This window comes from Panthera leo, chromosome A1 (genome assembly GCF_018350215.1).
Source record: "Panthera leo isolate Ple1 chromosome A1, P.leo_Ple1_pat1.1, whole genome shotgun sequence".
Classification (NCBI taxonomy): domain Eukaryota; kingdom Metazoa; phylum Chordata; class Mammalia; order Carnivora; family Felidae; genus Panthera; species Panthera leo.
Window position 1 is genome coordinate 114,571,519 of NC_056679.1, and position 253,171 is coordinate 114,824,689.

The following is a 253,171-nucleotide window of genomic DNA, read 5'->3' on the forward strand; positions in this document are numbered from 1 at the left end:
TCCACCTGTCCTAGCTGTTCCCATCATTCTGGCTAAGGCTCCTGACATAGGAGAGAGGCTGTCCAGAAAGAGCTAGCACCTAGTCAACCCAACAACTGACGGCAGCTGCAGAGGTCACCCCAGGCAAGACTGAGCCCAGTCAAAATCACAGAAGCACGAGCAAATACATGGTTGAGGGTGGTTTGTTACCCAGACAGAGAAAACCAATTCAAAGCCCTACCCTGGTCTGGGGGTGGGAGTGAGTTGGGTGGTTTCCTTGAAAACATTAGGTGCAAACTGAGACCTGGAGTAAGTGAGAGTCAGCACGGTAGAGAATGGGAAAAGAGTATCCAGGCAGCATAGTCAACAGTTTGAAGGCCTGGAGCTAAATATGAACTCTGGGGAGTGCCTGGGTGGCTCAGTCAGTTGAGTGTCTGACTTCGGCTCGGGTCATGATCTCAGGGTTTGTGAGTTCAAGCCCCACATCAGGTATGCTGCTATCACCCTGTCAGCACAGGGTCTGCTTTGGATCTTCTAGCCACCACCCCCCGTCCCTCCCCCACTCACTGTTGCTCTCTCTCTAAAATAAATAAATAATTAATTAACTTAAAAAAAAGATGAACTCTGTATGTCTGAGGACCTCAGCAGAGAATGGGCAGCATAAGATGGTGTAAAGAGAGAGGGGAGCCCAACACTGTAAGCAATGACCACCAATGAGTGGAATGCTTTATTTACTACCCACTGCCCATCTCCATCCCCAGATCTACTTTTTGTAATATTCTGGATACACTCACAGGCTGTGTCAAGCATATACATTTCATATATCATGTATGTTGAAGAATTAAAAAGTTGAAAATATAGATGCACATTAACCTGGCTCCCAGGAGCTTGGGGAAGGTTGAGTCACAGACTTCTGGGGATGAACAATATGAATATGACAAGGCAGCCTGAGCACAAAGGAAAAAAAATGTATTTTTAATAGCTGTGATGACCATCTAAGCTATTATGGCTGTACCTTCACTGATCTAAGCTCATACTTAAATGGAAATTTACTTGAAAAGCCCTTTCTTTGCATAATGGAAAGGCAGGCTTGTCTAATTCCATTTCCCCAAGGTAATAGCCCCAGGATGTAATGGGATGCCTTGATACCAGCCCTGCTCATCAGGGGCTCACAGCCTGGGTACCCCCCTTCTGGTGTCCTTTATCCCTATGACTCAGGAAGGTCCCCCTAAGGATGCCTCACCTCCAAGGTCACTGCTGAGAACTGTAGGGAAGAGGGAGTATTGATGGGACTGACATCATTGTGTTGCTCATTCTCTTTATCTCTGAGGGAGATAATCCAGCAGTAGCTCCCTCAGCAGGAGCATCAGACTGAGCCTGATCACAGCACATTCCCATTAGGCAGGCTTTCCCAAGGACAAGGACAAGACCCCACATCTAGGCCACTCATTGCTTCCAGCTGGGGAGAAAGGTGCTCTGGATGTGGCTCTGTTCTTATCCAACCTGGCAACTCCTGACTTTTCTCCTGTTGGGAAGAGGGTCCCACTGCTAGGCCCTACCAAACAGGGGTGGGGTTTACATTAAAAAAAAAAATTTTTTTTAAGTTTATTTATTTTTTTGAGAGACAGAGCATGAGCAGGGGAGGGGCAGAGAGAGAGGAAGACAGAATCCGAAGTTGGCTGTCAGTGCAAAGCTCAACGTGGGGCTTGAACCATGAGATCATGACCTAAGCCGAAGGTGGATGCTCAACCGGCTGAGCTACCCAGGCACCCCTACATTTTCTTAACTATGAATATTCACTTAGAATAACAAAAGAAGTCATAAAAAATGATACATTTTAAAACACCGACAAATCCCAGAAGCACAACAAAATCCAGAGAGGAAAACCGTGTTTATTAACTGCCTGACATCCATCCCTCCATAACATATTTTTCTCTACATTTTAGGCTGCAAAGTTTTTAAAAATGTTTTGAACGCTTTGGGCACCTGGGTGGCTCAGTCAGCTAGACATCCTGCTCTTGATTTCGTCTCAGGTCATGATCTCACGGTTCTTGGGATTGAGCCCGGTATGGTTGGGCTCTGTGCTGACAGTGCAGAGCCTGTTTGGGATTCTCCCTCTATCCTTCTCTCTGCCCCTCCCCCCAACACACTCATATGCTCCCTGTCTCTCTCTCAAAAATAAACTTTAAAAAAACATTTTTTTTTAACCTTTCACTTCAACCCTGGCTCACAAGAGCTTCCTTTTGTTTTTCTTGTTCTCTTTTTTGTTGTTATTGTTGTTGAGGTATAAGATACACACAAAAGTACATATTTTCACATGTGAAAAGTGCAGTACTGTGAACCGATGATGTAAGGAGAAACATTTTTAAAATAAAGCTAGAGAAGCCATTTGAGAAACGTCTTGCATGTCCTGTTTTCTAAACCTTTGAACTGGACCAAACCGCCAATATTCTCAGAAGTCAGCAGGGACAAGAAAATCCTGTTTGAAAAGACTGATACTGACTTTTGCCCAGTGACTACTTCACCTGACCAATCAATGAAGTACAAACCTAGTCCTCCTTATCAGCACCAATCAACTCTTCTTAAAAACAATTTACCTAATCTTTCTTTCCTCCCCTATAAAAACCTTGAGTCCATCTCCTAGAATCAGGACACTATTTGGGTTTCCACATAAGTCTGTGTACTCTGAGTTGCAATTCTTTTATCCCAAGTTTTTCCTTTGAACTGGTTTCTTGATCTTAGGCTGACATTTCAATGATTTTTTTTTACATATGTGCACATTCATATAACCACCACCCCGATCAAGATATACAACATTTCTGAAAGGTGTCTACTCTTAACCCAATTTTGTTACTAATAATACCATTTTTAACATTGACTGAGGTCCAGGAATTAAGCTAACTGCTTTATGTGCATGGTATTCATTTGATCCTCACAACAAAGTACTGCCATCATCCCCATTTTACAGATGAAAAAGCTGAGGCTTGGAGATTTTAAATGCCTTGCCTAAGGTCAGCCACAGGAACAGTTGCCAGTGTGGCACTCAGACCCAGGTCTGCCAGGCTCCAAGGCCCACGTGCCTAACTGGTGTCATAGCATGGGGCACCTACTGGCACTACTTCAAAGTAACCTGCCTCCCCCATTTTTGTCTTTGATTGCTTATGTTCTCCAGGAACCTCTGCATTCCCTTTAAAACTTGGACAGACCAGTCTCTGCCCTCAGCATACCACCTCCCACAAGCTCAGTGCCCGATTCCTGTCCTCTGAGGTAGACAACAGAGGACCATCTACCACCCCATTGTTTCTAAAGGCCACAGTGGCCACTCTGGTGGGATTTGAACCCTCCCTGAGAAAACAGCACAGTTCTTACACTTGCCCAGGGTCCATGAGTGTAGAAGGTGCATTTCAGAACTGGGAATGCTCTTTATCTGGAGTTGGAATGGAAATGTCATGGGCTTTGAAGTCATGTGGTCTTTGGACAAATCCTGCTCCAGTCATTTCCTAGCCAAGTAACCATGAGCAATTTGTTTTATCTCTTTAGAAGGACACTTCTTTTACCTTGATTGGGAGGATATTAAGAGAAGCTTGCTGGGGTGGCGCCTGGGTTTAAGCATCTGACTTCGGCTCAGATCATGATCTCATGGTTTCTGAGTTTGAGCCCCACATCAGGATCTGCGCTGATGGTGCAGAGCCTGCTTGGGCTTCTCTCTCTCCCTTTCTCTCTCTCTTCCTCTCTCTCCCTCTCTCTCTGCCCCTTCTCTGCTCTCTCTCTCAAAATAAATAAAATAAACTTTAAAAAACAAAGAGAAGCTTGCTTGTAGGGTTGTTTTGAGAATGAGATGAGATCATTGCAGGCATACGGTAGGTACACAAAAAGTGTTGCATTTTTTTTTTTTTAAGATTTACTGATTTTTGAGAGAGCACAAGTGGGGGAAGGGCAGAGAGAGGGGGACAGAGGATCCGACGCAGGCTCTGCACTGACAGGCTGACAGCAGCGAGCCCTATATGGAGCTTGAACTCACTAACTTCAAGATCATGACCTGAGCTGAAGTCGGATGCTCAGCCGAGTCACCCAGGAGCCCCAAAGACTTGCATTTTCAACAGGCATACGGGTCTGGCGTCCTTTCACACATGCCAGATTACCAAGTGGGTCCAGGACAGGAAATAATCAACCACAATACATTTATAAGTGGTGGCAAATAACAAGAGGTAAGGAAGAAGGGAGCCAGGAAGGTGAAAGACGTGGACAGAGAGAATGAAGTACAAGCTGAGTCCTGAGTTGGCACCTCAGGCTTCAGACTGAGCCTTTGCTGGAGCAGCCTGGCTCTGAGCATTGAAGCTTCCCTCGTCTTTGGATGGCCTTCCAGGTAGCTCACACCCTGCACCTGTCTACTCTAAGGTCCCAAGTTGACCCAAGTTCAGTAAACACATCTCCACAGAGGTGACCTCATGCTGAGGTAGCATCTGGTTCAGTCCAGGCTTTGGCCAGGGCACACACAGAGACCTGCACAATAGGCCTTAGCAAGAGAAATGCAACTTCTCTCCTGTCTTTCTAATTTGGGAAGGCAGACAAGAGGGCTAAACCCACTCCCCTTCTACACTGCCCTAAAAAGAAGAAAAACCACGAGTGCCCATTCACACTAAGCAGCATTGGGGGTGAAGCGGGAAGGGGTCTGCACACTCACCCAATTCAAAGCTAACCGTGAAGCCTAGTTTTCTCTAATTCTCACATCTCTGGGAAGGAAGTGTTATTTCCTCCTTTACAGCTATGAGGAAATTGAGGCTCTGAGAAGTTAACAGCAATGGCATAAGGCCAGTGGGTGACCAAGCCAGGATCCAAACCAAGACTTACCCCTAAGATCTTGTCCTTTTAACTAGTACGTTTCCATTTACATTAACCTTTGTAGTAAATGTTAGTGTTCCAAGTTGGGAGTTGAAGAACCTCAGGCTCAGAGAAATTTAGCAACTTGCCTGCAAGTACACAATTATTATTTTGCCCCACTACTCTCCTTGCTAATCTCTGACATCCCGTCTTTTGCCCTGAAGGAGCCTATCATTTGTCGATTCAGACTGGAGCTGGCTGGGTAAGTGTCCAATCTCCTATTTGCTCCACCATGGGGCCTAGTGCATGCTTAGCCATGATCGTTAACTGAAACTAATCCCAAATGGCTGCCACAACCTCTCCTCTGAAGGCCCCTTGGGTCCATAGAGGTGTGATGACCTCAGATTGGGCCAAAGGCAATAACCGGGAGCTGTTGGCATCCAGCCTGGGGTAGCAGCCAGAAGGCCCCAAAGCAAGTCTGATTTAATCCCATAATGGAAAGTGACTCAGATAAGGCTTTTATCAATCATTCCTGGACTGTTGGGGGCAGGGACCATCCCAGAGTCATGAAGGCAAATATCCTGGGGCCACACAAAAGTGTGTAAAGGCCTGGCCCCACTGGAAGGTCCAGGAGAAAATGGAGATATCAAGAGGCATTCGGAAATACTTTGCTCAAATTTCCAGGACTGAGAGAACAAGAGAAAGAGGAGGATACTGGTGAATCCATGTATTCAGGTAGAGAGGACATCAAAGCTTAACACTTAATAACAACAACGGGGTGCCTGGGTGGCTCAGTCGATTAAGCATCCTACTTCAGCTCAGGTCATGATTTCGCAGTCCATGAGTTTGAACCCCACATCGGGCTCTGTGGTGACAACTGAGAGCCTGTAGCCTGCTTCGGATTCTGTGTCTCCCTCTCTCTCTGCTCCTCCCCTGCTCAAGCTCTGTCTCTCTCTGTCTCAAAAAAAAATAAAATAATAATTATAATTATAACAATAACAGCAATTATTTATGAGGCATTATATTAAGCATTTTTAAAATTATTTATTTATTTATCTATCTATCTATCTATCTATTTATTTATTTATTTATTTATTTAGAGAAAGAGAGCAGGAGGGGTAGAGAGAGCAGAAGAGAGAGAATCCCAAGCAGTTTCTGCACTGATAGTGTGGAACCTGATGAGGGGCTCGATCTCACAGTTCGTGGGTTTGTGACCTGAGCCAAAACCAAGAGTCGATCCTGAACCAACTGAGCCACCGAGGCACCTCAGCTGTACTTAGCATTTAAATGCCTGTACAGTAGATACCATTTCATTCTTATTACAGAAGAGGAAACCAGACTCAGGTAAATTACCTGCCCAAGGTCACACAGCTGCTGAAATGGGAGAGCTGGGATTTATAACTCAAACCACCTAATTCCCATGCCTTCCTGCCTCACCCTTGCACTGATTGCAGGTACACCAATCACTCTTGCTCACAAACTTCTTCACCCCCAGAATTTGCCAGCATTTCATGAACTTGTCCTCTTCCTGGAAGAATTCCTGGAAGCTTTATGTAACTACAAGCTGCAGCCTCCCCATCACCCCAAAAGGGAAGGAATAAAGGATAAAGCTAGGTGAACTGACCAATCAGGAGCAGAGGGGCTACAATGCCCTCCCCCCAACTCCAAACCCCCAGGGACAGCCTCACCAAAGGCAAAGTGGAGTCTGGCCTTCTGCCAACTGCTTTCTCTGTGCCTCGCTCCCTCCCTCAGCCCTAACTCCCCACCCTCACTAATCATTTTTTCCTAGATCAACTTTACTTTCCAGGCCCCTACCTCATTGGCCTTGTTCATTCAAGAACACTTCTAAGTACCTACTATTAGCAATAGACTAGGGATTCACCTTCCTTGCTGGAGAGGAACATATACAATGCAATATTAATAGTAATAATAGCTAACACTTACTGAGCACTTACTATGTGCCAGTCACTTTTCTTTCATTTTGAGCTTGAAAAGGCAGACGGAACAAGCAGTAGCTTTTAAGTCAATTATAAGACTAAGTCAGACAAAGGGAGACAACTAATATTCCATGAACTTTCACTATATGCTAGGCTGGGAGAAAGAGCAGCATTGTAACAAAGAACTTGGACTCTGGGTTGAGGCCACCTTAGGTCAGAGGTCTGTCCTACTACTGACTCACTGTGTGTTTAGGGACAAGCTAATTCTCTGAGTCTCATAACATGTAAATAACAACGGTTCTTATCTCTAAGGTTGTTGAGGGGGTTAAATAATATATACAAAGCACTTAGCAAATTCTCTGACACATAATAATCAATGTTCAGCAATTTTTTTTTTTTTTTGAGAGAGAGAGCATGCGCGCATGCATGTGAGAGTGGGGAGGGGAAAGAGGAGTGGGAGAGAGAGAATGTTAAGCAGTCTCCGCACTCAGTGTGGAGCCTGACACGGGGCTCCATCTCACAACCCTGGGATCACCACCTGAGCTGAGATCAAGAGTTGGTCACTTAACTGACTGAGCCACCCAGGTGCCCCAAGCAATTATTATTACTCATTCTTATAACGTTAGTGTAAAACAGCTAAATAATTACAAACTTTTTTTTCCCTAAACTTTTTTTAAACTCTTCAGACCGAAGCGGGAATTTCTTTGTGTTCCTGTTTAATTACATGGGTGTAGTTGATTGGACTCCTTGGCACTAACAGGTCAAGGGTTTCCCCAGTCATTCTGCCTGCTGCTTAGAAGCATGCCTGACAGTAGCTGTTAAAACAGAAATGGTTTGAGGCCTGTACACATAGATCTAAAAATCAGGGCATGGGTATGAATTACTGCTAGAGAGACAGAAGGGAGGCATTTTTGGATTTGTGTGCTTCATATGTTAGTTTGCTAGGGTTGCTGTGACAAAGTACCAAACACTGGGTGGCTTAAACAGCAGAAATGTATTGTCTCACAGTTCTGGAGGCTAGAAGTCCAAAATCAAGGTGTCAATAGGGTCGGTTCCTATTAGGGGCTGTTAGAGAGAATCTATTCCAGGCCTTTCTCCTAGATGGTGATGTGCTGGCAATCTTTGGCATTCCCTGACTTGTAGAAGCACCATTGTGACCTCTGCCTTCATTTTCACATGACATTCTCCCTCTGTACTTGTCAATGTCTAATTTTCCCCCCTTTGTATGGTTATCAGATATATTGGATTAGAGGCCCACCCTACTCCAGCAGCACCTCATCTGAACTAACCACATTTGCAATGGCCCTGTCTTCTAATAAGGTACTTCTGAGGTACCAAGTGTTAGTGCTTCAACACATGAATTTTGGGGAGATACAATTCAGCCCATAACATGTTAGCACTTCTCAACTAAGCTTATGACTTCAAACTTTTGAAAATTTCAGAATTTGCTGATGTTTCTTCCTGTGGCCATTTTTTTTCCCCCAAGATTTTAAGTAATCTCTACACCCAACGTGGAGCTCGAACTCACTGCCTGGAAGAGCAAGAGTCACATGCTCCACTGGCTGAACCAGCCGCCCCCGTGTGGCCATTTTGAAGTTGTAATTCCATGGAGGACTCCTCTTCACCCTTCTCATCTAACTACTTCTCATTATCAATCCTGTTTTAACAGAAGAGGAAGGAAGGAGGAGCTCAGAAATGTTTAGTCACAATGAGTAGGACTGCAACCAGGGTTTACCTGACTCCAAATCCTGTGCTATTTATTTCTAGGGGTACAGGCCTATGCTATTGTGGTAAAAAGCAATTTTCAGCTGAACAGCTTAAAACCATAACCTCAAATATGTTTGTAATCTGCAAACTTCCTCAAATGGCATTTACATCGATGACTCCAAATGAGCCCCCAGCAATTTGTGCAATGGTCAGGGCAGACTCAAATGAAGTTCCTTGTCCAGGGTACAGACAGGACACCACAGGACCAGGCTCCAGAATATGGTTGCTGGAGACCTGACCTGCTATCTGCAGTTGTTCTATCATCAAGAGTAGTTTCTGGTCTCCTGGTTCTCCCAAGTCAATGGGATTGTGTAGGTTAAGAAGCTCCTCTCCCCCAACTACCAACACACCTTAAATACCCTTCTCTGGCAAACTTTGGCCTCTGTAGCCTCTTGGCAGGTAATAGGAGATGGCACCACCCCCCACCCCAAGTTCAGAAAGAGAAGTACAAGAAGGATTTCTGGTTCAGGAGAAAAACTACCTCCCTTACACTTGGCTTCTTTTCCATTAAGATTGAAAGTTGCAAATCAATCAGGAGAAAATTGCCCTCGGGACTGTTGAGCAGACATCTTTGCTCAAATCAGATCCTGGATGTGTGTGTCAAAAGCACCTCACACTCTCATTCATTGCCAACCAAGTCTCTGGGGCAGTCCAATTGATTTAGGAGCATTCACTCAGAACTAACAATCACTGCACACATCTTCTGCTGCTGGGTGAGCCCTCTGATTACTACTTCTCACTCACTGGTCTAATGGGCAAGGTGAATCTACAGCACGAGGGATAAGGACAATACTACGAAATCAAGGACAGAGCTCCTGTCCTCCACACTCCAGGATTACCAAGCTGAAAAAAAAAAAAAACTGTAGGTACTAAAAATTCTTTTAGGTTTTAAAGGAGTGGGGGAAGGAGTTGTCATGGGACATCCACCACATGCGAGGTGTTTGGCATACATTAGTTCGTTAAATCTTCATAACTCTAGTGGGTAGATGCTATTAATATCTTCATTTCTAGGTATAAACAATATTTTAGCTATGGAAAGTAGAATTTATTAAACCTAAAAATAAATAATCAATAGGTTTTATGAGTGGACCATTATCTTTAATTTCTTTCAGAGAAGGGACCTAGAAAGAGCTCTCTGGGCAGGGTGGTTAAATGGTTATCACTCTTGCACTGCTTTGCCTGCTTTCATCTCCTGGGGAAAGCTTTAAGCACATCTTCATGGTCGGACAGATCTGGATTCAAATCATAGCTCTTACAGGAAAATTAATTTACTCGAACTATTTCAAACAGAGGAAATTTAATATAGAGAGTTTAACACTGTGGCCACTCAGGTGGCAGAAGTGACAGAAGAACTTTAAAGCCAAACGAGGTAAGTGAGGTAACCCAGAGATTATCAAGAGCAAGAAACCACTACCATCTAGTCTGGAGGCCAAAGGAAGGACATGGAGCCCAGAAGCTGTCAAGGATAGGGGTATTCTGGGTCCTCCTATCCTCAGCTCTCCAATCTTGTACAGTGGCTACCATTGGCCAAAATCAGCCAAAATCCAGCTGACAAAGGAGCCTGGGAAATTCAGCCTGATGGGAGGTGGAATGGAGGTAGAAGTGTGGGGGTGGCCCACCCATGAAAAACAATATCAGAAAGGGGGTGATGGATCTGAGGGCAAACAGGCAAATGATGGGCCCAGCCCTTGCTAGTTTCAAATTCCTCCTTTATAACCAATGATTTGTATTTCACAGGGTTGTTGTAAGAATTAAAGGAGCAAATACAAATAAATATTAGCACACTCCCTGGCACATAGTATGGAGGCAGCTATAAATTATTTTTCCCTGGATGGAAAAGCTAATATTCAGACAGATGAGAACATTTGTTCAAGGAAAGGGCTTGGAGGCTGGAAGATGGCTGTGATGTTGGGCAGGTCACTTCATTTATTTGAGCCTCATTTCCTCATCCTACCAATTAACTCACTGGGTTGCTGAGGGGATTCATTCTTCCTGCAAATATTTACTGAGCACCGGCCATGTTCCAGGCTTTGTGGGCGCAGGTAAACAAAACAGATGTACACTGCCTCACTCTCCTGGAGTTTGCAATCTGGTCAGGAGAAAGGCATTGGCCAGAAAGTTGTACAGATCGCACACATGTAACAACACTGTGATAAATGCTATGAAGGAAAGGTAAGTACTGGGTGGGAGGGTTACAGGGTGGCCTGGCCTAGTCTGGGGAGGTCAGGCCAGATTCCCTGTGACTAAGGTCACTGGGTCTGAAGGATAAGTGGCAGGGGGACCGGTGAGGGGCAGTGGTCGAGTGAGTTGGGGAACCGCGGGAGGAGCTCTTTGTAATGTTTAAACGTTAACCGGTCATCGTGCCCGCAGCCTCCCCAGGATCAAGCGGCCATGCTCGGCTGCGAGGACCTCCAGCCTCCCTCGCCTTGCACCCCGCACCTCCCAGAGACTCCCGGGCGGCGCGAGCAGGCAGTGGTGCCCGCCCAGGCACCGGCTCTTCCCAGCAGGGCACCGCGTCCCGCCCTGGCCGCCTGACCCAGGAGCAGCTTGTGCACTCGGCGGCCTCGCGACCCGGGCGGCCGCCGATCCTCTGCTAATGCGTATCGAATTTTTGTTGAATGCGGCCCCGGGCCCGCGCAGAGAGCGCGGCGGCGACGCTGCCAGAGCCTCTTAATTCCCTTTGCATCGATCCCGCCGTTAATGACCTAACCTTCTCCCCTAATTAACTGACAACTGCATTAGGCGGCGCGCCTCCCCGCACGCAGCCTGCGGCTTCCCCACCGCGGTTCTGCTCGCGCCGAGGAGCCCGCGCCGAGGAGCCTCGCCAGCGGTGGGAGTTGGGGCGGCCGTTACCGCCCTGACTAAACCCAGAGTCCTGCCACTGGGGTCCGACGTGGGGGGTCGTGTTTCAGGTTTTGGATGCGCCTGCGGTCCTGATCCGTCACTAAACGTTTGCTGCCGTTGTTTATGCTGTTGTTGCTTAGTTTGTGCCAACACTGGGCAGAACATTTAACATGCTTTAAGCTTACTGATTCATTACAACGACCCAAGAGGCGGATGGAGGAAACGGGCTCACAAGTGGAGGAACACAGCAATCACCAAGGCTGTGCAGCAAGCGGCTGAGGGAGGTGGGACTCCCACCCTTTCTTACCCGAGTGTGCCTTTATCTCGTAAGCTTCCTACCCTCCAATATATAATTTAAACTGTACTTAAATGTGAAATTTAAACTAAATTTAAATGTAAAATATACAAAAAGTGAAGTGCTTAGCACACTAGGTGGCAGATAATAAGCACTCAATATTTATTTTAGTGTGACAGGATAACTCATTGAAATACTGATTGGGGTTTATTCTCCTTTGCCTCCCCTCTCCTGAATGGTCATTTCACCCAAATGGTCAGGTCTGTAATCCCTTGGGGGACGGAGAAAGCAGAGGCAGCTTGTGGTCTTTTGACAAACACAAACACACAGGGGTCCCAAACTTCATACTTCAGTATAAGTTACAAAGGATTTTTCCTCCCTCCCCTTCACCCATGCACATTATATACTGGGACCAGGGCAGGACTTAACCTCAGTTTCATTTGTGAAATAGAAATATTACCTGTAGCTCTGGTTAAGATATATTTTCTAGCCTCTACTACAGGCAAGTATTATATGCTAAGGGTTCTGTGAAAATGGGATTCATCTGCGCAGGACCTTTTCACAGGTTTTACAGGTTACTGAAATGATCTGGCGGTCATTCACTGTTTTACTCTGATTCTCTCTGCAACCTAGTTTGTGGGCCTTTATTTTCATTTTGTTGTATTATTTTTATTTTATTTTTTTAGTATATTTATTTATTTTGAGAGAGAGAGGGAGAGGAGTGGAAGAGAGAGAGAGAGAGGGAGAGAGAGAGAGAATCCCAAGCAGGTTCTTTGCTATTAAGCACAGAGCCCGACTTGGATCTCTGTCTCATGAACTGTGAGATCATGACCTGAGCCAAGATCAAGAGTACAACGCTTAACCGACTAAATCACCCAAGTGCCCCAAAATGTGTATTTTTAAAAGTCACCTCAGGGGCACCTGGATGGCTCAGTTGGTTAAGTGTTCAACTTCGGCTCAGATCATGATCTCAAGAGTTCGTGAGTTTGAGCCCTGCATCAGGTTCTGTGCTGACGTTTGGAGCCTGGAGCCTGCTTCAGATCCTGTGTGTGTGTGTCTCCCTCTCTCTCTCTCTCTGCCCCTCCCCCACTCATGCCCTGTCTTTTACTCTCAAAAATTAGCATTTTAAAACAATAAGTAAATAAATATCACCTCAAATCTCCTCTGGGATGAGGCAAATTATGGAAAAATATATTTAAAAATAAAATGGATGAAATAGCAATTCAAGAGTTTGGCCAATATTCATTAAGTTGGGTTGGCATTTCAAAGTGAGGAAACTGAGGCTAGGAGAGGTTCATGGAATTGTTCCAGCAAGGCAGCAAGACTTCAGGACTGGGAACCCTGTCCATGCTTAGCCACCTCCTCCTCTCTTTCCTTCTACTTCTTGGGAGTCACATTCCCACCCAAGTGCCTAACATCTCATACTGTACACTTCCTGCAGGAGAAACCTGGATTTGACAAGTCCCTGACACCTAACACTGAAGTAAATATTAGATCAATATATTCCCAGCCAGCCATTTCCTCTTCCTCTCTGACAAATCTATCAGTCACCACTTTTTAGCAATAGTCATTTTCTAGATCAAGAGGCTGAAGCTTCACAAGATTAAGCAATTTGCTTGAATTCACTCAGCTGAGAGTTTTGCTGAAATTCAAACCCAGATCAGGCTGGATCCACTTTCCATTGTACTCTTTGCACTACAACATGTTTTTCTTAAAGACTAGAGAGCTACATTCCCTAACACAGGCTTGACATGTAATTCCTTAAGAATTAAGTGATTTAACTTGGCCTAGGAGGGAGTTCTCTTCCCCTTTGGGGCGTGGGGGTGGGTGGTAGGGAGCCAGCCTGAATTAGAGGGTCTCTTTCAGAAGCCACAAGGCCGCTTTGTGATGGAGACTGTTAAAGGGCACAGGCAGAATCTGCCTAGGGCAAAGATGGGAAATGAGGCAAGTCTCCTAAATGCAGGAGGAGAGGAACCACTCTTCAGAGGGAGAGGAACAAGATTGTCTCTCTCTGGACATCCCACTGTATGATGTGCTCACCTCTTAGGTGTCGCTCCCTTCCTAAGAAACACTTCTGTCGCTCATCTCTGTTTGTTGAGCTTCTATTATCCTTTAAGGTTCTACTCAAATGTAGCCTCCTCCGAATGAAGCCCCCCCATGAATTGACTGTCTTGACTGTCCCTCAGGAATCTCACAGGCCCTGGATCACATGCTTTCACAACAAACAGAATCTGCTTCAAATGCACTTGCCAGTGATTAGCTGTGTGACTCTGGGCAAGAATTAACTTCTAGACATCTGTTTCTCCATCTGCAAAATGGGGATAATAGTGCCTGCCTTCAGAGGGCTGTAATGAAGTTTCAATTGGATTATACACATGAGATAAGGGAAAAAATATTAACTGTGTATATTCATGGCATAAACCTCTACTGAGGAGCATGGAGAGAGAGGAAAGATTGTATAGAGATGGCTGCTTTGTACATATAATACAGAGAAACAGATGGGGAGAGAGGATTTTAAGTTTTGCTGTGTATTTTTTCCAAAAGACTGTGCAATCATTATTTAAATTTGTTTCAAATATTGTGGATGCCAGATTGATACCATGTGGAGACAAGCCTATGAGGCAGCTCAGCTTTAAAAAGATATACACATTGAACTCTTAGTGCAGTGTTTGACACAGACCAAGTACTCAAATAATGATGTCTTTATTATTTGTCTATCTGTCTCTACCACAACACTTGTCTTCATCTCTGTGGCAACCTACTGCCTGCCCTATGTGGTCCACAGTAGGTGCTCAGCAGGAAGAAGCCTCCATTGGAACCCCAAAGCCAACCAAAATCTGGGGAGACCATACTCCCAGAACAAATGCCTGATATTCAAGCTGACCACAGCAACTGGAGTGGGGTCAGCCCAGGGAGGGGCTATTTGCTCTAGCCCTCTGTGGGGGATGGGCTCCTCCTTTCTGCCTGTCACTGTTCCCAGCCCAGACACAGGCTCACTTCATCCTCTCCCTGCCACACACTGACCTCTGTGCCCTGGGATGTCAGCAAGGGGTCAAGGGGCCATGGAGCTCCCTGTGGTCGCGGATGCCAAGCATGCCAGGCCAGAAATCTTCACATTGTTTCCTCAGGATTCCTGCCTGCTCCATGGGCCTGGTTTTCAGAGCAGCAGCTCTGCAGTTGGTGTGTCTGCAGAGGAGACACCCCCCGCCGCCCAGGCAGTCAGGTTGGGAAATGAGTGACCCTGAAGACCTGGGAGCACCTTCCCCTCCCCCCCCCTGAGAACTCCAGTCACGGCAGACTACCTGTAATTCCCTCAACACTCCCTGCCCTTTCCAGTCTCTGTTTGCTCATTCTGGTTTTTGGGATGCCCCCCCATTTCTGCCTAATTAAATCCTACTTCTTCAAGGTCCAGCCAAAATACCTTCTCTTCCAGGAAACCATAACTATAGCCTAAAAGAGCCCCCCCTTACCCCCACACTCCTCATCATAGTGTCTGTTCTAATTTAAGACATAGGGCCTCACCCCAACACTGGACAAATGTGATGTGTATCAAAGATGGTGCCTGGGAGTCAGGAAGGCTGAGGTTTGATTCCTGGATCAGTCACTTGTTAGCCCTGTAACTTGGACAAATTGCTTGGCCTTGTTAAGCCCCTTGTAAAACAGAGGGAAAAAATAGGATAGTTCTGAAAAGTAAATGAAATAATGCTCATTAAGCCATTAGCATTATGCTTTGCACACATGAAGCTCTTAATAAATGTTAGTCCTCCACCTCCACACCCATGTACAGTATGTCAGTTAGGGCCTTGACCAGCTCAATATGTGAAAGGGGAATTTTATTGGACCAAGTCTCCCAAGCTCCAGATGTGAAGAGTCTTCCTCCTGAAAGAAGCAGAGATGCTAAAAAGAGACTGGAGTTTCTGACAACCAGAGATCCTAAGAGAGGAAAGAGGGTGAGAGACTATGAATGTTGGTCAGATGGGATGTAGAGGTGAAGACAGAGGGTTATTAGCCAAAGAAATGGCAGTGCTTTTGTCAAAGGGAAAAATCTTTTCTTCTACCTCTTATGTTCAGTATCAGGAAACCTGTGTATTAAACTAACAAAACGCAGATTAACAGGAGAAAAGGCAAAAATTGTATTAATATTTATCTGCACAGGAGTTTACAAAAAGAAGTGAAACTCAAATAAGACCTGAGGTTAAATTAGGTCTTATATACCCTTTTAACAAAGTAAAGAGGGTTTGGGGTCACAGGACAATAAATTGTGGGGAAGTGACTAGGAAGTATATGGGGGAAACTAATGGAAGACAAGGGCTATTTTAGGAAGGCTGGTTTTTGCAAACTCATCTTGGTGTTGGTTCCCCATCCTCAATCATGCCCTGCTTTCAGACAGTTAAGGGGAGGGCACAGAACTCTTCCTGAATCTGTTGATTCTCTATCATCTTCAGGTCAAAATAATCCTTATACCAAGTAGTATATTTAGGAATGGCATTCTCTGATTCCCTTCAATTTGCCTTACTCTTCAACTGCCAGAACCAAAAATCTAGCAAAGCCTCCTTCTGCAGCCATAAAGAACCTCCACTCAGGGGCACCTGGATGGCTTAGTCGGTTAAACATCTGACTTCGGCTCAGGTCATGAGATCATGGTTCATGAGTTCAAGCCCCCATCAGGCTCTGTGCTGACAGCTCAGAGCCTGGAGCTTACTTTGGACTCTGTGTCTCCCTCTCTGCCCCTCCCCTATTCATGCTCTGTCTCTGTCCCTCTCTCTCAAAAATAAACAAACATTAAAAAAAAATTAAAAAAGAACCTCCACTCCAACCTCCACTTGGAGATCTAGCTCCAAGGGTACTTCTCAGACCCAGAGCCTCAGCACCTGGTCTGTGTTCCTACATTCCCATCCCTTGAGGGCATCCAAGAAGGAAGCTCAGGAGATACTCCAAGGCCAGGAAAGAAGCCACAAAAGAAGCAAGCCCTGACTTCAGGTAATTAAGACCCCCTGCAATTCCCTGACAGGAGTCTATGCCATTGGGCCTGTCTGAGCCACTCTGTGTCCCTCACACAGAGTGTGTCTCTCAACCCAGAAAAGCCAATCTAGAACCTATGCATAGACAATCAGATTTTCTGTGAATTTCGAACTAGAATGGGAGATCACTTAGGTGAACTCAAAGTAGGTCTGCATAGAGAATGAAGTAGATGGTTCAAGATGTCTAGGCCTTCAAGAGAGGGCAATCAAGACTGGTTCCTGACTCACCAGTCTCAGCACCCCAAGGCCTGGATGAATTTCCTGGGGTTGGGTTTCAGGACATTCCCCTTTTACTAAGTAATTCCAATATTTCTGTTACATTCAACCAAAAGATCCTTGACTAACACATTGACTCTCTTTGACTCTGTGCCTTGTCCAAGGTCCCTCAGATCTAAGACACAGACCCAGAGTTCTGGCTTACATCTTGGAGTTCAGAGCTTGAATAGTATCTCCCAGGGGCAGCCCCACCCAGAATTCAGCCCACAGTTGGAAGGAAAGCCAGCACCATCACTCACCACTGCTCCTGGGCAGGAAGCAGAACATCTGGTACCCACAGATCCCCTCCCAGAGGTCATAATAATAATAGCTGCCATTTATTGAGTATCCATCTTGTATCAGATGCTGTGCTAAGTATTACTTCCAGTCCTCAAAAAAATCGTGATTTTTAAAATAGGTTTTAAATATTTTTACTATTATCTAACTTAAATATGCATGGAGAGCAAAACAAGCATAAATTCCTCATGCTTATAAGCTTTTATAGAAATAAGAAGCCAAAAACTTGCCAACCAAAACCATTAAAATTGATATAAACATTACTTGATACTGCCAATTAGTTTTTTTGGCTGAAGATAAATTGATGATGTTATATTTATTTTTGTAAGAAAAGCAAAACAGGGGTGCCAGTGGCTCAGTCGGTTAAGCATCTGATTGTTGGTTTTGGCTCAGGTCATGACTTCATGGTTTGTGGGTTTGAGCCCCATGTTGGGCTCTGTGCTGCAAGCAGTGCAGAGTCTGTTTGGGATTCTTTCTCTCTCTGCCCCTCCCCAACTCTCTACGTAAATAAATAAACATTTTTTTTAAATTAGAAAAGCAAAATAAAAACTGCAACCCTTTAAGTTAGGTATTTCTATTGGCATCCCCAGTGGACAGGAAGAAATGGTGGCTCAGAGGGGTAAAGTGTATTTCCCAAGGTCAAAGAGCTGAGGGTTATAATCAACCAGAATAAATGAAAAGTCTCAACTGCCCAAACTTGAGGTCTGGCTGCTAGAGTCCTGGGCTGCCCCTTCACCAAAATGGCAGCTCATAAATGGTCAAGGAAAGATCTTGAAAAATACTTACAACCTGGCACAGAGCAAATGCTTGTTAAAGGTTTGTTGAATGAATGCATGAATGAATGAATGGGTGAATATGAAGGGCGTTGTTTAAAAGACAGTCTGAAAAAATAAATAAAATAAAAGACAGTGTGCTCTACCCCAATGATGCAGAGGCCTGTAATTCAGCACTCCCCATTTACCACTGCTGTCAGTGGCCCTTCCCTCCTTGTTACCCAGGAGCTAGTCTAATGGCATTCGCCATTCCAATCAGCCAGGATACCATTAAAAGCTTCAGTCCAGCCACTGTGCCCCCACCCCAGGTCTTGGCTCTGGGCCCTGGGCTTGGGGAGTGGCCTAGTTGTTTACCAGAAATTTGGACCTTATTCAGAGAAAAGCACAGATGACCTATTAGTCTAATTCAAGCACTTAGCAAGGAATGACTGTACCATTCACACCCCCAGCCCCAGGCTAATGGAGTCAAAGCAAATGGAGAGGCTTTGCCAGCTCAGAGATCTTCCTGGGAGGGGTGAAGGGGAAGGTCTCCAAGTGCCCCCACTGAAGTTTGCAGGGAGGAATGTTGACCTAGCATTTTCTGGGGGCAGCGTGTACTATGGGGATACAAAAATGTGGCTTCCCTCTTCTACCCGCCACTCTGGCAGCATTTCTGCACATCCTACCCCCGGTCACCTGCTCAGTACCTTAAAACTTGGTTGAGAGAAAAATGGGAAGACAACCAAATATCCATTGATAAATAACTGGTTAAATAAATGATATATGTAGGAATATGCATTCATATAAGTCCATGCTCTGAAGCTGATAAAAAGGATGATGTAGTTCAAGCTCTACTCATGCATGCTGAAAGATATCTGTGACTTACACAGTGACATGCAGTGTCTGATCCCACTTACATAAAGTTATACATACCCATAGATTTTCATGTGCACATATAGGCAGAGAGCATTTGGCAGTTTGCTAGTGGGATTTTAGAGTATTTTACTTTCTTCTTTATAATTGTCTGTATTGTCCAAATGTTCTACAAAAACCACATACTGTAATTGCTAACTTTTCTGAGTTCTTATATTGTGTCAGTTCCAATGCTTTTACATGGATTATCTCATTCCTTATGAAGTGGGTTCTATGCTTTTTCACATTACAGATGTAGATAATGAGGTCTAGAAAGGTTGAGCCCAAGGTCATATAGCTATTAACCAACAAAGTCAAATATTGTTGGAAGATCAAATGAATTAATGCATGTACTTGCATGCAGTAGAGGCTCAATAAATGATGGTTATTATTATAATTATTGTACAGCACTTATTGCACTGTCTTGTTCTTCTTGTCTATTCCTCTGCTCTGGAGTGTTAAAGACTTGAAAACAGTATCTGAATTATTACTCCAGAATCTCCTGCATCCAGCACAGTGCCTTGCTGAGCCAGCACTCATCAGATGCTTAAGGAAAGAGTGAGTGAATGAATAGACAAATGTCCACAGCTCTATAAATATATTTTCCCAACTACTTTGTTTCCTAATCCCAACAGGATTGCAAATGGGATTGAGGACCAGTCTCTCATTTCCTCTGGCCCCCATCATGGTCTGGAGCAAGCCAATAACACGAGCAGGTGCTCAATAAATTCTTTGGTTGACTGGGGATACTCCCCTCTCAGCTCCTGTGGCAGATCCCAGGTAGTATCCCAGATATGGCTGGATCTGGGACAGATACCAGGTCCAAAGCCTCACATAAGCTATTTTTCCTTCCAACTCCATGTTAAGTACAAGGGACGTTGAGAGAATTGCTGAGGTCACACAGCAATTGGTGGCAGGGTAACTGTGTCTCCTGGTCCTGGCCACCTCTATTTTTGTATCTGTAACACTTCTAATTCTACATAAATTCACAATGCGAGAAAACAGGAAAAGAACAAAGTTTTAAGCCAAATGTTTAATTATGATCCAAGGGGCTGGGGATACTTCAGGACAGTAGCAGGAAGAAAGCAAAACCCAAATGTTCCGTCTCCTGAGGCTCAAATGCTCTGATGGATCCCCAGGTACGGTAGGCACTAGGTTCCTATATCCCATTCAGAGGAGGAGACAAGGGGGTAGGAGTCTTGCACCAGCCTTCCTTACAATGGGGACTGTCTTTCTATGCTGCCTCAGAACATCCAGCCCTGCCTACCTGGAGAATGCAATAGATAATGACTGATTTGTTAGAGCCTGGGTGATTCTGGTGGGCAAGAGGAAAGGATTACGAGAGAGATTGGTAGAGATGGTCTCCACCAGAAGATATGGCTAAATCATGGTCACCAAGTCCTAAGGAAGGGCTGAGGAGGGAATGAGTCACAGTTTCAACGATGGCCCCATGTGGAGTCAGTTGGATATGCAGTATGGACTGAGGGTCGCCATGTTGTTTACCGCACCTCCTTCCTGATGCCGCTCTTTCCTTACCCCTTGCAGGCTGAAGGTCAGGCTGGTGTGGTAGAGGGGAGAGGGGCCCAAGGGAAGTCCAGCTACCAGAGGCTCAGGAGAAGAATCAAAGTAAGTGTACAGGAGAAAAGAGAGGGCACCCAGGGCTGTGGCATCAGAGCAGGATTTTTGTTCTGTAGAAGAAATGGAATGGAGTCAGCTCCACCCCCTTCACCACTTTGGCATCAGTCAAAGCCTGTCCCCCCACCCCTGATGTGTCCACTAGAGATCTATAGTATTCATGACCACAATGAGGTCACCTCATCTGTCCCCTTGTCTGGGTTTCCCCCAGCTAGACCAGTAAAGGTAGGAGGTGTGTAATAAAGGAGACCCTACCTGGCGTTCCATCACAGAAAAGGTAGAGTCTGCCCAGTCCTGGGAGAAGAGTTGGCTGTGAAAACGCATCTTAGCTGCAATGGCCTCCACTGAGGAGAGGAGAGAAGGTAAACAGAAGCGGGCATATGTTGGAGATCTCTTAGGCTCCCATGAAAGAAAAGGGAATGTCTTAGGGACCCTGGCATATGGAAGGATGGGTAGGAATGGGATATTGTTTCATTCTGCTTGCTTATTCCTAAAGCTGAAGAGTGTCCCTGGGGCCAAGACAGGTTGAACAGGAAGCTTGAGGGGTCACCAGGGAGTAGGAGGGGGCTGCTCTGTCTGCAGGAGATGGATGGAACCAGTGTGGACCACAGAGCTGACACTTTTCCTCAAACTGGGTCCAGCTGATCCAATCCCGGGGGCTGGGAGCAGGTGTAATGCACTCACTGAGGCAGGAGTTGTGGGAGAAGGACTCTTCCAGCTGTTCACACTCCTCCTGCCGGTTGCCACTGCCTCGACAGGTGCAGCTTAAGGCAACACTGATGTTGACATTGCTGACAAAGTTGGGAGTCATGGCAGTCCCTGTGGGGTGAATAGAGGACTGTCAGGGCCTAGGCCACCCAAACTTCAACCCCCACTCTCTGTCACCTGTCTCAGGACCACCCCATCTGGGTTCAGTCTCCAGAGGATTCTCACCCCTGGGAGTAGCCACCCTGTGGGCTCCCTTCATATGGCCCCCAGCCTCACCAATCAGCCCCATGTATGCTCGCAGACATCTGGACTGCTCTGTTGCACAGGTCCCTAGGATGTCCAAAGGATGGCAGTGGGTCTGGAAATCCACCAGGCGAGATCTGGAAGAAGGGAAATTTCAAGAGTACCCATTGAGGGTCTGGTCTGCAGCCTTCACCCTTGCTCCTCTTTAGATGACAGACCCATCTTCATGCCAAATCCTCCTTTGCATTCAGGGCATGGTCCAGGGCTTCCCCCTCAGTGAAGCCTGTTTCTATCACAATTAAGGGCACGATCACCCCAGTCCCAAAGCATGCCACTCTGAATTTGGGCTCCACAATCCCTAGGTATGAGATTTCAGGCAGCTTCTTTAACCTCAGTTTTGTCAACTATGAATAGAAATGAAAACAGTACTTCCTCATGGGTTTTTGTGAGGATGAGGTAAGAGACTGCATGTACAGCATTTAGCATAGTTGTTGGTACATATGAAATGTTCATTAAATGTTAAAGACTGTTATTATTAACATTGATCCTACAATAGGTAAGGCTGGTTATCTTCAGATGATACAAGTATGTTTTTCTGTACATATTTCTGCAATTTTCCTTACATTTTGCCTTTTGTTGGATAGGTGGTTTATTTCTCTGTCATGCTCACCCAAAAGCAAACTCCTTGAATGAAAGGACAGTATCTTAGTCATCCAGACCAGCACTTGTTATGTGATAGTAATAGCTATCAGCAACACAATAGGCAGTCTAGCAGAGCAGTTAGGCCAGACTCCAGGCCAGACTTCTTCATTCCAGCCCTCATTCAGTAACCTGACTTACTACCTGGATGAGTCTCAACAAGCTATTTAAACATTCTCTGATATGGTTTCTTCTCTGTAAAATGCAGATGATAAAAAAACAACAGCACCATCTATCTTGTAAGGTTTACATGAGTTAATACATACTAAGTACCTAAAACAGTACCTAGCCCATAGTAAGTACTCACTAAGTGTTGGTGTTATGATGATTGAGAGCTTTTATGTAGTATTTTACAGAAGAAGGAAGTGGAGCTCAGAGAGGTTAAATAACTTTGCCCAAGGTTACGGAGAAATAAGGGGTAGAACCAGGCTGCAAAATAAGTGACTCTCACTGTCAACGAATTCTACTTGAGTGGATGATAACTTCAATTTGGTGAATGTTTTGTCCTGAGAAGGCAGAGGAAAGCCAGGTCAGAATTTCAAATTTTCTGGACAATACATGTCAAACACCTTACCAACAGTTGTGTACTTTGATTTGGTAATGGCAGTTATGGCCACACATCCTAAGTAATAGTTAGACTTGTGCACAAAGATTAATGAACAAGTGATATTTACTGCATTATTTATAGCAATAAAAAAAGCAACCTAAACATCCAACAATTGAGGAAGGATTAAATAAAGAATGGGGCATCCATAAAATGGAATGCAATGTAGGCATTTAAAAATCAAGTTGCCAAAAGGACAGTAAAACACAAAATAAGCACCCACCATTTATTGAGCACTTATTCTGCACCAGTAAGCTAAGCACTCTACATAAATTATGTAATTTAACGCTCACCAGAATCCCATGAGGTCTGTATTATTATCCCACTTTTTACAGAGGACTCAGAGGAACGTTAGGTTAAGTGATGGAATTTTAGCTTTAAAGTGACGGGCTCAAAATCGAACAGCCCCAGGATTTAAATTCACATCTGTCTGACTTCAGAGCCTGTCTTCACCACTGTTCCCTGCTGCCTCCATGGAAAAATGCTCAGGAGATATGCACATAAGTGAAAAAAAAAGAAGGTACAAATATATTTCTAGAGAATCCAGTTTTGTTTATGGGTATACAAAAAAGACTGGAAGGAAACGCTCCCAAAAGTATGTAGATTATCTTCAGGTGATGGATTCTGATGGATTTTATACGTTTTATATTTTCTGAAGTTTTTACACAAAGGAAAACAATTTTTTTTGATCACAGGGTTTTCAGAAAATACTACAGGGTGAAGTCAGTCCACGGCCTCAGGGGGGCAAGCCCAGCTCTGCACAGGAAAGCACCCATAAGGAGTGGCGTGCACTGAGCCCTTACCCACACCCAGCCCTCCCGCCCCAGCACTGGCACCTGCACAGCGGGTCAGCGACGCAGAGGCTCTGCAGCTCCAGGCAGTTGGGGGCCCCAGACGGCAGAGCGCAGCTGGGAGCAATGGTGTTGCGCCGGCGTTGCCCGCAGCCCTGGTCGGCCGGTGCGCAGGGGCACAACAGGAGGCCCTGAGCGTGGGGCTCCGAAGCCTTCTCGAAGAAGGCGCGGAGCTGATGGAGGCAGATGTGGCGCTGGCAGCGGGATCCCGAGCACGCTTCCCCATAGGCCTTGCGCAGCCGATCACACTTATCATTAAGAGTACATAGCATGGCAAACTTGAGGCAGAGGTCTGAGTCTGCGGGGATAAGGGCACCAAGTCACCAGTCCTCTCTGCAAACGTGCAGCCCAGTTTTGCTAGGAACCCCTGCAAACCTCGGATTTAACAAGGATGGTGGTGGGGGTAGGAGGAAAGGTAGGACTCCCTGGAATAAGTCCACTGCGAATCCTAGGCTTTCCCTCTACCCATAAACTATATCTGGTATTTGTGAGCTTCCCCCATCCTACTCCTCAGCTTTCCTACGTGTTAAAAAAATAATAATAAAATAAAATAAAATAAATAAAATAAAATAAAATAAAATAGGCCATATACATATCTTACACTCATTTACCTAGACTTGAAGTGGCCAGAAAGTTCAAATAACCAAAACCCTTTCCTCAGTCCCATGGTGGATTGAAGTCTCATGGTGGAAATCATCATCTAGAGGCCCTACAACATTCTAAAGCACTTTCTGAACTGTCCAAAACATATGCAACTAAATTCTGCTGAGGATTTTTGTTTGGTTTTGCATCTATTCGGCCCATTTTTAATATTACCTGTCTGCTTTTAATGATTGATGCATGCATAAAAGTTCCCTGTGCTCTGAGGCTGGGGAAATTATGGTGATATTTTTATTGACAACATTCCAGCAGTCAGAACAATGGAGTAAATGGAACAGGTTATTCCCAGATTCCTTATAAGTAAGTGTTTATGCATAAATCTCTACACTTTTCTCTCAAAATACTAATTCCAATATACAGGACTAACTGTACAACAAAGCTCCTATCTTTCTCAAAAAATGAGTGTCTGTGTGTGTGTGCCTTTCCAATTAACACAAGAGCCTCACTTTCCAAAAAAAAAAAAAATGCATTTTAGTCCTTGCCAGACTGATGGCTCCCCACCCTGAGTAACCCCTGAGCAGTCACATTCTTTCTCACCATTTTCCCTGCCCAACACCTCACCCATCCCATTAAAATGGTATGAAAACAAGCAATTTCCTAGTCTTCAGGGACAAAAAGCTACTTTCCTGGCTGCCTCGAATGAGGGTAACTACTTTATTTCAGCATTTTTTTTTCTGGGACTGCTGCCACTCCATCAAACGCTTTGTAGAGACCCACCTTTTGGAACCAAGGAGCCCTAATGGCCTCCCTATTAACTATTTGTTGACATATAAGACCACAAATGCTCACAGCTCAGACTTCCACCCTGACACAATGCTTCTTTAGTTACGTGGCAGGCTAGAACTCTCTCCCAACACGCCCTCCGTCTGGCTTGTGTTCCCCATCAGCCACCCTTCCTTCAGGGTCCAGGTCCATCCCTCATGTCCCAACCTCAGACTGCCCTCCACACCTGGTTTGAGCATGTTCAGTTTGCTGAGATTCATTTTCCAGGGTTTTCTGGTCACGGTGTCTTCATAGGGGGAGACATCCAGTTCATAGTCACCTAGAGACAAGGTGATAAGAATCCTGAGGACCAGATTGGAGGCTGGGAACAGGAGGGGCTGTGGGCTCCTTAAGGGGACATAATAGATCATAAAGTCACTGCATAGCTCATAGACACAGTAGGTACTCAATAAATGTTGGCTAATCTTGTTGGAAGAGAAGGATGAAAGAGTGCAAAGTGTCACCCAGTTTGCCTTTGAGAATGCATCTATAGGGAGGAAAAAATATGGATGAGGTCAAGCAAGTAGGAAAGGATGGTCTGGATATCTGGGAAGCCCTGAAAGCTCCCAAGGGGAAAGGCAAGAAGACAAGAGGATCTAGGGAGAAGTCTTGGGAAGTTCTGAAAGAGAACTGATTAGAATGAGGAGTGGAAAACAGGGAACAAAAAGGGTGGTAAATTGCATTACTGTTTCCAGCTATTTGCTAGCTACCCACCCTATGAGAAGATTATACACACACACCCCCACCTCAGTTGCCATGTGACTTTCAGGGCCCCTATGAGAGGAGTATACTTTCACACCCTACTATAAGGATTGCCTATGTGATTTGCTTTGGCTTGTGGATTGTGAGCTGAAGTGACATAAATCACATCTGAGCAGAAGCTTTAAGAACCATCACATGGTCTTGCTGCTGCTCTTTTCCCTCTAGCAGCCTGGATCATCAAATGAAGAAGACAGGTAGGGCAAAGACAAATCCCACTCAAGGAAGCCCACAGATGATGTGTAACATGAACAAAAATTAAATTTTTTTCTAGGAGGCCAGATATGTGGGGGTTGGTTGGTTATTACTGCAGCATAACCTGGCAAATTCTTATTAAAAATGTAATTGGTGGGGTTGTCTGGGTGGCTCAGTCGGTTAAGCATCTGACTCTTGATCTCAGCTCAGGTCTTGATCTCAGGGTCATGAGTGTAAGCCCCATGTTGGGTTCCACACTGGGCATGGAGCCTACTTAAAAAAATAAATTAAATAAAAATAAAAATTAAAAAATTTGAATTGGTATCTAGAAATGAGTGCTGCAGTAACAAAAAAAATCTAAGATCTGAGATCTAAAAATCTAAAATTTTATTGGCTTTGGGACTGGGCAGTGAGTGGATGTAAATAAGCTGTTCCTGAAGTATGAAAAATGGCAGTCCTCAATATGCAGTGGGAAAGCATTTGGGAAAACTGTTGCCTGCAATAACTTGGAAGGAAGATGTTATATTGAATGAGCTTGTGCTTTAAGGAAAAGAAGCTGAGAAGCAGAAGGTTACTAGTATGTCTTCTTTTTTTAATTTTTAAATGTTTATTTATTTTTGAGAGACAAGAGTGTGTGGGGGGGGGGGGCAGAGAGAGAGAAGGAGACAGAATTTGAAGTAGGCTCCAGGCTCCCAACTGTTGCAAGCTGTCAGCACAGAGCCCAATGTGGGGCACGAACTCACGAACTAAAAGATCATGACCTGAGCCCAAGTCAGGAGCTTAACTGACTGAGCCACCCAGGTGCCCCTTTACTAATATGTCTTGATTGCCATTGGCATGTTGCAAGGTACTACAAGAAAGTTAAGCTCAGAGAAGAATTGATCAGTTTGCAAATAGAGAGGAAAAAGAAAAGAAAAAATCCAGAAATTTCAGGATTTGCAGGATTAAGAGATGGAACTGTTTTTCATATTCAAATATTCAAATATAAAATTAAAAAAATGCTTTGAGTAATAAGGTCCATTAAGACTCAGCCTTGGGGCAAAGACCGATTCAAGTATATGGCTATCATGCCCTTTGTGGAGATCTCTCACTGATTAAGATGGTATCAATAAATCCTGCCAGTTATGCCCAGGGAAAAAAGACTAGGGTAGTGGCTCTCCCTCTGATAAGAGCAAGATACTTCTAATTAAGTCTAGAAAGAGATATATGTCTTGAAAAGAATTATAGGGAAGGCTACTGGCACCAGAGGTGACAGAAACCAAAGATATAAAAAAAGCAATTATGTTTTGAGAAAGTTGTACTGCTAAGAGCCACCAGCCAGGATTCAAATAGACTCTAATGGAGACTTAAAATGCCCCAACGTTTCTCAGGTAGGCAGCAAGCTGAGAATGCTGTTCACTCCTCAAAGAGGTGAGAGTCTCCAATATCCATCTCAGACATGGCCAAAGAAACCTGTCATGGGGAGGGGGCTGGGCCAAGAGCCCTGGAGAACAACAGATAAAGCAACTGTCCCAGGGAGCAAAAGCAGGGCCTTATTAAAGAGCAATTCCTACTCCCAGGGAAGATGGCCCTTAGACAACAATTTGTGCAGAGGACTTCAGAACAGCTATGAAGTAATGTCTGCTGTGTGCTTCTCATTCCTCCTCTTTCTGAGAGTGTTTGTGGTGGTTCTCCAGTCCCTGTTCCACTGATGTATACTGAGAATATGTTGGAAGCAGGCAGATGACTGGTCCTTTTTGTCCACAGTTAACTAGATCAAGGGGACTCCTATCCACACCTGACAAAGAAATTATCACAAGATCCTAGTCGGGAAGGCTGCTATACTATTTGGATAGAACTCTTAGGTTGCCACACTTACTGCCATGTGATTTTCAGGGTCTCCTGTGGGAAGAGTATACTTCCCCTCACCAGGGATTCAGGCTTGGCCATGTGATCTGCTTTGTTTGTGGAATGTGAGTGTTAGTATTTTATGTAACATCTGAGTAGCTTTTAAAGGCATCATTTGCTTCTGCCATTACTCATTTCCCTCTGCCATGAGAAAAGAACATTCCAGATGGAGGCCGTACCTTCAGCCAGGATCCCAGAATGAAGAAGATACATGAAATAGTTAACACAGAACATGAGCAAGAATGAAAACTTTGTTTTACAAATCACTGTCTTGTTACTGCAGCACAGTCCAGTAAAAGCTGACTAATACAGAGAGGCGTCTCTGGAAAGAGTCAGAAGAAGCTCCTCTCTTTGGCTCTTCTAGTCCTTCTCTCTCACTATCTTCTGTCTGGTTAACGAGTATCCTTTCTGTTAAAGGCAGGACCAGGATGCTGTTTCCCACTCTCTCTGAACTTATGGATTACGTTGTATTTGGAATCTGTGTACGGGTTAAGACCATTTTCCTCCACCTTTTCTCCATACACTTCTGTCCCAGGAGCTCCCCAGGTTGGGCCACAGTCTGGTTCAGAGCTCTGCCAAGAGGCAGCTACATGTTGCCAGGTAGGAAAGGGGGAAGTAGGAAGAAGAGAGAGCAGCGCTGTGGGTGCCCAAAAGAATACTGCCAATTCCTCCCTCTACTTCTTGTAGATGTCAAGTGCAGAGCTTCATTACCATCCCAGCCAGAATCTACCATGCAGCCTATATCCTGTAGGATTAAACAACCACCCCACAAGAGCCATCTTCCTTAGCTTAGTCCACTCTATGAGGGGGGCCTCACCAAAGCTGCGGGCAAGGTGAATGGTCCAGTAAATGTCCAGGCAGGCAACTTGGTTCTTCATGCGCCGATGGCATGTGCAGCTCATCAGAGAGCTATTCCTGAGGTGCTTTGCTGCCTCCCTGCAGTCCTCAGGGACCAAAAGTTCCTGTGTGGGTGACGGGGTGCTTATACTAGAGGTGCAGGAATTCAGGTGGTGGTAGGCAGCACTGCAAACAGGATCAGCCTGGCACTTCCTCCTGGCCTGAATACAGCTGTTCACGAGCCAGCCCTCTATAGGGAGAGGGTCTGCTGTGGAGGAAGAGAGACCAGGTGAGGCTCACATAAGGTCAGAGTAGCTGCCTGGGAGTAACAAGTTGTGAGGTGGAGTAGAGGATTCAAGATGAAACCTTAGGCAGGAAAGTCTTGGGGTGGCTTAGAGGCCTTTAGGAATAAGTGGAGAGAAAAGCCCAGTAGGAGTAAAGAATCTGCAGCTGTCACAATCTGGACAGAATAGATGAGGCCCAAGAAGAGGTGGATTTGAAGAGAGGCTGCTCAGCCTCCTAAGAGAAGGAGGGGGACTGTTGTCCGAAGCTGAGCCTGATATGACCCTGCCAGGCACAGGGAAGAGGGCCCTTGGCAGAGCAATGCACAGGCAGGGCTAGTATAATAACCAGAGAGTTGACAATGTGCATAGGAGTGCTAAATGAGAGTCAGCGACAACTCTGAGGCTTCCATTAAAAGTCACTTTAAAATACCTTTACGGGGGAACTGTTTGGTGTTGGTGTTGGGGAACTTTTGCTGATTCTGTCACTCAATAATACCGATGTTGGTTTATAGGTCAGCCTTGTGGATCTTCCCTACATCCTAGGACTTAGCATCCTTGTCAAAAGGTAGCCATCATGCTGCCAGTTTTGCAAGGCAAAACATCTAAGAGTCATTTTTAATTCTTCTCTTTCCTTCATATCCTATGTTCAATCCAGTAAGTCCTGCCAACTCCACAATATATCAGGAACCTGTCCACCTCTCTCCACATCTATCACCACACCCTCAAACCACCATCAGCTCTTGTCTGAACTACTGCCAAGACTCCTTATTGGTCTCCTTGATTCCATCCTCCAAATTCATTCTCCCATACCATTCAGCCATACTTTTTTTTGTTTTGTTTTCCAGCTTTAGTGAAATTTAATGGACATAAAACATTGTGTAGGTTTTAGGTGGGCAACGTGATGATTCGATTTACATATATATTGTGAAGTGATCAAGACAATAAGATTAGTTAATATATCCTTTACCTTACATAACTAACATTTTGCTGTTGCAGCCAACTTTCTTTAAAAATTTTTTTAATGTTTATTTTATTTTTGAGAGAGTGAGAGAGCGAGCACACAAGCAGGGGAAGGGCAGAGAGAGAGGGAGACACAGAATCCGAAGCAGGCTCCAAGCTCTAAACTGTCAGCACAGAGCCTGACTTGGGACTTGAACTCATGAACCATGAGATCATGACCTGAGCCCAAGTTGGAGCTTAACTGACTGAGCCACCTACGCATCCGCAGCCATCTTTTTTAATGACCTTTTTTTTTTTTTTACACGTTGGAAACCATTCCCATTGAGATAAAATTCATACAACATAAAATTAACCATCTTAAAGGGCATAATTAAGTGGCATTCAGTACATTCATAATGTTGTACAACAATCACTTCTATCTAATTCCAATATATTTTCATGACCCCAAAAGGAAACCCATACCCATTAAATAGTCACTCTCCCTTTTCCAACCTCTCTAGTCTCTGGCAACCACTAATCTGCTTTGTCTCTACAGATACCTATTCTAGATATTTTATGTAAATAGAATCATAAAATATGTAATATTTTGTATCTGGCTTCTTTCTTCTAACATATTGCTTTTTTTTTTAAGTTTATTTATTTTGAGAGAGAGCACATGCATGCATAAACAGGGAAGGGGCAGACAGATGGGAAGAGAGAGAATCTCAAGCAGGTTCAACCACAGTGAGGACCCTGATGTAGTGCTCGAACCCATAAACTGTGAAATCATGAGCTGAGCCAAAATCGAGAGTTGGATGCTTAACCAACTGAGTCACCCAGGTACCCCTAACATATTGATACACATTACAGCGTGTATCACTACTTCATTCTTTTTTATGGATGGGTAAGATTTCATTGTATGGATATCCCATATTTTATCAGTCCATCAGTTGGTGGACATTAGAGTTGTTTCCATGCTTTGGTTATTGTGAATAATGCTTCTGTGAACATCCATGTATAAGTATTTGCTTGAATTCCTGCATAAAATTCTTTTAGGTGTACACCTATGAGTGAAATTTCTGGGTCGTATGGTAATTCTATGTTTAACTTTGTGAAGAATCGCCAAATTGTTTTTCACAGTGGCTGCACCATTTTTCATTCCCATTAGCAATGTACAAAGGTACCAATTTGTCAATTCTTATTTTCCTTTTTTTTTTCTTTAACCAGCCATCCTTATGGATGTGAGATAGTATATTACTGTGGTTTTCATTTGTATTTCCCTAATAACTAATGATGTTGAGCATATTTTCATGTGTTTGGTAGTCATTTGTATATCATGTTTGATAATAATTTTTTATTAAAGTACAACATACAGAAACATGTATTAATCAAAATGTACAGTACAATGAATTTTAAATTTAATACACTGTGTAACCAGACCTCAGATAAGGAACCAGCACATTACCAGTGCCCCAGATGCCCTCTGCCAGGCACCAACCCCTCTGAAAGAAACCAATGTCTTGATTTCTAACATTAGAGATTACTTTTGCCTGCTTTTCAATCACACAACATGTGCTTTTGGTGTCTTAGTTTCTTTTGCTCAATATTACCTTTATGAAGTTCACCCACTAAGTAAAGTTTACCCATTAAGTTGCAACTAGCTTGTTTTCCTTGCCGTATATCATTCCATTGTGTGAATATAATGTAATTCTAATGCCGATTGGCATTATATGGGAGCATCTCTTAAATATTGTAAATGAGATCATCTCATTACTCTGCTTAACTTCTTCCAACAACTCCAATGCACTTAGATTAGGGTCTAGTTTAGGGGTGCCTGGGTGGCTTAGCCGGTTAAGCGTCCAACTTGGGCTCAGGTCATGATCTCACAGCTCTTGAGTTTGAGCCCTGTGTCAGGCTCTGTGCTATCAGCTCAGAGCCTGGAGTTTGATTCCAATTCTGCATCTCCCTCTCTCTCTGCCACTCCCTGGCTCCCACTCTGTCTCTCTCTCCTTCAAAAATAAATAAACATTAAAAAAAAATTTAGATTAGGATCTAGTTTATATGCCCTGGTTTACAAACCAGGGCATATAAGACCTGTCCTTGTAAGACCTGGTCCCTGCTCACTTACCTAACCTTACCTTCCAGCTCTCTTCTCCTCTCCCACTTCCTTTCACCCACACTGGCCTTCCTTTTGTTGCCACTGAACAAGACAAGTCTGTGTCAACCTTAGCATTTTTGCCCTAGCCTTTCTTTCTGCTTGGAATGCTCTTCTCCCTGATCTTCACATGGTTGGCCCTTTCTGGTAATTGAGTTCTCTGTCTAAATAGCATCGCAGAAAGGCCATCCCCAACCAACCAATGTGAAATAACCCCCTAGCTACTCTACTACATCATTACTCCAATTCTCTGCATAGTACTTATCATCACTTAATTTTTTTAACTTGATTTTTTATTATCTCCCCTCTGGACTTCTACATCTATCTTATCACTACTCTGTTGCCAGTGCCTAGAACAGTGCTGGTTCCTTATGAGCTCCTATTATTTAAAAAATAACCAGGGTTAGGGTGCCTGGGTGGCTCAGTTGGTTAAGCACCAGACTTCAGCTTCAGCCGTAATGATCTCACGGCTCGTGGGTTTGAGCCCCGCGTTTGGCTCTGTGCTGACAGCTCAGAGCCTGGAGCCAGCTTTGGATTCTTTGTCTCCCTCTCTCTCTGCCCCTCCCCTGCTAGCGCTCTCTCTCTCTTTCTCAAAAATAAACGTTAAAAAAAAATTTTTTTTTAATAATAACCAGAGTCGCCTGGGTGGTTCAGTCAGTTAAGTGTCTGACTCTTGGTTTTGGCTCAGGTTATGATGTCACAGTTTCGTGAGTTCCAGCCCTATATCAGGCTCTGCACTGGTAGCACAGAGCCTGCTTGGGATTCTCTCTCTCCCTCGTTCTCTGCCCCTCCCCCACTAGTGCTGTCTCTGTTTCTTTTAAAATAAATAATGAATAAACTTAAAAAAGAAATAAACAAATAACAGAGGAATTTTGTGAGTCACCTCTGTAACTTCTCTGAGCTCCTTCCCTCTATTTAAAATCAAAGAGTACCAGAATGAGGAGGGGCATGAGTTTTGTTAGTCCAACTTTTTCTTTCAATCAAACAATAATTAAGTCAATTACTTATTAAAATGCAGATTTCTGACACCATCCCAGAACTACTGAATCAGAAGCTGTGGTGATAATGCCTGGGAATCTGAGTTTTAGCAAGTTCACTGGAAAATATGATGCATCCCAAAGTTTGAGAATTGGTCATATCCAATGCACAAAGGCAGGATCAGTAGTATCGATTTCACCTTTTGCTTCAGGCTCCAATATGCTTCAGCATGACATTGTTACTCTTTTTATTTACATTTTTGATATTTTGCTCCTCATGGATTTTGGGGGGGGGGGGGAAGCATTGATTTTGATTTTTAGTATATGTGCTGCTGAAGCAAGCATTGATTTTGATTTTTCTTGAGAGAGAGACGACACAAGTAAGCGAGAGGCAGAGGGAGATGGGGGAGAGAAAGAATCCCACAAGGGGCAGAGAGAGAGAGAGAGGGAGAGAGAGTGGGGCTCACCTGAACGGGGCTCGTGTTCACCCTATGTGGGACTTGAACTCACAAACCGTGAGGTCATGACCTGAGCCAAAGTCAGATGCTTAACTGACTGAGGCACGCAGGTGCCCAAGTCAGCACTGATTTTTATTTTTTTATTTTTTTCCAACCAGAGTGGCTTGATTTTATTGCAGGGAAGCGAGGGAGAGGCTGGGCAAGTGAGGGTCTCTGTAGGAACCCCCATTGCTGAGTAGGACTGCCAGGCCCCAGGTCTGTCTGGAAGTCAGGAGAGGATCAGAGGCCTGTCCCCTTTGGTCCATCTTGGGCCCAGGGGTCCAGGCCCTCACTACTTGGGGTCAAAGAAGGGAACAGCTTTTCCTGTTTTTCCCACAGTCTCCAGCAAAAGGTCCATGCTGTGCTCAGAGTTGATGCAAACCTTCTTGTTGAACAGGTCAGTGTCAAACTCAACTTCTCCCACCTTGTTAAGCACCTGACTGACCTCATTAGAGCAGCCTTCACAGGTCATGTCCACAGAGAACTCGTGCGTCGGCATGACTGTGGATGTGATGGTGGCTGCAGCAGCAACGCCTCTGATTTTCATTAAAAAAAATTTTTTTTAACATTTATTTGTTTTTTGATAAATAAATTAAAAAAGCGAGAAAGATAGAGAATGAACAGGGGAGGCACAGAGAGGACAGAGGATCTGAAGCAGGTTCTGTGCTCATAGCAAAGAGCCTGAAGCAGGGCTTGAACTTTGAACTCATGAACCATGATATCATGACCTGAGCCGAAATCAGACCCTTAACTGACTGGGCCACCCAGGTGCCCCTGATTTTGCATTAAAAAAAAAATACTGCATTAAGAAGCACCTGGCCAACTCAGTTGGTGGAGTATGAGACTCTTCTGATCTCAGAGTTGTGAGTTTAAGCCCCACATTCACTGTAGAAATTACTTAAAAGAATTTTTAAAATCTTAAAAAAATATATATTACATTAAAATATTCTTTATCTTGACTACTTTTTCAATGGCACCCCCTTCACTCACTCACCTTAGTCCCAGTTCTGCCTAGCACAATTTGCTTCACTTTCTGGGCCTTAGTTTCCCAAATGTAAGGTGAGGAATTTGGATTAAACCAGTGTTTCTCAATGGAGGGCTAGGGAAGATATAGGTTAGGCCCCTTACAGGAGTATATCAGAATTTCCAAAGGTAATGGGTGGCTCAAAAAAGTATATTTGATCGTTATATATGTGGAAGATGAAAAATACTTTTGAAATTTCAAAAACATATTTAGAGAAGGCATGAGAGATTTATCTTTACCAAAAGAGAAACATGGATTTGGATGGTTTAAGAAGGGGAAGGGAAGGAAAAATAAGACAACAGAGAGAGAGGCAAACCATAAGAGATCCTTCAAGACAGAGAACAAACTAAGGGTTGCTGGAGGGGTGTGGGAGGGTGGGGATGGGTAAATGGGTGATGGGCATTGAGGAGAGCACTTGCTGGGATGAGCACTGGGTGTTACATGTTAGTGATGAATCAGTAAATTCTACTCCTGAAACCATTATTACACTATATATTAACTAATTTGGATTTAAATAAAACTAAAACAACAAATGAAAAATACTCACCAATTTTAAATAAAACGAAGTAAACAGTTTGAGAAATATTATATTTAAGATGTTACTGCTGGTACGTACTCAGTAAGTGCTTGCTGAAAGAAATGTAGCAAGTCCACGTCTCACTGCTTAAACTGGACTAAATATTGAGTCAGAACAATTTTCAAAAGTAAACCTCCAAGTTCAGAGCTGACAGTTCAGAGTCTGAACAATGGTGGATTTAGGGGCAATTGCACCTCAACAAAAGAAGGTAGGGCCACCCTTCTTCTAACAAAAGAAGGTAGGGACAATGTTGAAGTTCATCATAACAGGGTAGAACTTGTTATACTTAATTGGTTGATGGGGAAAGTGTTTAAGGTTTCCGACTGATGTTAGGCATACCGTAAGGTTTCAGCCATACCGTTAGGGTTACTGAAATTTTCTGGGCAGTAAAACCAGATTGGTAATAACTTGCTACCCTGATTTACTGATGGAGTCAATCTGGATAGACCAGTCCTTTCCCTCCTTCCTTCCATATCTGTCTTGCAGCCGAGGCTCCACATATATAGTATTTCATTTCTGCAGTGACTACTTTGTGAGCCGAAGTGACGGGTCCATGTATGGTCTCTGCCTCCACTGAGGCTCAGGGCAGGAGCCCCACAATGAGATTTCCATGCACCCATCCCACTCCCAAAGGTCACAGGCATGTTCCCTGTGATCTTGGATCCAAGGCTACCCTTTTCTGGGGGAATGGCATAGTTCTAAAACCAGGCCCTGAACTATATATTCCACAAGATACTTATTGTGTATTTATAATAGAGCAACGCACTGTGCTGAGCCATCTTCCCCAACAGTGAGTTTTCTGCTGTAATTAAAATAATGAAAGTATGTTCTAAAAGGATGGAGGGGGTGGCAGTGAGAAATATTCTCAAATAATGATGTTAGAAGTTCTGGCAGCAGTTTATAACCCTAATTTGTAACAAGTCAGTTTTAACAAAAAACTTCTTTCTTCACGCGTACCTACTCCACTTCCCCAGTCCTTAAAGAGAGTGGAAGGGTTGAAGCCCATGTGCAGCAAATGGCATCCCAGCCTGATTCTCCTCACCTCCTAGAGATGCTGTTGTGGAAGTGGCCTGGCTGCTACTGTTCTGTGTCTGTGTAGACGCACCTCAAAAGAGGAAAGTGGGGGAATGGGGAGTAGGGGAACAAGGATATGCTTGGGTATCCTGGCCATTACTGGCATTCAATCCACAACAGTTCAAAAACTGTACTAGGCATGGAAGGTAGCCCCTTCCCGGCACCCAGGGCTTCCTTCCACGTACACAGGGCCACCTGGGACGGCGGTAGTGCGGTGTCTGAGCCCCCTCTGGACAACTGTGACCAATGCCCCCCCCCCCCCACCCCCACCCCGTGCGTTCCTCTCCTCTCCCCTTAATGCCCTGGCCGTAGCGGCCCCGCGTACGCACAGACGACACTCACCGGCTCCAAGCGGCAGCGGTAGCAGCAGCAGCAGCAGGAATAAGGGCGCCAGTGGTCGCGGGTTAGGAGGACGAACCATGGCTCTGTCCGCACGCCGGCCGTCGGCTCCGGAGACGCTATGCCTGCACCCAGCGCCGTGCTCCCCTAGCTCCTCGAGCTGAGGTTCTGCGAGCCGGGCTCCTCGACCGCCAGCCACTGCCGCCTCCCGCCCTTCCTCGCGCACGGTGCCGACACTCTCCCACCGGAGTCCTGGGCGCCGCCCTCCAACTCCGAAGCGCGCGGACGAACCGCGTCGCTTCTACTCTATCGGGAAGAAGGCGGGAGTGGGGGCGAAAAGGGCATGCGCCCGGCTTGTGCGTGCCAGAGAGAGGGTTCTCTACCCGAGCCGGCCCACCTGCCGTCCGTTGCCCACTTCGCTTAGAGTAGGAATTATGCCCAAGACAATTGTGGCAGCTGTAGCTGGAGACTCGCCATATCAGGAGATCAAGTATTTATCAAAAAAAAAAAAAAAAAAAAAAAAAAAAAAAGCACCATTTCTCACTTTCTGGACTCCGCACCCCCACCCCTTCCAAGAAAACTTGAACAAACAGCACCAGGGCACTTCTAGGTCCCCCCCACCCCCCGGCTTAGAATTTGCACATCTTTGCCTCCATTTCCCCCTTGTAAGTATCTTCAAGGGTAAGGTCGGGTTGTTATCATTAACCCCATGATTCTGCAAAGATGGGTCCCAGACAGGTGAAATGGCTGTGCTGAGGACAGTCCTGCGGCCAGATTCCAGGACTTTTGCCAGACTAGCCTCCTCCAAAATTCAACCCCTTCAGTGTCATTAGGGAGGGTGGAAGGATTAAACCCTCCTCAGATTAGAGGTTTCCCTGGAGATAGATAAGACAGGATCCCTGAAGAAGGTGTTAGACCATTTAGCAGCCTCCTCATTTTCAGGTCGATGTTTCTGAAAGCAACCTACTCTATCAAGAATAAACAGTGAGGTAGAAACACAGCTGTGCCAAGAGCCCAGGATTTCTACCCACAAGGGTAAGGTTATTTGTCGAGCCTAGGGTTGATTCCCACCTGCTCCCAGGATAAACAGAGGCACAATGACTTGGAAGAATAACTAAGCAGTGCTTAGAAAGAGAAAGAAGAAGATAATGAAAGGAAGTGGAGGGTTTTGTCTCCTAACCCTGCAGCCCAAGCCCTCTCCTCACTTCTACGGAGGCCTGGCAGAGGGGTAGGAGGAGGGTATCAAGAAATGCAGTATAAACCTCTGAGATTTATTGGCTGCTGCTTCTGAATATGGCCATCCTGCTGTGGCCTCTGGGGGGCATTTGCCGATGTAATCAGCCCAGAAAGAGAGTAATTCCAGCCAGGGGTGTAAATCACCCTTCACAAAGCTAGGAGAGAGACATGTGGCCCTAGATAAGGAAGAAGAGATGTGGCCTCTTGTGCCCTTTCCTCCCTTCCCCTGCCCAAGGGGAGCTGGTTCCTGAGCTGTAATGCACTTTAAATGGAGTTTGTGCTTCATTTTAATCTCTATCTGCCCTGCCAGTCTTCCAGGAGAGCTGTGAAAGTGAACATCTGGCTACTCAGCTTTTCTACAGGGCCTGTTTTCCCCCAAAGCCACACTACCTCCCTGTACCTTCTCCTCCAGTGAGGTTAGAAAGCTGTACTGGGGACCGATATCCCCTTTCCACTCCACTCTGGCAATAGTTTCAAAATGGGATCTACAAAGAGTAACAATTTCAGATGGTTGGAATGCTAGAAAAGGGCTGAGACTGATGAAATAACAGAGTTGTTGCTGGGGGGGGGGGGGGGTGCCAAGGGGTGTTGCCTCTGCTCTCCCCCTCCTTCAGCAACCAAGCCCAATCAAGTTTGGGTAGGAAGACAGGCTGGGAAAAGGCATTTCCTCAGGAGGCCCACTCTAAGTGTCTACTCAGTGCCATCCCCATGGAATGGACCAGGAAGGCAGGAACAGGGTCAAACTGCTAGGCTGAGAGCAATCCTAATTCCATATGTAATAGGCCGGCCTTTTTGTGAGAATAATGAGATGCCTGGAGCATCTTTCTGCCTGGGCACTGGAGTGGAGAGTCTGACATCACTGGACCTTTAATGATGATTGGTAACCAAAGCTAGGGGAGAGATGAGGAAGCCTCTGCAAATAAATTTGACTCCAACACTTATATTGACAGCTTTTCCAGCACACCCTCTGCCCACCAACCATGTCCCCTGTGACTGCCAACACCTGCTAGATAAGCAGCATTGCCTTTGGGAACCTTGTAGATAATGACAAATGAGGCAGTCTTTTCTATAAAGATGATGTTATTCAACTGTCATTCAATTCAATAATGTCTTTTGAGACTGATTATGGGTTCAAATTTGTACCGGGTGCAAAAATGATTAAGAGACAAAACTTGCCCTACAAGGCTTTGCAATCCACTGATTGGGCTCAACAGTCTGAAAACCTTGCATCTTACTCCACTTCATTTGTAATCTTGGTTTCTGCCTTCTATCAGGCCCTCTCTCACTGGTAAGCTTTAAATCCTGCTGCTACCCTCACCTGGGATATTAACAGTGTGGTGAATAGTTAAGAACACAAGCTTTATAGACCTTCTGGGTTCAACACATGCTGGATGACCTTGGGCACAGCACTTAATTTTTCTGGGCTTCAGTTTCTTCATCTGTAAAATAACCTATTTCATACAACAGTTGTGAGGATTATACAACTATATATTGAGTAAAGACTTTAGCATAGTGCCTATCCAGAGCAAGCACTGAATAAATGGTATCATTCCAGGTGGCATGCAGAAGTTAATTTTTCTGTGACCTTAGCCAGCCCCCACCACCAGATTTGTAGCTTTGGAGCTGAATGCTACAGTACTTCTTCTCTTTGCCAGAGTGCTTATAGGGATGGGAAAAAAGGAAATCATTTTCTACATTGTCAGTCTCTCTTTTTTTAATGTTTATTTATTTATTTACAGAGCACACACCCACGAGCAGGGGAAGGAAAGAGAAAGAGAATCCCAAGCAGACTCCATGTTCAGTGCAGAACCCAACATGGGGTTCAAACCCATGAATCTCAAGATCATGACCTGAGCTGAAATCGAGAGTCAGATGCTTAAATGACTGAGCCACCCAGGCGCCCCTACCCTGTCAGTCTCTTGAGGACAAGGGCAGTTTGTGAGATCAAGCCCTGCGGTTGGATTCTGTACTGACAGCACCGAGCCTGCTTGGGATTCTCTCTCTTTGCCCCTACCTGGGGCATGCACACACATGCACTCTCTCTCAAGATAAATAAATAAACTTCAAAAGAAAAGGTTTAAAAAATAAAATAAAATAGGGATGCCTGGATGGTTCAGTCGGCTAAGTGTTAGATTTCAGCTCAGGTGATGATCTCGAGGTTTCTGAGTTTGAGCCCTGCATTGGGCTCTCTGCTGTCAGCATGGAACCCGCTTCAGATCCTTTGTCTCCCTCTCCCTCTGTCCTTCCACTGCTCTCTCTTTAAAATAAACATTTAAAAAATAAATAATAAAAACAAAAGGAATTGGTGTTTCCTTAACATTTGCATGAAGTGGATGGGGAAAGAGAATCTTCCATACCTCCTCCTCACTGTAGAAGTGAGGAGAAGGGAAGTCATATTGTTCTTTGTTGAGGATTTGGTAATGGCAAACCCATTCAGAGTATGGACACTGGAGCCATATTGCCTGGGTTCAAATCCAGGTCCACCATTCATTCATTACCTATGTGAACTTTTTTTTTAAATTTTTTTTTTTTAACTTTAGAGAGAGAGAAAGCACAAGTGGGGGAGAGGGGCAGGCAGAGAGAGAGAGAATCTTAAGTAGGCTCCATGCTCAGCAGAGGCTAACTGGGATCATGACCTGAGCCAAAATCAAGAGTCATTTGCTTAACCAACTGAACCACCCAGGTTGCCCATTAGCTGTGTAATTTTTTAAAAGTTACTGAATCCCTCTGTTTCTTACTTTCTTTATCTGTAAAATGTGCCTAATAATAAGTACCTGCCTCACAGGAGTGTTGTGAAAATTAAACTAGTTGATACATATGAGTTCATAAAAAGTCTTGCATATAATAAGCACCCGAAAAATGTTAACTACTGTTATTATTCCTGAAAATAACATAAATCAAATCACATGGTACCTATGAGGTGGGAGGATATTACAAGAAATTATACAGGAAAATGGTGCCTTTTAGGCAAATACAATTTTTCATAAAGTAGGTAACTAATTAAGCCCTAGTTTTTGTTTTGAAACTCAGAATTTCCACTTAATTAAGATTACTGAAAGCGCTGCTATAAACATTTATAGCAGCGCTTTCAGTAATAGCCAAATTATGGAAAGAGCCTAAATGTCCATCACTAATGGATAAAGAAGATGTGGTTTATATATACAGTGGAATACTATTTGACAATGAGAAAGAATGAAATCCTGCCATTTGCAACAACGTGGATAGAACTGGAGGATATTATGCTGAGTGAAATAAGTCAGTCAGAGAAAGACAGATACCATGTTTTCACTCATATGTGGATCCTGAGAAACTTAACAGAACACCATGGGGGAGGGAAGGGGAAAAATAGTTACAGAGGGAGAGGGAGGCAAACCATAAGAGACTCAAATACAGAGAGCAAACAGAGGGTGGATGGGGGTGGTGGTGTGGGGGAGAGGGGAAAATGGGTGATGGGCACTTCTTGGGATGAGCACTGGGTGTTGTATGTAAGCGATGAATCATGGGAATCTACCCCCAAAATCAAGAGCACACTGTATATACACTATATGTTGCCCAATTTGACAATAAATTATGTTAAAAAATAATACTAATAAAATAAAATGGGACTGGAAAAAAAAGTTACTGAAATGTGAACATGAGCACCAGTCTCTTCCCAGGTGGGGGCTTGGTTCTACTTTTCTGGGGAAAATGATCAGGAAATGACCCACTAGGTTAGGCAATAAGTCAGGGGACTCCCTCCTCATACTTGGAAGTGGAGGTACTTCAAACATTTTCCTCCTCCGGCTACTAGGAGTACCTGTTTGGCAGGCGTAAGGATGTGGGAGTGGGACAGAGAAGCAGCATCTTCCCCTCAGCCTTCTCCACCTAATACAGCAACAGCTCTTCTCTCCTTTCCCCTCAGCCCTCTGAGCACTGAGCTCAAGGGCTCAGGGAGAAGGCCAGAGAGGTAGCTTCCTTTTGCGCAGAGAGGCAAGTGCAAGCAGCGGAGGCTGCGGACTCCAGAAGCTGCCTTAAAGGATACAGCAGCGCCCTCTGCTGGGAAGCACAACCGCCGCACTCCAAGAGAAGCACACTAGCGAACCTTGCAAACATCAATCCAGCTACTGCCCTTCTTCCCTCCCACTTACTTAAAAAAAGTCTCTTGGCCCCAGAACCTGGGAAGATGTCACTTTTGTCTCTATTCTATCTCAGCCAGGCTTCAGAGCCCTTTGTCCTTTTCCAGTCCTGGGCTAGCACTCCTACCAGGTTAATGCAGAATGACAATGATCAGTGGCAATTCTACCACCACCCCCAGGCCATAGTGCTGTATCTCACTATGAAGACGAAAGCCTGGTTACATTAAAGAACTCTAAGAACAGAAAGCCTGGGATAGTGCTGGAAAATAGTTTAAAAGGTCTTCCTTAAGTCTAACTGCTCCTGCTTACTACTTTTGTATCCTTTTATTCCTATCTTCAGATAGCACAGATATCTATTTTCAACTCTCCAAAGTCCTAAACTTATCTCTGTGAGATGTGAAATGAAGTGGAGAAAAGACTGTGGGAAATGAGAAAAGTCAAAATTCCACTGTAGACAAGGAATCTTTTTGAGCCCAACTCAGAACTATAACCTGCCTTAGACATGCCAATCATCTTGGTTCTCTGAGCCTAGTTATCACAGCATGCTGAGTATGGGGCACACTTTTAGGTAACTCATACCTTGGAATGGTCTAGGAAAGGATAGCCAGGATATTGCTGGAGAATGCAGTTTAAAAGGTTTTCCTTAATTCCAGAGCAGTGGTTCTCAAGGCATGGCATGCATCAGAATCACCTGAAAGGGAAATTTCAAAACCCAGAATTCTGAGCCCTAACTCAGAAGTTTTGTTTTAGTTAACTGTGTGATGCCTGAAAATTTACATTTCAAAGAAGTTCAGATGATGCTTACAGTTCAGGGCCCAAACTTTGAGAACCACTGGTCTAGAGAAAAGCACCTTGCCCTCAGCTATAAATCAAGATGGTTACACCTTTGTTTAAAGGAGTCTAATTTGGTGATCTCTTCCTTATAAAGACCTTCTAGGAGTAGACTGAGCTCACAATCAAATCTCTAATTTTGTAGTGTTTATTTTCCCATTTAAGAAAAAGAGAGAGAGGGAAACAAAGAAGCAAAGTACAGAGAAAGAAGATGCCCAACTCCCTTGCACAGACCCAGGGAGAGAAAGAGCTGGCTGGCTTGTAAGAAGACATTTAATTGGGAAGAGAATGTAACCACTTCCTGAAGCAACACAAATCTCCATCCAACCCAAAGCTACAGCCTTCTAAAGCCAGCTCCGGGACTTAGTCAACAGCCAGCAGTTTTGCTAAAACCAACCCCCAGGCCTAGAATTTCATTATCTTGGCAGCCTGTTGGTTTGCAGCCATCTTTTAACAATGTTGGGTTTTGCCACATTCAACATGGCTCTTTCTGTTCAGGGTTTCTACAGTGTCTTTGGATGACTTGTAAGCAGCAAACCACTGATCCATTGTCATGGGCTCACATCCTTCACCAGTAAGGCAATCTGCTCCTGCAGCTGCCGCTCCCCTTCCCATGCTTTGCTCTGGCTTCGACACCTCAGCAGCTCAGCCTTGTGGTCTTGGTGATGCATAGGGCAGTAGCTCTGTGGTTCACACAGTTCCTGAAAGGTAGGGGACAAAGTAAGGGATACTCCAGTTTCCAGAACTCTGCCTACTAACTATAATGGAGATGCTGATAGTAGTAGCTAAGAAGAGCAGCAGTTTCTTCTCGGAGGGCTTTGCAGGCCCTGGAAGTTTAATGCTAAAGTTGGCTCCCCCAAGTCTGAGCTCTCCTGTTGCCCACGTGCCCCGTTCTTTACCGTATATTCTGGAAAGAAGTCTCTGTAGCCCCCTTTAAGGATATATAGCTCTGGATAGTACAATGCAGGATACTGGTTCAGAGCCCTGTCCTCTTCTCTGAGAGAGCGGCACCTTTAGAGAAAACCCAGAGGTGGGTGGGGTGAAAAGAAACAAGGTCAGGATTCTGTGGACCATTTGCTGGGGAGGGGAACAAAGAATAGACTATGGGTAACCCCAAAGGACTTCCAGATCTCACTGTTTTTGCAACACAAGGTTCAAGCAGTCACTCTTTCTCCTTTCCTTTGTTGGTATCTCATTCCCAATCCTTTTTCCTTCACTACTCCAAACTTTAAAAAAAAAAAAAATGTTTTAAAAAAAAATTTTTTTTTTTTTTAACGTTTATTTATTTTTGAGACAGAGAGAGACAGAGCATGAATGAGGAGGGTCACAGAGAGAAGGAGACACAATCTGAAACAGGCTCCAGGCTCTGAGCTGTCAGCACAGAGCCCGAAGTGGGGCTCGAACCCACGGACCGTGAGATCGTGACCTGAGCCGAAGTCGGACGCTTAACTGACTGAGCCACCCAGGCGCCCCAAAAAATGTTTTTTTTTAAGTTTATTTATTTTGATGGTTGGGGAGAGACAGAGAAAGAGGGCGAGAGAATCCCAAGCAGGTCCCACGCTGTCAGTGGGGAGCCTGATGCAGGGCTCCAACCCACAAACCGTGAGATCGTGACCTGAGACGAAACCAAGAGTCAGATGCGTAAGTGACTGAGCCACCCAGGCACCCCTCTGCTCCAAACTTTTAAATTGTAGAAACCTTTCCTTCCATTTCTCTAACCTTTAAGCTGCAATGGAAAATATGCATTCTTCATTCATTCATTCATTCATTCATTCCAGTCTCTGTCTGAACTGGTCTGGGAAGGCTCCCTGGTTTTAAGTCCCAATTCAAGGTCCATTTCCAACATCTGCCCATGTAGACACTCACATTCGGGGACCCCTTTCTGAGGAGAATTCACAGTGGAACACGATGATTATTCTTTTCTGGGTGTCCAGAGGCATGACAGGCTTCTTCAGAAAGAAGTCATATAGTTCTTCCTGACTGTACAAATTTAAGGCTCCCTGTAGAAGAATTTTGGTAAGTACTGTATTTCCTTAAGCACCTCTGGACAGTTACAACACTTAGAAATAACTGGGATACCATCTTGGGATATCTGGGCAAAGAAGTCTAGACTATAAGCACTTTTGGGGCATAGATCTAATTATATCTCTGGGTCTATCCCCAAGGTCTGGCATAGAGCTTGGTATGTAGTAGGTATTCAATAAATGTTTGTAGAACTGACCCTCCAACCCCTAACATGTAGGAATCGTTATGAGGAATGTCTGTGAGTATCTGCAAAGTGCTTCTCAATTCTTGCATTAATATTTTAATTTGAAGTAGGAGCCCTTGGCTCCAACAAAATAGGGGGAGATCGGTCTAGGAGGAAAAGGGAAAGTAAATTGCTCGACGTACACAGAATTAGAATAGAAATGAGGACTTGCAGCCTTATCCAAATGTATAACCTCTGCCCTGGTTCTGGAGTTCATAGGGCTTTTATCCATAGACTCTGCTCAATAAAGAGGTACCTCCAGCCCCTCCCAACTAATGTCCCCTATGTAACCTCACCTGGATGTGTCCTCCCTGGTACTCATATGGATAGCGGCAATCGATGATATAAAACTTCTCAATCAGACTCTGGAACTTCCCTGACAGTAAGGCAGCCACCTGCACAGAAACAATGATTAAACACTCTGCTCCCAGTCACTCCAAGGGAGAGAACAGCCCTTCACACAGTTCGTCATTTGTACTCCCATTAGTCACCTAGGATTCTACTGTATGCCCGTCCTCCAAAGGCCCCCTATATTTTGAAATGGAGCAATGGTTGCATCCCTACCCTCCATTCAAGAGGATAAAATAGGAAATGGTCTTTTTGGAACACCGAAGTAGCTAGTATTGCCAAGACACCAGAGAAAATCGTATTCAAGCCACTCATCTGGAGGCAGGCATGGCTGCATTGAGCCTCTCAGAAGACACCCAAGGACTTCTGCAGTGGTACAGGTAGCAGGTAGCAATTCCGACTTTGCAGGAAGAAATGGGAAATGGTTCCCCATGCTCCATCATAAAGGAAGAAAGCAAATCTTTCAGGAAAGGATAAGGAAGGAAAAGGTCGACATCCTTAAGCTACTTGTAAGAGTGTAAATTGGTTCAACCTTTCTGGAGTGAATTTTGTAAATGTAAGTGTAATTACACTTTGACTCAGTAATTTCTATTCCAACATCTTTAGTGAACAGAAAAGTACACAAAGATGTGGGACAACAATATTCATCCCTGCTTTCATTATTTTAGGTTATCAAAATATTACAAATAACTTAAGTATTCAATAATGGGGGTTTGGTTAAATTATACATGCCAATATAACAGAATATTATATAGTCATTGAAAGGATAATATAGATTTTTTTTATTGATGTAGAAACATATTTACAATGTCTTGCTAAGCTAACTTCAACATGTATAGAAGCTAACATGTTCATTATGATTCTATTTTTATCAAATATGTTCCAGAATAAAATGTGGAAGGCCATAAGGAAAATATTACTAGTGGTTATCTCCAGTGATGAGATTATGGGTAGGGTGACCAAATAACTATTGCACAAACTAGGACACTTTAAGAGTGAAAGAGAACACTATAAATAATTACCCCATGCTGAAAGGTGTCAATGGGATTGTAACCTCTAAACCAGGATATAAATTTGCCTCAACTGAGTGATTTTGACTTTCTTCCTGCCCTCCCTTCCTTTATTGTTTTCTCTCTTTCATAACAATTTTATATCACTGGCTTAATTAAAAATAAAGGCAACAGAATGGGATAAACGGGACTCCTTTAACACAGCTTCAGTTGAATGAGGTGCCTATGTGAGTGAACACAATGAAAGAAATATAATGGAAGTGGGATTTTAGGGACAGAACAGACCAGATGGTAGCTTATGTAACCAGTTACCATCTCCAGAAATCTGCTTACTGTTTCTGGGTTGATGTACTTCAGATCTTGGTGTCTCCCTGACACGGTTGGCAGCACACACACCTAGAAATACCCAAGAGCTGAAATAACAACAAATTTTCTATACCCCAATTTGAGATTAAAGACCACAAATTGTCCTCCTTTCCAACTGACCTTAAAACCCCAGATGCCTTCAAAACAATCAAGAGTCTCTATAACTTGCATATGTAGCAATCCATTTCTAAGAAGTGATTCTAAGGAACTAATCAAGGATGTGCACAAAATTTTAGATTTAGCTATAAATATGTCCACCTTGGTATAGTTCAAAAGGAAAACTTGTAAAAGTAAATATGCTACAAGAACAGCTTTATCAAGAAATTATGGGCAGGAATGCCTGGCTGGCTCAGTTGGTAAAGCACGTGACTCTTGATCTCAGAGTTGTGAGTTCAAGCCCCACAGTGGGTGTGGAGATTACTTACAAATAAAAAAGTAAAAAAATAAAAAGAAATACTGTACTATTAAAAATTATGAAATGATGTTGGGGTGCCTGAATGTCAGTTAAGCATCTGACTCTTGATTTTGGCTCAGGTCATAATCTCCTGGTTCATGGGTTTAAGCCCCATGTTGGGCTCTGCGCTGACAGTGCAGAGCCTGCTCGGGATTCTCTCTTTCCCTCTCTTTCTGCCCCTTCCCCGCTCTCACCCTCTCTCTCGAAAGAAAGAAAGAAAGAAAAAAGAAAGAAAGAAAGAAAGTTTTTAAAATTATGAAATGATGAAGCAGAACTGTTTATTGACATGAAAAGATGTTCTTGATACATTAAATGAGGAAGAAAAAAAAAACCCAGTAGATCACAAAACAGTATAAATCATTTTTTGTGAAAAAACAAAAAAACCCAAAAATATGTATTTTGTGTATGTAAAATATGCATGTGTGTTTGTGAAAATACATAGAAAAAAGTCTGGAGGAATATATACCAAGATGTTCATAAGATTTGAGGTATATTGCATTTTCTACTTTTCCTGTAATGACCAAGTATTATTTATATAATTTTAAAAGATTTTTTTTAATGTTTTATTTTATTTTTGTGAGAGAGACACACAGAGTGTGAGAGGGTCACACAGAGTGTGAGAAGGTCACACAGAGTGTGAGAGCGTCAGAGGGAGAAGGAGACACAGAATCCGAAGCAGGCTCCAGGCTCTAAGCTGTCAGCACAGTGTGTGATGCGGGGCTCGAACTCAAAAACGGTGAGATCAGACCTGAGCCAAAGTCAGACGCTCAACTGACTGAGCCACTCAGGCACCCTAAAAGATATTTTTAAAAAGAAAAAAGTAAAAAACCTCACACTTCCCCACTGCTTTGGATTTTCCCAGAATTAATAAAAAGTACTTTTTCACTGGAAAGGCTTGGGGTCTAGATCTACCGTGATAGCACCTTCAGTTTATCAAATAGTAGTTGGTGAGGATACATGATTATACCTAGTGTCCTCTGCAAGCAACAACAACAAAAAAAAGAAGACACAAATCCAAAATGACTAAGTGAAATATAGGATGAGCATAATCAAACTCACCTTGGAGAAATCACCAATCAGAGACCCCTGGTTAGACTCTTCCTCCAGCATCTGAGTGATATTAATGTCACAGAGAGAGACTGCTTTCTTTAGACCTAAGCCCTGAAGATGACAAGATTTCCCCCACCCCAATTCCTCATGTTAAAAGTTTAAAAACCAGGGGAGAGAAGGAGTGGAGACTTATTAAAAATATGCACACCTTTTGATCTAATAATTGTTTGTTTTCCTAGGGAAATAAAAATACGCACAAAGATTTGTCTGTAAAAATGGATATCCCAGCAAGGTTATAATAGAGAAAGATTATTAATAAATAACAGGGTCTTGTTTAAACAAATCATATTCTACACATCATATATTACTATTATGCAATAACAAGTATGTTGTAGGGGCACCTGGGTGGCTCAGGGAGTTAAGTGTCTGACTTTGGCTAGGGTCACGATCTCATGGTTTGTGGGTTCAGGCCCCAAACATTGGGCTCTGTGCTGACGGCTCAGAGACTGGAGCCTGCTTTGGATTCCATTTCTTTCTCTCTCTCTCTCTGCTCCTCTCCTGCTCATGCTCTGTCTCTCTCTTTCTCAAAAATAAATAAACATTAAAAAAAAGTATGTTGTAGATTAATTTCATTGACATGAAAATAAGTTCATGATATCCTTAAAAAAATGAGAAAACATGTACTTTTGTAATACCACTTTATAAAAGAAAACAAAAAACTGCATCAAAAAAAGAATCTGGAAGAACATACACCAGCTAACAATAATTATCTCTGGCCTATGGGATTATGGACATTTCACAACAGCTTCTTTTTTTCTTTTTTTTTTAATGTTTTTTCATTTTTGAGAGACAGCGACGGAGTACGAGTCAAGGAGGGACAGAGAGAGAGAAAGGGAGACAGAAAATCTGAAGCAGGCTCCAGGCCCTGAGCTGTCAGCGCAGAGCCTGATGCAGGGCTTGAACTCAGGAACCGCAAGATCGTGACCCAAGATGAAGTTGGATGCTCAACTGACTGAGACACCCAGGCGCCCCTCACAACAGCTTCTTTTGTTTATGTGAAACTTATGTACTATAAAACAGCCAAATGTATTTAGATTTTTTTATAAAGGAGAGGTAGGAAATGAGGGCTAAGCTTTTCAAAAGTTGCTTGCCACCAAACAGTGTGTTCCATGATGCTATTTCTGTCAGAATGCAGTTAAAACAGCAGTAAATATCCTTACCATTCAAGGTTCCCTTGTATCCTCTCAGATCTTAAAAGGGAAAGTTGGGAAGACAGTATGCCAACATCATTTCCAAAAGTATAATATAAAAAATATTTACTGTTAAATATTTTATACATGGATGCAGATGTAGAAAAGACAGAACAAAGAGATAAAAAGCAAAAGTAATTAAAAAGAAGATATACTAAAGCAATCCTCATACCAAAAAAGCAGAAAAGACAAGAAAGAGCATTAAACAGATTCTCATCTTGAAAAGTTCTTACCTTTCTGAATTCTTTGTTGTGAGAACAATACTCCTGTTTTACTTTATCCGCTATGGGATTGTCCTTGAATTTTACCACCTGATTCAGTCTTGGCCTGTTCAGAGTCTCTGGCAGTGAAGGCGAGCGATACAAGGAGCTTCTATTCCGAGATGCCTGTATGGGAATATCACCCCCCGTCCCCCGCCATGTTCTTACTCCTCTAAGTGTGTCTGCAGGCCAGCAGCATGAATATTCCGGGGAGCTTGTTAGAAATGAAGAATCCTAGATATTGGACCCCAGACTGAATTAAAATCTGCACTTTAGCAAGTTGCCCAGGTGATTTCTAGCAACCCTAAAGTTTGATAGGCAAAACCTTAGGTAAGCAACCACTCTTCCCCTCCTATTAACATCTTTCTCCTCAGACTGCATGATGTTTCATCTCCCCCAGATATATTAACGCTAAGCCAAACCAAATTCACCACGTGACCATCTTATACACACCAATTCTTGTAAGAGAAAGCAAGTGCAAACTCAATTCCTCCAGTCAAGGGAAAAAACAAACAAATGAACCTAATCCCACAATTTCTCTATAGGATCTTAAGACTCTGACAATCAACATTTAAGGACCCAAACAAAATAGAGGATGACAAACCAAAAAGGTCAGTCTGGGTAAAAAAAAATACTAGGCAGCAAGAGTATGTGTCACTTTTTTGGGTAGTAGTTTCTTAGAGGGACAGAGAAAAAATACCACTCAGCTTTCTTATAAAGGAGGTTGTTAGTGGGAAAGAAAAATAGCAAAATAAGCATCCTGCAAGGGAAACAGGAACACTAGAATCTAATATCAAGATTACTATTATAGGATTGATATTATGAAGACTATCAGGGGAAAAATGGATTAAATACGATGAAGAACTAGCCTTGGAGTTACTGGCCCAGACTAAAGTGTAACAGGATGGACTACTGTCTCCTTGAAAGCCATGATTTGGGTATTATAACCACAGGCAGAGGGATATATTAAATGACCTCTGATAACAACTTTCAACTTATCTAAGATTCTTTAAAAGAAATGTTTTTAAATAATCTCGACACCCAACATGAGGCTCGAACTCACAACACAGAGATCAAGAGTCCCATGTTCTAGTGACTGAGTCAGCCAGGTACCCCTCAACTAATCCAAGATTCTTATCTTCTGTTCCCATATACCTTCTATCTCTTGCCTAGATAGAAGCCAAAAGTTTCTACTTTATACTCTCACCTCACTAACTGCTATGGATTGATTGAGAAGTGAGCTAGATAATAAGAGAGCTATAACTAGAAGACAAGTTGATGGTCAATGGTTTCTGGGAGAATAAAAAAAGAACATCAAAATTTTACTTTATAGTAACTATACCTATTACAGTGTTTGTCACATCGATGGTCCCATCTAAGGAAAACTCCACTGTTCATGGTACCAGCTGAAGGTACAGTTCACATTTTATATACCAATATTTTACACAGACCTTTTCCCTTGGATCCATGCCAGTCAACTCCCTACCTCCCCACAACCCTGTCCAGAGCCACTGACAGGCCCATATTGCTGGTTCAACACACCCATTTAGTAGCCTAGAATATGTAAAAATAATCTGGGCCAATTAGGTTCTCTCTCCTGGGAGTCTAACTTAGAAAATGGCAAAATAATTAGGCAGCAACAGAAGCCAAAGCTTAAAAGGAAGAAGTCAAGAGATACAGTCAAGGCCATGAGGCCAATGATGAATGCATGGATGAACCGAAGGTATAGTGGCAGAGAGATGTAGTAAAGGAATGAGGAACAGGCTACCCAGACTTCTTGACCCACTATTCTTCATATAATTTCAATTTTGCCCTGAGAAGAAGGCAGGAGAAAGCCAGATAGGAATTTCAAATTTGATGGCCTTAGTGCAGTCTTTGTTTCTTTTAACCATAAGAACCTTCCTAGAACATACCAAATTATTAGGCTAACGGCTCATTTTAAAGAGTTTGGAATTAATGAGCTACTAAGGGAAATGTATCCATTTTTTAATATTATATCTAAGAAACCTTTACCTAACCCATGGTCACAGAAATTTTCTCCCATGTTTTTTTCTTCAGATGTTTTATAGTTTCAGATTTTACATTTAGGTCTATGATTTGTTTTGTGCTAATTTCTATATACGGCATGAGGTATGGATTGAGGTTTTTGTTTTTCATATAGATTTTCAATTGCTCCAGCACAATTTGTTGAAAAGACCATGTTTTATCCATTTAATTCCTTTTGTATCTTGGTCTAATTATCAACTGGCCATATATGCATGGGTCTATTTCTTGAATCTCTATTCTCTTGCATTGATGCTTTAGGTTTCTAGTAGGTATTATGGTGATAATGAAGGTGATAAACATCTTTTTGTGTTTTGTATAATCCAAAGGCAAGAACCCAGAAATAAATGACAGCAGAAAACTACTTTAACAAACAGAAATAGCCACTACTTTTCTAACAGATTCTTTTCAACACATTTATATTAAAACAAAAGGCAATTTACTGCAAAGAGCATACCTGCTTGGTCATGAAGACATGATGATATTTTAGCTTTGTCTTGCTAGTCAAAATTTCCCAGTTCTCAGAAGCAGCAGTGGGGAGAACCAAGGACCAGCTGGCTTAGATGGCACTCAATATCTGCCAACTAATGATTTTCCTTCTTTAAGGAATCAATAAATACTTTCAATATTTGGGAGTTTTAAGCATTGAAAAGGCCAGGAAGAAGAAAAGGAAACTTGCTAAGCTCGAGTCTACCTGCAGATTTTATAAAAAGATCTAATTGAATAATTATTATTTTGTAAACTGAGAAGGCATCACCATTTCCTCATGGCCTGCAAACTCTTCTATACAAATAGACTTGGCTTCTGGTCTTGTCAAAGTTATCAGCAATCTTCATATCACTGTATCTTTAGACATATATCTTTCTGAACTTCATAGTAGCTTCCATGGAGTTGGCTACTGCCTTCTTCCTTGGCTTCAAGACACCTTCTAGTTTAGATTAGGGCTGGTACAGGCAATCCCTAAACTATAGAACCATGATGCTTCTACCTCTCTGTTGCTCCTCAGTCCTCTTTGTTGGGCCTCTTCACTACCAAACCTCTAACAGATGTTGGACGAGGGTTAGGTCCTTTTTTATATCTTTTAAATCTTTTATATCTCCTCACTTTGGCCTTATGTGATTTTTTTTTTTTCTATCTGTGAATTCAAATTTTCTGTTTATACTGATGACTCTCAAATATCTATTTCAAATCAAGACTTCTGCTCTTACTTCCAGATTTCCATATCCACATACTGCCTTGGCAGTTTCTGAGTACCTACTACGTGTCATAGCAGTGAATAAGGGAGTGGAAGAGACAAAGAAATATGTGCTTTTAAATTCTATAAGTAAAAAATAAGAAGAATACAAAGATAGGGAATATATTTGGGTTGGAAAGCTTGTCAGGAAAGGCTTTTCTGATGGTTAACACATGTAGGGAAATGAGACTGAATTGAGGAAAAAAAATCCTCTGTTACCTATGGGAAGAATGTTCCAGGCTGAAACAACAATGCAAAGGCCCTGTAAGAATAGCAAGGCCAGTAATGCCCACATTTAGTATGGTACCATTTTTAGAAAGTTCAAAAACTAATTGAAGCAATACTATGAACCAACTAAACCTAACAGACATTACAGAACACTGTACCCAACAACTAAACATGCATTCTTCTCAAATACACATGAAATATTCTCCAGGACAGATCATGCACTAGGTCATAAGACAAGACTCAATAAATATTAAAAGACTGAAATTATACAAAGTATGTTTTCTGACCACAATGGATTAATCAGAAATGAGTAACAGAAAAAAAATCTGGGAAATTCACAAATTAGGTGGAAATTAAACAACACACTCCAAAATAAACATTGGGTCAAAGAAGATCTCAAGAGAAATTAGAAAATACTTTTGGATGAATAAAAATGAAGACACAACATACCGAAATTTAGTTAAGGATACAGCTAAAGTAGTGCTTAGGTGAAACTTTACAGTTATAAAGGCCTGTAACAGAAAAAAAGGAATGATCTCAAGACAATGACCTAACATTCCATCAAAAAGGAAACTAAATCCAAACCAAGCAGAAGCAAGGAAATAAAGATTAGAACAAAAACTTAATGAAGTAAAGAACAGAAAAAACAACAGAAACGAAAGTTGATTTTTTGAAAAGATCAACAAAATTGATAAACTTTTACCTAGATTGACCAAGAAAAAAAAAGAGAAAAGACTCAAATTACTAAAATTAGGAATGAAAGAATGGACAGTACTAGCAATTATAGTAAAAAAGATTATACGGGGATACTATGAACAACTACATACCAATGAATGAGAAAACTTAGATTAAATGGGCAAATTCCTAAAAAGACAAAAACTACTGAAACTAACTCAAGAAGGAATAGAAAATCTGACTAGACCTACAAAAAGTAAAAATTGAATTAGTAATTTTAAAACTTCCCACAAAGAAAAGCCCAGGTCCCGATGGCTTCACTGGTGAATTTGGCCTAACATTAAAAAAACAAAAAACAAAAAACTCCAATTCTACACACACTCTTCCAGAAAACTGAAAAAGAGTGACTTCTTTCCAAATGATGACATTACACTGATACCAATATTACAGACATTACAAGGAAAACAAAACAGTAAAGATCAGAATCTGTCATGAATTCTTTCCAAATGATGACATTACACTGATACCAATATTACAGACATTACAGGGAAAACAAAACAGTAAAGATCAGAATCTGTCATGAGCATGGACTCAAAAATTCTCAGTAAAATTTCAGTAAATCAAATCCAACAACATGTAAAAAGGATAATACATCATGACTAAGTAAGGATATCACCTGCATGAGAGGTTGTTTAACATTCTAAGATCAATGTAATTAACCATATTAATAAGTTAAAAAAAACTCCTAAGATCATCTCAATAGATGCAGAAAAAACATTTGACAGAATATTTTCTCTTCCTGCTAAAATCTCTCAGCAAACTAAGAATAGAAAGGAACTTTCTCAGCCTAATAAAGGGCATCTTAAGAAACCCATAACTAACAATACTCAACAGAGAAAAACTGGATGCTTTTCCCGTAAGACCAGGTACAAGGCAAAGTGTTCTCAACAATTTCTAAGATTGCAAAGGAATCCTGATACCAAAAAAATTGTGAAGTCTTCATCTAGGAGCAAGGGGGAAATGATAATACAGGAAGGAAAAAGAGAGAGCAGATTACTGCAGAAACAGTCAAGAGGAGATGCTTCCATGTGACTCAGGTTTTTGCAAAATCTTTACAATGGCCTAGAAGGCCCTATGTGACCTGTCCTTACTACCTACACTCTGTCCCACTGCGCACCTGCGAACTTTGCTCCAGCCATACTGGCTTCTTGGTGTTCCACAGAGATGCCAAGCACATTCCCACTTCAAAAACATTGCACTTGCTTTTCCTTCTGCCTAGAAAAACTCATCCCTCCTGATACCTGTTTGTTTGGTACCCTCACCTGCTTCAGATGTCTGCTAAAACATCGCTCTCAGAGAGGTCTTTTCTAATCTATGAAACCTATCAAAAATATCAACTCCCACTCTAGCCCAATCCAGGTACTCCCTATTCTCTTTACCCTGCATTTTTACCACAGTCTTTAACCATCTGTCATATTATAAATGTATTTATTTATTTATCTGTTTCCTCCTGACTAGAATGTAAACTCCATGAGAGCACAGACTTTGCTGAGTTGTGTTCACTATTGTATCCCCAGTGTTACCAAATGAATGAATTAATCAATCAACAGGTGGAAGTGCAGAGGGGGAGGTAGCTTCAGATAGGGGAAGGGACACTTCATGCAGGATGACAAGAGGGATGGTAAATTATATGGGTATGATTGCTTCTGTTTTCCCTTTGAAACGGAAACACTTCAAACTTGTTTTTTTAATGTTTATTTTTGAGAGAGAATGTGTGAGACAGCACACGGGTGTCATGGGGGGGCATGCAAAGGGAGAGAAGGGGAGAGAGGATCTGAAGTGGGCTCTGTGCTGACAGTAAAGACCCCAACACAGGGCTCGAAATCACCAACCGTGAGATCATGACCTGAGCCAAAGTCAGATGCTTAAGTGACTGAGCCTCCCAGGAGCCCCCAAAACACTTCAAATTTAACATGTCTAAATCATCCTTGATCCTTTCCTTCCTTCACAGCCTATATGCAACCCACCAAGTCCTGTCTACTCTGTATCCAAAATAGCTTTTGAATTTATCCATTTGTCTCTGTAGCCACCACCGTAGTCCAGGCTACTACCAACTTTCCCTGAAGCTACTGAAATAGCTTCCTGTCCTACTTGTACCTGCTTTCATTTCTTTTCCCACCTCCTTCCAACTCTTAATCCTCTCTAATCCATTATTCATCAAGCAACAGGGCAGTCTTCATAAAATAAACCACATCATATTATTCCTCTGCTTAATATCCCCCAATAGCTTGCCAATGCACTAAGAATAAAATCCACACACTTACCATAGCCCTAAGGCCCTGTATTGTCTGTCTCTTGCTTACCTGCTATCCCACTTCAGGCAAATGTCACCCTCTTTCACACTGGCTTCTCAATTCCTTGCACACACCAACATCTATTCAACCTTGGGAACTTTGCACCTACAATATGCTCCTCATGGAATGCTCCTGTCTCTAGTCAGGTCATGTATGGTTCCTGCACAACTAGAGTGACCAACTCATTCAAATCTGTCTATGATTTTCCCACTTCTGGCACTGAAAGGCCCAGGTTGTAGGAGCCTCCTCAATGGCAGGCAAACTGGGACAGTTTATCAATATGTTCTCGACTAAACATCTCCTACTCAAGGAGGCCTTTCCTATTTATTCCCATTAAAAGGTTCCCTTCAATTAGTGTTTATTTCAGTCCCCATTTCGTTACCTTCTTTACACTTGAACAATTGCAATAATTAAATCATTTTGTCTGTTATGGCAGTCATTTGCAATTTGGCTAAAATTGGAGGTTTGGTAAAATCTCAAATTAGATGGGAGGCAGTCCTGCATCCTGATAAGTAGGCTGAAGGGGGACAGGTATTCCTTTTTCCATTCTTTTATAGTCAACCGGATATTCCTGACTGCATTTTGAAACTTAAGGAATAACACAAAAAAAGCAAAGGGTTGGTTGAGACTTTTTCTTATGGTTGCAGCATCACAGTTGAGAATATAGTGGGTGGCAGCAAATGTCCCTGAGCAAGAGTCTAGCATCAGGTGGGATTACATCATGGGGCAGGGGGTTCAGTAATGGTGACATTAAGTGTCCAGGCAGCTGGTGGTAATGTCCTGAGAACAATGACCCCATAGCAGCACTGTGGCCAGGCCTTACCTTGTTTTCCAGCCTTCCTAGCAATTCTGAGCTCCTCAATACCCTCCAGAAAAATCCCTTTTCTGCCTATGGTAAGTAGTAATCAGTTTCTTTTAATTGCAACCAAGAATTCTAACTAGAACATGTATTACCCTGACAAACGTGTGTTTGTTGTTGATATCCCTTTGACAAGAATACGAACTCCAAGAGACCATAAACCTAGTATGTATTGTTTATTATTGTATCACCAGTGACTAACATGGTATCTGACACTTAATAGGTACTCAATAAATATTTTTTAAATGAATGAATCAAAAATCACTGAGGTTACACAAATCTCCTTATTCTATCAGGTATCTATTTCCATTTAGCATCAAGAATGTAAACCCCAAACAAAAATCCCTATGCCTTTTCTATTCTAAAACCTACTGCTATGCATATTCTTATATAGTGTGCCCTCAACTGAAAATGATGTTATATGAGTCACAATACATTAAAATGAGCACTTAAAGGGAATTATTATTTTTTAAAGACAAAATAAATATCTCACAGCCATATGCTACTCTTCCATGTAAACAAACATACTCTCCAGAGTATTTCCTAGGGTCCGTCTATTTTAAATCCATTCTTCCATACTGTCTATATTATACAATTCACAATGATGTTTCAAAGGCAAGAAAAATTTCTGTTATGTTCATTGTACTTATTTCATAAAAGCAGATTAAACCCATTAGATAAATTTTCAACAAAATTGAAAACAAAAAATTTTCTCTTTAATCAACATTAAATATAATTCCCTAAGTTAATACTAGTTGAGATTTGACTATTTTAGCTACATTTTGCAAACATGAAGACTAACATATATTTCTAAGAGCACCACCAAATGTTCACTCTATATTGCTCTTTGTTTTTCTCCAGAAGGCCTAGGAACCTTTCCCCATGCTAACTATGCCTAAACTTGCTGTTTTTCCACAGATCTACCCTCCATTACCAGTTAGCCCTCAATAATGTTTGTTTCAGGAAGGTGAACATCAATTCTCTCAATACCCACCCTGTCTCTTTCAGATCATATCTTGGTTCTGCTGTTTTCCTACAAACCAATGACATTCGCTTGGAAGCTTTGTTAAGACTGCTGGGCCCCACCCTTACAGTTTTTTGATTCAAAGTTTCTGGGAAAGGGCCCCAAAATTTGCACTGCTAAGAAATTCCTACCTGACACTGATGCTACTGCTCCAGGGACCATATGTTTAGAAGATTCTAGATCTGCACTACCCATTATAGTAACACTAGCCACACATGGTTGTCTGCATTAATTAAAACTCAACAAAATTATGGGGCACCTGGGTGGCTTGGTCGGTTAAGTGTCTGACTTCAGCTCAGGTCATGATCTCACAGTTCGTGAGTTCGGGTCCCGCGTGGGGCTCTGTGATGACAGCTCAGAGCCTACAGCCTGCTTCGGATTCTGTGTCTCCCTCTCTCTCTGCCCCTAACCTACTCACATTCTGTCTCTGTCTCTCTCAAAAATAAACATTTAAAAAAAATTTTTTTTTAAAACTCAACAAAATTAAAAATTCAGTGTCTCAGTTGCACTAGCCACATTTTAAGTGCTCAAAACGCACATAGGGCTACTGTATTGGACAGATATAAAGCATTTCCATCATCTCAGGAAGTTTTACAGAACAGCAGTGTTCTAGATAATTGATTCACCATCCTCCTGAACACTTCAATCCATTCAAACTGTGCCTATTCAACCTTACCAACCCTACTCAAAAAGCAAATGTCATTACTACATGTTCCTGGGACAACTTTCACCTTCCAGGTATCTTCATAAAAGACACCAAATACTGCTAGAAACACCAGCTCAGGAGTCAGGCAGATCTCACCTTAAATCCTGACACTGCCAATGGCTAATTTTGTGACCTTGGGTAAGAGCCTTTATCCCATGGCCAGATGTTCTCCTCCTAAGATAAGACTAAAGAAAGAACAAAAGGGAGAGAAGAAAGAAAATAAAGGGGCATCACACTCATATTTCAGGACTGACATGAAAATTAAATGCAATGACGGATATAAACTGTTCAGCACACAGTGCCCAGTACACTCTAAGTAGTCAATAAATGGGACCTACTATTATTACCTGGCTCTCATTTTTCTTTTCCAGTCTAGTCTCTGTTACACCAACAACACTAAAATCCCTATTTCTTCTCTCCTCAAACTCACAGTGTTCTGAAAACCCTTTGGACAGTGACTTCACAACTCCTCAATAGTTGCAGCAAGCTTCTCCTGCACTCCACATTAGCCTCTTGACAAAGAGGGACCAAAACAAAACAAAACAACAACAACAACAAAAAAGACAAAGCAAAAAGAAAAAGATCTGCAACTATCCTCTATTACTCTACTACCAAGAATTCAAACTTGGCATGCTCTCAAACTGACTAAACTTTCCCCTAGTTCTCAAAGCTTTCTAAACCAGGCACTTCTTGCTCCTCAGCAACTTTCAACCACATTACTGTTTTTACTTTACTGAGTCTACTCAGTGAGACATTTGGCTCCTTATCCAGGTTTTGATTCATCATCTTCTACTTCTCTGCTACCTTCACCATCACCTAGACTAACTCAACCCCTTTTTCATCTGCCATTAGCAACCTACAACCCTCTCTTAATCATCTCTGGAGTTCCAAAGTCCCCAGTCTTGCTTCTAGGCAACAGCACACTATGCCATGTAGGTCTATCATATAAAACAGCACAAATATCATTTTATTAGCCTTTTAATAATTCCCTTCTGTGGTTTCCGAAAGTTGATTATAACCTTCCCTAAATTCTTCATGACTGTCACGTAACACTCTCCACTGAGTCATGAGATTACTGCAACTTTCACTTCGCTAAGGACATCAAGGCTATTGAGCATCCCTTCTCCATCAATCTTTATAATTCCACATATTTTGGCCCTTACACTATAGTAATTAAGCACTCATACTACACTACAATAATTAAACATTAGTAATTGAGCAAGTATTGTTCTAACTGCTTTATGTACAATTAACTCATTTAATCATCACAACAACCCGAAGAAATAGTTACCCAAACTTTTTCTTTTTTATAGATTAAGAAACTAAAGCATAGGGAAATCATATAACTGTACCCATATTGTTAAAGAATCAAGCTATGGAACCCAGAAAGTCTGGATCCAAAGTCTGTCACTTTCTAGACCAATATGTTCCACTAACTCCCACACTCTTGACTTTTCCCTATAATCCCAGATAATCTCAGGTAATCTCAAAGTTGCTCTTCAATAGTGATCAGATAGGGTTAGCCTCAGCTATTACAGGTTGTTGTTTTTTTTTTAAGAATATATTCAGGTATAATTTGTGGAATAAAAAATATTTAAGGGGCGCCTGGGTGGCGCAGTCGGTTAAGCGTCCGACTTCAGCCAGGTCACGATCTCGCGGTCCGTGAGTTCGAGCCCCGCGTCAGGCTCTGGGCCGATGGCTCGGAGCCTGGAGCCTGTTTCCGATTCTGTGTCTCCCTCTCTCTCTGACCCTCCCCCGTTCATGCTCTGTCTCTCTCTGTCCCAAAAATAAATAAAAAACGTTGAAAAAAAAAAAAATATTTAAAATGATTTACTACAAAGCTACAGTAATCAAAACTATGGTACTGCTATAAAGATACACATATGGACCAATGGAATGGAATAGAGTCCAGAAATAAATCATCATGCATATGGTCGAATGATTTTTGACAAGGGAGCCAAGACCATTCAACAAGGAAAAGACAGTCTTTTCAACAAATGGTGCTGGGATAACTGAATATTCACATGCAAAAGAATGAAATTGGACCCTTACCTATCACTACACACAAAAATTAAATCAAAATGGACCAAGACCCAAATTTAAGAGCTATGGAGCACCTGGGTGTCTTAGTTGGTTAAGCTTCCAACTCTTGATTTCTTTTTTTTTTTTAATTTTTTTTTTAACGTTTATTTATTTATTTATTTATTTATTTATTTTAATTTTTTTTAACGTTTATTTATTTTTGAGACAGAGAGAGGCAGAGCATGAACAGGGGAGGGGCAGAGAGAGAGGGAGACACAGAATCTGAAACAGGCTCCAGGCTCTGAGCAGTCAGCACAGAGCCCGACGCGGGGCTCGAACTCACAGACCTCGAGATCATGACCTGAGCCGAAGTCGGACGCTTAACCGACTGAGCCACCCAGGCGCCCCTAACGTTTATTTATTTTTGAGACAGGGAGAGACAGAGCATGAACAGGGGAGGGTCAGAGAGAGGGAGACACAGAATCGGAAGCAGGCTCCAGGCTCTGAGCTGTCAGCACAGAGTCAGACGTGGGGCTCGAACTCATGGACCGCGAGATCATGACCTGAGCCGAAGTCGGCCACTTAACCGACTGAGCCACCCATGCGCCCCTCCAACTCTTGATTTCAGCTCAGGTCATGACCTCATGGTTCCTGGGTTTGAGCCCTACATCAGGCTCTGTGCTGACAGTACGGAAGCTGCTTAGGAGCAGAAAGCAATATACTGGCTCAGTATATGGCCAGTAAGCCACAGGCTTCAGGTATGCCTCCCATTGACATGAGGAGGATAAAAGACAAAAGGATATATTGTAAAATACCTGAAAAATCATGCTAGGTATGTTCCATCCATTACTATTATCCTGGAGCCATCATTTACACCAAGTTACATTGATGGTGAGGTACTCAAACTACTAACTGGAACCTTCTCACCCAGCAGTAATAAGAATCCCATAGTTACCTGATATCCTATCAGGTAGCCCTTAGAGTTTAGAGATCATGTCTTCTTGATTTCTGCAGACCTACTACTTAGTAAGTGGCTGAAACCCAGTATATACACAACATTGTTAATTCAAGAATGAAGGAATATGGAAAATGCAAAGATACTGGGGAGCATTTTACCTTGATCTCTTTTTGATCTTCCAGAGAAAACTCCATCAATTCATTTGAAATCTCCTCTGCCTGGTGTTCTTCTAGTTCTGAATTTTTATCCAATTTTCGAAGTGTAGTAATGGGACTGCCCAGATATTTCATTTCTCCTTCCACCAACTTTCCATTGTCCTGTCAATTATATTGACAATATTAAAAACTATTCAGAACCCTTACGTTATACTATATACAAAAATTAACTCAAAATGAAGCAAAGATTTGAAAGCTAGAATTATAAAACTCTTACAAGAAAACAGTGGGAAATGTTCATGACATTGGATTTGGCAATGATTTTGTGAATATGACAGAAGCATAGGCAATAAAAGAAAAAATGGACAAATTGGACTTAACAAAATTAAAAACTTTTGTGCATCAAAAATACCACCAAGAAAGTAAAAAGACAACCCATCAAATGGGAGAAAATATCGACAAATCATACATTTGATGAGGTATTAATATCCAGAATATATATATAAAAACTCATATAGCTCAACACCAAAAAACCAAATAGAATGAAAAAAGGTGTAGCTGCCATGGATAACAGTATGGCAGCTTCCCTCCAAATTGAATATAGAATTATCTTATAATCCACCAATTCCATTTCTGGGTATATACCCTCAAAAAATGACAGCAAGGATTTGAACAGGTATTTCTACATCAATGTTCATAGCAGCATTATTTGCAATAGTCAAAGGTGAAAACAACCTGGGCACCTGAGTGGCTCAATTGGTTAAGTGTCCAACTCTTGATTTTGGCTCACATCATGATCTCATGGCTTATGACTTTGAGCCCAACATCAGACTCTGTGCTGGCATCACAGAACCTACTTGGGATTCTCTGTCTCCCTATCTCTCTGCCCCTCCCCTGCTCTCTCTCTGAAAACAAAGAAACAAGCAAACATTAAAAATAAATAAATAAAGCTTTAAAAAAAAGAAGAAGACTACCCAGTAATTTACCAGGCTCCAAGTCTTCCTCTTCTCCAAGAAATCAAATATCCGAAACACGGTCAACTTAATCTACTTAGGATGTGCTGTGTTAAAATGATTTTTCCCTAAGATTGAGATTAGACCCCAAATCCCTGGAATATCTTGAACCCACTGTCTATTAAAAGCAAGTGAATGCCTGGGTAACTTAAGACTCCAGTATCTAAATGGACAAAGGCACAATCATTTACTAGCAAAATGTGCATAGCTAATATTCACATGAAATCACTACTAATTGTTTTTAACATAAAACATTTATCAATCTAACTGGCAGTTAAAAAAATAAACATTTATCAAAAGAGCTATTGATTATTCATGAATTATGTAAATTCATAACTTTTTTTGAAAGGAATCTGGAAATATGTATCACAAATCTTAAAAATATATCCTTTAGCCTAGTAGTTATAATTCTTGGTACTAATCCTAAAGAAAAAATTTTGAAATGTAGGCAAAGATTTATGCTCAAGACCTTACATTTGTAAAAGCAAAATTGGGACCACTAAGTGTCCAAAAATAGGGAACTATGTAAATTGTGGTCCATTTGTTAGGGTAAAAGCATCCAACAAAGAATAATGTTTACTAGAAGTTTCAATATTAACTTAAAAAAAGCAGGATATAAAGTTATATATATGGGGCACCTGTGTGGCTCAGTTAAGCATCTGACTCTTGATTTCAGCTCAGGTAATAATCTCACAGTTCGTCAGATAGAGCCCCGCATCATGTTCTGCACTGTCAGATAATCTTGGGGTTCTCTCTCTCCCTCTCTCTCTGCCCCTCCCCCAACTCTCTCAAAAATAAATAAACTTAAAAAAAAAGGAATCTCTTTAAAAAAATGTTATACATATGTAATTAATATGACTTCAACTCTAAAATTATATACATAGTTAAAAGACTATAAAAAAATGAGGTAAAATGTTAATAGTTTTTCTCTATGAGGTAACTATTTTCTTTTTTATATTCCCTATTATATATATATATATATATATATATACATATATATATTTTTAAGTTTATTTATTTATTTTGAGAGAGAGAGAGAGAGAACACAAGCCAAAGAGGAACAGAGAGAGAAGGACAGAGAGAGGATCCCAAGCAAGCTTTGTACTGTTAGCAGAGTCTGGTGCAGATCTTGAACTCACAAATCGTGAGATCATGACCTGAGCTGAAATCAAGAGTTGGACGCATAACTGACTGAGCCACCCAGGAACCCCTATATTTCCTATATTTTTAAACCATTTTCACAATGGGCACATAGTACTTTTAAAATTAGGGTGGGAGGAATCACATATATAATAAAATAGAAAAAATTTAAAAAAACACCTTTTTTAACACTTATTTATTTTTGAGAAGGGAGGGGAAGGGCAGAGAGAGGAGACAGAGGATCCAAAGCAGGCTCTGCGGGGACAGCAGAGAGCCCAATAAGGGGCTTGAACTCACCAACCACAAGATCATGACTTAAGCTGAAGTCAGATGCTTAACTGACTGAGCCACCCAGGGGACTCCAAAATAGAACAACTTTAAAGGCCTAAGAATTTTTTTTAATGTTTTTTTGCTTTGTTTTGTTTTGTTTTCATATTTGAGAGAGAGACAGACAAAGAGCGAGTAGGGGAGGGGCAGAAAGACAGGGACAGATTCCAAAGCAGGCTCCAGGCTCCGAGCTGTCAGCACAGAGCCAGACGCGGAGGTCCAACTCTCAAACTGTGAAATCATGACGTGAGTGGAAGTCGGAAGCTTAACCACTTAACCGACTGAACCACCCAGGCGCCCCCTAAAGGCCTAAGAATTTTCTAACAAATAAAAACGTCAGAGGATGTCTCTTACTTTTCCCAGAGTTCCTTCTCCAACCACTTTTCTCACCTAAGCCAGCTTAGAAAAATTGAAAGGGTTGTAATGCAGATCTGCCATCCTATAATCCACAACACCTCAGCAGACCCTTGATGAAGATGTTCAGTGACTCACCAGTAGAGAAAGGGGAGACATGTAAGGCTCCCCTGGTGTCTTTTGAAACTTCAGGCTCCTGGATGCCCACCACTCGGAGGACTTCAAAGTGTTATTCTTCTGCATAAGAAAAATTACATTGGCTGGAGGAAGACAAGTGTCAGCAAGCCCTGCCAAAAACATTTCATCAGGTGAAGCCATGAATAACCCTCACAAAACACATTAAGTATAATCAAGGTTGATCCTATATCCTGACAATACAAATTATGGTTTGGATTTGATGTATGATATGTAGATTTGCTTTGGAGGATACTGATTTTATGGTCACAAGCCAAAGGAAGGGAGGAAAAGGGGAGCCTGAGTAGGGAGGGGATGGTGAGATTTCCAAAAAGTGATTACAAGGACAGTGTCAAATCAAGAATAAGCTGATTAAAACAGCCAAAAGCATGGGTATAACTTAGTCAATGCGAGAAAAGAAGAACAGCAGCTACCTTTTATAGATACTGACCTGGGGGAAAGGATGACGGGCAGGGGAAAGAAAAAGATGGCTAGAAAACACAATTCAGGGCACCTGGGTGGCTCATATAGTTAAGGGTCCAACTCTTGATTTTGGCTGGGGTCATGATCTCCTTCCTGGTCATGGGATCGAGCCTTGTATCTGGCTTGGTGCAGAGGCTGGACTCTGCTTGGGATTCTCTCTCTCTCCCTCTCTGCTCCTCTCCTACTTGTGCTCTTTCGCACATGCGCTGTCTCTCAAAATAAATAAATACACATAAAAAAAAAAACAAGAAAAGAGAATTCGTTGAAGGGATTAGTTAGAGAACGATCTTGGTGATTAGGTGGCTCTGTCGAGCCCAGTTTCAACTTAGAAATGACTGAAGGCCGGAGGATCAGACAAAAAGGCCCATGGCTTTCTCAGAACATGGGCTAAGAAGCTTGACTAAGGGAGAAATAAGAAGAAATTAAGTAAACCCATACATGAAGCCATGCACAGAGTATGTGAACAACTTATATACATTATCCATTTAAAAAAATAGCCCTAAATTCCCAAACTACACTAATAGAGATTTTTGTCCTTAAACCAATCAACTGAACATGAGGAATAATGATGATCTGCTCTGGAAGACATGGAGCTAGGTGTCTGTTCTAGGGTCAAATCTTAAAGATAAAAAACAAACCATAAAGAATTTTTTTGCCTTATAGTGAAGCAGTTTGATTGTCTGCATACTGAGGGATAACAGTTCTGGGTCTCATAATGATACTGATGAGTTGCTCCCCTCACAGGGAGAAAAGTACTAATGTATCTGGGTTTCCATTTAACACTTACATTTTCTTTATTTGTGGGTGAGCTACATACTGCATCTTTCTTCCTGTTGCCACAGTCCAAAACATTTGGAGTGCTACAAAGCAGCTGTACCTATAAGAGAACATTTTCTGAGAACGTCCAGCATCCTTAAGCCACAGGTGAGGTGGAAAGCCTCTGCCTACCACCTGAGAAACAAACCCAAACCCAAGAAATAGATGTTACTCACTGGGCTGCATTTTGTAAAGTGCTGGTGATGATTCCTGAAGATCAAAAAAAGTGCCAGTCAGTAAACCCCAAATACTGTTTAGTTATTCCTCAATGGCTTGTGGCATCCCAACTTTTCCTTTTTTCCACTCTAGGAGCCCTATATCTAGTTGATATGTCTCCATACAATATGTAAAGTGCTCTCTGTGGCAAATATGAAGATGTTAAGTGACATCCTGGGGATAAGGCCCTCATAACCATATATATAGATATCCATTAAAGATGATGAGCTTGTCCTACATCTTATGTAGACCAAATTTACTAATTTTCCAGCATTGACTATTGGGAGCTAATACTTATTTTTTATGAATTATTATCCCTACTCCCAAGATTTTATCCAGTTTGCATGAGTTAGGATTTTTAAAGCAAGTCAAATAAACTACAAGCAATCTAAAGTGAAATTTTCACATGTATTATTAAAAACAGTGGAAGGGCAGGGCGCCTGGGTGGCTCAGTCAATTAAGTATCTGACTTCGGCTCAGGTCATGATCTCTTGGTTCATGAGTTCAAGCCCCGCATCAGGCTCTGTGCTGACAGCTCAGAGCCTGGAACCTGCTTTGGATTCTGTGTCTCCCTCTCTCTCTCTGTCCCTCCCCTGCTCACACTCTGTCTTTCTCTGTCTTGCAAAAATAAATAAAATGTTAAAAATTTAAAAAAAAAACAAAAAAAAAAACAGTGGAAGGGCGGTTGGTGGGCTCAGTCAGTTAAACGGTTAAACAACTGATTCTTGATCTCAGCTCAGGTCATGATCCCTTGGTTGGTGGGATCGAACCCCGTGTCAGGCTCTGCCCTGGCAGTGTGGAGCCTGCTTGTGATGCTCTCTCTTCTTCTCTTTCTGCTCCTCCCCACTCTCACTCTCTCCCTCAAAAATAAACATTAAAAAAACTGTTAAAAAAAATAAAGTCTTAATAAATTAATTAATTCAAAACTAATTATTTAAATCAATAATTAAAACTAATAGGTTTAATTAATTAATTAAAAAACAGTCATGGAATGCTCTCACTAGTGTCCTAAAGTAGCTCCTAATTCACCTAAACATAGAAGGATAAAGTTCTAAAAAGATTAAAAGAGTCAAATGGAAACCTTACAATAAGTTTAAGAAGTTAATGAGTTGAATTGAAATAACTTCATTCCTGGAGCATTCCCTGATTGAATATTTTAAGATGTCCAACAAAGAGTCCCCATGAATAACAATACTAAACATTACAAAATAGTTCATACGTGCTAAATTCCATCCTTACAAGAGCAGTTATGAAAAGTACTAGTATTATGTCTACTGTTATTTATTACAAATGAAGAAACTGAGGTCCAGTGAAGTTAAGAAAATCTTCAGAATCACAGTTGGTGAAATAGTAAGCCACTGGAATCCAGATGCTCTAACACTGCACTATTCACATGCAGGAAACAGCCTAGGCCTAAACGCAATATACCCTTTCCTTCATTTTTAAAGATAATACGGGTCGTATGGAATGGTTAAAATGAACTATTTAGATGTGAGCAACTTAAAAAATCTTTCCAGTGAGGGACTGAGGCTTTCAAGCTAACTTATACCCAAACGAAAAGGTTCTACATACTGCAGAGATTGCACAGGATAAAATTCCTGTGCCAGAGCTGAAAAGGCTTCAGCATGGGGTTCATTTAGCAAAAGAACTTACATCCCAGCTAAATGTATGTCCTGAGGTCCTTTAGATTCCAAGTGGCCTGCAATCAAATGTGAAGAGTTAATCTTGTCCACACATCCTGTCTTTCCTTCTCATTTTTTTCATTGCCAGTAAGCCACATTAATTTCAAAAGCTGATGTTTTGAATGCATGGGCTCCTGATAGGTACCAATTTTATGGTACAAGGTACAAGTTCATGAAAACTTAAGAATTTATATATGTTACTTAAGAATTTATGCAGGAAATACTGCAGGACAATAACGAACAGAGATTTTTTTCATGGGTAGGAAATAATGCTGATCATTCAGGAAATAGACCATTTATTCTGAAAATAGAACAAATACTAAAATGGCCGACTAGTGGGGTGCCTTGGTGGCTCAGTCAGTTAAGTGTCCAACTCTTGACTTAGGCCCAGGTCATGATCTCATGGTTTTTTAGTTTGAGCCTGAGTCAGGCTCTGCGCTGACAGTGTGGAGCCTGCTTGGGATTCTCTGTCTCCTTATCCCTCTGCCCCTCTCCTGCTTGCTCTCTATCTGTCTCAAAATAAATAAAAATAAACTTAAAAAAAAAAAGACCGACTAGTGGGGCACCTGCATGGCTCAGTCAGTTAAGTGTTGGACTTTGGCTCAGCTCATGATCTCACAGTTTGTGGGTTTGAGTCCCACATCAGGCTCTCTTCTGTCAGCACAGGGCTTTCTTTGGATCCTCTGTCTCGCTCTCTCTCTCTGCCCTTTCCCAGCTGGTGAGTGCTCATTCTCTCTCCCTCTCAAAAATAAACAAACATTAAAAAAAATTATTGACTAGTAAAACATACTCCTTTTGGGCTCAGGCCCTACAAAACCACAAGAATTAGTTAACAAAGTATTTCTTTATGTTTCTTTGCCTTTGCTGAGATTATACTAGAGCATAAAACTTCCCATTTTAACTACTACTTTCATTCCCATCATCAATCAGTTAACAAAATATTCCTTCTTGTCTAAATTTTTCAAATGCAAAATGACTCCTATTTATGTTATTACATTTCTCTTCTTGGCTTATCATTCTCAAAAATCCCTTAGGTACCCACAGAATTTCAACTTCAAGGATCTTTACCTCCTTTAAAAAAATTTTTTTTTTAATGTTTATTTATATTTGAGAGAGAGAGAGAGAGAGAGAGAGAGAGAGAGGGTCAGAGTGTGAGCAAGAGAGGGGCAGACAGAGAGGGAGACACAGAATCTAAAGCAAGATCCAGGCTCTGAGCTGCCAGCACAGAGCCCGATGTGGGGTTTGAACTCAAGAACCATGAGATCATGACCTGAGCCGAAGTCGGATGGGCTTAACCGACTGAGCTACCCAGGCGCCCCTCTACCTAATTTTACCACCTTCCATCTTTATCTGACTACCCTGTTCTCTCCCTTAAAAGTTGTTCTTTTCCTTGAGGCCTTTACCTCCCTTCTCCTTACCTGTTTCATCAAGGTCTGCAGAAGTGGTAAGCTGACTGGCAGACATCTCCCCACCACTGCTAAGATTGGAAAGATCAAGGCAACATTTTGGGGTTCCTCTGTTGAGACATAATAGTACAGCAAGATTCCCTTTAAGTTGTAATAACCTTGAAAGGCAAAGATCACATTATCCTCTTCATCTGAAACACCCCTCAGGAACCTTTTCTCTACTCCAATAATTTGCATCTCATTTCCTCCTCACCAACATATTGAGACAAGTAATTTTTTTTTAAATTGAGGACCAAACATTATTGGCTGAGGTGGGTCTTGACCCCACATCTTTTGCCCTATGCACTGTGGGTACATAGATTTGATTTCTCCCTGGAGTCTCTAGTACTTCTCAGGTCTATAACTCTCCAACTAGCCGAGGCATCAGAGCATGGCGTGACCAGAATTTAAAGTACAATAATAATAACACTAATATTAATACAAATAAAAATACCAACTCCTATAACACAATAGAATTTTCAAAGACTTTTCCCAGACATCACATCATTTAATTCTCACAAGATCCTAGTAAGATAGGAAGAGATTATTATTTCTATGTCACAGAAAAGAAGCCTGAGGGTCAAGAGTCACACTGTTACTGAAGGGCAGGGTTTAAAACTTAAACCCTGATCTTTGAGCCACAATAATTGTTTAAAAATGTTTTTTTAATATTTACTTATTTTTGAGAAAGAGAGAGAGGGGCAGAGAGAGAGGGAGACACAGAATGAGAAGCAGGCTCCAGGCTCTGAGCTGTCAGCACCCACAAACCTTGAGATCATGACCTGAGTCAAAGTCAGACACTTAACTGACTGAGCCACCCAAGTGCCTCCTCCCCACTTTTTTTTAAAATGTTTATTTATTTTTGAGAGAGAGAGAGAGAGTGTGGGGGAGGGATATGGACAGAGGGAGACACAGAATCTGAAGCAGGAGCCAAGATAATTTTTTAAAAACCCCAAGGCTGTGCCTGGGTGGCTCAGATGGTTAAGCCCCCAACTCTCACTTCATGATCTCACGGTTTGTGAGTTCCAGCCCTGCATGGGGCTCTGCACTGACATCACAGAGCCTGGTTGGGATTTTCTCTCTCTGCTCCTCCCCTGCTCATACTCTCTCTTTCTCTCTATCAAAATAAATAAATAAACTTTTACGATAAACAAACAAACAAACAAACAAATAAATAAATTGGGGCACCTGGGTGGCTCAGTCGGTTGAGCAACTAGCTTCAGGTCAGGTCATGATCTCAAAGCTCGTGAGTTCGAGCCCCACATCAGGCTTGCTGCTATCAGCTTGTGCTGGCTTCAGATCCTCTGTCCCCCTCTCTCTCTGCCCTTCTCCCACTTGCTCACTCTCTCTCAAACATAAATAAACTTTTAAAAAAATAAATAAATAAAAATCCCAAGGCTATTTGGAAAAGCAAAGGAGATAAGGTGTAAAAGGTGGATTTACCCAGACAAAACACTTAGGTTTGCAGAATCGCCAAAGAGTTTGTTCACTGGAGTTCTAGGGAGATCTGGACAGGTGGTAAAGGAAGTGTCTCTCTCCAAGAGCAGGTTTAATATCTTCCTCTGACTGGACCTAAAACTGGGTCCTGAGCCAGGATGTACATCCTCTTCTGCAGATGAAATCAATTCTGCAGACATGGCCTCCTGAGAAAAAAAAAAAAATAACACCTACCTAAGAGGTGAACATCATCTACATAGGTCCCTCACAGGCTGTCCAGTTTTCACAACCTCCTCCACCCTTCCCAGCAGCAGCCCAGTGGCTCAGTACTGGAGAAAGAACATCCCTAGGATCACAACTAGGCATGAAAGTTGAATCCCACTTGCCCCAAGCACCTTGACCTTTTTCTTGGAGCCGAACTTATCTAGAGGCAAACGCGGGACTTTTTTTTTTTTTTTTTTTAAGTAAGCTGTACACCTAAAGTGGGGCATGAACTCGCGAGAACAGTTCCACATTCCATTGAGTAAGCCAGCCAGACAACCCAAAACCAGGACTTCATTAAAAAAGGAATGAGGAGGGGCGCCTGGGTGGCTCAGTCGGTTAAGCGTCCGACTTCGGCTCAGGTCATGATCTCACGGTCTGTGAGTTCGAGCCCCGCGTCGGGCTCTGTGCTGACCCAGAGCCTGGAGCCTGTTTCAGATTCTGTGTCTCCCTCTCTCTCTGCCCCTCCCCTGTTCACACTCTGTCTCTCTCTGTCTCAAAAATAAATAAACGTTAAAAAAAAAAAATTAAAAAAAAAAAGAAAAAAGGAATGAGGAGCGCCTGCATGCCTCAGTCCGTTAAGCTTGGGGCTCTTGATTTCAGCTCAGGCCATGATCTCATGATCTCACGGGGGTGAGATCGAGCCCCTCCAGGGCTCTGCCCTGGGCCTGGATCCTGCTTATGATTCTCCATCTCCCTCTGCCCTTCCCCCCTCCCCGCCCCCCCCCCCCCCGCTCTCGAAGGAAAAAAGGGAGAAAGGGATGAAAGAGAGAGGCAGAGAGAGAGAGAGAGAGAGAGAGAGGAAAAAAGAAAGAAAGAGAAGAGAAAAGAAAAGAAAAGGCTTTCACTTATTCGGGGGCCACACAGCTAGTGACTACTGACAGGAAAGAATTCGGGTCTCCTAACTCGCGATAATGCTTATTAAATCCCCTGAAGTTCTGTTTGTAGAGCCCCCACTGGACCCTGAGGTTTCCGTGATACCGGTGGAGAGGGTTCCCGGCTTACCTCAGATTGGAGCCAGAGATTCACCTTCAGGAAAAACAAAGGTGGGGAGTCAGTCACAAGCGAAGACTTGAGCAGAATTAAAGGAAAACTGACGAAAGGAGTCAATTAACCAGACTACGATTCCGCTTCTAGACTGGATAGGCCGAGAGGATCGAAGTTACAGCCACAGTGCAAGAATATCCACAGTCACAGGGCCTGGCTATTCAAACCTTCCGCCTCCCCAGTAAACCTATCCCATTCACCTCAAGACTGCGTCAGCCAATCTGCGCCCGCGCGCGCCCTGACTCTTTTGGCCAATCGTTTGGCTCTACATCACTAGGCGTGACCTTGCTTTGGAAGGAACACAATTTGCCCCGCCCCTCAGCCAGAGCAGGATGCCGATTGGTCAGGGTTCAGTAAACCGCTAGGTAAGCCCCGCCCCCCGGGTGCCTGGCACACCATTGGCTCTCCCTCTGGCCAATCTCCACACCCTTCCTGAGCACTCTATTCCCTTAGCCCCTCCAACCCCGGGAGATTTAAACTGGACTTCGGTAGCGAGTACTGCTCTTTAAGATAATACCTGGGGAGAGTTGTTTGGGTGACAGGGTGTTTTAAACTTTTCTTTCCCCTTGCTTCTTTCTTGTGTCGTTACTTGGGCCTTTTCATCTTCGTTTTTCTTGCCTTCCATTGGAGATGGAGCATTTGCCACCGGTTTGGCAGATGTTGAGGCGAGACAGGTGTGTGTATTTATGCTGCATTTATGTATTGACCCCTTCCAATAGCTTTCATTGTTTCGAGTTCCTTTTAGAGCTCAGCATCTCTGAGACTCTAGGTTATGCAGGATAAAGGAAATTCCTTTTCAGGGAAAACAGGGGAATTAAATCATCTCTTGGTATAATCCTTATCACAGTCCAAAGGATCCCAAGCTTTGGCCGTTTATGGAAATTTGAACATTGATAGGTGATACTAAGAATTTATTCTTAATGTTGGGGATTTGAATAATCCTGCGGGAGTGGTGGTGGGTATAGATGGTGGGTGGTGGGTATAGACGAAACAAGATTTGCCATGAGTATTAAGCAATGGGTAACTGGGGGTACATTATATCACTACTGTCAAAGTTTAATCATCTGGGGATCTTGTTAAAATGCAGGTTCTGATTCAGTAGGTCTGGGTTGGGGTCCAAGATTCTGCATTTCTAACAAGCTCCCAGCTGATGCTGATGCAGCTTGTCCTGAGACCATACTTTGAGTAGCAAAACATTATGGCATGCTCTTCTCTATTTTTGAAATTTTCTACACACACAAAAAAATGTTCAAAATAACTTGGAAGCTCTTTGAATGCAGGCTCTTTAAAATGATGAATCAATAAGTAGAGAGTGGGGCCTAGGAATTATCAAGGCGCTACTCATGCTGATGGTTTGCAAATCACATTCTGAGAAACAAATCAGCAATGCAACAGTTCAGCCACAAACACAACCTTTATCCGGTGTCCACATCTTGGTGGTGGTAGTTGCTAAGAAGTACAGCATAGTCAGCTGGGTTTTATCCTAATACCCTTTTCATATGGAGAATCTGCTTCCCCAGAAAGGAGGTATGTGAAGAGTCTTTGTTCTCTGGGATTGAGATGGTGAGTGTGGGAGTCAGCACAGAGCCCTGCCATGCTAGGTGAGTTTGAAAAACAGACTAGGGGTTAAGGGAGTGTGTGTGGGATGAGTTGGTTTTTAGTTTGAAAACCATAATCACACTTCATGGGACCATTGTATACTTCCCCTGCAGGTGGGAGGTAGAGACAGATGAAGTTGTTCTACAGCGGCGGCAAAAACAGATAGATTATGGCAAGCGCACACCTGGTTACCAGTGTTTCCTGCAGCAGGTCCCCAAGTGAGTGCAGTTGTGCGGGGTCACAACAAGCATGTCAGCTAAGTGGCTTTGGTTCAATGTAGGGTGATGGAAAGATATTAGAATATGAATGCTCTCACAAAGTCTCATCATTACTAAAACTAAGTCTCCTGAAATGTAGCCCCCTAAATAAATTTTCAAGACTTTTTTTTTTTTCGAATGGAACAAATCCTACTTGGCCCATGAGACTTTCAAAAGCTCAATCCATGTTTGCTAATGAAGTTTTTCTTTCCAACCATTTTTACCTCATACCGCCAGCTGACTTCACTAATTACAACATACTTGCCTAATTACATGTAAGTTTCCATGCATACATGCAAACTAAATGTGTAAAGAGGTAGTATGTATTTCAAAGGGATGTCAGATACTGTCTTTTATATCTATCTTGACTTCTGAGGGAGTTGGAATATCTAAATTACCCTTGCCAGAAGAATATTAGGAATTTAGGAAGTTTGGTGCTTAATCCCAACTGAAGATTTATTTTTTCTATTGAATTGCGGGCATTGATCCTACCTGACTCTTAAGAAACCCCTAATGAGTCTCCTGATTCACTGTGATAAACTGACCTGTGCCCCTTCCCCCTGACCTGAGTCTGACACATATCTGTCATTGCCAGGGCAAAGCGACAGCCAGGACTTCACCCTCAAACACCAAATAAGAACAGGAGGTACAGCCGTCGCTCGTGGGATGCCCAAATCAGGCAGTGGAGAAGAGCTCTACATTCTTGGGACCCCCCCAGCCAGCCTCTGCAGGGCAGGGAGGCTGAGGGGTGAGTGCATTATTCTTGGTTTCTTGTTTGAGTGGTGGACTGAGCCCCACCTCTCCTTACTTTGCAGGGGTTTAGCTTTTAATGGCTGAAAAGGGAGAGTCTGAATGAGGTGCATGTTCCTCTGACTCTGCTGCATTCCTAGGCAGGGGATGGAGCATCTCTTAGAGCCAATGGGTTCCACCCCTTTGGATGACCTTTTGGATGACTGGTTCCAGGCCCTGGAACCCTCACCGAATCTGGATGGAGACCAGAAGGGAGCCCAGGTAGTCTTCTATCCACCTATCTTCTACCTGTCTTCTAAATCCCACTGGTGCACTGTTAGAGATGGAGTCTGGCCTATGAGGTGACAATTAGCATGGGGTTCAAGGTAGTAGTCCAAGAATGAAAGAAGGAAAATGGGGCAGCAAGAAAAAATAGGACATGAATAAAAAACTCTGAGAACTAAAGGTGGCAAAAGGAGATTTAATTATAGTTAGTAATGGCAGGGAAGTTGGGCTGCACTGGGGGCTATCTTATACTTGATGAAAGGGGTATAATCTTCCTTGGAATTGAGGCCTGAAACCTGACATGGAGGATTTGGGTGTTTGTTTTTTTCAAGTGTCTCATTTTATAAATGTTTTGCATATGAGCCAATGCTAACTTCTTATTCTCAATCATTGAACTTTATTAAAGCATTGTTAATAATAAAAGGAGGATAATAAATAACAAAATTATAAAAGGATAATAAATAATAAAAAAAGGAGGATCATCAAGTGGTGAAGACCAAGGACTTTAAAGCATCAAGGACTGGTCTGTAATATTACCTTTGCCTACCAGATGGGCAGTCACTTAATCTCTCCAACCATTTCATCTGTCAAATAGAGACATTTGCTCATTTCATGATTCTAAGCAAAAATGAGAATACTTTTTTAAAGTATGTAGCACGGTGTCTGGTACATAATAAGTGCTCCACAACAGTAATTACTGGAAACCATGTCTCCTATACTTCATGGCCTTGTTCCCTCTTTTGCCAAGGGGAAATGTGCAGGGCAAGGGAATATGCAGTGCATCTATCTTCCCTCCACCCCTGTTTTCTTGATAAATCTCACTTTCTCTTCACTCTTCTTTTTCAGTTTGCAGACTTGGTGGCTCCTGCCTACTCCCTTCCCTGGCTCTGTGAGGAAGATCCCCACCACTGGTGCTACTTTGTAGCTGATCAGTTACATATCTGTCCTAGACTTGAGTGGGGCACCAAATATTTACAGAAAACAGACGTCTTTCAAGGGACTTGTTGCTAGGTTGTAATAGTGTAATAGTTGGAATAGTGAAGATTATTTGCATTACTGCTACTTCCCAATCGATTAAAAAAGAAATCTAAAACTGCTGTACAAAAAGATGGCAACACGAAGGCATTGTTTAAAGCCTCTTTTTCTTTTTGCCTTTCTTTCTAAACCTTTTTTGATAGCTGAGACTCAAATTTACATGAAAGTCAGGAAGCATTTAGCTGTTCCTCAGCCTCTTCCCTACTAACGTCTACATGCAGTCTTTTCGAAAAAAGACTTAAACTTTGGCTGAGGTGGGAGGTGGTGGTAGTGGTGGAGATTTAATAAAAAGGGTGGTATCCTGTTCCTAAAGAGGAAATATACGGACATGAACATCTTTTCTCCAGCTGCCTGTTTCCTCCCTCCCTGTCTTAAGTGGTCCAGCTGTAACCACCATACTCCTCCTTCCCTCCCCCCCAACCCACCCCCGCAAGCAACTGAACCGCCTATGATGTCATAATCACAACCCCATTACCTCATCCTGCTCGGGGGTGGGGGTGCGTAGAGGAAGGAAGAGTAGTGGACAGCCCTGGGCCCTCCGCAGCTTCACAAAGTGTTTTGGGTGAGGGCTAATTACAAAACCAATTTGGAACGGCCGCGCAACCGTTGCAAGTCCTGGGTTTATAAGGTTCGAGGCGATCCGGCAGCTTGAAGAGGGGCTCCTGGGACTCGGAGCAGGCCCTAATCGACTCTTGGACTACATTTCCCAGAAGCCTTCACGCCGCGGACGGGTCCTCTGCTGGCGGAAGGGGGATTCCTTCTCCGAAGCAGCCCTAGAGGGCGGGACAGGAGAGCAGGTAAGAGGAACTTCGGCTAATTCTGTTACGCGGCTCAAATCGAGTAGAGGGCTGTACTTATGCCAGTGTTGGAATGGAGGGTGAGGGGGATGGCTTTGTTTACCTTCGTCCAACACGGCCTCCCCCGCGGGTTTCGAGATGTGCCGCCAACTGGGTCCGTCCACCTTCTGCGGTATTTTGGAGGGGGTGACTCGATGGTGAGGAAATCACCTTCATCCCTAAATCAAAGAACCTGTCTCATTCCCGACAGTACTTTCCAAAATAGACTTTGGGAGAGAAACGGCGCAAGGCTCGAGCCTCCGCGGGCGGTTCAGGAGGATTCCGCGAACCAGAGCGATCTCCCTACTCTCCTTAGGGGCCCTTTGGTTCGCGCCGGCGCCTTTTAAGGGCACCGTGGGGCGAACGGAGCGCTCAGAGCTGCTCCGGCCGCGGCCCTGGGAGCTGGAGGAGCCGCGGTAGGTGGCGAGGGCAGGTGGCGCTGGGCCCTCGGGGCGGGCACCTCGGCCGTCCCTCCCTCCTTCCCTCTTTCCCTTCCCCCAGCCCGGCCGCGAGCGCCTCACGGCCTCTCTGGACGCCTCCGCGGGGAGAGCACGGGACCCGGTGGGGGAGGGGTTGGCGGAGTGCTAAGTCCCAGACCCTCTTCATCCCTAGCGTCCTGAGTTCGCTTCCCGCGGCCAGGTGATGGAAGCTGATATGGGAGGAGGCGATCGACAGCCCCCCTGAGCGAGCCCTTGTGCCCCCCTAGGGGCCAGCGGACGCCCCATGCCCCACCCCGCAGGGACAGGCAGGGCAACCGAGGGAGAGGTTGAAGACTGGAGGGGGGCCTAGCCTTTTGCTTCTTCATCGGGGTGGGGGGAGGGGTGCTCCCCACTTGTCACCCCTATCCCCGCCAGAGCCATATGGAAGAAGGAACAGTCAGATCCTCACTTAAATGTTCATGCACCTCCCTGCCTTCCTCATGTTTTTCTTCAGTCTCCCCCAGAGGTGTGGGCCTGGGACCTGGGGGTGGGGTGGGGGGGAAGGTCCCCAGGGGATTTGTGACTCTCTTACCCCTTGGCCTGACTAGATCCTAGGTTCTTCAGTTTTCATCACAACCTCAGCATCCCTGAAACCCGAATGTCAGGGGTTACTGCCATCCAATAAGAGATGGGATGGGGGTCCAGTCTTTATGTTAGGGGGCTGATGGTGGAAGGAAAGCCTGGATTGAGAGTTGGGCCTGGTGGGGTCGTGGGGAGGGCCTAGCGGCCTGCTGCTCTGTGAAGGGCTGAGCCCTGTGCCAGTTGTTAAGCTGAGAAGTTTTAACTTGTTTAGTGAAGGTTCAGGGCTGTCTTTGCCCCTCAGATAAACAAAATGGAAGGGGAAGGAAGGCGGCAAGAGAGGGTTTCTTACACTTTTTTCTATGCCTGCCTGAGAAAGAGGAGGCCCCTCGCGGAGCTGGTTTGCCTTCTTTTGTGTCCTGGTTTGATTCCTTATGGCTTCCGTTCTGTTCCCCCTCTCAGGCTGGCCTGTTTTAGGAAACTCAGGCTGAGAGTATCAGTTGCGTGGTGGTAGTTGCATTGTTCCAATTACCGCCGTGTGTGGCCACATCCCAACAATTAAAATGCAGAAAAACACAAAATCACTCTCTTCACTTGATCCCAGAGAGGGCTGGGAGTTTGCTGTTTGGCCAAATGCCTCATGAAAAGCTTGAAAGAGTTTGCTTCACTCCCTGCTCTTCATGGCTGGTCAGTCTGAGGCCTGTGATCTGTGGGGTAAAAGCCTTCAGTTAGGTTCCCTCTCTAGTTGATCTTTTGGGGGCAGAGTTAAGAAACCAAGAGCAGAAAAGAAGCTTTAGCTTTTCCCCCAAGAACATAGAAGCTGCTGAAGGGAGCTCTCGGGAAGCTGGAACTTCGTTCAGGGTGGTGATAATTATGCGTGAAAATGATAGTTATTTGTAATGATGATTGACTTCTCCCAGACCTTTCTTCCAAAAAAACTCCACATACATCCACATGTATTTCTTTGCTTTTCCTTACCTACCTCTCTCTGAGGTGGGGATGGGGTCAAGATGACTCCCTCTTTTTTTTGCAAAAGTAGAAAGTGATCTGCCTCCAAGGTCACAGAAGAGCCGTTTTGGGCTTCCCTAGGTGTGCAGATGAGGAAAGGTGGCGTCCAGCCAAATAGATAAACCCAATTGCCTTCTTCAGCTTAATATCATCACTTGTGGCATTCTTAGCCTGTGTAGAGCAACAAACAGGAGGGTTTGAGAAACAGCAGTCTTTGTGGAGTCTTGATTTGTACAGGCTAGATTGTATGCTTTTTACATTTTGGTATTTCATGTTATATGGTACCTGTGACAGGTTAAGACATATTTATTGTGCCCATTTTATATATAGGTTAACTAAGGCCAAGAAAAGTCAAGTGACTTCCCAGAACTGTCACAGCAAATTGGAGCAAGATTTAGATTTCTTGAATGTTTGTTTTATCTACTAGAGAATGCTATATACACCCTCTGATGAGCTGTCTGCCTGCTGGTCATTTCTGGGAATAGGCAGAACCATATGGAAATACTAGGTTAACCTCCTCTCCTCCATTGAGCAAGGCCCCTCAGGCAATTGTGTAGGCTGGAAGCCTGTTCTTTGATAGAATTAGTTTGCTTCTACTGAAATTGACCATGAGAAGGAGTCTCAGTTAATTGTATCCATGGTCTTGAGTCAGATCAGGCTAAAAACTTAGTTGAATGAAGTCATACAGTTGTTAACATCTATAGAGTTGAAATGTAAGTGGAATAATCCTGGTTCCATTTCTGTCTTCTTAGCTTTGTAAGAGAATGTATACAGTATCTGTTAGAAAACAATATAACACGATATACATTCAGGCTAAGGGAGAACATGAAACCTTGTTCACTCTGATTGGTCTAAAGGAAAAAGTCATTCCTACAACCAGTGCTCCACCCTGTTCCCTATTACTATTTGTGTGGTTTAGGAAAAATGTATCTCTCTGTTTCTGATTAGAGGATAAAAGAAAATATTGGGGTAATCAGGATGGAAGTAACCATTTGGGTGTTGTCTCTCACTTGAGCTGTTTTTTGAGCGGTACCGGTAGTCTGGGTAGACAGAACAGAGCATGAACCAGGTTAGGAGTGGCAAATAGGTTTCAACTTGCTTGCTAACTCCAGTTAATTTTACTGGTTAACTGGAGTGCCACGTTCAGAATGTTTCTGAGGCTGTGTTTAGGCTTAGCAGGAAAGAGCTGTGATCAATTAATGATGTCTGCCAGAGGCCTGGCATAGGGATGCTGTGGTATGTGTGCCATGCATTTTCCACCTTTGGGCCAGGTACATCTCTAATATCACTTGGGGCTGGTCCCTCTGTAATTGGCAGACTCAGCAGGCATGACTGGAGAGGGGAGTCCCAATGGTGCTAGAATGGTGCTGCAGTGGCAGAAGACGGCTCACGAGTGAGGTCTGGAAGAACAACAGGGAAGACATCCATCATTTGCTCCAAAGTGTGCAAGTCATATCCTGGGGAGAATCATGATAACCCTGATCACTGAGCAGCTACAGAAGCAGACTCTGGATGAGCTGAAATGCACACGCTTCAGCATCAGTCTGGTAAAAGACCAGTCTTCCTGCTTCTCTACCATCCCCTCCCCCTTTTTTCTGAGGCTGTTTGTTGCTACTACTTTACCCATGTCCTGTGCCGTATGAGTCATGGTACTTGTACTGGAAGAGCCTACTAAAGGCTCAAAACCCAGCCCAAAAGGAAGGGGGCAGGTATTTTTCCACTGATAGAGAAGGGACACCAAAACTTGGGTGGAGAAGGGTATGAGATGTTGGAAGATGTGGATTATTTTACTCACTAACTTTGGGAAGACAACAAGAAGAGAACATTTAGGAGTCCCTAACATCTCTATAGCCCATGAATTACAGGGGTAAGCTGAAAAGGGCTTCCTGGAAATATGTGTCCTGAGCCTGAATCATGATGGATATCCTCTCTCTCTCTTAGCCTCTGCCTGATCATGCAGACATCTCCAACTGTGGGAACCCTTTCCAACTTGTGTCTGGTAAGGCTTTGTATGTGTGTCTGTGTGTATCTACACCTTTCTTTCATTGGTTTCCAGTGACCAGGGCTAGCTAGTCTATCTCCACAACTTTCTTGCCAGGGTTACCTGCTGAGATTCACACTTCTCTCCATTTTCCTGCACCTGCATGGAGGTTATTTGTTTAGTTTGCTCTTATTCTAGCCTTGACAGGACTTTTATAATCTGATTTTTTTTTTAAATAGGTAATACATTCATGTGGTTCAAAAAATTTAAAGGGGCACTTGGGTGGCTCAGTCGGTTAAGTGTTCCACTCTTGATTTCAGCTCAGGTCATGATCTCAGGGTCGTGCCCCTCATTGGAGCTCGCTTAAGATCCTCTCTCTCCTACTCCCTCTGCCCTTCTCCCACACACACTAAAAAAAAAAATTTTTTTAATCTTTATTTATTTTTGAGAGAGACAGAGTGTGAGCTGGGGAGGAACAGAGAGAGAGGGAGACACAGAATCCGAAGCAGGCTCCAGGCTCTGAGCTGTCAGCACAAAGCCCAACGCGGGGCTCGAACTCATGAACCACGAGGTCATGACCTGAGCCGAAGTCGGACACTCAACCAACTGAGCCATCCGGGCACCCCTCAAAAAAAATTTTTGTGAATAACAAATATATTGAAAAAAGTCTCCCTTCTCCATCTAGCTCCCGCCACCTCCCCAAAAGCAGCTCGTGTTATTACTTTGTCTATCCAACTAGAGTTTCTTTATACAAATAGAAGCAAATATAAATGTGTACTTTTTATTCCTGCAAAAGGTTGCATACTATATATATTATTTGGCACTTTTTATTTTTTTAGTTAACTACACTCTAGCTAGATCTTTTGGTATCAGTGTGTTAATTGGAGCGTTTCTTTGTGGGTGGCTAGACAACAAAGGAACATGAATAGTCTTAGGGTTTCCCAAGCCTGGGTTCCATCATCAAAGGCCTTCCCCACTCTGTTTGCCCTCTCTAGGAATAAAAATGATCTCTTACCTGCTCGATTGCCTCTTAATCCTTGGCAGCCCTAACTCTTGTCTGGGTGCTGGTGACATGTAGGAAGGAGAAAGATTAAAGAAGAGCATGGGCCTGCTTTTTACAACCTGGGGCTGGTAGGTATGGAAGCAGAGTAAGGCTAGGTGGAGTGAAGTATGAGCAGGGCACACATGCTTTTTTTTCTCTTGACTGTTTGTGCCTTTGAGAGGGAGTGATACGCAGTATTTGAGACTATTTTTAATTTTAGGTGGTTCCTCATAATGGAGGCAGTATAGTCTAGTGGTAAGAGACCTAGCCTTAGCATCACACAGACCTGGATTTGAATCCTCCTTTGATCATTTCATTCCTACATGACCTAGGACAGGTTACTGGACTTCTCTCATCTGTGAAATGGGGATAATAGTACCTACCTCCTGAGGTTTGGGGAAACCTCACATAAAGTGCTCATTATATTTTGTGGCATATAGTAAGCTCTTAAAAATATATTAGCTTTCATTAATACTATTTTTATTATGAATGCTTTCCAGAAGGTGCTTCCTGGAGGGGCCTGCCCCACTGTTCCTGTACTGAGTTCCAGGACAGCCTCAACCTCAGCTACCACCCCTCGGGCTTGAGCCTGCACCTCAGACCACCTAGCCCGGGAAGTTCCCCACAGGAGCAGCCCCTCTCCCAAGTCCTAAGCCCTGAGCCCCCAGATCCAGAGAAGCTTCCTGTGCCCCCTGCCCCTCCATCCAAGAGGCACTGCCGCTCACTCTCAGTGCCCGTGGACCTGTCTCGCTGGCAGCCGGTGTGGCGGCCCGCCCCCTCCAAGCTGTGGACTCCCATCAAGCACCGGGGCAGTGGTGGAGGGGGTGGGCCGCAGGTGCCTCACCAGAGCCCCCCAAAGCGGGTCTCCAGCCTCAGGTTCCTCCAAGCTCCCAGTGCCTCTTCTCAATGTGCCCCGGCCCACAGACCCTACAGTCCCCCTTTCTTCAGCCTGGCTCTGGCCCAAGATTCCTCTCGACCCTGTGCCACCTCCCCCCAGAGTGTCTCCTGGGAGAGTGATGCTGAGTCCCTGTCACCTTGCCCACCCCAGCGTCGCTTCTCCTTGTCACCTAGCCTGGGCCCGCAGGCAAGCCGCTTCTTGCCCTCTGCCCGGAGCTCCCCTGCATCCTCCCCAGAGCTGCCCTGGCGACCTCGAGGCCTCCGCAATCTTCCCCGAAGCCGCTCACAACCCTGTGATCTGGATGCTCGCAAAGCTGGAGTCAAACGGCGCCATGAGGAGGACCCCCGGCGGCTGCGGCCTTCTTTAGACTTTGACAAGATGAATCAGGTGGGACCAGCAGGACTAGGGAAACTTGGTTGGGAGGAGGGAGACTCTGTTCCATTTTTACTTCGAAGTGTCCCCTAGTTCCATGCACTCCTTACAGGTTCTTTTCTGTCTGAGCTTCTGCTAGTGTGATTCACCATCCTAGTTGTCCGGGACTGTACCTACTTTAGGACTCAGTGTCCCATGTCGTGTGTAACTCCTTGGGCCTGGAGGTTCTAGAGAAATTGAGGGCAGACCCATGGTAAATCTTCCAATAGGGATTCCTGATTGTTCTGCTAAAGGTGCTTTCCCTCCTCTTCTGAGGATGCATAAGCCTCAAAAGTCACATCATCAGTGCCCTACCCTTTCTTGACCTCTAGACTGATTTTGCCACTCTCCGTCAGTGCTTCCGCTGGGTGTGTGAGGGCTTCAGCAAAACGGGTTGCTGCCTTATTCATCTGTTCAGCAAATGAATTTTGACTTCCCAGTGTGAGTGCAGCTATTATATGCACTTGTCCACTTTTTTCACACTCTTCCTACTAGTCCATTGGGTCACAAACCCCTTTGAGAATTTGCTTATTCAGAGTCATTCCTCCAACCAGTCAGCAAATGTTACTGAATACCTGCTATGTACTGGGCTGTGACTAGGCACTTGCAATATTGTTGTGAGACACCCAGATAAGATTCTTGCCCACATGAAGCTTGTAAGTGAGCTCTTAATCTTGAACCCAACAGAAACTATGGGCTCTTTGCTCAAAGAACTGTGCCTGCATACTAAATTTTCTAAATGTTACCAGGGAGTTCACCCACATCATGCCTAGGACTCATACCTGTAGGGGTAACCAAGAGGGATACTTTGAAATATAGCTTGGACCAGGGTTCTGTGGGAGTTGATATCTTTCTGCATTCTTAACTTTGTTGTTTGTTTGACAGAAACCATACTCAGGAGGTCTCTGTCTCCAAGAAACAGCCCGGGAAGGCAGCAGCATCTCTCCACCGTGGTTCATGGCCTGTAGCCCCCCACCCCTCTCTGCTTCCTGCAGCCCCATTGGGGGTTCCTCCCAGGTGCTCAGTGAAAGCGAAGAGGAGGAGGAGGGGGCCGTGCGGTGGGGGCGGCAGGCACTGAGAAAGCGGACACTGTGCCAGCAGGACTTTGGGGACCTGGACTTGAATCTAATTGAGGAGAACTAAAACTGAGAGGCTACTTCCTGGGGCCACACAGACTGATTCTCTATGGCTACTAACAAGTGTCAAGGCCCCAAGGCCAGGGGCCGAGCCTGGGAATGGGGGTGAGTGGAGGGCTCCGACTCAGGGCAGCCGGAAATCTTCTCGCTCCAGGAAGCTCGACCATGCCAACAGACTGGCCGGGACAAGATAAACGGAGCTGGTGGCGGGAGGGACAGCCCCAGAGCAGACCCTTCCCATGGCGGCCCTGAGTGTGAGTATCCCTGCCACCGAAAAAGCAATGGGCAGGGAAGGAAGGGGTCTGCTGACCCCAGCTCGGGGAATTTCACTAGCCCCTTTGCTTCAAAGGGCACTTGTGTCTTAGAATTTGGCCAGGGTGGGGGGTTCATTCAGCCTCCTTGGAGAAATTGTGTGAGAGTGTGCGCGTGCGTGGGAGTGTACTTGGGGAAAGGTGTGTTTGCGTAGCCTTAGGGAAGGAAGGCAGTTGCTCCATAACAGCAGAGCATCATGATACCCCCAGGATCTTGAGTTTGCACGGGATAGCAGGCTTATTCAAGGAGTCAAGAGGAGGGCACCAAGTTTTTCTTTTTTCTAAGTAGCTTGGTTTCAGAGCTGATAATCCATAAGCACTGTTGGCTCTGCAAAGGACTCTCTTTTGGGGGATGGCAGGGTCTTTTAAGTGCTGTGACCTTGGCTAATGGTCTTTGTCTTAGACCCGTCCCCTTCCCTAGTTAGGTCTAATATTAGGGCTGGAGAGGGCTCTCTATGTTGATTCTGAGCTGGCCTTTTTTTCTTATCAGATTGTCTAGGCTATGTACAACCTGCCTCTTTCTCTAAGTAGATGTAAGCACCTGTGGACAACTGAGGCATGGTTGGATGGCTCCATTTTTCTCTTTCCCTCTCTACTGATGGGATTTTTTCCCCTCACATTCTGAGCTTCGAGGGTCAAGAACAAGGAGGAAAGGCCCTGTGTTGGCCCTCATCATCTAAGGCCAACCTGCAGCAGAAGTGGCATTCAGTCCCCAGTAAGCATGGGTAAGCTCGTTCCAGCACTATCTTTTGGAAACAGACTATAGGGAAACCTGTTGTCATTAGATCCAGGTCTAACCTCTTTTCAGACCTGCTTGACAAAGAGGAAGGGGATGTCAGCATTTACTAGTTTGCTTGTCTTCCATTCCTGCCTAGAAATGTTTATTTGCCTCTAATTGGACCTGAGAGACCTCAGGGAGGTTGGGGCTCACTAAGGGGTTGGCTGAGGTTGTGTAAAGCAAAGGCTGTGAGAAGCAGCTGGGAATTTGTTGTTGTTGTTGGATTGAATTTCCTTTTTTTGTTTCTCGCCCATAACTTAAGCCAGGGCAGCAGGTCCCAGTGGCTGCAGGGATGGGTTTAACGACTGTAGGACCCTTGGTAGGGCTGGCACCAGTGAAGATATACTGAAGCAGCCGCCAAATAGCTTGTTAGGCTTTGTCCGGTGGCTTTGGTTAGACCCTGCACGACTGAATTGGACCTGCCCTTCTTGTTTATTGGAGGAATGGCATTCTCTTGGATTTCCAGGGTGTCTTAGGACCCAGTTCCTCATGGCAAGGGGAGAAGACCAAAGTCCACATGGTTTCTTCCTCATGGGATTGAACCTGTCATTTTCTTGGTTTCCCACATGTCACATAGGAACATCACTGACGCTGCAGCCCTCTCACCTCCACTCCAGGGGAGGTGGCCATTTCTTCTTGAGGCTCTGGCCCTCAAAGGTTCTACCCTTCCAGGGCTCTTCCCCTTCTCCTGCTAGTTACCATGTATTACCAGTGAGCTACCAAGTCTGTAGGGGCCTGAGAAAGGCTCTCTGGAGAATCCAGGGAAACTGTGAGCCCAGTAGTTGCCCATCCTTGGTTTCATCCCTCCCTTGGCTCTTCTTCTTTAGGCCATAATTTCCCTGGTGCCAGCTTCTTTTCCTCCTGGGGCATCCTTATGCCTGGGCTCTCTGCTGCATATTGGCTATGCCAGCTTCCAATAGGCCACTAGCAAGACCAGTGGTGTCTCTGTAAGCCCTAAGCTCAAGAAGTGAGGGCAGTGATTCTGCCTCTATCCTGGCTTCCCCAAAGCCCCAGGGTGCCATCCTTAGGGGAGAAGGTCTACAGATAATCATATTTGAATTCTATTACATTAAGATCTGGAAAGTTAAATTAGTTGAAACTGTCATCTTGCTTCCCAATCCGAGCACCCATGACCCTGGGACAAGCCTTTTCAAGAAGTGGTTCATTTTGCTTTACACAGTAGATCTGTTCCAAAAGTTCTGTATAAGCCAAATGCTATTTTGCAATGCATTTGGACTGCCGACCATTAAAAAGCAGCCTGTGTGATTGCTTCTTTTGTAAAGCAAGCAACCTCCCTCTACTTTAGCTGTTTTGACTATTTGGATTTTCACATATTGGGCTTACCCAGAGTGGAGCACACCTATACAGGGCTGTGGTTGACGCTGGGTAGACATCTGCATCTGTGTTGTGTGTGTGGTGTGGCTGACCAGTAGGTGAGTATTCCTGCGTGTGTGAGTGAAGCCACTCCCAGGCTGGTGCTCTCCTCCTGTGCCCGGTGACTGCCCAGTGGCAGCTCCAGCTGCCCTTCACTCCCACCTGCTGCCAAAGTCCCTGTGCTAATGGGATTACAAATACAAAAAGTGGAAAAAAATTTTTTCGTAAACTTTGTTTTATATTAAAAAAATCCATAAGTCTGTGTGTGTTAAACATGAGGTCCTGCCTCTGTGGCTGTGTTTGAAAAAATAAAGTTTTATTAGAATAATTCATTTTCCCAAGCAATCTTGTGTACTACAGTGTCTTCTTCCCTTCTCCACAAAGAAAAGCAAGGAGGAAGCAGGGAGAAGGCCATCTAACTCTAACAGTCCCTTGCTCTAAAACATGGCTGGGCCTTCGCCCCTCGAGGGCAGTATCTGGTCCTAGGCCTTTTGCAGCCACAGCATTAATATCCTGTGGCCCAGCTTGTGATAAGGCCTTGGTTATTTTTGGCAGTCTGATTGGTCTTTGTTTCCCTGATAGTGGTAACTATCTCCTCTACCCTATGGTCAGTCTTCCAATAAGTTGAAGTCAAGTACTAATACATTCTAGCTCCCTGAGAAATGCTTGATAGTCCAGTCAGGAACTTGTCTAGACTGATTTGTAGTCTTTAGGAAGTGGGAAGAAAGCAGTTTGAGAGACTTGACCAGGAATCTTTTTCTTTTTTAAGAGTTTTTACATCTTATGCCCTGGAGAGATGGAGGTTTTAGTCTTGAGAATTCAGATTCCAAAGACCTAGGCAATTACTCCATTCTAAAAATAATGCTTTTGGAAAATTATCCTAACAGCAGAGCTTCTCTTTTGCCCCAGAAGTTGGTATTTTCCATAATGATTTAGTTTGGGATGTTCATGTGCTCAGGGAAGGTGTGTGGCTCACTCTCTTTAGACATTTCTATTCCACCCTTTTCCCTGTGTTAGCATTCTTGCAGTTTGGGTAAAATGTAGTTGCTTAGAGATCCAGGCAGGAGCCTCTGTCCCTAAGGAGTAGCCTTTCTTTACCAGTTGTGGTGCTGACTTGCCAGGCAGCAAGAAGAGTCAAGTTGCTTAGCCTCCGTCCCAGTTTCCTGCTTCAGATTTGTGGCACTCATCATTGAATACCAATGAAGTGTGCAAGAGGACAGGATTGGCTTGATAACCTGGAGCAGGAACCTTTGAGGGGATGAAAATACACTCCATAAATAGTGAGGGTTGTCACCTGCCTCAGAAACCAAGAAGAGGCTTTGAGGAGGGTGGGGCTTTGGCATGTGGTTAAAGAAGTCTCAGTATTACAAGTTTTTTCCTTACTTAACACTGCTGCTGTTTCATTTCACCTACCGTTTGAGCAAGGGTCAAGTTTGAGCATCTCAAATGACTTTTTTTTCTTTCCTGTTCATTTGTTGTTGTTGTTAGATTTTTCTGTTTATTTTCTGTGAAGCGAAGTGTGATTTCATTTTCTCTTCCTGAAGTCCTATTAGTATAAGGAAGAACTCCATGAGAACACAAGGGGTCTGTTCAGTGTTGTGTCCCCGGCATGTTGAAAAGTTAATAGCACATGAAAAGTGCCTACTATGTTTGTTGAATGAATTTCTCATCTTTGCCTTCCCATCCCTGAGCTTAGGCATATTTCTGTCTCCGGTGCTGTGAGAATCCAGCTTTAGACACTGGGGCTGTAATTAGAGCTCCTTATGGGAGAAAGTCTCAACAGTGAATTTTGGTAGGAATCCTGCAAAGTAGGTAGGTCTTAGGGATTCACCCTGGTTCTATTACCAACTACAATTTGTGGGCCATGTGCTTTAAGAGGTGTCTTTTGGCCCAGGAAAGCATTCTGATTCAGGACTCAGGTTGGCTTATGGGAGGTGGAGGTTCTAAGGAATAGGAAGAGAAAAAGTCCAAGGAAATGTTTCCTTGGCGTTCCACAAGGTTAGTTCTAGAATGACTTCCTCTAGTGGTTTTGTACTTTTAGAAAAGTCAGTAGTTGCTCCCCGATCCCCAGTGCAGACCCCAACCTTTGCAAGGAAAGTATGTCTAGGGTAAAGAAAAGATATAGTCAGGAGATAACTGGGTAAGCACTTAAGTCTTAGAACCAGCTACTGCTCTTTCTGTCTGTAGAGCAGATCATTGAAAGAAATGGCCGCTTTGAGGGTAACAATCCATGATTTCTGGTTTGTATCTACTTCCATATGTACTCAGTCTGCATCTATAAAGCTATAGAACCCGTGCTAGTCTCTGATATTACCAATGTTAATGGATTTTTTTAATGTTTATTTTTGAGTGTGTGTATTTGAGAGTGTGTGCAAGCGGGGGAGGGGCAGAGAAAGAGAGGAAGACAGAATCCGAAGCAGGCTCCAGGCTTCAAGCTGTCAGTCAGAGCCTGACGCAGGGCTCAAACTCACCAGCTGTGAGATCATGACCTGAGCCAAAGTCGAATGCTTAACAGGCTGAGCCACCCAGGTACCCCACCAATGTTCATGTTTTAATGATTGAGGTTTCCCAGTGCCTGGTGTGAATGACAATCTAGGCAAAAAATTCGGTATCTCCCCTTCTCTACAATCCCTTTTCTAACAGGAACTATCAATCTCCCACACCTGTATTAAATGAATTGAGATAGGAGTGGTTGGGGTTGTTTTTTTTTTTTTTTGGCCCCCAACGCCACTACTTCCATGGTAAGATGAAGTGTTGTTGAGCCAAAGAGAATCTCTTTATTGCTGATCTCTTTCCAATTCCCCTAAAAGTTGAATTGAGAAACACCTGTACTGAATAACATTGGCAGACTTGGAAAGGGAAGAAGTTCCATTGGTTTAAGTAAAAATACCAAGATGTTGGAAACACATTGGCCTTCACCCAGTGTAAAGAGTGGTAGTACAACATCCAGTGGATGTAACACATTGGTCAATGGAAAGGAACCTATGAAGTACTAGTAGTATAGAATAGGATGGTACCATGTTATGGGCCAGTGAGAAGACAATGTGTCCCAGGGACCAGTGGGGAGAGTTTTCTAAAAGATAATGACAGGACTGATAGGGCATATTTTCAGGATAGGAAATGAATAGTTATTGCGGTGCTAACTGCTGAGCTCAAAACGCTACCTCTAGGTACCTTGCCCCTCAAGCCCCCTACCCCAGTAAAAGTCTTGGGTGTCCGAGGCGGGTAAGCTACAGCCTTCTCACATATGGGACCCCCCAGAAGGAAGGTTGGGACCAGGATGGTACCAAGGAAGACTGAAGGGCCCGCCCACTTCCCTACCCCCGCCTAAACTGCAATTCCCCTCCCTGCCGCAGGGGGCACTGCAGGCCCGGGGGAGGTTGGGGCGGAGCGCTGCGAGGGGCCCGGAGCTGCCGTCCCGCTCCAGAGCGCGGGGGGCGCTGTGCGGGGCCCGGGCTGCGGCTCCGCTCCCGGCCACGGGGGGCGCTGCGCGGCGCCGGTGGTTGGTGGTGGCTGTTGGGGGGGGGGTGGGGGGAGCCGCGGCCGCGGGTGGTGCGGAGGGAGGCCTTGCGGGCGGATCGGGCGCTCAGCGGCAGAGGTGGTGGGAGGCGGCGGGTGGGAGCGCGGGTCTGGCCGGCCCTGGCGATGGCGGACGCGGCGGCCTCCCCGGTGGGCAAGCGGCTGCTGCTTCTGTTCGCGGATACCGCGGCCTCGTCCTCGGCCTCGGTCCCCGCGGCGGCGGCGGCGGCGGCGGCGGGTGGAGATCCGGGGCCTGCGCTGCGCACTCGGGCCTGGCGGGCCGGCACAGTGCGGGCTATGAGCGGGGCGGTGCCCCAGGACCTAGCGGTGAGTGGCGGCCGAGGCAGGCACTTGAGGCCGGGGCTGCGGGGCCTGCGGGCGGCCTCCCCGGGGGCCTTTGTGAGGGGGCGGTGGGGTGGGGGTGACCCAGTTCCTCGCCCCCAGATCTCCTCAGCGCCCCCCACCGGCTCCTCGGCACCCCGAGCTCTGGCCGGCATGGCTTCCGCGTCGGGGTGCGCGCCCCGGTTTCCCCCGGGGGGCAGCCAGGGCGCCAAGAGCTGCTGCCTCCACCCGACAGGCCCCGCCTCCTCAGCGACCCCTTTCTCAGCGTCCCCCCCACACCCCCAAAACACGCCTTGCGAGCAGGCTCCCGAACCCTGGGCTCCTGGGCCCCTCAGAGTTCGGCTGGTGCTGTCGCTGCTCCCTGAAAGACGCGGACCTGTAGTTCGCAGCCTCCCTGGAAATCTGCACCCTGTTCCCTTCCTCCCGGGAGCCCCGAGTGGGGCGGGAATGTGGGCAATTGTGGGAGGCACAGAGGCTGCAGTTGGAGCTGCTCGGGGCTTTTTTATCAGGCAGTTACTTCCTCCTTGTCTGAGCCGGGCTTGGCCTGGCGGTCTCCAGAAAGGCCAGCTCTCAGGACTCTTCAGGCTCCCTTTCTCTTTGAGCTTCTGGGTGACAGGAGCTGCGGTTGTGGCTGTTTTTGATAAGTTTGAGATCTGTCTTAGGAGCGGAATGGGGCTGCTAGGTGGTGCTTTTTTGCTCCCAGCTCGGCTACTCCCTCAACCCTGGGAGAGGTTTTGTTTTGAAACTTTGTGTTGGAGCTTGGGCGTTTTTGAATACTTGGCCTTGGTGTATTTCGTGATTGAAGTTATTCAGTAAAATAGAACTTAACTAGCATTTGGGACCTTGTGTTATTTTTGTTAATGTGGCGGCACAATATTGTCTTTGAGCTTTGGCAAGCCTCTTTAGTTCCTCATTCTGATAGCAGCCCTAGCTTCTCTGTTAAGACTATGAAAATAGGGAGATTCTTTTGGAATGTAATAGACAGAAGGTAAATTTTCGTGATGAACTTGCTTCTGCAGATATTTTATTTGCTGTAAGTGGGAATGATTTCCTGAGATTTGATGTTAATATTGTAGGCTTCTGATACTCATTTTTCTACCTATTGATTAGTGGTGTTAGGCTTTTTTTTTTTCTTTTTTTTTTTTCTTTTCCTCTGATATGCAGGCTTTATGGGTTGTTTAGCTTGCGGCTGGCTTAGCCTTTCCTTCTGCTACTTGAGTTCACATTCTTTGATCTTTCTCCATGCTAAATAAGAAAAGGCTGTTTGGGCATTTATGTGGCTTCAGTGGGGCGAATTTATAAAAAGCTACCAGGAATATAAAGGGATGAGGGTGATGCTTAAGGAGGGGATTTGGTTGTAAAATACTCTGTGCTTTCTTTAAAAGATTGCTTTCTAGGTTGGGATGGGGGAGAGGTGTCTATCTCAGATCCAAAAATTTACTCCCATAAATGAAAAACATAATTAGGATCCACTATTATATGCATACTTCGACCTAAGGCCTAGTCTGCCCTAGCTTTTCAGTTAGAATTTTATATTCTAGTTGTTTCCTCCATCAGATGAATTGCTAATGAGCTCTGCACCTGAAATGGCTACCCATTCACTTTGTTGTTTGCTGAGCTCCCTAAGGACAGAGGTTTTTGAAGCTCACTGAAATGCTGGACACCTACTAAGCTAAATACTGAATAATTTTACCACTGGGCTCATGAAGTGGTTTCCCAAACCAAGTAAAAAGTTGCAGTGATTCTTGGAAATTAAAGTTAAGGGTACATTAGAAGTGTGTTGGGGTCTCATGGAGCTGTGTGCATACAGAAGCAAAGGCAGATTTAGTTTTGAGAATAAACTTAAGCTTGTATGTATATTAAGGGACATAGGTGAGAAAACTACCACAACAAAACTCACAGCCTTTAGAATTTTTCACCAGTTTGCGAAATTGCTCAAGAATTACAGTAGCTATGTTGAGGTTCTGTTAATGACAATGACTAGCCTAGGATGAGAACTGGACATTTGTTTTTCTTTTTCATTAAAGAGATTTCCTTTGGACCCTAGACATGTGGGCCTTTCCAATTTGCACCACACACCGTAGTAAACACAACCGTCTTCCAATCAAAAGTGTTCTTCCTGTACTCACGGGTGGAGTTTTCAAGCAGCTGGCCTGTGATTGGGCAGATTTTCATTCAGTTAGTTTAAGATGTTTTCAGGCATGCTTGGTTTTGAGCATTGCATAGCAGGGCGCCCCCTGTTAAGGATGAGTAATTGAGGGTTGGATGAATGAGTTTTTGAAGTGATTGAAAACACTTTTCAGTTTTAGGCTCCATTAATGGTCTCTTTCTAAATATTATTTGATCCTGAAATCTTTAAAAATGTAGTCCTGCCCCTTTTAATGAACCCTTTTCTGGAAAACAATACCAAAGCCATGTACTTCCTTAAGATGAAATATGAAAATAGAAAAGTCAGGATCCTGTTGATTGGGAGTTTGGTTGGTAAAGGTTTGCTAGAGGGCATTTTCATCTTCAAAGCTATGCTGACAAATAAGTACTGAGAATTTTAGATGTAATAGGACAACAGCTTTTTACCACTACCCCCCCCCCCATGGAGTAGTAGCTTTATTTGTATTTCAAAATAGGCCTGTCCTGTTATGTTGAAAAAAAAAAAAATGTGTTGCTGCAAGATTAGTTTAATGGGTTTCTATGCATTTATTTCTGATTCTTCTAACTGTCCTCTTTGTGTTCCCAATCATTACTGGTCCGGATAAGTTGCAGAGACCTTGGGACCTTCATATATGTAGGTGTGGTAGTTAAACACACAGACCAAAAAAAAACCAAAAAAAAACAAAAAAAAAACAAACATGGGTTTTCCTTTTTTTTATTAAAAGGCAAAACTTCTATTTTGCGAAATGTCTAATAACCAAAAGAATACACAGGAAAAGCCAACAGTATCTTTCACAGGCTTCCACTTTGCAAAAAAAAGGCTTTGCTTGTCTTTTTTAATTTTTTTAAGTAAAAAAGCCCAGCTTGGGGGTTGAACTCACAACCCTGAGACCAAGCAAGGGTCACATGCTCTGTTGACTGAGCCAGCCAGGCACCCCATTATCTTTCTTAATACTGGTACAAAAAATATAAAAACATTCATCTGTATACAAAAGGTTGCTTTTATTAGTGAATAGTATCATACTGCAGCCTTCCCCTCCCCCCCTTTTTTGTAAGGACTTTTTTTTTTTTTTTTAAGATTTTGTTTTTAAGTCATCTCTTTACCCAGTATGGGGCTCAAACTTAGAACCCCAGGATCAAGAGTTGCATGCTCTATGGACTGAGCCAGCCAGGCACCCCTCCCCTTTTTTCCATTTACCATTATACCATGGACATCAATACCTATAAATCTTACTCATCCTTTTAGATAACTACATGATATTTCATAGAACGGATGTACCATCATTTGTTTAATCATTCCTCCTTATCCTGGATGTTCCAGTTAGTTATATTTTTGGCACTACAAATAATGCTGTGCTTAATAAACTTGTACACATATCTTGTGTAATCATGGTTTTGTTTCTTTAGTTTAGACACCTAGGAGTGGGTTAGGAATTCTAGGAAGTACATGAATCTTCGGTTGTATTAGATAATACCAGGTAGTTTTCCAGTAAGATGATAGCATTTCTCATGCCCACCAGCAGTGCATACATGCAATGCTGGTTTCCACCTTTCCCATCACTCGTGTCATCAGTCTGTCTTTTTTGGCAATCTGATGGGTGAAAAATAATACCTAGCAGTTTCATGACTACTGGTCTTTTTCTATCTTTATTGGCCTTTTATATTTTTAATGAGTTATATACCTATCTTTTGTCCATTTAAAAAAAAATAGGAGTCTTTTCACTCTGTACAAGTTCTGTGCATTTTAAGGATATTAACCCCTTTATCCCTCAGGTGTGTTACAATTATTTTCTCTCGTTTGTCTTTGAACTTTATGAGTTGTTTTGCCATACAGAAAAACAAGATGTTTACATCATTAAATTTCTTACACTTTTCTTAATGGTTTCTTTACTTGCTTGGGGATAGCTCCTTGCCCTTGAATCTATGTAAATGTTATTTAATGTTTCTGTATTTTTACCTTTAGATCTTTGGTCTGCCTGGAATATTTTTGTAAGTGGCATGTGCGGTGGGGGATCTAACTTGCTTCCTACTGAGTAATCAGTTGTGGTAGCACCAGTTTTATTAAATAAACTATCCTTTTCTTGCTGTTTGTTAGAATTAAATTATTCTTTTAGTAGCCAATGATTTGTTTTGAATGTGTACCTTAGCTATCGCAGCTATCCAGAATTTGCAAGAGGAGAAGCATATCTGCTTTATTGTTTTTATCCCTTAATCTTTCATCTTTATCTGGCAGAAAGGCGGACTCTAAAGTACTCCTTTCCTTTGATTCCAGATAATGTAATAATTGTAGCAGTGTCCAGGCTAGTACCATGTTTCTTCTATCTGGGAGTCTTCCAAGAGGAATGAAAACTTATCTGTATCTGCCTTATTTTTTTACGTCCTCCAACCTTTCTTCCTTGTCTCAGGTTAGGTGGACTTTAAAATACCTCTCTACTTTGTTCCTAGATAATGATTATAATCAGGTCTAGGACAGTACTCTGTTTCCAGGGCACAATCTCCACCTATGTTCACACAAACGTAGAACTCAGCCCTAATTGAAATGGGAGTTAATGATTATCCTTAAGTGTCCTTTACTTATAATTCCAGGAGTTTAATAAAAATCTGCCTGGTACATGATACACTGTTTATTAAAATAAATAGAATATGTTTTGTGGATCAGTGTACTGTTTACAGAACTGTAAATAAAAGTGAGATTATACAAAAGAATATGTAGTGTTTAAGTGTGAGCCCCTCTAATGTTTTTCATCTTAATTCTCTTAGAGCAGGAGGTCTATTTTTGAACATTAAGCCATCCTTGAGTTTTTCAGGCACTCAAGTGCTTCATATAATTCATTTAAAAAAAAAAGTTTGTCTTATTGTGTGTGTATAATTGTTAGTAGTTCTATCTTAATTTGCATTCTGTTGAGTTTAGAGCTGTGCAGTATGTCCACCAGTGATCACATACTCTGGCCATTTTGTCCATCCAGCATCCTCTCCCTTTAGTGCACAAATATTTCCTCTTAATTACCATTTATTTCTAAGAGTTGCTTCACTAATTCCCCACCTGCCAGGGGCTCAGTCCCTCCTTTAGTACTCGCTTGCCTACTTTTTATCTCCGACTTGTTATGGTTGATTCACTTGCCCCACTTCCCTTCTTGTAAATGGTGGGTGAATAACTGTAAATGGTGGGTAAGTTACGTGGCCTTTTCTGTTGTTAGTGATTTTCTCAACAGCTGGAGTTGATTCCTGTAGGGTTTGCTTCCACAAGGCCTGCGGGACTGACACCTGTTGCTGCTTCTCAGTTTTTCCACTGCCTTTGACAGGTTGGTGGTTTTTAAGCCCTCCCGACCCCACTATCCCGACTGCCAAAGTGTCTTTTACCCTTGTTCTGTAGGTGGATAAAACCTACCTGATGTTCAAGTAGTGACTCATATATATGACCTCTCTCAGTTTTGCAAGGGTAAAATCTCCACTTGTGTGTGTGTGTGTGTGTGTGTGTGTGTGTGTGTGTGTTTAGGGGTAATCAGGCTCTGGGGAACTGATTCTCACTAACCACACTCTCTGGAGACTGATTTGTAAATTCGCATATAAGGTTATTAATTTACAGTAGGAGATACACCTATCCAGAGATCTGCACAGAGCCTCTTCCTGGTCTACTCACGAGACCAAATTATAGATACGAAGGACCCTTGGTGTGCAAAGAATCTTATGAGGGAAATTGGGTGTTGCCAAAAGGATGTTTATAGCAAGCAGCCCTGATTCAGTGATCCTCCACTTTCTTAGTATTTTTTGGCTTTTATTGCTTTGGTTCCCCTTTCCTCTTTGCTTTTAATATTAACCATCAAAATCCTATAAAGAGAAAGTTTGTCCATTCCAGGTTCTACCACCTCTATAAAGCCTTTCTGAATCCCCAACATGTTATTTTTTTTCTTTGCTGTTGTAGCACTTTGTGATATACCTCTTTTGGAATATTAATCACATTTTTCTTCTTATAGATATATAACAAGATATATAGCTTATTTCCTCTACTAAATGTAAGTTCCATCAAGAACAGAATGTGAATTTTTCTGTTAGTATTTTTAAGAGGCCTTTTCTGACTACCATATCTTAAAAAGTAGACTAGGGGCACCTGGGTGGCACAGTCGGTTAAGCATCCGACTCTTGATGTTGGCTTAGGTCATGATCTCATGAATCATGGGTTTGCCCCGTATCAGGCTCTGCACTGATGTTGCAGAGCCTGCTTGGGATTCTGTCTACTTCTCTCTGACCCTCCCCTGCTTGTGCTCTCTCTCTCTCTCAAAATAAACTTAATTTTTTTTTTTTAAGTAGACTATGTAGAAGCCAGTATTAGATTGTTAACTTTCATTTCTGATTTCTTACGGAATTTCTGCTCTGTGGCCTCCTGTTTTAAGGTGTTTATAATTGATCTTTAACTTTTTCCTGTTTATATATATATATTTTTTATTTATTTTTTTAACGTTTATTTATTATTGAGAGACAGAGCATGAGCATGAGCATGGGAGGGGCAGAGAGAGGAGGAGCATAGAATCCGAAGCAGGCTCCAGTCTCTGAGCTATCCTCACAGAACCCGACGCAGGGCTTGAACTCACAAATCGCGAGATTATGACCTGAGCCGAAGTTGGACACTTAACCTACTGAGCCACCCAAGCGCCCCTGTTTATATATTTTTATGGATATGGACTCACTACTAATTTTTTTGTCTTGAGATTATTGGAATCTTATTGGAGACCCCAATCCAAGGCCCATTGTCCACCTGACTTGTCACATTAGAAGCTTTAGATGTTTTATTTTTGTGGTTTTGTGGTAATGCATGCCTGTAATACAAAATGAAATTAATTTGATAATAATTTTAAAAGTCATCCCTGTATTCACAACCAATTAGAAACAGCTGTTCATATTTTGATACATATTTTGATACATATTCATCTAATCTCTTTTTAGAATTGTCAGAAGTTGAATTCGTACTGTATTTTCAGTTTTGTGTTTTGCTATTTTACTTAATGTAGCACTTTTCCTGTATTACTGAAAACTTTTGTATATGGGTAATTTTAATTTTCTTGGGGCTTTATTTTCCACAGGTAACATGTATTGCTCTCGTAAGTGAAAGGAAAACAATAAAAGCTCTTTAAGAAAAATTTTATAATTTTTATTCTGGATAAATTATTTAACTGTTCCTCTTTCATTGAATATTGAAATTGTTTAAGATTTTAGACTTTATCAATAATGCTGTGTGAGCATTTTTGTGAATAAAGCCTTCCCTCTGTTTAAGGTTATTTCCTAGAATTATTGCTAGGAGTGGTTATTATGAAGACCCAGAGTATGCACATATTTAAGATTCTTGATAATATGTTTTCTTGTTTTTAAATCATACCAATTTATAATCTGACCAGTAGTGTGAGTTTCTTAAGGAGTGCATGTTTTTCAGGAGCCCCAAATCTGCTAGACATTTTATGCTTTCATTTCATTTAATCCTTAGACAATCCTTTGAGGTACTTACTGTCCCTATTTATAGGCAAAGGAAATGAGGCTCAAAGAGGCTAAAGTGTCTTGCCCTGGGCTACACAGCTAAGAAATAAGGAAGTTGAGATGCAAATTCAGTTCTTTATGATGCTAGAGCCCCTAAAAACACTATATATTTGTATGCTTGAGGTTTTTTTTAGGCTATCCTTATGATACTCAAGTACTTAACATTTCATATATTGCAGATGTTAGAAATTGGGGTGGGGGTTGATGAGGTTAATTGTTAGAAAGCTATCTCTTGAGAAAAAAAAGAAAGCTATCTCTTGATCAGATGAACCATATAGAAAAAAATTGTTTTATATTTGAAAACAGCCATCTTCTAGACGTGCATCATTCCCCATCTTGGCTGTCAAGATATCCCACAGTTTTGTAAAATAATTTCTTTAAAAAAAATTTTTTTAAGTTTATTTTTCACAGAGAGAGAAAGAGACAGAGCATGGGTGGGGGAGGGGCAGAGAGAGGGAGACACAGAATCTGAATCAGGCTCCAGGCTCTGTCTGAGCTGTCAGCACAGAGCCTGATGGGGGCTGAAACTCATGGACCGTGAGATCATGACCTTAGGTTGGACGCTCAACCTACTGAGCCACTCAGGCACACCTGTAAAATCATTTTTAATAGACTTTACATTTTGTTTAGAATCATTTAAAAAATAAAATTCAGCTGGTAAATTTTACAGATCTTCTTGGCTTTATTCAACAATGCCTGAATCAACAGCATCCCTTCGAGCTGATAGAAAGGAGCTCCAGAGAGCTGTGCAAAATGAAAGACTTTAATAGGCAGAAGGAGGTGGCACAAGGTGGTTATTCTAGCAAAGAGCTGATTGTTTCAGACAAGGTTACCTTCCTTTGGGGGAGAGCAGGGGTCCATCAGGCAGATTACCTCTCTAGTGCTGACCAGGTAATTCCAGATTTACTGGTTTAAGATTCCCTTCCTAGGAGAAGTTAAGTTGTGGTTTGATGACTTGCGCTTAGCACAAGTGACTCCATTTTGGGCTTGTGCCTTTTTTAATGGTATGTATGTAGGTAGTAAAATTGGAAAACTTAGGGACTTCGGGAGTTGAGTTAATCTTCCATTTCTCTTACTCTCAGCCATCATCATCTGTTATTTTTATCTCTGTAGTTTCTCAAATACACTTTGTTTTCCATTCATATCTTTTTGGATTAAGCCTTTTTCATCTTTTTACTGGATTATCATGACTTTGTAATTGGTCCCCCTGCCTCCAGTTTCTTCTCTCTGTAATTAATCTTCCACCCTGCTACCAAAGTTAATTCTTTCCTTTTTAAAAAGTGTTAATTATTTAAGCATTATATGAATATAGATTTTGTTTTGTTTTTAAAAAAGCATTTACTGATTAAGGCAAAAATGCTATTATCCCCTCTGTCCCAATCCTGCTATTCTCTCACATACACACCCTAAAATCTGCAACCAGCTTCTTTTGCATACAACACATCTTGGAGATCTTTCCATGGTAGTCTTCTAGATGTATCTCATTTTTTAAAACTTCTCGATATTTTTCTATAGTATGAATAAAGTGTTTTGCCATTCATCTAATTATAAAATACTTTGTAATTTCTATTTTGATTTTCTATTTAAATTGAGCATTGAGAAGTTTTCCCCCAGATGATATTATCTTTATAAAACATTGTACCATGTCTTCCCCCTCCCTATTTAAAACTATCAGTGGCTCCCTCAAGGCCTATATCAGGGAACATAAACCCACTTGTGTCCAAGGTACCAGGTGTATGAAAACAGCTAGATGACAGACTAGAGAATATAGTGGGTTGGCAACTGGAGAGTGCAGATACTGCCTACAGATGTTCAATGCACATTAAAAACAAATCAACAAAAAAACCACTCTGCTGGCCAAATATGATACCTTTGCCACCAGGTTTCAGTGCATCATGCATTAACATGCCAATCAGAGCCCTTACAGCTTACTTACTAACAGCTGCCACTGCTGCCTGGAACACTCAATCAGTTTTTATGTTTCTCTTCCTTTGCACCTGCCAGAAAGTCTTTCTCTGCCAGAAGGCAACTTGTCCTTTTAGACCCAGCTTGTATACTACTATCCCTTCTGTGAAACCATTCTAGTTTCTCAAGGCAGATATGTTTTCTAGCCTAACATAACATGTTTGTTATTGCCCTTATTACACAGCTCTGTAATCATTTTTATACCTCTGTGTTGACTCTTTTGGGGTGTGAGTCCCTCCTGCCAATTGCTACCATTATTCACCTTGATATTCTTGGTCAGTAAATGCTCTATATATACATAAGAGATGTTCTATTTTTGGTGAGCATGACTGAATGAATAACTTTATTAATTATAGTAAGAGTAGCCTTAGGCAGAACCAGAACTCAAGCTGATATTAACACAATAAACATGAAAGCTTATATTACTCAGGTTACTAGTTAGTATCTGATGTTATCAAACTTAGGAGAACTTAATTGATTTTATTAAAGAATTTCTTTGGTTTTAATGTCACTAAAATAAATGTAAGTCACATATATACCATAAAAGGAATTTTGAAATGAAAGCAAGAGTTTTACTACTATCTCTCCTTAACTCATGAAATATTTTACATCTACTGCTTGGATTCTAGCTATAGCATGTGTGGTTCTATTTGCTATTTTTATTCTAATAGTAGAAATTTTTAAAAGACTTTTTAAATAATCAACTCAAACTGTTTTAGTCTTGTTCTATTCAGATTATCAGCCTGTCTTGGTCATCTGTGACTCAGTTCAACCACAGCCATTGATTTTTTTGTTAGTTTATATACCTTCCTCCTCTTCTCTGGTCTTGCCACTACCATTTTAAGAGTTCATGTTGTAGGTACTTTGATCTGAAATTATTGTTTACCTTATATGTTCTCCTTTGTTCCATTACCTAAGCTAGGAAGTAAAGCACAGTGCTAGGGCCAGAAATAAGCCTTAGTGTTCAGAGAACGTGCTTACATATATCCACATCCCATATTGCTCTTAAAACAGATTCATATTGGAGCTCCTGGGTCGCTCAACCAATTCAGTATCTGACTCTTAGTTTTGGCTCAGGTCTTGATCTTGCAGTTTGTGAATTCAAGCCCCTCATCCAGCTCCATGCTGACAGTGCAGAGTCTGCTTGGGATTCTCTCTCTCTCTCCCTCTCTCTGTCTGCTCCACCCCTGCTCGTGCTCTCTCTCTCAAAGTAAAGAAATAAACTTAAAAAAAAAATAGCAAACATTCATACTGTTAGCCTTGAACTGTAGCTTGATCCCAGAATGTGTAGCACTGTTGTTGTTGTCAAAGTAAACACTTCATTCCATATATGTCCTTTGCTGGATGGGTTGAAAGTTTATTTCCTTTAAGTTGGGTGAAATCTGGTTTTTCAGTAATTGAACTTTTCCCTGATGTTTTCAGGTAAGTGATGATAGGATTCCTGAATATTAACTTTTTGAGTGTTGAAGTTCTTTTGTAAAAGCAATAAAAATTGTTATAGCTATAGTACAATGACTTCTTTTGGTATTGTATTTGTGTATTGCTATAACTTAGAATTTTGTGACTCGCCTTTGATTTTTAAAGTGGTTTCAGCATGGCACCTTGCCATCAGTCACTATGGAGCCTCAGCCTCTGGTTTTCTGAGTGATGCCTGGTAGCGTACTCAGGGTCAGACTCAGCCAGGGCATTTAATACTCCATGCTGCTTTTCATGCTGTGCAAGGTCTTGTCTGTCCTCCAGCCATCTCCTCCTCTTGATATCAGTTATGTAATGGTATCACTCTGGTTCAAAATCCAAGTCATTTTAAAATTTTCCTTTATCCTTTTATCCAGCCATTCATCAAGCTTGATGATTCTTAACAACCACAAGTCACTTTTCTTCCTAGTCTCACTGCTCTCACTCTAGGTCATGTAAGAATACTCCCTATAACCTTCCCCCAACTCCAGTCTGTCTGTATCCACTGGTTAGTGGCTGAATTTCCTTAAAACCAACTACTCTGTTCATATCTTGACCTCACTTATAAACCCTTTAATGACACTTGTGTGCATGCACACGTATACACACCCCTCCCATTGGCAGCTAGATGAAGCCTCAATTTTTTTATCCCAGTATTCAAGGTTTGCCACATTGACTCTGTTTTTTTTTAAGCCTCATCTCTCACTCCTTCCCCCACAGTCTGCTTATATAGCTCCTGGCCATCCTAGAACTTAAGTGGACTTTTTGGCGGGGGGGGGGGGGGGGGGGGGGGGGGGGGGGGGGGGGGGGGGGGTTAGGGGACTCAGCCCATATCAGTCCCCTCTGCACCCTTAAAGTGATCTCTCCTGCCTCTGAACATCCCCTGTACTTGATTTTTTTACTTTATTTCTCCTTATTTTATGGCATATTATGCTTTTGAATCCATTACTTTATTTGAACTTCACAACCAATCTATGAGATAAGCAAGACAAGTGTGTCTTATCACAGGGGAGAAAACCAAAACTTGAGGAGGGAAGAGTGACTTGTCCAAGTTTTGGGGTTAATAGAGTAGACCTCAGGGTGCCTGTGTGGCTCAGTCGGTTGAGCGTCCAACTTCAGCTCAGGTCATGATCTCGCAGTTCGTGGGTTCAAGCCCTGTGTTGGGCTCTGTGCTGACAGCTCAGAGCCTGGAGCCTACTTCAACTGGTGTGTCTCCCTCTCTCTCTGCCCCTCCCCTGCTCGCTCTCTCTCTCTCTCTCTCTCTCAAAAATAAATAAACATTGGGGCGCCTGGGTGGCGCAGTCGGTTAAGCGTCCGACTTCAGCCAGGTCACGATCTCGCGGTCTGTGAGTTCGAGCCCCGCGTCAGGCTCTGGGCTGATGGCTCGGAGCCTGGAGCCTGTTTCCGATTCTGTGTCTCCCTCTCTCTCTGCCCCTCCCCCATTCATGCTCTGTCTCTCTCTGTCCCAAAAATAAATAAAAAAACGTTGAAAAAAAAATTAAAATAAATAAATAAATAAACATTAAAAAAATTTTTTTTAATTTTTTTTAAACATTTATTTATTTTTGAGACAGAGAGAGACAGAGCATGAATGGGGGAGGGTCAGAGAGAGAGGGAGACACAGAATCTGAAACAGGCTCCAGGCTCTGAGCCGTCAGCACAGAGTCCGACATGGGGCTCGAACTCACAGACCGCGAGATCATGACCTGAGCGAAGTGGGCCGCTTAACCGACTGAGCCACCCAGGTGCCCCATCATTAAAAAAAAAATTTTTTTTAATAGTGTGAAGCTGGTACTCAAATTCAAGTCTCCTGGAACATAAGCCCCAACCTGTGTTTATTATGCTGCTACTACCTTTCTTGGTGCCTGAGTCTGCACATAAGTATAAGTTTGATTATCTCTTTCCAATGGTCTGCAAGTTATTTGAAGTTGTGTCTTATTCCCTTGGAACATTTATGTATATATAAGTGAGCCCATTCATGTATTAAATATATTGCAATTCATTGTTCTCCTCTTTCTCAGTAAAAATTGTGCTTCTCGTTTCTGAACCTTGTTTCCCCACTGTGTGTGTGTGGGTGGGTATATATATGTGTGTTTAATCAGAAGTGAAGCTTGGTATATTACAATAATAAAACTGGAGCTTTATATAGTGGATTTGATTTCTGGGATAACTTTTCAGCAACGCACTTCACATTCACAAGTATGCATTGACTGTGAAGAGATTAAGCCTAACACTAGGCTACTGCACAGTGCTTTCACACTTTGTGAATATAAGTATCCTAGATTTTCATTTAATTTTACCTTTAATTTTTATGTTGAATAGATGAGAACATGTATACCATGAAAGGCTGATATGAACTCAGTAACAATTTTAATGAATTTGAATTTTATTCATTGTATCATCTACACATATTTTAAAAATAACAGTACATACATGTACTGGAAGCTTCGTGTGAGAAATTTCTTACTGTGCCAAGAGGTTGGAAAAGCGTTGCTTCCCTGAGTAATTACTTTGTTTTCCTTTTAGCTCCTTTCCTCCGTGGGAGGAGCTCCTGGCTCCTCCAGTTGGTAGAGCATGTAAGTTCAAGCCCCATGTTGGGTGTAGAGTTTAATTAAAAAACAACAACAACAACAACAAAAAACCAGGCACCTGGGTGGTTCAGTCTGTTCAGCATCCAACTTTGGCTCAGGTTATGACCTCGCAGTTCATGAGTTCAGATCCGGGGTCAGGCTCTGTGCTGACAGCTGAGTTTGGAGCCTGCTTGGGATTCTGTGTCTCCCTCTCTCTCTCTGCCCCTCCCCTGCTTACACTCTATCTTCTTCTCTCTCGATTTTAAATAAATAAACATTACCAAAAAATTTAAAAAAAAAAGATGCTGACAGTGGAAACTATGCAACTAACCTCCTTATTTTCAAATTGGCCTTTAGGAAGCTCAGAGGCACATGTATCACTCGGTCATACAGCTGTATAGATCCTCGTGGCCAGCTTAAGTTTTCCCTTTTACACTTTCATAGTAACTTCTTGTTGTAGTTTGCTTGGCCTTGATTTTTTTTTTTTCATTTGTATTTTGTCATTTTATTGCATGTGTTTCTCAAAAACCAACTAAAATTCTATGAAAATGAAGGGGCTATGAATAAAATAGTCTTTCTATCACCAGCTATAATTTAAGTCCTGGGTGTTTCTATGCTAACTATTGATACCTGTATGCATATGTCTTGCTCTTTATGCTGCATGTGAAACATACTCAGAAGTCAGAATTTATATAGAAAAGCCAAACCTAAGCATACTAGTTATTAGAAAAACGTAGTTTTGGGGTACCTGTGTGGCTCAGTCAGTTAAGTGGCTGTCTTTGGCTCAGTTCATGACCTCACAGTTCAGGAGTTCAAGCCCTAAACTGGGCTCTCTGCTGTTAGCATGAAGCCCACTTCGGATCCTCTGTGTCACTCTTTCTGCCTCTTCCCTCCTCCTGCGGGTGTACTCTCTCTCTCTGTCTCTTTCAAAAATAAATATTTTTTTAAAAGTAAAATTTAAAAAAAAAAGAAAAATGTGGTTTAGGGGTGCCTGGGTGGCTCAGTAGGTTGAGCGTCTGACTCTTGATTTTGGCTCAGGTCATGATTCCTGGGATGTGGTATCAAGCCCTGCGTCAGGCTCCACATTCAGTGTGGAGCTGTCTCCCTCTGCCCCTCTCCCCCTCTCGCACTGTCTCTCTCTCTCTCTAAAGTAAAATAAAATGAAATAAAAGAAAAATGAAGTTTTGTTTAATCTGAATCACTTTTTAAAACTTTCTGCACTGTCTATGTAACTATATCTCAAAAAGTAGAGTATCTCTGCTGGGAGGAAGCGAAGTATTGTTGATGTTGACAGCATGCCTCTTCTAACAGGTATGAGATCACTCCTGGCAGGAGCAGTTAAAAAATCCACATGCAGAACTGGGAAGGAACCTTTTTTTTTTGGTGTTCATCCTTTGAATTTTATATCATGTTGATATATCACCTATTCAAAAAAATTCCTCAAAGAAGTTCACTCGGGTGCCTGGGTGGCTCAGTTGAGAATCCGACTTCTGTTCAGGTCATGATTTCAAGGTTTGTAAGTTCAAGCCTTGCATCAAGGTCACTGCTGTCAGTACAGAGCCTGCTTTGGACCTCTGTCCCCCTCTTTCTACCCCTCCCCTGCTTGCACGCTCTCAAAAAAAAAATAAACATTTAAAAAAAATTTCTGTCATATTCAGTACAAGTGTAAAGAATTTCTCTCTAACCTGTTAGACTATGAGCTCCTTAAGACCAGGAAATGTGTGGGGCGCCTGGGTGGCTTGGTCGGTTAAGCGTCCGACTTCAGCTCAGGTCATGATCTCACGGTCCGTGAGTTCAAGCCCCGCGTCGGGCTCTGTGCTGACAGCTCAGAGCCTGGAGCTTCAGATTCTGTGTCTCCCTCTCTCTCTGCCCCTCCCCTGTTCATGCTCTCTCTCTCTGTCTCAAAAATAAATAAACGTTAAAATTTTTTTTTAATAAATAAATTTAAAAAAAGACCAGGAAATGTGCTAGATTTCTCTATTTCTGAACCTAGCATGGTGTCTCATACATAGTAGGCCCCTAGCTGGTGTGCATAGATGTAAATTGGAAACCAAGAGTTACAAATTTCAATAGGATAACAGCTAAAAATTGATAACTGTGGATGTGCCCCCTTAACTCTGCTACCCTTTCAGAGTGAAGCTGAGATCAGCTTCCTTGCTCTGAAATAAGATGGATTTTTATTGAAATTCATCAAAAGGACTTAAAAACAAATTAGAATTTTTCCTAGTCACAGTTTATGTCTGTTTATATATTATAATGTGGGATTTTTCCAAATGTGACCTCCAAACTCCTTTTTATCTCTTTTTGCAGATCTTTGTAGAATTTGATGGCTGTAACTGGAAGCAGCACTCCTGGGTTAAAGTTCATGCTGAAGAAGTTATTGTGCTTCTGCTGGAAGGGTCTCTGGTGTGGGCACCCCGGAAGGACCCAGTCCTTGTCCAGGGTACTCGAGTCTCAATTGCACAGTGGCCAGCCCTGGTGAGTGACTTACTGCCTACGAACATATTTGAGCTTTACTCCTGTACTATAACTGTAACTATGGTATTTATCCAATAGCTGAACTCCTGGGGCGCTTGGGTGGCTACTCAGTTAGGTGTCTGACTTCATCTCAGGTCACGATTTCACGGTCTGTGGGTTCAAGCCCCACGTCGGGCTCTGTGCTGACAGGTCAGACTGGCCTGGAGCCTGCTTCAGATTCTCTTTCCCTCTCTCTCTGCCCCTCCCCTGCTCGTGCTCTGTAGATCTCTCAAGAATAATAAATATTTTTTAAAAAATAGCTGAACTCTTTAGAGTTCCCAAAGCATGTATATTCCTAACATACTTTTATTCTGATGCTACTGAAGCAGAAAGTGGGAGATCTTTTCAACTGTGTCTTCTGAACTTGTTTTGTGTTTTTGAAATATAATTAACATACACTGTTTATATTAGGTTTAGGTGCACAGTATAATGATTCAACAATTCTATTCATTACTCAGTGCTCGTAGTGATAAATATTTCTGAAGTTTGACAAAATAATGCCATAAATTTAATCCTCTTTATTTCACTCATGGCCCCACCCATCTCCCCTCTGGCAACCACCAGTTCTCTGTATTAAAGAGTGTGGGGTTTTTGTCTCTTTCTTTGTTCATTTATTTTGTTTCTTACATTCCACAAATGTGGAGTGCCTGAGTAGCTCAATCGATTTAAGCATCCAGCTCTTGATTTCAGCTCAGGTCATGATCTCACTGGTCAGGAGATCAAGCCCTGTGCTGGACTCTGCCCTGATAGTGTGGAGCCTGCTTGGGATCCTCTCTCTCCCTTTCTCCCTGCCCCTACCCATCTTGGCACGCTCGCATGTGTGCTCTCTCTCTCACTCTTTTCCAAATAAATTAACAGTTAAAAAAAAATCCACATATATGTGAAATCATATGGCATTTGTTTTTCTGTGACTTATTTCACTTAGCATTATACCCTCTGAGTCCATTCATGCTGTTGCATATGGCAAGATCTCATTCTTTTTTTTTTATGAATGAATAATATTTCTGTGTGTGTGTGTGTGTGTGTGTGTGTGTGTGTGTGTGTGTTCTTTATTCAGTTATGGATAGACCTTTGAATTGCTTCCATGTCTTGCCTGTTGTAAATAATGCTGCAGGAAACATAGGGGTGCATGTATCTTTTTAAATTTGTGTTTTTGTTTTCTTTGGGTAAACACCTAGTTGTGGAATTCTTGGATCATATGGTAATTCTACTTTTAATTTTTTGAAGACCTTCCATACTATTTGCCATTAGTGTAAATGGTTACACTAATTTACCTTCCCACCAACAGTGCAGGAGAGTTTTTGTTCTCCACCTCCAACCCAACACTTTTTGATACTCTCCATTCAGACAGATAGATGTGAGGTGGTATCTTGTGGTTTTGATGTACATTCACCTGATGATTCGTGGTGTTGAGCATCTTTTTATGCACCTGTTGGCCATTTACATGTCTTCTCTGGAAAAGTGTCTGTTCAGGTCCTCTGCCCATTTTTAACTGGATTATTTGGACAGTTGTTGGTGTTACATATATTAACCCCTTATCAAGTATATCATTCTCTATGTATCTTCTCCCATACGGTAGGTTGCCATGTCATTTTTTGGGTGGTTTACTTTGCTGTGCAAAAGCTTTTTATTTTGATGTAATCCCAATAGTTTATTTTTGCTTTTGTTTCCCTTGCTGAGATGTATTGAGAAAAATTTTTGTATGACCAATGTCTACAAAATACTGCCTTGTTTTTCTTTTAGGAGTTTTATGGTTCCAGGTCTTACCTTTAGATGTTTATTTTTGTATATGTTGTAAGAGAGGGGTCCAGTTTCATTCTTTTGCATGTAGCTGTCCAGTTTTCCCGGCACCATTTGTTGAAGAGACTGTCTTTTTGTCATTGTATAGTCTTGTGTCCTGTCTCAGAGATTAATTGATCATATAAGCTATAAGCATGGGTTTGTTTCTGGGCTCTTTATTCTGTTCTGTTGATCTCTATGTCTTTTTTTGTGCCAGTACTGTATTCGATAATATTTGATACTTTTATTTCTAAAGAATTTTTTCACCTTAGTGTTTTCTCATGTAAGGTTGTGAAACAATGTTTGTAATCCTTAAAGCCTTTTCTTTCCATAAGAACTCTTATTTTTTTTCCCAGCCTTACTGAGGTAAAATTGACATATAACATTGTGCAAGTTTGTAACAATATAATAATTTGATATATATTGTGAAATGATTACCACAATAAAGTTAGTTAACATATCCACTGTTCACAGAGTTAACATTTTGTGTGTATGTGGTAAGAACTTTTAAGATTTAGTTTCTGGGGTGCCTGGGTGGCTCAGTCAGTTGAGCATCTGACTCTTGTTTTTGGCTCAGGTCCTGTTCTCATAGTTTGTGAGTTCGAGCCCTGCAATGGACTCTGTGCTGACATCATGGAGCCTGCTTGGGATTCTCCCTCTCTCTCTGACCGCCCCCCCCCCCCCATTTGCATTCTCTGTCTCTCTCAAAATAAACTTAAAAAAAAAGAAAGAAAAGATTTACTTTCTTAGCAACTTTTAAGTATATGTTATTGTTTTTTTAATGTTTAATTATGTTTAATTAATAACATTTAATTATTTCTTTTTGAGAGGGGGAGGACCTAGCCAACCTAGCTGCTCAGGCGCCCCACATCATTGTTAACTATAGTCACCATGCTGTATGTTAGAACCCCAGAACTTATAACTGAAGTTTGTACCTTTTGACCACATTCACCACATTTCACATTCCCCACTGCCCACACCCATAGGAACTATAGATCTACTCTAGGTGTTCTTTTTTTTTTTCACACGTAAGTGAAATCATATAGTATTTCATTTGCATATGTGACTTATTTCACTTAGTTTAATGCCCTCAGGTTTTATCCATGTTGTAAATGGCAGGATTTCCTCCTCTTTTTTTTTTTAATTTTTTTTTTTTAATGTTTATTTATCTTTGAGAGAGAGAGAAAGACAGAGAGCATGTGGGGGAGGGACAAAGAGAGTGGGAGACACAGAATCTGAAGCAGGCTCCAGGCTCTGAGCTGTCAGCACAGATCCCTACATGGGGCTCTAACTCACAAACCATGAGATCATGACCCAAGCCGAAGTCAGACGTCCAACCAATTGAGCCAGCCAGGCACCCCAGATTTCCTCCTTTTTTATGACTGAATAATATTTCTGTGTGTGTGTGTGTGCGCGCGTGCGTGCGTGCGCGCGTGCACGTGCATGCACATACACCTCACATCATTCCCTGTATCCGTCCATCACTGGAGGCTTAGGTTGTTTCCATATCTTAGCTGTTGTGAATAACACTGCAGTGAATGTGGGTGTGCAGATAATCCTTTGAAATGGTGATTTCATTTTCTTCAGATACATACTCAGAAGTGGGATTGCTGCATCATATGGTAGTTCCGCTCTTAATTTTTTGAGGAGCCTCCACACTGTTTTCTATGATGGCTGCACCAATTTATAGTCCCACCAACTGCACAAGCGTTTGCTTTTCTCTGCATCCTTGCCAGCCCTTATTTTATTGACTTTGATGATATGTCTTCTAACAGGTGTGAAGTGATGGCTTCTTGTGGTATTGATTTGCATTTCCCTAATAATTAGTGTTGTTCACCCCTTTTTATATACCTATTGGCCGTTTGTATATTTTCTTAGGAAAAATGTCTATTTAGGGTGATTTGCCCATTTTTAAAGTCAGATTATTTGGTCTTTTGCTTTTGAGTTGTATGAGTTCCTTATATATGTATTTGGATATTAACCTCTTGTGTGATACATGATTTGCAAATATTTTCTCTCATTCCTTACGTTGCCTTTTCATTTTGCTGATCATTTTTTTGCTATGCATAAACTTTTTAGTTTGTTATAGCCCCACTTATTTATTTTTGCTTTTGTTGTTTGTGCTTTATTATTGTTATTATTAAGTTTTGTTTTCTGAAGTTTGACAAAATAATGCCATAAATTTAATTCTGAGAGTATCCTTTTGTTTCTATCCTGTTAGCAAAGTAAAGGCATAAATGGCTACATTTAAAAAAAACCTACTTCTATGGCTAACCAGATCAAATAAATATTATTCAAAGCAAATTTTCTACTTAATTGATTATATGTAACATCATTTACTATACTCTCCTTTTTCATTTTTTTTTTTTTCCAGTTTATTCATTTTTGAAAGATAGAGCGTGAGTTGGGGAGGGACAGAGAGAGGGAGACACAGAATCTAAAGCAGGCTCTAGGCTCTGAGCTGTCAGCACAGGGCCCGACTCAGGGCATGAACCATGAGATCATGACCTGAGCCAAAGTTGGACACTTAACCGATGTAGCCACCCAGGCACCCCCTTTTTTGTTTGTTTTTAAGTCCATTTCCAATTGAACTTTTGGAAGAAGCTCAAATGGACATGGGCCCCGGGTGACTTTTATAGGCTATTCATTTATGAGACAGCAATATGAATTCACCCATGAGCATTTATACCAGTGATTATTTTACATATCTCCCAAAGATTTTAGGAGTTCTAGAGACGATAATGTTGTAAGTCTTTATTTTGGGAATTTACTGTAATTTAGCCCTCTTGAAGCCTGGCAAGATTAGTCAGATCCCTAGAGGGAATTGGGAATTTCTTATTCTTTGTGTCCTTTTCAGCTGTAAATAGGAGTATTGGGCTGAGTTTCTGCTCTAGTTTGCTTCCTATGATTATTTGTGGGGTAGATGATGGGTTGGGAATGTTTTATGCTTTAGTTTATCTGTATTTACTGGGGTGAAAGATATATTAATGATGGATACTGTCTCTGAAGTTAGAGATGTGGATGAATTGTTACCTATTTTCTTTTCCAAGTTCTAATCAATTTCTTGTCATTTCTGTTTCACAGACTTTCACTCCCCTAGTAGATAAACTTGGTTTGGGTTCTGTGGTTCCAGTTGAATACCTTTTGGATCGAGAGCTTCGTTTCCTGTCAGATGCTAATGGATTGCATCTGTTTCAGGTACTTAATACTTCCTCTAGTCCTAAACTTATTTCCCTCCTTGCTAATTTGTTTGTTGATTATAAATATGTTTCCCCTTTTCTTTTAGTATTGAAACAAGTGCTTCCATTAATTCCCTGTGCATTTTAAAGCTTTTCTGCTACCTTGAAAGTCCATTCAGTGGCTGAGACTTGTTTCCTCTTCAGCACACCCCACCCTACCTTGAAACCACTTAAGACTTATGACCACAATTCTTTTTATTATTATTATTTTTTTTTAATGTTTTCATTTTATTTCTTAGAGAGAGAGAGAGTGCATGCGAGCAAGCAGGGGAGGGGCAGAGAGGGATAGATACAGAATCTGAAGCAGGCTCTAGGCTCTGAGCTGTCAACATAGAGCCTGACATGGGGCTCAAACTCATGAACTGTGAGATCATGACCTGAGCCAAAGTTGGATGCTTAACTGATTGAGCCACCCAGGTGCCCCAAAGACCACAATTCTAAGGGTCTCCTCAGAAGGTGGTTTCACAGAGGTGGCTGCTTGTATAACTTGAGGGGGTCTATACTTAGGTCAGTGGCAGAGAGGCTGGGAGTTGGGGCTTATTCCAAGCAGCATTAAATATTAAAGAGCTTAGGCGTATCTCTACTTAGAAAGAAAAGGGGTAAAATTAGTAGTTTAAACAAACTAGCATCTGAGTTAGAGTTTGAAAATTTTTGGATGGTAATATTTATTTCTTACTTGTAAGATTTATTGTCTGAAGGCTAAAAATTAGGAAACTTCTAAGTTTTGCTGTCTTATTGAGGCAGCCAAGAACAGTATTTCCTTAACTGTGTTGTGGGAAATATTAGTGATGATTTCTTTGTTGATATGTCTTCCTTTCTCTTTCGGCTTCACTCCCTCTCACCACCCTTACTTTATTCATCTTTGCAATCTTAGTGTTTATATGAGTAGGCACTCAGTAAATGTTGAATAAATATCAACATATACCAAAAGATTTACATGGAATAAAATATTTTGTGGTCATATATGTGTGAGAAACCTAAACAAATTTTTTTTTACATGTCTTGTCAGAGCCTTTCATCTGCTACAACATATAGAAAGATAGAGTATATAGTATTTCCTATAATTAAATGATCCGAGCATCATTTTTTGCAGAACATCTCATGAGACTAGGGTTCTACGGAACATTCTTTGGTGGGGCGCCTGGGTGGCTCACTTGGCTGAGCATCTGACTCTTGATTTTGGCTCAGATCATGATCTCACAGTTTTGTGAGTTTGAGCCACATCTGGCTCTGTGCTAGCAGCGCGGGGCCTGCGTGGGATTCTCTTTCTCCCTCTACCCCTGCTCACGCTCTCTTTCTTTCTTTCCCTCAAAATAAATTTAAAAAAACAAACAAAAACAAAACAAAACAAAAAAAAACATTCTTTGGCACTGTCAGTATAGAGCTCCTCAAGGGTATGATTTTCTCACCTGGTTAGATATTGCTATTTATTTTAATATTCGGTTGTTTTCTTTGTTTGTCTTTACCAGATGGGAACAGATAGCCAAAACCAGATTCTTTTGGAACATGCTGCACTGAGAGAAACAGTTAATGCTTTGATCAGTGACCAGAAGCTACAAGAGATATTCAGTCGAGGTAAGAACAAGCAGTCTTCTGTCCTTGAATCCTGAATCAGGTATGTGGTCAGTGTTGAAGTGATAGTATGGGAAAGACACCATGCAACTCTAAACATTTGTGTTTCTTCTTGTGGGTAGAGTCCAGAGTATTTCCAGTTAGCAAGATCTCTAGAATAGATGGGAAAAATAGAATCTCGCTCAGACCCCAGTTACCTCTTTAAATACATTTCATAATATCCAGTTTTGTTGTGAGTTTTGTTTTGTTTTGTTTTGTTTTCCATTTCCTAAATAGTTACCAAGGACAAATCTTGTACTAAACACAATGTTAAGGAACTAGAGCTAGAAAACCTCTGCCCTTATTGAGCTCAGTGTCTGTGAGATTCCTAATGACTAAAAAGACCAGTAACATAAATCACAACCTAGAGTGCAAGGTACATGTTCATAAAAGAAGGTATCCACAGACTCATTCACATTAACAACATGTTATTTTTTTAAGAATTAAAACAAAAGAATCCTTAGCTGTTTCCAGTTCAGATACAGATTTTGCCCAAAAGTCTACATAAAGAATATTTATCCTTCCCTTAGTGTTGCACATCTACTCCTCTTTTTTTCTGAGCCTCTTGAAAATAATGATTTTCAGTGAAACAGGGTCCTTGGTTCTCTTTGTCAAACTGTATCTGAATGGGTAAAAGTAGGAAAACTGGCTTATTTGGAGAAGGGGAGTATCAGCATAAAGTGATGTTTAATGGTCAAGGAAAGATATGAAGGAGGAAAGAATGTGAGAAAAACTTGATAGAAGAAAACTGGACAGAATGAGAAGTGAATATGTATGTGGATACATAGAGAAACATTGAGGAAGCTTCATTATAGTTGTGAGAGATAATAATAATTTAAAATAAGTGATGACTTAACTATATAGTCTCAAATGTATGAGATAATGCAGAGGAGAGAAACTGTCCTTCTTGGAGGGCAAATGAAATTGCAGGTTAACATTACCTGCTGATAAAGTAATATCTTTAGAACTTTGTTTTCCTAGGAAGGCAGGTGCTATGTTTGTTCAGACTATTACTAGTGCAGAGGCTGGAGACTTCATAAATGGAACTCTCCACCTATTGCTATTGAAAGTCAGCAGAGTACAGATGGTTATCTAACATTCCTATGGTCACATGACAAAATAGTATGTTCAACTTACTGACCTCCCTTTTTTGTTGTTTTTAATTTTTTATTTATTTTGAGAGCAAGAAAGAGCGCGCCAGGCAAGGAGGGGCAGAGTGGGAGAGGGAGAGAGGGAGAGGGAGAGGGAGAGAGAGAGAGAGAGAGAGAGAGAATCCCAAGCAGGCTCTGCACTGTTAGGGCAGAGCTGGACTTGGGGCTCGATCCCACGAACTGTGAGATCATGACCTGAACTGAAATGAAAAGTTGGACACTCAACCAACTGGGCCACGCAGGCGCCCCACTGACCTCCCATTTTTTTTATATGTGTATATCAGATGAGATACGTCTGATAAATTTTCTTACTACCTGTAGTTTTTGTTTGTAAGTTTTGTCTTCCTTCTATTCCTTCTAGAATTGGAAGTTTCAGATAGGGTGAAATCAGATTTGGAATGCTACAGAATCTCCACATAGAATTTACAAAGATCATGAGGAAAAATTATTTTGTTTTTAAGTGGCTTAATAACCATTTTATTCAGCTCTATACAAGAGAACTGAAAGTGCTAAATATTTACACCAAAGTTTTCTTTCTGCTTTTAGAAAGAACCATGAATTATAACTTTGCCAAACATTTTCAGTACTGACTGATCTCTCCTGTAGGTCCCTACAGTGTTCAAGGTCACAGGGTCAAAGTATACCAGCCAGAGGGGGAAGAAAGTTGGCTCTGTGGTGTTGTAAGCCATCAAGACTCCATCACCCGTCTTATGGAAGTGTCTGTAACTGAGGTGAGGTTTGGGGTTATTTCCTTTACGATTCATCCATCCTCTTACAGAGGGTGGTGTAGAGAAAGGGAGCATTTAGCTATATGTAAGAAGACTTAGGTTCTGTCTCCAGCTCTTTCACTTAATGACTGTATGATCTTGAGAAAGGCTATTCAACTTTCTTAACCTCTTTGCTCTCATTTGTAAATTAAGAGATAATTAGGTAATCCCCCAGCCCCACCTCAGCACTGTTTTGGGAACTGGGATAGTAGATCTGAACGTGCTTTGCACTCTGTAAAACAGTGTAAAAATGTGAAGTAGAATTATCATTATTTTATCATATCCATAAAGGTTAGTAGTTTAAAATCTAGTCAGTTAACATTTGCTTCTGTAATGCTTATGCCACTCCCCTTTGGACGGTGAACAGTATCTAGAGCGACCTGGAGAATTGTCTCAGAAAAACAATAGATGAATGGTTTTTTTTAACTTATTTTTGAGAGAGAGAGAGAAAGAGAGCGTGAGGGAGGGGCAGAGAGCGAGAGGGAGACATAGAATCTGAAGCAGGTTCTAGGCTCTGAGCTGTCAGCACAGCCCAACGTGGGGCTTGAACTCTTGAACTGCAAGATCATGACCTGAGCTGAAGTTGGATAGGCTTGACTGACTGAGCCACCCAGGCGCCCCTAGATGAGTGTTTTGAGGCAAACATAAATGTATTTATCTTTGAATTGGTTTCAGAGTTGTTCTTAACCACATATAATGTAAGCATAAATGATTTTACTTAATTTTTTACTGAGTTTTCAAAAAAATTACTAATTAATCTTCATTTTAAAATTTCAAAAATACACATATATAAAGTATATATTGGAAGCCACCCCTTCCCTCAGGCAAATATCACTCCCCTCAGTGGTAACCACCATTAACAGTTTGGTATGTATTTTTTATATTCTTCCAAATATCTTCTGTGTGTATGTGTAATATTTGTATGTTATCTATTTATGTGATATATATATGAACCATACTTTATTAACAAATGGAATTATACCATACATATAGTTCTTTACCTTTTTTACATAACTGTAAATTATCAGTATCTTTCTTGTAAATATACATAGAAATTTGCCTTATCTACTGAATGGGTATGTCATAACTAATTTAATCTAAAATTGGTGGACATTTACATAATTGCCATTATTTTCAGTAATACAAATAATGCTGCAGTGAATATCCTTAAATAGGTATCATTGTGTACTGCCACACATTGTTTATTGGAATAAGTTTTTACATATATAATTTCTAGATCATAGGATATGCACATTAAATCTGACAATGTCTGTCAAATTGGCTGCTCCCTAATGCTTTTATTCTTTATTAGTAGAGTGATTCCTTTAATGACTTGATTCTGTAGGTTTTTACTTTGATATGTACAGAATAGGAAGATTTTAGAGATGTAGAATTTGAAATTAACGTCTCTAAAAGAGACACTTGGTCATTGAATTCAGTTCTTTCATTCATGTAACAAATATTTGAATGCTTACTGTATTCTAGACCTTGTTTTGGATGTTGTTATTCTGGCAGTGAATGAGATTGCGGGGATTCCTGGTTTCATGGAGCTTTCATTCTATTGGGGGAGTAGAAATAGATAATTACATGGATTAAAAAAATACATAATTATATCTTTGGACAGGGCTTAAATCTTTTTCCTCCCCTTTTTCATATTTTCTGCTATCCTTCTCCTACTCTAGAGTGGTGAGATCAAGTCCGTAGATCCCAGACTGATCCATGTGATGCTGATGGATAATTCAACTACTCAGAGCGAGGTACAGTAATCAACTGAGTCTCTGAGACTCATGAGCTTTCTTTATCTTATTATGCAGATTCCTCATGTGTGTGTTATCCATGGATGCCCTTTGGGTCTCCATTCTGGCCACTGTACATTTCTTGCTCTCACCACAGTCTTATCTACTTAAGGGAAATACCGTCTCAAGCAGGAGTTGTAGTCTAAGAAAACCCTTTTAATCATGACTGTGTTGCCTAGCCTTTTTAAAATCCATGGCCTAACAATTTCTTTTTACAGTCATTCAGGACAGATATATTTGAAAGATACACTAGACAGTTAAAGCTGTAATAAGCAGTAGTAATATTTATAACCCATCGAGTAATAAGAAATGGAGAAGATGCATCCTCTTTTTCTTTTCATTAGGTGGTAGTGAGCTCCAAGAAGTCTGAAATTTTGTACTCCAAGAAAACTCAAATCAAACAGGTGCCTAGTTCAGTGCTCAGCACACAGTGGATTACTCCATAATTACTGTGAACCAGGCCAACTCTTGGTTCATTCAGAATTATCATAACCCAAATAAAGATACATAATAAATCAGTACCTAAATCAATCAGGAATCCTGTTTGAATTTCCTTCAGTAAGACATTGAGTATGACAGCCATCTATCCACATATTCCTGACAGTCTCTTAGCATCTCTGTAATATTGCTGTCTTGGCCACTCCTCTGCTAAGTAAGTATACATTTCTTCACATTTATCCAGTCATTCTTGACTTGATATAACAAGATCAAATTAGGAAAAGAAGAATCAGGGTTGAATTCAATATCTTTTCACTACATGTTATATTGCCACAAGTAGGATATGCCTTTTGACTATAAACATGACTGAAAACACTTTTTACTTTGAGGGTGTGTTGGGCCCCTTTCTTATTCCCTTCCTTATTTCATTCATTCATTAACTACTACTTACATGCCAGCCACTATTCAGCTGGTCAGATATAGCTGGAGAGTACTAGTCTCAGTGTCTTATGCCATCTTCTCACATGTGAGGAGCTCACTGTAAGTAGGACATACATATAATTTCAGGGAAGTTGCTGTGAGCCAAGATCAGCAACTTGGCTGGATGTGTTGGATAGAAGATCTGTGGTTTCCACAGCAGACTACCAACAGTATGGGAGGAACAGGAGTAAATCTTGGGTTTGGTTAAGAGCAGTAGAAGGAAATTAAGGAGAAAAGATGCAAATGAAGGCAGCAAAAAAGAGAGAGAATACAAAAGCTAGAACTGGCAAGATGAAATATAAAATTTGAAAAAGTTACAGTTATAACTATAGTAATGGTTACAATAAAAATATAGATCTGCTCAAAGATTCTATAAATATTCAAGAGCATTAAGAGTAGTTTAATGAAGTTGGTAAATATTAATGGCTACAGGTACATATCACTAGCTTATTACCAGCCCAACACATGTTATTTGAGTAAAACTATCTGAAAGTTAACTGAATAAAGCTAAAAAAAAAAAAATTGCTTCATGGTGGGATACCAATCTAAGAATGTTCTAGACATAAGTTCTTGCTGCACAAAGATTGTTTGAGAGAATGGTACTGTGTTCCTAGCCCCTTTCCCCATGCTCTTGTCAGGAGAGGAGTTTATTCAGAGATAGGAATCATGTCTCCTAATCTACCTTTTAAGGTTGTTAGGCCTCTCAAATAAGACATAAGTAAGGTTTCATAAAATGGGCTGAAATTATTGGAAAAGCTGCGGGATTTGGCTGTATGGTCTGTGGTAGCCTCCCTTTTTTGCTTTCCTCTGTCTAATACTTTGAAATAAGTTCTGGAAATTGAGTATTTATAGTGTCCACAAGAGCAATCCACGCTTGTCTTTGTTGGGCTCACTTTTCCTTTGGTCACAGACTCACCACTGTTAGTCGTCTTATTGCTAAGTTGTCCCCAGTTTTTTAGTGACTTCTGGATAGAGGAGATTTTTATATTTCAATACTTGAAATGCGATTGTCAGGCAAACAAGGAGAAAAATATGAAAGAAAGCAGATTTTTTTTTCATCAAGGGGCAATTGAGCTCCCAGCCTAGCAATAGCAGTCTTGTTTTATAAAAGAAATTCCACAAATTTTTAAAGCCCTCGAAAAAGTACATTTGAGGAAGCATTTTATTTAAGGGGAGGGTTTGCCAAGTGAGTGAACTTGTAGTAACTCTTATCTTGAATATGTGTGTAAAATGAGTCACAGGAAGATTGGAGCTTTCTGACTAAGGGGATGTCTTAGAGCTGGCATTGGAATGTAGCAATCTGCCTGCTTTCATTGTCTGCTTCTAGAGATGGGAAAGAGCTAATGGTTTATGGTTTTCACAGGATGGAAGGTTCCTTGTAATAAATCTTTTTTGAATTTTGTTTTGTAGGGGGGTACGTTAAAAGCAGTAAAATCTTCCAAAGGAAAGAAGAAGAGAGAGAGCATAGAGGGGAAAGATGGCCGGAGGAGGAAAAGTGCTTCGGACTCTGGGTGTGACCCTGCATCAAAGAAATTAAAAGGAGACAGGGGTGAAGTAGACAGTAATGGGAGCGATGGAGGTGAGGCGAGCCGAGGGCCCTGGAAAGGAGGGAATGCCAGTGGAGAGCCAGGGCTGGATCAGAGAGCCAAGCAGCCACCGACTACATTTGTCCCCCAGATTAACCGCAACATTCGCTTTGCCACTTACACCAAAGAAAACGGCAGGACTCTGGTGGTACAGGATGAGCCTGTAGGTGGGGACACACCTGTACCTTTCACTCCATATTCTACAGCCACAGGTCAGACACCTTTGGCCCCAGAGGTGGGTGGAGCCGAAAACAAAGAGGCAGGAAAAACACTGGAACAAGTTGGCCAGGGCATGGTGGCTTCAGCAGCTGTGGTCACTACCGCCAGCTCCACCCCAACCACGGTGAGGATCTCAGACACTGGCCTTGCAGCAGGGACTGGGCCGGAAAAACAGAAAGGCAGCCGGTTACAGGCCCCAGGAGAGGTGAGTTGTTTCAGGGGCAGATGTGCAAGATTTGGGTTCATTCTTTTACCCTACTTTATTGTTAACACATTAAGAAGCATCTAAAATGCCACAGGAAAGGAAGTATTTCTGACATGTGCTTAAATTGTGCTCTGAACAGTCCTTTACTGCTCATTGGGCAAATGTGTATATTTTCATAACTTTATCAGCTATTAAAAGTCACCCGAACAATTGCACTAATCAAAAACTGATGATAAAACCCAATTTAATGAGATATTAAAGTAGATCTGATGGGGAATCTTTTTAATTCAATTATCTATTTAGTTCACACAGTGGTTGAGCCTCTACCAGGCCTATGAGAGACAAGGTTAATGAATTACGGTGTTGGTAACAGTGAACACTATAATTAAGGCTATGTGAGAGCGACTATTACCATCCCCTGTTTTTAGTTCATCATTTTCTATGATATTTTCCTTTGAGGCTGGGCTTCTTTCCATGGTTTGATATAGCTATAAAAGCGTTTTGGTTTTTTTTCTTTTCTTTTCTGACTTAATCTTTTTAAGCCTTACTGGGAAATTTGATGGAATTAATCACAGTAGTATCCAACTTCCTATGTTTTTTATCTGATTTGCATGTATTGTTGCTGAAATGGAACTTCTGTTAAATAAAAGTTAACATCGGGGCACCTGGGTAGCTCATTCGGTTAAACGTCCCACTATTAATCTCAGCTCAGGTCTTGATCTCAGGGTTGTGAGTTCAGGCCCCACATTGGGCTCCACACTGGGCATGAAACCTACTTAAAAACAGATAGATGGATGGATGGATAGATAGATAGATAGATAAACTTCTAAAAAAATACAAGTTAAATTTGAAACAATATCAAAATCATTTCTCACAGTCTTGACTCTTGTACACCACAGAATGATTTATGATGCTAGTCATTTTCTTTCAAGCTGGCTGTTTCTTCAACCTGGAATATGAAATACAAAAAGTACTAAATGATTTAATTATGTATAAGAAACTACTGTGTGCTAAGTACTGTGTATTATAGACAAGGAATTGAAATCCCTATTTGAAGGAGCTCACATCTTAAGATGGAATCATTATAGGCATAACAATGCCAGATAAAACATGGCATATACATTTCATCTGAGTTCGTCCCCTCCTAGCAAATGTGATTTGTGAATCCCTAGTGTGCAAGGATGGGCAGGGAGGTGAAATGTCCAGGCAGAAGAGAAGGTTTGTAAATGCAGATTTCATACTGATAAATGGTTTGTCCTTTGTTAGTTGACCAGCATTCCCAAGAGAAGTAGGTGAGGATCTTAAGTGAATTTCCACCGTGTATGTCATTATATTGCTCAAACTAATTAAAATCCACTCCATGCCGAAGGCTGTGTAGATGTAAAGGGGGTTACAAAGTAGACCAAATTTTATATGCTGGGAGATCCACTGAATGCTATTATTCTTGGGGTAGCAAAGCTGATTAGAAGAAATGTGGATTCAAAGGGCATTTCTTTTCCAAATAGATTGGAGAAGTTTCTGTGACTGTATCAGTGATTTTGGTAATGTGTCAGCCTAGGTATTCTCCTGGGATATGATTTAGAAGTACAGAAAAGGATGTTTCATTATGGTATCACATCTAAATTAGGGACATAGCCCCCAGGAAATTTCTTGCCCTAAAAATTAAGTTGAAATCAATTTGTCATCACTTTCTTATAAGAAGAGGATTTAGAATTTAATCATGTGAAGGAAAATGAAAGACCATCCAAATTATTTTGCATTCATGTGTATATTTATTTTCAAAGGGTAACTTTAGTAGTGAAACCTAAGCTACCCATGCTGGATCCTTGGAGTCATGCAGGTGTCAAGGCTTCTGGCCAAATTCTGCTTAATGAAACAACAGACAATTCTTAGGGCTGTGTCTTTCTTGTCTCTTCTTTTTAGTAGTTGATTAGTGGGAAGGAAAAGAAAAAGTATAATGGGGTTACTGGCTGGCTCAGTTGGTAGTAGAACATGTGACTCTTGATCTCCGGTTCATGAGTTTGACTAAGTAGAGTTTACCTTAAAGAAAATAAATAAATAAATAAATAAATAAATAAATAAATAAATAAATAATAAACAACTTTAAGTTTTTAACTCTAAAATGCCCTGAAGCAGCCTCTGTAGCAAATGTCAACTGGAGGCAAGCCATAGGTGGCATGCCTGGTTCTCATGCCTCTGTGCCATCCTCAAGGAAAGTCCTAATGTAGGCTCTTCTTGCATATTTAATGAGTACCTTAAGTAAATTAACACCTGTTTTTGAACAATAGACCTTTCATTTATCTGGGATAATTTTTTTTTAATGTGGAAAAGTAATAACCATTAGATTTACCATTTTAACCATTTAAAGTGTTCTAATACTGTAGTATTTAGTACATCCACAATGTTACACAAGAATCACCACTTTCTAGTGGTGATTTTCATCACCCCAGAAGGAAACCCCATATCCGTTAAGCACTCCTAGAATAATTTTTACTTGCCATGTTTTAAAATGAATGTTTAATGGTATCCTACTACTACTACCTGAAGGTTGATTTTAAATGTTCAAACCCACCTGTGGATGAATGTTTCCCTCTTTGCATAATATGTATGAAAGTGATCCTCCCCTTCTTTATGCACACACCTTTTATTTACATGCAGAAGTTAACATTAACAAGGTGAAAGAAAGGAAAATTTTTTTTCATTCTCCAATTTGTTAGGCTGAATGCTTTTGTTTGGTGGGTGTATCAGTATCTACACTTTTCTTGTTTGGAGGCTTGTTAGATCCTAATGATAACAGAAGGGTTCAGTAATGAGTGCTTTGTAATTCAACATCTTTTTTTTTTAACATCTTTTATTTTGAGAGAGAGTGAGTGAGCACGAATGAGGAAGGGGCAGAGAGAGAAGGAGACACAGAATCTGAAGCAGACTCCAGACTCCCGAGCTGTCAGCACAGTCTAACGTGGGGCTCGAACCCACGGACCGTGAGATCCTGACCTGAGCTGAAGTCAGGCACTTAACCGACTGAGTCACCCAGATGCCCTGATAATTTAACACCTTTAGGTCTAACTTTAATTGAAGTAGATACTCAACTTTTAGATTGATTTGGACGCATACATAAATGGCCAAATTCTAAAAGGGTCCATCTTGGGGAGTTTCAGACTAAGAAAGAGAATATTTTTCCTTGTTATGGGGCAGAAGTCACTTTTGTAAAATGGGCAGTTAGTTTAAATAAATCGAAACTTTGACAGTAGCTAAGATCATTGAGGGAGATTAATATAACAGGGTCACTAGGTACATTTCAGAGTAAAAGCTAGTATCTGTCTGTTCAGGAATCCTTTTCTCCAATTCCTGGTAGAATCTTCATTTCCAAGTAGAAACTGAGAATCCTACACAGCCTCCTAGTACTGTGACAGCCAGTTGGCTAACAGTCAAGGGAGTGGCAGGGTGAGTGACATCCTGCTGTCTCTAGCTCACCTTGTTAAAGATGCCCTCTGTGTGGTCTGTGGCAGGTGTCATCTCTAACACTGGTAAAATCTAGTTATAAGAGCAGTTTTCATGGAATTGTAGGGGAGAAAAGTTGATTTGACCCACAAGAAATGTTGGCCTAGGCCCAAGAAAGAGGTGGTAATGTTGTCAAGAGAAACTAGAATTACTAATTCAGGCTATCTTCTTTTCAGAATTCAAGAAGTACTGTTCTGGCCTCTTCTGGATTTGGAGCATCTCTCCCAAGTTCATCACAACCTTTGACTTTTGGAAGTGGAAGGAGCCAGTCCAATGGGGTTCTAGCCACAGAGAATAAACCTTTGGGTTTCTCTTTTGGCTGTAGCTCTGCACCAGAGTCTCAGAAAGACTCTGATCTCTCCAAAAACTTGTTTTTTTCAATGCATGTCCCAAACTTTACCCACCAGTAACTACTTCACTACCGTTTCAGAGAGTTTGGCTGATGATTCCTCCAGTCGAGACTCATTCAAACAAAGCCTTGAGAGCCTGTGTAAAGGCAGATCGGCTCTTGGAGCAGACACTAAATCAGGCTCTAAAGCTGGCAGCTCTGTGGACCGGAAGGTGCCTGCAGAGTCCATGCCCACCCTCACGCCAGCCTTCCCACGGAGCCTCCTAAACGCCCGCACCCCAGAGAGTCATGAAAATCTATTTTTACAACCCCTAAACTATCCCGAGAAGAGCCCTCTAACCCTTTCCTAGCATTTGTGGAGAAAGTTGAACATAGCCCTTTCAGCAGCTTTGCATCTCAGGCGTCAGGTAGCTCTTCCTCTGCTACCACTGTCACCTCTAAGGCAGCACCCAGCTGGCCCGAGGCTCACTCTTCTACAGATTCGGCATCTTTAGCAAAGAAGAAAACCCTCTTCATCACAACTGACTCCTCCAAACTGGTGTCTGGTGTTCTGGGCTCAACTCTTACCACCGGGGGTCCGAGCCTCTCTGCCATGGGGAATGGCCGCTCCAGTTCACCCACCAGCAGCCTCACCCAACCCATTGAGATGCCTACTCTCTCCTCCAGCCCCACAGAGGAGAGGCCAACTGTGGGGCCTGGGCAACAGGACAATCCCCTCCTCAAAACCTTTAGTAACGTCTTTGGCAGGCACTCAGGCAGCTTTCTGTCCTCCCCAGCAGATTTTTCACAGGAGAACAAAGCTCCTTTTGAAGCTGTGAAAAGGTTCTCACTGGATGAGCGAAGCTTGGCTTGCAGACAGGACTCAGACTCCAGTACCAACAGTGACCTATCAGATTTGAGCGACTCTGAGGAGCAGCTGCAGGCCAAGACTGGCCTGAAGGGGATTCCAGAGCACCTGATGGGGAAGCTGGGCCCCAATGGGGAGCGCAGTGCTGAGCTATTACTGGGCAAAGGCAAAGGGAAGCAGGCCCCAAAGGGCCGGCCACGGACCGCCCCCCTGAAAGGTGATCTTGCTGGGCTTATTCATGGGCTTGGCTCTGGCACTGGCTTCGAATGCCTATTGTGGTCTTGGGCAGCAGAAGCCCTTTCTTTGATGGAAAGTTCTGTAATCACATAGAATAACATGGCCAAAAGGGCCTATTAGAGGCCCCTCATCAGACCTGTTGGTTCAGGGCAGGATTGCATCTAAACCCCAACACTGTAAGAGGGATATCTACCTGTATAATGAGGACAGAGAAAGGGAAGACCCCTGATACTCCTTTCAGTCAAGAGTTCTTTCCCGGTGTTTTTCTCATCCCTTTCTCCTTCTCTTTGGCCCATCCTCTTTAATTTACTTTAGAGGAATTCCTGAGTACTGGACTCTGTTCTCACATAGCAGCCTTTCATAGACTTAATTAGGCAAAAAGAATCACCCCTCAAATTTACTTCTCTCTGTTACATATATCAGGTTTTAACACCTCTTCCAAAAGCCATTAACTCCTATGCCATGAGCTTCTAGCCCAGGAATGTGTAAGGGCAAGCGTCCATTACTATTGTCATTAGGAATTGGTACCATGGGGGCCCAACAGTCTGTGATTAATAGAATAGTCGTATCCTGAAAGTCTAGAGGCAAGTGGCTACCTTCTGCCTTCTTGGGTTTTCCTCACCCATACCAGAGTTGTTTCCTTATAATGGGGCAATGCCCACAAATTCTCCATGGTCCTTAGCTTCCTTTTGAAGCCTCTTGGCTCCCTCCCTTTCTGTCACGGCTGGACATGATGCACACAAGCCCAGCCATGGCAAGGAGCAATGACCCAGGCCAGGACAAGAATTCATCCCCAAGAGGATTATGTTATTGGGTCTCATTAATACCAATCATGACCAACCGTTTCTCCTTCCCTTGCCACAGTTGGCCAATCAGTGCTAAAAGATGTGAGCAAGGTGAAGAAGCTGAAGCAGTCTGGAGAGCCCTTCCTGCAGGATGGGTCATGCATCAATGTAGCTCCTCACCTGCACAAGTGTCGGGAATGCCGCCTGGAGCGGTATCGGAAGTTTAAAGAACAGGAGCAAGATGATTCCACTGTGGCCTGCCGCTTCTTTCACTTCCGGAGGTACCCAAACCTGCCTGTCTCCTTCCCACTTTCCATTAGTGATATACAACTCCCACTCTCTGAATCTGTAAGCATATGTCCAGTCTATTCCTTGTTTTCCTTAACCTATTTGCTCTTGAGTCTTTGCTGAGGCTCTATCCATAGTAGCCATTCGGTTTGGATTGTGAAGTGACTTGTGGCTTTGTCCTTAGGGAACTGAATAGCTCAGCCACTGGCCCCTGAACTACGTTGAGTCATTCCTAATTTGGATTCCATTTGAAACCAGTGGTAGAAGCAGAGGATGCTATTTTGTATTATGGATGTGTCTGACCCTTTATTCCTCTACAGTGCTAGAGTAACTTGAGTCTCAGGGAGAAAGGCAAGTAAGATGAGGAGATATGTGAAGTGTCTTTGAAATAGATATAACTGATGAAAATCCTGGGAGTATCCCTGCTTTTACCAAACAGCAGATAGTCACTTTTTTCTGCTTGATAAACTTAGAAAAAGAATTTCTTCTAAACAATCTTCCAAGAATTCTTAATTTTTAAGAAACAGAAATCCAAATGATTTATCCACATAGTGTAGCTTCACTTATTCTGCAAATGTTTACTGAACACATACTCTGTGCCAGCCATCGTTGTAGGCATTGAGGATTAAACACTGTATAAAACCATAAAAATCTAGCCCTTAAGAGGTTTGCTGAGGAGGCAGACAATAAATAAGGAAAAGAGATTAAATGTATGGCATGTTAGCTGTTAATAACTGAGAAAAATAAGGACAGGAAAGAGGATTGAACTGTGTTAGAAAGCCTACAGTTTAGTGGGGGGTTTTTGTTTTTGTTTTTTTGAGAGAGAGCATGTGCATGTGAGCGAGGGAGAGGCAGAGGGAGTGGGGCACAGAGGATCCAAAGCAGGCCATGTGCTGATAGCAGTGAGCCCAACGCGGGGCTCGAACTCACGAACCACAAGATCCCGACCTGAGCCAAAGTCAGACACTGCACTCACCGAACCACCCAGGCGCCCCTAGAGAGGCTATAGTTTAAATAGGATGACTTGAGAAGATAAGTAAGACTTGAGTAAAGACATGAAGGAGGTGAGGGAGTGGACCACACATGTCTCTGAGAGACAAGTTTTCCGGGTAGAGGGCACAAGGGCAACTGTCCTGAGGTTGGAATATTCCTGGTGTGTTTGTGGACCTAGGGTGGCTAAAATACAGAATGGGGGCAGGGGAATTGAGGTCACAAAATTAATGATGAGTCCATATTTTAAAGGACTAATCTAAGGGCCTTGGCTTTTGTGCTGAATAAGAAGTCATTGGAGGTTTTGGGGCGCCTGGGTGGCGCAGTCGGTTAAGCGTCCGACTTCAGCCAGGTCACGATCTCGCGGTCCGTGAGTTCGAGCCCCGCGTCAGGCTCTGGGCTGATGGCTCAGAGCCTGGAGCCTGTTTCCGATTCTGTGTCTCCCTCTCTCTCTGCCCCTCCCCCGTTCATGCTCTGTCTCTCTCTGTCCCAAAAATAAATAAACGTTGAAAAAAAAAAAAAAAAAAAAAAAAAAAAAAAAAAAAAAAAAAAAAAAAGAAGTCATTGGAGGTTTTGAGTTGATGAGTGACGCTGAGGAATGTTTTAAAGGATCACTGTGACTACCTTACTGAGGATAGATTATATTGAGGCAAAGGCAGGAGCACAGAGAAATTAGGAGGCTGTTGGAATTATCCAGGTGAGAATGACAGTAGCTTAGTGATGGAAGTGATGAGTCCAGTTGGATTAAGGATATATTTTGAAGGTAGAACTCACAGGATTTTCTGATTGATCAGATGTAGAGCATGAAAGAAGAAATGGATTCTACAGCTTTTGACCTGAAAACTGGAAAAATGGGACTACAATTTACTGATAAGGAGATTCCTTAGGGAAAAGCGGGTTTGGGGAAGAAAATGGGAACTTTTAATTTGGGCATGTAAAATTTGAGATGCCTATTAGATTTCTAGATTGAGGGGCACCTGGGTGGCTCTGTCGGTTGAATGTCCAACTTTTGATTTTGGCTCAGGTCATGAAATCAGGGTTTGTGGGTTAGGGCCCCACATTAGGCTCCATGCTGACAGGGCAGAGCCTGCTTGGGATTCTCTCTCTCTCCCTCTCTCTCCCTCTCTCTCTGCCCCTCCTCTGAATTAACTAACTCTCTCTCTCTCTCTCTCTCTCTCAAAAATAAATGAATAAACTTAAAAAAAAAAAAAAAGATTTCTAGATGGAGATGTTGAAAGGGCAGCTGGAAACTCAACTCTAGAGTTGAGGGGAGAAGTCCAGGCAGATAAAAATTTCGATGTCATCAGGTATTTAAGCCTAATTGAGATCACTGAAGGAGTCCAAATGTAGACAAAGAAGAGAAGCATTCCTAGGACCGAGTCCTGGAGTTCTCCCACATTGACAGATGGGAAAGATGAGGAGGAGCTAGTAAAGGCAGGTAAGAAAGAACAGCCAGTAAGGTATCCTGGAAGGCAAGTGAAGAAAGTATTTCCAGGAAGGAATAATGAACTCTGTCAAATACTGGGGATTGGGTCAAGTCAGATGAGAACGGAAAGTGACCGTTAGATTTAATGAGGGGTAATGACCTTATCAAAAAACAGTTTTGGTATGTTGGTGAGGGAAAGCCTGATTGGAGTGGAGTAAGAAAATGAAAGGGAAGAGGAGCTGGTAACAATCAGTATAGACAACTCGGTCAAGAAACATTGCTCTTACAAGCAGATAAATGGAGGGGGGTGTGGGATCGAGAGGATTTTTGAGATAGAAAATTCTTAGAGAATTTTTGAGATAGTTCAAATACAAGAATGATTCAGTAGAGAGGAAGATAGATGATGTAGAAGAAAGAATATGTGGAGGGCTGCCTACGTGAGAGGATGTAGAGGATGTAGAGCATAGGTGGAGAGATTGGTCTTCGCTGGGATCCTAGTTCATTCCTAGCAGCAGCACGTCAGATGGAACATGGGCCCAGCTGCAGGAAGGCATGGTAGTATGGTGTTGGGAACTTGGGGGACATCTCTTCTGACTTCTTGTATTTTCTCCATGGAATACATAACAAGGTCCTCATGAGAGAATTATATTGGAGGTTAGAAAAGAAAAGAGAAGCTACGAAACAGGCATCTAGGAGAGGGCATGCACCAGGAAACTGTTGTAACTGGAAGGCAACATGAAGGGCTCAGCTGACATAGTTAGACGTGAATTTCAAATGTGACAATGAGCATGGCTATTTTCCTCTGGTCACGTTCAGTGGTGTGGGTGCACACCACTCAGGTGGATAGAGAAACTGAAAGATGTTTCTTGACACAGCTTTTTAAAGAACCCAGACATATTAAGTGTTAATAATAAACCTTTCTACTATTGCAGAGAATGTATACTGTGTTGGTCAAATAGGGTGAAAATTCGTTTTTATTTTTATTTTTTTGTTTTGTTTTTATTTTTTGAAAATGAGTTTTTAAACAAAATTTGGGGGCACCTGGCTGGCTCAGTTGGATAAGCGTCTGACTCTGGCTCAGGTCATGATCTCATGGTTGGTGAGTTCAAGCCCCACATCGGGCTCTGTGCTGACAGCTCGGAGCCTGGAACCTGCTTCAGATTCTGTGTCTCCCTCCGTCTCTGCTCCTCCCCCGCTACACTCTGACTCTCTCTGTCTCAAAAATAAATAAACATTAAAAAAAATAGATAAATAAAATTTGGAGGGGTGCCTGTGTGGCTCAGCCAGTTAAGCATCTGACTCTTGATGTTGGCTCAGGTCATGATCTCACAGCTCATGAGATCAAGTCTCACGTTAGGCTCTGTGCTCACGGCGTGGAGCCTCCTTGGGATTCTTTTTTCTCCCTATCTCTGCCCGTATCTATCCCTCTAACATTCTTTGTTTCTCAGAATAAATGAATAAACTTAAAAAAAATTTTTTTTCCTTTTTTTTATTTATTTATTTTTTTTTTTTTTTTTTACGTTTATTTATTTTTGAGACAGAGAGAGACAGGGCATGAATGGGGGAGGGTCAGAGAGAGAGAAGGAGACACAGAATCTGAAACAGGCTCCAGGCTCTGAGCGGTCAACACAGAGCCCAACGCGGGGCTTGAACTCACGAACCGCAAGATCATGACCTGAGCCGATGTCGGACGCTTAACCGACTGAGCCACCCAGGTGCCCCTTTTTTTTTCCTTTTTAAATATGTCTACACCCAATGTGGGGATGGAACTCATAAACCCAAGATCAAGAGTCACATGCTTTTCTGACTGAGCTAGCCAGGTGCCCCACTAGGGTGAAAATTCTTAATGCACTCTAATGCCTTTTAAGGCTCATTTAATTTTTGTAGATCCTAGGCTTTTAGGTGTGTTTTAGTTTGCATGGCTGCTGTTTACCATGTATTTGATTATCTGCCTTCCTATCTCAGGTTGATCTTCACTCGAAAGGGAGTACTCCGTGTGGAGGGGTTTCTGAGTCCCCAGCAGAGTGACCCTGATGCCATGAACCTGTGGATTCCCTCTTCCTCCCTTGCAGAAGGAATAGACCTAGAAACCTCAAAATACATCCTGGCCAATGTTGGGGACCAGTTCTGCCAGCTCGTGATGTCAGAGAAAGAGGCCATGATGATGGTGGAGCCACATCGTAAGACACCCACTTCCTTGTCTTCCAGGCACTTCTATTTGGGAACTTGTATTTTCTGTTACGTCACAGGAGTAGAAAGAGTGACAAATGGCATTCTCTGTGGACAAATTAAGACTGATAAGACTTCTCTTTGTAGCAAACTAAGGAGCTGAGGCTCTAACTATATCCAGCAGACATTATTCCTTCCTTGATCCCTGTCTGGGTTTGGGTCACTCTAAATACTTTGAGTTTGCTTTGAACCTATTTGTATTAGTAAGTGATATTATATGGTTTGTGAGTAGATGAAGTGCTAGCAGGTACGATGTTTCATACCTAGAACCCGCTGTTATTCAGACACTGATGATGTTTCCATATCTGTGAGATACTGTACCCTATTTCTACACCAAGGAAAATTCTCCCAAGACATTATACCCTACATTTCAAGTGAAGAATCCTCTTATTTCAGACTCCCCCACATTGACATTTTTACAGTATCTTTAAATAACAACACGTGGCATTTATATCGTTGACACTTGTTTAGAAATATTAACAATTCCATCTATTTTGTTTCTCTTACATTTATAGAAACACCAGCTTCTTGCATCTTTGAGTTTGATTGCTGGACAAAACAGTTTGAGGAGCAGTCAGTGGATCTGTAGTCTTTTACTGTTATTCAGGATGATCAATGCCAACAATATCCCTCTTCCTCTTTCCACCAGAGAAAGTGGCATGGAAGCGAGCAGTGCGTGGTGTGCGGGAGATGTGTGATGTATGTGAAACAACTCTCTTCAACATCCACTGGGTTTGTCGCAAATGTGGATTTGGGGTCTGCCTTGACTGTTACAGGCTCAGAAAAAGCCGTCCGCGCAGTGGTGAGCAAATATTGTCCTGTTCAATTCTAAAGGTAACCTGTCATTGGAGGTATGGGACTTGAAGCAAGAATGGGTTTGTGCCCCCATTTTAGCTGCTTAGCTTCACTCATTTTTGTTGCATTATGAGGCGTTATGGTTGCCAATATTCCAGCCTAACTGGGAAGGCTAAAACAATCCAAGGAAAGTTATTCTTCATCTTCCCTTGCGTGTTTTTTTTTTAACAGCATCTTTATTGAGATATAATTCACATGCCATAAAATTCACCCTTTGAAAGTGTACAATTCAAAAGTTTCTAGTATATTCTCAAGGTTGTGCAACCATTCCCACTATCAAATTTCACTTTTGTCTTTCCAAAAAAAAATGTAACCCGTAGCACTAACTCCCTATTTTTCTCCCTCTCCTCAACCCTTGGTAACCATTAATCTTCTTACTGTCTCATCTCTCCCTGTTCTGTACATGTCATATAAATGGAATCATACGATATTTGGCCTCCTGTGACTTGACTTCTTTCACTTTAGCATACTGTTTTAAAGCTTCATCCATGTGATAGCATGTATCATTAACTCATTCTTTTGTGTTGCCAAATAATATTCCATTGTATGGGTGTATTATATTTTGTCTATCCATTCATTAGTCAGTGGACATGTAGGTTGTGTCTGTTTTGAGCTATTATGAAAAGTACCACTATGAACATTTGTGTACAGGTTTTTGTGTGAACATAGGTTTTCATTTCTTTTGAGTATATACTTAATGGATTTTATGTGTTATATGGCAGTCCTATGTTTTTAATTCTTTCAGAAACTGCCAAGTTGTATTCCATAGTAGCTACATCATTTTATAATCCCACTAGCAATGCACAAGGCTTCCAGTTTTTCCACGTCTTTGCCAATGCTTATTATTGTCTGCCTTTTAGGTTATAGCCATCACAGTGGCTATGAAGTAGTCCCTGTTTCATTGTGTGATTCTGATTTGCATTTCCCTGATGACTAATGGTGTTGACCATCTTTTCATGTGCTTGTTGGCTGTATTCATCTTTGGAAAAAGGCTATTCAAATCTTGTGCTTCCTTTTTTCCTTGCTTTATCTTACTACTTGCCCCTTAACCTCATCCTTCCCTCTTCAGAGATATTGTGCAACCATTGGAACATGGTGGTTTAGAGGTATGCAACTGGGATTTGAATCCTACTTCCACATCTTTTATACCACCTGTGGTATCTTGGGCTATTTTCTTAATCCCTCAGAGCTTCAGTTTCCTTATCTATAAAACAAAGATAATATGAGTATTTCTCTCACAGCATTGTTGTGAGGATTAAATGAGATCATGTACTTGAAATGGTTAGCACAGGGCCTGACATCCACTAGGTACTATGTGTTATGTAGCTGTTAGATCTTCCACTTCTGCCCACGAAAGATTAACTTCTACAGGAATTGCCCTCCTGCCATAAACAATAAGAAAACCAGACTAAATATATGAAATCATGGATTTAGACATTGGACAGCAGGCAGCATGAGTCTGTCTCTTAAGAGAAGGGAAGAAACAAGGCACATCCTACAATTGCTCCCGTTTACTGCCCGCAGGCAGTTTCCAGGCTGTAGTAGAGGGAAAAGCAACTACACCAGTTTGACAGTCTCACTGAGCTGAAACAGAGATAAGAGTCTGAGAAGAGTGAGGCAGAGTGCTGAAGACGTTAGAGCTGCAGAGAGATCACCTCAGTTTTTGGCTCTGTAGTGATCTGCACACACATGAGGTGAAACTCCTTAAGGCCCAAAAAGGAACTTTCAGAAAGCAATTGACTGAATAATTTCCAGAACTTACCATTTGTATCGCCACAAGCCAGACTGGAAAGACTCTGGATAAGAGTGCACAAGGGTCACGTTTTAGCAGTGGGACTAATGTAGTCCCAGAATAATGGCTGCTGTGGAGATGCCATAACAAAGTGTAAAGCAAGCCTTGGAGGGATCAAACTGATCTGCAGGTTACTTAACTATGCACCAGACTAAAATCAAACATTCTTTAAAGGATTACAACAAAATCCAGTACTCTGAAACATTAAAGTCACAAAGCTCTGCATTCAATCAGGAAAAATCAGGGTATGAGTAATAATCAGCTAAATGGCTGGCTCATTCGGTAGAGCCAAGGTCTTGAGTTTGAGCCCCCCAATGAGGATAGAGTTTACTTAAAAAAAAAAAAAAAAAAAAGCATAATCAGGTGTGAGTCTCTTAAGTAAATGGTGCTGAGAAAACTAGACAGCTACATGCAAAGGAATGAAACTGGACTACCGTCTTACCCCATACACAAAAATAAACTCAAAATGGATTAAAGAATTAAATGTGAGACCCAAAACCATAAAACACCTGTAAGAAAACACTGGCAGTAATCTCTTGGGCACTGGCCATAGCAACATTTTTCTGGATATGTCTCCTCAGGCAAGGAAAACAAAAGAAAAATAAATGAAAGCTTTTGCACAGCGAAGGAAACCACCAACAAAACAAAAAGGCAACCTTCTGAATGGGAAAAGATATTTGATATTTGCAAATGATATATCCAATAAAGAGTTAATATCCAAAACTAGAATACTTACACAACTCAACACCAAAAAAAAAAAAAAAAAACCTAAAACTGCCCGATTAAAAAGTGGGCAGAGGACCTGCATAGACATTTTTTCAAAGAAGACCTACAGATGGCCAAAAGATACATGAAGACACGCTGCACATCACTCTCATCAGGTAAATGCACATAAAAACTACAATGAGATACCACCTCACACCTGTCAGAATGACTAGTATCAAAAAGACAAGAAATGACAAGTGTTGGGGAGGGTGTGGAAATAAAAGGAACGGTTGTGCATTGTTGGTGGCAATGTAAATCTGTGTAGCCACTGTGGAAACAGTGTGGAAGTCTCTCAAAAAATAAAATACAGAAATGCAATCCAGTAATTCCACTACTGGGTAATTACCCAAAGAAGATGGAAACACTAATTCAAAAAGATATATGCACCCCTATGTTTACTGCACTGTTATTTACAACAGGCAAGATATAGAAGTAGCCTAAGTGTGTATATACATATATACACCTACATATACATTATGGAATATTACTTGGCCATAAAAAACTATGACATCTTGCCACTTGCAGCAACAGAGATGGACATACAGGGTATTACACTAAGTGAAATAAAGATACCATATTTTTCACTTACATGTGGAATCTAAAAAACAAAACAGGGGTGCCTCTCTGGCTCAGTCACTAGAGCATGCATGTCTTGATCCTGGGAACATGAGTTCACGCTCCACATTGGGCATAGAAACCACTTTAAAAAAATAGGGGTGCCTGGGTGGCTCAGTCGGTTAAGCATCCAGCTTTTGCTCAGGTCATGATCTCATGGTTTGTGAGTTCAAGCCCCACATTGGGCTCTCTGCTGTCAGTGCAGAGCCCGCTTCACTTCCTCTCTCTCCCTCTCTCTCTGCTCCTCCCCTACTCTTGCTTTCTCTCTCAAAAATGAAACTTTAAAAAAAATAAAAATTAATTAAAAAAAAAAAACAAGACAAACTCATAAATGCAGAAAACAAACTAGTGATTGCCAGAAGGGAGGCAATGGGGGTGGGGCGAGTGAAATACGTATCAGGGATTAAGCAGTACAAACTTCCAATGATAAATAAGTCAAAAGGATGGAAAGTATGGCACAGAGAATATAGTCAATAATATTGTAATGACATTGTATGGTGACATATGGCAACTACATTTATTATAGTGAGCATTGCATAATGTATAGAATTGTCAAATCACTGTGTTGTACACCAGAACTCCTTTAGTATGTTAACAGTACATGTCAACTATACTTTAGTGATAAAGTTTTGTTAAATAAAAGAATAATCAAGTATGCAAAAAAAGAATGTGACCAATAATCTGGGGGAAAGAAACATTCAATAGAAACACATCCAGAAATGACAGTGATGATAGCTGCTTTAAGGCCTTTTTACAGTAATTCTATTATAAATCATATGAATATATTTAAAGACATAAAGGGAAGAGCACCTGGGTAGCTCAGTCATTGAGCATCCGACTCTTGATTTCAGCTGGTTGAACATCCGACTCGATTTCGGCTCAATTCATCATCTCACGGTAGTGAGATCAAACCCCACGTTGGGCTCCACACTGGGCATGGATTTTCCCCCTCCCTCTGCCCCTTCCTCACTCAAGCACATGCTCACTCGCTCTCCCTCTCCCTCCCTGTCTCTCTCTCTCTCTCTCAAAAAATAAAAATAAATACATAAAGGGAAATATGAGAGAAATAGAAAATACATAAAAGACCCAAATAAATGGTCTAGAGATTAAAAAATCCCCCAAAAATTATACTAGGTGGGATTAATGGCAAATTAGATACTGCACAAGAAGCTGAATTTAAAGATGTAACAATAGAAACTATCCAAAACTAAGCACAAAGAGAAGAAAGACTTAAATTTATAAGTTAAAGAGTGCCTTGTTTATGTATAGGAAATATCAGGCAGAAATGGTCAGAGAGCAGATACAAAAAAATACCTGAAAAATTCCAAAAATTTTCCAAATTTGATGAAAAGCTATAAAACCACAAATCAACAATAAATCTCAAATAGAAGAAGCATGGGCACATGGGTGGCTCAGTTGGTTAAACATCCAACTTTGGCCCAGGTCATGATCTCATAGTTTGTGTGTTTGAGCCTCTTGTCGGGCTCTGCTGACAGCTCAGAGCCTGGAGCCTGCTTCCGATTCTGTGTCTCCCTCTTTCTGTGTCCCTCCCCTGCTTGCACTCTGTCTCTCTTTCTCAAAAATAAATATTTTTTTAAATTAAAAGAAAACCACACCAAAGTACATCATTACCCACCTTACTGAAAAGCAATAAGGAGAAAATCTGAAAATCACAAGAGGGAAAAAAAGTACTTTATATATACAAACTAACAAAGATAAGAATGACAGCCAAGTTGTCAGAAACGCTCTTCCACTGAAGACAACGGAACAGCATCTTAAAGTGCTGAAAACCAATTATTAACCTAAAATTCATACCTAGTGAGAATATCTTCAAAAACGAGAGTGAAATAGTCTTTCAGACAAAGAAAAGCTGGTAGAATTCATCACCAGCAGATTCACAGTGCAAAAGCAGGGGAAAAAAAGATACAGTAAGGGAATTTGGATTTACACAAAGGAATGAAGAACATCTGTGGGTAAATATGTGAGTACATATAAAAGACTTTTTCTTATTTTTAAACTTTTTAAAAGATAATTGTTTAAAGCAAAAGTAACAAAGTAATTTGGGGCTTATAATGTGTAAAATTAGGGGTGCCTGGGTGGCTCAGTTGGTTAAACGTCCAACTTCGGCTCAGGTCATGATCTCATGATTTGTGGGTTCAAGCCCCGCATTGGGCTCTTTGCTGATAGCTCAGAGCCTGGAGCCTGCTTTGGATTCTGTCTGTCTGTCTTTCTGTCTGTCTGTCGTGTCTGTCTCTCTCTCTCTGCCCCTCCCCTGCTTGCACTCTGTCTCCCTCAAAAATAAACATTAAAAATTTTTTTTAAATGTGTAAAATTAAAATATGTAATAGCACAAAGGAAGGGGAAATGGAAGAATATAAGAATCTTACACAGTATGTGAAGAGTGGTATACTATTTGAAGACAGACTGTGGTAAGCTAGAGATACTACAAACCCAAGAACAAACAGTAGCAAATAAAGAGGTGTATATAGCCAGTCAGCCAAAAGTGTAGACAAAGGCAAATCATACAAAAGCAGTTAATTCAAAAGAAGAAGGAAAATGAAACAGTATATACAATACAGATCTGTACTATATCTTGCATTCAGTTTTCTTGGGGTGGGTAGTATAATTACCAAAAAAAAAAAAAAAAAAATGTCTATAAAGGTCTTGGGAGGGAAGTGATAAAGAAATAAGGGTCGAAAAACACTGAACCTAGGTATAGATAGGAACATCTTACATAATGCAAAAGACTGAATATTTCTCCTTAAGATCAGGAGCAAACAAAAATACCTGTTTTCCCAGCTTCTATTCAGCACTGAGCCGGAGTTACTAGTCAGCATGAGAAATAAAAGACAAAGAAAAGCATAATGCCATCCCTCCCGCAAAAAGCATATACTGGAATGAAGTAAAAAAAATTTTTAAGATTTATTTATTTTTGAAAGAGAGACAGCAAGTGAGGGAGAGAAGGATGGGACAGAAGATTCGAAGCAGACTCTACACTGACAGGAGCAAGCCTGATGCAGGGCTCGAACTCATGAGCCGTGAGATCATGACCTGAGCCAAAGTCAGCCATTTAACCAACTGAGCCACCCAGGTGCCCCAAGTAAAATGTGTTTTATTCTCAGGTGACATGATCATCTATATAGAAAACCCCAAGGAGGGCTCCTGCCTGGCTTGGTCGGAAAAGCATATGGCTCTTGATCTGGGGCCATGGGTTTGTGCCCCACGTTGGGTGGGGCGCCTGGGTGGCTCAGTCAGTTAACTCTCTGAATCTTGCTTTCAGCTCGGTTCATGGAATTGAGCTCAAAGAGCTGCGCTGAGCTCTTTGCTGAGAGCATGGAGCCTGCTTGGGATTCTCTCTGCCTCTCCCCTGCTTGCACTCCCTCTCTCTCTCTCTCTCAAATAAACTTAAAAAAAAACTTAAAAAAGAAAACCCCAAGTAATCTACAAAAAAAGCTACAAGAACTAATAAGTGAGTTTAAGCAAGATTACTGGACAAACTGAACAAAAATTAATTATATTTCTATATGCTGTCAATGAGCAACTAGAAATTGAATTTTTAAATTAATATCATTTATAGTAACATCAAAAAACCATGAAGTGCTTAAGGATAAATTCAATTAATAGGTAAGAAACACATGGGGTGCCTTGGTGGCTCAGTTGATTGAGCATCCGTCTCTTGATTTCGGCTCAGGTCATGATCCCAGGGTTGTGGGATGGAGCCCAATGTTAGGCTCCGTGTTCAGCATGGAGCCTGCCTAAAATTCTCTTTCTGTCCCCCACTCACACTGTCTCTCTCAAAAAATTAAGGGTGCCTAGGTGGCTCAGTTGGTTGAGGGTCTGACTTCAGTTTGGGTCATGATCTCATGGTTCATGAGTTCAAGCACCACGTTGGGCTCTCTGCTGTCAGCACAGAACCTGTTTTGGATCTTCTGTCCCTCTTTCTCTCTCTCTCTCTCTCTCTCTGTCTCTCTCTCTGCCCCTCCTCTGCTTGCATGTTCTCTCTCAAAAATAAACTTAAAAAAAAAAGACTAGAATAACGAAAACAATTTTGAAAAAGAAGGCATTTGGAGGATTTATACTATTTCATTTTAAGACTATACAGCTACAGGAATTTAAGGCACTGTGGTAATACAACAGCAGAGATGTACACACATATATAGTCGGCTGATTAGGTAATGAAGGTGCCAAGATAATTCAGTTGGGAAGAGATAGTTCAACAAACGGTACTGGGATAATTGTGTATCTGTACTAAATAAAGTGAGCTTTATTTGTTTATTTTTTAGTGTTTATTTTTGAGACAGATAATGAGTGGAGGAGGGGCACAGAGAGAGGGAGATGCAGAATCTGAAGCAGGCTCCAGACTCTGAGCTGTCAGCACAGAGCCTGACGTGGGGCTCAAACTCATGAACCGTGAGATCATGACCTGAGCCAAAGTCGGATGGACACATAACTGACTGAGCCACCCAGGCGCCCCAAATGAGCTTTATTTTTACCCACACGATATATCAAAAGTAAATTGTAGGCCTAACCATAAAAAGCTATAACTACAAAATTTCTAGAAAAAAAATAGGAGAAAATCTTTGTGTCCTTGAGTTGGATAACTACTTGTATGGACACAAAAAGCAAAAGAAGAATTGTTATCAAATTTGAAATATTTTGCTCCTCAAACAACACTTTGAGTAAATGAAAAGACAAGCCACAGATTGGGAGAAAAGATTTGCTGATTCCCTATTTGTTAAAGGACTTGAATCCACCATAAAGAGCTCTCACAACTCAGTAAGAAGACAACAACCTGATTTTTAAGTGAACAAAAGATTTGAACAGATACTTTATCAAAGAAGATAGATCAATGGAAAATAAATGCATTAAAAAAATTACCACTACTCATTTGGAAAAGGAAAAAATAAAACCGTAACGAGAAACCCCTCTACCCACTTAGAAGACTAGAATTTTAGAAACTGACAGTACCTGGTGTTTCCAAGAATGTGGAGGAACTAGAACCCTTAACAGTTGCTGGTAGGAATGGAAATTGGTACCATCCTTTTGGAAAACGGTATGACCATGTCTTATAAGTTTAAACATAAATTTTCCATATGACCCAGCATCCCACTTCTACATGTTTATGAGAGAAATGAAAATGTGTCCACACATGGGGCACCTGGGTGGCTCAGTTAGTTGAGCGTCCGACTGCAGCTCAGGTCATGATCTCACAGCTTGTGAGTTTGAGCCCAGAGTTGGGCTCTGTTGCTGACAGCCCCGAGCCTGGAACCTGCTTCGGATTCTGTGTCTCTCTCTCTCTCTGTCTCTCTCTCTCTCTCTCCCCCACGCTCATGCTTTCTCTCTGTCTGTCCATCTCATAAGTAAACACCAGGGGCACCTGGGTGGCTCTCTTGGTTAGGCGTCTGACTTCGGCTCAGGTCACAGTTTCACGGTTCATGGGTTTGAGCCCTGCGTCAGGCTCTTTGCTGATGGCTCTGAGCCTGGAGCCTTCTTTGGATTCTGTGTGCCCATCTCTCTCTGCCCCTCCCCACTTGTGCTCTGTGTCTCTCTCAAAAATAAACACATAAAATAAACATTTTTAAAAATGAGAAAAGAAAATATGTCCACACAAAAGATTGTACTTGGATGTTAATAGTAGTTTTATTCATAATAGCCCCAAATTGGAAATAATCCAACTGTTCACCAGCTGGTAAATGGGTAATAAAAATGTATATCCATACCACAGTATAGTATTCAGCCATGAAAGGAAATGAATTGCCACTACATGAACAATATGGATGAATCTCCAATCATGCTAAATGAAATAAATCCAACACAAATGACTATATACTGTATGCTTCCAGTTATATGAAATTCTAGAAAAAGCAAAAATGTTAGTATTAGGAAGTTGACCACTGGTGACCAGGGGTTAAGAAAAGGCTAATGACTTTAAGCAAAGGGCTCGAAGGAACTTTAGGAAGGAAGATGGAAATGTTCTATGTTATGATTGTGGTAGTGCTTATGCAGCTGTATACATTCATGAAAATTCATGGGAGTGCACACTAAATTGTTGGATTTTTTGTATGTAGATACAATAAATAACAGTAAATCAGTGAAGTCGATTTTTTTAAGTTAGATACTATCTTCTTTGGCTGAAGAAAAAAATGGCCTTTAGGATCTGAAACTCTGACTCACTAAGAGGGATACATCTTATGACCCTAGTAATATAAATAAAGTCGTTTCATTTCTGTTTCAGAGACAGAGGAGATGGGTGATGAAGAAGTTTTCTCCTGGTTGAAGTGTGCAAAGGGGCAGTCCCATGAACCAGAGAATCTCATGCCTACACAGATTATCCCTGGCACAGGTAAGGGAGTTCTTTTTTTTTTTTTTAAGTTTATTTCTTTTGAGAGAGAGAAAGAGTATGCAAGCAGGAGAGGGGCAGAGAGAGAGAGAATCCCAAGCAGGCTCTGCACTGCCAGTGCAGAGCCAACTTGGGGCTTGATCCTATGAACTGTGAGATCCTGACCTGAGTGGAAATCAAGAGTTAGATGCTTAAATGACTGAGCTGCCCAGGCACCCAAAGGAGTTCTTTTTTAAATTTGATGAAAGAGTGGCTCCTGGCTGACTCAGTCAGAGGAGCATGTGGCTGTCGATCTTGGTGTCATGAGTTCGAGCCTCACATTGGGTATTGAGATTACTTGAATAAAAAAACTTAAAAAATAAATAAGTAAATAAATAGGGGCACCTGGTTGGCTCACTCAGTTAAGTGTCTCACTCTTGGTTTAAGCTCAGGTCCTGATTTCTGGGGTTTGTGGGATCAAGCTGCGCATCCGGCTTTGCTCTGACAGCAGGAAGCTTGCTTGAGATTTTCTCTCTCCTTCTCTCTCTGTTCCTCTCCCACTTGCACACTCTATCTCAGAATAAATAAACCTTAAAAAATATTTTTAAGCAAAGAAAAAAAAATACGTAAATTTGGTGGAAAAAAAGTTTTTTATTTAGTTGAGGTTTAATTCATACATCATAAGATCTGGTAAAATGGTTTTATCTCAGCCTGATTTTTGTTAAGCTTCCCCAGATTTTTCTGAGTATTTGAATCTTCAGATATGTGTTAGATTCTATGCAGCCATTGCACACACTATGCCTCACCTTTCAGGTTAGAGAAGTTGGTTACTTTTCTACATAACATTTTACATTCCTGTGGTTGGCAGGACCAGAATAGAAAAAAGTCCCACATGCTTCCAGAAAGACCTTTGCTTTTAGGCTTGTAAAAATCCAGCTGAAGGTAAGCAAACCTTTTGAATCCATGAAGGCAGCCTATGAATGGTCATGTTTATGTCACTATTGAAATCATTATTTCAATGATTCCTCCAAAAAGTGTGTTTTCACCTTCCATACTTACAATAACACACATTGAAGATGGTCAATCTACTGCCTATATTCTCCTCCAGTGTGGCAGAGGGCACTCGTTGGATCCTTTATACCCCAGCGCTTCCAAGCAGAGGGGCTCCTTCAGGGCACTGGTAGGATGCTTGCTCCCTACTGATCTAAGCATTGGTTAAATGTTCACGTTAAGTTTACATTGGTCTGCTTTTTCCCCACTTCTCCTTTTTTTTTTTTTTTTAGATATAAGTTAAAGTATATAAATCTCACGTGTACAATTTAAAATGTTTACATGGTCGAGAAGCCTGGGTGGCTCAGTGGGTTGAGCGTCTGACTTCAGCTCAGGTCATGATCTCATGGTTCGTGAGTTCGGGCCCTGCATCAGGCTCTGTGCTGACAGCTCAGAGCCTAGAGCTTGCTTTGGATTCTGTGTTTCCCTCTCTCTCTGCCCCTCCCCCACTCACGCTCTGTCTCTTTCTGTCAAAAATAAAGAAAACTAATAAAAAAAAATTAAAATGTTTTACATGCTCTTGAACAGAAGGGAATCTACCCCCTAGAGTTTCTCCTGCAAGACACCTTAATATTTACTGTAACAGGGAGAGAGTGTAACTTGTTAAGAGTACACAGAACTTTAGGCTAGTTATACTTGGGTTAAAGTATTAGTACTTCCATTTACCAACTATATGTATTTGAGAAATGATGTTCTCTGAGTATCAGTTTCATCATCAAAAATTGAGAGTATGGGGTGCTTGGCTGGTTCATTTGGTGGAGTATGAGACTCTTGATTTTGGGGTTGTGCGTTCAAGTCCCACATTGGGTGTAGAAATTATTTAAAAACTAAAATCCTTAGGGGCACATGTCTAGCTCAGTTGGTAGCATATGGCACTCCTTATTTTTATTTTTTTAATGTTTATTTAAATGTTTATTTAATGTTTATTTAATGTTTAATGTTTATTTTTGAGAGATGGAGACAGAGCATGAGCAGGGAAGGGACAGAGAGAGAGGGAGACATAGAATCTAAAGCAGGCTCCAGGCTCTGAGCTGTCAGCACAGAGCCCAATGCAGGCTCGAACTCACAAATGGTGAGATCATGACCTGAAGTCTGACGCTGAATTGACAGAGCCACCCTGGTGCCCCTCACATGGACCTCTTAATCTCAGGTTTGTGAGTTCAAGCCCCATGTTGGGTGTGGAGCCTGCTTAAAAAATGAACTTAAAAAAATAGTCCTTTTTTTTTTTTTTAAGTTTGTTTATTTCGAGAGAAAATGGGAGAGGGGCAGAGAGAGAGAGAGAGAGAGAGAAAGAATCCCAAGCAGGCTCCACAGTCAGCACCAGAGCCAGACTCGGGGCTCCATCCCATAAACTGTGAGATTACAACCTGAGCCAAAATCAAGAGTCAGATGCTTAACCGACTGAGTCACATAGGTCCCCTAATAAATAATATCTTTAAAAAAATGTTGAGGGTAATAGCTGCCACCTCATTGAAATGTGGGTAAGGATTGAGGAAGATAATGTAAATGAGATCGCTAGCACAATATCTGGCACATAAAACATTCTGAGGCTTCTGTTGCTCTCTTTCTCCCAGCTCTTTACAATATTGGAGACATGGTACATGCTGCCCGGGGCAAGTGGGGAATAAAAGCAAACTGCCCTTGTATTAGTCGGCAAAACAAATCTGTGTTGAGACCTGCTGTCACCAATGGGATGTCACAGGTAAAGTGGTATGTGTGGGTATGAATGAGAGAAACTTCTCTTCTTAGTACCAGGAAATGCCCCATTTTCACCTGTGTTGTCCTAGGCTACTGTAGGATTCCTGAGGAATTAGGGGATGGAGAAGCCTATCTAGAGAGAACCCCCAAAAAGTTACTCAAGGGATTTTAATTCCCTCCAGCTGGTATGAGTTTCTCTTTATTTGTCTTTAAAACCAATTCAGGCTGGGTTGATAAGTAGCACAATGAGATTCTTTTCATCTTGTCAAGATTTATACCTCAGGGTCCTTGTATAGGTGAAGAGTATAGAAAAGGTTAACAGGAAGGCAGTCCAATATGTGTGCATGGTCCCTGTCCTTGTCATGTTAGGTACTGAGGACAGAAATATGAAGATTGGCCTGCTGAGCTGGGATCATTCTACTCTGAAAACAATCCCAAGCCTCCAGAGAGGCAGTGGTTTGCTCATTGCTCTATCAGAGGTGGAGGTCATTCCGGTTTGATGGTAACTGTTTTGAACAAGAGGCCGTTTTAAACACACACGCACGCGCGCGCACACACACACACACACACACACACACACACACAGCTAACTTGCTTATATTTGGAGTGCTTTCCAGGAACACTACTAATTCATGGTCTGTAGGAGGTACAGGAATTAAGGCTGAGGGATCTCAAGATATATTTTCAATAGAGTTGACATATTAGAGCAAATCATGTGGAAAATTCAGTAATAGAATAGTAAACATTTATGGAACATTGATGTATGCCAAACACTCTACTAAGCTCTTTGCATATACTATCTCATTTAATCCTCAGAACAGCTTTATGAGGTCACATTTTAATCATCGGTTTACCATTGCAGAAACTGAGCCTCAGGCATGCTAAATAAATATATTTTAATATTTTAAAATAAATTGTATTATTTATTTTTATGTTCACTGATCTTTTCACAGAACCAAGCATAGTTTCTGTCATGTTGTAGGACTCCTTAAATATGTGTTAAATTAATCAATGAATGAAATAGTTTATGAGACAGTTTCAGGTTGTTTTCCCAGACTTTTTTAGTGTCAGTAGCCCTTGCTATGTGTTTGTTTTTTTTTTTCCTACACAAGAACAGCACTCTAACCATGTTGGCCTTCTGTGCTTTAGCTCCCTAGCATAAACCCTAGTGCCTCTTCTGGAAATGAAACCACTTTCTCAGGCGGAGGAGGAACTGCAGCAGTAACAACATCAGAGACTGACCATGTTCCCAAAGCTGACAGCACTGACATCAGATCTGATGAGTCTCTGAAAGCAGATAGTTCGACTTCAAATAGCAATAGTGAGCTAAAAACCATCAGGCCCCCTTGCCCTGACACAGCCCCCCCCTCATCTGCCCTGCACTGGTTGGCGGATTTAGCAACTCAGAAGGCTAAAGAAGAAACAAAAGGTGAGATTCTCGAACACAAGCCTCTGCCCTGCCTTTGGGTGGAACCTGGACTTATTCCCGGATTCTTCAAACTCACACATGACCATCCACGTTTATGAAACATGATGCTTGCTTTTTCTGGGTAATCACATAAAATGAGGGAATTGCTTTCAATATTTTTGCAGAAGTGGAGCTTTTTTAAAAAAGACATATGCCTGGGTACCTGAGTGGCTCAGTTGGTAGAGCATCCGATTCTTGATCTCAGGGTGATGAGTTCAAGCCCCACATTGGGCGTGGAGTCTACTTTTAAGAAATAAAACATAAAACTTCAAAAGAAAAGGCACATGCCTGGGCTGTACCCCAGACCTCTTTAGTCAGAATTGATAGGAGATTTTTATTAACCTTCCAGTTGGTTCTGTTATGCAGCCAGGGTTGATTTTCCATGGGCCCAAGAGTTGCCTGGGGAATTATTATAAATAGAGATTCCTGGGCCCCACCAGAACTATTAAATGACATTCTCTTAGAGTACAAACAGGAATCTCCATTTTTAGTAAACACTCCAGGTGATTCCAGTACAAGTATTCTGAAGACCCCCTTGCAGAAACACTATGTTAGAAAGTGAGGGAGATGAAAGATGGATTGGAACAAAAGGAAATTTGAAATCCAGATCTGGTAAAGGAAGGAAGAAGTAGGAGAGCTTCTCCTTGGCCGTGATCCTGCTATAGTCATAACCTTGTCAAGGTTGGCCTGGACAAACTGTGTGTAGTTTGTGGACCAGGGCAGGGGAAAGTCCTCCTCCCCTCTTGGCTCATTTTTAGGAGTCATTTGCTTGCTGGGTATTACTTGTCATGCCTAATGCTATTTCTGGTTATGTCCTTACAGAAGCAGGGTCCCTGAGGTCGGTGCTCAGTAAAGAGTCTCATTCACCCTTTGGGCTGGACTCATTCAACTCCACTGCAAAGGTCTCTCCATTGACTCCAAAGCTTTTTAACAGTCTGTTACTGGGTCCCACTGCCTCCAACAACAAAACCGAAGGCTCTAGCCTTCGAGACCTCCTTCACTCCGGACCCGGAAAGCTTCCTCAAGCCCCCTTGGACACAGGCATACCCTTCCCCCCGGTCTTCTCTACATCCTCAGCAGTAAGTGTCCTTTCTACAACTCTAGCCTTTGCTGCTTTTCCAAGGAAGAGCCATCAGAGATCTGATAACTGGATTAGAGTATATATGGGTAACTTGTGTTATCTGTGTTGTCTGTCCAACTGACAAGTTACTTACATCGCGTTTGGGAAATGTTTGAGATCCGTTTAAATAGTGAACCTTGGGGCGCCTGGGTGGCTCAGTCGGTTAAGTGTCCAGCTTCAGCTCAGGTCACGATCTCATGGTCCGTGAGTTCAAGCCCCGCGTCAGGCTCTGGGCTGGTGGCTCAGAGCCTGGAGCCTGCTTCTGATTCTCTGTCTCCCCCTCTCTCTGCCCCTCCCCCGTTCATGCTGTGTCTCTCTCTGTCTCAAAAATAAATAAACGTTAAAGAAAATTGTTTAATAAATAAATAGTGAACCTTTTGTGCCATGTTAAGAAGTCAATAGGGGCACCTGAGTGTCTTGGTCGGTTAAGCGTCCGACTTCGGCTCAGGTCATGATCTCATGGTCCGTGAGTTCGAGCCCCACATCGGGCTCTGCTGACAGCTCAGAGCCTGGAGCCTGTTTCAGATTCTGTGTCTCCCTCTCTCTCTGCCCCTCCCCTGTTCATGCTCTGTCTCTCTCTGTCTCAAAAATAAATAAACGTTAAAAAAAAATTTTTTTTTTTTTAAAAGAAGTCAATAGAAATTGAGACATTGAAATTTTCAGTCAGCAGGAATCACTATTTTCTTGACAATAACAGGCATTATTATTTTTTTTAACCTAGACAGTACATTCATACTGCCTTTTCTTGGGTATCTGTAATAGACACCTAAACCTAACACATCTAAGACCATATGCCTGATCTTCTGCGTATAAGCCTCCTTCTCCTGTAGTTTCCTCTCTTGGTCATGAGCATCTGCATTCTTCCAGTTGCTTGGCCAAAAATCTTGGAGTCATTTGGGACTCCCCTCTCTCACATTTCCTATCTAATCTGCCAGCACATCCTTTTAGTCTGATCTTTAAAATGTATGCAGGGGCACCTCAGTGGCTCAGCCATTTGAGTGTCCAGCTCTCAATATCAGCTCAGGTCGTGATCCCAGGGTCATGGAATCGAGCCCTGTATCAGGCTCTGTGCTGAGCATGGAACCTGCTTAAGATTTTCTCTCTTTCCTTTTGCCCCTCTCGCTCTCTCTCTCTGTCTCTCTCAAATAAAAAATAACATGTATTCAGAGTCCACCCATTTCTCATTAGCTCCACCACTTCCTCTCTGGTCTGAGCCAACATCCTCTCTTGCCTGCATGTTTGCAGTAAACTTCTTACAGGTCTCCTTTATTTCTTCCCTTTTCCACTCTATAGTCTATTGTCAACACAGCAGCTTGAGTGGTTCTTTTTAAATATGAGTGGTTTCATTGACATGATTTTTGTTAGCTCTGCTGAAAATCCTTCAAGGGCTTCCTATTTCTCTGATAATATAAACAGAATCCTTTCAGTGGACAATAATGCTCTAGCTTTATCTGTGCAAGACTTCTTCCTTGCACTTATCTGACTTCACCCACCACTTTCCTTGTTCACTCTGCTCTGACCACACCCACCTTCTTACTGACCGTGACCAGGCAAGAATCCCTCTTCAGAGCCTTTGCGCTTACCCTTTTCTTCCACTTGGAACTCTCTTTGCCATGTAACCATATGCTTGCTTCATCATTAATTTCATCTCCTCCCTTCTGAAATGTCACGTCCTGTAAGCCTTCTTAAACCACCCTTTGTAAAATCCATCACAGCTCCATCCTCCATATCTGTTTTCTCTGCACTTACTATTTTTTCCATAGCATTCATTACCATGATTGATTTGTTGTCTGTCTTCCCTTTCCTTAAAAGATTTTTGACTGTTTTATTCACTGCTGTATCACTAGTGCCACAGTGTTTGATACATAGTAGGTATTCGGTAAGCATTTACTGAATGAATGAATTCACAAGATAAAAATTTAAATGATGTAGTGAAAAGTCTCCTTCCCATCATCATCTCCCAGCCACCTGTTTTCTTTTCTGCAGGTCAGTCATTGTATGGTTTTTTTCCTCCTTTTTTTACTCAGATGCTCTACACCTTGCTTTTCTGTTTTCACTGTGTATTGTCTTAGAGATCATTTCAAGCAAGTACATAAATATATTTCTCATTCTATTTTATAATTAGTGGCTAAAATTCAGTGAGCTGTGGATGGTTGAGCCATGTACAATGTGGGTTATTTGTTTCTTTTGCATTAGTGACTTGAAAAAATTACTTTTGGCTCTCTTTTATATGTACTTGCTCTGACCTTCAGTTCTCCTTTTTCTTTTTTGATTTTCCCAGGAAGTTCTATGATTACATGTACTTTGTACAGATAATAATTAGTGATACTTCAGACTTAGGAATACTTCAGGCTTTTTATAAAAGCCCTCTCAGTTCTGTGACATTAGGTATGTCACTTTGATTTTTGAGCCTGGTGATTTCATCACCTGGAACGTGTGAGAGATTCTCAGTGGGGTGATAAGCAAGGGAAGAATTGAACATTAGGAGACTACTTTCAGAATATTTAGTTCCTTTTGAATACTTTCATTTACCACTTTTTTGGGGTATACTCCCTGGTTAAAAAACAAACAAACAAACAAAAAACCACTGCCTTGGCACCTGGGTGGCTCCGTTGTTAAGTGTCCAACTTTGACCCAGGTCATGATCTCACAATTCGTGAGTTCAAGCCCCGCGTCGGGCTCTGTGCTGACAGCTCAGAGCCTGGAGCCTGCTTTGGATTCTGTGTCTCCGTCTCTCTCTACCCCTGCCCCGCTTGCACTCTGACCCCCTCTCTCTCTCAAAAATAAAAATAAACATTAAAAGAAATAAAAAACACTGCCTTGGGGCGCCTGGGTGGCTCAGTGGGTTAAGCGTCCGACTTCAGCTCAGGTCACGATCTCGCGGTCCGCGAGTTCGAGCCCCGCGTCGGGCTCTGAGCTGATGGCTCAGAGCCTGGAGCCTGCTTCCGATTCTGTGTCTCCCTCTCTCTGCCCCTCCCCCGTTCATGCTGTCTCTCTCTCTGTCTCAAAAATAAATAAACGTTAAAAAAAATTTTTTTTTAATTAAAATAAAAAACACTGCCTTGATAAGTCACTTTATTACTTAGTTGAAGTATCCTTGGGCATGCTAGCCAGAAAAAAATTTATAAGCCTCAAAGTAAATAATCTTTTTCACTCAGTTAAAGCATTTTGTGATCCTTGTGGTCCACATGCAAATCCTTAATACAAGGCTGGATGGTAAAGACATTTCTTAGGTCTCTAGGCTCTTGAGGCAGATGGGATCTTTGCATACTTTTCTTGCATAAATGTAAAGCACAGTATAAAAGATGGAAATTTAAGATACTGACTTCATAAACCCCCATTCAATTACAAAAAGTATCTCAGAAAAAAAAAAAAAAGTATCTCAGAAACGTTTGTGAAACTTAATCAGGTAAGTCAGAACTCCTTCTTGTGAGTACAGTTGTGAGACAGTTTTTTGAATGCTCTTCTCATGGTGCCTCATTCATACTTACCTGATAGAATTGTATCTGGCAGGGAGTGAAGAACAAGGCCAGCCTACCCAACTTCCTTGACCACATCATTGCCTCAGTGGTAGAAAATAAGAAAACCTCAGATGCTGCAAAGCGGGCCTGTAACTTGACTGATACCCAAAAGGAAGTGAAGGAGATGGTGATGGGGTTGAATGTGCTGGACCCCCATACATCTCACTCCTGGCTCTGTGATGGCCGACTTCTGTGTCTTCATGACCCCAGCAACAAAAACAATTGGAAGATCTTCCGGGAATGTTGGAAGCAAGGCCAGGTAAGTAAGGATAAGTAGCTACCAGGACCAGCTGGCTGCTTGCCCACCACAACTACAACAATAGTTTCAATTCTCTCTGGGAGATTTTTTGACAGAGAGATTGAGACATAGTAAGTTCACCGAAAACTTCCTTGCTACTTCGATTTTACTTGGATTTTAAAAAATCAGAAGATTCCTAAAAATATATTGTGGTTCCTTCTATTTCTAAGCTTTATAGGTCTGTGGTCTGAAAAGGGTAGTTGAAATTTCTGGGAAGTGGTGATCTGGCATTAATGACACTTTTAGAGGAAAATCCTTAAGTGTGATAGGGGTAAGGTGAAGGTGGGTAGAAATGGGTAGTACAAAAAAAAAAAAAAAAAAAAAGAAATGGGTAGTACTTTTCTAGGTAAATGTTCCAAGGCTGCACAAATTTGGATGATAGTGTGATAACACTTCCTAATTTTTATACTTTAGCAGGTGCTTGAAAAATGGGGAGGTTATGGAATTGTCTGGATAGTTCTTCATTCTCACTGTGAGGAAGTATTCTCAAAGTTGCATTAGTCAGCTTTTTGTCCTCTCACCTCAAAATAGTGGTAGATACCAGAGCAACAGAAGTAATTTCTGTAGCATGCCTCCCAGCATGAAACTCAAAAATTATAATGGAGAAGTGGTTTCCATTTCCTGCACCTGACATGTTGAAACCTATAGATTCTGAAGCTGGGACAGAACAGTAAATCATCATGAAGAAGAGGTTGTCCTCAGGAAACCTATCCTGTCCTTGAGCTCTGAGCTAAAAAGTATTTCCTAAATCGTTCTGATTGGCATATTTTGTTTCCGCAGCCAGTGTTGGTTTCAGGGGTACATAAAAAGCTCAAGTCTGAACTCTGGAAGCCAGAAGCCTTTAGCCAGGAATTTGGAGACCAAGATGTGGACTTAGTGAACTGCAGGAACTGTGCTATAATTTCCGATGTGAAAGTTCGGGATTTCTGGGATGGCTTTGAGATCATATGCAGTAAGTAGTTTTGATGAAGGCAGACTGGAAAGGAAGTCCAGCTCTGCCCTTGGACACAAATCATACCCCCTTGGCGGGGGGACAGTCTGTCTTGGTGCCAACCAAGCTAGCTCTCCTGGCAATCATTGGCTCCCAGAGCACACCTGGGCTTAAGCACCTTCTCCCATGGGTTGTGTGGAGCACTTTCACTCTTGAGGCTGGAATTCTTGTGAGATGGAAAAATATAGCATGTGTTAAATAAAGCAGTGGGCGAGGAAAACAAAGCTCACCTAGTCCATTAGGACGGGTTATAAGTGTGAAAATAAGTTAGTCTCCTAAAACTTGCAGTCTTTGGAAAACCAGGCAGCAGCCAAACAAGCAGATTGTGGGAGTGCTGTCTGTCTTTCAGAGCGATTAAGATCAGAAGATGGGCAGCCTATGGTGCTTAAACTCAAGGACTGGCCTCCTGGGGAAGATTTTCGAGACATGATGCCCACAAGGTTAGTGAACTACAGTAGGTCATCTTGAGACCCTGTGCCTTGCTGAAGCATCACAAAGTAATGATAGAAAAGTGGACTTTGCCTCTTTGCTTTTTTCCCTCTTAACAAGCTAAGTCATCTTTCCTGATCTTCTGTAGGTTTGAAGATCTGATGGAGAATCTTCCTCTGCCAGAGTACACCAAACGAGATGGCAGGCTCAATCTGGCTTCTAGGCTACCCAGCTACTTCGTAAGACCCGATCTGGGCCCCAAGATGTACAATGCCTATGGTATGAAGAAGCTAAAGCCGTAATTGCCCTTTTGGGATACTACTGTTCCCCATTTCACCTATAGAGGGAGATATTTAGTCAGGGTCCTGTGTAGAGCTAATAGAGCACAAAGTGACAGGTGCTAAAGAATTTAACAGTAGCCATAATGGTTTGAGGTTTGTTTGTTTGTTAAGATTTTTTTTATTTTTAAGTAATCTTTATACCCATTATGGGGCTTGAACTTACAACCCTGAGATCAAGAGTCACATGCTCTACCAACTGAGCCAGGCACAGGCCCCAGGGTGGATTTAAATGCTATGGCTTTTGTCATACTGATTTGTATCACATCTATACTTTGTATATCTACAATAATTAGAAAGTTTCCTCTCAAACATTCTGTGCAAGAAGACATGATTCTTAGTTTTTAAGAGCCTTGATAAAATAACAGTGAAGAAGACAGAGTTCCATACCACCCAGCAAGCTCTTTGTGAAGTCACAATAAGGCCGTAAATCACTGTGAAAGCCAATTCTCATTTGTATGTCAGTAATGCACATATCTGTTTTTCTTTTAAAGGAAAGATTGTTGGGGTGCCTGGGTGACTCAGTCAGTTTAGCATCCAACTTCAGCTCACATCATGATCTCACAGTTCATGAGTTCAAGCCCTGCATTAGGCTCGCTGCTTTCACTGCAGAGCCTGCTTCAAATCCTCTGTTCTGCCCCTCTCCTGCTCATTCTATCTCAGAAAGAAACATTAAAAAAAAAAAAAAAAAAAAAATAGAGTGTTGTAGGGAGTGGAATTGGTTCAGTGAATGGCCAAAACTATAGTGTCAACCGAACTAGAAATCAATCTTAAAACACTAGAAAAGAGAGGAGAGTGATTTTTTTTAATAAACAGATATACTTCACTCTCCCTGTTACCCATTTAAGAACATCTTAGAGTATGTTCTCACTTGTAGAGTTGGTATGGATTTTTCACAATATTGCCCTCTCACCCTGCATATCCTCCTTTTCCCTCAGGCTTAATAACCGCAGAAGATAGAAGAGTTGGCACAACAAACCTTCATTTAGATGTATCTGATGCAGTCAATGTGATGGTGTATGTTGGGATCCCCATCGGGGAGGGTGCTCATGATGAAGGTACTATTTCTATATACCCACTACTTCAGGATGGTGAGGCTCAACATCAGGAGTAGAATCGGGTGTCTTTCTCCTCAGGGCCTATGCATAGTAGGTGCCCAGTAGATGTTGCTAAGTGAAAGGAGGTTTTAGGAAAGAAGAGTGGTACTTGTGTATCTCTGACCACAGTCATTCTCTTTCTGGGAATGCTCCCTTTTCCACTGAGTATAGAGCATCAGAAATAGGAGCAAAGAAGGAAGGGTAGTCTGGCTCACTTGCCATCAGCCAGATCAGTTTATCAGATGATAAAGCCAGCTTATTTGCGCAGAACGAAAGCATCAAAGTGATATTTTGCTGCATTTTTACTCCCTGCCATCTCAGTATAAAATTAATATGTGTTAATTATGGACATTTTAGAAAATGTACAAAATGTTAAAGAAATACGTAATTCAAAATCTCACAGTTCAGGGATTATTGGTGTCATTATTTTGGATATTTGCTGCCACACATTTGCTTTTAATGCGATACACCTGCAGATCCTTCCGTTAGTTGTCCTTTAGAGGATCATAATAGACAAGCATTAGAAGTCTACCCTCTTAACTTGCCAGAGAAGCTTTATGTTTCATGGCCTTATATCCGTAGAACCCTAGAGTTTATAAAGAGGTCTTGAAAAAGTACATGGAGTCTGTCTACTTACAGCAGGAAATAACCTGCATGTTGAACATAAGATGTGGCTAAACAGTTTGAGCAAGAAATATGTTTTAAAAGACTACTCTCCCTCCAAAAAAATGCAGAGTCTCTATTAAGGAAGATTTAGGGTTGCTCTTACTGTGTGTAGAAAGCTTAGGCAAATATGAGTTTTGATTCTTTGATTCTACCTTACATTGCTTCAGAGAGATGGAGAATAGTAGAGACTAAGCTTGTTTGAATTGAACATTTTGCTTTACTCAGAAGAAGTGAAATGACTGGAAAAGTAATTTTGCTCTTTTCAGAGGTACTCAAGACAATTGATGAGGGAGATGCTGATGAGGTGACAAAGCAGAGGATTCATGATGGAAAGGAGAAGCCTGGTGCTTTGTGGCACATCTATGCAGCCAAGGATGCAGAAAAGATCCGGGAATTGCTACGAAAGGTATGCCCCCAAGTAGGCTATCCACTCACGGATGAAGGGTCTGGGGGTGATGAGACCACCTGTTTAGGTTTCTCATGTGGGGTTTCTTGGCTTTTAAGACCTGTACTTTTGGGACGGCTGGGAGGCTCAGTTAAGTGTCTGACTTTGGCTCACGGTTTGTGAGTTCGAGTCCTGTGTCTGGCTCTGTGCTGACAGCTTGGAGCCTGGAGCCTGCTTCGGATTCTGTGTCTCCCTCTCTCTCTGCCTCCCCTGCTCATTCTCTGTCTCTCTCTGTCTCTCAAAAATAAATAAATGTTAAAAAAAAAAAAAAAATTAAAGACAGGTACTTTTTGTCCAAATGCCCTGAAGGCCTGAATCCACACCTGGAGGGTGTTGAATAGAATAAAGCAGAAGACTTTGGCCCCACTAGGGACATTGCTGCAGGAAGTTGGGTTTATGCTATAATTTTTACGCATTGATTTTTCCATCTTTGGGTTTGGTTATGGCTTCAGGTTGGAGAAGAGCAAGGCCAAGAGAATCCCCCTGATCATGACCCAATCCATGACCAAAGTTGGTACCTGGACCAGACCCTCCGTAAGCGACTCTATGAGGAGTATGGTGTGCAAGGCTGGGCCATCGTTCAGTTCCTGGGAGATGCTGTCTTCATACCTGCTGGAGCCCCACACCAGGTGGGTTCCACTGGATTCCATCGGCTTCCTTATTTCTGAGTTTCCTACTAATCTGGCAATAGATACATATAAATGGCTGCATTAGGCTGACTGTTCTTAAACTGCAACTTCTTTTTTGCTCTTTAAGTTTCTTCAGTGTAATTCTCAATGCACGTTTGAAAATTTTTAAATAAGGGAGAAAGTTAAAGTCCCAACTCGGCTACCTGTGCCATGCCCCTTTTCCATCCCCTCACCCGGCTTTCTCCAGAAGTAGCTTGTGGTTAACAGTTTGGTGTATATTTTTCCAGATCCTCTTCTGTGAGAATACTAACATTTTCATTTATAAATATATACTTGGAATTTTTCTGCTTTTGTTTTTATGACAATGGAATATCATAAGCATTTCTCAAGTTTGGGGGGTTTTGTCTTCTTTTTAAAACTATATCATGGATATTTTCCATATATTGCTGAACATCTCAGGGCTCTTTTCCCTCTGAACTTTTCCTCTCCCAGGTGCACAATCTATACAGTTGCATAAAAGTAGCAGAAGACTTTGTATCTCCAGAACATGTAAAGCACTGTTTCCGCCTGACGCAGGAATTCAGGCATCTCTCTAACACTCATACAAACCATGAGGATAAACTGCAGGTAAATAACTCCTCCTTCACCCCCACTCTCTCTCCTTATCTCCTGCTTGCCTACATACATAGGATGAGCATTCTGCTTTCTGAGGGTATTCTATGGGAGGTATTACTGGAGAGATGATCCTCTTCCACAGAGTATTTAATGAGTCCTCTTCCGATTTGCTTTTAGAGGATACACATCTATTAACCTAGTCATTTCTGCTATCATCTTCTATTTCTCTGCCCCTGGGAGATAAAGTATTTCAGTGGTAATAACTGACTAGACTGACTTTTCCCAGTTAGATGGCGAAAGCACTGTGGCAGAGTGTTCCAAGCATGTTTCCAAGAAGGGCATTTCCCCAGAGCTGCTTCTCACAGCATGTTTCTGTGCAGGCTCCATTCCTTAATGCCCTGCTAGGTACTGCAATCCATATCCCTAAGAATTGTTGGGTGCTTTAGTAGCATTAAAAAAAAGAAGAAGAAGAAGGAAGCAAGATTTCCCAGGCAGGACTTCAGCAATCTGAATATAGTCTCCCAGCCTCCCGCAGGTAGATTCAGACATTTTCAACCCTGAGTCTCCTCATTTTTGCTGTTCCTTTTTAAAAATTAAGAACATTTCAGGCTGCCTGGGTGGCTCAGTCGGTTAAGCATCTAACTCTTGATTTTGACTCAGGTCTTGATCTGTGGGTTTGTATTCCGAGCCCTGCCTCCAGCTCTATGCTGACAGCGCAGAGCCTACTTTGGATTCGGTCTCCCTCTCTCTCTGCCCCTCCTGCTTACACTCACTCTCTCTCTCTCTCTCAAAAATAAATAAACTTAAAAAATTTTTTTGAATGTTTCAACCTTAAAGTTCTTATTACAAAGTACAATCACATTGATAGATAACATTGATATTATAGATATAATGCAAATATGCAGACATATGTATTTTCAGATCTCAGCTCCATTAGGTCTCTACTTATAATATGTCACCTCCAACACTCTCAATCCTCTGTCACTGCTCTATTTTTGTCTGTAGTATTTTTTATTGTCTAACATACTATGTATTTTTTCTGTTTGTTTGTATCCCTACTAGAATATAAGCTATTTAAGCTCCATGAAGGCAGGAATTTTACTCCTTTATTCACTGCTTTTCCCTAGCATGATATCTGATACATACTAGGTACTCAGTAAAAATATTTGTTGAATTAGGGGTGCCTGGGTGGCTCAGTCGGTTAGGCATCCGACTTGGGCTCAGGCCATATTCTCACAGTTTGTGAGTTTGAGCCCCATGTCGGGCTCTGTGCTGACAGCTCGGAGCCTGGAGCCTGCTTCAGATTCTGTGTCTCCCTCTCTCTCCCTGTCCCTCCCCTGCTCACACTCTGTCTCTCAATAATAAATAAACATTAAAAAAATTAAATAAAAAAAATATTTGTTTAATTAATACAAAAATTATTTTTTTTTAACGTTTATTCATTTTTTGAGAGTCAGAGAGAGAGGTTAACACAGAATCTTAAAGAAGGCTCCAGCCTCTGAGCTGTCAGCACAGACCCCGAGGCAGGGCCTGAACCCACAAACCGTGAGATCATGACCTGAGCCGAAGTCGGAGGCCTAACTGATTGAACCACCTAGGCGCCCCAATACAAAAGTTTTTAAATAAAAAATAGCAAAAGGGAGCTTATGTGCCCATCCTTCACCTTAAGAAATAAAGCATCCTATACATACTTATTATACAACATACACATATAGAACAACTACATTATTGAAGCTTCCATATACCCTTCCCCATTCTGTCTCTTTATTTCCCTCCCCAGAAATAATCACTATCTTGGTTTAAAACTGTCTTTAGCCTGTTCACTTAATTTTAGTAACTCTAACTATTCCTTCCTGCTTCACGTGTAATATGTGTTCTTCTTAGACAAAATAGAAAATATTTTTTCTCAGTTTCTCATCTGTAAAAATGGGGATGATAATAACAGAACAGACCTCAGGGGCACCTGGGTGGCTCAGTTGGTTGAGCGTCCGACTTTGGCTCGGGTCATGATCTCATGGTTCATGAGCTCGAGCCCTACGTCGGGCTCTGTGCTGACAGCTCGGAGCCTGGAGCCTGCTTCACATTCTATGTCTCCCTCTCTCTCTGCCCCATCCCCACTCATGCTCTGTCTCTCTCTGTCTTAAAAATAAATAAAACATTAAAAAAAATTTTTTTTTTAAAGAATAGACCTAATAAGACTGTGGTAAGGATTAAGTGAAAGTCCACATAAAAAGCTTAGCAATAGGGCACCTGGGTGACTCAGTCAGTTAAGCGTCGGACTTCAGCTCAGGTCATGATCATGTGGTCCATGAGTTCAAGCCCCACGTCAGGCTCTGTGCTGACAACTCAGAGCCTGGAGCCTGCTTCGGATTCTGTGTGTCCCTATCTCTGCTCCTCTCCCACTCACACTCTGTCTCTCTCTGAAAAATAAACAAACATTTTAAAAAATTAAGCAACAAAAACAAAAAACTTAGCAATAGTGTGCCCAGCATGTACTAAGTACATAGATGATGGTGATTATATAGCCTTTCAAATGATTTCATCATTCTTTTTTGAATATAGACCTTCTATCATCTGTGATTTGTAAATCATCTATGGGATTGATTTGGGAAGTATGCAGTCCTCGTTGAAGGATTTCCTCACTCACTAGTAGGCTTTATAGGTTGTTTAAAATATATATCTTCATTTGAGAATATAATATGAGGCCACCATGAACTGACTGTGCCGATTGCTCTCTCCAGGTGAAGAACATCATTTATCACGCAGTGAAAGATGCTGTCGGCACCCTCAAGGCTCATGAATCCAAACTGGCAAGATCTTAGGCATGGAGAAATTGTTAACTCCCCTGTGAAGCAGGTCTTTCACTCACAACACATACAGGGAACGGCAGGGTTCTCTGCTGGAGCAGAGGCCCTTCACTGGGAGCCTGTGTGGTCAGTATTACAAACTCTCCAGCCACTCTTTTCTACGCTGCCTCAACACTGAAGGTTGACCCAGGAAAGTCACACTGTTCACACACACAGTTTCAGACTCCAAGCCAAGGGTGCCACATACTCATCCTGTGGTCTTTGGGACTCTGAATTGCCTGAACATTGCTGGGCTTTCCTGCACATTCTCGTGACTTGAGATTCATGGAAACCGGGAATGTGGGCACACCTTTCTTTTCTTTGTTCTCTCGTGCCTAGTTAAGTGGGAATGTGTTTGGAGGTAGGGGGAATCACATAACTGGTACAAGTAGGGGCTAATTGCTTAAACACACCTGGTGGAAGCCTGACAGTGTCTCTGCACGTGACCTCTGACACAGACCATCCCAGGAGACGGGGTGAAGCCATTCCCCACAATCTCTCTCGTGAACACTGGAGTCTTGCAGGACCCAGGGAGAACCCACTGCTTTTCCCAGGAGGCTCCAGGATTAGGAAACGTGTGTATTTAGTGAAAAATAGGTTTGTAGTGAAATAGTTACTATTTCATGAAAGTAGATATTTTTAGAATTTTTGAAATACCACAGTTGTTTTCCTGGATTATGAGGAAAGGCACATTACATTTAGTCTTCCTTTCGATAAAAATCTTTGAAGAATTATGATTTTTAGAAATCACCTGCCCATTATAGCACAAAATCAGCCAAAGCAGAATTGAAAAGAATTGGCTTTTTAGGATTCTTTTAGTTTCTTCCCTTCCCATCTCAGTCCTATCTTGAGGGAACAGCCATCTGAGAAAGAACTTTGTCATGTCTGAGCTGTGGTGTGTTTTACCGATACACACACTGGTGTCGCAGGAACCATTTTCACATATTACCAGCGTTCCCTTGGGACTCCTCTTAAATTTCCGAATGCAAAGGAAAGTTTGATTTCCTACATGAGTCTGTTTGGTTTTTTGGGTTTTTTGTCCAAAAATGTTTTCAGCAAAACTTTCCAACTCTGTGGAGTTTTATTAAGAATTTATTTGAAAACGATGGAATTCATTAGCCCATAGATACATTGGAAAATGTATCTATCTTCTTTCCAGCTGTACTGTAGTGCCCTGCAGGCTTGTTTATATGTTCACAATTACCTTTTTTTTTTTTAATAAAAGTCATTTACTGTAGAATACTTTTAATTTCACTTTCTGTATTTTAATTTTGTTGAAGGGCTGATTGGGATTTCCATGTTCTTATTAAAAATCTAACAAATCTGTTTGGAGTGGACTAAATTCTTCTGTGCCGGCCATTCTAAAAAGCAAAGGCAGGTTGAGGGCGGGGTTGGAGGTGGCGAATGGTTCATTTTCTGACCTTCATTACATTGCTGCATCCGATTACCCTTTACTTCCTGAATTTGTGCCCATTTGAGAGAGGAAAGTGCCAGGTCATTGTGGTTTGTGGGTTTGTGGGGTGAAGGGAAAAGAGTGGCAGAAAAGATGGGTTTTCCATTGTTGATGCTATGTGAATGGAGTGGGAAAGATGAGGTCTTTAACCTTCCTAGAGCAGCTGGTAAGCGCAGTGGGGGACAGCCTGAGCAAGGTTTTGTGTGATCAGTGATGAGGTTCCTCAAAGCAGGAGGCCCAGCTGCCCACATATGAAACATGTGGCCCTAGGTCCACCTCAGTTGGTGGGAAAAGACCCAAATGGATTTTTTGTTTATAAATCAGCAATTAAAGTAGCTTGAGGAGTAAGGACAGACTACATTCCAATTAGAAAAGGCCTTTTGAAGAGGAAGTTGTAAAGAATAGCAAGAGGGGTCATTGGAGGCTGCTTCTCCAGACTCTGTTGGAAAACATCTTCCAAAGTGTTTGAGCCTGGAAATACAATTATCAGGGTGGAAATAGACCATTGTGTGGTTCAAGGATACTGAGTTTGAATAGGACCATAACTGAAATACAGAGCTCTGAACGTGTCCTTTCAGGCTGGATGGGCACGGGTCGAGGCTGTGGTCACCAGAAGACTCACACCTCCACTTAAAGAATGCAGAAGCTTTGAAATGGGACAGGAAAGGAAAGCAATGGGGAGAAAGGGGGTTGCAGAGGTTGGAGCTTTGTTGCTTTGGTGAAAATCAGGAGGCGGGCTAGCCTACATTCTGGATATAAATGTCTTCAGAATTAGGGCATACACTGCTGCCAGCATTTGCTGATGGGGGTGGAACTGGAGGCCCTAGATCCATCTCCAACCCAGACGCCATGCCTCCCTACCCCTTTGTTTAAAGAGGGTCTACCCCTGGGTATTCACCTTGAGAGCCTGGGCTCTGTCCCTGCAAAGCTTAGCAAGCGACAACGTAAAAAAGCACATCAGAGTGGGGGACGGGTCCTCCAACAGGATTGATTGGTAGTGGCCACGAAGGGGTGAGGTGGACAGCTGTAGCTATAGCTATACCTTTGACTTGAGAAGTTCTTGGGTGGGTGTCTACAGGGCCTGTAATGGAGGAAGACAGTTTGCTAGTCAGCAGTTAGGAGAAGTGGCCTGATTAAAATAGACTTCATGGGTTCATACCTTAGCATGACTTAGTGGTTTTGTGACCTTGGCAAATTATTGAACTTCCCTAAGCTTCCCATTTCCTTATCTTCAAAATGAGGATAATTATAACCTCTGCCTTATGAAATGAGGATTCAGTGAAATAATGCATGTGAAGCTCTTAGCTCAGAGGCTGGCACAGTAAGCACTCAATAAGTCCTAGCTAGTATTCCTGGGGGAATGTTTAAACCTTTCAGCCTGATGTGGGCAAGGCAGGAGGAGGGCTAGGACGTCAGGATGGAACCTGAAGGCCTGTAAGGACCTCAAGCCACGGCTTGGAATCCAAGGAAGACGAACAAGCGATTAGACGAAGGCAGGGCGGTGAGGGTCAAAGGCGCATGCCCGGTGATAGCAGGTGCAGGGGGGCGCGCCGCCGCCGCCGCCGCCGCCGCCGGCGGGCCTCCCCTTTAAGAGCCGCCGCCGCCCACGGCCCGCCGCTGCGGCAGGGACCTCCCCTTTAACCGCGGCTGCTCGGCACTTCGCGGCCCCCGCGGCGGCTGCTGCTGCGGCTGCTGCTGCTATTGCGGCTCTTGCTGCCGCCGCCGCTCGACCTCCGGCACCTGCATCCTCCGCTCGGGCCGGGTCCCCGCCCCGCGCCCCGCCCGGCCCCGCCATGGTGTCCTGGATCATCTCTCGCCTGGTGGTGTGAGTGCGGCGGTGGCGGGGCGCGGCCGGCAGGGAGGGGGATGGGGAATGGGAATTGGGGGCTGAGGGGTGTTGAAGCCCAGCATGGACCGTTCCGTGGCTTCATACAACAGAGTCCCCTAAAGGAACATCGTTCCTATTTGGGGTTCCCAGAGACAAGACATGGAAGAGTAGGACCCAGGACCTGAGGGGGGAACATTAGAGGAGCATAGTAAGCCTGGCTTCCCACCCCTTTTATTTTCAATTTTCGGTGTTCCTTCATCCTAGGGCTGGGCAGCATGGCTTGATTTATGAAGGGGAGGCAGCATGTCCCCTCCCCCACCTAGCAGATCTGGGCTGAAGGAGCAACTCAGACCTGGGCCGTCATCTTCATGCGGGGAGAGGGCTAATGGAAGAGCGGGGAGCCAGACAGGGCCTCATCATTCCATTGCTTAGGGCCGTAGTTAGCAGCCTTGGCCTCCTCTCTCTTCCACTATCAGGACTCTAGAGATGAGGGCATAAGCTCTGAAGGCCCCCCAGGGAGGACATCTGGGTGTTGGGAAGCAGAGATGCTTGGAGGACAAAGTGTGGGAGGTAACCGGGAGGGGATATGTGTGCTCAGCCTGGATTTGTGAAAGCCACAGAGGGGAGGGCCTTAGGTGGCCTTCATTCCAGGCTGCCAGCTACATTGTGGAGCTCTGTCCCTGCTCCTCCCCCAGGCTCCAGGAGGGAAGCCTGCTCCCACACCCCACACTTTGTCCTTGAGGACTCCACCCCCGACCCCTTCTCCACAGGTCGGTTTGAAAGTATCTTGCCTGTAAAAGGCAGGTCCCTGGGAGAACAGGCAATACCCACACATGGTCAGGGGGCTGGGCCCAGCAGGGGCTTTGCTTGGGCCTCAGCCAACCCCTACCCTGGCTCAGGACCCTGCCCCAGGACCCTGCCCCTCAGCCTCTACCGCGGGGGACTGACACCCCAGAATTCCCTCCCCCTGCCTTCTTCCCATTCAGTGCTGTTATGTGCTTGTATTCTGGCTCCCTGTCACTGGAGTCTCCCTCCTTCCTCTCCCCCATCCCACCCCAGAGGTTATCCACAGGCGTCATACCTCCCTGTGCCCTTCAGAGTGGCTGCTTCTCTCTTGCCTGGATGAGCTCCCTGGGGAGCATCAGTCTTCTCCTTCCCTCACCTGTGTCCTATATATGGTCTCTCTAATGGGATCACTACCAGGTTGTACTCCAGCTAGGGCCTCGAGCCCAGGACCCTCCCCTGAGCTTGGTCCAAGTGTACTTATGGGGGAATAAACCTTTTGCCCCTCTTAGGGCCTCCTGCCCCTGTGCCCTCTATGCCCCAGGTCCCCAGAGCCACAGAGGTGCCTCTGATTGCCACATAGAGTGCCCTGTTACGTGGTGTCTGGTTCCCCTACAGACCTGGCCCTAAGCAGCCTGGCTCAGAACTAGAGGTAGAAGGTAAGGGCAGACAGGTATGAATGAGCACAGTATCTGGAGAAGGGAGACACCCTGTTGCAGTGACCAGACCCCCACTCCCCACAATACGGATAACCAGTGATCATGGGTGAAGATACCACATTGGACCCTCTGGCCTCTGGGTCTTTCTTTACCTAAGAGGCTGGAGAAAAACTGAAAAACAGAGAGGCGAGAGACATCACCTTCACTGGCTGGGGACCTCCAAGCTTGTCACCTGAGGCTTAATGGCTTTGACTGTAACCACTGGCCTGAGTTCATCAGTCCAGTTGATGTGGCACTCTGGAGTTCTGTCCTTCTCCCCTTACCTACCCAGGGACTGACTGATGCAGAGCTGGGAGGGAGAGGCCACTGCTCTTGGCCGAGGGGACCAGTAACCATGCCTGCCTCCCTAGGCTCATCTTTGGCACCTTGTACCCAGCCTATTCTTCCTACAAGGCCGTGAAGACAAAAAACGTGAAGGAATATGTGAGTTTATGACCCTTTAATCTCCTACCCACCCCACGTGGCAAAGATAGGCCAGTGGATCACAATACAGACAGTAGTGACTTTGTGCCAGTGCTTCAGCACTAATGAGACCTTACTTCAAGGAAGTTCCTTTGTGTTCCCTTTCCCCTGTGGTGTGATCCACAGGCAAAGTTGAGGTCCTGAGTGTCCCTTCCCCACAACACCTCCAGCATAGTTGGCAAGAGAGATGGGGTCCTGGGTGTTCCCTCAAGGCCCCAGCTAATACTGCTCTCTGTACCTTCAGGTGAAATGGATGATGTACTGGATCGTCTTTGCCTTCTTCACCACGGCTGAGACACTCACGGATATTGTGCTTTCCTGGTGAGGTCCAGCATCCCCAACCTGCATCTCAGGGTCCAGAGTTTAGACTCTCTACCCCCACCAGCCCAACAGAAGATTGAGACCCAGGGTAGAGTCCTCCCACAGTTCCATGGGGTCCTGGATGTCCACTCTCCCCCCGTGCAGGCCTGGCTTAATCAGTAGAATAAGAGACCCAACCCCCACATTTCTACCTGATGATAGCCAAAGCACCATAATAGAATTCAGGAAACCTGCTTCTGCCAGACATCCTGTATGACTTTGGGCAGGTTTCAGCTTCCTAGGTCTCAGTTTCCTTATTTGTAAACTAGGCATATGATTCAATCTTATAGACATTCAGTGCTAGTATTTCAAAGCACTACTAGACTATGTTGTGAACCCTTGAAGGACAGAGAATGTCTTAATCACCTATATGTATGTTCACAGCAGGAGCTCAAAAAATGTGTACTGAGTGAGCAGATACCTCTTGGAAGAGAGTACTAACAAAGCACAGAACACTAAATCAAGAGAGAAGAGAGTTTTATGGAGAGGTAGAGAACAAAAGATGATTGCATTGGCTTGCAAGGGCCAATGACCTTTGAGAAAAATAGTTTTAGCAGAAGTTGAGTAGGGTTAGATTAGGAAAGAATAGTGGGTTAAAAATTGTGAGGACAGTGAGCATAGATGCTTCTTTTTTTTTTAAGTTTATTTATATTTATTTTTGAGAGAGAGAGAACCAGCAGGGGAGGGGGAGAGAGAGAGGGGTCAGAGGATCTGAAGCAGGTGCTGTACTGAGAACAGAGAGCCCGATGTGGGGCTCAAACTCACAAACTGCAAGGTCATGACCTGAACCAAAGTCAGACACTTAACTGACTGAGCCACCCAGGAGCCCCTAGCATAGATGCTTCTTGCCACAAACAAAGGAAAGTGCTTTGTGAGGATGTCGGAAACATGAAGGAGTCTGGCCTGAGGAGAAGGAGCCAGGGAATGGACACCAATCCTTAAAAGTAAGAGGCAGCAAAGAATGGGATCCAGAGCACAGCTGGAAAAGCTTCAGTCTTCCTTGTGGGAGGAAGGGCAGGAAGAGAAGGGGGTGAGGACCCAGGAGTGGACCTGGGAGGTTAGGAAGCTCACCTTTGTGTTGGCCCTGGGATAGACAAGCAGGAGTGTTCTATCAGAGTGAGAGGCCTGGGACTCCCAAAAGAAAAATGTGCAGAGAGCCACTGCAAGGGGAATTCTGCTGGAGGCACTTACCATCCCCCTTGGAATCTCAGCTATGCCTCCCATTTTCCTTGAGATTAGAAATGCCAAGGGGCACCTGGGTGGCTCAGTCAGTTAAGCATCTGACTGTTGATTTGGGCTCAGGTCATGATCTTGTGGTTCTTAAGTTCTAGCCTCTCATCAGACTCTGTACTGACAGCCTGGAGCCTGCTTGGGATTCTCTCTCTCTCTCTCTCTCTCTCTCTCTCCCTCTATCTCTGCCCCTCCCCTGCTCACACTCTCTCTCTCGGTTTCTCTCAAAATAAATAAATAAACTTAAACAATTAAAAAAAAGAAGGAAAGAAAGAAGGAAATGCCCAGTCTCCTGAGCCACATGGGAACCCCAGTGCACTAAGGAGTGGGGAACCAGGCAAGGTCTTGCAGGGGATCAGCTCACCTCCTGACTCCCTATCCCAGGCTCTGCCACTTGCCTCTGTCCCACCCACAGGTTCCCCTTCTACTTTGAGCTCAAGATCGCCTTTGTGATATGGCTGCTGTCCCCTTATACCAAGGGCTCCAGCGTGCTCTACCGCAAGTTCGTGCACCCGACACTGTCCAACAAGGAGAAGGTTTGCCTCCACTCTCAGCTGACTTCCTAGCCTGCCCCAGGCCATGGCAGCCCAGTGTCTGCAGCCACGTCCATTCCTGGCTCTCCTTGTGGGCACCCAGAACCTGAAGTGATCTGGCAGGGCCCTGGCCTCCTGGAGCAGGCAGTGCCTTTGTCTGGGTGTGAACAGGGGCAGGGAATGGCCTAGCCAGCAGGGACCACCCCTCACCTCCTACTCCTTCCCCTCCCACCTCTCAGGAAATCGACGAGTACATCACACAGGCCCGAGACAAGAGCTATGAGACCATGATGAGAGTGGGCAAGAGAGGCCTGAACCTGGCTGCCAATGCTGCAGTCACCGCTGCTGCCAAGGTGAGATGGGGGCAGACCAGGCTCCCAGGGCCCCACCTTGCTCATTTCATCCCCCTGGCCAAGCCTCTTTGCATCTAACCTGTCCTTGGTGCTGTGATGGTTTGGGGCTTGTGCAACTCAGGGTTGTAGGCCTGGTTCTAACACCTTCCAGCCAAGTGACTTCAACTCTCTGAGCCAGTTTCCTCAACTGTCCAAAGGGAAATGATGGGCCTTTCAGTGCTGCCAAAGGACTGGGTGAGGATAGTGTGAGGAAAGCACTGAGCTCAGTGGCTGCCCGTGCTCTATAGTGACCTCTATCTCCACCCCGCCCCTTCCTCCGGTTCTCCCGGTGCGTGGTGGTGACCCTAGGGCCAGGGGGTGCTATCAGAGAAGCTCCGAAGCTTCAGCATGCAGGACCTGACCCTGATCCGGGACGAGGATGCACTGCCCCTGCAGGGGCCTGACAGCCGTCTCCGACCCAATCCTGGCAGCCTCCTGGATACCATTGAGGACTTAGGTACAGGCAGGGCCCAGGACTGGGCAGAGGGAGGGGGGACCTCAAGGGCATGGAGGCCAGGTAGGAGAGCCACCAGACCTCTGTTCTCCTTTCTTCCCCCAAACCAGGAGATGACCCTACCCTGAATTTAAGATCTAGCACAAACCAGGCAGATCCCCGGACAGAGACCTCTGAAGATGATATGGGAGACAAGGCCCCTAAGAGGGTCAAACCTGTCAAAAAAGTGCCCAAAGCTGAGGTGAGAGCCCAGGCCAGAGCAGGGGGAAATGGGGAGGGGGTGTGACCCCAGGCTGAACCTCTAACTTCTTCTCTCCTTCCCACAGCCACTGGCTTCCAAGACACTGAAGACCCGGCCCAAGAAGAAGACCTCTGGTGGGGGTGACTTGGCTTGAGGTTCTGACCCCCCGGAGGCTGCACACTGTGCCAGTAACCCACACGCCTCCGGCCCCAGGGCCCCTCAGATGGCTGTTTCTGGTGCCTGCCCAGTGACCACTCCTCTGGAAGGGCTTGGAAAAGGGGAGGGAGGCCCTGCTATGGGGGTGGAGGGTAGAGGCTGGAGGAGTTACTGAAGACTGAGCCCCCCAAGGAGCCGGGGGCTCCTTAGAGCCCAAACTGCTATTCTCCCTGCTCCAGTCCTGCTCCCACCCACCCAGTGCCTTGCTGAAGACCATGGCCATCCCCTTTTCTGAGGTTCTAATATGCCCCCACTGCTCTCTCCGGGCTGGGGGAGCAGTCACAGCCCAGACTGACCAGAGATGGGCCTGAAGGCACCTGGGAGACAGGGAGGGAGAGGGGAAGGCTTCAGAGAACTTGTGGCACAGGCCACAGATGTGAATGGAGGACAGGGGCTTAGCATGTGCTTAAATGACCAGGATGATGAGGCCAGAGCTGCAGCTGGGGGCATTGGATAGGGCTGTGTGCTACATGTCCCCACTAAAAAGAAGTGGGGTCCTAGGGGTGTGAGTGTGTGTGTGTGTGTGTGTATCTTTCTAGGTCTAGGGCTGGGAAGATTTTGAGTAAAGGACTTTCCTGCCAGCAGTGACCATCCCCCACCCTAAGCCCCACAGCTAGCTGGCCCTTCCCTGCTTTCAGCCCTCCCTCCTACTCTCAGAGCCTCAGAGGAGCTCAGCCCAAGAGAGGATGAGGCTCTGAAGGCCTCTTATCTCCTCCTCTGCCCTTGATACCCTTTTGCTTCCTCCCATTCCTGCCCTGCCCCTGGGCTGGGCTCCTCTACCCCTCAGGGCCCATTGTAGAGGGCCCTGCTGAGCCAGCTCCTTTCCTCCTCACCTGGGGGCCCATCTTCCTTTTCTCCAGACTCCTTTTCCTGTGCCAAGCAAACTGAGCCCATGTAAGCAGGCAGACCCTTATTAGCCCAGCCTTTGCCCCACACTCTACCCCAGCTTCTGCCGTGGCTTCAGGAGGAATGTGTGAAGAAGAAAAGAAATATTGGAGCCAAAGTGCTTCCAATTCTATGAAAAGAGGGTGCCCATTGGACCTTTGGCACTGGATGAGCCAATAAACCAAATTCTGGCACCTCATATATTTCGGCCTCTGTACTTTGTTCTTGCTCCTCCAGTCCCCAGGTGGGAAGGACCTCAAGTAAAAAGCAGGGCTCAGCTATAGGAGGAAGGGGGGACAAGGTCAGAATGTGAGACCCAAGAGCTCTGATCTCCAAGATAAGAGATAGGTTTGAGCTGGTCCATCTGGGAAAATGGTTTGGAGGTTCAAGATACAGCCAGAGGAGTAGGAGGGATCATGACTTATGAAGGCCTAGGGGTCTCCAACTGTCAAGGTTGTCTTGTCCCTTGGAATTCTGCCCAGAGACCTCCATCCCCAGTGGACCTCCTGGTACCTTATGGAAAGTGTCAGTATAAGCTCTGAGGATAAAGACCCCCATGAGTGTCCCAGGGAAGAGGGAATAGGATTTCGGGGTTGCTGGGCAAGGAACTGGTTGGCCATGCTGCTTAGAAAGGCTTAAGAATGTTGGAGGAGGGCTGAGAGGGAGAGACTCTGAAAGGAGGAGACAGGCTGAGGGAAGAGGTAGAGATGGGGAACCAGCCTCACAGTGCATGTCTGAGCCTGGGGACAGAGAAGGATGACAGGACACCAAGGACTGGAGACAAAGAGATAGTCCCTGTGGCCCCAGGAGGAAAGGCTTGAGCCCTGGGCTGCTTGGCTAGGTTGGAGGAGACAAGGAAGGAGGCTGCAGGGCATGGGGTCTGAGTCCTTGGGAGGTAGAAGACCACCAGGGGCCAAGGGGAACAACTGGCTGGGGATAAGCCCTGCAAGGCGGTGCCCAAGAGAATGGAAAGGATGGCAGAGGAGCAGAGGCAGCATGGGAAGAGAAAAACAAAGGGAAAGAGTGGAGAGGGAGGGGGGAGAGAGCAAGGCAGGGAGGAGGAAGGGAGAAGGAAGGGGAGAAACAGTAGTGCAGCTTTGTAGAAGGAAAATGAAGGAAGCAGAGCATGGGGTGTGGCATAGGGTGTGTGGGGACCTAGCCCCAGGCTCTGGACCCCACAGTTGGCAAAATGCCCCTACAGCAGACTTCCCTCTCCCTTCCCCGGCATCACAGAGGTATGTCCTCTCCAGCCTCACACTCAGGCCAAAGTGGCCAAGAACTTCCTGAACTGAGGTCATGGTGGAGGTGGAGTGTGAAATGCCCTTTTCATCTTCTCTGGAATCCTCCAGTCAACAGCCCTCTGAAGGTCATTCTTTTCACCACTGGCCTCTGAGCAAATTGGTCCCTTCCTCTAGAAAGGAGAGGATGCGTCAGGATAGGATTCAGGGAGAGACTCCTTTGTTCTAGAAAGATCTCGAGAGAGTAAGATGCTGCAGTCTCATGCTAGCAGCTACCATATGGCCAGAAAACCAGGTTAGGCCCTCCCTAACCTAAATCCCATTTGCTGCATAACACACAAATATGAACGCGTGTGCATGGATGCACACAGATACATGCTTGCACCCACAGTGACCACTTGCTAAGAAGGTCACTGACAGATTCCCCACTGCCAGGCTCTCCATGCACATCTGGGTTTCTCTGTGTCAACAGGAACATGCTCAGATTTCCAAGCTCCTTGGTCCGTTGCCGTGGAAACAGTCTCCTAGAACTCGGCACAGGGCCTGGCCCCTGTGGTGCAGGGGAGGAGAGGAAAGATGGAGGGTGACAAGAAGATGGAGGGATCTTGGAGGGGTAGGCAGGACACATTTGGGTCTAGGTGACATCTTGCCATCTCATTCCTTAGGACCACCTTCTCTCTCCCCTCCTCCTCAGTAGACCTCTAGGCCAGGGGAGTGGGGAAGAGATGTCACAAGACAGGTGTATGGTTAAAACTATGTGGAGAATTCTTGTTCACTCCCTGGGTCCCCAGTGAGCATTGAGAGATATTAGCTTTTGAGTGGGAGCTAAGGTCTAGCCCTCTGTCCCACCGTGCTGGGGGACACTGGACAGCCCTCCAGGCCTGAGGTCCCTGGATAGAATGTCCTCATGGCTGGAGCTGCTTCAGCTGGCTCCCCCTCTCTTTCTTGTGTGTGTCCCACACCCAAAGAACCTGCTTAAAATGGGATTTCCAGGCTGTGACGTCAGAGGAAAGCCAGCAGCTCCAGCCTGTGCCAGTTCTTCCTTGATCAACAGAGCTGAGCCCAGTCTTGCTCAGCCTGGAGGAAAGGGGGTTGGCAGAGGAGGGAGTGGATCCAAGGGCTCTAGGCCATGGACACCGTATCAGTGGCATCCATGATAATAGGGAGAGACTGTAATAGGAAGAGGCAGGCCGAAGCCACTGCTGGCTTCCCCACTGCCTTAAATTTCAGCCATTTCGTGATCATTTCCCTCCCAAATTCCTCTAGTTTTTCCCTCTCTGAGCTGAGATAGGCCTTTCTGGTGGAGGAGGGCACTTTAGTATTAGAGCCATTTGGGTTCTGCCTGACAACTTGTCCCATATCTGGGCTGGAGGCAGGGATGGGTAGGAGGGATACCAGCAAGGAGGGGGGAAAAAGCCCACTAGGTGGCGCAGCTCACTCCCAGTGTGGGATTCCCAGCCCCTGAAGGGGAGAATCTTTTCCTGCTGTCAGTCAGCCTTATGGTCTGGTGAGCAGGGTGTCTCATGCCCCACTCGCTGGAGTTGTAGGTTCATGAAGAAAACATTCTTGCAGGTGCATGGAACAACTATGGATTTTCAAGCAATTACTTCCTAAACCCAGATTGTGTACCACCCCCTGCACACTCCCCAGGAGAACGTCAGGCCCAAAGGGCAGGTACTCCCTTTTGGTGAGAATCAGGCACTGTCCTAGAAGCAGGGAAGGTGACAAGCTGACTCTGGGAGGGTCCTGCAGCCCAAGGGACCCAACATGAGTTTCTGAAATGACATCAACAAGGCCACTGGAGCTAATTTCAAGGTCAGGTGAGGAGAGGAACCCAACAGGTGGCAAGGGGTGGGGAACTTGGGAGAGGCAGGCTAGGCCCAGAGGGATGGCAGCTCGCCTGACTGCAGGACTCTTCTGGATATTATTTCCCTGATGGCCATAGTGACAGTCCCAGGCCAGGCCCAAGTGTTTGTGTTTCCTGTCCCTTCCCTTATTTTATCTGATCCACTATGAGATTTAAAAAGGAGAAAAAAAGACCCTAATTTCCAAATTCTGGAATCCCAAGGTACTTCTACAAGAGCCAAGGTTGGGCCTCCTTAGTAACCTACCTTTCCCTGACCTCCTTCCCAAACTGACCCCACCAGCCCTGCATCCCTAATGAATTACCCTCTCCTTTTGTCCCAGCCAGATGAGTGATCAATAAATAATGCTGCCTGAAATATTGATGGTGAGTTTTACACTAGCATCCCTTAGCTGTGCCTGTCATTGGGGAATTTGAGAGCTGACAGAGAAATGCATGGCCACCAGAGAGCTCTTTTCTATCTCTGCCAAGAGGGGGTCTTTCTTTGCCAAGATTTCAACCTGTTCCCATCTCAGCCAGAATCATGACTCATTCCCATCAAGTAAGATGAGGACTCAGCCAGCAACCTCCAACCTGGGAAGAGTCAGGTAAGCTAAACAAAGCAGAGACCCTTCCTGATACTTTTGTCTCAAGACAAAGAGATCCCATTTCCTCTGTTCCATGTCCATCTTGGACCTTCCAGGTCCAGCTCTCTGAGCAGGATCTCAGAAGGAGAACTGCAGGTTCCCTGTCCCCCAGGTTGACTGTTTAAAGCATGAACAGAAGGACTCACATGCTCCCAGACTTCTCTGGTCCAAGTCACTGTCATCTAGTTTTGTTCTCCCTGGAAGAAGGGTAGGGGAGAGGAGGAGCAGGTAGAAACTCTTGAGCCCTGTTGAGCCTGACTCACCCGATGCCAGGGCCCTCCTTGGCAGAAGCTAGGCACACTCAGATCTTTGCATGCACAATGCCCTCGGCCTAGGCACTCTAGTTCTGCTCCACTTGGTCAGCTGCTGCATACACTTCAAGTCTCAGTTTAGAAGTGACGTCCCTGCCCCATCCTATCCCGGTCCCTGTGGCATTCTGCTCTTCCTCCCCAACACCTCCCCCTGTTTGGTCATTGCCTGTTTCCCCACCAGACTGAAAGCCAGGGCATAGGCAGTGAGTGGGTCTACCTGGTGCACCACGGTTTCCCCAGCATCTAGCAGGGGTCCGGGCACACAACAAGCACTCGGCACATTTTTGCGGAATGTTCTAATGATGTCCTGTAGTGCTTTTCCACTCCTGAAAAAAACATCAACCTTCAAACTTCACCGTCTCTCTTGACTGAGCTGTTTGCCTGCACCGGAGGATGGGTGTCTGCACTAAACAGCAGCAGCCCAGATCAGCCTCCCTTGCTCTCACTTCTCCTGCATGTGTTCATGCTCATTTGCTCTCCTTTCTCTCTCACACACACAGATGGGAGTCAGCTTTCCAGCCACATTCAGTTCTCACTTTAATTCAAAAGCTAAATTGGGAAGAAGAGCAGCTTCACACTCCTAATTTAGCCTGGGAGAGAAAAAGGGAGACAGCCTGGATTTGCCAGGGAAAGGAGAAAGTTGGGTGTGGGGTGGGGAATGGTGGCAAACATACCCATAGCCTAAGGGAAGACAATGAAACTCTTACCACCCAGCTCCTAAAAATAAACCATCTACAGCTATGACCCCAGAGTGACCCTTATTAAGCCTCTTTCCCATACAAGTGCAGCCATTCCGGGCATTCCCCCAGTCTAGGGGTAGGATTAAGGGAGGCAGAGATTGTGGTTATTAAAACTATGAAAAGAGGGATGGGGCGCCTGGGTGGCGCAGTCGGTTAAGCGTCCGACTTCAGCCAGGTCACGATCTCGCGGTCCATGAGTTCGAGCCCCGCGTCAGGCTCTGGGCTGATGGCTCGGAGCCTGTTTCCGATTCTGTGTCTCCCTCTCTCTCTGCCCCTCCCCCGTTCATGCTCTGTCTCTCTCTGTCCCAAAAAAAAAAAAAAAAAAAAAAGTTAAAACTATGAAAAGAGGGAGATGCTGCTGCTTTGGTCACTGGTAGTACAAAATCAGGAAGTCCTTCTTAAATCTAACTTTAATCCCTCTTTTGATAGCTGAAGTGGATGATGAATAAAAACAGTCTGCAGGTACTTGCCCACTAATATTCATAGCAGTGTTATTCACGAGAGTGAAAAGGTGGGAACAGTGGCGCCTGGCTGTCTCAGGCGGTTAAGCATCCAGCTCTTCATTTCAGCTCAGGTCATGATCTCATGGGTCATGAGTTTGAGCCCCACGTTGGGCTCCATGCTGGCAGTTTGGAGCCTGTTTGGTATTCTTTCTCTCTCTCCTTCTCTCTCTGCCACTCCTATGCTCATGAAAAACAAATAAATAAACATAAAACAAAACAAAACAAGAGGTGGAAATGGTCTAAATGTCCATCAACAGATGAAGGATTAAACAGAATGTGGTATATACATACAATGGAATATTATTCAGCCTTAGGAAGGAATGAAGTTATGACACATGCTGCAACATGGACAAAGCTCAAAAACATTATGCAAAGTGAGATAAGGCAGTCAAAAAAGGGCAAATATTATGATTCCACTTACATGTAGTACCTAGAATAGACAAATTCATCAAGACAGAAACTATAATAGAGGTTACTAGGCAGTGGTGTGAGGGAGCAGGATGGGTACAGAGTTTCTCTTCAGGAAGATGAAAAAGTTCTGGAGATGGATGAAAGTGATGGTTGCACAACATTGTGAGTGTACTTAATGTCAGTGAATTGTACACTTAAAAAAAATGGTTAAACTGGTGGGATGCCTAGCCAGCTTGGTTGGCCGAGCCTGCACCTCTTTATCTCCGAGTCCTGAGTTCAAGCCCCACGTTGGGCATAGAGTTTAGGTTTCAAAAAATGATTAAAATGGTAAATATTATGGTATGTATATTTTATAAATGTCTTTATTTTATTTTATTTTATTTTATTTTATTTTATTTTATTTTGAGAGAGAGACAGCACAAGCAGGGGAGGGGCAGAGAGAGAGAGGGAGAAAGAGAATCCCAAGCAGGCTCTGAGCTGTCAGCATAAAGCCTGATGACACAGGGCTTGATCCCACGAACCATGAGATCATGACCTGAGCTGAAAACTCAGGTCAGACTTAAGAGTCGGACACTTAACCGACTGAGCCACTCAAGTACCCCTATGGCGTATATATTTTACTGCAATACATTTTTTAAGAAGGCACTGAGTCCAATGTTGGCTTGAAGACTGTCACCCTGCCATGATGACTCTCTGAGGCATGACCAGAGGGAAACTGAGTCCTAGAAGTTCAAAAGACCCCTCCCCTTACTCACAGGGACAGAAATGCTGCTTCTGCCTGGAGTACAGAGAAGAACCCTCTGGGGCATTCCTAAGGATAGGAGCTAACTCTGCCTACCTCTTATCTCTTCTTATCAGTATGATAATCTGGAGGGAAGTTCTTCTTCCTGGCTCTGGATTCCAGCATCCTCTTCAGTCACTTCTTTTGACTTTGCCCTAAACAGGGTTCTTATATGGGTGTAGTAGATAAGGGGATGGTTAGAGAAGGGAAAAAGAGAAGACCCTTCCATCCAGCCTCTCCCACTTCCCTGTGGCCACTGTACCAAGGAAAAGGGATGTATGCACCTTTGGGCTGAGCTGCCTGTCAGTAAATTTGGGTGTCAAATTTTCTTGCTCTCTGCTTCTGATTGGGTGGCACCTGAAGGGAGTGTGTGATAGCTGGTACTGATGCATCCAGACCTCACCCTCTCTCCTAGATGACTACATGATTTCCTGCCTGGTGTCCCCACCAGCACTCCCCACCCAGCCTCCTGCAAAATGGCCAGTTGGCTCCCCAACTGCCTGGGAAGCACTTCGGTGGGTAGGAGATGATTAGGGGTTCCACAGTCACTAAGCTTCCCCTATGATAGCACATTTCACACTGTTGTGATTGCCTGTTTATCTGTCTGTCTCCCACACCCAGACTACAAACTGCAAAAGAGGAGTCACCTTTTTACTTCTTTTTGTATCTTTAATACCTAGAGGAGCAGATGTTTGATAAGTAACTGTTGAAATGGTCTGTTCACATGTCTGTCTGCCCTACTCGACTTGACTCAAGAATCCCTGGAGGGTGGGGGTGCCTGGGTGGCTCAGTTGGTTAAGCATCCAACTTTGATTCAGGTCGTGATCTCAAGGTCTGAGTTCAAGCCCCATGTCATGCTCTGCGCCGACAGCTCAGAGGCTGGAGCCTGCTTCAGATTCTGTGTCTCCCTCTCTCTCTCTGCCCCTCCCCTGCTCATTCTCTCTCTCTCTCTCTCAAAAATAATAAATAAATGTTAAAATGTTTAAAATAAATAAATAAATAAATAAATAAATACAAATAAAGAATCCCTAGGGGTGAAAGCTTTGTCCAGTTCATTCTGGAACCCCAGAGAACATGTTGTTCTTGGTATGACTTTGGTTTCAGCCAGAGGTTCTGAAGCCAGACTGTCTGGATTGGAATCCTGGCTCCCCCATTGCTCAGCTTTCTGACCTTAATCAAGTCACCTGCCCTCTCTGAGCCCCCTTCCTCATCAATGACATGGGGGTGAGAATAGTACCTACTTCATGAGGTATTGTGAATACAAATGTCTGTCAAATGTTTAGCACAGAGCCTGTCACATTGTAAATGTGTCTTATGGGTGAGGTGGGGGTAGAGAATGCAGCTAGATGTTAAGAAGAATCAAAAAAAACAAGCACCCACAGCTCATGGCTGCATCCTGGTATTTTGGGGTAGGGGGTGAGGCCAGTGCCACAGTGACACAACCCCAGGGGCTGCCTGTCCCCTACTTCCCTCCCCCTCCCACCAGGTCTACAGAGTCCAAGCTCACCCACCATGAAGCTGAGCACCCCGGCGCTGGGCTGGGCGGCGGTGAGGGGCCAGAAATAACCGCCGTTGCTATTCCTGCTTTTCTAGGCTGGATGGGAACGCTGCCTCTCTCATCTAAAGGCTGCTCCAGACTTCCTGCACATCAGTGGGCTCTTATGTAACGCTCCCCTCCCTCTGCCTGCCCAACACGCTTCCAGAGATTTCTGCAGCCAGCTTTGCTGCACACTCAGCTGAGGGGTGGGGAGAGCAAAGAATCCACCACCGGCCAAATTGTCCTGTAAGTCCAGGGTCTTGACAGCCCCAGGCCTGGGAGAGGATCCACACAGCACAGGGCAGAGAGACTGATGTCCAAGGACAGCAGCCTCTTTCTGCATCTGCAGGTTACTCTGAGGCAGAAAGGACCAGGAGAGCCCTATCTGAGTGTTCACCCTCTCCCTCTGCCCAAAACAGATGCTCTGTGCCAAATTATTATGCTTTAGTGTCTCCACTTTAGACCTAACCTGTGTCTGGCACACAACCCATCAGCCAGACTCTGAGGATGGCAACACAGACCCCAGCTCTCTCAGGCAGATCCCCTAATCTTGGCCAAATCCTCCATGTCCCTTTCCTGAAGCTCCTAGAACCCACCCCGAGCATGCCAGGTACCCTCTTCAGAGCCAGGGGCCCCTGTGCCTCAGGCCTCAGCATCACTCTCCATGAGCCCTTCTTAGAACTTGCCCCTCTCTGGGCACCTGTCAGTTAAACATCTGGCCCTTGGTTTTAGCTCAGGTCGTGATCGCAACATTCTCGGGATTGAGCCCTGACAGCATGGAGTCTGCTTGGGATCTCTCTCCCCATCTCTTTCTGCCCCTCCTACGCTCTCTCTTAAAATAAATAAACATTTAAAAAAACATTAAAAAAAAAAAAAGGACATGCCCTTCTCCACCTGGCTTAGGAGTCAGGGTTTTCCTCTGGCACCCGGTTTCCCCACCTGTAACTGGAGCAAAATACAATGGCTTCACACTCCAACACCTCAAGGGGATTTTCTCTTTCATCTCCCCTGGTCATTCTTCATGTCTCCATTTCTCCTCTTCTGTCAGTGCACTTTCTGTCCCCTCATTCGACCCCCCACCAGATCTGGCCTCTCCAGAGGTTTCTCCTCACCTCTCACAACCCTTCCTTCACAGGGTGGGAGTAGAGCTGTACCCAGACCTATTGAAGGCCAGGCCCTCCATATTTCCGGCAGAACCCATCAGCTATCGGAAAGTGTGACAGGCACCCCAGACGGAACTGAAGGGAGAGTCACTTCCTGAGCCCCAGGCTGGCCACAGCAGTGGCAAACCACGATCTGAGCAGCACATGTGGGTGCTGACGTAGTCGGGGTTGAGGAGGAGGAAGTGGCAGTGGAAAATGGGGCTTGTTTTCCTCTGACAGATGCTGGGTGCTCAACAATGGGTCAAGTTTCTGAGACATAGTGATTCCCACTGGCTTTTGCTTGGAGCCCCAGATGCCCTGGGCAAGCTCAGTTCTGCTCTCACCTCTGTTCCCTACTCCTCTCCTGCTTGCAAGGAAAGTCGGAGTGTAGACGGCAGCCCAGACCTGCACCCCTTCCAAGAGCTTCTCACCTTTTCCAGGGCTTCTGGCACCAGTCACCCAGGATGCAAGGTGTGAGAGTCCCACACTCATCCCTAATGCTCCTGGAAACCCTGTAGATCCCAGGTCAGGGTGCAGGAGTGACTCTGAGTCTTGTTTACCCCCAGTTTCATTTCCATTAGAACCCAGGCTGGTTGTCAGGTTTGTTGGTCACAAGTTAGGTAGGTGCTCAAAAGCCCACCTGAGATTTGGCTCCTTGGGAGGGGTCAGTTCTTTTCACTCTGTCTCCTCCTCACCTTCCAGTCCTCCCCCAGCCCCCACCCATGAGAGCAACCAGGGGTGTGCCATTGCCCAGAAGACAGAAGAGAATGGGGATAACCTAGATGCTTCCAGCTGTATTGCTGAGAAGGCAGGCCCAGAGCATAACTCTATCCAGGGAGAAGACTCTCAGACCCTCCTTCTCACTGGTTTCCCAGTCAGAGAGAGGGCTAAGGTCTGTGCAGTGTGTAGGGGCTTTGAGCCCGCTCCTCTCAGTGCTCTTCAGGGGCGTATACCATGAAGGCAGAGCAGGGTAGAAAATGATACCTCCTCCTCTGTATGAGCTATAGAGGGCAGAATAAGGGAGAAGAGGGTGGAGGGGTACAGTTGAGCCCTAAACATTCTCACTGCCCATACCTTAGCTTGAGGCCCTAGACTGATCGCAGCCTTTCCCTCCTGAGGCCTTTGCACAGCTGTCCCCTTTGCCTGGAATGCCCTCCCCACCACACTCCTCTATGCACAGTTGGTTTCCTCTCATCCTTTATGTCTCTGCATAAATGTCACCTCTTCTGAGATGCTTCCCTCACCTCTCTAGTATGTTTTATTTACCATAATCTGAAATCATCCTTTTTATTTACATAGTTGTTTACTTGTGTCACTGAATAGCAGTTTCCAAGAGGGCATAACTCCATCTGCTTTCTTCATTGCAGAATCCCCAAGACTTAGAATTGTTTCTGATACAAGCAAGGGCCAATAAACCTTTTAAAAAATAAATCAATGTGTTTTTTTGTAAATGAATGTTTTACTCAGCCTTACCTCCTGCTATCTCCCAATTGAAACCCTCTCTACTCTAGCGCTTTAAAAAAAAATATTTATTTATTAATTAAAGTTTATTTATTTATTTTTAGAGAGACAGAGACAGGGTGAGTGGGGGAGGGTCCGAGAGAGAGGGAGAAAGAGAATCCCAAGCAGGCTCCATGCTGCCAGCACAGAGCCCAATGTGGGGCTCAAACTCATGAAACTGTGAGATTATGACCTTAGCCAAAACCAAGAGTCAGATGCTTTACCAATTGAGCCACCCAGGTGCCCCTGAATGTTTATTTGTGTGTGTGTGTGTGTGTGTGAGAGAGAGAGAGAGAGAGAGGGGAAAAAAGCGAGCCAGAGAGGGGCAGAGAGAGAGGGAAACAGAGGATCTGAAGCTGACAGCAGAGAGCACAATACAGGGCTCAAACTCACCAACCATGTGATCGTGACCTGAGCCAAAGTCAGACACTTAACCAACTGAACCACCCAGGTGCCCCTTAGCTCATTTTTTCCAGGCAGATCACACAAGGACTGTTCTGGCCAACCTCCCCCCAAACCTGGTCTGAAAGTGCTTCACTTCCTCACCACAACGTTTGGTTCTTCTCATGTTCGCTCTCCTCTAAAATCTTTTTATCATCTTTGTCCCCTTCCCTGGAATCTCTGCCTCCTCTTATCTTCTGTGTTCTTCAGCACAACTGACATTTGGAGGCTAACAGGGCTGCTTCCTATTCTTAATTCTCTTGCAACATGGAATCCAGTCTTCTTTTACCTAACTGTAAGCTTCTTAGAGGCCGGGGTGTATGCCATAGGCCTTCCTAATCCTTGCCCACAGAAAGTCCTCAGAAAAGTTCTTTGTTGTCGTGGAAAATGGGTGTATTAATCAGAAACTGCTGGATTGTGAGTAACAGAAACTGAAAGGAGCCTATTTTATTAAATCAAAAAGAAATGCATTGGCCTGCATAACTAAAAACCTCAGGCTGTATCCAAAGACTTACTCTCTGTATGTAGAAGCCTTCTATGTTTTCCTCTGCATTGGCTTCATTTTCAGGTAGGCTTTCCAGTCCTCATGGCAAGATGGCCTCCAGGCTTACATTCCATTGGCTTAGTACCATCAGAGAGAGAATTGCCCTTTTTCAAGAGTTCCAGAAAAAATCCCAGAAGTGCTTTTCATTAGCCTTGTCTGGGTCATGTGCCCATCCTAACTCAGTTGCTCTGGCTAGGGACATGGAATGGTCCTAGGATGGAGCATTCTAGATGGATGGCCAGGTGTGGGTGACATACCCACTCCTAGGTCTAGAACAGGGTTGTCTTCCTCCAACCACATGTTCCCCAAAAGAAACCGTTGTCTGGGGAACAATTATGAAAAGAGAGGGGAATTGATGTTACATATGCAAAACAAAAGATATAGACTATAAGGATTTCCATTGCCCAGCTTCAGTGAGGATCTGAAGATAACTTAGGTCAACTTCCACATGAGAATCATAGGGGAATTGGTTTGTTCTGGCTGTGCTCTTGGGATCTGGGCAGCTCCCCAGGGACAGAAGGAGGATCCTAGCTAAGATGAGGAATCCACTCAGTTCAGTTCTGGCACTCACAAGGTCAGAAAAATTATGACTCAGTAGGTCTAAGGTAAAACTTCTTCTTCTTTTTTTTTTCCAGAGCTCCAGAAGTGATTCTGTCACACACACAAGGTTGTAAAATTCTGTTCTAGGAAGTGATGTTTTACTTCAGCAAGAAAGATTCAGATTAGCTCTTCAGGACATGTCCCCTGTGTTAGAATTGGAATGTTTCTCCCTTTCTGCACAGTTTTTCAGAAAAGGATCACTGGAGTTTGCTTGGAGGCTGAAGACGGGTGGGTGAATTGTGGGTGACCCTGTGGGTCAAAAGCCCCTGAAAATAACAATAGTCACTGTTAATGAATGGTAATTCCAAGGCAGGAACTGTGCTTTGGGACTTCAGTGATGTCAGTCCATGTAAGCTTCAATTTTTCACAACAATTCTTCCATGTGGGTATCATTAACATTAGCTCTATTTTACAGTTGAAGAAAGTGAGATACAAAAAGCCTGGCCAAGATACCCAACCTGGGAATGGCATTCAGACACAAGGCCATCTGACCCTGACTGGCAGGAGGCCTCAGAGAAGATACATCACTCATGGCCCTAATGGACAACACGGTTAGGCATTAGGAGTGGGCCTCTCACCATGCCCTAGCCATTTGGGTTGGGGAGCTCAGACTTAGAGCACACAGGTTCATTGCTAGATTCCTTAAATAGATTTTTATAAGAAAATGTGTGTGTGTGTGCCTGTGTGTGTGTTGGCATGCGTGTGTGCGTGTGTAGAGGATAGAGAAGGATGAAGCCCAAAAGTTATTGCCCCTCCCATTTAAACCCCAGGACTCTGACCTGTTTGGGTTCACAAGGACCCCAGTCCTACCCCCGTCCGTCCCTGTGTCCTCAGCACCCTCCTTCCACACAAATTTTGTGCTTTCTTTTTAAATTCAGAAAAACAGCACCTCTCTGGATTGAGAGCTAGAGCAGGAGCCTTCCCCTCTCGGAATCCCTGTTTTCTTGGGGTGCGCATTTAAATGCGGGGGTAGGGATGGGACCGAAAGGGCTTCCCCATTCGCGTCCTGCTCCTGGAAGACCTGCGGGAATCGTTCCCGCCTACCCACCCCCGCCCTCCCGCCCTTAGGCTGGCTCCGGGAGGGAAGTGTTATCCCGCCTGGAGTCTGGGCGCCTCGGCGGTGGCGGCTCCCCAGGGACTGCAGGGAGAACCCAGGCTGCGGCGCCTGCTCAGTTCGCGCTCACTGCGTCTAAGGCTCCCCCGGCCTGGCTACGCGCCCAGCACAGGAGCAGGGAGGGGGAACCCGAAGCCGGCGGAAGAGCCCACTCGGCCCGGGGCCCGGGGAACTGAGCTGGAGAGGGGACCTCCAGGGGGCAGCACCAGGCCGCTAAGCAGGTCCTCTCGGTGCCAGCCTAGGGGTCCCCAGACAGCCCATAGGGAAGCCTCCTTTTCAGATTGCCGCATTGCCCGCCCATCTCCATTTGTTCTGGATAAAGGTGGGAAAGTCTCCCACCACCACAAGGACCACCAGCTCCTGGTTGAGAAGCTCCTGGTGGCCCACCGCAACCCAAAGAGACCTAGGGAACCACCTAGCGAGTATTTCCTAGCCTCAGTTTCCCCCATGACATCTGGAATGGCTTCGTGCCATTGGTCAAGGCCGGGGGGTCAATGCCCCGCCTCTCCTGGGCGGCCTCTGCCCCGGCCAGCCCAGCCGCTCCTCCCCTTAGCTCCCGCCCCGCTCCCACGGTCCCAGAGGTGGGCGGGAGGGCCCTGGATGACGGTGGCAGAACCCCGAGCCGACTCGCCCTCGCCCCCGCCCCGGGCCCGGGCTTCCCCAGCCCAGTCCCCGCTGGGGAGTCGACTGAGCCGCGATGCGCCAAGCGCTACGCGCCCGGAGACCTCCACCAGGGCGTCCCCAGCTCTTGCGCTCATTCTGGCTCCCGGGGAGGGGGAGGGGGGGCAACTAGGGAGCAGCGAGCAACGACCCGGAAACACCATATAAGGAGCAGGAAGGATCCCCCGCCGGAACAACCCTTATTTGGGCAGCGCCTTATTTGGAACGGCCAGATATGGCCCGGCCGCTTCCGGCTCCGGGAGGAGGGAAGAAGGCGGAGGGAAGAGGCGGGGGCAAGGCTGGGAACTCCGAGGCAGCCTGAGTCCGGGAGTCCCCAGCTGAGGCTTGAGTCCTAAGCTTTCTCGAAGCCTAGACGCCCAGGGTCCAGGAGTCCGCGCAGGGGCCGGGGTGAGGGATGGCGGTGCCCACAGCTCTAGGATAGGGGGCTTCACGTCACTCTGGGTCCTCCCGGCCGGTCTTGCCATATTAGGGCTTCCTGCTTCCCTTATATGGCCATGTACGTCACGACGGAGGCGGGCCCGTGGCGTTCCAGACCCTTCAAATAGAAGCGGATCTGGGGAGTCGCGAGAGATCCCAGCGCGCAGAACTTGGGGAGCCGCCGCCGCCTGCTGCCATCGCCACCAGCTTCCGCCGCCGCAGGACCGGCCCCTGCCCCAGCCTCGGTAGCAGCGCCGCGTCCACACCCGCTGGCTGCGAGGGCGAGCCTAGAGGCCCCACCTGCTCCCGCCACAGTGTGCCCTGCGTCCCGCATGTGACCCGGCCAGGCCCCCGAGAGTGTGTCCCCCGCAGCCACGGCTCCGGGCTGCGCCCACCCGCCCCAACACCAGCTCTCCAGCCTGCCCGTCCGGGATGGCCGCAGCCAAGGCCGAGATGCAGCTGATGTCTCCGCTGCAGATCTCCGACCCGTTCGGCTCCTTTCCTCACTCGCCCACCATGGACAACTACCCTAAACTGGAGGAGATGATGCTGCTGAGCAACGGGGCTCCCCAGTTTCTCGGTGCTGCCGGCGCCTCAGAGGGCAGCGGCGGTAACAGCAGCAGCAGCAGCGGGGGCGGTGGAGGTGGAGGGGGCGGCAGCAGCGCCAGCAGCAACAGCGCCTTCAACCCTCAGGGGGAGGCAGGCGAGCAGCCCTACGAGCACCTGACCGCAGGTAAGCGGTGGCCGACGCCGAGGATTAGCCCCTTCGCCACCATCCTGGCATCCAATCCTTCCCCACAGCCTTGCAGCGCCCCCTTCACCGCAGCAGTGCTCCTGGACCTCAGGGATGCAAGTGGGATTTCCCTTCCCTTCCTCGCATCCTTAGGGTCATGTGCTAGAGGGATACCTGGGGACACCCACCTCACCCTCACCCTCCTTGTCCCTAGCGGTGCGCAGAGGAGCGAGCTTCTGTTTTGGATGGAGAGCTCGGGCTGCGTGGGTGGGTGGAGGGGGGAGGGCTTGTTTTGAAGAGCAGGGCTGCGCCCCCCTTTCTCCAGACATCCTTGCGTTGCTTGCCGCCTGTGCCCAAGGAAGGGCCGTGATCCGTGCCCAGGGATGTCCTGGCAGCCCGGGGTAGGGGGCGCGCACTAGCCGCGGCGGAGGGGTTGCTGGCGGGAATCCCTCCGTGGCGCAGCCGCCGCTGCGGAGCGCGGTGAGCTGCAGTGGAGGGGGATTCTCCGTATTTGCGTCAGCTGTTGTTGAAATGGGCTCTGCCGCTGGAGCGGGTCCAGGAACATTGCAATCTGCTGCTATCAATTATTAACCAGCTCAGGAGTCAATGGTAGCCAGCCCGACCTCTTGCCTGGCAGCTCGGGTCCTCGTCCTCCAGTGATTGCTCTCCAGTAACCGGGCCTCCTCCCTCTCTCTCTCCTGCCAGAGTCTTTTCCTGATATCTCTCTGAATAACGAGAAGGTTCTGGTGGAGACAAGTTACCCCAGCCAAACCACCCGGCTGCCCCCCATCACCTACACTGGCCGCTTCTCTCTGGAGCCTGCACCCAACAGTGGCAACACCTTGTGGCCTGAGCCCCTCTTCAGCCTGGTCAGCGGCCTCGTGAGCATGACCAACCCACCGGCCACCTCATCTTCAGCACCATCTCCAGCAGCCTCCTCCTCCTCCTCTGCCTCTCAGAGCCCACCCCTGAGCTGTGCAGTACAGTCCAATGACAGCAGCCCCATTTACTCAGCAGCACCCACTTTCCCCACACCTAACACTGACATCTTCCCTGAGCCACAAAGCCAGGCCTTTCCAGGCTCGGCAGGCACCGCGCTCCAGTACCCGCCTCCTGCCTACCCTGCTGCCAAGGGTAGCTTCCAGGTCCCCATGATCCCTGACTATTTGTTTCCACAACAGCAGGGGGACCTGGGCCTGGGCACCCCAGACCAGAAGCCTTTCCAAGGCCTGGAAAGCCGTACCCAGCAGCCTTCACTCACTCCACTGTCTACCATCAAGGCCTTTGCCACACAGTCGGGCTCCCAGGACTTGAAGGCCCTCAATACCACCTACCAGTCCCAGCTCATCAAACCCAGCCGCATGCGCAAGTACCCCAACCGGCCCAGCAAGACGCCCCCCCACGAACGCCCCTATGCCTGCCCCGTGGAGTCCTGTGACCGCCGCTTCTCCCGCTCAGATGAGCTCACCCGCCACATTCGCATCCATACTGGCCAGAAGCCCTTCCAGTGTCGCATCTGCATGCGCAACTTCAGCCGCAGTGACCATCTCACCACCCACATCCGCACACACACAGGCGAGAAGCCCTTCGCCTGCGACATCTGTGGGAGAAAATTTGCCAGGAGTGATGAACGCAAGAGGCATACCAAGATCCACTTGCGGCAGAAGGACAAAAAGGCAGACAAAGGTGTTGTGGCTTCTTCTGCCACCACCTCCCTCTCTTCCTACCCGTCCCAGGTGGCTACCTCCTACACATCCCCAGTTACTACCTCTTATCCGTCCCCAGCCACCACCTCATATCCATCACCTGTGCCCACCTCCTACTCCTCTCCTGGTTCCTCAACCTACCCATCCCCTGTGCACAGTGGCTTCCCCTCACCCTCAGTGGCTACCACATACTCCTCCGTTCCCCCTGCTTTCCCAGCCCAAGTCAGCAGCTTCCCTTCCTCGGCTGTCACCAACTCCTTCAGCGCCTCAACAGGGCTTTCGGACATGACAACAACCTTTTCTCCCAGGACAATTGAAATTTGCTAAAGGGAAAGGGGGAAAAAAGGAAAAGGGAGAAAAAGAAACACAAGAGACTTAGGACAGCAGGAGGAGATGGCCACAGGAGGGGGTTCCTCTTAGGTGAGATGGAGGTTCTCAGAGCCAAACCCTCCCCCTCTACTCTACCCCAGGGTCGGCGTGGAAGGTCTATTGGCCTGCAATCCTCTCTGCCCGCTTGCCCTTCCTCCCCCGTCCCTACTCCCTTTGACTTCAGCTGCCTGAAACAGCCATGTCCAAGTTCTTCACCTCTTTCCAAAGAACTTGATTTGCATGGATTTTGAATATATCATTTCAGTATCATCTCCATCGTATGCCTGACCCCCTGGTCCCTTCAATGCTAGAAAATCAAGTTGGCAAAATGCGGTTTGGGCCGTAAGAGCCCAGCCCTGCACCCTTGTACAGTGTCTGTGCCATGGATTTTGTTTTTCTTGGGGTACTCTTGATGTGAAGATAATTTGCATATTCTATTGTATTATTTGGAGTTAGGGCCTCACTTTGGAAAAAAAAAAAAAAAAAGAAAAGCCAAGCAAACCAACGGTGATCCTTTATTTTGTGATGATGCTGTGACAATTAAGTTTGAAGCTTTTTTTGAAACAGCAGTCCTTGATATTAATCAGAGCATGTGTCAGAGTGATGTTCCGTTAACTTTTTTGTAAATATTGCCCGACTGTACTCTCACATGTGACAAAATACGGTTTGGTTTTTCTTCTTTTTTTGGAAAGTTTTTTTTTTTTCGTCCTTTTGGTTTAAGGAGTTTCACGTCTTGGTGCCTTTTGTGTGCTGCGCCTTGCTGACAGCTTGACTCATGCCGTAGTGAGGGACGTGCTCACCTCTAGCCTTAAGGGGGGCAGGGAGTGATGATTCGGGGGAGGCTTTGGGAGCAAAATAAGGAAGAGGGCTGAGCTGAGCCTCAGTTCTCCAGAATGTAAGAAAACAAAATCTAAAACAAAATCTGAACTCTCAAAAGTCTATTTTTTTAACTGAAAATGTAAATTTATAAATATATTCAGGAGTTGGAATGTTGTAGTTACCTACTGAGTAGGCGGCGATTTTTGTATGTTATGAACATGCAGTTCATTATTTTGTGGTTTTATTTTACTTTGTACTTGTGTTTGCTTAAACAAAGTGACTGTTTGGCTTATAAACACATTGAATGCGCTTTATTGCCCATGGGATATGTGGTGTATATCCTTCAGAAAAATTAAAAGGAAAATAAAATAGTTGTGGTTGGGTGCGTGTTTCCTGGGGTGGGAGAGGGGGCGGCCCTTTTGTAGCCATCTTTATCGAGGGCTTTGAAGGGCTTTTACAGAGACAGGGAGATTCCTTTCTTGTTTTTTAAGATTTTATTTTTAAGTAATCTCTACAGCCAACATGGGGCTTGAACTCACAACACTGAGATCAAGAGTCACATGCTCTGCAGACTGAGCCAGCCAGGCTCCCTGGAGACAGGGAGATTCCAGTCAAAGTCGTGCCCACTGTGTGTCACTGGAGTGAATTTTTTGAGAACTGTGTGTGGGTCTCTTGATACTGGGCCTTTTCCTTAGTCTAGCAGACTGGAACCTTAACTTGGTTAATTAAAGCTGAAGAAGGCTACAGGTAGAAATGGAACATGAAGGGCACCTGGGTGGCTCATTCGGTTGAGTGTCCGACCAGACTTCGGCTCAGGTCATGATCTATTGGTTCTTGAGTTCAAGCCCTGCGTCGGGCTCTGTGCTGACAGCTCAGAGCCTGCAGCCTGGCAGATTCTGTGTCTCCCTCTCTCTCTGCCCATCCACTGCTTATGCTTTGTCTTTCTCTGTCTCTCTCTCTCTCTCTTAAAAATAAACATTAAAGAAAAAACAAAAAACAAAAAAATAAAAAGTGGAACGTGAGTGCCCAGAAGCAGTGCTATTCTCCTGGCCCCAAATGTTTGGCCGACCCTGCCCCCTATCTCTACCCAGGGTTGGGGAAAGCTATGTTCTTGGGAGTTCCTGCCATATATACTTGGGGGAGATAAAGGGTGGGCCTGAGGGCTTTGGGAAGTAGTAACAAGGCTGGAGCTGACTCAGCCTCTCTTTCCCATTCTCCACGTCCCCAGAAACCTGAGGGTATCGAAGAAGCCTAGAAGAGGCGAGGGCCAGTTCTCAAGCCAAGAATCCTTCCAGGAAGAAATCTAACTACTTGCCAGCTGGAGCTGCGATCCTTGGCAGCTTCTGGGGAACACAAGGCAGAGTGGGCAGGAGGCTGGCCTGGTATTTAAGGTTCCCATCCAGACCAAGTCTGTTCCCATTGTGTAGGAGGCCTGAGGTTCTAGGTTCCCTAGCCCCAGCTCCCTGATGGTGCACACTCATGGCTGGAGCAATTCTTATGGGTTTATTAGCATCTTCTGCTCTGTGAGAGGCCTTGAGCTGGTCACAACAATGTAGACTGTTGAGGACACGGATATGTAGGCCAAAAATGATAACATGGTGTTATATAATATGGACAAGCATGGTGCTCTCTGAGAGCAAGGAGAAGGACACCCAACCCCCACAGGAGCTTAGGAAAGGTGGAAAAATTGAGTTGGGAAGGCTAAGTAAGAGTCAACTCAATTGACTTACTTTTTATGTGTGAGCTAGGGAGGGTGTTGGTGAGTTTTTACCTGGGAGAATGAATGAATGGGTAGATTACTGAATGCAAGCACTACCTCCAGCCCTGATTTGAGTCTTCTGTAAATGGGTCAGACACTACCAACCATTGGTCATTTGGGTACAATAGATTTGATGTCCTGGAATTCCCAAGCCTTGGATCCTGTCAACTTCTGATCCTCCCAGTCAGGAACAATGAAGTATATTCTATACCCAGTGTGGTTATCAGCCTTTGAGTGAGGGTGAGGTCTAACCTGCGTCCTCCATTCCTTCTCCCTCTGAGGGTCTCCCACACTACTTCTGAAGCCAGGGAAATTCCAGAAGTCTCCTGGCATTAGTCCAATTCTTTCTCTTCTATTCTAGCCCTCAGCCACCAACACTGTTGATCTCTGCCCTTTCCCATGATACCACACTGCTCAGTCTAGAGCAGGAGCAACCAAGCCACCTTCTCCAGCTAAGGTCACATCCCCATGAGCGTTCTGGCAAAGTTGCCAGGTCCTGATGGGACAGTATTTGCATTGACACACCTTTTCCCAGCCCCACCTACCCTTCCCCATCTCACTCTGGCCCCAGAAACACAAGTCTATGCCTGTAACACAGTCTTAATAATTTCTCACCACAGACTACCAAGGCAAGGGTGGGCACGGGAGGACATGGCAAGAATAAAATATGTAAGAAGGAGCAAAGAAACTCTATTCCTTTAAAGCAGAAAATCTCCTATGTTATTACAATGCATTAGAATCATTTTCCCAAGCCCCATTCCCAGAGCATCTGATTCTTGAGGTCAAGGTGAGGGCCTGGACCTGGTCTTGACAACAAGCACGCCAGGCAACTCTGATGTAGAGGGTTTGTAGAGAAATTCTGCCAGTATTGCCAGCTAATTTTTATTAGTCCTGTTACCAGGGTTCCTTTGGATTCTGTCACTTGAAACTCAAGTTTCTCTGCATAGCTGAAATAGGGCAAGACTAAAAAATTGCCCCATTTTATAGTCCTATAGTATTAAAAAAAAAAAAAAAGGAAAGTATTTTAACTCCTGCTTCTGTGAGGGAAATCTGAAACCAAGGGCACAGGGTGGTGCTGATAAAAGCTCTATCATCATAAAGGCTGAGGTTTAGGAAGGGACCCAGATAGTGTTGAACAATTGATTGCTACCTGGGGACGTTGTCTAGGGCTTCAAGGATGTTGAGGACAGAGGAGTGGGGTGGAAGAAGAGAAAGGGCAGGGCAAACTTGGCCAGCGAAGGATAGGTTTAGATTCTGAATTTTAAAAAGAACCTGGTTTTAAGGACCCTTGACCCTTCTTTCTAGTACCTGAGAGGTACTCTTTTCTCTTGAATTTCAGGAATGTTGAGTCTATGAGGCTTTCCATTTGGAAAGATTCTAAGCACTCAGGCAGAGTTTAGCCTGGTTGTCAGGCTGAGTTTGAGGTGTGCTTCCTTCCTTCTACCTACCCCCCTCTTGGAACCTCCAACTCTAGGAAGCAGGAATGGGTACTAGAGGGTTAGAGGTGGTTCCTGCAATGTCCCTCTCACTCCCTATCCCTGCTGTTTTCCCTGGTTCAGCCACACTTAGTGTAGTTTGAAAGGCAAGGAGTAAGCAGAGCAAGATCTCAGTGGTCCTAAAGGACCAATGAGGCCGAGTCTAAAAGAATCAGGCACTGAACAAACAAGGTTTCAACATTTTATCTGTTAGCGTCCAGGTGCTATTAAGATTTTTGCCTCCAAATAGCAAATCTAGCCCTTCACTGCAGTGAGTTTTCTTTCTATCTCCCTTTTCCCATTACTAGAACCTAGGAAAGCCTTTTGAGACAAAGCTTACTTGAGAACTTCTCCTCGGTCAAGTTGGCAGCTCAGCTTCTCAGTTGTAAGTAAATCTATTTCATTTCCTTTTTTGGGGAGCTATCTCAGACAAGCCTATTCTCCTCAGTGCTTAGGTTATTTATTATTATAGCTTTTTTGAGTACAACTGATATACAATAAACTGTACCATTTGATGAAGTCTTGATGTATGTGTTTGCAGGTGAAACCATAACCACAATTAAGATAATGAACATATCAGGGGTGCCTGCCTGGTTCAGTTGGAAGAGCATGCGGCTCTTGATCTTGGGGTCATGAGTTCAAGCCCCATGTTGTGTATAGAGATTATTTAAATAAATAAATACTTAAGAAAAAAAGATAATGAACACATCCATCACCTGCAAAACTTTCCTTGTGCCCCTTGGAAATGTTTCCTTCTTCCATCCCTGTCTCCAGGCATCCACTGATCTGCTTTCTTTTGCTGTGTAGATCAGTTTGCATTTTCTGGAGTTTCATAGAAATTCACTAATTCTGTATGTACTCATTTGGGTCTTGTTCTTTAACCTAGCATTATTATTTTGCGATTCATCCATGTTATTGCTTACATAAATAGTTCACTCCTTTTTATTGCTGAGTGGTATTTTGCTCTATGGCTATAGCACAATTTGTTCACCCTTTAACCTGCGGATGGACATTGGGGTTGGTTCCCTCTGGGGCTATTATAAACAAAGCTGCTATGAACACCTGAGTACAAGTCTTTGTGTGGATGTGATCCCATTTACTCCACAGCCCCTGTTCTGACTCCTTCTTCCCACCATGTCCCCATTTACTCACCTCCCTCTTACTAGAAGCAATAATTCCCCACCTTCCCCCACACTCACATAGTGAAGGCCCAGCCTTCTAAAAGAACTGCTTCATTTAATCTTTCCTCACGTAAACAGAGCCAGCCCTTCATCATTTTTATTGCCCTACTTCAAACTCCCTCCCATTCATTTATACCTTCTGGTAATGAGACGTCTGGGGCTAAGCAACGTATCCTGTTGCTATTTATTCAGCTTAGCAAATGTACATGAGTCCTTGGTGATACTTCTCTAAGGTACCTGGTAGAGGGTGGACTACGTATCGATGAGGCATTTCTACCTCATAAGGAGGAAGGAGCTAAGCTCAAATGGTATGGGAAGCTGCCCTAGGGTACTAGTCCTTTGAGGTTATCTGTCCATGTTATTACTATATCCTATGGGCTCTTCCCTGGGTGGGTTTTCTGAAACACAGGCCCCACTCACTCACTAGTTGTGAAAAACACTATCCTACCAAATTCCCACTTCTCAATTCTGAGGTAATGTAACTATAGCTTCTCTTTTTCTCTTCTTTGGGCCTAGGGAGCCTAGAACTGAGGAGCAGCCTGAGAGTGGAAAGGGCAGCTAAGGCTCTGTGTTCTCAACTCTGATAAATTGGCACTTGTTGCCTTCTGGGGTATGAGTTGGGGTTGGGGTAAGGAGAGATGGCTTTACTTATTTTAGAAAGTTATCTTGGGATGCCTGTGTGGCTCAGTCAGTTAAGCGTCAGACTTCAGCTCAGGTCATGATCTCATGAACCCGGAGATCATGACCTGAGCCAAACATTTAACCAACTGAGCCACCCAGGAGCCCCAAGCAACCAACTCTTGATTTCACTTCAGGTCTCACCATCGTGAAATCAAGCCCCGAGTCAGGCTCTGCATTGACAGCACGGAGCCTGCTTAGGATTCTCTGTCTCCTTCTCTCTCTGTCCCTCCCCTGCTTACACTCACAATCCACTCTCAAAATAAGTAAATAAACTTAAAAAAGAAAAAAAAAAGTAAAGACTATCATTTAAAAAAATATCTTTTTTAAGGGTGCCTGGGTGGCTCAGTCGGTTAAGCATCCGACTTTGGGTCAGGTCATGATCTCACAGTTTGTGAGTTTGTGAGTTTGTGAGTTTGAGCCCCATGTCCGGCTCTATGCTTACAGCTCGGAGCCTGGAGCCTGCTTCGGATTCTGTGTCTCCCTTTCTCTCTGCCCCTCCTCCGCTCTCTCTCTCTCTCTCTCTCTCTCTCTCAAAAATAAACATTAAAAAATTAAAAAAAAAAATCTTTTCTTTCCCTGTCTTTGAGTGCCCATTCTCCAGGTGGGCTTTGCAGTGTTAATTCTACCCTACAGATCTGTCCTCCATCCTTAAAGGTATACATCTTGGGTCCTCTCTCCTGCCACCTGCCTTGGCCTGTGCTCTGACAAGATCCTCTGCTCGGAGGACACAGCCCTCTAAGATTGTGGTGCTGATTTGCAAGCTGGAGGCCTAAGAGCAGGCCTTATGGTAGTGGGGGTGGAGGTCTTCCTAAGACTTGCACTTAGGGACTCATTTTGAAAGAAGGGACTTTAAAAATCTGAGGAGGCAAATGCATGGAAATGAGTCTCTGCTGGAGTGTCTTGTCCCATCTCTGTGACCCAGGTAAATCAGTCTGCCCACCTGGGTTAGAGTGCCTCCTCACTTCCCAAACAAACCTGGAAGTCGAGTTGCCGCAGAACCACCCACAGTGGGTGCGCTGCTTAGAGAAAATGATTTTAGCCTTCTCTGAAACTCTTTTCTCCTTAGAACCAACTTCTCACCCTAGAATCTTTTCAGATCCAATAACCAGACTCCTGAGAACCAAACTGTACTTCATTTATTCAACAAATTGGTGGAACATCTACTAATGCTACCTGGGAGCATCTCCCAGGGGTCTGAGAGAAAGAGAAACAAATCCATCCCAGCCTGCCAATCACCTGTGACTCTCTTTAGAACCAATTTTGGGTTCCCTCAAACTGGCTTCTCAGTCACAGTGAATAACCTCCAGCTTTCTTATCAGAACCAATTGTCAGTCATCTCAACACCAATTGTTCATCTCAAACTGTGTTCTCAGAACCACCTCTTCACTATTCTCAGGTCCACCTGACTTAATAATCCTTCCCAAATCAGTGATGAGGCTAGCAGTACCTTGGTGAGTGTTCCCAATCTTCTATGAATGATGTAAACACAACTTTATGATTGCCCCCAAGTCTCTATAAAACAGAAACCCTGAAGTGGTAACTGCTTCCAGTCCTATTTCAGCAGCTTCAGAATTTCGTTCCCTCAGATTTGTGATGACTCCCCGGAATTATCTCCTCAGAACCATATTTCTTTCTCTTCAAAGCCAGATTTCATTTTTGGCTAATGAGACTGCCAAGGTCCTTAGAATTTTCTTCTCAGAAGCATGTTGATTCTATCCAGAAACACTTTTTTCAACGTCCTCAGACCCAACTGTCAGGCTTCATAAAGCTGTTCTTTTTAAGTTATTCACCCATGTACCACTGTCTTATGGGAAAATGTGTATTTTCTTCTTTTTCAAATAAAACAAATTTTCTTCCTGATTACAAATATACTCATTGTGAGGAATACAGAAAGTCTTACCTTTTTCACTTTGACCACGAAACTCACACACTGGTGGAAGGAAGATAAACTGGTATAAGCTGTCCCGAGGGCAATTCAACAATGTGCACCAACAGCCTTATAAAAGTTCATGCCCTCTGACCTAGCAATTCTTCCAGGACTGCTGTTAATTACAGTATTTTTGGTAATGGAGAAAAACTGGGAACAACATAAATGGCCAAGAGATGATGGCTGAAATAAATTGTTATCTGATGGGCTATCATTATAAATCATGTTCTAAAATAATTATTAACCTGAAAAAAAATGCCTACAATATAATTTTAAGTGATAAAATAATGTATAAAACTTTATATGGCATGATTTCAATTTTATAAAATATACACATGTGCACACACATACATCAAATGTTAATGGTTGTTACTTCTTTGTAAGTTTATTTATTTATTTTTGAGAGAGAGGGAGAGAGACAGCACAAGAGAGGGGGAGGCAGAGAGAGGGAGAGAGAGAGCCCTAAGCAGATTCCCTGCTGTCAGAGAGGAGGCTCAAAACAAACTGTGAAGTCATGACCTGAACTGAAAGCAAGAGACAAATGCTTGACCAAATGAGCCACCCAGGTGCCCCAATTCTGATGGGTTTATGGAAACTTTTTATTTAATTTTTATACTTTTCCTTATTTTTCAAATAAGTAGGTATTTTTTAAAGTTCACTTATTTGTTGAGAAAGAGACAGAGAGAGCAGAGGAGGGGCAGAGATAGAATCCCAAGCAGGCTTCGCGCTGTCAGCACAGAGCCCGATGTAGGGCTAAGTCTCATGAACTGTGAGATCATGACCTGAGCCAAAATCAAGAGTTGGATTCTTAATTGACTGAGCCACCCAGGTGCCTCTGAGCAGTAGAAAATCATTCTAGGGGTGCCTGACTGGCTCAGTCAATAGAACTTGAGACTCCTGATCTCAGGATCATGAGTTCAAGCCCCATCTTGGTCATAGAGCTTACTTAAAAAACAAAACAAACAAAACAAAATATTTTATGCCTTAAACTTTCACAGTGTTATATATACATATCAATTGCATCTTAAGAAAGCTGGTAAAAATGTAAAAAAGACGGGCACCTAGCTGGTTCAGTATGTAGAGCCATACATCTCTTGATTTCTGAGTTGTGAGTTCAAGCCCCATGTTGGGTGTAGAGATTACTTAAAAATAAAATATTTGAAAAAAAGGGAAAAAAGGAAAGTCATTCCATTTATGAAAGAAAATGAAAAAAATAAAACTAAGAAAATAATTATTTTTTAGTATCTGGTGTGATGTACAGGTCTTCATGAAGGTCCTCTGATAGAGTATTCTCTCCCCCTGCAGTGATCTGCCCCTTCATTTGTAAGGTGTTAGAGAAGAGTGCTAAAGAAAAAAGAAAGATTTTCTAGAGATTTAGGGCTCTAGGTCCCTTACTATGTGGACACAAGTTGGCTGTTTCCCTGTAGGTGGGTCATCTATTGGGACTGACAGTATGGAAATACCAGAGAGCTGCTACTGGCTTCTAAATTTGAGGGATGTAGGTTTTTTAAAAATCAGGAAGGGTTGTGATTTTATTAATTCTCTGAGCTCTCTCAACTATGTCTTAGAGAACTCTTGAGATCTTAACCCACCATTGAATTATCTCTACCCCCATATCTTCCCCCCCTTTTTTAAATTTTATTTTTTATTTTTTAAAATTGACATCCAAATTAGTTAGCATCTAGTGTAACAATGATTTCAGGAGTAGATTCCTTAGTGCCCCTTACCCATTTAGCCCATTCCTCCTCCCACAACCTCTCCAGTAACCTTCAGTTTGTTCTCCATATTTATGAGTTTCTTCTGGTTTGTCCCCCTCCCTGTTTTTGTGTTATTTTTGTTTCCCTTCCCTTATGTTCATCTGTTTTGTCTCCTAAAGTCCTCATATGAGTGATGTCGTATGATTTTTGTCTTTCTCTGACTGACTAATTTCACTTAGCATAATACCCTCCAGTTCCATCCACGTAGTTGCAAATGGCCAGATTTCATTCTTTTTGATTGCTGAGTAATACTCCATTGTGTGTGTGTGTGTGTGTGTGTGTGTGTATATATATATATATATATATATATATATATATATATATATGACATCTTCTTTATCCATTCATCCATCAATGGACATTTGGGCTCTTTCCATACTTTGGCTATTGTTGATAGTGCTGCTATAAACATGAGGGTGAATGTGTCCCTTCAAAACAGCACACCTGTATCCCATGAATAAATGTTTAGTAGTGCAATTGCTGGGTATTAGTAGTTTAGACTAAGTTTAAGTAGTTAAGACTTAGTTTAGTAGTGCAATTGCTGGTAGTTCTATTTTTAGTTTTTTGAGGAACCTCCATACTGTTTTCCAGAGTGTCTGTACCAGCTTGCATTCCCACCAACCATGCAAAAGAGATCCTCTTTCTCCGCATCCTCACCAGCATCTGTTGTTGCTTGAGTTGTTAATGTTAGCCATTCTGACAGGTATATTTCCCCCTTTTTTTTTTGAGGGAGTGAGAAAGACAGAGGGAGAAAATCTCAAGCAGGCCCCACCCTCAGCGTGGAGCTTCATGCAGGGCTTGATCCCACAACCCTGGGATCATGACCTGAGCCAAAATCAAGAGCCAGAGGCTCAATCAACTGAGCTACCCAGGGGCCCATTCCCACTTCTAATATACAATTCATGCATACCACTAAGCTCAGAACCTTTCTCTTAAATTTCTTTCTTCTACTTATTACTGAGTTGATATTAACCTGGTGATCTTGTTAGTTATTCTTTGATCAGGCTGCTTGCTTTGTTGTGTCCTAACTTAGTAGGCACATAAAGGGACAAGTGCAGGTCTGGGTAACTGGGCTATCCAAAGTCTATGCTGCTCCTTCAGCCCCCGTCTGTTGTCCAAAAAACATTTATCAAATACCTACTTTATGTCAGACCCTGAACATGTAGAGATAAACAAGATAGAGTCTGGGGCAGCACAGAATTGGGTGTGGGGGAAATTTAAACATAAATAATACCTTACAGTGTGATATATCAGAAGCACGTACAGAACAGGGAATGGCTAATTCTGTCGAAGAGAAGGAGACATGTGTAAAGGGTGTGAAAGAAAGATTGGGAGTTCACAGAAGGATTTGCAGGCAAGGATTTAAAGGCAAGGGAGTCGGGGCGCCTGGGTGGCTCAGTCGGTTAAGCATACGACTTCAACTCAGGTCACGATCTCGCGGTCTGTGAGTTCGAGCCCCGCGTCGGGCTCTGGGCTGACGGCTCAGAGCCTGGAGCTGCTTCGGATTCTGTGTCTCCCTCTCTCTGACACTCCCCCGTTCATGCTCTGTCTCTCTCTGTCTCAAAAATAAATAAACGTTAAAAAAAAATAAATAAAGGCAAGGGAGTCAGTATGTTCAGAAACCAGTGAATTACTGGCGGCCAGGAATCAAGGAGAGGAGGGTGAGGAAACAAGGCTGGAAAGGCAGGTCAGGACTGGATTTGGAAGCTTGTACTTTTCCTAGAGGCAACAAGGAGTCAGGTGTTGTTAGAGGGAAGATCAACAACTTAGTATGACTGTGTTTCTTGGTGTATGAAAGGCTATACTACTTCCTGGCTCCTTGGGAGGGTCCTGGTACCCTTGCAATTTAGCTATTGCAATAATAACAGTAGTGATTACAATAATTTGGGCTGGTCACTTCAGATTGTGCATATGTTCTTTAATTTCAGCTTTTAATAAAGTAGGAGTCATCTCAAATTCAACTATTCGATCTCAGCCCATTTTCCTTCAAAGAAGATAGACTTTCTAAATATACTCCAATTTAATGGATAATCCAAGCCTCATATATATTTTTTAAGATTTTATTTTATTTTATTTTTTATTTTTTTTAACGTTTATTTATTTTTGAGACAGAGAGAGACAGAGCATGAACGGGGGAGGGTCAGAGAGAAGGAGACACAGAATCTGAAACAGGCTCCAGGCTCTGAGCTGTCAGCACAGAGCCCGACGCGGGGCTCGAACTCACGGACCACGAGATCATGACCTGAGCCGAAGTCGGCCGCTCAACTGACTGAGCCACCCAGGCACCCCTAAGATTTTATTTTTTAAAGCAATCTCTACACCCAGTATGGGGCTGGAAATCACAACCCCCAAAGAGTTGTATGCTCTACCGAGTGAGCCAGCCAGGTGCCCCGTAAGTCTCATATTTTTTAAGTTTTTAAACATTCACAAAAGTAGGAGAGAATAGTGTAATAAACCTCTCTGTATCTATCAAGTAGTTCAACAACTGTCATTTCACAGATGGTCTAGTTTTGTCTCTACCACCCTCCTCTACCAGCACACACTGGATTGTTTTGAAGCAAATTCTGGACATTATATAATTTCATGTGTAAATACTTTAGTGTATTTAGTATACACACACACACACACACACACACATATACATATATATGTATGTATATATATATATTTAATTTCATTTATTTATTTTTGAGAGAGAGAGAGATAGAGAGAGCACATGAGCAGAGGAGGGGCAGAGAGAGAGAGGGAGAGAGTGAATGCCAAGCAGGCTCCCAATGCGGGGCTCAGTCCCATGAACCATGAGATCATGACCTGAGCCAAAATCAAGAGTTGGACACTTAACTGAGCTACCCAGGTGCCCCACTTAGCATAATGTTTTTAAGGTTCATTCCTGTTACACTATTCATCAATACTTCATATCTGATTTTGGCTGAATAATATTCCATTGTATGAATATGCCACATTTTTGTTTATCGATTCATCAGTGGATGGACTTTTGGATTGTTTCCACTTTTGCCTATTACATAATGCTAATGCTATGAACATTATGTACAGATTTCTATGTGAATATGTTTTTAGTTCTCTTGGGTGGTCTCTTTTTGTGATGTTAAAATTAATTGGTGGGCTTAAGTATTATTGGTATTATAAAGTTCCTTCAGTCCTTGACCCAATAGAATCCCTGATGATTGATGATCCTTGTCTAAATCCTTATCTCACAGAGGTTACAAAATGGTGATTTTATTATTCTGTCATTCCATTTGCACTTATTAGCCAAAATTTGACAATAAAGACTTTAGACTAAATCAAGTTGTTAAGGGTTCCTTGGCTAGTTCAGTCAGTAGACCATACAACTCTTGGTCTCGGGGTTATGAGTTTGAGCCTCGCATTGGGGGTAGAATTTTATTAATTAAAAAAAATTTTTTTAATTTTTATTTATTTTGAGAAAGAGAGACAGAGTGTGAGCAGGGGAGGAGCTGAGGGGAGGGAGACACAGAATCAGAAGCAGGCTCCAGGCCCTGAGCTGTCAGCTCAGAGCCCAAACCAATGAACCGTGAGATCACAACCTGAGCCAAAGTCGAACGCCCAACCGACTGAGCCTCCCAGGCGCCCCTAGAATTTTATTAATTAAAAAAAAAAAACATAGCTGTTAAAAAAAAAAAAAAAAGGCCAGGATAAATACTTGCCTGTTCTCTTTCTTTTATCAAATAATGATATTTTATAATTTCCTGTATGGAATCTTAGTAATTTCTGGGTCCCTACATGGTCAAGTCTCTAGGTGGAGTTACAAATAAAGAATTATAATCCTGGAGACGCCTGAGTGGCTGGTTGGTTGAGGGTCTGACTTCGGCTCAGGTCATGATCTCTCGGTTCATGGGTTTGAGCACTGCATCAAGCTCTGGGGTGACGGCTTGGAGCCTGGATCCTGCTTGGGATTCTGTGTCTCCCTCTCTCTACCCCTCCCCTACTCGTACTCTGTCTCTGTCTCTCTCTCAAAAATAAATACAACATTAAAAAAAAAGAATTATAGTCCTGGAGCCAGGGAATAAAAATGGTATTTCAATCTCTACTTGAGGAATTACAGGGGATCCATTTAATTCCCCACAGTGACCCTTGATAAAATTCCTCCTAGTGTTCCTTTTGCAACCCATCTCTTTGTCTCCTTCCCTCCCTTGTTCTTTTTTTTTTAAGTTTATTTATTTTGAGAGAGAGAGCGAGAGAGCATAGGCATGCTTGTGCATGAGATGGGGAGGAGCAGAGAAAGAGGGAGAGAGAGAATCCCAAGCAACTTTCATGCTCAGCATCAAGCCAGACAGGCCTCAATCCCACCATTTTGAGATTATGACCTGAGCTAACCTCAAGAGTCAGATACTCAAACGACTGAGCCACCCAGGTGCCCCACCTTGTTCTTTATTATACAGATCAATTTAGCCTCTCTGCCCCAATTTTTCCTTCTCCCAGCCTCTCAGGCTCTACATCTCATTCTCTGTTTCTAACCAGTAATGACCCCCTTCCCTTCCCTAGCATTTACGATTCTATAGTTTAAAAGATCCAGGAATTGGTCTGGCAAAGACCAAACTCTATTTATTTACAAAATTTTTTTTAATGTTCATTATTTTTGAGTGAGAGAGACAGAGCATGAGTGGGGGAGGGGCAAAGAGAGAGGGAGACACAGAAACAGAAGCAGGCTCCAGGCTCTGAGTTGTTAGTACAGAGCCTGATGTGGGACTTGAACCCACAAACTGTGAGATCATGACCTGAGCTGAAGTCGGACACTTAACCGACTGAGCCACCCAGGTGCCCAAGATCCAACTTTAAACTAGAAAGTGGGATAGGATTCTAAACTGTAAAACATTTCGTGGATGGGCAAGAGGAGAGAAAAAAATGGAGGAACATTCATACTAATAAGTCTTATTATCTTCACGTGTATTTTCTGCAGTGAACATGCATAAAAAAGACATAAATGGAATAAAAAATACATAAAAAATATTTTAAACATAAAAGAGATGATAGGGAAGGAAATGAGTACTATACTTTCTCACTTTCCAGTTCCCCTTCCTCTCTAGATAGACTGACTGCTGCATCCTTGACATTCCAGGGAAAGTGAAGTGGAACCTTTTCTCTGACTCAGGATTTCAAGTGTTTCCCACCCCCACAGCCCTGCAGCATGGGTGGGAGTGGTGGAGTTGGCTCCTGTAACAAGGCAGAGGAGCCTTTGGGAGAGGGCCCAGGGAGCCTGCCTAGCTGGAGAGGCTGCCACTCTGTGGTCTCCCTGATTGATTGCTGGGTTCTCCAGACTCTTCTCCAAAAAGTACCTCCCTTGGGCATTAAGGAGCCCTCCTGAGGGCTGTTCAATTTATGTTTTTGCATCTCTTCCGGAAATGTCAAGGCGTGGGGAAGGTAGAGAAGCCCTCTCAAGGTTCCTTCTTGCCTTGGGAATCTGGATTGAATGTAATGAGAGCCCTATGACACAGGGCCCATGTTACCCTGGCCCATCTGTCTAGACCCTAGAAATACTCTGGTGGCAAGTCTGAACTAAAGCAAGTGAACATTCTTGGCCAGGTTTTTGCCTGTGTGGCCAGCACTACAGAAATGTAGGTGTGGGCAGATTTTTGTGGTTTCAGCCTATGTGAGAAGGAGCCCTGGAAGATGTGGAGAAGCCTTGGTGTCAGCAAGGCCAAGTAGTCAAGCTCTAGAGTCACATGCTCTAGAGTCACACATCAAATTGTAATCCTTTACTCTGCCACTTATATCACTTAGTGATCACAGACAAGATCCCTACTTCTCTGATCCTCAGTTTTCACCTGTAGAAAATGGCCACAATGGTTTCATCTCATTGGTTTGTGGTGAGGATTATATAAGATAATGTCTACAGAGTGCTTGATCCACTCTCATTAATTGGGAGATATTTTTATTGAGGAGCCCATAAACCTCAGTTTCCTTATCTCCAAAACAGGGATAACGGTGGGATCTACCTGAGGGAAGGGATTCAGATAATAAATAAGGCATGGTCAGCACACTATAAATAAATATTAACTATTAACACTATTAATACTTCCTATGTTGGGGCACCTGGGTGGCTAAGTCAGTTAAGCATCCGACTCTGGATTTCAGTTCATGTCATGATCTCATGGTACATGGGTTCGAGCCCCACGTCAACTCTATGCTGACAGTGTGGAACCTGTTTGGGATTCTCTGTCCCACCCCCCTCTCTCTGCTCCTCCCTCAGTCATGCTATTTCAACAATAAATAAAATAAACATTAATAAAAATACTTCCTATGTTTTGCTTGAGGTCATTACCTGGTAGTACCCTCCTCCTACTGCTTTCTTCCTCACCCTGTTCCAGTTGCCAGTACTCTTCTCATTTTTTTGGACAGAAGACTTGCAGAAAGAAAAATGATACCTATGAAGTAGCACATGAGGAGACCATGAGGAGATCCAGGAGTCTCTCTCCCTCCTGAGACCTGCCTCCTCTTCTCTCCCACCACAGTCAAATCCAGGCTTTCCTACTAATGTCTCTCCTGGGCAAAGCTCTTGCCCAAGGGTTCATTTTAGAGTCTTCCATAATCTCGAGAGGATCAGTATTAATCTTCCCCACCTACAAAATGAGTGACAGCTTGAAGCCAAGTGCTTCCCAGCCGGGGAAAAAAATGGAAGTTTCCTTTTTTTCTGTGTGTCTCTCTCCCCCTCCTTTTTGCGGGGGAGCTGAATGTGCTCACTCTGGAGGGACTGAGGGAAGCCGGGGCTGGCTGTAATGCAATTTTGCCTAGACGAAGCTGGCAGCTGGGAACCACTTTCCCTCAGCTTGCCCTCTGCCGGGGAAACTCCATGATGAGACAAGGCAGCTGGCAGGGGGAAGCCTCAAGTTTGAGGCTGCTGCTGCTGCTGCTGCTGCTGCTGCTGCTGCAATGCCACACAGAGCCACACAGGACCTCGTGGCCATGGAGATTGATGCTAATGCCCATTTTGTTCCTGTGGACCTCATAGAAGGGCAGTGCCTTGGGTTCCTGGGGGAAGGATTTCTCAGTAGCAGGATAGTAAATACAAAGGAACACAAAACCTAGTAAAAAGTGCGAGATTGGGAATCTGAAGACCAGGGTTCAAGTCCTGATGCCACCACTCCATGGCCATGTGATTTTTGGTCAAGTTGTATAAGATCTTTGTTTTTAGTTTTTTCCATTTGTAAAATGTCCTAATACCTCTCTCATAGGGACTGTGGGAAGAATTAGTTGAAATAATGTATGTGAAACTGCAACACAGGAAATGGTTAATAAATATTCATTTATTCCACAGAGGGACTGAGGAGAAAGGAAATCATTGGATTCTGGAGGCTTTCTGGTTTATCAGCTTATTCTACAGAATTAAGCACTGGGCCTCATGCCATTTGTTGGGTGCCTGATTTTAGTGAAGATGTGTGTTTACCATTCACTATGAGATGTCGAGAGGCCCCCTAAATATTCTGGGCCTCAGAACTGGTTTCTCTGGGCGGCAGAGGATCAACATGTAGGACAGAAGGAACCTGTTCTTCAGAGATCCAATCAGCGTGTGCCTTAGGCCCTTTGCTGCTCTCCTGAACCAAACCTCCTTTTGTGCCACCAGCACCATGTCCCCATTCTGGAGGAGGCCAGAATGACACAGCTACGTGTCACCCAATGATCTACAGAGCAGGGAAGGAGCTATGTCCCTGCTGGAATTGAAAAACATCCTTGAGGGCTGCAACTTTTATAGGGAAGGTTACCATGCCAACAACAGCCTCCTTGCCCAACAAGGATGAAAGGAAACAAGGCCGTGGGTGACACACATCTATTGTGTATGTCCACAAACTTGCCTGGAACCTCTTAGGGTTGCAGCTCAGCAGGATGGGACTTCGACTGAGAGGCAGGAAGATTCAGGTTAGATATAAGTGGGACTCCAGGACAGGGAAAACTGATGAGGGCAGGGCAGGGACAAGGGAGGATTGGGAAATGTATTTCTGAGATTGATACCCATCTCTTGCTGAAATGTGTGGGTGTGGTAGTGACAGGCTGTGGGAGGGTACGGTGTCCTAGATACCAGGTTCTGGCTGTGATGGGAACTTCAACTTCCTATAAGTTCTTTTGCCCTTGCCAGACTGTCCAGGTCACCTATGCTCTGGGAGTAGGTAGAGAAGAGCAGCAGCAGGGAAGACAGGTTATTTGGGTGGTGGCTGAACTGAGAAAGGGGGGCATTAGGGCCACACACACTTCTGGCAAAGGTATCATATCTTGGCAATAAGGCCCCAGAGATGCCAAAGAAGGGACAGAAGAATGGCCAACTACTCAATCCCTTCATATCTTCTCCCACCTCCCATTTGGGAAAGCGCACCGAGAACTGAGGAACTGACATCAGTTCAGCATTTACTCAATGTCAGGTACGTTATGCACACACAGGCTCCATTTCATTTGATTATCATTACAGCCTTGCAAATCAGAAATTATTTTCTCCATTTTACCTATGAGGAAATTAAGATTCAGGAAAGGGAAGTACCTTCCCAGCATCAACCAGTTGGTAAGAGAAGCTGGGGTTGGAGCTCTCTCGATGTGAACCTCACAGACTCGAAGGGAAAACTCTAGACCTTAAAGTTGCCTTATTTTCTTCTGGAGCGGTCTCTTCTGAAGCCGTCAGCTCCCATACAGCCTTTCATTCAGGCTCCCCAGTAGTTGGCGGGGGAGGGGTTTAAGGGACACAGACCGTGGGTGACTGGGAAAACCGCCCCCCCCCACCCCCCCCCGCCCCCAGCCCTTCAGTTGTTAGGGTGACAGACTGTCACTGCGGGCCTGGCTCGCTCGAGGAACTGCTTAACTGGTGTCCTCTCATTTTGTCCCCACAATCCTCGGAAGAGGAATCTGAGAGACAAGGTGCTTGGCCCAAGGTCACAGAGCGAGGGCATGGTGGAGCTGGGAATCCAGCTCGGCTCGGCCAGGCGTCTAAGCCGGGCTGGATCCCCCGCCGCGCCGGCCCCCGAGAGTCCCCTGCGGCCCCCCCATTCCTGTGGCCCGGGCCCGAGGAGTGGGATGGAGTAGGAGGGGTGGGGTAGGGGGCGCGGGCCGCGGCCGGGGAGGGGCCAGAGGCCCGGGCGCGCGGTGGGGGTGGTACGGAACAGGCGCCGGAAGCTCGCTCCATTCCGGGCGGACTGCCCGCCCCCGGCCCATGCCCGCCCGCCCCTCGCCATGTATGGCGCTTCCTCCCCGGGCCCTACAAGGCGCTTCCTCCCGGTCCTAGGCCCATACAAGGCGCTTCCTTCCCGGCGCGTCTGGCAGACGGCCCGCGGGCGGCTGTGGGCGGGAGCCAGCGGCCAGGGGATCCGCTGCCAAGGAGGGGGCGGCTGGCGGCGCTGGGAACGCGCGGCCTGGCCTCTTCGCGGCCGGGCCTGGCTGAGGTAAACGCGGACAGGCGGACTGAGGAGTCTGTATGTAGGCATGGTGTCTTGCTCCATCCCCAGGTCTGAGGTTCCCACCGGCCCCACCGGTTTCATTTTTTTGGCCCCCTCTTCTTCCCCATTTCTGAACACAGCACGCCTTGCTGGAGATCCCTCCGCGGTTGCCAACCCCGGGCCTGAAGCCCCAAATCCTAAACAACGGTGTGAGGGCCTACCGCTCCTCCCTCACTGCTCCCCTTACGTGTCGCAAGTGGGTGTTTGTTATTTGTTCTTGCCGCCCTCCTTGCTGTTTCTTGAGCCTTCCTGCCTTTACTCAAGCTGTCTGCCCTCCCTGGAGTGCCTTTCCCAGGTACAACTGCTACTCATCCATTACCTGGTTGAGACATGCGGCCTTCTGGAAATCCTTCCCGCCCCCAACTCCTAGGCACGTTATGCACTTAACACAGTATTATATACCTTTTTATTTATTGAGACTGCTGTTTGATCTTACTCCTCTTTGCATTCCTGGTGCCTAGCTCAGTGAGTTATATCTGGGTGAGGAGAAAGAGGGGGAAAGGACCCCATTTTTAGGCCAACTACACCGTTTTTTAGGCCGTTTCACCTTGGACAAGCGTCCCTGACTTAAGGCTGGGCCCCTAACACGCTGTGCGGTGCATCCTGTGGTCTGGAAGTTTGTGAGCCCCAGAACTCTATCTACATCAATAGTTTGACTCTGTAGAGAAAATTAGAGGGATGGTGTGGGGTCAGCCAGAGCTGGGGCAGGTATACAGCTGCAGTGGGGATGAGGTCTGGAGCAGGGCACACTGGGTGCCCCTACCACCCAGAATGGCCTTTGCTCAGCCTGACAATTCTGGTTTATCCACTGCAGGAACCAGCAAGTCCTTACAGGCCCTTCCAACAGCACCTCCAGAGATTTAAACGTGGTTCAATCACATGGTTACTCTGATCTGTCTGCCTGGAGATGAGCACAGGTCAGAGTGAGGGACCAGACCTCAGCACAGACCAAACCAGCAGCAGCAGCTCAAACGCCACCCTCCAGCTCTTCCAGAAGTGCAACACATCATCAACGTACAGGCATTCTGGTGGACCAACCCGTGAGACCCTGACTGTTCTGCTTCAGGTGAGGCAGGGAAAGAAAAGCTCAGAGGGAATATGCCCTGGAAGGGGCTTCTAGCACCAAGCAGCCTCTAGACTTGATCACTCACAGGTTTCCAGTTTTTTGGTTGTGCACATGTGTGTATATGTGTGTGTGCACACACACACACACACACACACACACAGTGAATAAGGTCAAAAGATAAGGAGCTTTGTTGGTTTCCCTGACTCCAGGTGGGCTGAGTGCCTGTGAATTGGATGCATGGAGAGGAGATGATCTCTGAAGTCCAGGACTGAGGGTTTAGGGGTTAGCTTTTGGGGAAAAAAAACTGGGTTTCAGGGCCTGGACTGCACACCCAGGGCCTAGGATTCCGCTGGCCTTGTTTTCCCTTCTAAGGCTTCAGGCTCCTAGCAGCCTCCTCTTCCCAACTATTGTCTGGGATTGTGGGTAATGTAGTCCAGGGGCCAGCTTCTGTGTGGTGCTTGTTCCTGCCCTTCCCTCCTCTCCTCTCCTTCCCCCTTCCAGCCACCACCCCATTCTGCTCCAGGCTGAGGGCAGCACTGGGTGAGAAGGCGGTGCTTGCTCCTGCAGGGCTGGGAGATCCCCTGCTGGAAACCAACTAGCTATTTATAGCTGAGCCTAGCAGAGGGGGAAGGCCTGAGAGAGAAACCAGGGAGCTCCAGCAGCCTCCTCTCCAGCTACAGAATTTACAGGAACCCCAGGCCTCTGCTGGGCAGGTCTTGTGTTCTATTCTGGGTGAAAGGGCTTTGAGCCTCAGAAAGCCTATGAAGCACTAGGGATACTGGGTTGCTCCTTGCTTTGAGAGAGTGAGGTTACTACTTGGGCCTCTCTAAGGGTGGGGATATTTGGAACCCGGAAACTGATAAGCTGAGATTTTTGCAAAAAAAAGTCAGTGTGACACCCGGTATGATGGTCACCTAATACTTACATACATTTTCTTCTCAATTGTTTTCCTGTGCTTGCTTTCTCAACCAAGTTATTATCTTTAAGGACAGGAACCAAACCTCTTGTCGGTAACACCAATGCTGTCTTCATGCTATAACAAGTGATCTTGCCAAAAGGAAAACCAAACCCTCCCTACCAAGAATGGGTTGGGTGTGATTTTTATTCCCACCACTACCCAATCCTTCTCCCAGTGCCCTGTGCCTTTCTCATCGGAGCACCAAATTTTTATTTGACTGGGTTCTTCACCAGATTGGGCAGTCCTTATTGACATGGATGGGTCTGTCTTGTTGACTACGATAGCCCCATTGCCTAGCATCATAAATAATTGATGAATGAATATGAATGAATGAATATGAGACTATGATAGCCAGTACTGTTTGTGGAGTACTTGATACATACTTGTCACATTTATTTATTTATTTTTGAGAAAGAGCACGAATGGGTGAGGAGAAGAGAGAGAGAGAGAGAGAGAGAGAGAGAGAGAGACTCCCACATGGACTCTATGCTGACAAATATGGGGCTTGATCCCAGGGACTGTGAGATATGACCTGAGCCATAATCAAGAGTCTGAGGCTCAACTGAGCCATCCAGGAGCCCCTTCACTGTTACATTTAATCACAGGGTTTTACAGGTTGGAAAACAGCTCTTACTGTTTAAGTATCTTTCACCAAGATCTTGTTAAGTGGTAGAGTTGTGATATGAACTAGTCTGACTTCAGAGTATTGCTTAGCCATGGCAAGAGGTTGCCTTTATGCTGGCACCCAGTAGGTACCTCTGGCTCCCAAGCAGATAGATGGGTGAGGTGGTTAGATGAGGTGGGCAGACATGGTTGACCTGGCCTGGCCCCATGACACAGCTAGTGCAACCAGCCAGGAGAGCTGCCAGGGAATCCTCAGAAGCTTAATGAGAAAGACCTGCCCTTATCTGCCAGAGAGAAAGTTCTGAGGCAGGTGCCATGGGGGCTGGAAATGGCAGACAGGCTCTGAGGGCTGAGCAGTGGTGTTGGGGGGCTCCTCAGATGTTACCAGGGACCTCTTGTTTCTTGAGTAGATTTTTTAGTCCTCTTCTTCCTTCAGTAATTTTCAACGGCATTTGACTTGTATGTGACCATCTCTTCTTTTTTATAAATATTTTTACTTATTTTTGAGAGAGAGAGACAGAGCACAAGTGGGGGGAGGGGCAGAGAGAGAAAGAGAGAGGGAGACACAGAATCCGAAGTAGGCTTCAGGCTGTGAGCTATCAGCATAGAGCCCGAGGTGGGGCTCGAACTCATGAACCCCGAGATCATGACCTGAGAGGAAGTCAGATGTTTAACTGACTGACCCACCCAGGTGCCCCTGTTCATCTCTTATACCCTCTCTCTCGGCTTATATGTTTTGAACAATGTTCTAGTTGGATATTAAGTGCTTCAGGACTCAGCCCCATGCTCTCTTCTCACATATAAAACAGATTTGAAGTTTGAAAAACAAATCTGAGTTTTCATCTTCTTGCTTAAAACCCCTGAATGGCTTTTCATAATCTTTGGAATAAAATTTCAAATTCTCAGCAAGGCCTTGAAGCTTAGCCTGTTCTGTGCTTGCTGGCCTCTCTTCCAGTTTCATATTCTATCGCATGTCTCCTTCATTCTTTGAGCTTCTTCCACACTTCCACACTGAGCTTCTTTCACCTACCTCCTCAACTGTACTCTGTCCCACCTCCCAAGTGTTCTCACTTTGTTTGGGATGCTCTTCTCTTCTTTGCCTAGTTAACTCCTTTGTGCTCAGTTCAAGCATCAGTGTTTTTTGAAAAGCTTTCTCTGGACTCTGGCCAGGTCAAAGTCCTGTGCAACAGGTGTTAATTGTAATAGGGATTTCACATTCATTGGGGTGGTCCACTGGCCTGGAAACCCACTGGGATGGCAGTTGTGTGTTTTTTGCTTCTGACTGTAATGTAGGGTCTAGCACAACGCTTGACTGGGGTAGCCACTTATTTTATGTAACAAATGGAATAAACTGTTAAACTTGAACGAAATGAAAGAGAAGTTAAGCAAGGTTAAGTTAAATTATGCCCAAGGTCATGCAGTTAGTAAGTGGCAGACTGGGGCAATAGTCATCTGGTTCCAGTCCCTGTGGTCTTAACTTTCTGACCTGTGCTACTCCTCTACTTGTTAAGTACTTTTTGAAAGTAAAGGGAAAGGGAAGAAGGGAGTAAGGGTATCTGAGACAAAGGGATTCCCTGTCTCCACTCAGAGTTGGAGATTAAGAGTTGGAGATTAAGAATGAAAGATTAAGGGGGGGCTGGGTGGCTCAGTCGGGTAGTCAGATAAGACTCTTGATTTCGGCTCAGGTCATGATTGTAAATTGGAGCCCCAAGTGGCACTGTCAGCGAAGAGCCTGCTTGGGGTTCTCTATCTCTTTCTCTGCCCCTTCTCTGCTTGCTCTCTCTCGCTCTCTCTCAAAATAAATAAACTTTAAAAAATTTAAAAGAATGAAAGATTAAGATGGTAGCTGTCCTTGTGGTGAGCATAGCAACTATAGAGTTTTGGAATCAGTGTATTGTAAATCTGAAGCTAATGTGATATTGTCTGTCAACTGTATTTCAGTTAAAACAAAAGAAAACACTGGAATAGGATAAATAGGTCTGGAGGAAAAAAAAAAAGAAAGATTACATTCTGCCAAAAGAGATATATGAATGGCCAATAAGCACTTGAAAAGATGCTCAACATCATTAGCCTTCAGGAAAATGCAAATAAAAACCAGAATGACATCAGCAATGAACAATCCAAAAAGGAAATTAATAAAACAATTCTACATTAGCATTCAAAAGAATGCCTATGCATAAATTTAACCAAGGAAGTAAAACATTTGTACACAGAAAACTACAGAACGCAGTTGAAGGAAACTAAAGACCTAAATAAATGGAAAGACATAACTATATTTGTTGATTGGAAGACTTAATATCTTCAAAATGGTAATATTACTCAAACCAATCTACAGATTCAGTGCAATCTGTATCAAAATTCCAGTGGTCTTTTTGCTGAAATGGAAAAGCTGATCCTCAGATCCATATAGAATTACAAGGAGCCCTCCCAATGCTTCAGTATGTTCACCAACCTGGAAGCTCTCTGAACCCCATAATTTAGGGGTTTTAAGGGAAGCATCATTATGTAGACATTGTTGACTAAATCATGGACCATTGGTGATTAACTTACCCTCCAGCCTCTTTCCCTTCCCTTGAATTGAGACTGAAAGTTCCAACCCTGTAATCACACTTTTCTGCCAACCAGGCTCCATCCTGAAGCCATCTAGGGGCACCCAGACACCAATTCATCTCATTAGCATACAAAACACTCTTATCACTATGCAAATTCCAAGGGTTTTAGGAACTGTATGTATACCTGGAACTGGGGACAGAAACCAAATATATATAATTAAAAATTCTTTAAAAAAATAGATTTTTAAAATAATTTTTTTAACATCCATTTTTTGAGAGAGAGAGTGTGAGGGGGGGGAGAGGGGCAGGGAGAGCAGGAGACAAAGAATCTGAAGTAGGCTCCAGGCTCTGAGCTGTCAGCACAGAGCCTGATGTGGGGGCTCAAACACACGACCTGAGCCAAAGTCAGATGCTTAACCAACTGAGCCATCTGGGTGCCCTTTAATACATATTTCTTATTGTATCATACTCCTCAACAATAAAAAGGAACAAACATACAACAACATGGATGTATCTAAAAAATTCATCTGAATGGAAGGAGCTAAGTCAAAGAAGCATGAACATATAAAAGGCTACATAGGGGTGCTTGGGTGGTTAAGTTGGTTGAGCATCCAGCTCTTGGTTTTGACTCATGTCATGATCTCATGGTTCATGAGATTGAGCCTTGAGGTTGGGCTCTGCACTGAGAGTGAGGAACCTGCTTGGGATTCTCTCTCTCTGCCCCTTCCACACTCGTGTGCGCGCTCTCAAATAAAATAAACTAGAAAAAAAGTACAACTAAAAAAAAAGACTACGTATTATATTAGTCCAGTAATACAGAGTTTCTAGGAAAGGGCAAACTGGAGAGACAAAGCTGATCAGTCGTTGGCTAAGGCTGGGAGTGGGACCAGGATTGACTGCAGAAGGGCAAAGAAGACCTTTTGGGGGTGATGGACACTGGATTATGTTGTTTGCATAACTGTACAGATTTATTCCAGAGAGCCATTAAACTATATTTACAGTGGACAAATTTTAATAGTATATAAATTATACCTCAATAAATAGACCACAAAAAAAAGTGATAGCAAGATGAAAAAAATCAGTGTCCTGAAATCTAAGTGGCATCCTGGCCTTTGGATCAAGACAGGACCAACTCATCTGCCTCTCCAAACTCACTTCTCATGTGTCCAAGCTGCCCTGCTGCTTCCCAGGTGGGTCAGGCACTCCCAGATGATGTGGGAGCCACCCTTATATTCTAACACTCCTTCCTCTGTCATTCCTTGCTAATTGCCTCTGCTGCTGAAGGGGAGGGATAGTGCCTGTGTTGTTCACCGTGTTCCAGCATCTAGCACAGGCGCAGCACACAAGAAATGTCTGTAAATGCTTGAACGGAAGATTTATATCAGGGTTAATCTAAGTGTCATTTAAGGAATAGAGGAAGCAGTGGGCTCTGTCTGTGGAAATTGAAAGCTAAGGAAACTGGGTTTCTAAGGCCCTTTGCTCAGTTTCCCAGGGAGAGTCAGAGCCCCTTCGGTGCTACATCTCTTTGTAATCAGATTTTGACACAGGTGCAAGGGAGGGCCTCTAGTGCTGAGCACGGGAATGCAACTTCATCTAGAGGAACTTTACTTCCTCTTCCCTAGGTGACATCCTGCCATATTACTGATAGAGTCCTCTTCTGCAGGCTTTTCAGTGGGGATTGTATCATGAGCTGGTTGTTCCATTTCCACCCCTTGGGGAGCCTAGGCTGAGAATGTACTTGGCTCTGGACAGCCATGTAACATGGGGCAGGTGTCCCCACCTCACTCCCATGATTTTTCCTCCTTAAACTAAGCGGTCTCCCACCTACCTTCCTCCCAAGTAGCAGAATATCTTTGCCTTTACCTTAGAAGATCTTTGCCATTCCTCAGAGAACCTCTCTCTGAAGTTTTCACTCTTCTTTCCTAGTTTTCAGCGTTCCCTGGGAAATGGATTTACCCTCTAGGTTTCCTTTATGTGGGGAAGGAGAACTGAGCAGAAGGGGCTGAGCCCAGTCAGGGTCTCTCAGCAGAGCGGAAGAGCTGGAAATCTGACAGGGAAGCCTAGATGGGGCTAATTTGGAACCCTGGGGGCTGGAGAAGCAAGTTAATCTACACACTCAAGCCAACCCTGACTCACAGGGAAGTGACTTCAAAACAGCTTTCATAACCCCTCTGGATGTTGGCCACCTTCCCCCTCCCCAATGTCTTTGGCATCAAGCCACTCTCTGATCCTCCCTTTTCTCATCCTTAACAAGGGGAAGAATGGGGTTGTGATGAAGAATAACAAGACCATCCATGTGTTAAGAGCAAAGAATTTGTAGCTGTAACGTCACGTGTTCATGTTGGCTTTGCTAATCTGCTGCACAAGCATAACAGGTCATTGGGTTGCTCTCTCGGCTTCAGCTTCCTTCTGTCTTTAAAAAACAATTTTTTTTTTACGTTTATTAATTTTTGAGAGACAGAAGGAGACAGAGCATGAGCGGGGAAGGGGCAGAGAGAGGGAGACACAGAGTCTGAAGCAGGCTCCAGGCTCTGAGCTATTAGCACAGAGCCTGATGCAGGGCTCAAACTCATGAACTGCGAGATCATGACCTGAGCCGAAGTCGGACGCTCAACCGACTGAGCCACCCAGGCGCCCCCAGTTTTCTTCTGTCTTTAATGAGATTGGATTAGCAACGTTAATTGGAGTAGCAAGGTCCCCTTTAAGTACTAAAATTATGGTTCCTTAAGAAGTGAAAGTATGGAGCAATAGAAGAGCTGTGTGTGACTGTAGACAAAGGACTAGGGTGTCTAATGATACTCTTGTCCTGAGAAAGGGCTCTAGGCTCCCAGGTACAGCTCTGCCTCCTTCCCATCATGCCTGAGTTGCTCACTAAGCTAGGGGTCAAGCGATCCCCAAGAAGCCCTGTTCTTTACATGGCCTCATCTCATCCATCCAGCAGCACCAGACCAACCCCAAAGTGTTTGTTTTTTTTTAAGATTTTATTTTTATTCTGTAGAGATTACACCCAATGAGGGCCTCAAACTCACAACCTTGGGATCAAGGGTGACATGCTCTACCAGGTGCCCCCACTCCAAAGTGATTTTCTCTCTGTGGTGTGTGACAGTAGCTCCTCTCTTGGCCCTGCCTCTGCTCTTTCCAGTCTGGGCCCAACTCCCAGGCAGTCCCCCAGCCCCACTGGCTGACTGCGTAAGGATTTCTCCTGAGCTGTAAACCCTGTAGCAGAACTTCTAAATTACGACCTCTGAGTCAAACCCACATTCTCAGTGAAAACCAAACTTGAATGAAGATTCAAACCAAAGTTGTTTTAAATACCTTGTGAACCAGTTTGAACCTAAGCACTCATTATCGCACTATTCTATAATGGATGTTCATGACTCTAAACTGTTAAAGATAAATGATCCGTTTTTCTTTTACATTTCTGAAATTTCAAGATCTTCCTTAATGAATTCATCTTATTTAAAATCCCTTGATGCTTCAATATATATATATTTCCTAAGAAAAAGGGTATTCTCTTACATAACCACAGTAGAGTTATCAAATCCAGGAGATTTAAGATTGATACAATACTTTTATTTATAGTCCATATTCCAATTCTGTTGTTCTACAGATGACCTATTAAGAGCAGGGACAGATGCCCTAGTCTCTGAGAAATTCCATTATGTGTGTACATTCTTCTATGAAGGTGCTGGATCAATTATAGGGATATTGTACAGAGTCCAAGGGAGCTCTTTTTATCCATCCTCAACTGTAGTTGTGCTGGGCTGACCAGTCAAAATGCTGTTGGGGGAAGGACAGGATTGCTAGACGGGTGCCTTTGAAATGAATTTGAGCTGTTGATGGTCTCTGAAAGCACAAGGGTTGGTGAGGTGAACCCACAAATCTTCTTAGCAGTACTAGCAATGGTCCTGTCCCTTTGTATTCCCTTCTTGAGTCATGAATGACCTGCAGTTACATTGGCTTTGTAACCAATTAGACTTGAGTCCCAAATTTTTCCACTTAGTAGCTTATGAACTTGAATGTGCAGATATAAAATATCCACCTCATTGCTTTTCTAAGGATTAAATAACATGATGATGTGACATAGCATTAGTGTTAACTATTTAACCAATGTTGGGGATTGTTGTTATTTTAGATTGGTAGCTCAAAGCCCAGATGGAGACTCTTTGAGTTCTCCTTGGTGTTCACTCATCCCTACATCCTTTAGTAGTTTGCCCTATTTCTCGATATTTTAAGGGCAATCAAGCTGTCTCAGCTTGTCAAGATTTAATGCTCATCAAAAATCTCCCCACCAGATGCAACAAATTTATCCCACAGCCAGTATCCTTAACTCTAGCACCATCTGGCGGTTGCCAGTGCAAACTCACCCTAGTTACTTCCAGAGGACCAAGGTTGGTAGTGGTGGCACTGAGGATCAGAGCAGCTCCCGTCTGAATCTTTGCAAAGGCATGTCACAGGCCTTCAATCCTTAACAATCCTTGTGGAGTAGGCATTATTACAGGTAGGGAAATTGCTGTTCAGAGACATTAAATAATTTGCCAAAGTATCACTGGCAGGATTTCTACCCCAGTCAGAAGTGAGATTTGCTTGCTCGCCATGATGCTGTCCTTATGGCTTTAAGGCTGCAAAGTCTCTTTTCATTCACAGATTTCCTTACCCTGATAGGGAAACTGAGGGGTAAGAAGGGACTTACCTGAAAATCACAAGGCCAACTAATGCAAAGCCAGAATGAAATGTTTGTCCTAAAAATTTGACTCTGACCTGGGCTCTTAACTGAAACCCAGGATAAGCCTCCCAAAACGAATTTCAAACTTTACCTGAAACCACATTCACAGACAGGATTTAGTTACCCAAGAATCCTGGAAATGAAATGTTTTCACATGTACTTCTAGTTCCTGTTGTCCAGCCATGTGCTCAGCAACTCTGGCATCCAGTGCTTCTATACTCCTTGGCTGGTCATTTCCTATGTCCCTGGAGGCACAGTCCCACTAGGGTGGGACTTGGCAGGTGGGAGTCCCAGCAGGCCCTCAAATTGGCAACAAGGGAGAAGCTGGCATGAGGCTTAAATTCCACTTTGGCACTCAGCCCTGAATCCAGTGTGCTTGTCTGGGAGCGTCGCATGAGAACCAGAGCCAGAGAACAAAAGATGGCAAGCGCTGCAGGCCCAGACAGGCAAACACAACAGCCCACACACCCAGCACCAGTGTGCTGCCTTCCAACTTTTGACTTTAGCAGCACCTAGGGATGCATTAGGAGGAAAAATTATAGATCTTCACCACGCACAGGCATGTCTGCCCTTCCCAGAGGGTGACTGGGTTTCATCAAAGCTATCCCTCTAAATCTGCTGGAAAATGGGCAAAAGTATGCTAAAAAGTACCATTACTGGTCACTTTTGTTAAATACGTTTTCTTAAATCTGGAGAAAGCAAATCACGGATCACACCTTGACTTTTTAAGTAGGCTTTCTAAACCACCAACTAGGAGCTCTTAAGAATCTAAATCTTTAGGGGCGCCTGGGTGGCGCAGTCGGTTGAGCGTCCGACTTCAGCCAGGTCACGATCTCGCGGTCCGTGAGTTCGAGCCCCGCGTCAGGCTCTGGGCTGATGGCTCGGAGCCTGGAGCCTGTTTCCGATTCTGTGTCTCCCTCTCTCTCTGCCCCTCCCCCGTTCATGCTCTGTCTCTCTCTGTCCCAAAAATAATAAATAAAAAACGTTGGAAAAAAAAAAAAAATTTAAAAAAAAAAAAAAAAAATCTAAATCTTTGGGAAAAACAAAATTATCTTCTCTTGACACAACCTGGAAGGCTTGCTCTTGGATGAAGTTATTTATTACTCTCCTACACAGTACCAGGTATGCAAGATCAAGGAGGCTTCGTTTCTGCTCTTCCATCTGGACCATCCAAAGGTGATGAGATGTAGAAAGAGAATCAAATGTGGGATTAGGCCTGGGGTAAGATTTGGCTTCACCACTATAGGGCTGTTGTCTAATGTCTTTTGGCCTGTTTCATCACTTGTAAAATGGGCACAACATGTACCTCCATGAAATGTTGAGTTGCATGGCATAACATACTTGAAACAGCTTTTTAAAAAGCGCAAGATTGGGGCGCCTGGGTGGCTTGGTCGGTTGAGCGTCTGACTTCAGCTCAGGTCATGATCTCATACTCCGTGGGTTCGAGCCCCGCATCGGGCTCTGTGCTGACAGCTCAGAGCCTGGAGCCTGTTTCAGATTCTGTGTCTCCCTCTCTCTCTGCCCCTCCCCTGTTCATGCTCTGTCTCTCTCCATCTCAAAAATAAATAAACGTTAAAAAAAAAAAAAATTTAAAAAAAAAAAAAGCGCAAGATTTCCCTTCGGTGGGCATGTAGAATAAGGGAAGCTACAAATTAGTTTCACCCCAACAACTTGAACTTTCTTCCTCTCATGGTAATTTTGGGACCATGTCCTCAGGCCTCCTTTGCATATACCCTTCCATAGGCAAATGTAACAAAGACAACTAAAATTTAAGGCTGAAAAGTTATTAGCCATTACCAAACTTAACACATGCCTTGGAGAGCTTATACTGTCTCCATGGTGCAGACCCTGACAAGGAACAGTCCTAAAGAATCTCAAGCACACAAAGTGTATTCTTAAATATGGTTTAATACTCTTCTCCATTTCTGTACATCACAACACCAAGATTTCGCTGCTTAGGATCTCTCTGTAGAGGCTATAGAGAATGCAAAGGCTACGGTTTTCACCCCTCTTATTTACGTGTTTGTATGTGTAAGTGTAATACATATCAGTATATATTGATACACACATCAATATATAATGCAATATATATCACCAAAGAGAACACATTGATTAAAGAAATACAAAAATTTGGCATCATTTCCAAACTTAAATAGTAAAAATAAAAACTACAAAAGGAGCTGCATACCCTAAATGTATCATGTGAAACAACAAGCATATTCAAAAATGTAAATTTACATCCAATTTCTCTGGTCTTGTCATATCACATTAGACCCATTTACAATGGCAAAACCCTAAGGTACTGCTGTGAAGAGAGCATGTTTGCTCGCTCTTGGGTGTTCTGCAAACAAACAGCAGAGCCCAAAGCAAAAGCCTGTTCCGGTGAAGCCTCCCACGTTGGTGAATACCAAAGAATGGACTCTTCTCACTGGGGGTTGAGACATCAGGTTATACATTAAAAGACAGTCATTTGGACCTCAGAGTATACAGTGTGAGAACCAGAAGCTTTACAATTAAGACATACTCCCTTCATTCAAGTGAAACAGGATTATTGGAACGATAGGCAGGTCTGCAACCTGGGAACAAGGAGCTGGTTCAGACCAATAAAGCTACGAGTGACTGAGTCAAGTCAGTGAAGAACAGCAGTCAGGCACTAAAGTGTTAAAAGTACCCAATTTGAAAACCAAATGTACCCCACTACTCTATCAGTGTGGGAACGATACCAATTGACTTTTAAAAACCTTTGGTCCTTCAAAGTCCATTTGGTATACTTTTTTCCATTGCTACCACTGGGCACATCCTATACACTTTATTCACTGTCACCACCTCGGGCACGCCATGACCTTGCATGTCGGCTGGGGTCAAATCCAACTTAGAACCCAGCTATGAAGCGTGAGCTTCAGGTTTTCAGGCCCACTTTTGGATCCAACAATAGTTAAGTCCTTGGTGCCAGAAGCTGTGTCCCATCCCTTCCCACCCCTGCCCTTCCCACCCCCCTCCCATAATTTCTCATATGAGAGGTGCTTGTAAGTCCCATATTTGAAACAGATGCTCCAACCCCACCAGGAGGTCAGGGGTTTATAATTACATGCACAGTCATACATGTCTTGTCAGTCGTTCCTGTGAAAAACCTTGCAGTTCACTTTAAAAAAAATCAAAACATTCACATAATCATGCCATCCAACACAAGGAAAACACAACCATCTCCCTTTTACCAAGGACAGACCCAAGCAAAATAAAATATTCTTTAAATTTCTTTGCTTCCACTTAAATTGCATGTTTTATTTCTCCCAATCCCAGCAATAGCACAGAAGCCCCATCATATCCATCCCAAACTGGTTTCTAGTAGGCTAAGATTATGGGAACCCTTATCAATGCAACTGATGCCAAGGGCTCCCAAACCCCAGGCACAAATGCGCCTGCAAAACAGATGAAAGGGAACAGTGCATTGGCCCAAATGCTTCCTGTGTCAGTTTGACTTTGCAATGCAATTTGCATCCTTGAAACTGACAGTCTGGAGGGGGAGGAGTAATGTGAGGGAGTGAAGTTGAAATTGCCTCCTATTAGCTCACCCTTTCAACATTAAACAGAGACCAAGAAAAAATGGTTCCAACATTTCACCGCATGTATTTCTTCTTATGCAGTCTAAGCTGAGAATGCCATGTAAATGGGTCACTGCGAAATGCAGCAATTTTTCTCCAATCAAAATAAGAAACAAACCAGTATGATCTCATTTCTATTAACTTTTGAAGGTTTACAGCAGTTAAAGTATTTTTGATTCTATGTATGAAGGTTAAAAAAATCATTTTTTTTTTCATAAAATACAAGAGCAACCAATTTCACCATCGAGTAAAAGTAAAAACTGGGATTCTTTTTTAAATTAGTCCAAAGTGGCATTTTAGGAACTTAGTTGTAGGCTGCTGCGCTGACACCATGACAAACCAAAGTGTAGGGTTGGGTCTGGTTTTGTTTCGGTTTTCTTTTCAATATCCAATGCTCATGGATTAAGTTCTGGAAATGTTCCAATTGTAAGGCAGGGATCTGTTTGGATTCCACCACGGGTATGCTCCTTGGGTTGGATGCTGGAGGGTGAGGCACGTTTTGCCGGACCCATGTCGACTACCTAGTAGTCATCAAGGTCAAAAAATTCATCATCTCCTCCTTGGTATTCCATTCCCTGGAAATCTACTCGGTACCGCAAGATACCTGGGAAAGCAAATCAAAGGGTAAATCACCAGTGTTCCTGGGATGGGGAGGGTTCACTTCAATAAGGAAAGTCCAATTCCCTTGTAGAATTACAGAAAACAAAGAGATGATGATAAAAAATACAGTTCCAACCAAGGAACCTGCAACCATGTGCTGCCTCAACCTCCTGCCTCTGCCTCGTTGGATGAGCACACTTCATCTCATAGCTTGATTTTGGGATAGCCAGGAAAGCTTTGGCCTGAGACCCTGGCCGTAAGTTTAGTTTTCTTATTTGCTACTTACCTCCAATTCCACCAAATCCTTTCACAAACTGGGATCCTTCTTGTGACTTATCTGTGACGATTTCCAACGTTGCTCCAAATTTTTTATAGTTGTTAGCAAACCATTCCAGCAGGGGCATGCTTTCGATCAGCTCATGTTCTTGTCCTGTCTGCAAGGGTGACCATGAAGATACAGAAAAAATGGGATTAGGATGTAATCAAGACTTAGCCACCCTAGCTCCCGGACCCACGATCATTCTCATTCTCTCTCCTTATTAAGTGGGTGTGCCATGCTCTATGTGAATTCTGGTTTCTAATGACATAATTCTAATAGCACAGAAGTTCTATTTCAAATAACATTCCTCCTCAGGCTCTGGCTCAATGATAAAATGTCAACACACACTTAGCAGTTTTTCAACTTCTGGTTCCTGTTGTTGTCTCTAAAGTCAGGCTGTTGTAAAGTGTCTCCAGGCTGCACTCATTTAACAGCCCAGAAGAGACAAGCCAAATTTACTTTTTAGAGCAACCTTGTGAAAAACAAAGTCATTCAACTCAGAATTTGAGGAACTTTAAGTGATCTGTGCTGGCCAGGTGACACTTTTGTGGTGATGCATATAGACCAAAGCTGCAGAAGCTGTTTCAGTACAAAAGCTTATAAAGTGAGTGAAGAAAGTAGCACAGGATTCACAATGCAGAAGAGGCACTAGTCAATCAAATCTTCCTCTTTACTATTTCAAGAATGAGAATATTTAACTACTTCATGGCACGGTCTCCTTCCTTGGAATCAGACAGGCATGTAGCATATAAGACGTGACCACCTCCCGTTGCCCCCCACTGCCAAGAGTATTAAGTCTGGTATCTCAAAGCTGATACTCTACTTTGCCAATGCCCTAACATAGATTTCCTTTCCTTGCATTTATTACCAAACTAGGAAAACAATCACATACCTCTTTGTCTGTGAAATGAGATTTATCCTTCTCTTGTTCTGGAGTTAGATAGAGAATTTTCTCCTCTGTAGTATTGGGGGAAAAAGTATGTTAACCTAGTTCTTATACACTAGCAGATTTAAGTCCCATAAGTCAGGTTAGATGAAAGGGCTTCTGAATTCATTCTTTCAACCTTCTTTTTATAAGCAATATTAGTCAGCATGCACTTAATGTCTACTAGGTATACTGCTCCTACCGTAAGTAAACACCAAACATACTCAAGATACAGTTCTTGTCCTCAGGAAATTTAACAGTCTTAAGCAGACATTTATCAGTTCAAGCAAAACAGTTTACGCAGACAGAAGCCACCTCTCCCAAATTTCCACCCCAGGTTTCCAGAACACAGAGGTCACCAACAAACCATAATCTTATTTAACTTTCTAATTCTCATACCTTCTGTGCCTTGGCAATGAAGAACATATCTCATTATATCCAGATTTTCATAGACTATTAGAATCTCTACAGCTCCCATTTCTAAAGCCTTTAGTGTATCTTCAACTCCAAAACAGTACTTGCCCGTGTCCTGACTGATTTCATCGAAGTATCGTCCTGTGATGAGGGATAGGTGAGGAAGCACATATATTAAAAGTTTCCTTTGTAGAAATAGACTTTCTAGCTCAAAATCCAAGAGATAGTGGTGGCTGGGTGGCTCAGTCAGTTGCACATCCTACTCTAGGTTTTGGCTCAGGTCATAATCTCATGGTCTGTGAGATTACCCTGCATCAGGCTCCATTCTGACAGTGTGGAGCCTGCTTTGATATTCTCTCTCTCTCTCTCTCTCTGCCCCTCCTCGGCTTGCGCACACATGCACTCTCTCAAAATAAATAATAAAAAAATAAACTTAAAAAACCCCAAGAGAGAGAAAATAACAACTTAAAAATAAGAGCCAAAAGCTGTGAAAAGTCCTCCCACTCTAGTTGAGGCTCTAGAAATTGACTCAAGAGTTAATAGCGGGGCCAAATACACAACCACTTGGAAAAATGTGTGCTCCATAAATCAGAAACAAAGCCAAATAATGGCCAGATTTTTTTTTTTTTTTTAAGGTTTGTTTATTTTTGAGAGAGAGCACAAGCAGGGTAGGGGCAGAGAGAGGAAAGGAGAGAGAATCCCAAGCAGGCTCCACGCTGTCAGCACAAAACCAAGCGGGGAACTCAGGAAACGTAAGAATAAGACCCAAGCCAATGCTTAACCAACTCAGCCACCCAGGTACCCCAATGGCCAGATTAATCTTTAATTTGGTCTCTATTCACCACTGCATTATAAAAGATAATATGTGAAAACTGAAGTTTGGTTCCTATTGCCAAAGGGTAAAAAGAGTGGAAATACAAGCACACTTACTAGAACTCAAGAATAAAGGAAGATTAATGACTCCACTGAGGAAGATTTTAATACAAACGTTCAATCTTCCTCTTACCGTTTTGGCATTTTGTTACATATATATAATCACACACAAACATACATACAAATACATTTCACATAATAAGTAAGTTGCATTTCACTGATACCTATTAATTTCTTCTCTTGAATGAATTTCACGTTGGAGAGGACTTCAGTAGATAGCTCGATAGCTTGGTTGAACCCATTTTCACCACCATAGGATATATCAACTAATTTTAAAACTTTTGACTGCAACCTCTGACATACACACATTTAAAAAAAAAAAAAAAAAAAAAAAAAGCATCATTAGTACTTCAAAACACCTTGACCAAGACACACTTCTTCTTAATGGGTCTTTAACCACTTCTAACTAAAGTCTAAAGAGGGAGAATACGGGGAAAGAGCCCAGTATGTTCATGAGCAGGTCTCAGTGAGCAACACTGTAAAGTGTAACTTCCCCAGCCAGTCATATCACACATTTGATTAGATTTGACAACTCATTAATCACCAACAAGACTAAGTTCCTTGTTAAGGAAACAGGATATTGGTTCCTGCCATATAAAGTGGTTGAGTACAACACCACTTCTTTGGTTGAAACTTCTACCATATAATGCTACTCCCTCTCAAGAGCACCTTTGAAATGTGTTATGCCTGAGTCCATGTCATAGACCAAAAGATTTTTTTGGGTTAAATGCTTTAGGCTAATCAGCTCTATCATATTACTGGGAGTTTCACTGCTTTATTTACCTCCAGAAATAAATCAGAAGAAGACCAGAAAAACCCCTACTTTCTCTGAAATCACATTCCATTTTGAGGCTAATTATAGCAATTCACTAAACCAGAAGCTGCCACCAGACCATAATGATTCTATCTAAAAATGGTTGGTTTTCAAAGAGAAAAAAGACCCAGAAAAACGTGGAGGAATGTTTCTTAATAAAAACCTGTCAACTTGTTTTTAAACATGAAATTCTGTCAACTTGTTTTTAAACATGAAATCTATCACTTGAAAACCAAAAAGATGTGCATGTCCCAGTGCTCAGAGGACCCACTACTCTCACCTAGCAACTTAACAGAGCATCTACTTCTCACTTACCTGATCAAACATATCAGATTGACTTAGTTCAGTTTTAAAGTCAGCTGATCCAGCTAAAACAAGACCAGCCACATTCACTTTGTCCCCAGAAATAAAGAGCTGTACAGCAGTCTCAGCTACTTTCCGAACATAGTTATGTCGCTTTTCCATTCTTAAACGAGCAAAACGCAAGGCTGACTGACCTCCTCTACCTTTGACACAAAATGTGGGAAAAAATGGGTAATTAGTAAGAAGTACAAAATAACTTGCTAATTAAAAACGAATCATGCCATTATCTAACACAAAGACAGAGAAAAATTACTATTTATTTTAAATGATTGTTTGGCACAAACTGATACACATTTTCAGAATAAATACCAATTATCTTATCAAAAGAAGAATCATAAGCACCAATGAGTCATGTGTCATTTCATGATGCTTCTCATCTGGAGTTATTCCCTTTATGTAGTTGACCACCCCTTAAAAAAATATTTTATTTGTTAAAGTAATCTCTACCCCCAGTGTGCAGCTTGACTGAAATCACAACCCCAAGATCAAGAGTTGCACACTCTACCAACTGAGCCAGCCAGGTGCCCCTACAGTTGACCCTTAAGAAAAACACAGTATATTTCTGTAAATGTATTTTCTCTCTGATGATTCTCATTAACATTTTTTTCCCTAACTTAAAGAATACAGTACAAAATATAATTAACATACAAAACATGTGTTAGTCAATTGTTTATGTTAATGGTAAAGACTTCCAACAATAGGTTATCAGTAGGTAAGTTTTTGAGAAGTCAAAAATTATATGTGTGTGTTTGGCGGGGGTGGGGGGTGAAAGTGCGTGCCTGGGTGGCTCAGTCAGTTAAGCATCTGACTCACTCCTGATTTTAGCTCAGGTCACAATCTCACAGTTCATGAGAGTAAGCCCTGCCAACAGGCTCTGCACTGGGTATGGAGACTGCTTGGGATTCTGTCTCTCCTCTCAAAACAAGTAAGTAAATAAATAAACTTAAAAAAAAAAAAAAAAAAAAAAGTTTTATGTGGGTTTTCAACTGTGCACAGAGGTTGGGACCCATATGTGTTGTTCAGGGGTCAACTGTACTATTTGTTTCCTTTTTGCTAGACACAAAATGGGCTCATGTTCTCCTCCTGTGTTACCATGTTTCTTTGGGAGATCCACAGTGAATTTGTGTAGGACTTCTCTTGTGTTTCCTTGGAGTGTGCCAAAAAGTGCACCACTACCATCTATTACAATGAAGCCAAACTTGCTGTCATCCGAAAGTAGTGCTGTAAGAGCCTGAAAAGCAAACATAAGTTATCACACAATAAATAAATCCCAAAGCTTTGTTAGGCAAGACAAAATCCAAAAGGATGTACATACAAGCCCTTTCACCCCATCCAGAATGGTAGGAGTACTTAAAGTCATTTTATGGAATGATTTAGACTATAGCTATAAATATGTAACCCATACGGTCAATTTTGAAACAGATGCAGGGAAAAACACCAACAATAATGATAGAAAGCCCTTCAACAAACCTGACCTGGACACATGAATAGAAAACCAAGAGAGGTATAGGGTTCAGATTAATTGATTTGATTTAGTCTGATGGCAATCCATGGAACATAATGTTCAAATGAAAAGTCCAAACTCTAAAACAACAACAGTACAAAAAGCTAACCTCCATCAGGTCACTTTCTGTATTATCCCATCATTAGCAGGCAGTATTCATTATAGCAAATAAGGGTATCTTGTAAATCAACTCTAGAGAAGGAGTCCATGAGGAGAAAACCCAGAAAGTCTACAAAAAGATCTAGATTTGAAATGTTTCATTTAACATATATGTCTTGAACACCCTTAATGGTATCAGGATCTAAAACTCAATTTTATTAAAAAAAATTTTTTTTAATGTTTATTTTTGAGAGAGACATGAGTGGGGGGGGGGGGGGAGGGAGAGGAGGCGGGGAGAGAGGGAGAGAGAGAGAGAGACACAGAGACAGACAGACACACACACATACAGAATCTGAAGCAGGCTCCAGGCTCCGAGCTGGCAGTACAGAGCCCGACATGGGGCTCAAACTCAGAAATCGGTGAGATCATGACCTGAGCTGAAGTTGGCCACTTAATGGATTGAGCCACCTAAAACTCAATTTTAGGCACCCCTAAAACTCAATTTTATTTTAAAGGTATTATATAGCTAATGATTTGTGGAGTTTTTCTGGGGGACAATTCCCCTTCTAGGTTAGCTTATAATTATATCCCATAGTTCTGTCCCCACAAAGAACAAATATTTAAATAGTCCTGGAACTCATATAGATGGGTCAAGAGTTTTCATGATGGAATGTGCACACCTGGTAGATGATTACTTCCTAGGTGTCAGGCTTCTTTGGAGTTAAGAAATACCCTTTCCATTTTAACTAAGGAAGAAAATATTTCCTTTAAGAATTGACCAGAAAGCAGATTAATCATTAGTAATCAATCTTTAATCATACCATATCTGAAAATTAGCATTAAGACATGAATGTTGTGCCATTATGTCGCAATCTCTTAGGTGGCTTGATTAGTTTAGGTTTTCAATAATTCTGCTCATCAGGGAATACTTATCCCTCTTAAGAATGTATAATTGTCCTGATGAAGCGACATAAATTGTGTTGTACAGCATGTCACATTCACATCTAGTTATCAACATATCAGCTGAAGCCAAAATAAACAAAGCTAGCAAGATTAAACAGTACCTGGAAGGGTTAAGGTTTAGAAATACCAATGAAGCTAGCTTAATAAAAGCTAGATAACACAAGTAACAGGTACTACTTAAATTAAGACTTGAAATCTGCTTTCATGAAACTAGATACAGGTAAGTGGGACATGGTAGCTAAGAGCCTTCCCAATGAAGCTTTTGCCAAAAAGAGGCTGGCAAGATAGCCCAGAGAACAGTCTCAATCATCTATGCAACGAACCAAGATCCAACTGGAATTGGACTTCCTGTCAAGTTAGCAGAAATCATCCATTGTAAACTGTGTCGACAAATGTCAGTTCTAATTCCACTGTAGAGGTTTTTCCCTGGGTTGATGAAAAGCAAAAGACTGAACTAGGAGCCAGCTGTGAATTCCTGATTGTTCTACTGTTGACTGATTTAGGTCACTCTAATGAGGTTTCCTTTCCACCCTTAAATTTTATCTTATGGCATCTCTGTCACTCAAAAGTTTCATGGGGAAATAAAAGCTCTTACAGTCCTAAAGGTTTTATAATTTGTGAACTGAAAACTAAGGATGCAAGAAATATAGGCAAGTATCATGGGTATACAGGGAGAGATGGAGAGATAGGCAATTATTTCTTCACCTCTAACCAGTTCTCCAAACCCAGTTTAGCACTTTCTTCAAACATAATGATGGTCATTCAGTGTGTCACAATTAATGTATAATTTTTTTTTTTTTAAAATAGCCAGCCTTGTGGTACAATGACTTAGAAAACAGTCTAGCAATTCCTCAAAAGGTTAAGCAGTTACCATTTAACCCAGCAATTTCATTCTTAAGTATATATACTGCCCTCCCATGAAAACGTATGGTCACACATATGGTACATGTATGTTCAGAGCACTATTATTCCTAATATTCCTGATGAACAGATAAATCAAATATAGCAAATATGATCTGGTAATAAAAAAGGATGAAGTACTGATGCTAAGTGAAAGAAACAAGTCACAAAAATCCACCCATTGTATGAAATGCCCAGCATAAGTGAAATCTAGAGAGACAGACAAAATCAATGGTAGCCTAGAGGTGAGAGATCTTGGGGAGGCGGGGGTACAGATAGGGGGTGGGGGGGGAGGATGGTAATGACTGCTAATGGATATAGGGTTTCTTTCTGGGATGATGAAAATACTGTTTGAACTTCTTACCTCTGTATGGAATTTGTTGTCACACAAATACAATGACGTATTAATTGGTTTGAAAGGTTCAAAGTCAATGTTGACTTTCTTTTCCTTTCCTTCTTCTGTTACAATGGTACCACAGTAAACAACCAGGCCATTTGGAGGTACTGCAAAAAACACACAATTTCTCTACTTAAATCTATAGCTAATTTTCCTCAATTAATAGAAAATGTTCCTAGTTCTGTCCCTACTCCTTTATTATTTTTAAAGATTTATTAAGTAATCTCTACAACCAATGGAGGGCTTGAGCCTACAACCCTGAAATCAAGAGTCACATGCTCTAATGACTGAGCCAGCCAGGTGCCCCATGTCCCTGGTTCCTTTAAGTCGTAATTTAAATAAAGCAGAAATATCTGTAAATCTCTCCGGCAGAATTCTCTCCCTAATTTTAAAAATACTTGAGATGTTTAAAAAAGGAGGATTTACACTTTTAAGTAACTACTACTTTGCTTTAAAGAAAAAAAAAGGGGAGAGAGGGGTAAGTTCCAAGGCCAAAGGTAAATTGCTGATGGCTATCTGAAAAAGATACAATAGTGACCAAAAGCATCATGGCAGGATCAAAGTGGAAAATATAACCAAAACACAATAGAGGAGGAAAATGATCATATTCTAGATTACCTTTGTTATAAAGTTTGAGTCTTTGTTGTACAGATGTAATGGCTCCCAGGACTGAAAGGCGGTTTACTCGTGACTTAATGTTAGATGCAGTTCCAAACTCATCTGCTAACATTTTTGCCACTCGTGAAATCTGGTCTTTGGGAGGAATGATCAATGATATCATGCTTGTGCCATTGCTGTGAAAGAAAGAGTAACATCAGAGGTTCAAGTACCACATAAGTCAAGAGTTTAAATTCATGCTTATCATTACTAAAGGGAGCTAATGAAATCCCCTTAAAATAGAAATATATCACTCTCAGTGATTAGGAAGATAGGGACTATTCCAGTGTAATCAAAGTATGCCCAGAATTAGGAAAAGTGATCAGAATGTGATAGGTACTCAATTATTTGAATCAATTTTAGCTAGCCAAAAGAAAAAGTAGTAAGGCACTTTAAAGGATGCTTGGGAAACACCTCATTCTTCAAGGGCAAAGAGAGAAGCTTTCATAAGGGGGTGATAACAGGCTGGAATCTGACAGTGAGTCCATGGTAGAAGCTTGGAATCTGGTGGTTCTTCAGTGGGAGAAGCCACCACAGGATGATACAACAAGTCTTTACAAAGTCTAGATGAAATAACTGAATATCATAGTGTCTCTCCTTTTCTTTAAATTCCAGGCTCACCATGAAAATTTAAAATCACTAGTTTAGCACCCTTAGGAACTAAACTAGTTCCTAACAGGAATAGCAGAATCTTGGAATTCAAACAAATATCCCAATTAGGAAATCATACATCTACTCTATGTGTTTCTCTAAACGTATTTTACATATTAATCACTTTTTTAAAAAAATTCATTTTGACACTGTGTGGAGGGGGGGGCGGGGGGGGGAGAGAGAGAGAGAGAGAGAGGGAGGGAGAGAGAGGGAATCTGAAGCAGGCTCCTTGCTGTCAGCACACAGCCCAACGTGGGGCTCAATCCCACCAACTGTGAGATCATGACCTAAGCCAAGATCAAGAGCCGCTTACTGAACCACCCAGGCGCCCCCATATTAATCATTTTTCAATCTAAGACACACACACCCCATATATGAGAAATTGGCCAATTCAGGGTGCTCAAACAAATTCCAGCTTCTAAAATTCAAAACCAGGACCAAACTCTGAACTATGAAGGACACTACTATCAAAGCCTTGCCACGTGGGAGGTCCCTTTCGAGCAGCCACCAACTTCGGTATAACCTCAGTATTGATGCCAAAACCTTTTTTAGCTACATTCTCCAGACATTTATTAACAAGATCTCATTTCAATATTTCTACTTCTACTTGAAGCAAACACAAAACTACATTATCAAAACAAATGAACTCATCACTAATCATCAGGGTAATGCAAATCAACACACAAAAACACTTCACACCCATTAAAATAGTTACCATCAAAAAACAAAATAACAAGTGTTGGCAAAGACATGGAGATATTGGAACCCTATGTCTTGCTGGGTGATGTTAAATCACACAGCCATTATGAATAGCAGCATGGCAGTCGTTCACATGAACACAGAATTACCACATCATCTAGCATTGCCACTTCTGGGTATATACTCCAAAGAGTGAAACTGGGAACCAGATACTTAGGCACTAAATGCTTACAGCAGCAATGTTCACAACAGCCAAAAGATGGCTAGAATTCCTACGTCCATCTATCCATTTGATGGATCAATAGTAACACAAAAAAGTGGTACATATATAGATACAGTGAAATATTATTCAGCCTTAAAGGAAATTCTGACACATGCTACAATCTGTATGAGCCTTGAACAATTTATGCTAAGAGAAATAAGCCATATACAAAAGGGCACATACTGTATGATTCCACTTACATGAGGTATCTAAGAGTAGTCAAATTAACAGAGACAAAAAGAACAGTGGGTTGCTGTGAATGGGGGGAAGGGGAAATAGGGTGTTTTGTTGTTTAGCATGGTTTCAGTTTTCTAAGATAAAGAGTTCTGAAGACTGGTTGCGTAACACTGTGAACGTATTTTTAACACTACTTAACTGCATAAATAAATTGGCCGAGATGGTTAAATTTCATGTTGTGTGTACTCTGCCACAATACAAAAGCTAAAAGTTCATTTACGATAACACAAAAATTTAAAACACACATTCTCTTTAAATTAGCAGTTCTTGGGGCACTCTACAATAAAATGTAGAGAAAACCTTTATCCACAGGTATTTTGAAATTTTAAAATGTCTGGAAAAATATCTTCATATAGTAAAATTAATCCCGCAAATTTGTTTTTTCCCAGTATTAATGTTGGAAAGGGACCTCATTTACATAAGACCTTGCCCTTTTAAAGTTTTCTAAGTGGTAAATCCCTCAGTTCCCTTGCAATACAAGTTTTCTCTATAAGCAGACAAGCTGCCTATCTAGCCCTTCCAACTATCAAAATAGTTATTCAGATTATCAGCTTATTTTCTATCTTTGAAACTGGCACTGTTTCTGTTGGGGTTTCTATTTAAAACCCAGAAGGTCAGTTCATAACCTTTGCGATACTTTCCTCAATGAACTACAAGTTGATCAATGACAAATGACAGTACCTGGTAAAGTATGGTGTGTGCTCTGCTGCCACCCCTTGGGTAGGGGAACAAGTATTCTAGCCAAACCAGAGAAGCAAGCAAATTTATGAGGAGCAGCTTTACTTGGCATCACAAACACAATCAAAATGATCATAAAACAAAACTGCTTCAGGACAATCCTTTGCTCATGCACACACAAACACACATTAAGTCAGATGTATCACTCTCTAAAATGTTTTTCATTTTAATGTTCACAATACAACTACATAAAAGGAATTTTTCTAAACCAGGAGAAGGTGCCCAGAAATAAAAAATTCTACATAAAATTCTACCTGTGGCCATGTTCCAGTTTCTGAACTAGATGGAAAAAGAATTCCCAAATGAAACAAATGGGTATCTTCAATTACAAAAAAAGAAAAATGCTCTTTACCGTCAGTGAGTTCGTTGGATCCTATTTTTAAGCAACCAACTGTAACAAACTGCTTTTCTTCCAGTAATTTATCTTTCTAGGTTTCTAAAAAGGAAATTTCCTAAGAACCTTTCAGATAAGTCTTTACAGAGTTATGTCAAATACTATAGGCTAAGGGAGAGAAGACTTTGCTTTCATAGGGACTGGAAACATTAGACACGTAAATTTAACTTCAAACATGGTCTCTACTGTAGTTGCCATTTACCTGTCTCTAAACAGGGGCTGTCAATTTATGCACAACAGGAAAATGTACAAAATGGGGAAAAAAGAAGATATATATGAGAAGTTTTAATATGGACTTTACTAGCTTGTGCTTATTCTCAGATTAACAATTCTCAAAAGAACGTATTTCTCTATCCCACGGGCTCTTGGAATCTTTAGGGATCAAAGGAGTTATTTCTCAAAAGGGCTCAGTTTTTAAAAGCTGACGTGCTCTGATTTACAGAGTAGTTTCCTAGGAGATGGAACCAGCAAAGAGGCAATCAGTAGGGAATGGAAAGAGAAGGGGCTCCAAGGATAGCAGGGGTGAAGGCTCAGCTCAGGAAGTCAACAGGCACCAGACCCCAAAGGATGGAAAATTTAAGGCTAAAGAGGATGTTGGGACAAATTCACTGAGTGAACCCAAAATGCCTGAAGGAAATCCTTAAAGCAAGATAATCATGCAGAGGACAAAGCAATGACCTTAAGATAAGCAGCTATTTACTTTCCACTGCAGATAGGTTAAGAAGATAAGCATTCATTAAGCAACTTTGCTGTTATAGCACCAGAGTTGGACAACCAACCTTACACTTACAACCATGTAACATTCTACAGGACAAAGTAATGAAGAAACCTGAGAACATTATCTTGCCATAGGTTTCCACTTAAGTAATTCAGAAATGTAGCTTGAAAAAAAAAAAAAAAATTCTACCAAGTTGCTAAATCTGAAACACTACTTGAAAGTTAGTTTTGGCCTCCTACTCCTTTTGAATTTTGATTAATGCTCAAAAAATGACCTTTCACTAGTTTCCCCTTTACGTCTCTCTCTCCTATGTGAGGGGGAGCACCTTAAATTTTTGAATTCATCTTTATTAAATGGATGGCCTCTATTTTAAAATTTAAAGGCTACTTGATAATATCTGAATTTTTTTTTATGTTGGGTTTAACAGAAGCATATTTAAGTTTTACCAGGAAAGTTTCCAAACAAAATAACCGCTCATTTACCCCCAAGGCAAGCCACTCAAGGTCGCTAGACCAGTTTGTGTAAACACAAAAATAAAATCAAGGAAGTTGAATTTTCCTTTCCTTTTTTTCTTTCAGAAACACAGAACAGGGGAGGGGCAGAAAGAGAGGGAGAGAGAATCCCAAGCAGGCTCTGCACAATCAGCGTGGGTTCAAATCAAACCGGGTTCAAATCAAACTTGAGAACTGTGAAATCATGACCTAAGCCAAAATCATGAGTTGTACACTCAAATGACTGAGCCATCCAGGCTCCCCAAGGAAGCTGAATTATTTCAAAGTAACCCGAACAACCCACAGGGAAGAACAAGAAGTAAAACTCTCACCAAGGAGTTGCTGGCTACATATACAAACTACTACCTTTTTAAATTTAAGAGTTTTCATGTACTGGTCTGCTTTGCCACTATATCCTTTTTCAAAAATCAAAAGGCTCTCATTTAAGAGTTAGTGAATTATAAGGTACAGCAATGATTCACATGCAGGTTGTAAAAACTGGGCAAAGCAAGACAGACAATACACAACAATGTGCCACATAGGGCTTCGAGGGGCTTCTGCTCTTAGATTCCTTCTTGTTCTCACCATTTTAGGGGCATTTTCCCTTATCAAAGAAGAGTTCATCAATGCTTTCAGAGACTAACTTCTGAGAAGTAAAATATTTGGGAGGCAGAAGGAAGTAGTAGTTGTAAATAGACTAAATGCAGACAGTAAATAAAACTAGACAAAACTCAGGAAGGAAGAGAATTTAAATAAAGAGCTGACAGCTTTTCCTTCCTTCAGTCTCAAATAGATGGTTGAAGGAAAAGTTTCTCTCCCTAAGATGAGAGGTTATGATAGTGCCACCAGTTATCCATCCAAGGTTTCGTGAATCCTGAGCACTATTAACACAGAGACATTTATAAGGTTACCTGAAGTACCAGAACTAAAATGTATTTCAGGAAGAAAATGCAAGGTAATCAGAACAAGCCTGGACTATGGGATGTGTGTAAGTTTAGGTCTCAGAATTCCAGCCTTTGGATTCAAGGTACCTTCTGATGAATGACACGCAGAGAAAATCTAGGCACTCTTTCACTTGTAAAGAGCTTATTAAGATTCATCAATAATGTTCAAGAACATTTTAGAAAGGTAACTGGAAAAAGAAAAAACCTCATAGTTCAGTGACCTATTTGCATGAGAACCCTGAATCTCTGGAAAATTTTCTAAAGGAGCAAAACAAATGCCCAGCAACAAAATTTCCCCTTCCTCCACCTTGATTCCATCACTCCCCCAATAGGGACAGTGACGGTGGTGGTGACTGATTAAGAGGGAGTCTCAATTTTCAGAATGACTGATTTCAACAGAATCAGCATCACTTCTGATGTGTAATTAGGGCTGAGAATCACTGGTTTGGCTAGCTTTCTGCGTCTGCAAGAAGGATCTCTTGGCCAGCTGAACTCAATTCCATGACCTCATCCACACCTAAAGAAGATCAACTCACAGAACCCACCTGCAGGAGGTAAGATGCTGTCATTTACCCTTCCTGGCAGCAATACAACCACGATGAATTGTCCAACTTTTCCCAGATAGAACACAAATGTCCTGCTACCCCTCTCCTCACTCTTATGTAATGGAACTACTTTCAGGCTAGGAACCAGAACACTTTAGAGACTGCCTATAATACTTTGTAATTACGATTTAGAGTATGTGCTCACCAAGGAGCTTTCATCTCAATGTTTGATGGAGTCGAGCCTAGGATATGGATGCCCAAGGATTCCCACCATCCCCTTTTCAAGCTCAAAAGACTCAACTTAAATCTCAGTCAAATCATTTCTGATAATTGCCAAGCTAGCCACATTATATGGATCACCAGCTGAAAAATCATTGAGTTCCTCTCCAATTTCTATTGCCTTTGTCTGTATTTCTTATTCACCATGGGGTTTCTATTTTTCTTTTACCAAACATACAAAACCAAGTTTAAACTTTGAGACTACAGCAGTCTTTCTGATATGGGTTTAATATGGGAACAGAGTAGGAGGTTGGTTAGGAGCACAGATTATTTTTGAAGATTTTTTATTTTTAAGTACTCTTTACATCCAATGTGGGGCTTGAACCCATGATCCTAAGATCAAGAATCAACATGCTTTTCCAAATGAGACAGCCAGGTGCCCCAGGAGCACAGACTGGACCTCAGTTTCTACTTTCTTCCCAAGGTCATGAGGGTTCTGTAATACAGGTGAAGTACCTAGCATGGATAGCAGATAGTAAGTGCTCATTGAAACGTAACCAGATGGAACTGTAGCTCCATGTACTCTACCCCTCTGCTCTTTAGTAGTATAATCAGAAAGAATTAACATGATAGCACAGTTGGGGGGGTGGTATTTCAGATGGTGGTAAGTTTTATTTGAATCTGATTAAGTCCAGAGATAAAAGCTGACTTTGTGGTAGGGCAACTACCATTCTTAGATTACAGGATTTATCAAATCTTCCAACAGAAAAGAACCAAACCAAAAATGCAGTTCAAATTAATATAGCTAGAGCAGTAGAAGCAATTTTGTATAAAGAAAAGCAGAAATCCTTTCCCCTCTAACATTTTAAATAATTTTATTATACAAAAGCTTAAGTAGCTTTATCCTACAGCTGTGGCATGGTTCACGTTATTTTGATATAACCCAGAGTTAGCCACTACTTCTGTCTAGTTGTCAGTCACTTCAAAGATCTAACCCCATTTTCTCTTCCATCAAGTATCAAATAGTAAGATAACATGTTGCTTACACTAGGTCTATAGAAGCTTCTTAAGGGCACAAATCATTTTAGCACATGAATCTGATGAATAAACAAACTGTTAATTCTTAACATCAGAAAAAGGATCCTCTATATTTGGTCTCCTCTAGGCAAACACCAGAGATTTATTCTAAACTACCATTTAAAACTTTGCTAGTCTTTGGAGAGGAACCAACATTTGCCTAGAAATGACTAAGTGTCCCAGCTTTCGCTTCGTTAAAAAACCCAAATCACTCCATTAGTCTTTAAACATAACAAAACCAATACTTCCAAAGTGTCTTCTTTTGCTTAATTTTGTTCATCCTGAACTTGATGCCCTGGCCCCTCATCATCTATGAGGAAGATTGGAGGTGGATGGGCCTGCCTTTTATAAAGAGCTCAGAGAATACCAAACTAGGAGGGAGGATTCTATTACTGTTCAAAAGACTAAACAGAATTACCAGAAATTGGTTTATGCAATTGACCTTAGGGTCAGAAGCCATTACCAGATGGGACAAAGTCCAAGATCTGAATATACTGAGACATTAAAGCAGCTTCTACAGAGAAAAGAATAACTCACATGTCCCAAAAATTTCCAGCAGAAAGCTTACAAAGGTTTTTAGTATTTTACCCTCAAAAGCACTACAATTACTTAGTTACCCAAAACAAAAATGTATGTATCTGATGCCTTTTTATACAATTACAGGCATTCGTTTGGTCTTAAAAAGAAAAATTTTAACAACTTCACAAAGTTAACCTAGTGGAATATTCCACCAGGGAGCAGCAGAAGCTGGAAAATTTCTCTAGTAGTCTCACATCAAGGCAAAGCCTACAGGTATCAGTCACAACCAGCATTAGGCACCAGTGTTCTACAAGGAATCCTAGAAATGAGATAGTTCACCTGATGTTTCTTTACCACCACTATAAGTACTTTTCACATAAAACAAAAGCCACTGCCTTCTTGTTACTGTTCTAATACACAAAATGAAATTCTGCGGAAGGATTTAAACCCAAGTTACTTCCCTCACCAGCGATGCTCATTAAGAGTAAATATGTTTGGTACTCAAGTTCTTCCTTGGGTAGATTTGCAAATAGCATGTCTGTTTTACTTTTATCTTTGCTCCTGGGTCTCAGCACACCTGCTCCCTCTAGTGAAATGCAAATCTCCTTGGACAAGAGTCCTCCTTTCAGAAGGGAATGGGAGATGTTTCTACTTAGCAAAGAAATACCAATCAAAGAGGAAGGCAGCGTGGTATAATAGGATCACAGGCTTTGAAATCAGGAGTAGGAACAGAAAATCCAGCACTGCCCCTCACCAGGGTGGGGCGTGATGTTAGGCAAGCTACTTAATCACTCTTTATTTCAATTTTTTCATCCGTGAAATGGCAATAGTTTCCTCACAGAATTGCTGTGAGGAGTCAAAATGTAGGCTATTCACCTCATCTTTAGAAAACTGTTTTATTAAAACACATCTCAGCCACGAACCTCTAACCCTGTCTTTCCTGAGGATTCTCTTTGCTTAAATGGAGTCATTAAGCCCAGAAGATGCCAGAAAATAGGAGCCAAGAAAGGAAGAAAATTTTTTAGTAAAATCTAAAAACACCCAGAGGTATTAAGGAATTAATGTTTGGGGATCAGCACTTTTCATTACTTGCAAATGAAAGTTTATTTAGGTTGAAAGGCAAACTGTTGGGACTGTCTTAAGCTTTGTCATGCCAACTTTACGAACAAGGCACACATGCACAAATGCTCTGTGCTATTTCAATACCCTGACAGCTCACCATCAACCAACACAAAGCTCTTGGATCTAATTTTAGACTAACTGGCTTTCAATCAAAAATGAATTTCAATTACAATTTCAAAGCCACAGCAGTTACAGCTTCACTCCATCAATGTATCAAAGATACTGTATCAGCCAAATACTACTGCCCAAGGTAACATTCTATGACAGTACCTGCCTTGCCTAGGAAATCCGCCTGAGTAGTTATACAACTTTTGGTTTCTGATAATGTCCAACAACTCATTCTAGACCCTAATCATCATCTTACAGCACACCCCTCTTCAACATGTACTGTGTTATTCTGTACTTACTAACATGGGTCTGGAAATGGTTCATATAATCAATTCAGGGTTGTGTGTCAGACCATGTCCTCACTGCATTACACATTTCTTTCAAAATGTCCAGTGTCCAACCTACAGATATTCAAGTTTGTAAGCTAACTGGTTAGTAGTAAAAATGCATTTGTAGGCTTCAATTTTTATATATCTAGAACTGTGGATGTGGGTTTGGAGAAATATCTGATTTAGAGGGCCACAAATGCGGCAGGGAAAAAAATCTTTTGTTTTGACTAAGAACATTCTTCTCAAGGAGACCTTAGAGCATCAAATGAAAATGTGAAAACAGAAGAGCACAGGCACAATATCCCCAAGTTAATCTGCATGACAAGAGGTAGTTTTCAGGCATCTGAAGACAGCAAGTCCTCTGAACTGGATAGGAAGGATGGGGACAAAAGACAAAGCATACAGTGGATGTAAACTTCATGTTTGAAAACTGCTGTTAATTACATACAAATTAAGCAGACTGAAAGAGCTGTATTAAAGCATAGGAAACATGATCAATGTATAACATGTAAGAATCAAATCTGTTTTCATCTTTGTATCTGTAAGAGAATAATGAAATTATGGCTTGTAAAAACTCAATTATGTTTTGGGGGAGGTGAGAAGAAAGCAAAAAATTATTTCTCTTAATTTTCATTCACTGATATTGAGAGAAAGAAAAGGTATCTGTTCAGAAAGTGACAAAAATAACAAACAAGGAAGTTTCCCTTTTTTTCTTTAATTTTTAATGTTTATTTACTTTTGAGAGAGAGTGAGTGAGCAAGCGAGCGCAAGCTGGGGAGGGGCAGAGAGAGAGGGAGAGAATCCAAAGCAAGCTCCAGGCTCTGAGCTGTCAGCACAGAGCCCAACCTGGGGCTTGAACTCAGACCGCTAGATCATGACCTGAGCTGAAGCTGGATGCTTAACCAACTGAGCTACCCAGGCACCCTGGGAAGTCTCCATTCTTAATACAAAGCAGGCAAAGGTTTAAAGTGTGTCCAGTGGCATTAGATAGAGCTGTTATCAAAGCAAACTTCATGCTCTTTGGGTAAAGTGCCCACAAGAAACCTAATTTCCAACCTGCTGGAAAGAAGGGCCTCAAAGCCCTCTCTCTAATCCCTCTCCCCCTCATTAAGGTAACAGATTGCTGAGGGGCACCTGGGTGACTCAGTGGGTTGAGCAGCTGCTTTGGCTCAGGTCATGATTTCGTGCTTTGTGGGTTTGAGCCCCACATCAGGCTCTGTGTGGCTAGCTTAGAACCTAGAGCCTGCTTTGGATTCTGTGTCGTCCTCTCTTTCTGTCACTCCCTTGTTCGTGCACTCTCTTGCCTCAAAAATAAATGTTAAAAAAAAAAAAAGATAACAGGCTGCTGAAGAATTAATAGACACCTATAGAACGTATCCTACAAAAAGGTTCTATTCTGAGATCCATAGAGAACACGCCAGACTCTGAAGAAATTTCTGCTGTTCTAATTCTTAGTTTCAGCAGTGGGTCTAGGGAAAAGAGGCAAATTTTTCCTTCGGACTCTTCAAATAGGATGTAAGACCATTCAGCTCTGCTCCCAAACTTATTTTAAGTTTTCTCACAAGAGAACATCCGGCACAAGGGACCACACTGAGCACACCCTCAAACTCCAAGTTTTTAAGAAAAAGAGCCCTCTGATAAAAGGTTCCAACTGGTCTGTGTGTATGGGGGTGGGGGGGAGACACCTATAATCCACACTGCATTTGGCCTTAAAAGTTACTCTAATTAGACACTTGTGCTTACCTAGGAGTGTGTCCACAATAAGCCTTCCCTTCCTGGAAGGATAAGTATATCTGCTACTACAATGAGAAGTCTGTCAAGGATTGAAATTCAAAGACAGTAATTGTTCATTAGGTTCACAGTGCATAAAACATTATTTCTGAATCAACAGCTGTTAGAACTAGTTCTGAGTTGAGGCAGGCAACCAATGACACTCAGGAGTGCATGAAGGCTACCACACCCTATCAAATATCTTCTCTTCCCTTTTTTCTCTTCTCGTGGCTCAGACCTGTTGGTGGCATTTGTATCCTGACCTCTTAGTAAGAGGCTAAGACCTCTGTCTGTAGTTGTAATTTAGTCTACGTTCATCTCTTCTCAAGAAATTAAAAACATTCTAATTTTTGTTTTTTTGTTTTTTTACCTAAGTAAAAATAAAAGTATCTAAAATTCATGGCTTTGAGAACATTACACATGTCATTTAGGTGAATGTTCTATTAACCAACAATTTTCACTTGGGGAAGGTATTCAAACACATTTAATATACTTTACTCGATTCAAATCATATTCATAGCCTGTCCAAATTATTTGTCTATAAGGTTAAAAAAAAAACCTATTCAACAATCTCACAAAATTACTTTTAATCCAACATAATGTGAAGAATTTTATAGAGATTTATTAAAAAAAGTGTTATATGGTATATATAATATACCAACATAATGTGAAGAATTTTATACAGATTTATTAAAAAAAGGGTTATATGGTATAAGAAATGTATGTGGTTTTCATCCACAGCTTTTGACAAAGATTCTGAAACCCTTAGAATTTCCTAGGTTATGGAAGGTTTTTGTTACTCATAAGGAGTCTCTAAAGAGCACACCAGACTTATTAATGAAGTGACTAAGGGTGGGTCTCAGAATGGGGTGGGGGTCACCAGAAAGGCCAGGTAACTACCTGAGGGTTAGAACTTTCAGCTCCATCCAAAGACCTCTGGGTAAGGTTTGGTGCATGGAAGGAGGGACAATCTGCAGATTAAGTTTTATAACGTCTTGAACAAGATTTAGTGAACTTCTGGGTTGGTTAACCTAGGATGTATGCCCCAGTTCCACAGGGACAGAAGCTCCTATACTCAGATGCTTCTGGACCTAACCCTAAGTACTCCTCATTTGTATCTTTTATAATATATCAGTAAATCTAAGTAGAGTATTTCCCTAAGTTCTGTGGGCCATTCTAGCAAATCATTAAGCCCCCAATTTAAAGCCTGTAGGTCAGAAGTAGGGGAAGCCCAGACTTACCACAAATGGGGGCAGTCTTATGGGACTGAACACTTTACCTTAGGGGACCAGATGATAAGTTTATGTAATACTAGAATTAAACTGTAGGACACTCAGCTGTTATCCTCTAAGACTGGAAAAATGCTTGGTGTGGGACCCTCTTCCCAATTTGGTTTCAGAACTATTTAAGAGTAGAGCAGAAAAGAAGCTATATTTTGGGAAAGAAAAGACAGTGATGTATATAGCCAAATTATTTCTATTTTCTTCAAAGTCAAAATATCTACAAGTTGTTTTTTAATTAAACAGGAAAATTTAAAAATGCCAAAGACCACTACAGAAGACCTAAATAAAGTTTACAAACTGTGCAGATCTTCAAACAAGGGTTATTTGAGCCTTCATTATTTCTGACATTTACAAGGTTCCCTCATCAAAATAAGTGAAAAAGTATTCTGACACCTACAGATGCAATTTAGCCCAAACTAACCTTGTCTCTCACATGTACCATTGTCCTTGGCTAGAACAGGCTCTGGCAATGATTTTATTACCTGAAAACTATAAAGCTTCCATCCTTATTTCTGGAGCTATTTCTTGACGGTTCAAAAAAACATTAGCAGGAAAAAAACAACCCACCCCCCCAAAATTTCCCACCTACCTTTTTTGTAACATTATATTCCACTTGCTTTAGTTCCTTACCCAGAATACCCACAACCACAGTTCCATTCACATGGCTCTATTTCCAGTTTTGGCTTACATACACATTTGTCCCCATTAAGCCAACAACGGAGAATCATAAACCAGGAAGAACTTCCACTAACATTAAGTGGGACTACGTATACCAAAAAAAGTGGCATATTATTTAACACACACACAGAAACTAACATTCAACTAAACCTACATGATACTAAATAGGTCTGTTTCAGCTAACTTAAATTTAAGTTATATGACTAATACTTCTTTCAATTCAGAAAATTAAGTACATTGTGGGCTACAAAAAGACTCCTGGCCAAGTTCCCTGTGTTAGTCATTTTGGCTCTTATAAATGCTCTTCCACAGATATGACAATATTAAAAGGCTGTTATAGCTTAGATTCCAATTTGAGTCAATCCAGCCTTATATTTTTTGAAAACATTTAATATATCCACTGCACTCTGTTACACACTAGTTCAAGCCCTGGGCTCTGCTACACTTCAGATACCAAGTTATTTAACCTCTCGGCCCCCATTGCCTTGGCTATCAAATGGTGTCAACACTTTCTGCCAGGATTAATGAAGTAGCGTACTGCTTAACCGTGTCTAGAACATACTAACTACTCCATAAAGTATGTGCTTAGAAACTTCACTCTATTCAGATGTACTTAATTAGTGAGTCCATTTTGCAGCAGTTCCCTTTTAAAGCTAAATATGCGTAATATTATCAAAAGATAATCACAAATTGACTCAATTTCAAAATTACTCTTATCACACCATACTTTATAGCTGTTAAAAACAAACCAATCTGATTTTCATGCCCAGAATTCTACACTACTGGGAGGGGGAAAAATTTGTTTCAAAAACAATTCTATTATCCACCAGTAAATTTCACTATCTAGTGCTAATAACCATGCTTGAACATTTTCAGTTTTCTCCTTAAATCCACAGGCTGCCCAACACCAGTACGTATACATTCATTTGGTCATTCAGTTTGCCTTTAAATGTCATTACACTTCTTAAAATATCTTAGTGTTAAGAAAACATTTCTCACTGTACATACACTAAGATAATCTGAGTCAGACTTTAATACAGTTCAGCCATGAACATGAAATCTTGCTATTCCTGAAAAGAAATTGGTATGTACTGGGAAACTTCTGAAGCAAGCTGAATACACTTGTTGACTCTTTACTAATACCCAGAAGTAGCCAAGATTTAAAATTTTCATGGGATCAAGATGCAATCAAATCCTGAATAAAAGCAAAGTAGGAAATGATTATCAACCACATAATTTGTTTAAAGGAAGACTACTCCCAGCTATTTGAGAAAGCTTTAATTCTGGTCTAAAATGTCCAAACTAACTTCATCACTAAAAAGTAGTCACTAAGAACCTCATTTTTGGTGAGCTTTAAACTTTACTGAACTTTGCTAATCAAAGGGATAAAGCCTTTAAAAGCTGTAAAGAGGAGCTTAAAGGTTTCAAGTGGCTAGGTAACATGGCAAGGGACAAATGTAAGAATTAACTTCCTTCATCAAGCCGTAGAAAGAAATGCTGTTATTACATGCAGTGTTTTATTTTTAATGTTACTACACTCAGACAATAAATTACAATCGTTAATTTATTTTAGACTTCCTAAGAGAATATAATGTATGCAGATTCTAATGTGTGAACCTGCCTCCAAATTAAAGTAGTAAGAGAACAAATCTACAGGTCATATCCAACTTTAAACACTGCATCAATGATGCATAAAAGCCATACTCAATTGAAAGTAACACAACAGAAGATCCCAGTGAAATGAAAGAACCTGGCTAGCTAATTCCTAGTAATGCATCAGACATAATGGGTCAGGACCTGTATTACCCCTCCTGTAATAATGTGCTCACACTTGGGGAATAATTATTCAATTTACCATATGGCACAGAACCATCTGGGTTCAAGTTCCTGTAAGATTATTATATAGGTCTGAGTATTTTATTAAGTTCAAAGAAACAAAATTAAATAAAAAATAAGCTGCCACCTTCAATTTCCATCAGGGAAAGAGTTAGCAAAAGCCCAAGTCACTGAACTGAGCCAAACTTTCAGAAGCTTCATTTCAAGCAGAAATGTCACTAACTTAGTAAGAACAAGACACAATGGCAAAACCAATTATCAACCCTAGGTCTTTGGTGTAACTGAGTACACCTTATTTCATATGGTAACAATTAAAAGCTTAATCCTATCATTGTAAGCCAACCAATCAAAGACAAACCTGGACTGGAAACCAGAATGCACAATTCTTGTGCTGAAAACAAACCTTCAAAATGGCCTGGGGCAAGGCACTCTGCTATTCTAAGAATGCTCAAACATACAAATATGTCACGTTCCAAATGCTTTTTTGGGCCACTTCCTGTAACCAAAAAGTTCCTACAACTGGGAAAAGAACAAAATAAAGTGAGAAAAGGGGAGTACCTCTGACACAACTTCACCAAGTAATTCTTTGTTAACCTAAAAGGAGCATATATACCCAGTTTCAATATAACATTTCCATAGTGCACATCCACAAAATTTACAAAAGGAGACCCAAAGCCCATCTAATTCAGTTCTGAATTTCAACAAGCACTAGTACATCAGGAACCTCTATCCCTGAAAGTTCCAGAGAGAGGAGAAAAATGACCCTGTTAACAGTTCACATCCATCAACTGCCCCATAATCCGGATTTCTCCTGGATATACAGACCCAGGCAACCAAAATGTCCCTTCTATTCGACCCCGCATATGTTGGCATTTTCAATTTATACGTGGGTACTTTAACAGCTAAAACCAGGAAGCTCCGGGGGTAATTAGAGGACTTGGGGGAAGTCATCTGGGAAGAGCTGGAAGACCCAGAGATATCAGAGGAAGTCAGAAAGAGGTTGTCCCTGACCACGTCTCCGTCCTGTCCCATCCAAACTTCACCCACTCGGGTCTCAGAAAAACAGGAGGGAGAGGCCATTTTAATAAGGTATGGCTGAGAAACATGAAGGAAGAAGAGAGGAAATCAGGGAAGAGCGTTCGGAAAGGAAGGCCGAGCCCTTTCTCCCCAAGTACCCGAGTAGGGGGGCAGCACCTGGAGTCGAAGAGGGAAGTGTTGGATTCAAGTGCCTGGGAGAGATTCAAAAGTAGCAATGACCTCTCACGTAAGGGGTTAAGTGGTCCGAGACCCGGGAGCGGGGCCCCTTATGCCCCGAAGCAGGGGAAGGATCCCTTCTCGGGCCAACCGCGCAGACCCTCGCCCCTGGGTCGGGGGCTACTACCCAGAGATCCAGAAGGCGGGAGTTGACTAGTGCCTGGTTCTCCTCATCCGGCCATGCGGCGCGGGGGCGGCCATCCTGAGGGGTCCGGGAACCAAGAGGGCACGGGGGGGCCGGACGCGGCGCTCACCCGCGGGCCGCCTCCAAGCTCTTGATGAGCTTCTTGATCTTCCAAATCTCCACGTTCCTATCGGCAGCACTGGGGTCGTCCGCCATCTTCTCGCCTCCTCCTCCCTAGAGCGGCCCGGCGGGGCCCGGAGACACCAAGACCACAGAGTTAGCGCCGCCGCTGGGGCAGAGCGGCCCCCTTCCTTGCCACCCCCGAGAGGCCCTCTTCTTCCTGCCCCGCGCAGCCCGCCGCGGCGGTCGCTGGCTTTTCCCTCCCTCGGCTTACCTAAGGGCCCAGTCCTGGGCGGCAGCGGCTGCTCCTCCCCGGCGGCGGCTCCGCGGCGGCGGCTCTGACGTAGGACACCGGCTCCCTCTCTCCAGGCAGCTGCATGTGTTGCAATCCGCTCACATGGGGCCTGTGACATCACTTCCTCCGCCAGAGGCTAAGTGGAAGTCGGCGGGCGGAAGGGAGGGGGCCGGTGCGGAAGAGGGGAAGCTCTGCGCTCGTCGCGACTTTCCATTGGCCCTCCGCGCCGCGGCCTACAATGAGTCCTCTGATTGGTCACGGCTGGGTTCGCGCTGCCTTGTGAGGTAGGTCCCGGGGCGGGGAAGTGGCGCCTTCCTTCCGGTCCCGCTAGCCGGGTGGAGGAAGCGGGCGGAAGCCGGTGATTCTCGCGAGGATTTACTCAGCTCCCGGCCAGCCTTGATTGGGGGTGTTTTTTAAAGGGCGAGGCGCAAGGGTCGTCGTCTTTTCAGTCCTTCCTTCGTGATTCTGGTGGGCGTCTGAAGGTCTGCGACGCGCGGCCAACCGCTCAGGCTGGGACGCACGACTTGAATTGCGTCTGAGAAGTCTGAAGGAAACAACTTAGGCTTCGTGGCTTCGTAGCTGACGAAGTGCTTCTGCCGACGTGCGTCACTGCTGCGCGGACTAGTGTTCAGGCTCCCAGCCCGGGTGTCCGGATTAGGAAACTTTCCCCGGGTCGACCGTGTCCCCGCCACCCGCAGGGGCAGGGAGCAGGTTCCAGCTCGTCTCAGTGCTAGGATGGGTTCATTTTGGACGTGGAACTTTATGGTGATGGGAGGAGAAAGCCGGGGTTGCGGGAGGTTGGAAACCTTGAAGTATTTGATTTTGGTCTGAGCTTTTGAGAACGGAGGTGGGGAGCGTTGAAGCAAAATGGGCAACTGTATAAGTTAGAACTTTTTTTTTTTTTAATTGAGATTTTTGGTTGACTATGCCCCTCTTCACCTCAGTGGATTTATTCAAATATTTAGGCCCGAGCTGTGTGCCAGATCCAGTTTACCTGAGGATGCTGAGGTGAACCGGATAGAATAGTGCCTACCTTCATGAAGCTTTTAGTTTCGTTGGGTTTATAACCATTTGTTATTGTACACTTTTGTATAATAATTGCATAAATAACGTAGGTACTTCGGAATGCTGTGAGAGTGTAATAAAAGCGTGTAAAAAAAGAGCCTAATTTAGGAATGAACCCCAAAGAATGAGGAGTTTGTCGGGAGGGAGCATAACACTTTCGAGTGACTGCATAAAAGCCAATGTGCTGGAGCAAGATCAGGAATGGGGAAAGTGGCTTGAGACAGAGGGCAGATCATTTAGAGCCTTGAAAACCAGGTTTAGGAGTTTGACCTCTTTCTCTAGAGAACAGTGAACAGCTTACAAGGTTTAGATGGGAAATGACATGAAAGTACAGTTACGTTTTTAAGAATATGGTTCTGTTTGTATTTGAGAGAGCTGAAGTGGAAGCCTAGGGATCATTTTGGCTGCTCCAGTCATTCATGTGAGAGATAATTGTGGTTTAAACTAGGGTGATGACAGTGCAGGTAAAAGTGAATGATATATGGGGGTCAGAATGGATAGGACTGGGAGATGAATTGGATGTGGAGAAAGCAAGAATGCTTCTAGAGTATGGAAACTGAGACAGGAAAGATGAGGAGCAGGTTTTGGGGGATGATTGAAAATGTCCTCTTGGGCCTATTAAATTTGAGATTGCTTATGAGACTTGCAAGAGGTGATGTTACTCAGGCAGTTGAATTTGTGTCAGCTTTGAATCCTTTTTGCATGTTATCTCAACTTTGCCCACACCTTTTGAGAGTGGGAAACTGAACCAAAGAAAGGTGAAAGGGGCTTGCTCAGAATTACACAGCTAGTGTATGGCTTCCAGAGTCCATGTTCAGTGTCCAGTGCAGTTTATTATACAGCAATCCCATGAGCTCTGTTTCCATAGCATGAGGACACATTTTCTACAGGACGGGTCTCTCTCCCAGCAAATTTTGAGTTCCCAGGGTGTTCTTTTGTACCATTTTGTAATTGGCCGCATATGTTCATTCATTACATAATACTGTACTTCTGTGTGCTATTCACTGTGTTTAGTAATGGACCTTCTTAAATAGTCATAAACACTGCTACGGATGAGGTGTGTACCAGGTCCCAAGCTTTTCCCCACTTCATTCCTCTTGCCCCAATCTCTACTTTCTTCACTTGGTTGCCTTGATGGACCTGACTTCATTTTTATGTTTATAGTCTTGCTACAGGTCCATGTTTCATGACTTTACAGGCTTTCTAGACCACCTCACAGGCTTGCTTTTCTGTGTGATTCATCCTGAAATAAATTGGTAACCTCTCAGAACTGCTATTTGTCAGCCTTTGAATCCTTCAGACTTGTGGTTATTGAGATAATGTAACTTGTTTCTTAGAATATTCTAGTCCCAGGCAGTTTAACTATAGCTCCCAAAGCTTACTTGCTTAGTTGCTGTAAATTCACGATCTCTGCATTTACAATAGAAAATATGTGTCTTAGAAGCAAATCCTGGCATTGATCTCTAGCAGAAGAGATTTGAGAATAGAACAGATTTGAGAATGGAATAGAATGCTATTATCTTCAGCAAAGACGTGGCTTTAAATTTTTTTTTTAAGTGTATTTATTTATTTTGAGAGAGAGAATGAGCAGGGGAAGGGCAGAGAGAGAAGAGGACAGAGGATTCAAAGCAGGCTCCGTCCTGACAGCAGAGAGCCGATGTGAGGCTTTAATCATGAGATCATGACCTGAGCCGAAGTTGGAAGCTTAACCGACTGAGCCAGCCAGGCACCCTGAGAGGAAGCTTTTTAAATGCAGCCATGACCATCAGTGTCCAGGAAGAACTTCCTGCGATTAGAAGATACAGATTTTTTCAAAATATAACCTTTCTAGGCACAGGTTGTCCTTTTCTGAAAAATGAAGGATTTGTACTTGACCTCAGACTACTTCTCCAGATCTAATGTTAGATAATAAAGCTAAATATTGGGGTATAGATGACATTTCTAGTTAATGGGTAGAGGTAGGGGAGGGAAGGAGAGAGATGGATTGTTTTGATGTTGTTGAAAACACCAATAGCAACTTGACAGCACAGTGGTGTTAGGTATGTAATGAGGTACTTGGTTGCTAAGATGGAGGCTAGTTTTTTTTTTTTCCCCTAAGTTTATTGTTTTATTTTGAGAGTGTGTGAGTAGGGGAGGGGCAGGGAGAGGGAAAGAGAATCCCAAGAAGGCTCAATACTGTCAGTGTGGAGCCTGACTTGGGGCTTGATTTCTCTTTAGGTCTTGCCCTGAGCAGAAACCAAGAGGCTTAAGCTTAACTGATCCATCCACATGCCCCATGGAGGCCAGTTTTAAGAGTAGCCAAGGTAAAGAAAGCAGGGAAGGAATGGCTGTGGAAAGATACTAAGGGCTGTATCCTTTGACTCTTAAGGAAGTCAGTAGGGTTGTTAAAGGAAAACCCTCTGTAGCTAGGTAGCCTTAGGGTTGAACCCTGAGTTTGCTTCTTACCTTGGGCAAGTCATTTAAATCTTGCAGAATATGTTTTTTATCTATAAAATGGGGATACTGCCTGTTTTGTAGGTCTATTGTTGGTTTAAATAATTAGTGCTGGGGCGCCTGGGTGGCTCAGTCGGTTAAGCGTCCGACTTCAGCTCAGGTCATGATCTTACGTTCCGTGAGTTCGAGCCCCGCGTCGGGCTCTGGGCTGATGGCTCAGAGCCTGGAGCCTGCTTCCGGATCTGTGTCTCCCTCTCTCTCTGCCCCTCCCCCGTTCATGCTCTGTGTCTCTGTCTCAAAAATAAATAAACGTTAAAAAAAAAAAAAAATTAGTGCAAAGTGCCTAGTACCATTTACAGTGCCCGTGTCAACAATGAATGTTGATTCTCTTTTAGTTTCTCCTAATTTGTTCTGTCCTCTTCCATTGTTTTCACTATCCATCTGTTGACCTGTTAGACTACTTCCGGCAGAAAATAAAGTTGAGAGCCTAAAGGTAGAGCATGTCCAAATTACAATTCTTAAGGGACTTTTTTTTCTCCTGCTGGAAAGAGGGAGACAGTAAAATGGCCTGTGGGATCTTTCCCCGTTTCAGTGGCTGGTGTGTTAATAATTGTTAGAAATTTGGAACTTTGCACAGTTGGGAGTTTAAAATATTGGATGTTTATATGGGGAAGGTTGTGTGGGTGCCAAGGTTGTGTGTGTGTGTTGGTTTAGGGCCTAGAAATCGGGCCTTGGGCTGGTCAACATCTGATAGTCATTGGGTAATGCCTCCCTTTCCAGTCTGTGGACATGAGATCACAAGTATGTTGTTCCTTTGTAGCAAGATTTTTATATGATGTGTTTTTATTTTATTAAAAATTTTTTTTCTTTAATGTTTCTTTTTGAGAGAGAGAGAGAAAGAGAGACAGACAGACAGACAGTGTGAGCAGGGGAGGGGCGGAGAGAGAGGGAGACACAATTCAAAGCAGGCCCCAGGCTTTAAGCTGTCAGGACACAACCTGACTCAGCTGGAACTCATGACCGTAAGATCGTGACCTGAGCAGAAGTCGAATGCCTAGCTGACTGAGCCGCCCAGGTGCCCCTGATTTGTTCTTACTTTAAATGGAAACTGTTCATGTTAATTTTTTCTTTTTCTTTCCTGTTTCTTTTAATTTCTTTCTTTCTTCCTTTCTTCCTTTCTCTTTCTTTCTTTCTTTCTTTTCTTTTTCTTTCTTTCTTTCTTTCTTTCTTTTCTTTTCTTTTCTTTTCTTTTCTTTTCTTTTCTTTTTCTTTCTTTCTCTTCTTCCCTCCCTCCCTCCCTCCCTCCCTCCCTCCCTCCCTTCCTTCCTTCCTTCCTTGAGGAGAGAGACTCCCAAGCAGGCTCTGTGCTCTCAGCACAGAGCCTCATGCGTGGGTCGACCTCACAAACTGTGAGATGAAGACTTGTAAACACAAAAACCGACTGAGCCACCCAGGTGCCCCCAGATTTTGTCTTTAAAAAAGGAAAAAAACCCTATTTCTATGCCTAAAAAAACCAATTAAAAATAGTTAAAATAATCTCTGGGTTAGGCTGTCTTTGAAGTGCTTACAACTGCATAATGTAGGTGAACACCAGTAAAGGAATATCTACTCTGTCCTCAAGTTCTTGGATGTACTTAAGCATAATGAGTTTGAGGAATGCAGTTCTACCCATTCCATTCTTAAATAAATGAAGAAATCTTACAGTAAGTAAAAACCAATGAAGAAAACCTAAGCCATAGTGGTGTAATATGAAACTCTTAAGATTTGTGTAAATTGATAAAAGACACAGTTGTTTAACTGTGGAGTACACTGTGTGAAAGTGGCTTGAAATGGTCAAATGCAAAGTATCATTTACTCCCCTGTGGATACAGGGGGTGCAATGTAACCTAGTGAGAGTGGGGGACTACAACTAAGGAATGACAGTTTTTTTCTATAAATGACCAAACATCTGTACATGAATTTGTAGTTTTGTTAAATTAAGCAGGCATTTACCGTTATATTCTTTACCTTATAATGATTTTCAGCCTTAAGAAAAAAAATGCACATACAGGGTGCCTGGGTGGCTCAGTTAAGTGTCCAACTTTGGCTCAGGTCATGATCTCACGGTTCATGAGTTTGAGCCCTGCATCAGGCTCTCTGCTGTCAGCACGGAGCCTGCTTCAGATCCTGTCCCCCTCTTTCTGCCCCTCTACTGCTTGCATTCTCTCTTTCTCTAAAAAATAAGCATTAAAGGGGCGCCTGGGTGGCTCAGTCAGTTAAGTGTCCGACTTCGGCTCAGGTCATGATCTCACAGTCCGTGGGTTCGAGCCCTGCATCGGGCTCTGTACTGACAGCTCAGAGCCTGGAGCCTGCTTAAGATTCTGTGTCTCCCTCTCTCTCCCTCCCCTGCTCATGCTCTGTCTCTCTCTGTCGCAAAAATAAATAAAAACATTAAAAAAAAATTTTTTTCAAAAAGCATTAAAAAAATTCAAGAGAATTCCTTCTCATTTTATTCTAGAATTTTTATTTTTTTATTTTTTAGAATCCCTTTTCCAAAGAACACTCACTAGCTGAAGCAGGTCTTCCAGTAACATGAAAGAATAGTTAGGAAGGTGAGATTGAACAATGCTCTTGGATCATTTGGGGAAAGGTAAGTGCTTAATATTTCCAGTGGTGCTTTTTTTTTTTTTTTTTTTTTTGACTCAATAGACACTTGTAGAATAGTGAGACAGATGACAATCTTTTAGTTCAATTCCATAAGTACTTACTGGATACCAATTTTCTCACACCAGGCTATGTGCTGAACAAGTTTACATATAGTGTAGTCCTTACATTTGCAGTCTTTTTAAGGGGGAAAAAACCCCAAAGAAATGTTAAATATATAACAGTATAAAAAGTTGCTGTTCACAGGACAGGCAGAAATGAACAAGAATAGATTTGAACACACTTTTATATGAGTAAGAAAGGAAATTAAAGACTACTGGGTCTTTTTTTTTTTTTTCCTTGTATGAGTACTTGTAACATCCTAATAGACTTTTCTTTATTGAGGTATAATTGACATATTTTCATATGTACAACATAATGATTCAATATTTGTATATATTGTGAAATGATCACCACAGTAAGTTTAGTTAACATCTGTCACCATAGTGAGTAGTTACCATTTTTTTTCTTGTGATGAGAACTTTAACGTTTATTTTTCTTGTGATGAGAACTTTAACATTGCTTTACGGCAACTTTCAAATATGCCATATAGCATTAACTATAGTCACCATGCTGTACATTTCATCCCCAAGACTTACTTTAACTTTTGACCTCTAACACTTATGTCAGCCACCCCCTCTTCTCATCCCCCCTCATTTCTCACCTCTGCCTCTAGCAACCAGCAATCTGTTGTTTATATGTATGAGCTTGGGATTTTGTTTTTATGATTCCACATGTAAGTGAGATCATATAGTATTTGCTTTTCTCTTACTTATTTGACTTAGCATAATGCCCTTGGGAACTATCCATGTTATCACAGATGGCAAGATTTCATTCTTTTTTATGGCTATATTTTATTGTATATATGTGTGTATCTTTGTGTGCATACTCGTGCATCACTTATCTTTATTCATCCATCTTGACAGTTTCCATAGCTTAGCTATTGTTGATAATGCTGCAGTGAACACAGGGATGCACGTATTCTTTTGAATTAAGTGTTTTCATTTTCTTTGGATAGATACCCAGAAGTGGAATTGCTAGATTGTATGGCAGTTTTGTTTTTAATTTTTTGAGGAACCTCCATACTGAAGTAGTTGCACCAACGTACATTCCTACCAACAACGCACAAAGGTTCCCATTTCTCCAAATCCTTGCGAACACTTGTTATTTCTTGTCCTTTTGATAATAGCCTTTCTGACAGGTATGAGATAATATCCCATTGTTTTTGACTTGCATTTCCCTGATAATTAGTGGTGTTGAACACCTTTTCATGTACCTGTTGGCCATCTGTCATTGGAAAAATGTTCAGATTCTCTGCCCTTTTTGGATTTTTTTTAAAACTATTCAGCTGTATGAGTTTTTAATATATTTTGAATATTAATCCCTTCTCAGGTAGGTTGCCTTTTTATTTTGTTAACTTCCTTTGCTGTGCATAAGCTTTTTGGTTTGATGTAGTCCCACTTGTTTTGTTTTGCTTTTGTTGACTTTGTTTTTGGTGTCAAAACCAAAAATCATCACCAAGACCAATGTCAAGGAGCTTACCACTTGTATTTTCTTCTAGGTGTTTATGGTTTCCAGTCTTACATGCAAGTTTTTAATCCATTTGTGTTGATTTTTGTATAAGGTGTAAGATAGTGGTACAGTTTGTCTTTTGCATGTGGCTGTCCAGTTTTCCCAACACCATTTATTAAAGAGACTATTCTTGACTATGAGGGTCTTGTCAAAAGAACTTAAGAGCCAATAGGAAGAGTTTCCACAGGTCAAAAATAGAACAATTTGAGCATCATTAAGAACTACAATGAATTGAAACACAGAAGTTAAAAAAAATCTATGAGCTCAACTGGGTGTTGTATGGAAACCAAATTGACAATAAATTATATTAAAACACGCACGCGCGCACACACACACACACACACACACACACAAATCCATGAGCTCACACTGGGTGCCTGGGTGTCTCAGTCGATTGAGCATCTGTCTTGGTTTTGGCTCAGGTCAAGATCTCACGATTTCATGAGTTTGAGCCCTGCACTGGGCTCTGTGCTGAGCGTGCCGAGCCCGCTTGGGATTCTCTCTCTTCCCCTCCCCCACTCACGCTGTCTCTGTCTCTCTCAATACATAAAAAAAATATTAAAAATCTGTGAGCTCACAGTGACCCCTAAGAAACCTCATTGGTTTAACCTTTGATTAATATTACAAAACCAACTCATTATAAAAGCAGTACATGAAGAATCCTTTTCTGTATGAACTGTACCTCAGGGTAACTAGGTACTTATGAGGGAAAGTTTTTCTCTACAGAGGTATTCCAAGTAAAAAGTGAAGAAAAGACAAGTATTAATGAAATTAGAGATGTAGGCAATGATCATTAGCGGCTGCTAACATCACAAATGAGCCAAGTAGAATTATGTACCATCGGATGGATGTATATACCAACTGCTCTCATCAAGAAACTGAACTTGGGGGCATCTGGGTGGCTCAGTTAAGCATCCGGTTCTTGATTTCAGCTCATCACAATCTTATGGTTTGTGAGTTTGATCCCCATGTCGGGCTCTGCTGTAGACAGTGCAGGGCCTGTTTGGGATTCTCTCTGCCCATCCCCTTCTTGTGCACGCACAAGTGCTCACTCTCTCAACCCTTTTTTTTTAAAATTTATTTTAGAGTGAGAGAGCTGGGGAGGGGCATAGAGGGGGACAGAGTATTCAAAGTGGGCTCCACGATGATAGCAGCAAGACCATGATCTGAGCTTAAGTTGAATGTTGAACCCATAGAGCCACCCAGTTGCCCCAAATAATTTTTTGTTTTTTTAAGTAAAATCTTAAAAACAAGTGGGAAAATTTGGACATCTGTTTGCTATTAAGGAAATGCTCACTTTTAAAAAAGTTTGAGAGAGAATATGCAGGGGGAGGGGCATATTCAGATGCTTAACCAACTGAGGCACCCCAGGAGTTGCCCTTTTTTATGTGATCATGATATTGTTATATACTGCAAAATAATCCTTTTAGAAAACATTGAAATGTTAGAGTAAAATTCTAAGTGAAACCATCAGTGGGAAAGGCTTCATGGAGAGAGTAAATCAAGGATGTTTAAGAAATAAAAAGGCATAATATGCACTGGCAAATAGCAAGGTAGACAGGGACTAGGAGGGTAGGACTTGAATTTAAGCTACACCAGGAAGGTAGAGGCAGTTGCCATTTAGGAAAGCTATGTTTCTTAATCCTCTTTTGGTCAGATTCCTTCAAAAAATCAGTAAATAAATGGACTTTTTTTTCCAGAAAAATTAATAGTCTTGCATTTTATGTTTTATGGACCTCCTGAAATTGCTCATGTGGACTCCCCACTCCCCTGTTGTTCCAAATTTCCACCCTCTGGGACAGGTGCTCTAAGAACCTAAGAGCCTGTGATTTAAATGGAACTTTAAAATTTTTTAAAGTAGGCTCCACATGCAGCGTGGGGCTTGAATTCAAGACCCTGAGATTGAGAGTCCCATGCTTCACCACTGAGCCAACCAGATGCCCTTAGGCAGAGCATCTTATTTGCTTGTTTCCTGATCTGAGTTGAGGTTCAGAATTATTGAATGTTGGTTCAACTGCAATGTCCTTTTTAGGGTCAAGATTTCGGTTTCCTGACCTGCTGCAGCAGAAATGGGTTAGTGATTGTGCTTTGTATTAGGTTTAACCATTTCAAATTGCTGAT

General features: G+C 43.2%; 8 protein-coding genes across 22 annotated transcripts; 5 read left to right on the forward strand and 3 right to left on the reverse strand.

The window, feature by feature from the left end:
- Positions 1-19,898: 19,898 nt before the first annotated feature.
- On the reverse strand, positions 19,899-37,033 carry GFRA3 (GDNF family receptor alpha 3). 2 transcript variants are annotated; one of them, XM_042936236.1, is made up of 8 exons: positions 36,590-37,033; positions 28,701-28,985; positions 25,230-25,322; positions 23,606-23,918; positions 21,500-21,603; positions 21,200-21,334; positions 20,771-20,859; positions 19,899-20,568 (listed from the first exon to the last, which is right to left on the reverse strand). In XM_042936236.1, exons 1-8 carry the CDS (start codon positions 36,666-36,668, stop codon positions 20,479-20,481), a joined length of 1,188 nt encoding a protein of 395 aa, XP_042792170.1. In that variant the 5' UTR covers positions 36,669-37,033; the 3' UTR covers positions 19,899-20,478. The 2 variants fall into 2 exon arrangements, with proteins under 2 accessions (XP_042792170.1, XP_042792160.1); XM_042936226.1 differs by having other exon boundaries at positions 28,701-28,988.
- A 5,869-nt stretch (positions 37,034-42,902) lies between these two features.
- Positions 42,903-76,992, reverse strand: CDC25C (cell division cycle 25C). 8 transcript variants are annotated; one of them, XM_042936259.1, is made up of 16 exons: positions 76,788-76,989; positions 72,366-72,389; positions 71,106-71,305; positions 69,636-69,733; positions 68,189-68,234; positions 66,496-66,529; positions 66,291-66,380; positions 64,985-65,083; positions 62,016-62,174; positions 49,728-49,880; positions 48,254-48,355; positions 46,708-46,770; positions 45,313-45,411; positions 44,635-44,768; positions 43,668-43,779; positions 42,903-43,469 (listed from the first exon to the last, which is right to left on the reverse strand). In XM_042936259.1, the coding sequence occupies exons 3-16, from the start codon at positions 71,297-71,299 to the stop codon at positions 43,320-43,322; spliced, it is 1,533 nt and encodes a 510-aa protein (XP_042792193.1). In that variant the 5' UTR covers positions 71,300-71,305; positions 72,366-72,389; positions 76,788-76,989; the 3' UTR covers positions 42,903-43,319. The 8 variants fall into 8 exon arrangements, with proteins under 8 accessions (XP_042792193.1, XP_042792243.1, XP_042792203.1 ...); XM_042936309.1 differs by lacking the exon at positions 64,985-65,083 and having other exon boundaries at positions 76,788-76,992; XM_042936269.1 differs by lacking the exons at positions 46,708-46,770; positions 76,788-76,989 and having other exon boundaries at positions 72,366-72,578.
- On the forward strand, positions 72,906-76,393 carry LOC122218231 (oocyte-specific histone RNA stem-loop-binding protein 2-like). The gene is given in 7 exon segments (XM_042936386.1): positions 72,906-73,081; positions 73,928-74,008; positions 74,120-74,224; positions 74,859-75,011; positions 75,154-75,274; positions 76,124-76,206; positions 76,208-76,393. Coding segments are annotated over 7 exon segments (675 nt in total). The 5' UTR covers positions 72,906-73,037; the 3' UTR covers positions 76,296-76,393.
- Positions 76,993-77,020: 28 nt separating the features above from the next.
- Positions 77,021-87,430, forward strand: FAM53C (family with sequence similarity 53 member C). Of its 3 annotated transcripts, XM_042936333.1 has the most exons (6): positions 77,048-77,109; positions 77,360-77,564; positions 80,472-80,701; positions 81,096-81,153; positions 82,678-83,462; positions 84,372-87,430. In XM_042936333.1, exons 3-6 carry the CDS (start codon positions 80,624-80,626, stop codon positions 84,627-84,629), a joined length of 1,179 nt encoding a protein of 392 aa, XP_042792267.1. In that variant the 5' UTR covers positions 77,048-77,109; positions 77,360-77,564; positions 80,472-80,623; the 3' UTR covers positions 84,630-87,430. The 3 variants fall into 3 exon arrangements, with proteins under 3 accessions (XP_042792256.1, XP_042792267.1, XP_042792277.1); XM_042936322.1 differs by lacking the exon at positions 77,360-77,564 and having other exon boundaries at positions 77,021-77,109; XM_042936343.1 differs by lacking the exons at positions 77,048-77,109; positions 77,360-77,564 and adding an exon at positions 77,250-77,306.
- Positions 87,431-90,648: 3,218 nt separating this feature from the next.
- KDM3B (lysine demethylase 3B) lies at positions 90,649-159,933 on the forward strand. The gene is given in 26 exon segments (XM_042936247.1): positions 90,649-90,931; positions 106,921-107,088; positions 111,991-112,104; positions 113,615-113,720; positions 115,514-115,638; positions 117,357-117,431; positions 119,799-120,398; positions 124,076-124,270; positions 124,272-124,554; positions 124,557-125,312; positions 126,197-126,398; positions 130,787-131,001; positions 131,700-131,852; positions 141,313-141,420; positions 144,021-144,148; positions 145,294-145,573; positions 146,435-146,691; positions 150,246-150,512; positions 151,332-151,503; positions 151,892-151,982; positions 152,120-152,250; positions 153,248-153,367; positions 154,339-154,478; positions 154,970-155,146; positions 155,639-155,773; positions 158,503-159,933. Coding segments are annotated over 26 exon segments (5,280 nt in total). The 5' UTR covers positions 90,649-90,730; the 3' UTR covers positions 158,584-159,933.
- Positions 159,934-161,702: 1,769 nt separating this feature from the next.
- On the forward strand, positions 161,703-168,364 carry REEP2 (receptor accessory protein 2). Of its 3 annotated transcripts, none has more exons than XM_042936361.1 (8): positions 161,703-161,885; positions 163,741-163,813; positions 164,097-164,173; positions 165,858-165,978; positions 166,215-166,328; positions 166,683-166,824; positions 166,932-167,062; positions 167,148-168,364. In XM_042936361.1, the coding sequence occupies exons 1-8, from the start codon at positions 161,854-161,856 to the stop codon at positions 167,214-167,216; spliced, it is 759 nt and encodes a 252-aa protein (XP_042792295.1). In that variant the 5' UTR covers positions 161,703-161,853; the 3' UTR covers positions 167,217-168,364. The 3 variants fall into 3 exon arrangements, with proteins under 3 accessions (XP_042792295.1, XP_042792288.1, XP_042792304.1); XM_042936354.1 differs by having other exon boundaries at positions 161,704-161,885; positions 166,677-166,824; XM_042936370.1 differs by having other exon boundaries at positions 161,707-161,885; positions 163,662-163,813; positions 166,677-166,824.
- A 14,413-nt stretch (positions 168,365-182,777) lies between these two features.
- Positions 182,778-186,611, forward strand: EGR1 (early growth response 1). Its single transcript, XM_042936395.1, has 2 exons — positions 182,778-183,346; positions 184,052-186,611. The coding sequence occupies exons 1-2, from the start codon at positions 183,046-183,048 to the stop codon at positions 185,377-185,379; spliced, it is 1,629 nt and encodes a 542-aa protein (XP_042792329.1). The 5' UTR covers positions 182,778-183,045; the 3' UTR covers positions 185,380-186,611.
- A 29,674-nt stretch (positions 186,612-216,285) lies between these two features.
- Positions 216,286-243,443, reverse strand: ETF1 (eukaryotic translation termination factor 1). Of its 3 annotated transcripts, none has more exons than XM_042936475.1 (11): positions 243,278-243,443; positions 243,014-243,117; positions 226,847-227,022; positions 226,196-226,335; positions 223,458-223,596; positions 222,318-222,508; positions 221,353-221,482; positions 220,241-220,396; positions 219,809-219,873; positions 218,884-219,031; positions 216,286-218,601 (listed from the first exon to the last, which is right to left on the reverse strand). In XM_042936475.1, exons 2-11 carry the CDS (start codon positions 243,097-243,099, stop codon positions 218,519-218,521), a joined length of 1,314 nt encoding a protein of 437 aa, XP_042792409.1. In that variant the 5' UTR covers positions 243,100-243,117; positions 243,278-243,443; the 3' UTR covers positions 216,286-218,518. The 3 variants fall into 3 exon arrangements, with proteins under 3 accessions (XP_042792409.1, XP_042792418.1, XP_042792424.1); XM_042936484.1 differs by lacking the exon at positions 243,278-243,443 and adding an exon at positions 237,682-237,751 and having other exon boundaries at positions 243,014-243,087; XM_042936490.1 differs by lacking the exons at positions 243,014-243,117; positions 243,278-243,443 and adding an exon at positions 242,887-242,985.
- Between the last annotated feature and the right edge of the window lie 9,728 nt (positions 243,444-253,171).

Excerpts from the sequence above, each read along its gene's own strand:
- FAM53C (XM_042936322.1), top strand. The coding sequence starts at position 80,624 with ATGATAACCCTGATCACTGAGCAGCTACAGAAGCAGACTCTGGATGAG. Across the intron at positions 81,154-82,677 it reads CCCTTTCCAACTTGTGTCTG|AAGGTGCTTCCTGGAGGGGC; the intron begins GTAAGGCTTTGT and ends AATGCTTTCCAG. Across the intron at positions 83,463-84,371 it reads ACTTTGACAAGATGAATCAG|AAACCATACTCAGGAGGTCT; the intron begins GTGGGACCAGCA and ends TTTGTTTGACAG.
- ETF1 (XM_042936475.1), bottom strand. The coding sequence starts at position 243,099 with ATGGCGGACGACCCCAGTGCTGCCGATAGGAACGTGGAGATTTGGAAG. Across the intron at positions 220,397-221,352 it reads TCAAGAGAAGAAATTAATAG|GACGATACTTCGATGAAATC; the intron begins GTATCAGTGAAA and ends CCCTCATCACAG. Across the intron at positions 218,602-218,883 it reads AGGATTTGGTGGAATTGGAG|GTATCTTGCGGTACCGAGTA; the intron begins GTAAGTAGCAAA and ends TTGCTTTCCCAG.
- EGR1 (XM_042936395.1), top strand. The coding sequence starts at position 183,046 with ATGGCCGCAGCCAAGGCCGAGATGCAGCTGATGTCTCCGCTGCAGATC. Across the intron at positions 183,347-184,051 it reads CTACGAGCACCTGACCGCAG|AGTCTTTTCCTGATATCTCT; the intron begins GTAAGCGGTGGC and ends CTCTCCTGCCAG.
- CDC25C (XM_042936259.1), bottom strand. The coding sequence starts at position 71,299 with ATGTCTGCAGAATTGATTTCATCTGCAGAAGAGGATGTACATCCTGGC. Across the intron at positions 66,530-68,188 it reads GACATACATTTAGCTGGGAT|GAATCATCACCAGCACTTTA; the intron begins GTAAGTTCTTTT and ends TTTGATCTTCAG. Across the intron at positions 46,771-48,253 it reads TGATTGGTGATTTCTCCAAG|GTGTGTGTGCTGCCAACCGT; the intron begins GTGAGTTTGATT and ends GGGTATTTCTAG.
- GFRA3 (XM_042936226.1), bottom strand. The coding sequence starts at position 36,668 with ATGGTTCGTCCTCCTAACCCGCGACCACTGGCGCCCTTATTCCTGCTG. Across the intron at positions 23,919-25,229 it reads ACTGAACATGCTCAAACCAG|ACTCAGACCTCTGCCTCAAG; the intron begins GTGTGGAGGGCA and ends TTATCCCCGCAG. Across the intron at positions 20,569-20,770 it reads TTTCTGTGATGGAACGCCAG|AACAAAAATCCTGCTCTGAT; the intron begins GTAGGGTCTCCT and ends TTTCTTCTACAG.
- REEP2 (XM_042936354.1), top strand. The coding sequence starts at position 161,854 with ATGGTGTCCTGGATCATCTCTCGCCTGGTGGT. Across the intron at positions 164,174-165,857 it reads ACGGATATTGTGCTTTCCTG|GTTCCCCTTCTACTTTGAGC; the intron begins GTGAGGTCCAGC and ends TCCCACCCACAG. Across the intron at positions 167,063-167,147 it reads AAAAAGTGCCCAAAGCTGAG|CCACTGGCTTCCAAGACACT; the intron begins GTGAGAGCCCAG and ends TCCTTCCCACAG.